The 243676-nt window shown below is 39.2% G+C and overlaps 3 protein-coding genes across 8 annotated transcripts; 1 reads left to right on the plus strand and 2 right to left on the minus strand.

Moving 5' to 3' along the window:
* Window positions 1-11072: 11072 nt before the first annotated feature.
* LOC124510316 (Golgi phosphoprotein 3-like) lies at window positions 11073-20179 on the minus strand. The gene is made up of 2 exons (XM_047077179.1): window positions 20096-20179; window positions 11073-11402 (listed from the first exon to the last, which is right to left on the minus strand). Exons 1-2 carry the CDS (start codon window positions 20177-20179, stop codon window positions 11073-11075), a joined length of 414 nt encoding a protein of 137 aa, XP_046933135.1.
* A 16482-nt stretch (window positions 20180-36661) lies between these two features.
* Window positions 36662-56908, minus strand: CUNH5orf22 (chromosome unknown C5orf22 homolog). 3 transcript variants are annotated; one of them, XM_047093806.1, is made up of 9 exons: window positions 56808-56908; window positions 55177-55322; window positions 52506-52655; window positions 50129-50558; window positions 47972-48034; window positions 47619-47740; window positions 43091-43157; window positions 41166-41305; window positions 36662-37647 (listed from the first exon to the last, which is right to left on the minus strand). In XM_047093806.1, the coding sequence occupies exons 1-9, from the start codon at window positions 56889-56891 to the stop codon at window positions 37515-37517; spliced, it is 1335 nt and encodes a 444-aa protein (XP_046949762.1). In that variant the 5' UTR covers window positions 56892-56908; the 3' UTR covers window positions 36662-37514. The 3 variants fall into 3 exon arrangements, with proteins under 3 accessions (XP_046949762.1, XP_046949771.1, XP_046949777.1); XM_047093815.1 differs by lacking the exon at window positions 56808-56908 and having other exon boundaries at window positions 52506-53141; window positions 55177-55227; XM_047093821.1 differs by lacking the exons at window positions 55177-55322; window positions 56808-56908 and adding an exon at window positions 53079-53847.
* Window positions 56909-57198: 290 nt separating this feature from the next.
* Window positions 57199-184033, plus strand: DROSHA (drosha ribonuclease III). Of its 4 annotated transcripts, none has more exons than XM_047093843.1 (35): window positions 57199-57285; window positions 58343-58470; window positions 59364-59429; window positions 60430-61263; window positions 65635-65727; window positions 71682-71792; window positions 72026-72257; window positions 75545-75686; window positions 77768-77922; window positions 80857-80937; window positions 87033-87119; window positions 89335-89421; window positions 96737-96808; window positions 98369-98450; window positions 99608-99682; window positions 110001-110170; window positions 117578-117702; window positions 119338-119437; window positions 120873-120980; window positions 133179-133286; window positions 133794-133932; window positions 134258-134318; window positions 145635-145694; window positions 146983-147082; window positions 150966-151068; window positions 154199-154269; window positions 160680-160724; window positions 162245-162402; window positions 163422-163527; window positions 175014-175155; window positions 176615-176697; window positions 176789-176892; window positions 178911-179003; window positions 179842-179888; window positions 183616-184033. In XM_047093843.1, the coding sequence occupies exons 3-35, from the start codon at window positions 59410-59412 to the stop codon at window positions 183744-183746; spliced, it is 4125 nt and encodes a 1374-aa protein (XP_046949799.1). In that variant the 5' UTR covers window positions 57199-57285; window positions 58343-58470; window positions 59364-59409; the 3' UTR covers window positions 183747-184033. The 4 variants fall into 4 exon arrangements, with proteins under 4 accessions (XP_046949799.1, XP_046949790.1, XP_046949814.1 ...); XM_047093834.1 differs by having other exon boundaries at window positions 57214-57289; XM_047093858.1 differs by lacking the exon at window positions 71682-71792 and having other exon boundaries at window positions 57214-57289.
* Window positions 184034-243676: the final 59643 nt, after the last annotated feature.

The following is a 243676-nucleotide window of genomic DNA, read 5'->3' on the forward strand; positions in this document are numbered from 1 at the left end:
AGTGTTAATTAATTTGGAAGGGCAGAGGAGGCTTAGCTTTGGAGTATTTGTGGAAACAGTAGATCTTTTCTGCAAAAACTACATGCATGTCAAACATTTTGCAATCAATTTTGGGGGTTTCACAGGTCCCTGAATCCCATCCACTGATTCCTAGTAGAAAAAGCTATCCACCTGAAATAAGACACACTACTTGATAAATACTTACACTGGATACAAAGCACCAAAATGTCAGCCATAGCTCTGCCATCATTTTGAATCAAATACTATGATTAGGCTTTATTATTAACAAAAAGGAATAGCATTAGGCTTTAAGTAAAATGCAAGGAATAAATAGTCTCCATCCCAGGATCATGTAAAACTGTCATCTAGAACGTATAGCTAAAGGCACAGTGGATATCTCAGCATACAATAAATATGTGACATTTGAATTTTTAAACAAATCTTAGAGACATCCATGACAAGAACGGAGACATTTCCTAAAATTGCACACATTGGAGAGAGTCGCTTGATGCCTTAGCCTGGTCAGTTCCACTAACTCAAAGTGGACTATTTTGCTCCTTTTCTTTCCCCCTGGATAGCAGTTGGTTCCACCACTGAAGTGATAAACTAGGAGTCACCTTAAGGCATAAACACGCAGCATGAAACAATCTTATTTACTAATTTGAATTCCACGTCTGACAGGCACCAAAAGTATAGTAAAGAAGTTTTTCTTTTTTTTTCCTGCAAGATGGCGTGCAGTTTTGTTTCAGCCACTTGAGAATGTTTACACCGTTCACACATCTTGATTTCCCCCCATTGGCTGCATCCCTCCAAAGCTAGAGATTCTGCTGGGTGGCCCCTCTTTCATATCTTAGTTCTCACTGCTCTCCCTTCTATTCCTCCTCCATGTTCCTCTTGCCCTTGTGGTAATGGCTGGTGGCCATTGCTAGCCTCTGGGTGCCTCAATATCCCTTGTTTGTTCCCTTATCTATATCTCTGAAGGAGTTTCCTTATTGAAGTCCCTTCTTTGGAACTAGTTGAGGTAAGGTCAAGATAAAATCCTCTTTCTGCTAGGACCATCGTGGACCCACTTCATCATCTTCTATTTTTTCTTTTTTTAAATGCTTATTTATATTTGAGAGAGAGTGTGCGAATCCAAAATGGGCTATGCACTGACAGCAGAGGGCTCCAAGGAGGGCTCCAACCCACCAACCATGAGATCATGACCTGAGCCAAAGTCAGATGATTAACCAACTGAGTCACCTAGGCACCCAGTCCATCTTCTTTTCAAAGAGGTGAATCAGAAAGAAGAGAAGAAAAATGCTTGAGGAAGAGAAAGAAACAATATGGTTTTAAAGATAAGAGTTAACCAGGTAACAGCAAAACTGAAACTCATCAAAAAGAAAATGCTCTTTTCTTTGCAATGGATGCCCTAGTAAGAGGTCACTTAGTAAAATGGTCACCAACCTACTCTTCAACTTTGCCTTTAACAAAAGCCAGTCTTGATTAACATTTCACTAATTTCCATCTTTTGTTTATTCATCTCAAAGCGAAAATGAAACGTCTATTTATTGAGTACATACAGTGTGCTTATAACTCTTGATAATACTTTAAGGTATCATTCTTCTTATTTTTTTAAATTTATTTATTTATTTTGAGGCAGAGAGAGAATGAGCAGAGGTGGGTCAGGGAGAGAGGGAGAGAGGGAGAGAATCTAAAGCAGGCTCCATGTTATCAATGCAGAGCCCAACGCAGGGCTCTAACCCATGAAGCGTGAAATCATGACCTAAGCAGAGATCAAGAGTCAGACTCTTAACTGACTGAGTCACCCAGGAACCCCTACTTAAGGCATTATTAATCTCATTTTAGAGAAGAGGGAACTGAGGCTCTGAGGTAGCAAATAATTTTCCCAGAATCAGATAGCAAGCAGGGGTTAAAGCCAGAATTAATAACTTAGCAAGTATGATTTCATATAGAATATTGCTTTTTTGTATTATTGCAAAGTATTTTTATTTGTTTTGGCCACAATCTTCAGATGCTTTTGATGCTCTGCAAAACAATCTTATTTTGCTTAATTTTTTTATTAAAACAGTTGATCACACTTGCTATTTTTTGTCTTTCTTGAGATTCTTCTATAATTATAGTTAACAAATGAAAAATGTAAGACCAACTGGTGAAATAAAAGATAGAATAGCCCTCAGCTGGTGAAAAAAAAATAGAAGATGACTATTATTCTTTCTACCCTAGCCTAAGTCTCTGTCTCTGTCACTGTCTCTCCTGGAGAATGCCCACAGCAGAGGATGTACCATGTAGGCAAACAATTAGAAGTTTCTCCCTGGAGAAATTGAATGGTCCTAAAGAAAAGACCTGCATTTTTTTTTTTTTTTTTTGACTCTCTGGGTTCTCTGAGATAAGCCTATTGCTTCCACATGATCACTCTTCAGCAAAACTGAAAAACTTGCTTATAAACACAGAGTTCCCAGTCCAGCTTTTCTGTGTCCCATTCTTAAATCTAAATGAATAGATAGGGATCACCAGGCATTTGAGCTCCTTAAACATGCAAGAAAATTTCTGAGATAAAAAATTCACTGGATGAGATTGCAATCAGTTGGATACTATAAAAGAGAAGGTCAGTAAATTAAAAGAGAAGAAAATAGGAACTATCCATACTAGAAAAACAGAGAAAACCAGTAGTATGTAAAAAATGAGTAGTCTCAGAGTCTTGTGTAACAACTGGAAACCTAGAAGGGGAAGAAAGAAAATGGTACAGAAAGAAATATTTGAAGATAAAATTTGATGAAATATATCAGCTTAAAAATCCAAGAATTTTGAGCAGAATAAGCACAAAGAAACCCATACTAGGCATATTATTGTCAAATTAGTCAAATGACTAAAAAATCACAGATAAAAAGAACATTTTAAAAGCAGCCAGAGAAAAAAGATACATTACACAGAGGGGCACAGTGATGAGTTGGCCTTGAATTCTCAGTCAGAAATGATGAAAGCTGTGGGGCGCCTGGGTGGCTCAGTCAGTTAAGCGTCTGACTTCGTCTCAGATCATGATCTCACTGTTCGTGAGTTCAAGCTCCGTGTTGGGCTCTGTCCTGACAGCTCAGAGCCTGGAGCCTGCTTCAGATTCTGTGTCTCCCTCTGTCTCTGCCCCTTCCCCACTCACACTCTGTCTCTCTCTCTCACACACAAATAAATAAACATTAAAAATTAAAAAAAAAAAGAAATGCTGAAAGCTGTAATAGAGAGGATCAACATCTGTAAAGTGCTTAAAACACACACACACACACACACACACACACACATGCCTGTAATCTTGAAATTCTATATTCAGAAAACAATTCTTCAAAAGTGAATGCAAACTAAAGACATCTTTTTGGGGCGCCTGGGTGGCGCAGTCGGTTAAGCGTCCGACTTCAGCCAGGTCACGATCTTGCGGTCTGTGAGTTCGAGACCCGCGTCAGGCTCTGGGCTGATGGCTCAGAGCCTGGAGCCTGTTTCCGATTCTGTGTCTCCCTCTCTCTCTGCCCCTCCCCCGTTCATGCTCTGCCTCTCTCTGTCCCAAAAATAAATAAACGTTGAAAAAAAAAATTTTTTAGAAGACATCTTTTTGTTAAATGAAAGTTGAGCAAATTCATTATCAGCATTTCCAAATGACAAGAAAGGTTAAAGAAAGTGTTCTTAGGCTGAAAGAAAACAATATTATGTAGAAACTCAGATCTACACAAAGGAACAAAGAGTGGCAGTAATGGTAAAAAAAAATTGTGGGCAAATAGAAATGAATTTTTCTCTTGTGTGTGTTTTTTAAATTTCCTTCAGGGATTTTTGACTGTTGAAAGCAAAAATAATAATACTTTGTGGGGCTTATAATGCATTTAGGAGTAAAAATATGACAACAATAGTATGAAGAACAAATGAGAGGAAATTACAGTGTATTTGCACTTATTTTATGTGGAGTAATACAATACTATTTGAGGATAGAATGTGGTAAGTTAGAGATATATGTTGTAAACCCTAGAGCAACGACTGAAAGCAACAAAACAAAAAGGTCTAGCTAATTAGCGATAGAAAATGAAATGGATTACTAAAAAGTATTCAGTGAATCCTAAAGGAGGCGAGAAAAAGGAGAAAAGATACAAAGACATAGGGGAAAAAGGGAAATAAATACAAGAAATATTTTCTTAAAGCCAATCATATTAATAATTAAATTAAATATAAATGTACTATATAGATCAATTAAGAGAGATTGCTGGGGTGCCTGGGTGGCTCAGTCAGTTAAGTGTCAGACTCTTGATTTCAGCTCAGGTCACCATCTCATAGTCATGAGATCAAGCCTTGCATGGGGCTCCATGCTGGGCATGGAGCCTGCTTGGAATTCTCTCTCTCTCTCTCTCTCTCTCTCTTCTCTCTCTCAAAATAAATAAATAAACATTAAAGAAAAGAGAGATTGCTAAAATGGATTAAAAAACAAGACCTGATATATTCTGTCTACAGGGAATATACTTTAACAATAAAAGTGCTGGAGCACCCAGGTGGTTCAGTTGGTTATGGGTCCAATGTCAGCTGTGGTCATGATCTCACAGCTCATGAGTTTGAACCCTGCATTGGGCTCTGTGCTGACAGCTCAGAGCCTAGAGCCTGCTATGGATTCTCTGTCTCCCTCTCTCTCTGTCGCTACCCAACTCGTGCGCTCTCTCTCTCTTTCAAAAATAAAGAAACATTAAAAAATTAAAAACAAAACAATAAAAGTGCAGATATGTTTTTTTCCCCAATCTTTATATTTTTAACCTAAGTCCTCTAAGAGACTTCTAATATGTTCACAGCAACTTGATTCGTGTAACTCAAAACTGGAAACAACCCAAAGACTCCCATAAAGAGAAAATGGGTAGGAGTACCAGGGTGGCTCAAGTGGTAAGTATCCAACTCTTGACTTCATCTCAGGTCAAGTTCTCATAGTTAGTGGGATCAAGCCCTGTATTGGGCTCTGGGCTGGCAGCATGGAGCCTGCTAGGGATTCTCTCTCTCCCTCTCACTCTGCCCCTCCCCCATGCCCTCTCTTTCTCTCTTAAAATAAATAAATAGACAGGGTGCCTGGGCGGCTCAGTCGGTTGAGCATCCGACTTCAGCTCAGGTCGTGATCTCATAGCTCATGGGTTCAAGCCCCGTGTTGGGATCTGTGCTGACAGCTCAGAGCCTGGAGCCTACTTCAGACTCTGTGTCTCCCTCTCTCTCTGCCCCTCCCCTGTTCATGCTTTGTCTCTCTCTCAAAAATAAATAAACATTAAAAAATTAAAATAAATACATATATACATACATACATACATACATAACCATTTAAAACAAGAAAATGGGTAAATTGCAGTATGTTCATATAATTTAATACTACTCAGAATAAAAAAGGAGAGGAGTGCCTGGGTGGCTCAGTCAGTTAAGCATCTGACTTCGGGTCAGATCAGTATCTCATGGTTCATAAGTTCAAGCCCTACATTGGGCTCTGTGATGACAGCTCAGGGCCTGGAGCCTTCTTTGGATTCTGTGTCTCCCTCTCTCTTTGTCCCTCTCCCACTCATGCTCGCACTCTCTCTCTCTCTCTCAAAATAAATATTAAAAAAAAAAGAATAAAAATGGAGGAGAAAAGAAACAAACTACTGATAAAACAAAAGAGTACGTACTGAATGATTCAATTTATATCATGTTCTAGAACTGACATAGTTAGTATAATGTGAAAAATCAGAAATTTGGTTGTCCCAGGAGAGTGGAGTGGTGGGATTGACCAAGAAAGGGCACAAGGGAATTTTCTAGGGTGATGAAAATGTTCTGTCTTGAGAGGGGTGTGCGTTACATGGACATATGTGTATCAAAACTCATTAAAATATACATTTATGATCTGTGAATTTCACTGTATATAAGTTATACCTCAAAATTAAAAGGCAAAAAATTAGATAAAATTCAATTCTTAATCATGATATATAAGCTTATAAAGATATAAAGATGGAAAATAACTTCATTAGCATTATGAATTAAGTATTTCTTTCAAAAACCTATTGAAAAAAGGCCTATTGAAAACATCAAAATATAGTGAAATTTAGAAACATTTTTATCAAAGGCAGAGACATCTGCTGATAGCCAAATTGGTCAATACTGTATTTGCCATTGTAATAAGACAAAAGAATGACAAATATAGCACAACTTTTTACTACACACCTTTTAACATTTCTTTTCTTTTTTTTTTTTTAATTTGAGAGAGAGAGAGGGAAAGGTCGAGCAGGCAAGGGGCAGAGAAAGAGAGAGAGAGAATCCCATGTCCGTGGAGATCATGACCTGAGCTGATATCAAGAGTTGGATGCTCAACTGACTGAGCCACCCAGGCACCCCACCTTTTCATGTTTCTTAAAGCATGTGAATATAATACCTATTACAAAATTAAATGAAAACAATATCAAAAATAAGTGTTGCTGACTTAGATTAGAAAAAAATAAATGAACTATAATAATTTGAAATGAATACCATCATTTCCTGATAATATTATTATCTGTATAAAAAAATCCAAGAAGGGGCACCTGGGTGGCGTAGTCGGTTAAGCATCCAACTCTTGATCTTGGTGCAGGACATCATCTCACTGTGTGGGTTCGATCTCTGCATTGCACCGGGCTCTGTGCTGATGGTGTGGAGCCTGCTTGGGATTCTGTCTCTCCTTCTCTCTGCCCTGCCCCAAATCATGCATGCGTGTGCACTCTCTCTCTCTCTCAAAATAAACAAACTTGATTTAAAAAAAAAAAAATCCAAGAACATCTATAGATGGGTTACTAGATTTCTGGTGTCTCTTCCCCTTATAAGGAAACCAGTTTCATTGGATTAGGGCCTCATTCCTATGACTTTATTTAACCTTAATTACCTTCCTAAAGGCCTTGTCTCCAAAAACAGTTATATTGGGGGTTAGGGCTTCAACATATGCATTAATTTTTTTAATGTTTATTTATTTTTGAGAGAGAGAGAGAGAGAGAGAGCAAGTGGAAGAGGGGCAGAGAGAGAGGGCGACACAGAATCTGAAGTAGGCTCCAGGCTCTGGGCTGTCAGCACAGAGCCTGACGTGGGGCTCAAACTCATGGACCACGAGATCATGACCTGACCTGAAGTTGGATGCTTAACCTACTGAGCCACCCTGGCGCCCCTCAACATATGCATTTTTTGAGGAAAATTCAGCCCATAACAATCAGACTCACCAGTTCATTAGTATTTCAATTATATATTATATAAAACCATCCCAAAACTTACTGTTTTATTGTCTCAATGCAATAATAATAAAAATAATTCAGTATTTCTCAAGATTCTATGGGTTAGCCAGGTAGTTCCTTTGCTTCATGTGGTGTTGATAACAGTTTTGCCAATTTTTTCACTAGCACAAAACATCGCTTACTATCCTTCTGGACTTTAATCGTAGTTTCCCCACTGTTTTTTCAAGCTTCCACTAATAGTCTCCTTGCTCCCCCAGCAGTCTCTATCCACTGCCCAGTCCCAAGGCCATGCCACATATGTTAAGTCATTATTATAGCTGTACCCCACTTTTGGTACCAATTTCTCTTTCAGCTAGTCTTTGTTGTGGAGTAAAATACCCCAAAACTTAACGGCTTAAATCAACAACAAATTCATCATTTCTTGTAATTCTATGGGTTGGCTAAGCAGTTCTCCACTGCTTTCACGCAGGCTCATTCACACAGCTGCATTCAGCTGGCAGGTCAGCTGGCTGGGTACTGAACTTAGCTGAGACAGCTGCTCAGCTTTCTCTTTCCATATGCTCTTTTATCCTGGGCTTCATTATGGTATGGTGGTCTCAAGGCAGCATTCCAAGAGAGTGAACGCAGAAACCATATCACTTCATGTACCCCCAGCTCTGGAGCTTGCAAAATGCCACTTCTGCCACATTCTAGTGGATAAAGCAAAGAGCAAAGCCAGCCCAGATATAAGAGGTGGGGAAATAGGCTCCACCATTTAATAGGAGGTGCAAAGAATCTGTAGCCATATTTACCACGGAAAGTTATGCCATGTTCCTAGATGGAAAGACTCAGTGTCCTAACGATTTCAGTTCCTTCAAATAAATCTGCATGATGTCATACCAACCGAAATCCCAAGAGTATTTCAGGAAACTTGGGAAGTTGTTCCTAAGATTCATATGGAAGATGGACTTTGAGCTGTATTACAAAGCTGTCATCATCAAGACAGTATGGTACTGGCACAAGAACAGACACTCAGATCAATGGAACAGAATAGAGAACACAGAAATGGACCCACAACTGTATGGCCAATTAATCTTTGACAAAGCAGGAAAGAACATCCAACGGAATAAAGACAGTCTCTTCAGCAAGTGGTGCTAGGAAAACTGGACAGCGACATGCAGAACAATGAACCCGAACCACTTTCTTACACCATACACAAAACTAAACTCAAAATGGATGAAAGACCTCAATGTAAGACAGGAAGCCATCAAAATCCTCCAGGAGAAAGCAGGCAAAAACCTCTCTGACCGTGGCCACAGCAACTTCTTACTCAACACATCTCCAGAGACAAGGGAAACAAAAGCAAAAATGAATTATTGGGACCTCACCAAAATAAAAAGCTTCTGCACAGCGAAGGAAACAATCAGCAAAACTAAAAGGCAACTGATGGAATGGGAGAAGATATTTGCAAACAATGTATCAGATAAAGGGTTAGTATCCAAAATCTATAAAGCACTTATCAAACTCAATACCTAAAAAACAAATAATCCAACGAAGAAATGGGCAAAAGACATGAATAGACACGTCTCCAAAGAAGACATCCAGATGGCCAACAGACACATGAAAAAATGCTCCACATCACTCAGCATCAGAGAAATACAAATCAAAACCACAATGAGATACCACCTCACATCTGTCAGAATGCCTAACATTAACAACTCAGGCAACAACACATATTGGAGAGGATGCGGAGAAAGAGGATCTCTTTTGCACTGCTAGTGGGAATGGAAACTGGTTCAGCCACTCTGGAAAAAAGTCTGGAGGTTCCTCGAAAAATTAAAAATAGAACTACCCTATGACCCAGCAATTGCACCACTAGGTATTTCTCCAAGGGATACAGGTAATGTTGTTTTGAAGGGGCACAGGCACCCCCATGTTTATAGCAGCACTATCAACAAGAGCCAAAGTATGGAAAGAGCCCAAATGTCCATCAATGGATGAATGGATAAAGAAGATGTTGTGTATATATATATATATATATATATACACAATGGAGTATTACTCAGCAATCAAAAAGAATGAAATCTTGCCATTTGCAGCTACGTGGTTGGAACTGGAGGGTATTATGCTAAGTAAAATTAGTCAGAGAAAGACAAATATCATATGACTTCCCTCATATGAGGACTTTAAGATACAAAACAGATGAACATAAGGGAAGGGAAGGAAAAATAATATAAAAAACAGGGAGGGGGACAAAATGTAAGAGACTCTTAAATATGGAGAAGAAATGGAAGGTTACTGGAGGGGTTGTGGGAGGGGGGATGGGCTAAATGGGTAAGGGGCACTAAGGAATCTACTCCTGAAATCATTGTTGCACTATATCCTAACTAACTTGCATGTAAATTTAAAAAATAAATTAAATAAAAATAAAAATAAATCATATAGAAGAGCAAAAGGCTCAGCATCACCAACACAATTTTGAGGAAGGACTGGTCTTCACAGATATCAAGACTTATTATAAAGCTATTTGAACAGCAGGGTATTGGTATAGCAATACAAAAATTGACCAGTGGAAATAGCTAATAACTACGTGAAAAGATGTTCATTGTCAGCGACTATGGAAGACAGATACTGATTGCTCACAAATTTTCCTTCTTTCTTGCTCACAGACTATCCTGTCCCTCCTCTCCCACATCCAATAACCATGTACTCCAGAAGAGACAGAGTCCTTCTGAAGAGCCACAAGGTGTGAATCTTGATTAATACATGATTGGTTTAGAAGTGAGCATGTGATATAAATCCAGCCAATGAGACATGAGAGTGCACCTGCTGGGGGTTCTGAATAAGGTTTTATAACTCTTTAAAAGGCACATGAGGAAAAGACATGAGCCTCTTCCCTTCTTCCCGTCTTTGGAAATTGTTGTGCAAGAGTTGGATCCTTGGAGCTACTGTCCTTTTTGCAACCATGAGAGAGTATCTGAATCAAAGGGCAATATCCTGAGAATTACAGAGAGAAAATGAGGAAAAAAGATATAGCACTCTGGATGTCTTTGAGCTATTCATTTAACCCCCCCAGCACTTCCTTACCTCCTAAATGGTGTGCAGAGCAAAGAGCAATTCATGTGAAGCCCACACTACATGCAGCATACGTGGGATGTATCACATCCCAAATGGCTTAATGGAGCAATTCACCTTTATGATTTAATAGTGAAAATAGATGAGGTTGATGTTAACTAGACTTAGTGTGCTGGTCATTTTGCAACACTATGCTGTACACTAGATCACCAGAACTCATTCATCTTATGACTGTAAGTTTGTACTTTTTGACCAACATCTCTCTATTTCCCCCACATACCGGAGTCTGGTAACATCATTTTTGAGACTTGGCATAAAAACCCCCTCTTCCCATGGGGCATCTGGGTGGCTCAGTCGGTTAAGCGTCTGACTTTGTGTGTGTGTGGTTTCTCCCTCAGGGTTTGAGAAGTACAGAAGAATTTGTACTTGTGGAGAGTTTGCAACTGACGAGATGCTAATGAAGTGCATGTGGACCTGGAGGTAGTTTGAAATAAACATAATAGAAACCCAAACCTGTGACTGTTGAGAAGGGCAACTCTCTGGAACTCAAGAAAGAACAAAATGCCAATGACAGTAAGACTTTTCTCTAAACTTAAAGGTCCCTCATACCAGCAGTTTCTTGCATTCACACACACACACACACACACACACACACACACACACAGAAAAGCTACCTATTATTATATAAAACAAAAGCCAATTATAGTGTAGGAAAGTACAAACTATAAAAAATCAGAAGTCAATAGAATTGAAGCAACTGGCTTACCTGAAAGAAGAACACCTCATTCTGAGCAGTTACTTGGTGAACACTGCCACCACCGCCCACAGGACCTCGTTGGTGTTGGCCTTCAGACACTCCACTTCCGGATCTAAGTCGAGGAGCTGCCGTACTCTCTTGGTGGCTAAATCATACTGCTCGTCCAGAAGGGGAGCGAAAGCATTCTCCAGGACGTCCGAGGCGTGGGCTAGGTAAATGAGGGCCAGCAAGCGTTTGTCCATGCGGTGAGGGTCATTCACCCATTTGTCAAGAACAGCTTCCTGTACCTTCTTGATGAGGCGCTGCTTGATATTGTGGTTGGTGAGGGGATGTGTCATCACGTCAAAAAGTAGAAAGTTCTGGGGCTCCTGGGTGGCTCAGTTGATTGAGTGTCTAACACTTAATTTTGACTCAGGTCATGATCTCATGGTTTCGTGGGTACAAGCCCCACGATGCGCTCTGAGCTGACTACTCTGGAGTCTGCTTGAGATCCTCTCTCTCTCTCTCTCTGCACCCCTCTTTCCCCCTGCACACGCTCTCTTTGTCGCTCTCAAAATAAATAAAGTTTAAAAAATGTGGGAAGTTTTGGGGGCATCTGGGTGGCCCAGTTAGTTAAATGTCCAACTCTTGATTTCGGCTCAGGTCATGATCTCTGGTTTGTGAGTTCAAGCCCCGCGACGGGCTCTGTGCTGACAGTGTGGAGCCCGTTTGGGATCCTCTTTCTCTACCCCTCCCCGACTCACTCAGTATCTCTCTCTCTCAAAAAAAAAAAAAAGGCAGAAAGTTTCTACTTGTTTCTCTGTTTCTCTGTTTTCAATATGCCCTTTTACACCAGGTATTTAATCATTCTTGCATATTGCTTAACTGGTGATACAATTCTAAGAGATTCCACATCTCACCTAAACAAAAGTTTTTGAAAATTAGAGAATTTCAGCCTTATTTTTTTCCACTCTTAATATGAATAGCAAAATGTGTTCATGGTAGCTGGTGTGTTTCTAGAGAAGTAGAATACAGAAAGTATTTTATGTTTGTCTGTTTTCCTCGAATCTGAACTTCTTATGGGACAGGAATCATATTTTATTGATCTCTGTAGCCCCAAGCACCAGGTATATTTCCTGAAACTTAGTACTTGCTCAGTAAGTATCTGTAAAAGAGAATGAATAAACTATTCCAACACACAGAATAGATGCCTAATAGTTTTAGTATGAGGTAGAAATGAGCGAAATTCTGGCACATTTCAGTTGGCATGAAGGTATCAATTAAATAGCCAAAGGATAAATGAGAGAGGTTTAATTTTTTAAATAAACTTTTTAAAAGAATATTTTTTGATTTACAGAGAAGTTATGAAGATAGTAGAGCGTTGCCATGTGCCCCACACCCAGTTTGTCCCACACCTCACTGGTTTTCCCATTAGTGTGGTACATTTATCATAATTAATGACCTAGTATTGGTACATTCCTCTTAACTAAAGTTCATACAGTATTCAGATTTCCTTAAGTTTTTGCCTAATACTCTTTTTCTGTTCCTGGATCCTGTCCAAGTTACCATATTCCATTTATTTATTATGTTTGCTTAGGCTCCTCCTGGCTTTGACAGTTCCTCCTTGTTTTGAGGACTTGGACAGTTTTGGGAAGTACTACTTAGGTACTTTGTAGATTGTTCCTCAATTGGGATTTGTCTGATGTTTTCCCCTTGATTAGACTGCAATTAAAGGTTTTTGGAAGGGGTACCACAAAAGTCAAGTACCATCCTCTTCTTATAATATCAAGGATGGACACTATGAACATGACTTATCACTGTTAGTGTTGACTTTGGTCCCTTGGCTGAGATATCTGTCAGTTTTCTCCATCATAAAGCCAAAGCCCCTGCCCCTTTTCATTCTGGACTCTTGAAAGGAAGACACTCGGTGCAGCACACATTTAAGGAGTAGTGATCTAGAGGTGCCTGGCTGGCTCAGTTGGTTAAGTGTCCGACTTCAGCTCTGGTCATGATCTCAGTGCGTGAGTTCAAGCCTCATGTCAGTCTCTGTGCTGACAGCTCAGAGCCTGGAGCCTGCTTCAGATTCTGGGTCTCCCTTACTCTCTGCCCCTCTCCTGCTTGTGCTCTGTCTCCTTCTCTCTCAAAAATAAATAAACATTAAAAAAAAAAATAAAAGGAGTGGTGAGCTATGCTGCACTTCTTTGAGGATAAGGTATTTACATAAATTATTTGAAATTGAAAGTTTTACTTTTCATTAAAGAATTGAATTTAGGGGTGCCTTGGTAGCTCAGTCAGTTGGGTGGTTAAGCATCTGACTTCAGCTCGGGTCATGGTCTCGTGGTTTGTGGGTTCAGGTCCCGTGTCTGGCTCTGTGCTAACAGTGCAGAGCCTGCTTGGGATTCTCTCTCTCCCTCTCTCTGCCTCTCCCCTCTTACAAGCTCTCTCTTTCCCTCAAAATAAATACGCATTAAAAAAAGAATTAATTGAGATTCACATTAAAGATGGCTGGTTGAATAAGTACTCTATTCCTGACAAAAATGCCATGATAATGAGAGCAGAGGGACTTTTATGGAGGCACAAACCTATGAGACTAGTAAAGAAAACAATAGCAGTAAAATTTTAGACACTGCAAAGTAAGTGGAAACGTGGTAGATGGATTAGCAATCCAAGAAAACGAATCCTAAACTGGCAGTGGGTAAAGCAGAGAGGTAACCCACATTACACTGCAGATCCCCAAGGCTCAGAAACTGGCACCAGACAGCTGTGGAAACATGGGTGGAGGAGCAGATAATGGTAGGGCTAAAAATAGAGAGATTGTTTGAAAGTCTTTTTAGAAAGTACCTCCAGATCCTCTCATCTATTCTGTGCAGCCAGCCTAGTAGAAGAGAACAAAACACAGGGTCTCTGGACTCAGGCACACAGACACAGTCGAAGGAGGCAGGGATCTCTGACTGAAAACAGGGGGATCAAGGAAAAGTTTATGTCCTAAAATTTGTGACATCTTAGCCTTCTCCTTCCTCTCAATTCCTGGAACTCTAGAAGCTAGGATTATACCTTCCAGCCAAGACATTAGGAGAGTCTTCTCTGGAAAATTCTACCAGCCCAACAGAAAAGAATGAAAAACACTGACAAGAGAATTTCCTCAAAGAAGTATAATGAAGCCCCCACTGCACCACCTCCCATCATGAACACACATAGTTTCCAAATAACTTTTTGGGCCTCTCTTTCTAAATATGAACAGACTGCCAGGGAGTGCATTCATTTGGTAAAACCCCTCTAATGTGAAACACAGAGCTCAACATAAAATATGAAAATAACAAAAAGATGTTTATAATTGCCCTAAAATAGAATACTCTTCAGTGACAGAAAAAGGAACGACCTGCTGATGCCTGCTGCAGTGAGAACGGTGTTCACACACAGCATGTGAGGTGAAAGAAAGCAGACACAGAAGAACATTTATTGTACTATTCTATTTGTATGAAGCATCTAGAAAAAGTAAATGTGTAGAGACAGCAGATTATTGGCTGATTGGGACGAGATGGGAATGGAGATGAATTGCAAATGGGAGCATGAGATTTTTTTGGGGTGTAGAAATGTTCTACAACTGGATTGTATGGGGCACCTGGGTGGCTCAGTCAGTTAAGCCTCCAACTTCAGCTCAGGTCGTGATCTCGCGGTTTGTGAGTTCGAGCCCCATGTCGGGCTCTGTGCTAACAGCTCAGAGACTGGAGCCTGCTTCAGATTCTGTGTCTCCCTCTCTCTGCCCCTCCCCCATTCATGCTTTGTCTCTCTCTCTCTCTCTCTGTCAAAAGTAAATAAGCATTAAAAAAAAGAAAAAATAATAAAACTGGATTGTAGTGATGGTTGAATGATTCAATGAATACTCCAAACGTCAGTGAATTAGACACTAAAAATGAGTGAATTTAATGACATAGGAATTATATCCTGGGTGGCACAGTTGGTTAAGCATCAGACTCTTGATTTTGGTTCAGGTCATGATCTCACAGTTCATGAATTCAAGTCCCATGTCAGGCTCTGTGTTGACAGTGTGGAGTCTGCTTAGGATTCTCTCTCCCTCTCTCTCTCTGCTCCTCCCCAGCTCTTTCTCTCAAAAATAAATAAACTTAAAAAAAAAAAGAATTATACCTGAATAAACTTGTTTAAAAAAAGAAACTCAGAGAAACAAACTATGGAGGGAGAAGAAAAATGAAAAAGGTCATGGCTATCCCCAGAGAAATAAGAGATGATATGTATCCATATACATGATGATAGTTTTAAAAAGGACATTCAGAGGATAACAACAACAACAACAACAACAACAAAAAACCTAGAAAAATAAAAAATTGGATGGCAGAAATGAAAAACTGAGAAAAGTGGAGGATATAAGGAATCCAAAATGTAGAGCAAAATGGTGAATAACTGGACAATAAGAAAGAAAACATAAGAAATTAGATGGTTGATTCAGGAGGCCTAACAGCTGAATGATAGGAGCTCCAGAAAGAGAGGGCTAAAAAGAATGGTGGGGGAAAGTATTGGTAAAATAACATAAACAAATTTTCCAGAGCTCAAGAACATGAGCTTCTTCTCAGAAAGGCCCTTTGGGTATCCAGCCCAATGAATAAAAGACAAAAAACAAAAGCAAACAAAAACCTCAACAAACAATTTTAAAAAACAACAAAAGACTCATTATTGTGAAGTTTCAAACACTGGAGATAAACAGAGGATAGTAAAAGCTTCTGGAAGGGGAGGAGGACATGGGGGGCGCAGATAATGGTGAGACAGATAATGAATAGAAGATTATGAATCAGAACGGCATCAAACATCTCAAATGGGAGGTGGAAAATAATGGAGCTAGACCTTCAAATTTATTTTTAAGTTATTTTTTAGCCAAGTGTTCCATATTTAGTCAAACTTTCCATCAAGTGAAAGAGTAGAAAAGAGACAATCTTCAAAAAAATTTTTAAAATATTTATTTTTTTTTAATTTTTTTTTCAACGTTTATTTATTTTTGGGACAGAGAGAGACAGAGCATGAACGGGGGAGGGGCAGAGAGAGGGAGACACAGAATCAGAAACAGGCTCCAGGCTCTGAGCCATCAGCCCAGAGCCTGACGCGGGGCTCGAACTCACGGACCATGAGATCGTGACCTGGCTGAAGTCGGACGCTTAACCGACTGCGCCACCCAGGCGCCCCAAAATATTTATTTATTTTTTGAGAGAAAGAGAGAAGGGGACAGTGTGAGCAGGGGAGGTGCAGAGAGAGGGAGACACAGAATCCAAAGCAGGCTCCAGGCTCTGAGCTGTCAGCACAGAGCCTGATGCGGGGCTCGAATTCAGGCACTGAGATAATGACCTGAGCCAAAGTTGGCCACTTACCTGACTGAGCCACCCAGGTGCCCCAAAAAGAGACAATTTAGACATGGAGAGGCTCAAAAAAATGTACTTTCCAGACATCTTTCCTAGGAAGCTATTTGAGGATGTGCTTGAGTGTGGATGAATGCTTGCACGTACACACACACACACACACACACGCACACACTAAATTGAGCCCAAAAAGGGCTCAATTTAGGAAAAAGATATTGGGATATTGAGATACATGGGATTGAGGAGACAGAAGATCCAACGGAGACAAAGAGAATTCCCAGAGTGACAGCAAATGGAGTCCCAACAAAACAGGAGTGAAGCACCCGCAGTGAAACCTTGCAGACTGGAAAGCAGGGGGAGGGAGGCACTAGGAGGATTCTCTGGGACAGGAGCCAGGGGATGCGGGAGGCATGAGGGCCAGGATATAATTCTTCAATCACTGAACATAATTTGTATAAAGTGCAATTTACAGCTATTTTATAGAGCTGTTGAGGATGTGGGAATGTTTAATCAGTTGTTCAAAGAAAATGAAGAAAATATTAAAAAAACTTTTTTTTAACATTTATTCATTTTTGAGATTGAGAGAGGCAGAGCATGAGCAGGGGAGGGGCAGAGAGAGAGACACAGAATCTGAAGCAGGCTCCAGGCTCCAAGCTGTCAGCACAGAACCTGACGTGGGGCTTGAACTCACAGACCATGAGATCATGACCTGAGCTAAAGTCGGACGCCCAACCAACTGAGCCACCCAGGTGACCCAGAAAATATTTAAAAATGAGGCAATTATTGGGGAGCCTGGGTAACTCAGTTAAGCATCTGACTCTTGGTTTTGGTTCAGGTCATGATCTCACAGTCACTGAGCTCGAGCTGCACATTTGGCTCTATGCCAATAGTTCAGGGCCTGCTTAGGATTCTCTCTCTCTCCTTCTCTCTGCCCCTCCCGTGCTCATGCTCTCTCTCTCAAAATAAATAAATTTTTAAAAAATTTAAAAAAATAAGGAAGCAAAATCAGAGAAAATAGCTAAAAAATTGGAACTGTTAGCTTGGTGGATGATGGGGTAGGAGGGTTGAAGAGAAGGGACTGCTCTTTTATAAAAATCACTTTTAGTAATAATTGATGTTTTATACTATTCAAATGTAGCATGCTGATAAAAATAAGTGGATTTAATTATAATTATAGTTATTTTATTAAAAGCAAAAAATGTAGGGGCACCTGGGTGGCTCAGTCGGTTAAGCGGCCAACTTTGGCTCAGGTCACGATCTCACAGTTCGTGGGTTTGAGCCCTGCGTCAGGCTCTGGGCTAAGAGCTCAGAGCCTGGAGCCTGCTTTGGATTCTGTGTCTCCCTCTCTCTGCCCCTCCCCCACTTGTGCTCTGTCTCTCTCTCCTCTGTCTCTCAAAAATAAATAAACATTAAAAAAAAGCAAAAAATGTATATTTGAAATTATTCAATATCAAAAATAGGAAACTTCAAATTGTAGTATCAATACTCAATTTAATATGCATAAAATTGTATTTAATCATATGAATTAATACCAAAAAGAAGATTTGATTTGGAAAAGCCATTTTGCACTTTATGATTTGCTTTGTAGAATTGGAGTTTTAAAATTGTGATAATTAATTCATGAAGGGTTGAGGATTTGATTCCTACTTTCTGAGGTTTATTAATATTTAAAAGTCTGTATCTGAAGCATAAAGAACTTTATCAAATTAAAGAGTGGTAAATCATTCCCCTTTGAAGAAAAACATTATAATCTGCATTCAAATTCCTTCCTTATCTTTTAAAAAGAGTAAAGACAGCACTGATTTTTAGGCCTCATGATATTTACTACCCCAGGAAGAGTTTGCAAATGGGAATTATAACCAAGTCATGAATGTAGTCCTGATTACTTTTTCTTCTGGATTAAACATATGTGTACACACCCATATTTAAACATTAAGAAATTGACAACAGTTATTTTACCCATCTGTAGTCTGAGCCCAATGATGGAACAGCCTTTCTCCCTTCTACCCTCCCTCCCTATTTCCCTCTTTTCCTTCTTTCCTCTTTCTAGAAGCATTTACTTTGTTCCCAGTACTAGCTGAATGTTGAGAACACAAAAAAATAGTAAAATAAACTCTTTTCTACAGGGAAATTACAATCTGGTGCCACTTTCCACAACTAGCCATAAAGCAAGGTGTAAGGGAAAGAACAAAGTATTATGAGAACAGAGAGGAATCAGAATTTGCAGGGTGTCTGGGGACAGAATGTAAAGGGAAAAACTCTCCAAAGAGGATACTTTCTTGCTTTGACTTGGAGAGTCAGACAAGCTAAGGGAGAGAGGTGATGCCCTCTGCAGAGGGCGCAGCAGGCATAAAGCATCCAAGGGCACAGAAGGAAACAGTGAAAGGTACAGAGTACCCAGTATCTCTGCCTCCCAAGGTGATTAACTTCTGGTCCATTTTTGCCCTGAACACTCATTCCCTCAAAGTCACCTGCACACACTGGGAAGAGAATAAGAAGCCCGAGGCTGTTGAGTTAGAACTGGACACGCCAGGGTGGAGGGCAGGGAGGGCTCTATAGAACTGGGAATGGCTGTTTCATTCCTGGCACGAAGGAGAATGCATTGTAAGCACATTTGAATAAAGGAGTGCTCTATGAATAGTACTAAATTTGAAATTCTTGAACAAAAGGATTTTCTTCAAGTTCCAGATTATTCAGGTTCAGGTGAGAAATGACTTGACAATTTATATTTGGAAATTGGACATGAGATGTTCTTTCATTTAACAATTATTTACTGGGTGCCTGCTGTGGCTGCTGTCAGTGTTCAAGACACTGGGAAAAAAAGGGTCTTAACGTTTGTGACACATATTCAGGGGCTTCTTTATATTTATAGTTCATCTTTCTAGATTAAAAAAAAATAATAATTGCCAGAAATCAACTTAAAAGTTCATCAAGATCGGGGCATCTGGGTGGCTCAGTTGGTTAAGCATCCAGCTCTCGATTTCATCTAAGGTCATGATCTAATGGTTTGTGAGATCAAACCCTGCATGGGGCTCTGCATTGACAGTGGGGCCAGCTTGGGATTCTCTCTCTCCCTCCTTTTGCCCTTCTCCGGCTCATGTGCATGCTCTCTCTCTCAAAATAAATAAGTAAACTTAAAAAAAAAATTCATCAAGGCCAATTTAAGGGATTTACCAAGAATATTGCAGATACTTAGATGCAAATGTGAGGAGGTGATTTTTAAAAAATTATTACAAGAGGGGTGCCTGGGTGGCTCAGTTGTAACTGTGCCCAACTCTTGGTTTCAGAGCAGGTCATGATCTCACAGTTTGTGAGTTTGAGCCCCGAGTCAGGCTCTGTGCTGACAGTGCAAAGCCTGCTTGGGATTCTCTCTCTGCCTGCCTCCTCTCTCTGTCAAAATAAATAAATAAACTTAAAAAAAATTTTAAATTTATTACAAGAAAATTTAGCATTGCCCCTAGTAATACAGAATTATGAAACTGAAAGCACTTATGTGGTGATCTAGTGCCACCGTGTGTCCCAATTACTCAATTACATGATTTAACAGTCAAGATTCTGTATTCTTTTCCTATTGCAGCTGTAACAAATCACCACACATTTGTGAAAAACAACAAATTACCACAAATTTGTCATAAATTTGTAATGTATCTCAGTGGGCTAAAACCAAGGTGTCAGCAGGGCTGTGTGTCTTCAAAGCCCTACAGAAGTCTCTGTTTTACCTTTTCCACATTCTGGAGGCTGCCTGGATTCCCTCGCTGGTGGCTCCATTCCAGAACCAACAATGGCCAGTTGAGTCTTCTCATGGTAAATCTCTCTGACACTGCCTCTCCTCTTTCACTTTTAAGGACCCTTGTAATTACATAGGGCCCACCTGGATAATCCAGGATAATCTCACCATCTCAAAATCAGTTGATTAGGAAACTTCTATCTGCAATTTTACTTCTCCCTTGCCATGGAACATATATTCACAGGTTTTGGGGATTAGGATGAAAATATCTTTGGGAGGGGGGCATTATTCTGTATACCACAGAATCGATTAGGGTTTATTTGGGGGGGATATGCTACTTTTTATGTTTCAAATGATAAAGACATTAAACTGTTTCTCTGTCCTTATTTGTAACTTGGAATTGATAAACAGGAAACACATATCTTTTGCCAATGTCTGTAAAATTAGCCACTGTGAGAAGTGAAATGATTCATTTTCAGAAATACCAAATCAAAGCTGTGCTGTCTAGTTAACAATAGGTTTACAACCTATCGGGAATATGTATGAGCCCCCCCCCCCCCCACACACACACACCACAATGGAGTCTCAAACCCTTAGACACTTCACTTCCTGGTTCTTCCCCTCTCCGTTTTTGGGCTTATTTTCACAGGCTTTGCAGTGAGCATGTGCCAAAGAACTGAAGTCTCTGTATCACGTCAAGGAATGTACATTTGTTCCAATCAGACTACTCCTTGCCTTGCATGGGCATAGGCAACATGGGGTAAGGCTGTAACCTCTGTAGTGCTCAGCCAATGAGGAACCAGGGGAGGGACTTGCATGCTAGGAGATAAATTGTCTGCTGTAACTGCCCCAAGTGTGCCTGTCCACCAGACACCTGCTTTTGCAACACTGTTGATTAAAGCCTTGCTCTACTGTGCTCGGAGTCCCCACGTCCCTCCTTTGATTGGGGCAGTGGGCTTATTTCTCACAGCCATGCACTTAGAAATCCTTCCAGTGAATTTTTACTTATGCTTTACTAATCTTAGCTAGAAAAACCCAAACTAAACATTAAAATATTGTTAAATTCATCTTAAAATTATTTTGACTTGGGGAGCCTGGGTGGCTCAGTTGGTTGAGTGTCTGACTCTTGATTTCAGCTGAGGTCTTGATCTCAGGGTTTGTGGGTTCATGCCCTGCGTCAGGCTCTGTGCTGACAGTGCATGGAGCCTGCTTGGGATCCACTGTCTCCCTCTCTCTCTGCCCCTCCCTCCCCTGTTCTCTTTCTCTCTCTCTCAAAATAAATAAATAAACTTAAAAAAATAATAAAATTATTTTGACTTGGCAAAGGCAGGTGTAAGCCCAAATACTGCTTGATCATATACAAAATATACAAGTAGAGGGTCTTTTTTGTTTGTTTACAGGGCAAATGGCTTTGTTCACAAACCAGTCAGAATTAAGTTCACAAAAACTCATAATTGGAAAATTTTGAAGGGATTTAAAGAGAAGAAGAAGGGAACCGGTGGATTTTGTTTCTTTACATGTATCTACCTCCATTACTGTAGCAGATGAGCACCCCACTTTTGTACTGGTCATTTTCCAGCCAGGGGAAGAGAGACTATTCTGCACCCACCAGGATTTAATGGGCTGCTTTCTGAGTAGCGATGAGGTAAGGCAGGGTATGCTAATCAAGCCTCACAGGAAAATCAACAAGATAAAATACTTGTGATGTGGTTTGAAGTGTTGGGGTTTGGAGCTGACAGGTAAGAAAGAACTCTTGAGATGTCTTTGGTGCAAACAACGTGGTTTTATTAAAGCACAGGGACAGGGCAGGTGGGCAGAAAGAGCGGCACTAGGATTATGAGTGACTGATTAACTACCCAGGAGCTGGAGGAAGTAGAGATAAAGGCAAGTTTCCAAAAGGACTTTCATATGCTAAAGAAGACTCAGAATCCTGAAGGCATAGCTATTGTCAAGCTAAAGTTGTTTTTCCCTCTAGCAAAGCATTAACTTTTAAGATTGTCAGGAGTTCCTGGAAGAATGCCATACTCTGCCTATCTTAAGTGTTTGTCAATGGGCTGCGGGTTATAAGGAAATTTAATTTTATCTACACTTCTTTCTGCCTTTGTTTCCCACACCACTTAAGTTTTCTTTTCATTATTATTGTTATTCTTAGTTTTTATTTAAATTCCAGTTATTTAACAGTGTAATATTCGTTTTGGGTATACAAAATACTGATTCAACACTTCCATACATCACACGGTGCTCATCACAAATGCATTCCTTAATCCTCATCACCTTTTTAACCCACCCCCTCCCCTATCCCCTCCCCTCCCACCCCCACCTCGCCTCCGGTAACCATCAGTTCGTTCTCTATAGTTAAGAGTCTGTTTCTTGGTTTACCTCTCTTTTTCTGTCCCTTTCCTCATTGTTTCTTAAATTCCACTTGTGAGTGAAATCATGGTATTTGTCTTTCTCTGACTGATTTATTTCACTTAGCATAATACTCTCTATCTCCATTCATGTCAGTGCAGATGGCAAGATTTCATTCTTTTTTATGGCCACACCTTTGTCCATTCATCAGTCGATGGACACTTGGGCTGTTTCCATAATTTGTCTATTGTAGATAGTGGTGCTATAAGCATCAGGGTGCTTTGAATTAGTGTTTTGTATTCTTTGGGTAAATACATAGTAGTGCTGTGAGATGTAAGGGAGATGATTCATTTTCAGAAATACCAAATCAAAGCTGTGCTGTCTAGTTAACAATAGGTTTACAACCTATCGGGAATATGTATGAGCCCCCCCCCCCCCCACACACACACACCACAATGGAGTCTCAAACCCTTAGACACTTCACTTCCTGGTTCTTCCCCTCTCCGTTTTTGGGCTTATTTTCACAGGCTTTGCAGTGAGCATGTGCCAAAGAACTGAAGTCTCTGTATCACGTCAAGGAATGTACATTTGTTCCAATCAGACTACTCCTTGCCTTGCATGGGCATAGGCAACATGGGGTAAGGCTGTAACCTCTGTAGTGCTCAGCCAATGAGGAACCAGGGGAGGGACTTGCATGCTAGGAGATAAATTGCCTGCTGTAACTGCCCCAAGTGTGCCTGTCCACCAGACACCTGCTTTTGCAACACTGTTGATTAAAGCCTTGCTCTACTGTGCTTGGAGTCCCCATGTCCTTCGTTTGATTGGGGCAGTGGGCTTATTTCTCACAGTGCAATTGCTGGATCCTAGGGTGATTCTATTTTCAACTTTTTGAGGAATCTCTATACTGTTTTCCAGAGTGGCTGCACCAGTTTTCATTCCCACCAACAGTGCAGGAGGGTTGCCCTTTCTCCACATCCTCGCCAATACGTGTTGTTGTTTGTGTTGCTGATTTTTAAATGCTTGGGTTTTCAATAGTGCTTCCCCAGCCTTTTCTGGAATGTCACATATAGTGTACTATGGGAAGGGTACATCAATACTATGCAGGTAGGATGAGGAAGAATATAATAATTGCAGACTTCTTTTTCTGTTGTAAAATTGTTACCAGCTATTAGCAGGACTGACCTGCACATCTCTCCAGGGCCCATGTAAGGCTTCTGCCCAGCTTGAGGAAAGCTTCATGAAAACATTAAAGCATCTCCAACAGAATTTCCTTACAAAGCATTTCAGTAAATTAGCAGTCATTAAACTGCTGTGTAAGTCTCGGCGATAACCTGTTATAGTTTCCATTGTAGAGGTTTTATGTATCTTTTGTTAAATTTCCTCTTAAGTATTTTGTGAAGTAAAATGCTTCTTTAAAAATAGTAATGATTTAAAAAACATAATAATGGTTTTATTTCTTCCTTTGTGATATATACGACTTTTGTATCTTTTCCTTACCTTTTCACCATAGGTGGGACTTCCAGGATAGTGTTGAATGGAAATGGTCCAAGTGAACATCTTGTCCTTGTTCACTGTCCTGAGGGGAAAGTATTTAATATCTCACGGGCAGTATGGTATTAGCATCAGGTCCTTTCTAGATGCTTTTTTTTTTAAATGTTTATTTTATTTTATTTATTTATTAGGTTGTTATTAATGTTTATTTATTTTGGGGGGGTATGGGGAGGGAGAGAGGCAGACAGAGAGGAAGACCAAGGATCTGAAGCAGGCTCTGTGCTGACAGCAGAGAGCCCAATGTAGGGCTCAAACCCACAAACTGTGAGATCATGACCTGAAGTCAGACACTTAACTGACTGAGCCACCCAGGCTCCCCAGAGCTTTTTTTTTTTTTAATCATTTTAATTTTCATTTTATTAAAAAAAAATTTTTTTTAATGTTTACTTAGTTTTGAGAGAGAGACAGACAGAGTGCGAGTAGGGGAGGGGCAGAGAGAGAGGGAGACACAGAATCCGAAATAGGCTCCAGGCTCTGAGCTGTCAGCACAGAGCCCAATGCGGGGCTCAAACTCACAAACCAGAGATCGTGACCTGAGCCGAAGTCAGATGCTCAACCACTGAGCCACCCAGGTGCCCCCAGAGCCTTTAGTTTTAAAATTATGATGGCTATTGGATTTTATCAGAGGCACTTTTTTCACATTTATTGGTATGATCATATAATTTTTCTCCTTTGTTCTGTTAATGTGACAAATAACCTCAATTTTCAAAGATTAAGGTGAACTTGTACTCCTGGAATAAACCCACTTAACCATGATGTAGTTAGTGTTGCTGCTTTCAAGTAGCTAATATTTTGTGAAAGATTGTTGTATCGTTAGAGATGTTGGTCACAAATTTTCATGTAGTCTCTTGTCAAGGTTTTGACAGGGTTATACTGGCTTCATAACACGAGTTGGAAATAGTTTCCGTTTTCTAAAAATGTGTAAGATTAGTATTATTTCTTTCTTAAATGTTTGATAGAATTCCCAAGAGAAACCATCTGGACTTGCAGTTTTCTTTGTAGGAAGGCTTTTGATTAGCATTTCAACTTTAAAAATAGAGTTATTCAGATTTCGATTTCTTTTTGTATCATTTTGTAAGTTGTGTTTTTTTTAAGTTTATTTATTTTGAGAGAGCAAGAAAATGCAAGTGGGGGAGGGGCAGAGAAAGTGGGAAAGAGAATCCCAATCAGCTTCACACTGTCAGCGTGGAGCCCGATGCGGAGTTTGAACTCATGAACCGTGAGATCATGACCTGAGCTGAAGTCAGATGCTTAACCTACTGAGCCACCCAGGTGCCCCTGGATTATTTTACTTAGCATAATATTTTCAAGGTTCATCCATGTTGTACTATGTATCAAGGTCTCATTCTTTTTCATGATCAAATAATATTCTATTATATGTATATACTACATTCTGTTTATCCATTCATCTGTTGATGGACATTTGGGTTGTTTCCATCTTTTGGCTGCTATGAATATGCTCCAATGAATATTGTGTACAAGTATCTGAATCTCTGCTTTCAGTTCTTTTGGGTATATATATATAGGAATGGAATTGCTGGACTATATAATTCCATGTTTAACTTTTTGAGGAACTGTCAAACTCTTTTCCACGGTGGTTGCACCAGTTTTACATCCCCACCAACAATATATGAAGGTTCCAACTTCTCCAAAGCCTTGCCAACACTTATTTTCCTTAAAAAAAAAAAAAAAAAAGTAGCCATCTGAAGGGGTATGAAGTGCTCTCTCATTGTGGTTTTGATTGGCATTTCCCTAATGACTCATGATGTTGAGCATCTTTTCATGTGTTGGCTTCTTTTATTGACTAGTTGTATATCTTCTTTAAAGAATTCTTTATATATTCTAGATATTAATCCTTTATCAGATATATGATTCACAAATATTTTCTTGTGTTCATTGGGAGGTCTTTTTCACTCCCTTGATAATGTTCTTTGATGCAGTAGAGTTTTTAATTTTGATAAAGTACAATACAAAGTCTTTAGGGATAAATTTGAAGAGATTTGGCATCATATTGAGACCTCCTATCTATGAATAATAATATTCTCCATTTACTTAGGTTTTCTTCTATGGCCTATAATGTTTACCTTTTACCTTATAAAGATCTTTTATATTTACTATACAATGTTGAATGTATGTTTGAATGTTTATTGTCAGGTATTTTATACTTAGGTTTCTGTTGTGAATTTCTTTCTGTTGCATTTTCTAACTGTCTGCTGCTGGTGAACTGGAAAACTACCAATTTGTGAATGTCTAGTTGCTATCCAGTCCCTTTGTTGAACTCTGTTATTATTTGCCAGTTTTCATCATACTCGTTTTCACAGTCTATCATTTGGTAGACTAATACTACCCCAGAGCCTCAAATCCCTAGGAATGACAGAAAAGTCATATAAAGAATAAAATCCATAGCATGAAGAAATACCCACACTTTCTCTTTTTTCATGTGCACAATATGAGAGTATACTATATGCACTGTTAGTCATTTTATATTTTCTGCTCCCTCCTACTAGTGTTCAATATCAGTACACAGAGAGGACCTCTTCCTATTTAAGGGTGATGGTGTAAGGATGTACAATAACTTACTATGTCGTGCTGAGGAAACCTTTCCCCAATCTTTTACTATTACAGTGAAAATCCTTGTATGAAAGTCTTTGCACAAATATCTGCAGGATCAAAAATTCCTAGAAGTGAAAATCCTAAAACCTGGATCAAAGAGTATATTCATCTTCAATACTATAGCTACCATCAAACTGCCTTCATGAAAGCTGTACCAATACACATTCTCAACAACAGCATATCAGCATGCTGTTTTCTCACACTTTTAGCAACACAACATACGCTGTTTACAATTGTCTGAAAGAAATATGGAGAATTAGTATCTTTATTCTTTTTGTAGAAGATGCTGCTGACGTCCCACCAACTTTTCCTGCAGCTGTAGAGGATAGTTCCTAAACATTTCAACAGCACCCAACTTGTGTCTGGATCTCTCTGCTTCTCTTCCTGAATCGCTTTTAGGTGCCATAGGAATTTGCTTAGTTCAAGCAAGGGTAGGCTTTCCAGGGTGGCTGGTAAGTAATAGCATATCAGGCTCTCAGAGGCAACCTTCAACATATGGGGAATGGGAACCAGTGGATAAATGTGCAAGCTTCCTCTTCCCTCAGCAGGCAATTCTAAGCTATGTTCTTACTGATTCCTGAGGGGAACTGAGCGCCTGTTGACTATAGCAGTAATCTCATTGATCTGTTGTTAACTTTTCCACCTTCCTACCTTACTTTTACTACTTCTTCACATCCTGATTTCACCTCCAAGATAAACCACATGCACTCAAATCCCTTCAATACCTGCTTTGAGGAGGACTTAAACTAAAATAGATGACCAGGTTTGGTCCTAGAAAGTTGACCCTCAAGAATCGGACTACAGAATTTGTTCACTCCCTGGTCAGGGAGCAATGAGAATCTCATTGCTGGTTTAAGTGGGGGTTGTGGTAATCCATGGCATGCTGGGTTTACTAAGACTCTCATGTCTGATTGTTTAGGATGAGGTACAGGTAGAGGGTCTGGGCTAGGGAATAGTTACTGCTCTTGAAAGACATGGGGCAATGGTAATTATTAAGGACTGTGGAAGAGGCTGACTTTTCGTTAACTTTCCTGGAAGCCTCGGAGAATGGCACACTAGGTTGGCCAGCTGTCAACTCAGGGCATGCTAGAAGGCTCTCATGGCCAACTTTAATTAATCTGACCCTCATCTCTTGCAGCAGGAGGGCAGATTGTGCTGAATATTAGCCTCAGAATACAATCATAAAAATGTCAGAGCTCTAATGGATATCTAATGCACAGCCAGAGCAGGTGTCTCATCTTAAATTCAGAGCCCTGGAAGGGAAGAAATAGGATTGTGAAATCTGGATGGTTTTATTTAGGTGAATGCACTACACAGTCCAAACCCAATATTTCTCTGAATCTTCCAGACAGGCATGCTTCTTGGTAAACAGGCCACCTTTCTCTCCTGTGTTGTCTAATACTTTCCTTCCCTTGCTCCCTTCCTTCTTCTCAAACTTGATCCAATTGTAATCTATTTTGTTGTAAGGAGTGAATTGGGAATCCGACCTTTTCTTTTTGAACTAGCTATCCAGTTTTTCAGCACCATTTATTGAATATTTCATCTATCCCCACTGATATAAAATGCACCCTGACTGTATATTACATTCCAGTATGTACTTGGGTCTTGTGGGAGAGAATGCTAAGTATTCACCAAACCTTTTCCCTCCTCTTTCTGGGGACACAACAGGGTGGTCTCTCAGCTTCCAGTGCAGTTAGGAAATGATGGGCCTGATACCTAAAAGCCTTCAGCATGTGACCTTCTAACCTCCTTGCCTTCTGGTAGGTGGAATGGAGCTATCCTCCAGGAAAACTCAGGAAGCCACGTGTTCACAATGGCAGAGTTACAGATACAAGGGGCAGGAGTCCCAGATGCCTCGTTTGCATGAGAGCCTGCAAAGCAGAAACACTGGTTTTGGACTTTATGAAAATGAGGAATAACTTTCATTTTTTATGAGCCATTTGCTTTTTCTTTTTCCCTTAAACTAGATATCCTTACTTTAACTAACATAGATCTATTTCTGTTAGATCCTTTCTTTAACTAACATAGATCTATCCTGTTCCGTTCCATTGTCTGACTACCCATATGCTGGTATTACAGTTTTAATTAATATAATTTTATAATGTATTTTGGTACATAATAGGGCTAATCCCTTCATTAACTTTTATTTTACAGTTTTGGTTTCCCCTGCATGATCGTTTTTCCGTATGAACTTTAGAATTAGCCTCACTACTTAAAACAAGATCTCCTTCATATGCTTATTGAAACTGCATTATATGTAGCTTGATATATACATTGATAAAACATTGACATCTTTATAACATTGAATATTCCTCTACAAACACATATCTTTCCATAGATATTTACACCTTCATTTATATTCTTCCATAACTTCATAAAGCTTTTTTTTGTATAGGTGGTGATTTTTCATTTATTCATAGGTTTTTTTTTTTTTTTGAGTGAAGTGATGCTATTGTAAGTAAGATCTTTTCTTCTGTTATATTTTATAATTGTTGTTGCTTATATAGGAAGCCTACTGGAGGCTGTGTTGCCCATCTTAGCGTGATGTCAAATAAAAATCAAACACCAGCCTGACAGCCAAGAAAAGCACTTAAAAGCAAAATAAATCTTAAAAATTTTTTGTAGATGTCTCTACTGCACAGCAGAAAAACAGACTGTATAAACAGAAGGTATGTGGTTGTGGGTTGATTCAGAATGGTCATAGAATGTCCTCCTTTTTGACTGAAGTTCCAAAGAGCTATTGCATTTATAAACTTTCCATACTCTTCAACAGACACGCATTGTCATGTTGCAGTTTGAGGAGGCCCAATAGACATAACTGTTCTCCAATAAGTTTCTAAACAACTTAGAAATATGCATAGGCATTCAGGCAGATGGAGACAAAAATGTCATCATTACTAGTAAAACTGATATTAGACAACATGGCTTAAGTCTGGGGCAACAACTGGATGGCACCCCAGACAAATTTTGCCGCCCATGGGCACGACTGCACAATGTAAGCTCTCTCCCAGGGCCTGTTCTTACAAACTATGGAATGAAGGACAAAGCAGAACATATACAGACTTCCAATAGAAGGCATTCGAGAATTCCCTTCTTTCACTCTTCCTTCCCTGGGGAGGAATGAGTAAAAGGGCACAGCAAGGTCAGGACTCTAATGGAAGGTGCCTCCTATAGAAGGAAAATCAGAAGTGAGGAAAAGTGTTTCTCCACCAACACTCAGCAAAGCTATAATCTTTTTAGGGACCCAAAGTTCACATCCACAGTTTTTGATGGTACTGTCCAATATAGGATTTTAATTTTAGGCCGAATTCAAACTATATGTAATAAATTTTTTTTTTAATTTATTTTTGAGAAAGAGAGAGAGAGAGAGCATGCACGCGTGCTCTTGCACGTGAGCAGGGAGGGGCAGGGAGAGAATGGCAAAGAGGATCTGAAGCAGGCTCTGCGCTGACAGCAGAGAGCCTGATGTGGGGCTCAAACCCACGAACTGTGAGATCATGACCTGAGCCAAAATCAAGAGTTGGACGCTTAACTCAAAGTATACTATAAACTCATAGACTGTCAGAAAAATACTCAAGGATGTGCAATAGTCAGTGGAAAAAGTGAATCAGCATAGAGGCATAGAGAAGGTAGAGAACATGATAGGTAGCAAATAGTTACGGTGATTTAAACCGAAAAAAAAAAAAATAAGAACTTTTAAGACCCATAACAAAAGAGCCTGCCATACTTCTTCTTTTTTTAAATGTTTATTTATTTATTTTGAGAGAAAGAGAGAGTGTGTGCAGGGGGAGGGGCAGAGAGAAAAGGAAAGAATCCCAAGCAGGCTCTGGGCTGTCAACAGAGTCCCATGTGGGGCTCGATCCCGTGAACCACAAGATCATGGCCTGAGCTGAAATGAGGAGTCAGTCACTTAACCAACTGAGTCACCCAGGTGCCCAAAGGCTGCCATACTTCTAATTTAAGGAATATAATGAACCCATGAAATATTGTGCTGATTTAAAAACTATTTAGTTGAGAGTCAGCAGAACTGCAAGATTGTGGCCCACATTCTCTTGGCGAGCTGCTGATCTAATCTCAGACAACCTTGGACTCCACTAGGATAGTTAGTTGCTAGGGAATGAAACAAGTTTCCAAGCATGCCAAAATTTTGTATAGAAAACGGATCATTCTAGTTCTTAATCATGTTTTGAGATTTGTTTATTGGCATCTTACACTCTGAGTGATGCGTTCATTTTTCTATGAAAACCAAAGAACCTATAAATTTAAAATAAATTGTTGCTTTAGAAAAAAAATAAAGAGTTGGATGCTTAACAGACCGAGCCACCCAGGAGCCCCAAACTACATGTATTTTCACATTACATTAACATGAGCACTGTGGAACATGCTTCTAATCAGGTGTTTTGTTTTGTTTTTTAAATTTTTTTTAACGTTTACTTATTTTTGAGAGACAGAGCATGAGGAGGAGAGGGAGACACAGAAGCCGAAGCAGGCTCCAGGCTCCAAGCTGTCAGCACAGAGCCAGACATGGGGCTTGAACTCACAAATTGTGAGATGACTTGAACTCACAAATTGTGAGATGATGACCTGAGCCGAAGTCGGTCGCTTAACCGACTGAGCCAACCTGGCACCCCTACTTCTAATCAGGTTTTATCTCTAAGAGAACAGAGTGCAGAAGAGCTGGAAAACTGACACGATTGCCTTTCTCTCATTTATAACACAGTTATTCTATGGATATGATCACTAGATTACAGGTATTATCTTTTAGTTCTTTTGGACTCATTTTTTTGACATACCTAATCCTTGGTAAATGTTCTTGTATTAGTAATGCCTGCATTTGTCCAATTTGCTGTCAAAAATAGCATGCTCAGAAGAGGATGTACAACATAGGGCACACAATGTTTATTACTGCCAACCTTCCAATGACCACTGATATTTTCTGTACTCATTAATTCATTAGACATTAAAAAAAATTCTTTTAATGTTTATTTATTATTTTGAGAGAGACTGAGCGCAAGTGGGGGAGAGACAGAGAGGAGACACAGAATCCGAAGCAGGCTCCAAGCTCTGAGCTGGCAGCACAGAGCCTGATGGAAGGGGGGCAGACTCAAACCTATGAGCCCCTAGATCATGACCTGAGCTGAAGCGGGACACTTAACTGACTGAGCCATTCAGGCACCCCTAAAGTTTATTTACTTTGAGAGAGCAAGAGAATGAGCAGGGGAGGAGGGGCAGAGAGAGGGAGAGAATCCCAAGTAGGCTCTGCACAGCACAGGCCCATCGTGGGGCTTGATCTCACAAACCTCGAGATCATGAGCCAAAATCAAGACTTAACCGACTAAGCCACCCAGCTGCCCCTCATTAAACATTTTTGAGGCCTTATGATGATCGAGACTATGGCAAGGCCTGGGACTACAAACATGTATGATATGACCTCAAGGAGCTCACAGTACATTGGGGAGGGCAGATGTAAACAGCTAACTAATGTGCAATCCTGGAGCCCCGTACAGAGTCCCTTAAGAACACAGGGATTCATGACTAACACAAGATTAGATTGCCAAGCTCATATAACTAGTAGCAGGCAGAGGTAGTATTTGAACTTGGACTGATTTTAAAGCCACCAATACCTCAGGGTCACTTTGTGATGACGGTGCCATTCAGTGCCTGTGCTGCTCCAGATGTGGCAATGCTGCAGAAGGTGGATGGTGCTGCCACGCCATTCTCAGGGCAGTTTCTGTTGAAACAGCTGACTTTCCAGTCTAGCTCCAACTCTGCCTCAAGGGAGACAATGAGGTATGTCCCTCCTTGAGCCGTCAGGGTCACGTCTGATGGGCTGCTACATAACCTTATGAGGCCAAGCGGACAGAGGCATTCCCTCTTCCTCTGAGGAGCCCACTTTCCTTAACGCTCGCCAGGCAGAGGCAGCTCTGTGGTAAGGCTGAGACCCAGAGGAGGGACGCGTGTGAGGGGTCTGGAAATAATAGTGAATTAGTTGGAGGTACTCACTCCACCCCCACCTCCCTGTCATGCTCCAGCGGATACATGAGGGACTTTTTTTGGTACCAGGTCACCTATACATCAGCAACATCAAAAATGATGACAATTCTTGGGGCAGCTGGGTGGCTCAGTGGGTTAAGCGTCCGACTTTGGCTCAGGTCATGATCTCACGGTTCATGAGTTCGAGCTCTGCATCAGGCTCTGTGCTGACAGCTTGGAGCCTGGAGCCTGCTTCGGATTCTGCGTCTCCCTCTCTCCCTGCCCCTCCCCTGCTCTCACTCTGTCTCTCTCTCTCTCTCAAAAATAAAGATTAAAAAAAATGATGAAAATTCTAGATTCTATGAAGGCAATTTTAGATTCTATGAAGGTAATTTTAAATTAGGGGGCAGGTAGCAACTTCCAAACAATGTCTACATCAGGGGTTTAGCATCACAAATTCTAGCTTTATCTACAAGCAGGCAGGAGGGAAAGTGTGAAGAGGAACAAAAGCTGGGGCAGGCTTTGACTTCTCTGACATGCATCGCCCCCACCCCTGCCCCCAATTGCATGAATACATGTTTTACAATTACGAATAAATAGATGCTTGCACCAATTTCAAGACAACACTTTTACACTATGAGTAACTCTGCTTAAAGCTGTTACTTCTTGGGGTACCTGGGTGGCTCAGTCGGTTGAGTGTCTGACTCAGTTTCAGCTCAGGTTGTGATCCCAGGGTTGTGAGATCAAGCCCTGGGTCAGGCTCTGTGCTGAGAATGTGAGAATGGAGACTGCTTGGGATTCTCTGTCTCCCTCTCTTGCATTCTCTCTCATTCAAAAATACATAAATAAATAAAAAGCTATTACTTCTTTTCTTATGGGCAAGGACCAGCTTTCTTTGACTAAAAAAATTTGAAAATCCATTATTCACAGAAATACAGTGGAAGCTAATGTAGGGTTTTAAAAAAAATCAGTGTTTAGGAAAGGCATAAGAAGATCAGTTGAGACTTGGAATAGCCATCACAGGAGACACTAAGTAGGGCTGAGTTTGGAAATAACAGTCAATGCTTACTGAATGGTTCTTGTGTTAAGGGTTTTTGTGTGTGTTATTCCTCACAATATCCCAATGAGTTAAGTTCTCTTACGGTAAAAGGGAAGCTGAGACTTAGGTCACGCAGCAGGAACATGGAGAAGGGGACACTGGAGCCAGGCAGTAGCTCTTTGAAGCTCACAGTTTTACCACTATGCTCTACTATATTTCAGTCATAACACTTCTTTCTTGTCTCAGTCTTGGCATGATTCACATCAACTAGGGTGCGAAGGCTCCTAAACAGTGCTGGTGGCCCACGGATGGGCTTCAGTGATCTGTCTGCTGTTGATGAACATTTTGACGTTACAGACGTGCTAGGGATGCCGTAGCTGGAGGATGGCTATTCAACAAGGTCTTCAGAGAACGTGAAATTGTGCAGCCTCAGCCTTGCTTCAGCCTCTGCAATGAGCCCCTGCTTCTGAATCACAGGAACCAAACTCCCAAGATACTAATGTATAGAATGTCAACTTACTAATTTGCAGTGGTGAGACATACCCTTCCAGTGACGAATATTTACTGTGCAGAGAACTCCCTCCTAAGAATCCAGGTTCACAGAAACCTTGTCGCCATAACTTCATTTGTTGAACTCAAATGAGAATAAAGGGACAGGATGGCACTGATGTTTGGGATCCCAGAAGTGCAGCTAGAACTACAAAACCACAGAGGCAGTGCAGGACCAGTTAGTTTAGAAACAAGCACAAGAGAGCGCTGTGACTCAGAATAACCAAGTACAGCCTAATAATGAGTATTTACACAGCTGATCCTCATGTATCTCGGGCATTTCTAAAAGATATCCAACAAAAACTCCTTTAGTTTCATGCAAGTACTTTCTCCTAAGCTGTCTGGTGAATGAGATAATCTTGTAGTAAGAAACACACCACTGACTGTAAACCATTAGCAGTATGATGCACACATTGCCAGCAATCCAGGGCCACTACTGCTGAAACAAAATAAAGATTTGGGTAGAGTATCATATAAAGGTGAAGAACTTTGACTAAGAGCTCCTTGAGGACATAGAACAAAGATAGAGGCCTACAGAAAAAAAAAAAAAATATATATATATTTATGAAATTTGTCAAATTGCTTTCCATACAGCATCCAGTGCTCATCCCAACAGGCGCCCTCCTCAATACCCATCACCCATCCTCCCCTCCCTCCCACCCCCTATTAGCCTTCAGTTTGTTCTCAGTTTTTAAGAGTCTCTTATGGTTTGGCTCTCTCCCTTTTTTTTTTTCTCCTTCCCCTCCCCCATGGTCTTCTGTTAAGTTTCTCAGGATCCACATAAGAGTGAAAACATATGGTATCTGTCTTTCTCTCTATGACTTATTTCACTTAGCAGAACACGCTCCAGTTCCATCCACGTTGCTACAAAAGGCCATATTTCATTCTTTCTCATTACCAAATAGTATTCCATTGTGTATATAAACCACAATTTCTTTATCATCAGTTGATGGGCATTTAGTGTCTTTCCATAGTTTGGCTGTTGTTCAAAGTGCTGCTATAAACATTGGGGTACAAGTGCCCTTATGCATCTCACTCCTGTATCCCTTGGGTAAATTCCTAGTAGTGCTATTTCTGGGTCATAGGGTAGATCTGTTTTTAATTTTTTAAGGAACCTCCACAGTTTTCCAGAGCAGCTGCACCAGTTTACATTCCCACCAACAGTGCAAGAGGGTTCCCGTTTCTCCATATCCTCGCCAGCATCTATAGTCTCCTGATTTGTTCATTTTAGCCACACTCTGACTGGCGTGAGGCGATTTTCTCAGTGTGGTTTTGATCTGTATTTCCCTGATGAGGAGTGATGTTGAGCATCTTTTCATGTGCCTGTTGGCCATACAGAAAATATTTCTAAAGAAAAACTTTTCTTCCTCAATACTGAGAAATATATACTTGTTAATACCAAAGCTATAGTCAATGCTTACATTTAAGTCCATTTTCAAGAACTTGCCAAAATCTCATGTGTCAGTGATATGTGTATATAATCCAAAACCCTGTATTGTGGTATTCCTTCATTCAAACAGAATTACAGAGCATGAGAACTAAATGATCTGAATGTTCCTAAAATAGAAATTGGTGCCCTTTTATTCCACCTGAATTAAAACGATGCTTGAGTCACATCCTAGTTCATGGGAATTATAATAAATGACTACTGAAACAGACTCATAAGATCAGTGCTATGAACACATTGAGATCATACACAATTAACTAGTGCTACGGTTTGATTTTAAATCTTTATTTTTTTAATTTTTGTTTTTTGTTTTAAATCTTTAAAATCTCAAAACATACCTTTTTATTTATTTTAGCACACAAAATAATTTACTCATAAAAGTAACGTCCGTTTATAGAATTCTAATAAAATTTTTTCAAAACTTAAAAATAAATAGCACTCTTTTGCAATTCTGATTTTACAGAGAAAACTTTTTGGCACATAATGTTCTATCAAAATAGAAAGCTGAATCACTTTGCTTTGCTTTTCACAACAGAAATAGGCATTCACGCTATCAGCCTTGGGAAATTGGTGACGAGAAAAATTCGCAGGAAAATAGCATCATTGGAAAAATGGGATCTGGTGCCATCTATTGAGTGGCAATGGTAATGTGATCTTGGGTATTAGCCATCAAGTTAAGTAACATACAATTGCAGTTACATGCAGCTGTACAGGTACACATGTGGTCAAGGCCTGACAGTAACATGTAAAATGAAAACAAATGCTATGTTAGGACTGAGGAATGGATGGATGTTTTTTTTTCCCCCTTTAAATGCCATCCTACCTTTTAAAGAAAAAGAAATTACGTAGTGAAAAATAATTGCTGAACATGGGGAATGCTGAAGACGGGAAGACTGGTAAATTAAGCAAATGGAAAGTTCTATGATTTAGAGGGACTCAGGTAGGGTCTCTTCCTCACGGGGAGGCTGGTGGAAGGCAGTTATGTCTTTGGGTATTTACCGTAGGTCAGAATTAAGGATTTACCTTTTTTTCTACTATTTACATTAAAAGCTAGTTTATTTGAAGAAATTATCAACCCAGACTGCCAATAAAGTGGCACTTAGGAACTATAACGATAATCGATGCCAATACTGATCATCTGGAGGCACCAAAAACCCTGAAGGGCTTTTCTGATTAGCAAAGAAAATTTTTGTTTTGTTGACTGCTCAAATAGACCTTCTCCATACCAACAATAATGTGAGTTTGCCACAACAGCTGCACCACAACCCTGACAGTCTTGGAAAGGTAGGATTCCTGCAACATTTTCATGGACTAGCAAGTTTATTTATTTATTTTTTTGGTAGCTTTTGAGAATGTTACTTTCTTATCCTGCCAGGATGCCTTGAGTACTAAGAAGATGCCTAAGACATGTTTGTGGTTGCTCCTTCATAATACTTCTCGTAATCCATAATTTGTTTCTTAGCCATCCCCTAAGAGGGCAGGGGGCCTTGTCTATCCTGTTCATCACCATATACCCAGCACTTAATTATGTTTAGCACATGTAAATGCTCAATAAATGTCAGTTGGTTGAGTGAATAAATGAATGAATTTTGTACAGTCCAACTGACCTAGGGGGAAAAAACAACCCGCACAAAATGAGGAAGACTATGATGGAAAGGAAGAAAAATAAGCAACAATTAACTGGAGGGGGGAGGGTAGAACTGATGTAAAAAAAAAAAAATTGTCATCATTCAACAACTGATAAGATCTGTTTGAGATTCAAACTATCTGAAAGATTTTAACAAAGTTAATATAAAAACAAAAGTCTTCTCTGGAAGACTCATTTATAATAAGTTAATGAAAACCCTGTTATTACATCAAGATGTTATAGGAACCTAGTGTTTTGTTGTTTCAAGATGGAGAACACTCTGCTAAATACACCAGGTGAATGTCTACAGCCCCATACAGGGAGCTCAGCACATTAAGGACTTTTTCTTGAATGGTGTCGACTTGCTCAGAAGGACAGTAATCGTCCAGACTTGACCTGGAACCAAGAAGGGAAAGAAAAAGAAAAATACACATAAATGTGATCATACTGTGCAGTGAGGAAAAGTCTGCATGTGTTGATTTCAATATAAAATAGAAACGAAGATGTACTGAATTTTGGAATAATAACAGTTGGAAGCTACTAAATACTCTATGTCAGGTACATTACATTATATTCTTTAATCTTCTCAGCAACTCTATGAAATAGGTACTTTTACTATCCCTTTAAAGGAATCTAAACAGAAAGATTAACCTGCATAAGTCACATAGCTAGTAAGTGCTAGTGAGAGGATTCAAAATGACACAGCACGCTTCAAAGCCTCAGTGCTTTATCATTAGACTGCTGTTTCCCTTAGAGGGAGATATGGGAAATATTGGGGGTTCTTAAGTGAGTGGACATCTTTCCTATCCTTTTATTATGGGTACACTAGGGCTAGAAATTACAAGGGTAGAGTCTTCCCAACTGATAATAGGTTTCTACTTCTACAAACTATTTGTTAACAAGCATACAGAATTATCCAGAATCAAATGTGGAGATGTGCTGGTATTAGGATTAGTTTCCTAGATGGTATAAAGGAGAAAAGAGCAAAGTAGGATAAGGCAGGAATCTGTATCTTGGTGACTCTTTGTACAATCACCAACTACAACTTTAGTTACCAACTAGTTACAGTGTCACTGACAATTATAGCCAGATTAAGTTCTGAAATGACTTGATCAGCGTCTCCTGGTTCTGGACTCAGGTGAGGAAAGCCATTTGAGGAGGATGGATTGGAAAGAGTGGCATAGAAATCTTTATGGAAGGAAATGGAGGAGTGTCTGGACGGCTCAGTCAGTTAAGTGTCCAACTCTTGATTTCAGCTCAGGTCATGATCTCCCGGCTGTGGGATTGAGCTCTGAACTGGGCTCTGAGCTGACAGTGTGTAGCCTGCTTGAGATTCTCTCTTTCCCTCTCTCCCTCTCCCCACCCCCCCCAACTCTCTCTTTCTCAAAATAAATAAAAATTAAAAACAACTTAAAAAGGGGTGACTGGGTGTCTCAATTGGTTAAATGTCCAACTTTGGGTCAGGTCATGATCTCACTGCTCGTGAGTTTGAGCTCCGCGTTTAGCTCTGTGCTGACAACTCAAAGCCTGGAGCCTGCTTGGGATCCTGTGTCTCCCTCTCTCTCTGCCCCTCCCCGCTCATGCTCTGTCTCTCTCAAAAATAAATAAAAAACATTAAAAAAAACACAAAAACTTAAAAAGAAAAGAAGGAAATGGAATTAGTTATCTAGTCCTTGTCACAAGTATTTTAGACCTAAATAATCTGTGAGACATAATCTGTGAGACTTCTGATAAACTCATTCTATTCTCTGGTGATCAGGTTATTTTTGAGACTAGATGTAAATATTTAACACACAATAAATAAGACAGAGCGATTAAAATTATTAAATACTACCTAATATATACATATGGATAAAGACCTACTTCAAGAAAGTATCATATATAAAAGTTTAATTTATAAGCCTCAATCAGTCAAAGCTTTCTGGCTTCTTTAAAACAGAGTAGTTCTTGATGGAAACTACCCTCAAGATGTAGTTTTGGAAATCTGTTGGTGCATTTTTGATTGTCACAATGACAACCGAAGGGCCAAGGTGAGAGGGCAGGGCTGCTAAAATGCTTGCAACATGCAGGACAGTCCTGCACTATGAATGTGAATATGAATACTTGTCCTGTGTCCCACGTACTTTTTTCCAAAGTTCATGGAGCACTCACATAAGTGAAAACCATTTTTAATTTTTTGAGCCTAGAATTTAATACTCTTTTACATATGAACAAAGTATTTTTGAAAATGAATTAAATATAAACTAAATTTCCCAAGAATGCAACTACTCTGTATATTGAGGGAAGATTGGACTCTAAGCTTAGAACTTTACCAGGAAATTGTTACGACCAGAAAAAACATGTCACATGGGGCACCTGGGTGACTCTGTCAGTTAAGCATCTGACTCTTGATTTCAGCTCAGGTCATGATCTCACAGTTCGTGAGACTGAGCTCCACATCAGGCTCTGTGCTCACAGTGCAGAGCCTGCTTGAGATTCTCTCTCCCTCTCTCAAAACAAATAAATAAACTTAAAAAAAAAAAACCAAACATGTCACTATGGCAGTGCTGTTAGGGTATTTGGCCAATACATCACGTGATTATCTGTCTGCATTTGTAACTGTTACATTTAGAGACTCCTTGTAAAGATGCTAGTCTTGTGTGGCATTTTAATACATATTATTTTATCAATTACTTTTATTTCTTTTATGTTAGGATTTTCTTGTGTGTACACACATATAAACATATGTTTAAATTATGTGTACAGGTATATTATTGCTATAGAATAAATGTTTGTGTCCCCGCCAAATTCGTATATTGAATCCAATCCTCAATGTCATCATATTTTGATTAGATCACAAGGGTGGACCCCTCACGAATGAGATTAGTGCTGTTATAAGAGACCCCAGAGACCTCCTTCATGAGGTTTACAGGGAGAAGATGGCTGTGAACCAGGAAGCAGGTCTTTACCACACTGAATCTGTTAGTAACTTTATCTTAGACCACCCATCCTCCAGGACTGTGAGAAATGGATTTCTCTTGTTTATAAGCCACCTGGTCTATGGTATGTTTGTTAATGCAGCCTGAATGAACTATGTAGGTTAGATCACCTATGAATTTCATTTCAGGATGGTAAAAGGAGGTTACAAAATATTTGTCATAAAATATATAAAGTACTAACCTCATAGTTCCATACAAAACCAGCCCAAAGATGAACACAGAAAAGTTTCATTAAATTGTTGTAACTATTCAGCAATTATGTTCAAATTTAAAAAATGGCAGCAGCTAAATATTCATTTGTAGGACAAAGAAATAGGAATTCCTGTGTTCATCTGAATAGTATCACCAACTTCAAAGACAAGATAATAAGAATTGTATGTTTTTTGCCAACCATCACTAAGAGGAAAGAGCAAATACAACATCTGAATTTTGAGCTGAGTAGGTAAAAAATTGGTTAGTAATAGTAATCATTAGATTAACCTGTGGAAACTGTATTAATTTCTTATGGCAGCTGTAACAAATTGCCACAAATTTAGCAGCTTAAAGCAACACAAAATTACTACCTTCAGTCTTGTTGGAGATGAGAAGTCCTATAATAGAGGGGCTAGCAGGGCTGCATTCTTCTCTAGGTTCTAGGGGAGAATGTTAGTCTTTCCAGTTTCTGGAGGCTGTCTGCATTCCTTAGCCTGAGGCCCTATCCTCCATCTTCTAAGCCAGTAGCCTAGCATCTTCCAATTTCTCGAATTCTGACCCTCTTAAAATGACGACTGTGATCACACTGGTCCACTGGATAATCCAAGGTATTCTCATTTCAAGATCCTTGAGTTAGTTACAACTGCAAGGTCCCTTTTCCTATAGAAGGTTACATATCCGCAGGTTCTGGAGATTAGGATGTGAACATCTTTGGCGTACCACTATTCAGGCTACCACACTTACCTTGCAATTGTCACGAGAGTAGGTTTTGGTAAATTTTTCAGTAAATAATATACAGACTGAATAAGATACTCAATTTCTTGTTCTGTGCTGATATGGTGAGGAAGTTCTGAATAATCACAGGTTAGACCAGCCTGGTGAACCTGAAAATAAGAAAATTAAGAATTACACTATAAGGCTTTATTGTTTTTAGAAAATTTTTAACCATTAGAGGACTTGCTGATACATTTTTTAATAATATTGTGGACTGGGATTGTTTTTTCCTTAACAGCTTCTGTGTCACAGAAGTTACCTATTCTCTCAAGTTTTGAAAGAACTGGCCTGTACATTTGTTTGGGCCTGATGCCTTTTGTAGGAATAACTCCTTAACTATTTTTTTTTATTTTATAATTATGGATTAATTCAGTTTCTGTCTTTACTTGAGTCTATTTTGACAATTCATATTATCTAGCAAATTATCTATTACACCTAGATTCTAAAAGCTGATATAAAATTGTACATAATATTCTGGTTTTACCTTTTCTTTCAACATATTATTTTATTTTTAAAATACATGCATGTACTGCTATATTCAAAGTTTTAAGAGGATACAAGGGAGAGTTTTCCTCCTGTCACCAGTTCCTTATATATCCTTTATGTACAATCAAATAGTACTGACATACATTTATGTGTCTTAAATGTAAATGACTGATGTTCCAGTCTCATAGCACTAAACTGTGCCTGAAAGCTAGAAGTGGCTCACAGGCTAACATTTTATAGCCTTTGCTTGAAGTTTTGAAAATTGGAACTCAAGTATGTCACTGTTTTGCCTACTGTATATAAGTGCAAAGCATGGAAAAAAACCATTAATCTGATATTTTATTGGAGGTTCTGAATACACATCAAAAATTTAACTAGGAACAATCCTCGTAGTAAAATGATATGAATGTTCTTTTCTACTGAACTGATCAAAACACTTAGTGTTCCAACCCTGCAGCTATAGGCACATCATATTTGATTACATTATCTGCAACCAAGCCCATGCCATCCCTTCTGTCTTTCAACAAACAATGTACAAACCACTCCCAACCAGTGGAAAATCCAGATGTAATATAATGATTATAGCAGACCTGCATGAAGACACATTCAATAATGTCATGTGAACTCAAAACATTTTTAATCCTAAGGATCTTCTAACTCTATCACTCTTAATAACTGCCATGAAAAAAGGGGCAGACTAAGGCGTTTGGACTAGCTCCAATTTAAGCAAAATATTCTTTTGCTAATATTTTTTATTCTTATAAAGTTGGCATTAAATCAATACATAAACTTCAGTTCAAGTAAGGTGGTTTAATTGTATTCCATAACTAAATAAAACACTAGAACAAAACAATTTATTGGAAGTAAAAGCAGCAGCAGGAGTAAAAGAAGAAGACTTATAGGTCTTAGTTTTAGCACAAAATCTGAGAAAAGGCACTTGAACTTCAAATAGGAAATTTTATGCCTCAAATACTGAAAAACGATATAAAAATAAAGGAAATTATCATTAGAAGTATTCACTTTTGCCATAGCTTTCAGGTCACTGTTGGCAAAGTCAGCAATACAGCTGATACGGCTGAGATGTACTTGTCAGAACACCTTCTTTTATCTTTCTGCTTGGTTTTTATAATCAGGAAAGTTTTTAGAGGGAGGAAAGAAAGAAGGAGGAAGGGAGTATAAAAATGAATCAATAAAGAAGGGATATCTTTAGAAAGCTTATTTTTTTGGAAAACTTTTCCAATGTTCTGACTTCTAAGAAGTGTGTATTTTTTCATTTCTCATTTTTTAAAAAGAATTCATTTACACTTCCCTGGTACACAAATAAAAGCAAACCACTTAAATAAAAAGTACTTTTTCTACCCAGAAAAATGTCTTTCTAAAGGGTCAATTTTATACTGCAATATATTTACCATTTCATAGTCTGGTACTTCCATCCGTTTTTTCAAACTCTGTACAAGTGGAATTAGTGATTCCATTCTGGAAAAAAGCCACCCCTCAATTAAACATCACACCACCTCAACTAAAATTACAGAAGCAAATGATAGATATGTAACATTTAAAGTATATCTTTAACAATATATTTCACATGATTGAGAAATGAAAGATAAAGATATTCAAATATCATCTTAAAATATTAAGAAATAAATGTTGTTTTTTCTTACCTAAAAAGTATACATTGTGTTAAACGTTGAAAATTAACACTCAAGAAACTGAGATTTTCCTCTTTTTTAAAAATAGAAGCTCTACTGTGATTTAAAATTATTTTGATCAATAAGAAAACTAAGTGCCTTGAGCACATGGTGTTGAAAAAGTTACCCAAAAGTTCAAAAAAAAATTAAGAATATATTTATTGACATACACAATTACACCTGGGAAGGTTCTATACCATTTAGTATACTAACACTAGTGCCTTTAAGTCATTTAAATTTTATTTATTATTTATTTTTGATGCTTTTTATTTTTTTTATTATTTTTTATTTAAAAAAATTTTTTTTTCCAACGTTTATTTATTTTTTTTGGGACAGAGAGAGAGACAGAGCATGAACGGGGGAGGGGCAGAGAGAGAGGGAGACACAGAATCGGAAACAGGCTCCAGGCTCTGAGCCATCAGCCCAGAGCCTGACGCGGGGCTCGAACTCACAGACCGCGAGATCATGACCTGGCTGAAGTCGGACGCTTAACCGACTGCGCCACCCAGGCGCCCCATGATGCTTTTTATTTTTGAGAGAGAGAGTGCACGCAAGCAAGCGGGGGAGAGGCAGAGAGAGATGGAGATAGAATCTGAAGCAGGCTCCAGGCTCTGAGCTGTTGGCACAAAGCTTGACATGGGGCTTGAACTCGTGAACCACGAGATCATGACCTGAGCAGAAGTCGGACTTTTAACCAACCGAGCCAACCAGGTGCCCATTATTAAATTTAAATAGAACTCTTTGGGAGTCCTGACTGATGTTTCTAGTATTTTGCCTTCCCCATCAATATCTATGCAACTGCTAGGAGGGAAAAAAGAAAGAGGGGGTCATGGAGACCTATCTATCCACTCATTCTGTTACTCTTTTATGAAAACACTTTCTGGTCTTCTAGACCCTAATCACCTACTTTATTTAATTCTTTTTTTTTTTTTTTCTTTCTGAGGGTAGGAACCCCTGCCCATTTATTATTATTTTTTTAATATGAAATTTATTGTCAAATTGGTTTCCATCTACTTTATGTACTTCTTAAGGAACAGTGAAGACTCCTTCATGCTGAGGGTCTGGCTCTTCAGGGGCATGGTAAGTTTGGGGAGATTCTTCTTGCTGTCTCACCCACTTTTCCTTTGTGCTATTCTATTTTCCCTCCATTCCAATCATGGTCTGGACTCATTTCTGTTGTAGACTCATTGTTTCTTCAACTCTGTGACAGAACTCTGCAGGTGCTGAAGAGTTAACTGGGCATGCTTACCAGGCACAGTGGGTTTCAGTGAAAGTGGCCCCATCTATAGGCTAGATCCAGGACTCCAAGGTTTTCATGCTATTTTAAGTTTTTTTTTTTTTTCAACGTTTATTTATTTATTTTTTTTTTAATTTTTTTTTTTTTTCAACGTTTATTTATTTTTGGGACAGAGAGAGACAGAGCATGAACAGGGGAGGGGCAGAGAGAGAGGGAGACACAGAATCGGAAACAGGCTCCAGGCTCTGAGCCATCCGCCCAGAGCCTGACGTGGGGCTCGAACTCCCGGACCGCGAGATCGTGACCTGGCTGAAGTCGGACGCTTAACCGACTGCGCCACCCAGGCGCCCCCAACGTTTATTTATTTTTGGGACAGAGACAGAGCGAGACAGAGCATGAACGGGGGAGGGGCAGAGAGAGAGGGAGACACAGAATCGGAAACAGGCTCCAGGCTCCGAGCCATCAGCCCAGAGCCTGACGCGGGGCTGGAACCCACGGACCGCGAGATCGTGACCTGGCTAAAGTGGGACGCTTAACCGACTGTGCCACCCAGGCGCCCCGCTATTTTAAGTTTTAAACTCGGCTTGAGACATCACAAATTCACAAAATAGTAGGTACTTTTCAATATTTCTAGGAAGAATCATGTTCTGTGAGATATTTCTAGATCTCCCTCTTCCATCATAATTTCAAGAAGGAGGGAATCATTTTTTTTTTTAATGAGTTCCCTATAGTGAAGAAGAAGAGCATTAACTGATGTTAAAGTGCCTGGTCAATATTTATTGATGTGATGAATACAATTATGGTTTTTATTCCATACTACTCTTTTTTTAGAGATAATAAAGTTTTATAATGTTTATATTTCAGGGAGGTTTCTCAATATTTGAAACAAAAATTACACTGAATATTTTAAATAGGTAATACATACACATAGCAAAAGATGTTTCTCCCTCATAACTTCATCTATTAGCCATACAATTCCTCTCTTCAGAGGCAACCTCTATTCCAGTTTCCTATGTATTCTTCTAGAAATCTGATGAATTATTACCAATAACAATGACATAATAAGCCTTAGTGGCCCAAAGTACTATGATTCTAACTTTCTAATTTATGTTGGTATCTTATGACTGATTTCTTACATTTACACTGTGGAGAATAATCTGTGAGAGATCAATTTGAAAATAAGCTAGTTCTGGTCTTCCTATGCTCATGGGGACAAAAAAGTTGATGTCTGATGGTTACATTTTAGTTTTCAGGCTTTTTGTTGAGTCTATATGATTTAAAGAATTATTTCAAAGACTCAACATCACTAATCATTAAGGAAATGCAAACCAACACCATAGTAAGAAATTACCTCACATAAGTCAGAATGGCTAGTATCAAAGAACAAGGAAAGAACAAGTGTCGGTGAGGATGTGGAGAAAAGGAAGCCTTTGTGCACTGTCTGTAAAAATGTAAACTGGTACAGCCACTATGGAAAACAGTATGGAGGTTCCTCAAAAAATTAAAAATAGAAATACCATATGATCCAGGAATTCCACTACTTGGTATTTATTCAAAGAAAACAGAAACACTAATTTGAAAAGATATATCCACTCCTATTGTTACTGCAGTATTATTTGTTATAGTCAAGATACGAAAGCAACCCAAGTGTCCATCGATAGACAAATGAATAAAGAAAATGTAAGACAGATATATGCACATACACATGTCTATGTATACAATGGAATATTACCCAGACATAAAAAAAGAATGAAATCTTAATATTTATGACAACATGGATGAACCTAGAGTATCATGCTCAGTGAAGTAAGTTTGACAAGTACCACATGATTTCACTTGTGCAATCTAAAGCAGGACAAATGAACAAACAAAAACAGAAACAGACTCATAAATACAGAGAACCAGTGGCTGCCAGAGGGGGTGGGGAGACAGGTGAAACAGGTGAAGGGGATTAAGAGGTCCAAATTTCCAGTTATAAAAATAAGTCACAGGAATAAAAACTAAAGCATAGGGAATATAGTCAATGGTATAATAATATTGTATAGTAACAGGTGGTAACCACATTTATTGTGGTGAGCACTGTAGAATATATCGAATTGTCGATTCATTATGTTGTATACCTGAGACTAATATAATATTGTACGTCAACTACACTTCACTAGAAAAAAACAGAATTAGTTCCAAGAAAAGTACACTATTTATGTCAACATTCTTTCAAACTTGCTTTTTAACACTAAAGGCACTCTTCACCCCACCCTATAAATCGACAAATGATCACACGAAAAGAACTTTCTCTTCACGTTTTCAAGGTAATGTTAATGCTGAGACAATTGGCCAAATAGATGACCTGATGAAGAATCCAGCTTTCAAATCGTGCTTCCTCATATGATGGGCAGTTTTGACCTTCTACTCATATTGGGTTATCCTTAAAAGGAAGCAAATTTTCACATTTTAATTTACCAATCTAGTAATTTACTTTTTTTATTGATAATTTTTTTTTCTTACTCTCCTTTGAATGGGGGCTGTCTTACAAGTCATTAATCTTCTGTAAGACCCAGCACCACATCTTATAGGGGCAGCTACTGCACAATGATTAAAAGCATACCCACTTACTATGGGACTCAGAGCAACTTAAACCTCTGTGTCTTAGCTTCCTCACCTATAAAATGAACACAAAGTCTTAAGATTGTTAGAAGGAATAAATGAGGTAAATGCAAGAAAAAAATCTTACAACTGGGCATATAGATAGCACCTAGTAAAGGCTAACTATTGTTAGTAAATTTGTGTTGGCATTTTTTTTTTTAAGATACTATTTTTAAGTAAGCACTACACCCAATGTGGGGCTCCAACTCACAACCCTGAGATCAAGCATCACATGCTCTACAAACTGAGCCAGACAGCATCCTTGTGTTGGCATTTAATACTAATTTTTAAAAAGTAATTTATCTAGCAAACTTAACAATATATCTAGGACTGAAATAAAGTTGGGGAAAAAATGTTTCAAGGTCTTACCCAGGGTTTGAAGCCCATTTCTGTACAGTTTCTTCATCATCACCATCACACAAATCAGCAAAAGCAGCTTCTAAATCTTCTAACTGATGAATTCGAGTATCAACACAATCTACCAAATCTTCCTTTAAGCACATTGAAAAGCCAAGATTATAATTTTTCTTTGAAAAAGTGAAATTCCATTACAATGAAAATATCAGTTCAATTAGTTAAACCATGACTTGTAAGTACTAACCATGGGTTTACCCAATAAACACACAAAGATTCTGGTGAGATGTCCGAGAGCACTCTAATGGGCTATAAGATATTATTAGATATGTAACAGACAAAACGCAAAAGAAACAAATGAAGGATACCTCTGTCAGGTTGGTATCAGGCTTTTTAAATTGGTACAACTCTTGTAAGATTTTGTATTCTTCCTGGAAAACAAAACAAAAACCCATATAGTAGGGGAAAAAAACCTAATTTTTTTGATGATATTCTTTAAGTAAAAATGGCTGTGATATTAGGAAGATAGATAATTATTTAAAAATCAGTCTGGGAAAATCCAGCAAATGTATAGTTCAGATATCATTATAAACACTGTCATTTCTATACTGACAAGAATGTATGAAATAGCTATGGAAAAGACTTGATATGAAAGAAGATTTTTAATAATATTCTACTCTATAAATTGGTACATCTTAGGATCTAAACAGATTTTCGCTATTTACAGGAAATATACATGTCCTGAATAACAAAAGAACGCTCCATGTTCACTTTGCAGCCCTTTCCCTAGCTGCAAAAGAGAACCCTGAAGTTCAAAGGTGATAGGGGAGGCAGTTACAATGGAAGAAGGATACTTTCTAAGCACTGACTTTGCAGGAGAGTGTCTCTCTTCATTCAGCACACTAAATAGCCCCATTTTACATGGGTATATCTGGCCCCAAAATCCCATTTAGGAGTATTGTTGCGAAGAAATCATATGCAAGAGCTGAAGTTCACAAAGCACAATGTTGTGCCACTCCCTCACTGTAATAATCCTGTGACTTGGGTGTGATTATTTTTATTTTATACTTGAACTGTGGGTCAGAAAGGTTAAGTAACTTTCCCAAGAAGTGATAAGCAGAAGCAACAAACAGAACTTAACTCACTCTGGACTTCTGCACATGCTCTTTAAAAAAGGTAAACAAGTGACTTTAACTACATTAAAAAAAAGTCTATTAAATTATAAAGTATACTACATGCTCTTTTCCAAAAGTTCCATAGTACCAAATGGTATAAAGGATACAAAAATCTCCACTACCCAGGTTTCCTGATAGTACTGGAAAAGGAATACCTGCCATTAAGTTTCTTATGTAACTTTTTAGAAATTTTCATTAAAAATATTTGATGAGTATATTTGTAAAATAAATTCCTAAAGTCAGTTTCTTCAGCTTTCAGATGCACCTATTCTTCAAGTTTTCTAAATAGCTCTAAGGTCATTTCATAATTCTAAGAACTTGTGGTTATAGTCACTGGCTCCACATACAACAGCAGAAAGAAATAGCAATTTTTCTCCCTTATTTACAAGTTGGGAAAATACTCTAGGTCCCCCATTCTTGTTCCAGATTACACTAAATCCTCAAATCTTACCTATTTTTAATCATTACCTACTTAGAGGTCTTCAATAACTTAGATAAACCACCATGGCTTCTTATACGTACATATTATGATTGTAAGGTGCAGCATCGTTGTTTGATAATCAAACACTGAATTTGGGTAGAAAAAATACAGTTGATCTGAATCACTGAAATAGGTCTGAATAACCTCCCAAATGTTGAAGTAAGCAGTTGTGCCCATAAAATGCACCTAGGAATGCTCATTTGGATCATGAATTTACCAGTTTCTTAAATGCCTAGTTCTATCTCAGATCTGTGCATACTAATATTGTCTGGTGATTTGCATTTAAGATCTGATGAGGTACCCTACGGATTAGAGGCCTGAATCATTAGCTGCAAATAGTACATGTGTGATCAGGCACCTGATTCAGATTTTTCAGTGAAAAATCTGTCACACAGGGCTTTCTTTACATGTATAGAATATCTCCGGAAAGATACACCAAGAAACTGGTGATGTTTCTTTCTGAGGTAAGAAACTGAGGAAATGAGGATGGGGTGAGAGAGTGACATTCTTTAATGTATATATTTTCTTACACTGTATGATTTTAGTTTTTTCAACTACCCATGTACGTATTACCTCAATAAATACAAAATAAATACTATCTAGAGCAGGGATTTGCAACCCGCAGCTCACAACCTGTTTTTGTACGGCATTCAAGTTAAGAAAGGTACATATAAACTTCAATTTAAAAAAAGGTATGTATAATTTAAAAACGTTTAAATACAACAAGGAAGAATGTGTGATAGAGACCATATGGGACCCCCAATAAAGTAATTAATATCTGGCTGTTTGCAGAAAATTTGCTGAGCCCTGATCTAGAGAAATGTCATACAATTCTCAAGATCTACATTTTAAAAATGCCACATGTTTACCTGAGTGAACATTTCTTTGAAGGGATTCTTGACTGAAAAAAAATCCAAGTCAATATCCAAAACAAATGCATCCCCTTTCTTCAAAATTTCTAGAATTTCCCCAGTGCTGACTGTTGTCTGGCATTCTTGGCTTTCAGAAAAGCATGGACGTGACTGCTCTAGGCAAGTTTGGCCCTTCTTCTGTGTCACTGTGTCCTTTTCCAGTCCTTCTGAATAAGAGTCACAGTTAGTAGAGGCAGTGTTTTCTGCATCTTCCAGTGCTAGCTTTGGCTTCTTAGCAGAAGACACCGCATCATTTTCTTCTTGATTGTTACAGAGTTTGTAAGGTTTCACCATAATCACATCCAATTGCAAAGGTTTTTGGTTCTCTAGCTGGTCTTCAGTTACATAAAGACCGTCACTTAGAAAGTAATGATCTGTACTTGTAACCCTGCATTAGAGGAAAAAACTATTTTAAAGAAAAATGGACAACTTTGCTGACATTTCATATAGTATTTCCAAAGCACTCAGAAACGTAACAAAGAACATATTTAACAAAAGCTAAGAGCTATCCCTACTTTTTGTAATTCCTGTTCTTCTGCAGAAATAGCATTCCCCAAATTTTTAGCTGGGCACACAACTGCCCAAAGTAAAGACTGTTAAGTAAAGATTTCATAATCTACCTTGCAGCCAGGTGTGGCCAATTGACTAAGTTCTAGCCTAAGGCTGTGAATGGAAAAGAAGTGTATAAAACCTTGCTCTCCTTTCCTCACTGACTGGCATATGAACATGGAAGTGGCAAGCCCACCTTGGACTATGAGGACAAAGGCAATACTCTAGAGATGAAGCAAAAAGATAAAAGGAACTGGAGTTGCTGAACTGGTAAACTGCCACAAAGGCCCTGGGCTGCATGTGGTAAACTCTAATATGAGAAAGAAATAAATGATCTTCTTTAATTAACCTAGTGTGTGTGTGTTTTTTTTTAACTTAAAAAAAATATTTATTTTTGAGAGAGAAGAGAGAGAGAGAGAGAGAGAGAGAGACAGAGCGTGAGCGAGGAAGGGGCACAGAGAGAAAGAGACACAGAATCTAAAGCAGGCTCCAGGCTCTGAGCTATCAGTAGAATCTGACACAGGGCTTGAACTCATGAACTGTGAGATCATGACCTGAGCTGAAGTCGGATGCTTAACCAAATGAGCCACCAAGGGGCCCCTTTAAGCTAGTGTTTTGGAGCTCAAATCAGTTGAAACTTTAACCAAATAATCACTTATGAGAAAAATTGTATCTGGAAATAATTTCGCTTAACAGAAACTTCCTCTGATGTGTTTCAAAGCTTTGTCAAATTTTATATGAACATATTTTAATATGAAAAGCAACTTAAAAATGTTATACATATGCAGAATGCATTTTACAAGTTATAGATTTCTACTCAGTAAGTTCTTAGCTTTTCACTATTTTATGCCTTAGTAAATACTTTGAAAAGCAAAACTAAATTCTTCTTCCGGAGGCAGGCTCTATCCAACTAAAATAAAGGTCATATTTATTTTCTACTCCCCCTCCTCCAGTTATACAGCCTTAAATTTAAAAAGGTATTAATTTTCCAAAATAAGATTAATGACATAATAAAGCTAATATCCAGGCTTCTTATAAATTATGCCATCCTAAGAAAGACAAAGCCTGTATCCTCCAAACTAAATTTGCATTCTTCTTTAATAAAGGACCCTTCACATTCATTTCATCACAAGAGAATGTAGAAAGTCAAGAACATGTTGATATTTATAAAGATAATTACAGTATTGCAATACACATAAAACATTGGTTAAACTGCTTACCCAACAAAAATAGTTGCACATGTAACTCAAGTCAGAGAATGCTGTAATTTAATTTAGGTTAATTACCTAAAGCTAGTCATAGTACTAAAATGAAAACTCCAAATCTACTTTTTAGCTATTGGATTTACAAAAAAAAAACAAAAAAAACAAAAAAAAAACAAAAACCCAAAATGAGATAATTATGCTTTTCCAGTGCTAACTGTTAAATTCAGTGGACAATAGTTATATTGTAAGGAAATGGCATTTCCTTAAATATATAAATCATTAAATATATATATCTATAAGGTATTTCACTGATTTAACGGAATTAGTCATCAATGGAGCCAGAATTCCAGAAGATGGAGACCATATTATTCAAAACCAACTTGACTAGCAGCAAAATATAAATGATATGTGAAGAAGGTCCAGAGACATGAAAGCTTGGTTCCTGGTGAGAACTATTTAAATAGTTGAGGCTTAATCTGACCCTATCTGTATGTAGAGAACTTACAAGTTATTATGGGGATTCAAAGTAAGATAAAAGAAGAACTCATTCCCTTTCACACTCACAAATATGATGAAATTACCTGATGGTTGTGGTAGAAGTGTCTCTGCCTACTAAAAAGTGATGTTTTCCCTCTCTGATTTGCTGAGCCCATGTGGGATGAAGCCATAGAACATGAGAAAAATGGCCAGCATAAACCGCAGGCATAATCCAATTCTCAATACTTAATTCTCTGGAAAAGAAATAGAAGGCATGAAAGAAATAGAAATAGAAAGAATAGAAAGAAAGAATAGAAAGCATGAGTGGGTTTTCCAAATGTAATTTCACCCAGAACAAGATTTTAACAATTTTCATAATGACATCAAGGGCTTATTTCCCTTTTTCATTATACTGACATTTGCACTAACAGTGCAAAGCAATGGTGGGTTGATGTCCTGAGATTAATCAAGGCAACAGCATCAACTCTACTAGTAGTCACTGTATTCTTCACTACCAAACACCACTGACCCCTCCCAAAGCCAGTTTCATGTATTAAAAAAAAAAAAAAAAAAAAAAAGCCAGTTTACTAGTTTACTAAACCTTGATCCTGAATATACATTTTAAATAGTCTGTGCAGTAAAATGAGAAATGCACAAAAAGTACTTCTGCTACATACTTTGAGGTACCATGGTTGTTTCAAGGAAAAGTACTTGTGACTGAATTGAAAACACCATTTTTCCTGAAAGAAAGATTGATCAACATACAATGGTTATTCAGACTTGAAATTGAATTGTTGGATTTCCACATTCGAACTGAGCTTTAAGAACCACTACTTGTCAAGTTTTGGTATGGTACTGAATATTCATAATTATCTGAAAAAGCTATGAAAATACTGTTCCTAAATTTTCTTCATATAGTTCCACCAAAACAACATATGGCAACAAATCGAATGCAGAAGGAGATAGGAGAAATAGCTGTCTCTTATAAAGGCAAATATTAAAGAGATGGGAAAAAAATTAAATATTGTTATTCTTCTCCCCAGATACTTTGCTTTAAAAAATAAATTTTTCATAAAAATATCATATTTATGCTAACACATACAGGTCTATTAATTTGAATGAATTACTTTAAACATTTCTCAGTTTTAATTTCAAATACAGTAAATATCAATAGATGTAACCTACACTTAGAAGAAAGCTCAGTAATTTTTAGGAATATACAGGAATCCTGAGACTAAAAAGTTTAAGAATTATTCTACAACTGTATAGTCTATATACTTATAACTTTTTTCAATTTCTAAAATATATAATCTCTAAATTTATAAAAGAGACTAACAACAATGGTAGCGCTACCACATTTCTTTAGAAATTAGTACTCTAGGGGCACCTGGATGGCTCAGTCGGTTGAGCATCTGACTTTGGCCCAGGTCATGATCTCACGGTTTGTGGGTTCGAGCCCTGCGTAGGGGTCTGTGCTGACAGCTCTGAGCCTGCAGCCTGCTTTGGATTCTGTGTCTCCTTCTCTCTCTGCCCCTCCCTCACTTGTACTCTGTCTCTCATAAATAAAATAAAATAAAATAAAAAATAAAATAAAATAAAATAAAATAAAATAAAATAAAATAAAATAAAATAAAGAAATTAGTGCTCTAAAATGGGGTTCTGGAAAAAGTCAACTAAAAGAAGTGTAGTAGGCTAAAATTAACTCATGTAAACATCTCTTAATTTTATATTATAAAGAAAAGTTACTGCTATGTACCTTTTTACCTGATATGAGTAGACTACATTCTAACAAAATGCATACATAAACAGTGGCAGAATTTCAGAGAACTTTATTACTAAAGAAAGGCTTATAAGTCAATGTTTATAGATACATTAGGTATAATCCTTCCTGCAGATTGTGGTACAAATTGAGAGGTTGGAAGGACAATACTGGAAGAAAGGATATACAAGTTAAAGATGTGTTGCCTATATAATTATTGAATAATGTGTTTAAGACACATTATCTTGTGCCTTAGTATTCAGACTTTTTAAGTGGAGGGGTAGGGAGTATTGGCTCAAGTAACATCTAAAGTCTCTTCTACTTCTTTCACTGGCTGGGCCACATTTTTTTTTTAATCAGATTTTAATTAATTAATTAATTAATTAATTTAATGTTTATTTATTTTGAGAGAAAGAGAACATGAGTGGAGGAGACACAGAGAGACACAGAACCCGAGGCAGGATCTAGGCTCTGAGCTATTAGTACAGACAGCAATGTGGGGCTTGAACCCACAAACCAGGAGATCATGACCTGTGCTGAAAACTGGATGCTTAATGGACTGAGCCACCCAGGTGCCCCAGACTACCTGTTTTTGTAAATAAAGGTTTATTGGAACACAGCTACACTCACTTGTTACATAGTGTCCATGGTTGCTTTCATACTACAAGGGCAGAGATAAGTAATTGCAACGCAGACTGTATGGCCAGCAAGCCTAAAATATTTAATATCTGGCTCTTTATGAAAAAGTCAACAATTGGTGTAATTAAAATAAAACAGGCAAAGAAAAGAAAAAGAAAACACATGAGCTCGGCAAAGTCTAGTTCCCTTAATAGTTCATCACATCTGCAAATTGTATTTCAAGCGAATAAAAGATCTCTAACAGGGGTGCCTGGCTGGCTGTTGGTGGAGCATGTAACTCTTGATCTCAAGCTCTTGAGTTCGAGCCCCACACCAGGGGCAGAGTTCACTTAAAAACAAAACAAAAGAAAAAATCATTAACAAAAATCACGTATTACCCAAAAAGTGTTTCCTTGTCAAACACAGTGTCAGCTGGCATATTCACAGGAATAAGGAGGTCTGGATGTGAATCGAAATGCACAAAACTTATATTACTGGCAGGAAGATGCTTTGAGCCAATGGCCCGGTATATGTAAGGCAGGACCTGTAAAAACACACGCACACATTCAGAATGGGCACTGAAATCATGAGCATCCGCTCAGCTGCAGGCTGAGAAACAATGCTAAACGTAGCCGCCCGGAATTCGAAGCGCACCGAATCGTTAAACGGTAGGCAAATGCAAAATCTGTTCGTCCTAGGTGGGTTTAGATAACGTTCTCCAGCTTTTTTCCCTCAGAAGTTCCAGGTTGCACCTCCAAAGGCCTTAATGGGCATCTCTTGCTGCCATCTTGCCCCCAACACAAACTCGGAAGATGAAGCGGGTAAACAGATGGGCTCTCAGGGAAAAAACGGGTAATGAAGACACATTCTGGCATTAAGGGTGTGTTCAAGCCACCCTGGGTCTCCTGGCCTTTTCTACACCTTAGGATGGTGGAGCCGGGCTAGGTAGTCTGTCAAGCTCTGTGGCTCTAGATTTAAACCGGAAGTGGACAGCACCGCTTAACCCACGCTTGGCTTTTGCTCAGGTCCATACACACTATCTCTAGGTCCTGGGAAGCCCAACTTCCCGCCTCTCCTCTTAACTTTCTCCATCCATAAATCCGGAGCCCACTCCTTCCCTCTTTCATATCCGGATAATCCCCAAGGTCTACTAATTTAAAAAAAAAAAAAAAAAAAGTCGTAGATGCATGATCCTCCCTCATAGGCTTCCAGAAGACCAGATAAAGGCACCATTTTAGCTACTCCAAAGTAGCACTGCCATAAAAAATAGAAAATACCTTCGGTGTTTACAAACGCAGGGCTCTGTGTTAGAAGATTTATAAGGAAGCTTTTTAATGTTTATTTTTGACAGAGAGAGAGCGCGAGAGAGCGAGCGAGAGACAGAACGCAAGCGGGGGACGGCCAGAGAGGGAGCGAGACGCAGAATCCGCAGCAGGCTCCAGGCTCAGCGCTGCCCGCACAGAGCCAGCCCCAGGCGGGGTTGAACCCCGAGATCGTGACCTGAGCCGAAGTCGGATGCTTAACCGACTGGGCCACCCGGGCCACCCCATATTAAAGGATTTATGTACACACCCAGCACACAATAATAGCAGCGGCCCTAAGGGTGCTAAGGTGATAGTCCCGTTTCACAGATGACAGCCCACATTCTTTGCTAAAACCTTCCCACCTACACGGCAGGACTGTGTTGGAGACGCCAGGGAGAGCTGGAAGCCTCCGTTAAGAAGCAGGTAAAGGACACGGGACTCTGCAGTCAGAATGCGCAGGTTCGAAGCCCGACGCCACCAGTTGTTGGTTGAGGGATTTCTGGGCAAATCGCGAGGGTTAAATGAATTGCCCGACGCATACTCAGCGAACCATAAATGTCAGGGCCTGTTCCTCCCAGTTAGTCATTTTGGTTTTTTTTTCCCCACAACAATGGAACTCGCGTGGGTAACAAATTCCGATTATCTCCGGCCTTCAATGCCGAGGCTCCGCCGCCTCCCGGGCCCTCACGCGATTTTGCCTCAGGACCCAGCAGTCGCCGGCTCACCTCCTGGTGATCCTCCACGACCCACACTGGGAGTTTGGAGTAGCGCCGGAGACAAGCGCGCTCTCCCACAGAGTCTGCGCTCATGGTTTCCCTGTCAGCGTCCCCGCCAGCCGCAGAGCCGAGGCTAGGACTCCCGAAAGCGGGAGCTGCGGCCTCACAGAGCCTCCCGGGTGGGAACGCGCGCTCACCCGGTTGTGGTTCCTTATTGGAAGATGTAGAGGACAGGGGGCGGGCGCCGAGGGGTTCTACAAAGACTATTGGCTCAATTATCCATCGCTGTAGTTGACGGACCAATCACTGCGCACAAGGCGCTGTGGCCAGCCCAGAAGCTTTCTCTGTAGAGGTCCAGCTTTCTCCGGTTTGCTTTTTAATTTCCTTGGTTTCCTGTTCCGGAGGCGCGGGCGGCGCTACAGTCCTGGCGGCTGTAGAATAATCCTAGCTTTGCTTTGACGGCAACCTCGCGGCGCGAGAGCCTTTTGTAGGTAAAAGGGGCAGCTTGCGGGTGTTGGAAGAGGGAGCGTTTCCGAGTGTCCGGGTTTAAACGGGGCTAAGAGCCCAGGGCTGGGGCGAGAGGCGCCTTTGAGTTATGGTCGTGCAGCCCCTCTTCAGTTCTGCAGCTAAGGGCAAAAAAGCGACCCTAGGCCCGAATCCCGCAAATAGAAATGAAAAATGAGACCTTTCATTCATTTGTGGAACGCAGGCGGTGGTCCAGGCCCGGGGCTGCCGGGGTCTCGGAGTGCCGCGAGACCCTGAGCCCAGCGCTTGCCTCGTGGGGCTCACAGTCTGGCGGGAGATGCAAACAGGGGAAACCGCAACTACAGATGAGCTCGACGAAGGTGACCGGCCTGCAGATGCAAGTGGGGGGAAAGGTGTTATTAACGTAGTTGCGCACTTTGCAACTCTTTGAGCATAGGCTGATGTTCCTGGTCGTGTTAACTGTACAAAGCAGTTCCCTCAGTTTTCCTGCTTACAGACAAGCAGTCTAGTAGTAGACCTACGCCGCAAACAATTACTTTTCCAGTTGCAGTGAATTCCTTGACTTTTGAATTAAAATTTGCATCCATAAGATAGTCCGACTATGCCTTTAATGTGTCAGTTTCATAATTAGTGTTTTCAGATATTCTCTCCATAGAAACATCCATGAGGATCTAATCCTGAAAGTATAACTATTACACACTGTCCAACAGTGTTAGTGTTCTGTTCCGCACTTCTAGGTTCAGTACACTCCTTTGTATTCCTCCAGATCTGTGTTGAAATCTTTTCTCTTGTTTATTGCTTTATTTAAGGAAAATGTATTTGTAAGTGGATTGAGAGCTTGAGTCTTGCAGGCTGTGTGTCTTACTCAACTTTGAGTCTGTGGGGCCTGTGACATGTATAGGCTCATTGAATATTGTATGAATCAGTGAAAAGGTCCACTCTTTGGTTTTGATAATGCAAATCTGTGCTGGATATATGTGAAAGGGAAATGTACAGTAGCAAGTAGAAACATATGCCATTGGTGAGATAGTAAACATTTATTGACCACCTATGTGCAGGATGTTCTGCCAGGAGCTGTGAAGGATACAGAAATGACTTATGAATCAACCCATGTCCTCAAGGAGCTAATAACCTAGTGGAGAAGTTAGAAATGTACACACATGACTATAATATGAGGCAGTCTCTGGTAAGTGCTGTAAAAGAACTAAGTATGGACTAAGCAATGGTAGTCTAGGGGGAGTGGGATTATTTTCTAAAGGGAACTAGGCAAGGCTTCCCGGAAGAGGTGGCATTTGTAGGCAGATGAAAATTCAGTGGGCGGATTAATATGAGTAGGGAATTTTAGAAGAGTGGGAGCAAAGAACAAGCTGGCTGATAGCACCTGGTATGTTAGGCAACTGGGGAAATCTGGGATCATAGGCACTTCACAGGGAAGGTAATGGAGGATAAGCCTGCAAGAAGTTGGGTCCAGGTTGTGAAGGGCCTTAAATGCCAAACATGGAGTTTGAATTTGATTCCATTGGCCGTGAACCATAAGTAGCCTGTGGTGGCAAGATCAACTGGGTAGGTCCTGGGTTTATCATGAAGGTCTTAGCCTGAATAATAATCATAAGTCAGACCATATTTGGTGCCTACTAGTTATTAAGCACAGTGATTGGCACTGCTATATAATCTGAAATTATTTTCGTGAGCCTTTTGAAAATCTACCTTAAGCCTATTGGTAAAGCTTTTAGTTAGATAGACTTTAAGAGGATGCTTCTGCATTAAAGTTCTTTGCACTTAATATTTATTTATTTAGTTTTTAAAACCTTTTGCTGAAGCTTAAGTATTTGGAAAGCCGTTCATGTTCACAGAATTCTTCAGTGGAAAGAGTTGAGAATGAAATCAAGGATAACTGTTGTGTTTACAAAGTTATCTTGTTAGTATGCTAAGTGCATTAGAGAATGCAAAAATCAATGTTAAGATAATTGCAGACATTAGCAGTTTGGGAAACATTTTTATGCGTGTTTTATTCTTTCTGTTCTCTCTGTTCTGTTTTATTCTTTCTGTTCTCCCTATTCTTTCTGTTCTGTTCTCTAGAGTTTATATTCTCTGTGGAAGATGTGACGTATCCAGACAGTACGTCATGATGCAAGGCAATACGTGGTGAGTAGTGTGACAGTCATGGCAGGGGTTTTGGAAGAACAGAGGGAAGAAGAGAAACACTGGCACTGGGCCCTGAGAGTGGGAAGGATTTATATATGTGGGGAGAGGAAGAAATGTGTTCATGAGGGCCATGTACATAGTTAGGAACCCAGACTGCCCTGATGGAACTTACAGTTCTGAGGTGCAGGCAAACATGAAAGGTGGAATTAATTGTGAATTGGAATTACTGTAGGAGCTGCCAAGAAGAAGCACAGAGTGTGAGAGCAGGGAGCCTGACAAAGGCCTGGTAGGTTGGTAATAGTGATTGGAGAAAGGCCAGCAGTGGCGTTATTATTGTAGCCAGGGGAGAAACAATGATGTGAAGTGGATGAACTCCGGAAGTATTTATGAAGTAGAAGTGATGGGAATTTAAAACAAATTTTTGGCTAAGGGGGATAAGGGAGGAGAAGTTGTCAGATAATTCCCTGGTGTATGACTTGAGGAACAATACATGTTATTATCTATTAAGATAGGCAACACTGAAACGAGAGCCAGTGGTATTGTCTTGGCGGGGAAGGTCATTAATTCCTTTTGGGACATGTTATGTTGAATTTGCAGAGTCTCTGCTGAGTGTGGAGGAAGGTGAAGACAGGGAGATACTGGTGCAGGTGGAGAAAATGTGGGGTGTGTGGGTGGGATGACATGGCAAAGTTCACACTTTTGGGGAGCCTGAGTGAGGACATAATGGCAAACGTTTAAACAATGGGATGTTGAGTTGGTCATTCTCGAGGAACAGCTTTAGGGAGTGACGGAGTCCAGGGACTGAGACAGGAGAAGAGGAGTGTATTGGCCTTGAGGAGTCTGAGGTGTTACAGAGAACTCAACGTTAGATGGGTGGAATATTCCTGTGGCTGAAGGGGTCTGTCAGTTGCTCTTGAAGATGATCAGGCATTGTGAAACCCAGCTTATGGTGAGTTTTTAGTTCTTTTTCCCTTTTCTCTTTTTCTTTCCTCCCACAAAGTCATAGAATGTCGTTCCACCCAGGACGAGGGTGTCCCCGAGGGCGAGGAGGACATGGAGCCAGACCCTCAGCCCCAGCCTTCAGGCCCCAAAATCTGAGACTACTTCACCCTCAGCAGCCTCCTGTGCAATATCAATACGAACCTCCAAGTGCCCCTTCCACCACATTCTCGAACTCTCCAGCTCCCAGTTTTCTCCCTCCACGACCAGACTTTGTACCCTTCCCTCCACCCATGCCTCCGTCAGCGCAAGGCCCTCTTCCCCCCTGCCCTATACGACCCCCCTTCCCCAACCACCAGATGAGGCCCCCCTTCCCAGTGCCTCCCTGTTTTCCTCCTATGCCGCCTCCGATGCCCTGTCCTAATAACCCCCCAGTCCCTGGAGCACCTCCAGGACAAGGCACTTTCCCCTTCATGATGCCCCCTCCTTCCATGCCCCATCCCCCACCACCTCCAGTCATGCCACAGCAGGTCAATTATCAGTACCCTCCAGGATACTCACACCATAATTTCCCACCTCCCAATTTTAACAGCTTCCAGAACAACCCCAGTTCTTTCCCACCCAGTGCTAATAACAGCAATAGTCCTCATTTTAGGCACCTCCCTCCATACCCACTCCCAAAGGCTCCCAGTGAGAGAAGGTCCCCAGAAAGGCTCAAGCACTACGAGGATCACAGGCACCGGGATCACAGTCACGGGCGAGGTGAGCGGCATCGGTCCCTAGATAGGCGGGAACGAGGCCGAAGTCCCGACAGAAGAAGACAAGAGAGCCGCTACAGATCAGATTATGACCGAGGGAGGACGCCGTCACGTCACCGGAGCTATGAGCGGAGCAGGTAAAGCACAAACACGTGTGTTTTTAATGAACTGCAGAGGTCCAGACATGGGCCATTTGTATTTCTCCGCAAACCAGACCAAAAAAGTTCAACAGTGCATTTTGATTTATAAAGGGAAGAATACATGTTATGGGCTGTTTTAAAGAGGGACAGACAACTGACATGTCAGAAAAAGCCACTTTTGAAAAGCATTTCAAAATTAATGTAAACTCATTTCAATGAGTGTAAGCTGATTACGCTGTATAATACAGCTGACATTTTAATGGTGATCTAATGAAAGTTCATTAGATTTTTCGCATGTTTTTTGCATTATCGTATTTACTTTTGTTGTATGATCACCATGTCAGCTTACAGCACCTGAGTTCTTTTGGAATTGATCTGTGTATGTTATCATTTAGGAATCAAAGTAGTGAAGCAGAACTTGCTTTCTGGTTTTTAGGGTAAGTGGGAGTTTATTGTACGTAATTGCCTTCTTGCTTTGTTTCCTTGTAAAATGCAATGACATTGGTTACACATCAAAGTTTTCAAAATAGCTTTTAACCTGTTTTGTTGCATTGAAGTGTATTCATACTGAAGAAAGTTATATTTTAAAAATACTGTTTTATTCCAGATTACATGTTTTTTTTTCCCCAAAAGACCAAATATGTACATATATAAGGAAGTAAGGTTTCCAGCAGATACTTCTTTTTTTGTTTAAAAATTTTTTTTATGTTTATTTATTTTTGAGAGACAGAGACAGAGCATGAGCGGCAGAGGGGGAGAGAGAGAGGGAGACACATAATTCATAGTAGGCTCCAGGCTCTACGTTGTCAGCACAGAGCCTGATGTGGGGCCTGAACCCATGAACTGTGAGACCATGACCTGAGCCGAAGTTGGATGTTTAACCTCCTGAGCCACCCAGGTGCCCCTCCAGCAGGCATTTCTAAACTGAGATTCATAGATGGGTTTGTAGAAATGTTCTGAAATTAATATGCAGCATTTTATATGTATGCATGTTTTTCTGTAATTAAATTGGTAGCTTACAGCAGAATCTCGAGGTGGTGTGAATCTATTTCTTCAAAACTCTAAGAACTATTGGTGTAGATGGAAAATACAAATCTACATATTTTTTGTAGATAACGATCATACCAATTAATTTGTACCTTTGGGAAACTCTTTGTATCGTTGAAGTTTTCCAGAGGTGGAGCTAATAGTGGTGCTTCTCTTTCTGTCCCATAAGGTGTGTTTACCTTCATTGTCCTGTGGCGCTTCTGTGCTAATCTGTGGCATCACTTTGCTTCTTGGTTTCCATGTTTTTCTCATGGCTGTTGGCTTGATTCTGATTGAACATTTTGCCAGTAAGTGGTGGTGGTCATTCTCAGTCCTGAAGGGAGTTACTAATGCTTGGAGGGTTGGAAACAAAATGTGTTGTGTCCTCTCCCTGACGCCCAGTGGAAGATGGAAGGGAACTTGCTTCCTGCAGGGATGACTGATTTCTGGTGGGCCAGAGCTGACTGAAGTTGGTGGACTTTAAAAAATATTTTCAGCATGAGTTATGTCTCTGGTCAATTTTGTCCTTAATTATTCTGTGATGGGTTAATTAGCAGAGGCTGTGATAGTTTATTTTATAATTTTGTGGCGAAAATCTGATCTGAAAAGTGTTTGTTAATAGTTTTCTGTAAACCTTAAAGTGATGATAATCCTTTTTCTGGGGAGACACTTTGTTGCAAACTTTAGCATTCTAGAAGGCACTTTTTTTCCTTTTTGGGGTGCTGCACTTAGAGGAGTTTTTAGGGTTCTGCTGTAAAACATTCTGTAAAATTCTTCCATAAAAAAATTCTTGCATCAGGTTTTAATTTGGGGCTATGTATTTGTTTAAAGAAATTCATGTTCTGTCAACTGAGGATCTCTATCAGTAAGTGAAATTAAGTGCTGAGAATTACCACCAATCTTCGTTATCCTAAACCATAACTCCTTTACTGTGAAGGACCTATTTAGGCAGTTACCTCATCTTTCTAAATGGCCTTTATTTATGTTGGAGTTGTTTTGTAACATCCTTGAGGGTGTTTGTCCTGGAGCTGCCCCAGTGTCATGGCCACATTATAATCGGCTTCCTTTGAGGTCTTACGTAGAGTGCCAGTCACCTGTCTTATGTGGAATGTTTTTGTGAAATAAAAATGGGGTGTGTGAAGTCCCAGTGTAACTGCTAGAAGTATATTGGAGAAAACCAAAACTTCACAAATCTGTGCATTAAATTGTGTTGAGTTTATTCAAATTCTGTAGTCTGTCCTCTGGCTACTTGTCCCCTTATTCCTTAGGCTAAGTCAGTCTATCCTTTTTCAGATTCCATCTTTCTTCTTTTTCTTCTCCAAAATGTGCTTGAATAGTAATTACCAGATTGTTTTAGGACAAACTGTTTTTAGAGGAAGTTTGTGAAGAAGTGGATCTATGTATTTGTTATTATGAAAGATCAAAATTACTATGGGGAATGGGAAAAGAAACAGCCATAGATGCAGTGCACTGAGCACGCTGTTTTGCAGTGTGGTGGGACTGGTGCAATGGCTTCCTATAACTGAGTGGTGTTAGAGCACAACAATCCCTGTAGCTGGCCTGTTGAGTACAGTGTGTAGCCATCAGAGAGCTAGTATTATATACCTTATATATCTCAGTGCCTGCAGCTAAGGAAGAGTCTTTGGAAGAGTAACCCAAATATTGTTTTTCTTGCTCTAAATGGGTTCATTACATAGTGTTAACTAATGTGGTTTGTAACCAAATTGGCCTTTTCAGTTCATACCAACTCAGAGGTAGCAGTCATCATCAGAAGTGTCATTCTCAAATGCAAAATTCTATTGCCTAGATGTTAAAATACAAACAAAAATCAAGAGTGTCCTTTCAATAGAGTTTGATTTGGAAATTATTATTATTGGCAATTATTCTCAGCTGCCATCAGTACACATATCTGTTGTGTGTTACCACTCACTAGTTGGGATTTTACTGCTTAAAAGTAAACTGTAATTTTTTAAATTTATTTTTTAAGTGACCTCTGCATGCACTGTGGGGCTTAAACTTACAACCCAGAGATCAAGAGTTGTATACTCTACGCACTGAGCCTGCCAGGCGCCCCAGTAAACTGTAATTTTAGAAGTGTATCAGATAAAGAATGTAGAATCCCAAGCTCTGGCCACTTTATTTTAGACAGCTGGTGTGTCCCTGAGGCTTATGTATATGGTAAAAGTATCATTCAGTGGAATCTTTCTTGAGGAGGGAGTGACCTTTAAGTGAAAAAACATTTCCTGTTTTAATATCTAAACAGTTACATTTTTCTATCAGTTCTGTAAGTTTTGATTTTCAGTGTATTTACATTTCTTCTATTTGGCTATAGGTTGGGGGATATTTTTGATTTCAGACATTTTTATAGTCTTCTTGCTGGACTCAGGCTAATACATTTTTTTTACATGCTGAAATGGGGTGGTTATTTCCCTTAGACTTAGTTGTGATTGACACACACTAGAGTTCCAGTTTTGTTCAAGATCTTCATTGTACTTATTAAATAGACTCAGACATTATTATTGTTATTACTAAATTCCCATTTTACATTGAAAGGTTTTAAAATCCCCTATTTTATTTTACATTGTGTAAACTGTGTCTCTATTTAGAGTTGTTTTCAGATTAAAACACTATTTAAAGGTAAAGTGACTTACAGTCTCATGGCAGTTAATGAATGATACCTAGAACTATAACTCAGGCCTTTTTTTTTTATGTTTTTATTTATTTTTGAGAGAGAGAGAGATATAACACATGTGGGGGAGGGGCAGAGAGAGAAGGAGACAGAGGATCCAAAGTGGGATCTGTGCTGACAGCAGAGATCCCGATGTGGGGCTCCAACTCACAAACCGCAAGATCATGACCTGAGCTGAAGTCAGATGCTTAACCTACTGAGCCACTCGGGCGCCCCCAGAGTTTAGAACCTTAGCTTAATTTTTACTATAAAAGCTTTAATTTACATTTATTTGATGGATGAAATTTAGAATTTTCTAGCAATCACTAGGTAGTAGAGTCCTTTAAAGTTTTACCTATAGGTTACATAAAAGAATTGGCTGCTTGGAAGGTCTGGAGAGAAGATTATGATAAATCCCCTTGTTGCTTAGCATCAAGTATGACTTCTTTCTTCAAAGAAAACAACAAAAAATGTCCAAGTTAGTTAACTTCTGTAAAGAAAAAAACCTCCGTTATCCTTTAATAAATGATGAATAAAAATGTCCCATCGAGAATAGTGCCAGAAAAATTCTTAGGTGAGGTCCATTTATTTAGAAGATGAATTTATTCAGTGAAAAGAGATGGTGTTTTTGAGTCTTTCTGTTGAAAACAGCTCTGTGTATTAATTCCTTTAAGAGAGCGGGAACGGGAGAGACACAGGCACCGGGACAGCCGAAGATCACCATCTCTGGAAAGGTCCTACAAAAAAGAGTATAAGAGATCTGGAAGGTAAGCAAGGAGTTGACACTGAAAGAAGTCATAGGATTATCTCCTTGAATTTAGGTTTTGTGCTTCTGCAAACATCACCAAGTCTTCAAAATAGCCTAAGAGTCTGTCCAAAATGCCCTATGAAAAGCTAAAACAGCCAGTAACTTAAAAACCTTTACTTTCAAGATGTATTGATGATGCACAAGGAAAATTTTGATAAATTTCCAAAAATTAGAAATTATACAAGCCACTTTTTCTGACCTCAGTTGCTATAAAACTGTATATGTTAATAATTCAAGGTTTTTAAAGTTTTTTTTTTTTTTTTTTTTTTTTTTGAGAGAGAGAGGGAGAGCACGAGTTGGGGAGGGGCAGAGAGGGAGAGACAGAATCCCAAGCAGGCTCTGTGCTATCAGCGCAGAGCCTGACGCAGGGCTTGAACCCATGAACCCCCGTGAGATCATGACCTGAGCTGAAATCAAGAGTTGGATGCTCAGCCAGTTGAGCCACCCAGGCACTCCAGTAATTCAAGGCTTTAAAAAGAAACCTTGGAAGTTCATAATTATGCTCTCAAATTTACTTGTTTCAGAAAAAAAAGAATAAAACTGCAGCCATACTTTATTTAGAAGAACGACATTGACATTGTTGTAAACCAAAACTTACAGGGTGTAACCAGTTCTATACTGAGAGGCAAAATCATGGTCTTATGTAATGGTAATTAAAAATAGCACTCTGGAATCTGACAGATTTGGGGTCAGTTATTTTCCCAATTTGGATATTAGGCAGAGTTATCTAACCTTTTTAAGCCTCAATGTCTTTGTCTAAAATAAGAGCAATTTTACTTGCCTTTTTGCATGGTAAGGAGACGTTGAGAGAATACATGTAAAAACACTTAGAACTGGGTCCAAAGTTAGTGCCAAATGAATGGTAACTATGTATGTGTGTATATATATATATATATATATATATATATATGCGTGTGTGTGTGTGTGTATATATATATATAGGTTAAAGTTATATTAATATGTATAAATATGCATATCTAATTACTGTCTGATCACTTGGCTCTACAAACTGGTAGAGTATAAGAAAAGCAGAAAAAAGGATTTAAAGATAAAAAGAAATTAATGAAATAGGAAAAAGAACTATAATACTGTAGCAATATTTGAAAATAAATGCAAGACTTCTTTGAAAGGTTATACAGTTCAAAAAGTGGCAAATCTGGAAAAGAAAAACATACATTCCATTAGGTATAAGAAAGAATGTATCATAAGAATGAAGGGGATTTAAAAAGTATAATATGTTGCTATAAGTACAGATACTATATTTACAAAATTTAAAAACTTGGATGTGATGGGTTGATTTCTATGAAAGCAAAAATTACAAACTTCACACAAGCAGAAAGTTTTAATAGGCTAATAACTGCGGAAAAAATGGAAAAAGTTGGATTTTTACCACTTCCAAAAATGTATTAAACTGTTCTAGGATACTGATGAAGATGGAAGGGAAAACAGAGATGGCAAAACCTAACCCAATGTAGAAAACTATAAAACAATCTGTTATGAATATGGCTATGAAAATTTTCAGTAGTGCGTTAAAGTAACAGTTTATTCCAAGATTGCATGGATAAATAGGTTAGTATCAGGACATCTATAATTAATTCTTTGTGTCAAAATCTGTAGAGTTATCTCTGTACCTGTCTATTAGATATTTAAAATAGAACCAGCATCCTTTTATAAATAGAAACTTTGGGAAACTAGGCATAAAAGCAGACTTTTTTAACATGATAAAAGAATATAGAATATTCTTAGAATACTTATAGAATATTATCTTATGAATATGATTGATACCATTTCAGAAGAGTCATATTTAATGTTGAAACCTTTCAGGCCTTCCCATACAAGTTAGAAAAAGGATTGAGGCTCCATTGCCTATCACTGTCACCTAACATTGTATAACTGAATGTTATACAATTCAATTCTTCTTGAAGTGAATGAAAAACAGTTCATTCTCGTGTGTGCCAGGTATTGTACTGGTGTGAGTGAAACATTCACAAGAGTCCCCACTTTACAGGCATGAGAAAGTTAAGTGCTATGGGGAGTACTTTTGATAGAACAATTACATGTTCTGGGAACACAGCAGCGAAAGCTCAGTCTTGGGTAGTCAGAGAAATTGGTAGAGAAATTGGTATCTTACCTTTTTTATAATTGGTACTTGAAGTGTGTGTAGGAATGCATTAGAGAAGGGGATGGTGAAGGGAGAAAAAAGAGCACATGGGAAGGTTGCAGTGTGGAGAAGTGGCTCTGAGAGGGTCAAGCCTGGAGCTTGGGAAATAAGTTTAGACAGCTTTTGTAGTGATCCATACAAGAAGTGATTATGCCTACATCAGCTCAGTGACAGTGGTAACGGGGAACGGTAGAAGTAACTGAGAGGTGTTTGTGAGATCAAGTCAGTAGGATAACTGATGGTGAGGGAAGAGCAGTCAGCACCTGAGATCTGGTGGCCCCCACTGGGGGTGGGGAGCACTAAGAAAGATGCAAGGTGAGTACAGTTTGGGCATGTGGAATATAAGAATCTGTGAGACAACCAGGTGAAGTTGTGCGGCAGTTTATTGGTTACACAGGTGTAAAGCCCAGAAAAGAGATCCCAGCTGGAAATACTAAATGCCAAGGATAGATGAGATTAGCTAGAGTTTGTTCAGTGAGAAAGGGCCTGAGGAGGAGATAAGGGTAGGAAAAAAAGCCAGACACTGTGTTGGTAGATATTACTGAGGACCCATTTCAGGTTGGTGATTTTTAATGTAGAGTGCTGGAAACATCTTCAGTCTAGTGGTTTTCTTCTCCTGTGCCCAGTAGCTTGTGGGGAAGGCAGAAACTTGGATTCTGTGAGTTCCAACTAATGCAGTGGATGAGAAAATTAAAATCATAGATGTACATACTGCAAAGGAAGAAAAGTTATCATAGCCTGTACTATAGCTTATTGTTAAGAAACAATTTGTAGTTTGAATTTTGAAGTTTGGAGTGCCTGAGACACTTAGCTAAAAAAGGTGTTTTGCCCCTGTTTTGAAATGACCCTCTCAAAATCTTAAAAAAAAAGAAAAAGAAAAAGAACATTAATTGATATTCACAACAGACAACCCTGGCCATCCATCATTCAAGACACCTGCCTTAAGAGAAATGGAGTGAGGATATTTTTGCCCGTGTTTCTTGACAATAATAGTAAACATTTCATGGGCTTTTAGTACAGGTCAAAATGTCTGTGTTAGACAACCATATTAGCATTTAACTACCACTTTAATAGCTTGGGAATATGGGTAAGTGATGCAGTTTCTAATTCTGTTTCCTCTGTAGGAGATGTTCATATCTGCCTCATAGGATTCTTCTAAGGGTTAAATGTGAGTGTCAGTAAAGTACTTAGCAGAGTGTCAGGCTTGCAGTAAGCACTAAAATAAACATACAAACCAAGCCATACCAGTGGGAGCTAAGAGTTGCCATTATTAGCTAATGGTATTAGCAGGAAAATTCAAGAGGATCAGCTAAGAAACCATGAGAATAATTCACTGAAGTTGACAGTTGTAAACAAACAAACAAAAAATCAAAATTAATATCCTTCCTAAATACCAGAAACACCTAAGAAAATGTAATGGGGAAAAAATATACGTTCACTACAGAAATTTTAATTAAAATAAAATATCTTGATAAGCTTAAAAAATACAGATCAGTGTGAAGAAAACTATCAGTGTAGCTGATGACAAGATGACGTAAATGAATGGAGGGCATGCTGTATTCCCATAGTGGAAGTAGAAGACAATGTTGTAAAAATACCAGTTTTCTTCAAAATAATGTACAGTATAACGTAACTTCAGTTGAACTGTGGGTTTTTAAACTTTATAATGATTTAAAATAGAAGTGAGAATAATGAAAAATAATAATGCAGGGATATTTGAGCAAAATTAAAATGTTCTATACCCATAATTATTAAAACAATTTGATATGGGTATAAAATATTCCAAATATTGAGCAACATTCAAGTATATATAAAAAAATTTACCTCTGTCATAAAATTGTTTCAAATCAGAGGAGAAACTGATGTGGGGACAATTGACAAAACATATGGAGGAAGAAACTAAAGTTAGATTTATGCCTTATATCTTAGGTAGAATAAAAAAATTTAACGTTAAAAAGTAACTGAAGAAAATAGAAAATATTTATTTAATTTTGGGGTGGGAAAGGATTCCAAACATAACACTAAGGCAGGCAGTATAAACAAGATCTCTAGGTTTGGCCATGTAAGTCCTATGTAGCAATAGACAGAATTAAAAGGAAAACAAAAAACTGAAAAAGGTTACATTACATTTGACAGAAGGGCAGTTATCTTTTTATTATTTATTTTAATGTTCATTTATTTTTGAGAGAGAGAGAGAGAGTGAGGATCTGAAGCAGGCTCTGTGCTGACAGCAGCGAGCCCAATGTGGGGCTTGAACTCCGAACCATGAGATCATGAGCTGAGTTGGACGCTCAACTGACTGATCCACCCAGGAAACCCAGAAGGGCAATTATCTTAATAAAAAAACTTTTTCAATAAAAAAGACTGTACTCCTAGTTTTAACAATACTGGCATAGCATATGACTCGGATGTTCATAAATGAAGTGACCGTGAAATGTTATTTCAATAGTGATAAAAAAAATTGCAAGTTAAATAAGACACTTCTTTCATTGGAATGGCAGAGATTAAAAACAGTCATGTTGACAGGATGTGTGGAAATGGGAACTCCCATATGGTTTTGATTTTAGTCTAGACTAGTACTACCTGTCTATAGAGAAGCCTTAAAAAAAGTACACATTCTTTGTGTGAAATAATTTGACAGGTTGCAGAGAATGCAAGTGTGTTCACAGTGGCATTGTTTATGATGACAAAAAAAATAAATGGTAACCTTAATGACTATGATCAGATTTGTTAAATTATGGCATACATGTGTAAATGAATAATACGCACCTATTAAAAGTGGTTCAGGAATGGATGCTTATTGAAGGGTATTCCTGATTTTCTTTTGAGAAGGGCAGGCTATAGAGTTGTGTGCTTTTTTGTTGTTGTTAAATGTGTGTATTTTTATGTATGTATCGTCATATTTATAGGTTTTAACCCATTTGTTAAATATAGCAGTTATTTCTTAGTGGTTTTATGGATGACGAGTTTTTTTTTTTTGTTAATGCTTTATTTTTCTACAGTGGGCGTATATATATTTTACTTTACAGTAACTTTTCTGGTAACAAAATGTAATATTTAGAAGTTATATCAATAAGTAATCAATATATAATCTAATTACCCACCCTTTCCCCCTCGATGTATACACACCTACATACTCACACTTTCCCTGTCATAAAGTTAGCAGTTACTGGTAGAGTTGATGAGAATAGTTAATTTGTGACTTTGATCCAGATGTGAGCTTTCTTGGATAATAGTGACTTTGTTAGTGTTGCTGCAGAGGATGCTACCATAATACTAATACAACAGTTTCTCTCCTTGGCTAGATTCTCAGGGTGTGTATGGTTGCATTTAAATTTTTGGATGTCAAGTTAAAACCTGTCCTTTAGGTTTTTCTCTCTAAACACATCCATAGGATAGGCCTTTGCACATGTTAAGCCCTAGAAATTCAAGGAGATCGAGTTGTTTTTATCCTTTTTAAATGAATTAATATCAGTATTTGCAGGGATCAGAATTAGACAGAGTGGTGGTTCACTAAGTAGTAACCCAAGTCTGAGCTTCCAGAGAGATGGTTAGGGATGATATAACTGATTTTCTCTTAGATTATGGTCCTCAAGCTAAATTTATGGCCAAATTGAGACTGTGTTTTGTGAAGCCTTTTTTTTCCCCCTTGGCAAAGCAAGCTGTGGAGGATTCAAAAGTAGTATTCTCATTGCTGAGATTGTCCATATGTGGAGATTTTCAAATATTTCCGAAATATCTTTCTCTTCTAGGAGTTATGGTTTTCCAGTTGTCCCTGAACCTGCTGGATGCACACCAGAATTACCTGGGGAGATTATTAAAAATACAGATTCTTGGGCCCCACCCCCGGAGACTGTGAATCAGTAAGTAGATCTGGGGTAGGGCCTGGGAATTTGTATTTTTAAACAACTAACTTCAGGTGATTCTGATGCCACCAGACTAGTGTTTGGGAATCACTGGTTTAACAAAAGTAAATATGTTGATTTGGTATGGCATTTTTATTTTAGGTGAAAAAATGAACTAAACAGGTGAAATAGAATAATCTTACAACATAAGAACATTTTAAATAATTAGCCTCTTTTACCTCCTTTTAAAGTCGCTCCCCAAGTAGGGAGAAAAAGAGAGCTCGTTGGGAGGAAGAAAAAGACAGATGGAGTGACAGCCAGAGCTCTGGCAAAGAGAAGAATTATACCTCAATCAAGGAAAAAGAGCCAGAGGAGACACTGCCTGACAAAAATGAGGAGGAGGAAGAAGAACTTCTTAAGCCGGTGTGGATTCGATGCACCCACTCAGAAAACTACTACTCGAGTGACCCCATGGATCAGGTGGTAGGTCTGAGAAGCTATGACCAGGGTTTCTCAACTTTTGGCACCTTCAGCATTGGGAGTTGGGTAATTCTTTGTGGTGGGTGCCGTCCTGTACATTGTAAGATGTTGAGCAGCCTCTCTGAGTTCTGTGCACAGGATACTCCCCAGTTGTGAACCCAAAGCTGTCTTCAGACATTGCCAAATGCCCTCCACCCCTCTCCCCAGTGGAGAATCACTGCTGTAGACCAAAGCTGTCTTCCACAACCAAAGGCAAGAGTGCGGTAGATTAAAGTATCTCTTCGTTCTGCATTTTTATAACACTGTTAGTCTTGATAATGGTGGTTTTCTAAGTTCTCTAACTGCTTTATGCAGTTTGTGGTTGTGTTTGTATGTACATTCCCCCCAACATGGGAAATAAGGAAGACTTTGAGTTTGTCTCTTAGAAGTCTGACCTTGACCAGAGATAAGCACAGGAAGTTTCCCATGCATATTGGCTGGTTTTGTGGAATGGCAGGGGTTAGCACCCTTCATGGGCTCTTGAGAGAGCCTGTGCACAGGCTGCTCAAGGGGAGGTTCCTGGGCTCCGCAGCCCATGTGGAGTCTTTGTTGTGTCAGACTCCATGACTTCCTCTTTTGTATGCTTGTTTCTTTTGCCTTTTTTATCTTTTATCTTCATTTTATTTTTGGTCACTCTCTGTTTAGTCTCTCTCTTTCTCCAGGTAGGTGTTAGGACTCCATCCCATTAATTTAGGCCTATTTGCCACAGGGTAGACACAGAGTGACGCTCATTGATTAGATGGATGAGTGAAGGAATGATCGTCTATAGGTCTGAGATGTAAGTGGTTGGAGATGGTAGATTTTGTGTATGGGGTTAGATAAAAGAACATTCTGTTTGGAATTTTGTGAAAATAGCTTCTACTTGGCTTGGGCTCTTATCTGTAGAGAACGTAAAAGTAGACTCTCTTGTCTTTGGGAAAAAGAATTTGAGAAATCTCATGATGCTGTGATATTTTACTTGATAAATTAGAGCAGGGTTTTAAGTCATGGTTCATGTGATACAGGAAAGGGAAAGCTCATGCTGAGCATTTTATGGTGCAACTTTACTCGTGCTTCTCATATCTTACTTAATTCTGAAAACAGTCCTGGAAAGAAGGTATCTGTTGGTTAAGCATGTTTGTAAATTATAATACTTGACGAATTGTGACTTAAACTGTGAGCCAGGTTTGTTTTTCTCAACAAGTTGTCTGGAAGGAAGTGGTGGCTGGTGTACATTTAGTGGCTCAGTGATGGCAGAGCTGGCTCTAGTTTGCTATCTGCTGCTTTTGGAGCATCCACTGTGAGTTGCAGGGTGACTGCAGGTGTCATGTTCTTACACACGTCTGTCCAGACACAGGATGCAAGGGCAGTGCTGTGTGGGGCCCAGCGTACCCATGGATTTTTCCTTCTATTCCTTCCCCAGAACTGTATCATATGTCTTTCCCAGGGCTTCATTTTCCATTGCTGCCATAACAAATTTCCACGGACTTTATAGCTTACCACAGCACACATTTATTATCTAACAGCTCTGTAAGTCAGAAGTCAAACTTAGGTGTTGCTGGCTGAATCAAACAAGGCTGTGCTCCTTTCTGGAGAGAATCTGTTTTCTTGGCTCATTCAGGTTATAGGCAGAGTTCAGTTCCTTGTGGCTATCGGATGGTCCTTGCGTCCTTGTTGGCTGGCTGATGAAGGCTGTTTTCACCATCCTGAGGTCATGTGCATCCCTTGGCTCATAGGTCCCTTCCTTCATCTTCAAAACCAGTAGTGCAGGTCGCGTGTCTCTTGTGGTTTGAGGGTCTCCAGCCTCTTCTTCCCTTGCACCTCTGATTCTATTGCGAAAGGTTCTCTGCTTTTAAGGGCTCATATTAGATTGGGCCCACCCAGATAATCCAGGATAATATCTTCTTCTCAAAGTCTGTAATCTTAATCACTATCTGCGAAGTTTTTTCTGCCACATAAGGTAACATACTCAGTTCCTGGGCGTTAAGGCAGGGACAACTTTGAGGGTCAGAGGGGGACTCTGAACCCACTTTTCCTAAGACCAGGAATTCTCTACCCCAAATCTGAAGGGAATCATGGTTCTTTTAGCAAAGAAGAAAAGGAGAATGGCTGCCATGGATATTATTCTTAAAACAAAATAAAATAGCAAAGGTTCAAAGAGTTTACACAGGCAGTTTTTTTTTTCTTGTATATTTTATGGGTATATTAAAATTGGTGTAGAAGGAAGGCTAATAAACTGTAAGCCCAACATTTGCCTTTGTGTTTTGTCATCTGGTGCAGAGAGGTGGCAAGAATGTCAGCTGTCCTCGCATTGCCAGTGTCAGTAATGAGCTGGGGCTTTGAAAAGCAATTACCCTCTTTTGGGATAACTGCAGATTTTATGATTTGCTTTAATTTGCTTTTTCTGTCTGATAGGTCTGGTCTTTACATTTTGGAAATTACTAAGTTGAAGAATATGGACATTTAAAGTGATTTCATCCTGGAAAGAGAGAGTGGGGGAAAGTGGAGAGTTTCCTCTAGGAATGCATTGTAGAATCCTGTGTTTGTGGAGTGTGGGTGTGTTGGTGTATGGGTGTGCGCATGTGAGTGTGCATGTATGTGTGTGTGTGTGTCTGTGTTCCTGTGTTTTATAGGGTGTATTTGTGGGGGGGGGTCTATGTTTCTTATTGAAAAAAATTTTTTATTTGAGTATAATTGACAATGTTACATTAGTTTCAGGTGTACTACATAGTGATTCAACATCTTTGTTATGCTGTGCTCACAAGTGTAGCTACCATCTGTCACCATGCAATGCCAATGTCAACATCGCAATGTCATTGACTGTATTCCCTATGCTGTGCCTTTTACTCCTGTGACTTCTTCATTCCATAGGATATTTACGTTTGATCATTGGGTTAATGTGGAAGATAGACTATCAGTGATTTTCAGTAGTGGGGAAATGTACGTTCCCTAGGAGAGTGTGAGATATCATGAATTCTTGGGTGGCGGGGGTCATGATTTATTTTTTCATATCAAAAGGCATAGGTGAACAGTTTTTATATTTCTTCTGAATGTTGGCAAGTACATTTTCCTGAAGATTGTGTTAGCCGTAAATGTTGTGTGTGATTCAGAACACCCATGCCAGCATTGGCCATTTTGTTTTTAAATGTTTGTTAAATTGAAGGAAATGGCATCTTGCTGTTACAAATCCTTGATTATTTGTGAGGTTGTATGTGTCTTTGGTATGGCTATTACTAATGTAGTTCCTAATATTGATTCTTTATTTCTCAAAGGGAGATTCTACTGTGGTTGGAACAAGTAGGCTCCGTGACTTATACGACAAATTTGAGGAAGAACTGGGGAGTAGGCAAGAAAAGGCCAAAGCTGCTAGACCTCCATGGGAGCCTCCTAAGACGAAGCTAGATGAAGATTTGGGTGAGTTAGAAGTTACGAGACCAAGGCCCTGTGCTCCTGTTACTGCTTAAACCTCGGCTTTGGGGATATGTTCTTGAGAGTCATATATTGAAATTTCCTCTTTTTCATTTATTTTCCTTAACTATAGTAGCAATATATATAAAAGTAGAACTTTCTCTGTTTTGATCTTATTTTTCCTTAGTTGCATTAAGCAGAATACATAAGCGATCTCATTTGTAAGGCATGCTAACAATTGTGTCCCTTGTAGAACTGTCCAGTCTTAGAATCAGCACCATAGTCCAGCCTCTCCACCAGAAGCAGGAGTCTGTTCCCTGTCACCTGTGCCTCTGATGGGCAGGCATTCCCTTGTGGCTCTCTCCACTGCCAGGGAGCTCCTGCTTTGATGAGGAAATGCCAGCTGTAGGCCAGTTCTGATTGAAGGTTTCTCTCAACTCATATGGATAGTTTCCATAACTTTATCATGTGGTGATCTATTTTTTTTTCATGTGTATTGTGAGGTTCCAAGTAGATGCTGAGATCTTTGAGGATAGAAACTGCTTTTCACCACTTTGCAGCCTTAGCCCCTAACAGAAAGCCATTCATAGATCAGGCGCTCCCTGTGCCTTTTCCCTGTTTTCTGGCTCTCATCTGCCACCTTCATTTTCCCAGCTGAGAGGCAGTGTCCATGGTGGGTAAAAGCACCGACTGAACCTCAGTTCAGACTCCTGCTCAGCCACTTGCTATATGACCTTGGGCAAGTGATTTCATTCTCTCCGGGCCTTACTTTTCTCATCTACAAAAGAAGGATGAACAGCGTCTATCTCATGCAGTACTCAAGAATCCAACCATGTCGGGGTTGGGTTTTATTACTGTGATGTACTGTTAATCTCTTGTAGGACTAATGTAAGTTCTGGGTCTGTTTTTTCATAAATATATATTTTTTTAAGTTTATTTATTTATTTTGAGAGAGAGAGAGAACATGAGCAGGGGAGGCGCAGAGAGAGGAAGAGAGTGAGAATCCCAAGCAGGCTCCGCACTGTCAGCTCAGAGCCCAGTGTGGGGCTCAAACTCACAAACTATGAGATCATGACCTGAGCTGATATCAGTGTCACCGACTAAGCCACTCAGGCACCCCTAGGTCTGTTTTTTTAATTATGGTAAAATACACAGAACAGTAAATGTACCATTTAGCCATTTTGTAAGTATACAGTTCAGTAGTATTGAGACTATTTACATTGTGTGCTGTCTCCAGAACTCATTTTGCTCAGCTGAAACTCTGTATCCATTAACTCCCCAGTCCCTCCTTCCACCTAGCCTCTGGCAACTACCATGCTACTTTCTATTTCTATGAATACGACTACTCTAGGTACCTCATAGAAGTAGACTCACGTAGTATTTGTCTTTTTGTGACTGGCTTATATCACTTATCATAATCCTTAGTCTGTTTTTATCCAGTCACTTTCAAGGACTAAAATCTTTTATTGCTACTATGGGGAGGAGAAAATAATTTAAAATCTTCAGTCTGGTACTCAGAACCTTCAGTCTGGCATTTGTGACACTTAAACCCCTTACCTCCTGGTATTTTTCTGTGGGGCCTTTGTCCAGTGCTTGTGCTCCTCCCTCCATGCTTTTGCCTGAGTGCCCCCTTTGCATTCTTTTCCTCTTATCCGCTCATCAGCCGAACTCCACCCCATCCGTGTGCCTGGGTCATGTGCACCTCTTCCAGGAAATCTCAATGACCTGAGTCAGGGTAGACTTGCCCTTTTCTGAATTACTACATCTATCTATCTATCTATCTATCTATCTATCTACTTATTTATTTATTTATTATTATTATTTTACTACTACACCTTTTTAAATGTGAGACTCCATACCGCTGCTGTGGTTTGCATTTTCCCTGGCATTGTTCATTAGGTCTTTCTCTAAAACTCTTGTTTTCATTGCTTCCTTAACTAGATTGTGACTTAGCAGTATGGGCTGCATTATTTTCCTGGTATTGCCTAGCAGAGTGCTTGGTGTGGAATAAGCTCCCAAATGTTTGCTGAAAGAAAAAACCATTGTAAATCTCTTCATCTTCTCTGTTTTCCCTTGCCCTCTATTAGAGAGTTCCAGTGAATCCGAATGTGAGTCTGATGAGGACAGCACCTGTTCTAGCAGCTCAGACTCTGAAGTTTTTGATGTCATTGCGGAAATCAAACGTAAAAAAGCCCACCCTGACCGACTTCACGATGAACTTTGGTACAATGACCCAGGCCAGGTGCGCATGTTTTTATGCCGTGTTCTTGCTACAAAGGTCGCAAACCCACACATCACATTTATGACTCCGGGCTCAGAAGATGCATGTTGGCTAGTATGAAAACTGAATTTTACTCTCAGGTTGTATGTCATCCCTCAGAGCTTATTCCTCTTCAGCTTCAGAGTTCGGCACCAAAGCATAAGTACCAGAGCAACGGTCTCTTGAATCATGTTTGACGATGTTTGTAAATTCCATCTTAGGGAGCAGGATAATGGTGCTGCCTCATTAAAGTTGCAGTAAATGGAAAGAGACAAATGGTAGGCTGAGAGAGAGAGCACTTGTAGGTCTTTTTAAAAGCAATTCATCTGGAAGGTATCTTGCAGCAATATAGTAAACAATAAGTCCTGTAAGACTTCATATTTTTTAGCTGATAATAGTCACAATTACTTGTAAGTTCTTTTCCTATTAAGCATTTTTGAGCTAACGATGTCATGGCTGGACATAATCATTTTTATTTTTACTTACTGTTTTATTATGAAGTAATACTTAATACCAAATAGTATCTTTATAAAAGATTTATTTTACAAATATACAACACCTGCAAAAATAGTATCTTTAATGCACATGAAGTTATTAAGCTTAATAAAACATACACCTATAAAAAGATACTTTATATTAATTTGAATGCTTTTCTGGTTCTTATTAGATGACTGCTATCTAAGTGGTTTGTTGGGTTTTTTTTATACAATTAATATAGTTGGAGTACCTGAACAGAAATGTATTTTGTGGTGCTTTTTGCTCTCTTGGAATTGAGCAGAAATGTTTAAAAATTGCAAATGTGTTTTGAAACTTACTTTGATTTATTAACCATGTATATGATCTCTGTGAATAGCTTTACTGAGTTATAATTCACATACCATCCAGTTTACACACTTAAAGTATACAATTCATTTTTTGTGTTTCTGTTCACAAGATTTAACAGTCATCATCACAATTTAATTCTAGAACATTTTTGTTTCCCTGGAAAGAAATCCTGTGTCCATTAGTTGTCCCTCCCCTTTCCTCGTGTGTGGTCTTTTCAATGCACATAGTTCTATCAGGAAGCCTATCCCTCAGTTTATGTCCATTCTTATTTTTATTAGAGATTACAGAGGCTTCCAATATAGATAGTCTCACTCTTCTGTTTACTGTTTAGTTTCGTGTCCTCTGTACAGTTGAACCTTGTAAAGTGCTGATTTGCACTGGGGCCAAGACCCTGGTAAAAGGCAGGAATTAGGATGTCTGTCTACATCCTTGCAAATCAGTGAGGATGAAGTCATTTTTCAAGTGACCAGCATTAGGAGTGTGTTGTGATTTTTGAGGGAATCCCATCACATCACTGTTTGCCAGCTGTTACTTTGAATAATAACTTTTTTTTTAATGTTTATTTTTGAGAGAGAGAGAGAGAGAGAGAGCATGAGCTGGGGAAGGGCAGAGAGGGAGACACAGAATCTGAAGCAGCCTCCAGGCTCTGAGCTGTCAGCACAGAGCCCGACGTGGGCTCAAACCTACAGACCATGAGATCATGATCTGAGCCAAAGTTAAAGGGTTAACTGAGCCACTGAGGTGCCCCTGAATAATATCTTAATGTGATTTTTTTTTTTTTTTACATAGCAATGTTATTCCTCTGCTGTGCTACCTGAAGCTTTAGATTTCACAAAAGGATAAAGAAAGTTACAGTTTTTCATTTTAATACTTCTTTTCAAAGATTTATTGAGACATTTTCCTTGGATGTGAGTTATAAATCCCTAGAACTTTAAAGAAACGTGTGTTATGTGTGCGTTGTGTACATACATATGTATATATATACATATATATAACATATACATATTAACACATACATATTTTATAATTAATACCAAGAAAGTGAGAGATGGATTCTCCCTTCTCCAAACTGATGCTCTCTGGTCTCTCTTTTGATTCACTGTTACCATCTGTATTGAATAAACTCACGAAACTGGCTTTTAAAGCCCTTGATGATTTTGACCTCAGTTCTGTTTCTGTAGTCTTCTTGCTGACGTAAATGATCTATTCTGTTTAGATGGGTCTCATGTCCCTGGAGCATAACATAGGATTTCTTCCTTCCCTTTTTTTCTCATGCTGGTGCCTTGTGTAGAATAGCCATCTTCTTCTCCTGTCCTGTTCTGCCTTTCACATTTTGTTTCTGAAGCCAGTGGTATCTCCACCTGGACTTTTTTTCCTTTTTCTTTAAATTACTAAGTATATCATATGTATGTTATCTCTCCTGTATAGAATAAATATTCCTTGAATACCTGAGTTGTCACCCTCCTTCCCCCCACAATGCTTAGCAACCATCTTTTTGCCCAAGAGGCGCTCAGGAATTATTCACTCATCTTATCATGTGGGTGCAGTTCATGGCAGTAAAATGAATTCAGGTGAAAAAACAGATGTTGACTCACCTGATTAGCACTGAGCTAATGCTACTCTGCTTCTAGTGGCATTTTTTCCCCCTCTGCTTTAGATACGTTTAGGTTTCTCTTTTGGAAACATTAAATCTGGAGGTCACCTTCAAAGCATTCTGTGTGTTCCTTCAGGGTATAAAATATGCTTTTCTTTTGTGAAAGAGTCATTTTTCCTGAAATAAGAAATAGGAGAAACACACTGAAAAGTGGTAAGAGAAGATGGGGGCAAACAGTGCAGTGACATTGATATTTTCTGGTTGGTTGCACAAATAACTTGGGAATCCAGCAGTGTCATACAGTTTCCCTTTATCAGACAATATAGACAGTTTGCAGCTTTATTGGTTTTGGAACATCCGTTTAATCTTCTAACCGTGACAGCCTCTTCAGAGCTTCCGTACTCATGACATTAAAACCCACACAGTTTCTGAGGCATCATTGTGCATGGTGTGGATTTTCCCCCCAATAAAAAAGAATTACATTCTGTTTCTGACAGATGAATGATGGGCCACTCTGCAAATGCAGCGCCAAAGCGAGACGCACAGGAATTAGGCACAGCATTTATCCTGGAGAAGAGGTAACTGATTTGGGTTATTATATTTGTAAGTGCTGAGAAGCCAGAAGTAGACAGATGCTGTTGCTGTTCTTTTCCCATAAATGAAATAATACCATCAAAATAGTCTTTTTATCTTCCCCTAATAGTCTCTGTTACTGATAATTGGAGAATAAAAGTACTTGGGTTTTGGGGTGGGAGTAGGGAATGTTATCAAGGAAACTTAAAAACGTTTGGAAGTTTCATTATTTGAAATAGGCAGGGTGTATTTGAGGGGTTTTTGTGGTTATTCATATCTTAAAACTGTGCATACAGTGAAATTTTTCATGTTTTCTTATAAATGGTTATGAGTTACCTTGGAAAAATGATCTTACTAAGGCACATGTTCTTACCTTTGGGGTATGTAAGGGTCTGTTGTTGTCTCCGTTAGTCTTTGTTAGTCTGTTGTCCTCACTGACTGAGTGGTGTGTGAACTGTTTTACCCTGTGCCCCATCCCCTGGTTCATCAAGGACACTCCAGATATGTCGAACCGAATGAGTTGAATACTTTATATCATAGAGTTACATGTAGTTGCTCCCTTTCAATGATTTTCCATCATTTCCCCCCGCCATATTTTATTTTATGTTACTCTTATTAATCCCAGATTGTCACTTAATGATTCAGCACATTATATTTAAAATTATATTTAAAAATAGTATGTGTAAATCCTTAATTACTATTTAAAACTTGTTTGGGGCTATAATAATAATTAGAATCAAGACTATGAGACAATGATGGATATTTTTAACCACTTCCTTGCTTTTACCTCATTTGTCTTTGAGTACCAGCAAGTGTAGCTAGGAACTGAGGGACAGGATCTGCACCTTGTGAGTGTCCACACCTGTGCTTCAGACGCGGCTCTCTGAAAGCGGGTGCTGCAGTAGAGTTTGTGATGTGAGATGTTTCATGGGGTTTAGGCAAGAAGAGAGTGGAGGCAGGATTGAGCAAAGGGTATTCACCAGTGATGGACAGGTGTCTTAAAGCCAGAATTATTGGAATTGTCTTACATCAGGCTGGCATAGCCTTCACACCCCCACTGCCCTCTGTCCCTAAAGCAGGCTGCCCCAGGAAGGGCTTGATCTTGGGGGAGGGGGCTCTGTAGCAGAGGCAGACCCTGAAAGAGCTGGTAGCTATAGGCTGTCTGCTGTCCTCACAGCTGGGCAGCAGGCCCTTCCTTGAAGGAAGATCCAGGTGGCTGGCTGTGCTGACTGAAGACCTGTGGGAAGACAGGCCCATACTCAGTACATGTTTATTCCTGTGAGAGCAAACTCCTGGCCCTTTCAAGATGGATGGGGCCTATGTCGTCAAGTGCATACTAAGTGGCAGGTTGGTCTCCTCAAGGAATGGTGCCATTTGAGGGGCCCATCATTGGTCATTGTAGATGGCCTGTTGGATGTTGGGCGTTGGCAGTCAGCTTAGCCAGCTTAGCCTTGATAAGTCAGGTCCATGCTGTTGGGCTCATGTGCTACTGTGGCCACTTCATTCATGTGCTCATACTGTCAACTCTGGGTAGCTGACAACTGAGGCTGGCTGACTCCATCTGACCGAGTCATATGTCAGTCAGGTGGTTTAGTACCTCTTCTGTGGTGTGTGCTGTCTGATGTACACTTGGCATCACTCACTCCCACTTGTTCACTCACAGGTCTACCCAAGACCTTTCTTTTTTTGATTAAAACAATTTTTTAAGTAATCTCTATACCCAGCGTGGGGCTCAACCTCAAAATCCCGAGATCAAGAGTCACATGCTGCACCGATTTAGCCAGCCAGGCACCTCTACCCCAAGACCTTCTTATCCCTCATCTTCCAATCTTTTTCCTTCTAGGCCTCTGACCAGCTGGCATGGCCACTTGCTTCTGCCATGAGTCCATCTATATTCTAACCTCAGGCTACTTTTCCCCCACAAAGTGGATGACCAGGTACATTGCCTGAAACTCTGCTCACTGGGAAGACTTCCCCTCATCGCTGTCTTTCATATTCCTCCCTGAACGAGGCTGTGGCACAGTCCGTCTTTGGCTTGCTCCCCCATCCCTGACAGACTCATCTGCAAACCAAGCTTGGGCTTTTCCCTCTGCTTTCATCCTTCTGTCCTCAGCCATCGGCTGAGGGAGGGGCGCTCGTGCAGCAGTGGTGGGCCACCTGCTTGCGCAGCTTGTTTGTGCCTGCTGCTCCTGTGTGTGCCTGATTCTGGACGTACGGCCTCTGTCTTGGGATGGAATGTTGCTGGTCCCTTCCAGACTTCTGCCCGGGTAAGACTGACAGAACCCAGCTTCTGATGGGCACTTCAGCCACATGTCTGTTTCTGTCCCTTGGCCGTGCCTTCCATATCCACCAGGGCCCACTAGCACACTGGGCGTTGTTTTTCAAAGGCATATAATTCTTTACTACAGATGGCATGGCTTTGCCCCAGAACACCACATACCAGCATTATGATTCTCCCAGTATGGCCGCAGACTCCCCTCAGCATCCTTTCCTGCCAACAATGTAGGATTTGCTGAGTATTGTGGCCCCTGCATCAGGGCTGCTCTCACTACAGCTTGGAACTGCCGAAGCCTTTGTCGCTGGAGCCACGCTCAAAGCTGGCTGCTTTTTGTGCCACTCTGTGAATGGGCTGGAGCAATATCCCTGGGTGGGGGTATACTGCCCCCTGAGCCCGGAGAGGCCCGCCTGTTGTTGTGCTTTCTTCTTCATTGTAGGAGGTGGACGATGCAATCATTTGTCTTTTACTTTGGACTGATATCTTGGTATTGAGATCATTGGCTCTTAAAAATGGTGTGGCTGTGGTAGACCCTGGAGTCTTGGTGGGGTTTATCTCTCACCCTCCAGAGCATGCGTGCTTTGCCAGGGCTTTTAGATGATAAACATGATGTCATAGATGTAGTGGAACATTACAATGTTCTGCAGTATGTCCAGAAGGTCGAGAGTTCCTTGGACTGTTGTGACAGTGAGTGGGAGAGTTAATACAGCCTGGCAGCAAAACTGTAAATGTTGTCTTTTCTGTGTGAATGAACATAGAATGCGAACCATTTTTTATCTTCATTCCGACTGGGATGGAAAAGAATACATTCAGCAAATCAGTTCCTATACACTTTGTACCTGGGCTCAATATTAATCAGCTCTACGCCGTAGCACCTGGCACAGCTGGTATAGTCCGAGGTACTATGTGGTTGAGCTTGTGGTGGTCTGTAGTCATCCTCCAGGATCCATTTGTTAAACAAAGCTATGATGAAGATCGTCACTCCTGAGCCTTTGGATCCTTAAGGATGGCACTAATCTACACCATCCCCCCAGAGTGATACTGTTTTTGATACCTGTGTTGGGAATGGCGGTAACTTCGGTGGCTTCTTCTTGACCTTTCCCATTATGATGGCTCTTACTCCTCTTCTAGAGCAAGGACCCAGTGTGGAGTGGTGCCATCTGCCAGTTTTGTCAAAGACAATGAAACATTCAGGGACAAGGGGAAACACTCACTGGGCAGATCTGTGTAGTCAGTGGACCTACTGTAAGCCAGATCTTGACCAAGATTCCATTTGTTACCTTACCTTTATATCACCCACTCTAATGTGTACTAGGGTGATCTATCTAGTCTCCTCCAAGTATCAGTGTTGATTCAGATGCTGTGTCCAACACTCCTTGAACACTCTGGATTCCCCTTTCCCCAACGTACAGTTATTTGGGTAAATGACTGTATACCCTTTGGTGGAAGGACAGGGTTGTCCTGTCCTGTCCAGGTCTAGTAGGGCCCCCTTCCTCCTGTAGGCCTGGAACTGGGTAAGGGATCATGACTTTCTATTGGGGCAGCCTACCTTCAGCCTCTTGGTTATCCTTTCTTGATTCTTCTGGTGGTACAAACTAAGTATTATTTTTGCTAGCTACCCATTCATTTTACCTAAGGACACCATGTTCTGTTAACTACTTCCATGACTCTCTGTGAGCCAGACCCCTTTGGTTGCTACTTTGACTTTGCTGGTTATAATGAGACCTGGTTTCTAACAATCAGTCCCATCATCTTGCCTCCCTTGTTTCAGAGTCTTGTCATCCACATTGCTATCAGCAAGCTCTGCTCTGTGACCACCTCTCTTACAGTCAGCCCTGGCCTGCAGAGAAGGCCACCACTGATTTTCCTAGTGAGGCTGGTGCCTCTTCACCAACACATTCCTTTTGGCCTTTGGCATGTGCTCTGGGCCTTCCCACGGAATATGAGAATCTGGTGTATTTTTCAGTTACAGATAATATATCTATTCCAATGTGCCCACTTCCTTGAGTCTTTGAACTACTTCCTTCTCTGTTACAGCAATTTTGGCATTTTAACTTCACTCATCGTGGGCCATTGCTTTTTCATGTTTTTAGGAGACATCCTAGTAGGCAGTTCCTGACATCTGGTGTCCTTGAATCCTGAATGTTCCCAAGTCAATTAACTCTTTCCTAACTACTGTTTTGTTCTGGCCCTGTTGGTCAACCACTCTCATCTGGTCCCGTGCAGACTCTTGCTGCTGGCACATGCTGACTAGTTCTTGCAGTTCCTTTGGGATATAACCTCTCCTCTCAGCACCTCCCCAGCTGGGTTATGCTGTGACCTAATTATAGGTCTGTTGGCCGGGAGGGGAGACTGATGGGTGCTGGGACAGGGGGAGGTAGTGTTGCCTTACAGGGACATTGCCTTCAGACACAGGTGAGTGCTTGCTCTTAGTAGACAGGGATGGTCCACGTCTGAAGAGGCAAAAGGTTTCAGGGAGTCTGAGGAGTTAAACCTGTATGTCCTCATCTCAGGTTTCCAGGTCTCTTCCCTTGGTCAGTACCTTGGTTGGCCGTCAATTTGCTTTAGGGTCCATCCAATTCTGACCCTGCACTTGGTCCTGGTGCTCTTGGACTGATCCCTGCAGGTAACAAGAGCTTTGTGTGCCTCCAACAGTCCGTCTGGCTTCCACTTGCCTTTCCTCCCCATCTCCTGTTACATTTCTGTGGACCACTGGTTCTCCAAACATCAGCTTTACCTGGGAACCTCTTAGAAATGCAGGTTTGTAGCCTTCTTCATCTGCTGAATCAGAAACCCTGGGGTGGGGAGCAAGCAATCTGAGATTTTGCAAGCTGTCCAGGTGATCTCAAAGCACACTAAAGTTTGAGGGGCTTAGTGCAGCATCAGTGGTGCTTAGCAGTAGCTGTCTATCCCATTATACTTATAGCACGCATTTTCTCATAGTCTTAAGTACCTGGTACACTGCATCTGCTTCCGCTCGTATACTCTCCCAATTCACCATCTTTGAAAGTTTCAGTTCGCCTGCCATCTGGTACCAGGGACTCCAACTACCACCTTGATGGGGTCCTTATTGCCAGTGGGTGCTAAGTGATTCAGATCCAAAATCCCTTCTTGTCTCTGGTTTTCTTGGTTCATACCTGGAGCTACACACACTGGATTCTGCAGAAGCAGATGCTAAGATGAAGTTTGGGTGCCCAGTGTTTCTTAGGGATCTTTGCCTGGGAGGGGAAGAGTGTGTAAGCAAGACTGGACAGAGGGATTATTTGGACTATGAGTCAGTCCTAACAGCCCCTGTCAACCTCGTGGTGATCCAATGAAGGAGAGCAAAAAAAAAGCATCAGTTTATGTTTTCCTTTTCCCATCTTGACCTCCATGCATACCCTATTCTGCCACCTCTCATGTGTTCTTCATTTCAGGAACCTTCTAATTTTACTCAGCATATTTGATCCTTTTACTGTTTTTTTCCCCCTATCAAAACCTGCTATTACTTTCGAGATTATTTTTCCCTTTTTTTTTAGTATATTGGGAGTTTAGCCAAAGGTCAGTTATTGTGTTATTTTACAAATAAGAGGAAGATAGAGAAATTTAGATCTAGAAAGTTCTTTATGTTGTCTGAACTCCTGTTATTGCACATGAGGAAATAGGTTAAATACTGGTGACCGGGCAGTCCTTTTTCATCTTGTTAATACTGTTCTTCCTACCAACCTGTGAAGGAACACATTTAAAACCTCTTTTGTCAGACGTGAATCTAGAAAATACAGTCTATTTTTGAATAAAAATAATTTGCTACTTTACTTTTAAACTCACTTTTGGTTCCCCCCTCAGGCCATCAAGCCCTGTCGCCCTATGACCAACAATGCTGGCAGGCTTTTCCACTATCGAATTACAGTCTCCCCTCCTACAAACTTTTTGGTAAGTTCCTAACAAAATCAGATTTCATTCGTTTTAAAATGTAAATAGGTTGAATGTGTGCAAGTAAGTTAAAATGTGAATAGATTCAGTACTGATTCATTTTTTAAATTTTCTTTAAAAAATATTTTATTTTTGATAAAATTGGCCTTTATCATAATGACTTTTATTTTGCTTCCTCTCACTGTACTACTTTCTGTACCTTTTTTTCAGTTATGTCGTCAGTACCACATAGTAGCCACATACATTATAGCCATGACTTTTGGAGCTATTCATTGGAGCTATGGGAGTTAGAAGAATGCACAGAACACTTTTGCATCTCTTAAAAATCCGTGAATAGCTAATATAAGCTAGCAATCAAGAAGGTCTATTGTATTTATGACAATAGTAGTAATACCTAATATTTATCAACTGTGGTACCAGGAACCACTCTAAGTATTTGACATGTGTTAACTTTTTTCTCACAACAAACCAATGAAGTAGAATTATTATCCCCACTATACAGATGGAGCAGTAGTCCACGTTTTACTCTGAGGTTAAGTAACTTGCTCAAGATTATTCAGATAGTAAGGGTGGAGTGAGGATTTAAGACAGTTTGACTGCAGTATGCATGACTGTTGGCTGTTGCACTTTGCTGTGTTGTCTTTCACAGTGCATAATTTATTAATTCTGGTTACTTGTATCCAGAGATTTCAATTTCAAAATTAGATTGTTAGTGATTATATATTTTAACATTATCGAGAGATAATTCATATACCATAAATTCACCCATTTAAAGTGTATACTTCATGTTGTAATTCTTTTCACAGAATTGTGAAACCATCACCAGAATCTAACTTCAGAACATTTTCATCATCCTGAAAAGAAACCCTGTACTTAATGTAGTCAGTTCTTTTGTATCCCTCAGCCTTCAACAACTATTAAGAGACTTTCTGCCTCTATCATTAGCCTGTTCTAGATATTTCATGTGAATGGGATCATAGAAAATGTGATTTAGCTTCTTTCACTCAGCATGTTTTTAAGATTCACCCATGTTGTAACATAAAACTCCATTCCTTTTTATGGCCAAATAATATTCCCTTATATGGATATACTACATTTACCTGTTTACGAGTTGACGAACATTTGGCTAGTCTCCACTTTGGGGCTCTTACGAATAATGCTGCTGTAAATTTGTAGATGTTTCTCTGTGGGTGTATGTTTTCTTTTTTCTTGGGTATAAACCTAGGACTAGAGTTGCTGGATCACGTTGTAAGTATGTTTAAGGAACTACCAAGCTGTTTTCCAAAGTGGCTATACCTTATTATCTTGTCAGAAGTTCTTTCTATTATATTTAATTTAGACCAGCTTTATTTAGAGATATCCGAATAGAAAGTTAACAGTAATATTATGTTACTAATGTACAAAACAACTGATGTACATGTGGATATTCTTTAGCGTGTTCTTTCCGTTCTTCACGTATATATAATGTTTAAAAGAATAATGTTCAATACCTGTGTTAAAAACTGTCTTTTAAGTTACCAGTCTTGATAATTAGTTCCATAGTTAGCATCTAGGATTAAAAATGGTGGGTTATAAGAATAGCATAAGGAAGAGAATCTCATACACTTAGATTAACAATTGTATGTTTTAATCACAGATTGAATTTTCAGATAATTAATGTTTTTGACATTATGTGGGAATTGATTTGTAACTGTGTGTGGTGGGTAGCTTCTCTTTGGAGGGCCTGGGAATGGCGTTGTGAGGGGTTGTGCCTGTGGCACCCTGACGTCTTTTGGAGACTTTCAGGTGGTTGCTAGTCTTGACTATCGTGATCCTGAGTTTTTTTTCCAGTTTGAGCTTTGAGTTGACTGTGCTATTATCTTGTTCTTGTTAGGACTTTTGTTAGGTCAGAAATATAGTTCAGTAAGAATAGATCTGGTAGTATTGTGGGATTAAATACAACAAGTTCCTAGAAAATGAAGCCATATAGCCTTTTTCTCCTTTATGATACCCATAATAAACATTTTGATAGTCTCAGTATGTAAATATTATTGAAGCTAGAGAATTCCACCAACCAAGAGAATTCCACCTAAAATTAAACTTTTGTATAAAGTTGTCCCTGGAGTTTAGAAAAATGTCAGTGGAGTCCATTGTTGATAGCTTTGTATTCTTATGGATTTCTGCACATGCAAATTATATTATTTAATTCATGCTTTGTGTTTCTGTTTGCTTTCAGACTGACAGACCAACTGTTATAGAATATGATGATCATGAGTATATCTTTGAAGGATTTTCTATGTTTGCACATGCCCCCCTGACCAATGTAAGTATGTGCTAATTGACTGGCTTTCTCCTTTCCTGTACCCTCTTCTTTCTTTTCATTCTTTCCCTCTAAAAGTCAAAATAAATTTTTTTCTTCTGGCTTCTAAGTAACATTTACTTTGTGTTCCTCTGCATGAGCTGCAGGAAGTCTGCAGCGGTTTGTGTCAGGTGGGGGTGTGACATCTGTGCTAATGAGTCACAGGTTTGGTCCACATTAAATGGTGTAAGTAAACATGTGTCAGAATAACATTTTGAGAGTGTGAAAGATTGAAAAAGAAGGATAAACTGTGGATTAATGTGTTGAAGCTATTTTGAGTTGGGTGTCCTTCAGAAGAAGGTTGGAAAGTTTTAAGGAGCAGCTATTTAGTCTTGGAGCTATAGAAAAAGAAATAGCGCTGTGTACAGGACATCTGGACCCTGAATTAATTTCATACAAGTTTCTGCTTTCAAATCCCAGGACTATGTCTTCTTTAAGAGATTTGGTCTGACATACAGATCTGTGATATTTTTATATAGGTATTAAAGCTGCTTTGTTGGTAATTGGTTCAAATGGGAAGTTCTGTATCTATGAGTCAAAATCTTTCTCTTTCAAAGCTAACAGTCTTGGTAATTGTCTTCTTCCGTATTCTAGTTGGACATAGAGTACAATTTGCTGGCAGCTCGAAAAGGCAGTACAGCAGTATACTTTACCCAGTCTAGATGCTGTTGTAGAACTTACTAAATTATAGCCGTGATGTGCCTACATTAAAATACGATGTTCTTTAAATCCTTTCTGAATTGGTTATAAGAAATTACATTTGCAGTTTAAAAAGTTATTTAAGTGCTGTTTACTCAAAATGTGAAATTCTGTTCCATTGGAGAGTAAAGAATACAATTTGCCTAACTTTGTTCCTTTCTGTCATTCTTTTTTCTTTATAAGTAGACATGATTCTATAATAGTGATACTAATTTATTTATTTAATGTTTGTTTATTTTTTGAGAGAGGGAGAGAGAGTGCGAGCACGAGCGGGGGAGGGGCAGAGAGAGATGCACACGCACACACACACGCACGCATGCACAGAATCTGAAGCAGGCTCCAGGCTTTGAGCTGTCAGCACAGGGCCTGACGCAGGGCTTGAGCACATGAACCGCGAGATCATGACCTGAGCCAAAGTCAGATGCTTAACTGAATGAGCCACCCAGGTACCCCAGTAGTGATACTAATTTAAAGCAGATTCTTTTCTTTTTCTTTTTCTTTTCTTTTCTTTTCTTTTCTTTTCTTTTCTTTTCTTTTCTTTTCTTTTCTTTTCTTTCCTTTCCTTTCCTTTCCTTTCCTTTCCTTTCCTTTTCTTTTCTTTTTGATTTTTTTAATATTTATTTATATTAGAGAGAGAGAGCAGGGGAGGGGCAGAGAGAGAGACGGAGACAGAATCTGAAGCAGGCTGCAGGCTCTCAACTGTTAGTACAGAGCCCGACAGCTTGCGAGCTGTGGGGCTGGAACTCCCAAGTTGTGACATCATGACCTGAGCCGAAGTCGGATGCTCAACTGACTGAGCTACCCAGGTGCCCCAAAGCAGATTGTTTTCTTAATGGAATTTTTCTTACTCTACTATATATTTTATCCTAGAGAATTTTCAAGCTCCAGGCTCTCAGCTGTCAGTACAGAGCCTGACAGTACGAGCCCATGGGGCTTGAACTCCTGAGCTATGAGATCATGACCGGAGCTGAAGTCGGACACTCAGCCGGCTGAGTCACCCAGGTGCCCCAAATCAGATTGTTTTTTTAATGGAATTTTTCTTCACCATATATTTTATCCTAGAGAATTTTCTTTAGAAGATAGTTACATTCTAAATATAAAAATAAAATCATTTGATAATATATATAACATCTACCTTCAGTGTGGACCATAATACAGAAACAAATGTAATGTTGGACCATTCTTTTTCTGAGATATAATTGACATATACCATTATATTAATTCCAGGTGCATAGTGTAATGATTCAACATCTGTACATATTGTGAGATGATCACCACAGGAAGTTTAGTAACATCCATCACAACACAGTTACAAAATTTTACATCGAACCATTCTTTAATAGTCTTTATGAAAAGCCACTAAAAGGATTTTGAATTTTGATGGTTTCTTTACTTTTTTTTTTTTAATGTCTCAGGCACTCCAACCTTTTGTTACACCAAACCTCATAGTCTCAGAGTAGGAAAGGCCATTGGAAGTCCTATAGCCCAGCTCCCCCAACATAATACATTTCTTTTTTCCCCTCAGTGGGCTTGTAAATATAAATAATTTAGTTACTATGAAAATATTTAAAGTTATCTATCTTATCTCTTATTTCCTTAGAAGTAGTATAGATCTTGGGATGCCTGGGTGGCTCAGTCAGCTAAACGTCCGACTCTTTATTTCGGCTCGGGTCATGATCCTAGGGTCATGGGGAACAAGCCCAGTGTCGGGCTCCACACTGAACATGGAGTCTGCTTAAGATTATTTCTCTCCGGGGTGCCTGGGTGGCTCATTCAGTTAAGCATCTGACTCTTGATTTCAGCTCAAGTCATGACCTCATGGTTTTGTGAGTTTGAGCCCTGCATAGGGCTCTGCACTGACCACTTGGAGCCTGCTTGGGATTCTCCCTCTCTGCCTCTCCCCCTTGTTTGCTCTCTCTCTCTCTGTCTCTCTTAAAATAAATAAACTTAAAAAAAAACAAGTAATCTCATCTTAACTTTCAGGCTCACCTTAATCAAAGGAGGAAAGCATTGTGGCTCCAGAGAAACCAGGGGTTTAAACATTAGTGAATTCCACTTACTAGCTGTATGGTTTGACATTTCAATCTTTATAATCCTTGATTTTCTTATTGGTAAGATAGAAGTATTAGTTGTAGCAATCTTACCAGCTTCTGGGAAAAATAAATGAGAGGACACATGAAAAGTGTTTGTCATGTTTTTTGGCACATGATACATGTTGGCATTTCTTATTTCGGGTAGTATGTCAGACCTTGGTTTGTGTCTTTCTTCTAATTCTTCTTTTTTTTTTTTTTTTAAGCCAATTCTTAATATTTATGTGACCTTGGATGAGTGATTCTTTGCACTTTTTAAAAAGCCTGTCAGCACAGGGTTTGGCACTGAGAGGCTGCTAATGCTTCATTAATTGCAGTTGTTACTGTTGTTACGCAATAAAAGATAGGTCTGAAAAAATTCCTGGCTTCAGCGTATATTTTATATAAATACTCAAGTTCTCCAGATTTGAGAACTTAACTCTGTAATGAGAAGATAAGCCTCATCATTTATGTTAGAGATGTTGATAAAATAAATCGAGTTTTAAGCTGAATGTTGTACAGTTCATAGGGATTAGATCCATCAAAGGCCTCTTGAATTTGAAATAGCCTCCCAGAAAAAGAATTATTAAATCGCTTTACTGATCTGATTCATTTTCTTGCTAGAGAGAGCATATCAGCAAGAAGGGCATGCAAATGACGGTAACATTAGAATCTCAGCAAATCTAGTTCTGACAAGTTTTCTTAAGATCTTCTTGAATTGAAGTGGATTGAAAGCCTTGTTGGCTAAGTATAGAGCATTTGGGAGAATTTTATCCTTTTATGTAGTACATTTTCTATTACTTGCAATACCTGATATTATTAAAGATTTTGACAACATAACTAAAGTTATAAAGATATATGTATTAGATGCATCATGTCTTGTCCTGTCCTCAAAAACACAAGAAAACCCCTGCTTTTAGTTGGCTTTCCATTTCTAGTAGTCTTACTGCCCTGGATTTAGCTGTCCAGCACCTGGAAGTAGTAGAGTTAGAATGTAGAAGTTTAGGGAGTGTTTTCTGTTTCTTTTCGGTAGTATGAAATAAGAGTTGGTGTCAGTCAGTATTCAAACATGTTTTAAGAAATGGTAGGCATTTATATTATTTGATTGGCCATTGGCTTTGAAATAAATTGAGCTTGCCATATGTAGAAAAATGACAAATTCTCTGAGTCTTAGAGAGAGATGAAGGTTTGAATAGAAAAGGAGACTTTGCCTTTCCAGATTTGTATATCTCACAAGAGCTCTAGTGGTGTGGGTGAGAGCCCAAAAGAAAATAAAGTATAGGGACACCTGGGTGGCTCAGTTGTTTAAGTGTTGTTTGACTTTTGATTTCGGCTCAGGTCATGATCTCCTGGTTCATGAGATTGAGTCCTGTGTCTGGCTCTGCTTTGAGCATGGAGCCTGTTTGGGATTCTCTCTCTCTGTTGCCACCAACCCCCCTCCCCCCCCCCACCTCCCCTGCCCTTTTCCCCAGCTCACACATTTGCTCTCACTTTCTCTGTCGAAAAAAAAAAAAAAAAAGAAAAGAAATGAAAGAAAGAAAATAAAGTATGTAGACGAGAAGAGCTCAAAGAAGGAATCCCAGGAAGTGATTTTAGTTGATATGGGAAAGGACCAGTGGAGTTGCTTTTGCGCATGGTAGGAGGAATCAAGTTGACACTTTTGCTCTTTCGCTGACTGCCTCTTGGGCTATTCCCAAGGGCTCTGGTCCTTTTCTCTTCTGGGTGCTCTCTCCTGAGTAATGTAGTCTCGCCCATGGTTTTTCCTCCCATGCATCTTCTGATCAAATGGATACTTTTGGCTTTGACGTGTGCTCCACACTCACATTTCAGATTGCCTTTTGGACATATCCACCTTGATATCCCCTCAAGTACCTCACCTTCAACCTATGCAAAACTGAACTTGTCCTCTTCCTCACATACTGAATTTGAGGTATTCAGAGGACACCCTAAGAATTTCTTTGTATTAATGCCATTGTGATTTATCTGTTCATTAGGCCAGAAATCTAGAGATTATTCTCTCTTTCCTTTTTCACTTCCACATCAGAACAGTCATTGTATATTTCACTAACATCTCCCTTGTTTAAGATTTGCTCTTTTATTTCCAGTCTTCTCTTCATTTGGCTCCGGGACTTTTTTTTCATCAGACTCCAGTCTGGGCTTCCAGTGTCTGGCGTTGCTCTACTATAAACCATTGCCACACTGTTTACATAGCAGCCCATCCAAAATGTAAACTCCCTCACTTAAAGTACTTGGGTAACCTCTCGTTGCCATAAGGATAAGTCTTGAATTGGTAACATGGTTTATACAGTCTGTAGCACACAGTTTATACTTTTCCTGTCTAAAATCTCCTTGCTTCTCTCTCTCCATGTATTTCACGCCTGAACCGCTTAAAGACTTAGTCTTCCCCAGCTCCCTTTTCTCTTTCTTGCTAAAAACTAAACACCTGTTCTTTCCCAACTTAATTTTTCTGGATGACCTAGAAAATTTCTCCCCATCTTTGCAGACTCAACTCAGATGTTACCTCCTCTTTGGTTCTTTTGTACTTTATACTTTTTTTGTTTGCTTATTTGTTTTCAGGTGCACTTACACATTACATTGTATACATTCTATTTGTACTTGTTTACATGCCTGTTTGCCTCTTTAGATTCTTGCCTTTTAAAAAAGGCTGTGGGGGCGCCTGGGTGGCGCAGTTGGTTAAGCATCCAACTTCAGCCAGGTCACGATCTCGTGGTCCGTGAGTTCGAGCCCCGCGTCAGGCTCTGGGCTGATGGCTCAGAGCCTGGAGCCTGTTTCCGATTCTGTGTCTCCCTCTCTCTCTGCCCCTCCCCCGTTCATGCTCTGTCTCTCTCTGTCCCAAAAATAAATAAACGTTGAGAAAAAAAAATTAAAAAAAAAAATAAAAAATAAAAATAAAAAAGGCTGTGGCTTATTTTAGAGTAACTCCGAACCTAGCATAGTTGTTAGCAAAGAATAGATATTTAAAAATATGAATAGGGGCACCTGGGTGGCTCATTTGGTTAAGTGTCTGACTTCGCTCCAGTCATGATCTCACACTTCGTAAGTTTGAGCCCTGCGTTGAGCTCTGTGCTGACAGCTCAGAGCCTGGAGCCTGTTTCCGATTCTGTGTCTCCCTATTTCTGCCCCTTCTCCAACTCGCACTCGTGTGCTTTCTCTCTCTCTCTCTCTCTCTCTCTCTCTCTCTCTCTCTCTCAGAAATAAATAAATATTTAAAAAATATGAGTAATACACACATTTGTAACTCAAATATTTTTATATGCTATAGGAATAAAGAGCTTAAAAATAATAATGGCCTTAGTATATCACGTTAGTTGGATTTTTTATTAGAGTTAACTATAAATTTCACTCAGATTAGCCACTATCCTTAAAAAAAAATGAAAAAGCACCAAAGAACTAAACTTCTTTTCTGAGAAACACATTTCCAGCAGATGGCATTATAAGACTATTTTTGTTTTTCTTATCATTCTTTTTGGTTGTAGAATTAAAGTTTGTTTCTGGTTGCTATGGTTTCTAAAAAGATTGCATCTATATAAAATCATCTATGGACAGATTGAATGGCCAGAAAAGCCTACTTAACACATCTCTAGGCTTCTGAGTCTATTATTTTCCGCAGCTAGTCAGCTAACACACTACAGTGGCCTCACACTTTCCCTCTCATTCCTTCCTTCATTGAAAAATATACTTATGGAAAACCTATTATATGTAGGCCCTTGGCTAGTGTCTGATGACCAAACAAAATAGATGTGGTTTTATTTCACCTGAGCCTTCCTTCATTTTCACACAGACCCTGAGTATTAGAACACCTAATGAAAGGTGTATTCTCTGGTGCCTTAGAGCTGTGGTCTAGAGCAAAATTTTCTTATTTACCAGCTCCCATTTGCCTTAGACACGGTAGCTGATGACCCTGCCTTAGTTTCCTCCACTGTACAGTGGGGATAATAGTTGTGCCTATCTTATAGGTGTATGTGAAGTAGTACAACAGTGCCTGGCTCAATAACTGTTAGCTATTATTATTTTTATTACTGTGTATGCTTTTGCTCCAGAGCCACATGGGCAAAGTGAGTTATATGCACTTTGGTGACAGGAATCTATAACCAATGGGTTGTCATCCAGCTGTCCCTGATGTACCTGAAGAGCTAAAGCTTCTGAAGGATTTTAAAAACCTGAGTAAAAGAAATATTTAATTGTGGTTTTATTAATACTTGAGAGGCAATATATTTGGTTTAAATGGGTTCTTATATTTATGCTGCTGCTAATATAATAACATGATAGTTAATTAAGCACCAACATTATGCAGGCTTCCTATAGAGACCAGGCTATCTGGGTTCTTGCCATTAAAATCCAGCAGTTGTGGTCAAAGCTCTGTGTATGGTACTGTTAGCAGCTTAGGTTAAGGTTAAACTTTCTCATTTGGTTCATGGCCTTCTGGGTCAGATAGCAAGTGCATGTGTACTGTGAAGGAAGAACTGAACCTATCATTTTTCTTATTGCAGATTCCACTGTGTAAAGTAATTAGATTCAACATAGACTACACAATTCATTTCATTGAGGAGATGATGCCTGAGGTAAGAGAAAAGGTTATTTAATAGCTTCATATAGTTTGCTCTTTTGTTTATTTCACACTCATTTGTTTAAAGCATTGAACTTGGTCAGCTCTGGCTATCTGCCATAGGAATGCCCTTAAAGTGTGGAGTTCACTGTTGAAAGGGCAGTGAGATGTAGCTCTAGGAGCAAGGTTAAAATTTGGGTCCTTTTTCAACTTCTACTGACCTATTTTGGAACTTCTTTCTCCTCATGTTGCATTTACTGATGGTAACTTTACATCTGTTTCCAGTTTGTTTCGGAAAAGGGGACAGATTTTGGTTATTGGTCGTTATCGGAGAGGAAATTAGAACAGTGAAACCGAATCTGATAGCTGTTGGAATAATCTTATTCATTATCTCCAGTGACAAGATCAGTGCTTGATTCATTTTTCTTCCCATATATTTACATATTTTTCCTAATTGTTTTTCATTGCGGATGCTCAGCAGCTGATTTATCTAAATATATGCAAGAGGTTTAAAATTCCAAAGCAAGATTAATGCGAATCTCAGAATGATTCATTGCCTGATCTTGAATTTAGTGGTGTCAACAAATCACACTAAGAAATAGCAACTAGACAGCAAACAAGCTTGTGCACTTAACATTTGTTGAGTCGGGGTCGATTTCCTGAGCCCCCAGCTCTTCTTGCAAACCTTGTTTAACAGTGCGGCTTTGTCACGGGCAGTGGAGCACTGAGGGGGATTGACGAGCACGACACACATGCTTAGCTTGTACCTGCTTCATTCTGAGCGAGTCCTGGGAATTCTACCTGTCTTTCAAAAAAAGTAAAGAGAAGGGGCCACCCCTTCATTCTCCAGCTTAAAAGGGCTTTTTTGCTTCCTTTTGATTTTTAAGGTCATAAGCCTTCATTTGCTGTTGTAAAGGTTGATGACTTCTGGCGTGATCTCACACAGGGTGATTTGTGAACCCTGAGCAAGACAAGTGGGAAGAATTAGGAGACAAGTCTCACTTGTAAATATATCGTCTGTTAAGCTTGTTGATGGGAGAAATTTTGGTACTAGGTTTTGTAGTTTTTCTTAGCCCTTTATTTGCCTTCATTAAGAGTTTGAACTTTTTTGGGCACAAAAGGCCTCTTTTTATGGTAACTCTGTAATAGTGATTCTGGGTGTTTGAAGGGTAAGGGTGAGCAGGGGTAGGGTTGGGGGACAAACCTATTAGAGCCTGTCAGTATGTGTGTGTGTGTAGTTTGAATTAACAAAAAGTCCCTAGGAGATTCTAATTCTGAGATTTAGAAGTGGATTAGGAAAATACAAGGTTTTAATTTTTAAATTTCACATCATTTTATTTGTATGTTTGGAAGGGCTGAGTTCATATTTTTGTAGGAATTCTAATGGCATTATTGCCTACTTTATATAGCCAGCCAATTAGCTCTTGTAGGACAGTGGCCATATTTTTTAGGAAATTACATGATTTTAGTATAGTTTTAATACACATTTTTTAAGACACTTGACTAGGACAAGTTGAATCTTTCGTTGATATATATTTGCTGTAGTATAGTAATTTGATTTTGGTTTATTTTTCAGAATTTTTGTGTGAAAGGACTTGAGCTCTTTTCGTTATTCCTGTTCAGAGATATTTTGGAATTGTATGACTGGAATCTTAAAGGTAAATAATAGGATATAAAGAAAAGTATAGTGCATATAAAAGAATATTGTAATATGTGTAAAAACTTATGAAAGTGGGGAAACAGTTGAAATTTCCCTTATTTTTGAAATACCCAGGGAAAAGTATATTATTCATAAGAACAGTTGTTATCATTTGATGTGAATAAGTTCTTATTTTAATACAGTTTGACAGTGTTCATTAGCTAAAATTACCATTATCCATTATCTGATGATACCTCAGAAGATGATACCAGTTACTATGAGTAACTACCTTGATTTATGTACACTAGGGAAAATCTCATTAGTTAATATTTTAAATTTATTGACCTTTACTGTAATAAACTTCTTCTAAGATGACAGTTTACTAAAACAGAATTTTGGTTAGCCTTCAAAACACACACATACACTTTGAGCTGTATCAGTTTCAAATTAGTTCTTTTTAAATTTTTTTTTTTTTTTAACATTAATTTTTGGGAGACAGAGTGTGAATGAGGGAGGGACAGAGAGAGGGGGAAACACAGAATCTGAAGCAGGCTCCAGGCTCTGAGCTGTCAGCACAGAGTTGGACGTGGGGCTCGAACTCACGAACTGTGAGCTCATGATTGCTTAACTGACTGAGCCACCCAGGCACCCCCAAAATTTAGTTCTTAGATAATTGTTCATTCCTTTGGAAGTATCTGTATTCCATCAGTCATTGACTTACCTAATTTTAAAACAGTGTATTGATGGATGGCTTTTCAAACCAAGTTTTTAATGGCATTTCTCTCTTTTCCCCCCAGTTGTATTGATTAAAGTAGAACAGAATTAAAATACAAGCATATTATATCATGCAGTAGTTCAGTTATAACAAGTCTTTATATTTTTGGATTTCTAAAAATAGTTTTCCTGTACATGTCATATACTAGGTATATCCTTGGGGCCTTTATTCTCCTCTGACTTTGGGGACTCCCCTCACTGCAGTCTTCATTGGGTGTTTGTGGCAGTTACCACATGATTGATTGAGCCGTTGGGGAGAAGAAGGGGTGGTGTTTTTTATGTCCCTACTTCTCTGGTGGTGTTTTGTTGTGGTTGTCATAAATCTTAGGAATTAAGTCGCAGCGTTTGTTTTCTAAGGCTGTTTTATTTATTTTTTCTTTCCTTTTCACTTGTTTGCTTTAGGCCCTTTGTTTGAAGACAGTCCTCCCTGCTGCCCAAGATTTCATTTCATGCCACGGTTTGTGAGGTTTCTTCCAGGTAAATCTTTTGGCTTGTCAGTGACCCAGTGTGATAGTGCATCTGAAAATAAGCCTGCCGTTCTCCTTTCAATCTTTATGGACAAGTTCCCATCTCAGATACTGTTAATTATCTACTTCTTAGGTCAGGAATGAAATGTAAAATTACACATTCTGATTTGTACCCCTGTATAATATATGATAGCCCCAAATTAGATGAGCAGTGGACAAGCGATTTATAAATTTTGAAGATCTAGATAAAGTATCATGCAAGTATTAAAATTAATATGGGAAAACTATGACTCTAAAAAATGCATATAGTTAGTTGGAAAACAATTGGTATAAAATTTTATATGCACTATGATTATAACTAAGGCAAAAATTACTGCAATAATAGGTATATTAATATACTGTATTATAGGTGGTTTTTTTCCTATTTTTTTTGACACATGCTTTTATGCATTTTATAGTGAAAAAATAAGTTATTTTCTCACTAAGTAAATGTACTACTTTTTAATTTTCATTTATTTATTTTTTTATTTTAGACAAAATACGAGTGGGGAGAGGGGCAGAGGAGGGATGGCAGGGTTGGGGAGAGAATCCCAGGCAGGCTCCATGCCCAGTGTGGAGCCTGATATGGGGCTTGATCCCAAGATCCTGGGATCATGACTTGAGCCAAGATCAAGAGTCAGACACTCGGGGCGCCTGGGTGGCGCAGTCGGTTAAGCGTCCGACTTCAGCCAGGTCACGATCTCGCGGTCCGTGAGTTCGAGCCCCGCGTCGGGCTCTGGGCTGATGGCTCAGAGGCTGGAGCCTGTTTCCGGTTCTGTGTCTCCCTCTCTCTCTGCCCCTCCCCCGTTCATGCTCTGTCTCTCTCTGTCCCAAAAATAAATAAACGTTGAAAGAAAAAAAAAAAAATTAAAAAAAAAAAAAAAAAAAAAGAGACACTCAACCAACAGAGCCACCCAGGAGACCCTTTAATTTTTTTAAAGCAGTATTTTAAGTTTTACATTTTTTTTTCAAGAGTCTAGCTATGCGATATGGTATTCTATTTAGCATTTTTAAAAATGGCAAGGTTTTCAATGAAATCTTTGGATGTGTTTTTGTTTGCAAAATCTTTACCTAAATGAATTCATCCCTAGAATCTCCTTCTGGTGACATCTTTCTATTCCTCCAGCCTCTTATGCCCTAGTCTGTTTGCTTCTACCTGAATCTGTCTTCCCTTTTCTCCCTGTGTGGAGCCACCTTTCTTTGCCTTCTCTCTTCAGTCTTGTGCTCTGACGTCTATCTCTCAGCTCTACTGACCTCAGCCCCTTGTGCTAGCCACCAGCCTCCATTGAAATATCAGTTTGGGGGTGCCTGGATGGCTCAGTTGGTTAAGCGGCCGACTTCAGCTCAGGTCACGATCTCGCGGTCCGTGAGTTCGAGCCCCGCGTCAGGCTCTGGGCTGATGGCTCAGAGCCTGCAGCCTGCTTCCGATTCTGTGTCTCCCTCTCTCTCTGCCCCTCCCCCGTTCATGCTCTGTCTCTCTCTGTCCCAAAAATAAATAAAAAACGTTGAAAAAAAATTAAAAAAAAAAAAAAAAATAAAACGTTAAAAAAAAAAATTAAAAAAAAAAAAGAAATATCAGTTTGGCCATTTGCCTTTTCTTGTTCTGTATATGGGCCACTCAGTGATACTGGAGAAAAACAATTAGCTGCTGCAATAGATCTGTGGTCTACAATTTCATCTGGGGAGCTTTTCAGAGTGTAAACTTTCTGCCCACATCTGCATATCAGCAATTTCAGGAGGTCAGCCCTGTGTTCATGCTCTCCTTCTCATGCCTCTTGTCCTCCTGGGTGCTGGAGACCTTGCCTCCCCATGCCTCAGAACCCTCGTATGAGCCTGTCAGACCTTGGTCCATTCACAGCCTGGCTTTGCGTGGGTGCCCTACCCCCTCTAACTCTGTCCCCACCCCCTTGCAGCTGCTGATGCCAAAGCTGTCCTCCCAAAAACCACATCAGTTTCAGTCTCTTCCCTGATGTGGTACCTGGGCTCTTGACCCTCTCTTCTGTGTGCTGAGCTCTTTTTGCTTTCCTCCTAGCTCTCTGATTTGTCTTTTATGGCTTTTGTTTCTTGTCTACTCATTCTAGTTTAGATTTTCCTCAAGATTTTGTCCTTGATACTCTTCCCTTAGTTGAGACACTCAGTCACAATGGCTTATTTTTATTTTAGAGTAGCGTTACTTATATTTTTGGTATTATTGTTAGTGCTTATTTTATTGGAAAGTTTCATTTGGAAGATGCATTCAAAAGCTTTTCTCCTTTGTACAGCTGGTTTTATTTTATTGAGAAGTCCTTTTTTCTTTTCATGTGAACGTATCTCTGATTTTATAATGGAACTTTAGCAACGAACTTATTAGAAAATGGTGTTACAGTGAGCTTGTTGAAAGCCTTTCCTTTCTCTATCTGTCTGCCTCTAGGCACTTTATAACCAAACAAATTCTAAGAGAAAGTGGACAGTTTTAAAATCATCTTAAAGAAAAATCTTATGTCAGATATTTACTTTGTGGGATTTGAACTCTTACAAAATGTTTCCTATAACTATGTAGGGATACCATTTAGTTTGTCATAAAGAAAAAGGTCTATTGATTTATTTTTAAGCAGGATTTACTTTTCCTTGGACTTCCTTTTGGAAATACATATATTAAAAAGCCCTGAAATATACAGAAAAATATTTAACATATAAAATGCATTTTGATATTGGGTGGCAAATTATGATTGATTTGTTTTCCACAATACGATTTCATTAAAATCTTTTAGAAAATGGTGAATAAAAAACATTTTAATATATATTTTTATTGTTGTTTGTGCAGAGGCTGTTTCTACATAGTTGTCATCATACTAATGTATGATTTGCATCCCAGTTTTCACTAATTCATTGAGTAGATGGATACTTTTAAAGAATGGGGTATATAGTACCAAATTTCTTCTCTAAAGAATAACATCAGTTTATGCTGCCATGAAAAATGCATTATTAGTCATCTTCACATTTTGGACCCTCCCTCCTTTTTTCTTCACTTCTTCCTTCCTTCCTGTAACTTCATGAGGCTAAGGAGTAAACAGTGTCTGTCTTGTATCAGTGCTAACATACTACTTGGCACATAGCAGGGACTCAATAAATCTTTGTTTACTGACTTTAATTGATCACAGTAGTGCCTTAGTTAATTATTCCTGTATTTTGTTACTAATAAGAGTGAATGTACTTTCAAATGTTCTCTGGTATTGTCTCTCATTTTTAAAAATAAAATTTTTAATGTTTATTTTTGAGAGAGAGAGTGACAGAGTGTGAGCAGGGGAGGAGCAGAGGCGGGGGCGGGGCGGGGGACACAGAATCTGAAGCAGGCTCCAGGCTCTGAGCTGTCACCACGGAGCCTGACACAGGGCTCAAACCTATAAACTGTGAGATCATGACCTGAGCCAAAGTCGGATGCTTAACTAACGAGCCACCCAGGTGCCCCTTGTATTGTCTCTCATTTTTAAAAAGTAAACCGTTGAAGTATAACACAAACACTGAAAAATGCCCATATCATAAATATAAGACTTCAGTGAATTTGCACAGTGAATATGACTGTGTACTCAGCACCCAGATCAAGATTATCAGCATCCAAGATCCCCTTTGCAGTCACCTCCCTGCTCCTCAAGGGTAGCCTCCGTTCTGACTTAAAATCACCATGTTAGCTTTGCTTGTTTTTTAATGATAAAAGCTATAATTGTGTGTTCCTTTTTATTTTTGTCTTATTTTGCATTAAGAGTTTTTGAGACACCTGGTATACTTAACTGTAGTTGGTTATTCTCATTACTGCATAGTATTATATGGTATGACTAAGATGTATTCAACCTATCTGTGATTAATGGGCACTTGGGTTTTGTCAGTTTTTGGCTCTTTCAGATACCATACATATGTTCATCGTTATACTTGTACATGCCTTTTGGTGAGTGTGTATTTGTGCTTTCTCATTGTGGATATATACCTAGGAGTGGAGTAGAAATTTTGGTTGTGTTTATATTAAGCTTTGTAGATAATTTCTAACAGTTTCCCAAAATGGTTGTTTCATTTTCCATCCCCACCCATAGTGTTATATGACCTTTCAAGTTATTCTGCATTCTCACCAACACCTGGCATTTTTCTTTCTTTTTCAAGTTAGCTATTTTGTTGAGTGTTCAGAGGTATCACAGTATTGTTTTAATTTTCATTTCCCTAATGACTTATGAAATGGAGCATCATTTCATATATTAACTATTTGGATATTGTCTTTTGAAGTGTCTGTTTAAGTCTTTAGCTTATTTTTCTACTCAGTGATGTCTGCCTTTTTCTCATTTATTTGTAGGTATATAGTATATGGATTATAGATGAGACTTCTGTGAGATGTATAGATTGCTAATACCTTCTCTGTTGATTGCTTTTTCATTATCTTAATGGTGATTTTTGATGAACATAAATTCTTAATTTTAACATAGTCTATACCCAATTTTCCTTTTATGCTTAGAGTTTTTTGTATCTTGTGTATGAAATCTTTGCCTATCTTAAGGTCATCAAGATACTCTCCTGTATTTTCTAGAAATTAGATCTTTAATATGTCTCAAAATTTGTTTCTCTAATTGGTATAAGAATCAAGATTCCTTTTTTTAAATATGGACATCCAGTTGATCCTGCACCATTTATTGGAAAGATCATTCTTTCTTCACAGAATTGAAGTGTTACCTTTACCCTTTATTGGCTCAACTGTGTGTGTGTGTGTGTGTGTGTGTGTGTGTGTGTATGTACACAAATAATACAAAAGTGTGTAAAGCAAAAAAGTAAACATCCCCTTCTAGAAGGGTGAAAATGAGTAGGTGCTATAAATGGTTTGGTTTGTATTCGTTTTAATCCATATAGGGAAAATTATGCTTTTCTTCTTCAAGTGGGATAACACTAAATATGTTATACAGCTTGCCTTTTTTTACTTGACTATTTCAGACATCCGCTATAAAAATACATTGCCTTTTTCTTTAACACCTTCATAGCATTCTGTAGTATGAATGGACATTAATTTTTTGGACAGTTCCTCTAGTGACGAATATTTTAGAGATCTCTGTTCTTTTCTCCAGTACATATAAATACTTCGACAATAGTCTTGTATATCTTCTATGAGCTAGAGTTCTAGAAGTGAAATTATTCGTTAAGACAGTATGCACATTTTAAATCTAGAAAGATGTTGCCCACATGTTCTCTAGAAAGGACATAATAGGTAGTTCTAACCAACATTTTTAACAGTATCCTTTTTCTATGTATCTGTCCACATTGGATATTATGTCTTTTATAGTTTGTCCATCTGACAGGCAAAATGTAATCTCATGGTGATTATCTGCATCTTACTTGAACTCTTATGAGAAAGAGCAGCTTTCATATATTTCAGGTATTTCATGATCCTCTCATTCTCATTTACTTTTCATTTATATCAATTTATTATATCTAATTGACAGTGTATCAGTCATCATAATTTTTCTTTAGTTCCCCAGTTTACACAGTTTTGAAGACAGCAGTTTCATTTGCTCCATACAGATTTATCCAAAATTAAGCTTATAGTTTAAACCAAGGATTATTTAATGCAGGCCAGTTTACCAGGAGTCAAATCACAGAGCAACTAGTTTATTGAGATTTTAAGGATTTTCTCAAGTTTTTGTTTCTTTCCAATCCCTACCTCTACCTTTGGTAGCCAGACTATTGATAAGAGCTCTTCTTGAATTAAAGGTTTTATTCTTGCTCTACCTGGGGACAGGGCAGGGTATAACTCAAGACAGGAAGCTGTACTTCTGGGAAACCTGGTCATTGCTTACATCATCACTGTAGTAAACCCTCGGAATTCCTGAATCCGTTTTGCAAATCTGTTTATTACCTTGCAAATTGATCTCTGGAAATTGCCCCATTCTGGAGAAGCAGTTTTCAAGGCATGGCTGAGAGAGAGCCAGAGGGGGAGACTATCTCAAAATTCCCAGGGGGCCAAGTGTAGTGGGATAAAAACATCAATTGATATAGCATCTTAATATAACTTTCTATTTGGAGAGTGATTTTTTGAGGGGGGAGTTTAGAAAATACCTGTTAATACACATTTTCAAAAGTTGAGATTATGTGAAGACATGTTAGCAGGAATATACAGGAAACATAATAATGCAGTTATACAGTTATTCTCCATGTAGGAAAGAGGAAGGTATTTTTATAGTTCTTAAAATAACTATTACACCATTGAAAAATACTTGTTTAACCAGCCATATTCTTAACACAGATTCCCTAACAAATTGTCCCCCCCCATATAAATAATCAAGCAATATAAGCTGAGAGAATTGGGTCTCTGAGAAACAGTTTATAAAGTCTGTCAGTTCGTTAATGACTGTCCAGATTCATTCCCCGAAACACAAACTCCAGTTCTTCCCGAATAATGAGCCGTTGTCACAGCTCCAGTCCCAGTGCTGGCAGAATTCCTGCTAACCTTAGCTTACCCGCTCTCATTTCTCATTTATATCATGTCCTATTTATCTCAGCCAATGAGATAAAAATTACTTCCTAGCCCTCAGTGACATAGTTCCATAAATCCCCAACATAAACATGTAGCAAAACAGACAAACCAAAAGAGCCAATTCATTAACATTAGTAAATTCATGGCAGTCTGCGAGCAAGTGGCCATGTTATTTATCTGCTTCAGAAAATCATTCCACAAGTATTTATGGAGTGACTTTTTTACCGGGCTGGGTGTGAGGGATGCAGCCTTTGCCCCGCAGGCTCTGGCAGGACTCTGGTCTCATCTTCCTTTTCTTACATTCCACAAGGATTGCGCCCCAGTACTGGACCTGGAGCAGTGCCTTGATCCTCCCCTGGGTAAACCTTTCATCTCCGGTTATCTGTCCTGAGTTTCTGCTTTGTCACAGTGGTAAATACCTATCTTTTTAGGTGTTAGTTGCCATTTAAAATATTTAGCAGGTTTCAGCATGGATTTACAATTTCTCCTTCAGCATCACCGACTTTGCACCGATGTGTGTGTTTTTACATGGCTCTAGTTTTGATGCTGCTATTAAAGCTCTCTTTTCTCATTAGCAGCTTTGTATGTGAACTAGGTAAAAGCATTCTTAGGAGCATTTGGTGGCCTTTTTTCTTTATCTTGCTGGTATTCTTCTCCTAAATTGGGCTTTGCCCTTGGTTTGTAGGCTCAGGTATTCCCCTCTTCCAATACTTTTTGGTTTTTTAGACTTTTTGCTTTAAATTCATAGCACTTAGTCTATTTCATTTCTGTTTTGTTTTGTTTGTTTATTTATTTATTTATTTTTAAATTTACATCCAAGTTAGCATATAGTGCAACAGTGATTTCAGGGTTAGATGCCTTGATGCCCCTTACCCATTTAGCCCATCCCCCCCTCCCACAACCCCTCCAGTAACCCTCTGTTCTCCATATTTAAGAGTCTCTTATGTTTTGTCCCTCTCCCTGTTTTTATATTATTTTTGCTTCTCTTCCCTTGTGTTATCTGTTCTGTGTCTTAAAGTCCTTATATGAGTGAAGTCATATGATATTTGTCTTTCTCTGACTGACTAATTTTGCTTAGGATAATACCCTCTAGTTCCATCCTCGTAGCTGCAAATTCTATTTCACTTCTCCTTGCGGGGCTAGGAAGTCAGCCCTCCGAAACTGCTAGTAGGGAGGTTCTAGTGCTCTTCCGTATACCTGGCGTTGCATGTATTTGCTCCTTCCACCGTACACCAGTCTCCCCAAATAAAATCTGAGTGTTTTTTTCTAATCCTTATAACAGAACAACACTCTCCACCTTCCTATGGCATCCTGGGCTTCTGTTGGATCCTTGTAGGCTCAGAGTTCTCTTTAGGGGTACTACCAAATGTAGAGATTATGAGCCAAATATTATTTTATTCTTTTCTTTGTTCCTAGTGAATCTAGTCAGTGTGGTAGTTCTTCTCGGGGCTCTCTAGGGTTCCTTTCTCTCTGCTGTTCTGTATGTATACACATGTAGCATACATCAGCGTATTCTGGTTTTAAAGTTCTCTTGTCCGTCTGTTTGCTTCAGACCCCCTGGAAGTAGAGACCACTGGGGGCTCAGACAGAGAGGCATTGTGGCTTTGCCGGGCTCCTTAGCAAAGAGGGGAACATCATGGATTGAGGAAGACATCTTATATGCAGAGAGATTGAAATGTTTTTTTGGGACAGACTCTGAGAAATATGCCCTTAACAGTGGAAGTTTGTTAATCAAAGGTGACTCTTGGATTTAAAGCAGATGTTTTGTCATGAGGCATAAAAAGATTTCGCTGCTGTGAGCAGTATTCTGAATCAGTAGGTGGGTTGATTGTATTTTAGTCACTTCTTGGACTTTCTCTTTTTTCTTTCTTTCTTTTTTCTTTTTTGGAGACTCTGTATCTTGGATTAAGGGAACTCTGTTTTCAGAATGCTATCTACAAAGATTCCTCTAGGAACTGTTGTGATTAATCATTATTAGCTTACATATGTCTTGAGGACCTGGAGCTTGTGTTTTTGTTTGTTTTTTTCCATGGCTGTGACAGGGCACCACTCATAGTGCCTGGCACATAATGGTAAAAACCCTGCTCCCTTGTGAGAATAGAATGCAGAGCTCTTACTGTGCTCTGTAAAAGCTGTGCAAGATCTGACTTCCCTGCCACCTCTTTCGTACTCTGTTCCTTACTTCACTCCATCCACGGTGGCCTCTTTGCAGTTCCTAGAACACATCGGTCCCGCTTTCCATAGGACTTCTGCTGTTTTTTTCTATCTGAGACACTCTTCTCCCAGATTGCTGCATGGTGGGTTCCTCTGCTTCTTTCTAGTCTTTGCTCACATGACACCTGTTTGAAGACTCCTTTCCTGACCACCATTTTAAATACAGCCGTAGTGCCTTGCCCATTTTGATTCTGCTTCACGGAAGAATGTTCATCTTGACCTGCTCTGTCATGTAGTTGTTTTTTATGGTCTCTTTCCCTTCTCTGGAATATAAGGGGTTTTAGCTGTTTAGGTCACCATTGTGTCTCCAGGGTCTAGAAGAGTGCCTGCTGCATAATAGGTGCTCAGTAAATACTTATTGCATATAAGCAAGTATTTAGTGAATGAATGCATGCCTACATATATAGTAGCTCTAGAGCAGCAATGCTGTCCAGTTCCATAACAGCATCTGAGGTTTAAAAAAAAATACAGATCAAAAAGGAATTTTGATCTTTACTTTCTTCTTTCTCAGATGTGTAATCCTGTCCAGGCTCTTATCTCACAGCAACTTATATAAAGATCTTTTATCCTCTTTCTAGTAACCCAAATTCCTTGGGTACCACTAATCCCTCGCACAAATAGGACACTCTCATCTGTGCCCACCCATCCCCATCATCTTGGTCCCCTTGTTTCTCCATGAAGTGTTTGGCACTATGTTGCAGTTCCTAGCATATCTCCTGACCTGGGGAGGGTGGTCATTGTTCTCCATACCTTCAGACCTCTTGTCCTTCCTTGGGTCGAGATTAGGCAAAGAAAAGGGGTACAAGGTGGTTGCATACATTGGTCAAGAAGTTAAGCCCAAAGAGACGGCAGAAGCATGTGAACACAAAATTAATGGCCACATTATATTAATGTCTTTGGTTCATCAAGTACCAGATTAATTGGCTCTTTCCAAGGTACTTTAATTATGTCCTTTGTTGTTTTTATGCTCTGTACTTGGTAATATATGCTTCTGTAAGCCTCAGAGTACTTGGTATTTTTTCCGTGTACTAACTCCATAATGATCTTCATGATATTAGTACAGGCTTTTTAGTGCTATTCATCACGGCAGGTGCAGCACATTAGCACCAAAAAATTAGACCATAATGCAACAATAGCTTATTGGAAACATCCATAAATACCTCATAAAAGCTTAGAATTTCCTTAAGACAGTAACATCACTTCTAAAGAGCTTTCATCTGTTACCTTAGAAGGAATGATAAAATATTTAAGACGTAACATAGTTCTGTATATTATAAGCTGTGGCTCTTTATGCTAGGTGGTTTTAAATTTATTTAGGTAGGCACTTTTTTTATATTCATGCCTCACAAATGGAGCCTTTTATCATTTATAATGTTGTTGCCATTTTAGTAAATGAGATGGTTTATGAGCACTGTTCATCAGTGAAACAAATGGCTTTTGTATTATTTGGCACCTGGTTAAACAATGTAAATTCTAAATTACTTTTTTATAAATGTCCTTTTTTCCCCTTATTGTTTTGTTTTTCCTTATTCGGCTGATGATTGGCTGTTAAGTAGCCTTATTTTTCCCTCTCTTTCCACTCCTACTCTAGATGGAGGAAAGGAAGTGCTGTCCATGCACCAGATTCTCCTTTACTTATTACGGTGTAGCAAAGCCCTGGTTCCCGAAGAGGAGATCGCCAATATGCTTCAGTGGGAAGAACTTGAATGGCAGAAATACGCAGAAGAATGCAAAGGCATGATCGTCACCAACCCTGGAACGGTATGTTCTGGTACTTTCACGTTCTGAGACTGAATTACATGTTCTGAGACTCTTTCCGGGTTTGAATGTTGACAAAAACAGTAACAAAACATTTTAAAAGTTTTAAGTATTCATTCTTGTCCTTTGAATAATTTTCCCTTTTTAAAATTTCATTTTATTTTTTTAATGTTTATTTATTTATTTGGGGGGGCAGAGAGAAAGGGAAACAGAACCCTAATCAGGCTCCACATTGTCAGCACAGAGCCCATTGTGGGGCTTGATTCCACAAACCATGAGATCATGACCTGAGCTGAAATCGAGAGTCAGGTGCTTAATGACTGAGCCACCCAGGTGCCCCAAGTAATTTTTCCTTTTAAATATTTAGTAAATAAAAAAAAATTGACAAGGGAGTCATATTGAGTAGTAAATTTCTCTGATTAGTAAATTTTGCCCATTATGGAGAATTTAAAAGTTTTTAGATATGTTCATATCTGATTTTTTTCTGAGTATAAAAGTAACATACTTCACTATAGAAAATTAAGATAATAGAGAAAACATCCCAGAGAAGACAATAAAAGTTATCCATGGTTCCATTTTCCAGAGATATTACTATTTACTTTTCTAACCTCTTTAGAGACTTTCATATTGTTTTAAAACAAAATTGTCATCATACAATTAAATATTAATATTCAGATGTTTTTCTTTTCTTCCTCTTCCAGAAACAACCATAAAATTAATTTTTCATAGTCTTAATTTCTTTATGAGTATAATTTGAAAAGACTCCTAAGTTATTTAATTTACCCCCTATTATTGGACACCTAGGTTGCTTCCAGAGTTTTGCTGTCACAAGTAGTGCTGTAGTGAATTTGTATATGCATGTATAAACACATATATACATAAATATGTATCATTGATTATGTGTCCGTTTAATATTTTAGGAAGAAGTCCCATAAATGATATTAGTAGGCTGAAGATATACACATTTTAAAAAGTTTTTATTTATTTATTTTGAGAGAGACAGAGTATGAGCAGGGGAGGGGCAGAGAAAGGGAGACTCTCAAGCACGCTCCACACTGTTAGTGCAGAGCCCGACAGGGGACTCAGACTCATGAAACTGTGAGATCATGGCCTGAGCTGAAACCAAGAGTTGGATGCTTAACTGACTGAGCTACCCAGGAGCCCCTGAAGATACGCACATTTTTAAGGCTTTTGATACATGTTGTAAATTGCCTTCTAGAAAAGTTCTAAAATTTGCACTTTGACCGGGAGTATATGAGCATGTCCATGTCTTCATATTGGTTATAGTGTACTAGTTTAACAAAAATACTATCAATTTACCCGGGGGAAAAATTATGTAGTTCAGTATTTATTTTGGTTTCTAGCAAAAATTGGTATTTTAGGGGCGCCTGGGTGGCGCAGTCGGTTGGGCGTCCGACTTCAGCCAGGTCACGATCTCGCGGTCAGTGGGTTCGAGCCCCGCGTCGGGCTCTGGGCTGATGGCTCAGAGCCTGGAGCCTGTTTCCAATTCTGTGTCTCCCTCTCTCTCTGCCCCTCCCCCGTTCATGCTCTGTGTCTCTCTGTCCCAAAAATAAATAAATGAAGAAAAGAAAAAAAATTAAAAAAAAAAAATTGGTATTTTAAATGTTTCTTGGCCTTTCATGTTTTCTTTTGATAATGACCTATTACTATCTCTTGTCTAATTTTCTTTTGTGATAGTTGTCCTTTTTCATTGATCCTTTGCCATACTTATTACCAATATTTCCCATTTCTTTGTTTCTTAATTTTTTTTCTAAAAATTAGCCTCTAATGTTAATTCTTGAAGTAAAAATGAAAATACTAAGAGCAGAAAGTCAAAAGTTAAATAGATTCTCTTATAAAGAAAATGCTGTTTTGTATATTTATATGAATTAAAAGTTTTTTCTCTAAAGTATGTTACTGTAATCATAAAATAATTATATATTGGCTTCTTATCAGGATAAAGTTTTCCAGAAATGGAGAATTAAAATATTTTTATGTAAAGAAACAGAGTAATCTATTTAAACAAAGCTGTTGTTTTTAAAAGGCTGCCAAATTGTTTAATAGCCTTGATTCATAAAAATAAAAACTCTGGATCAACTTTTTCTAGCATGACAGTAACATCTGTACAGACAAAATGTTACTATTTACAAATCAAACATTCCAGCTAATACTGATTGTTTCAAACAAATTTAGACAGTGAAAGTGTTTAATAAAAATATGTTTAAACATAAAACTTGTTTAAAACTTAAAACAATCATACAGTTTTTACAATTACATTGTTAGGCCACATAAATAATTGTTAAAGTAACTCTAAAATCTATAAGTCATAGCATTATGACAATATAACTGTGAATTTGGTTTTTCTTCTTAAATAGTTGCATGAATTTACATTTCTTCTGCCAGTTTTAAAGTGGGGTCAGAGGATGGGTGGGGGTGACGGTGGTGGGAGACACACCTTTTCATCTTGGTGGGTCTGCCTGAAGAGTCTCATGATCTGTAGTGGACACTTTGGGAACACTTTCACCCTGGGGCTTCCTTCCACAGAATGGTTAACATTTCCTAAAATCCTAGAATCAGAAAGCTTTTGAAAATGTAAGAATGCCCTGACTGTCCCCACCCATATATACTTCAAGTATGGGGCCCAAGGATCTCTAGTTTAAAAAAAAATCCCGCAGTGCTTTTCTGATTCACCCATTGCTTGTTTTTGAGCCAAAGGCATTGAGGATATTTACTCCATTGCCATGATTATCATTTAGCTCCTTTGTTGAGGGACTACTGTTTGAGCTAGGTGTTAGTGAAGTACATAGATTATATATGTTGTTTGTCCGGGCACAAACTCGTGGCATAGCCGTATGAAAGTAGTCTACGATGAATTGTTGAATCAGTGGACTAGTCAGTCGAAAAGCCAGTCAAGAAGGCCTGTAGTTTCAGGCGGTATCCCTGGACCAGGCTGCCAGGGATGCTTCATAAAGGCTACAGGGAGGTCTTTAAGGAATCGAGAAATTGTAGAATTTATTGGCATGAATAAATTCATATACTTGGAAGGATAAATGGCCAGTTTTGAAGATAATGAAACCAGATTAATCAGGATGAAAGGTTTATGTTGGGAAGTAATCAGAAATAAATTAAGAAAGATAAGTTTGGGTGCCAGACTTGGTGACATGTTAAAATTAATAAAAATATGTTTAAAGGAGGAAAATATTCTGAAATTCAGTATCATGGAAACATCATTTCATTATATCTTTTGCGAATAGAGCAGAGTAGACATGGCATCACATTTTATCCTCTGCAGTACTTGCTTTGAAAGATTACCCAGTGGTAAGAATATTGGAGACTTTATTAAATTTTTCAAGCCATTATGGTCACATTAAGTACTTTATTGCTGCAGAACTTAAAAGAATTAATCTCCCTCCTGAGGCACTTTGCCTCTGCCAGGGAATACTTTGGTCATTAGCAAGAACTTTTTTTTATTCTTCCTCAAAGCTGGTATGATGGATATTGTAGGGTGTGGCCAAAGTCTAGAACTTATTTCATCTTGTCCCTCTGTAAATTTAGAGATGCTATAGATATTTTAAATCACAATTTCTTTGGTTGATGCCATAGCATGGTGTTTAAAATCATGAAAACATGAATAATTCACTAGCATTTTCAGTTGTGCGATTCCTCTTTTAAAACTGTATCCTGCTGCTTAGATATACAAAATCTTGGTAACATTTCTTAGACATAAATAACATGTTGCAACTGATGATGGGCGTTTAAATAATTTCATATTAGGTTACCTGTTTCTAGAAAATCTTCTCCAAGAAGTTTATTAATTTTGAGAGCAGAGTTCAACTTTTCCAAATACTAGTGAACTTTTGACTGTTAAGTGACATTTAAATATTCTTTTTTTTTTTTTTTTTTTTCAACGTTTATTTATTTTTGGGACAGAGAGAGACAGAGCATGAACGGGGGAGGGGCAGAGAGAGAGGGAGATACAGAATCGGAAACAGGCTCCAGGCTCCGAGCCATCAGCCCAGAGCCTGATGCGGGGCTCGAACTCACGGACCGCGAGATCGTGACCTGGCTGAAGTCGGACGCTTAACCGACTGCGCCACCCAGGCGCCCCGACATTTAAATATTCTTTTAAAACTTAAGTATACATTGTTTTCTAATCAATGTGTATGAATTTACACAGATGTATTTATTTTGTCACTTACTTGGATTTGTCAGATGGCTGAGTGGGGCTACAATTATGGGTAGGGTAACCAGCTTGTTTCACTTGCTGGGGGTTTTCCTAGTTTTACCATTGAAACCCCTCTGTCCTGGTTAAACCAGGCCACCAACCAGACTCTGACTGTGGGCATTGCTGTATGGCAGAATGAATCTTATTGGCCTCCACGTGGATCAACTCTGTGGCATTTGGCTCTAAAGCAGCTGAGTCAAAGAGTTTAGTTTCTAATTAGGGACTGCTGTGAGAGCTGGATATAAGCAAGGAGGTTATATAATAGCTTTTACCATCTTTTCACAAACTTCACCTTTTAGGATGAAAGAAAGGTATTTCACAAACAGTATGTTGTTAACTGAAGAAGGAACCACCTGTTCACTTCTTCCTGTATTAGAATAAAAAAAATGAGGCTTCTATTAAAATTAAAAAATGTTCTCCATGGACATAATGAGAAGCTTAACCATTTGGTTTTTGTACCACCATACCTTCTATTTTAAAGGTGTAGAATTAAAGGAATACATAAGATCAGGAGTAAGACAAGGATGCTCATTTTTATTCAACATGTATTGGAAGTCCTACCAGAGCAGTTAGGCAGGAAAAAGAAATAAAAGGCATCCAAATTTTATGGAAGAAGTAAAACTGTCACTATTTGTAGATGATATGACTTTGTATATAGAAAACCTCTAAAGGTTCCACCAAAAAACTGTTAGAACTAATAAGTGAATTCAGTGTAGTTGTAGGGTAAAAAAAACTCAACACATAAAAATTTGTTGGATTTTTATATATTAACAGCAAACTATCAGAAAGAGAACTTAAATTAAGAAAACAGCCCCATCTATAATTACATCAAAAGAATAAGACACGTAGGAGGAAATTTAAACTAGGAAGTTGAAAGGCCTGTCCTCTGAAAACTGTAAGACGTTGATGAAAGAAATTGAAGACACAAATGAAAAGGTGTTCTGTGCTCATGGATTGGAATTAATATTATTAAAATGTCCATATTGCTCACAGAAATCTGTGGATTCAGTGCAACCCCTATCAAAATTCTAATGGCATTTTTTCACAGAAATAGGATAAACAATCCTAAAATTTGTGTGGAACCACAAAAGATTTTGACTAGCCAAAACAGTCTTAAGAAAGAACAGAGCTGGAGGCATCATGTTCCCTGATTTCAAACTATACAACAGGGCTATAGTAATCAAACAGTATGGCATTAGCAAAAAGAAAAATAGACACATTGATCAGTGGAACAGAATAGAGAGCCTGGGAATAAACTCCTGCGTATATGGTAAATTAATTTATGACAAAGGAGGCAAGAATATACAATGGGGAAAGGAAGTCTCTTCAATAAATGGTGTTGGGAAAACTGGACAGCCACATGTGAAAGAATGAAATTGGACCACTACCTATGCCATATGCAAAAATTAACTCAAAATGGACTGAAGACTTGAATGTAAGATCTGAAACCATGAAACTTACAGGGGAAAACATAGGTGGAATCTCTTTGGCATTGGTCTGGGCAATGATGTTTTCGTACCGGACTCCAAAAACGCAAAGGCAACAAAGGCAAAAGTAAACAAATGGAACTACATCAAACTGAAAAACTTGTGTTCAGTGAAGGAGATCATCAACAAAATGAAAAGGCCACCTACTGAATGGGAGAAGATATTTGCAAATCAGATATCCAATAAAGGGTTAATATCCAAAATATATAAAGAACTCACACAGTTCAATAACCAAAAAACCCAAATAATTTGATTAAAAATGGACAGAAGATCTGAATAGACATTTTTCCAAAGAAGATATAAATGGCCAACGGGCATATGAAAAGATGCTCAACATCACTAATCATTAGGAAAATGCAAATCAAAATCATGAATTGTCACCTTGTACCTTTCAGAATGGCTATTACCAAAATGACAAGAAATAACAAGTGTTGGTGAGGGTGTGGAGAAAAAGTAACCCTTGTATACTATCGGGAGTGTACATTGGTGCAGTCACTGTGGAGAACAGTATGGAGGTTCCTCAAAAAATTGAAAATATACCACATGACCCATGAGTTCCACTTCTGGGTATTTATTTGAAGGAAACAGAAACACGAATTCAAAAAGATATGAACGTTTATGTTCTAGCAGTGTTATTTACAGTAGTCAAGATATGGAAAAAATCGAAGTGTTCATCAGTAGATGAATACACACACACAATGGAATAGTGCTCAGCCATAAAAAAGAATAAAATCTTACCATTTGCAACAACATGGATGGACCTTGATGGTATTACCCTAAGTGAAATAAGTCCTAGAAAAAGACAAACACTGTATGATTTCCCTTACATGTGAAATCAAAAAACAAAATGAATGGACAAAGCAAAGCCAAACTTAGATACAGAGAACAGATTGGTGGTTGCCAGAGAGGAAGGGGAGTGGGCAAAATGAGTGAAGGGGATCAAGAGGTATACACTTTCAATTATAAAATATGTAAGTCATGGCGATGTAATGTAAAGCATAGTGACTATAAGTCAGTAATACTGTGTTGCATATTTGAAAGTTGCCAAGAAAAGATCTTGAAGGTTCTTATCATAAGAAAAAATTTTGTAGCTTTGTATAGTGATAGTTGCTAACTAGACTTGTGGTGATCATTTCATGGTATATACAGATATTGAATTATTGTGTCCTATACCTGAAACCAATATAATGATATATATGAATTATACTGCAATTTAAACAAAAGAAAGGAAAAAACAAGGTACATAGAGAACTAATGGAAAAAAATATGGAGAGAGGCATCTGTGTACCCTGAATAGAAGTAAGCCATTCATTTGATATGTGAAATGAAACAGAATAAGCCAGCACATTTCTTCCCTGTAATGTGGAATATTTCCCCTGTGTCTTTAGAGAGGTTAAGGAAAAGTTATATCTGACTAGGTGTCCTTTTAAAAGTTTAATTTTTAAAGGTTTCTATGTGGACTGCAAAAAAGGACAGACTCATTGTTCATTATGCCAAATGGCATAGACTCATTTACAGGGATGACATTATAGTTTTTATATAGAATAGCTGCTATGATTAAAGTATTTTAAATGACATTTTCCCTTGGGGGATGAGGCTTTCCCAGAAAAAAACCCGATTAATTTCTTCCTTACTTAGGTTAAAGTCAATACTGAAAGTCTTCTTATGGGAATAAACGGCTTTGATTTTTCTCTCTAGAAACCTAGCTCTGTCCGCATTGATCAACTGGATCGTGAACAGTTCAACCCTGATGTGATTACTTTTCCGATTATCGTCCACTTTGGGATACGCCCTGCACAGTTGAGTTATGCAGGAGATCCACAGTAAGATATTTCTCAGTGTTTGTCATAGCCAATTTCACCTTCTACTAACAACTGAATTAGCAGAGGAATACCCTTTAGTGGATGCTTTCTTTGTAAAAAATTAAGACCTGAAATGAGCCATGTTTCCAAATTTAGGTTACCAAATGAAACACGTTTTGGTAGCTCCTGAAGAATTATTTTCTCTATTGATTTGACTGTAGGTAATTATTATTCAATAGGATTATCCTTGGCAGTTTTGGTCAACATGAGTCCTGTATGTTTTTAACCTTTAAGGAACTTTTCCTTTATTCATCATTATAATATTTATTGTTATTATTATTATTTACTTTTCCAGTGTACTCTAGAGGAAAGTAACACCATGTTGGTTCCTAGCACTGCCGGATTTATGCAGAGTTCTATTTTGGGAGGCATCTTAATAAGCTCAGGATCCTATGCAAAGTCAAAGGTTGTGTTCTAAGGAGAAGGCATGACTTCTGACTCTTAGAATTGATGTTACTTTCCACGTTTGAGTTTTTCCAACTCGCTTGTTAGTGTTTTTCTGGGAGAAGCTGAGGATGTGTGGGAATAGAAATAGTACCATTATATTCTTCAGAAGTGTTTGGATTTCCTACCTCGTTAAACAAACGAAAAAATGGTTTCCTGACTTAATTTTTTTTTTTAAGGATTCATAATGGGAGAAAAGGGCATGGGAGATTTTCAATTCATAAATACAATTCTGGCTGATACATTAGAAGAGGCTAAAGGGTTTTGTTCTTTTTTTCCCCCCTTTGGATAAAAGTATGAAGCAGTGAACCAGGCACTGTGTAAGTACTTCTTTCTTTCCTCCATTCTCTAAAAAATTGTTACCAAAAAGGAGAGACCCAGCTAAGGCCAAGAAAGGAGCAGTTTGAATATGACAAAATTCTTTGAAAGTCCCTTCTTGTCAAAAATGTTAGTAGAATGTGATAGGCTGTCGTGGACTCTCCGATGGCAGGACTGTGTGCTGCTAAAGGACCGCATTTCTCTTCATTCCCAGGACGCTTTAACAGGATCCTTTACACTGAGCCAGCTTATCCCATATTTGGCTGCAACAAATAAGCTTATTTTTGTCATGGTAAATACAAATTGGTGCACACCATTCGTCTTTTTCCTTCTCCAGTGGAGAAATGGAGACAGCTGTGTAGCTTGGGTATTGGCATGGATGGGGTTCTCTTTTCTAATGTTCTCCAGCTTTTATTTTCAATGTAGGCAGTTCAGAGACCGACAGTATCCTTGTTAAGTAAGGGATCTTTCTTTCAACAACCTCAGGAAGTACATATTTAAATAAAATAGGTAATGATGAGAAATGATACATATTTCTGTTGGTTTTTATGTTTCTTTGGAATTCTTTCCAGAGAGATTCAGGCATATAGTGACACCTCATTTTCAACACAGACTTATAATAATGAACTTAATTACTAGGTTCCAGATGACTCTTGGTCATCCTGCCCCACTGCCCCCAAATCATATCCTTCCTTAGAATGAAGGTTTGTTACCATTAAGGATCTCCAAAAGAATGTAATTTATGATTCAGCAGGCCTATTAAAACAACTGGTTTTATTGCACTTCAGATTCTCGTTCTCCTTGTCTGAGATGTCTGTCTGTCCTTTTCCTTAGGTACCAGAAACTGTGGAAGAGTTATGTGAAACTTCGCCACCTCCTAGCAAATAGTCCCAAAGTTAAACAAACTGACAAACAGAAGCTGGCACAAAGGGAGGTTGGTATCAAATCCTGTTCTGTGATAAATGATGATGTGCTTCAGATTTATTTCAAGATTATTGCATTACACCATTCTTCTAGAATAAGGTGGAAAAACACTTAAAAATATCATACTTTTTCCTCACATTGGTATATAGATTGATTTTCTTTTCCATCTTTCAGTATCTAAGCGTTTTCCCCCTAAAAAGGCCAGTTTCTTCATGGGTTCCTACGATTGGGAATAAATGTATCTTTTAGAAATTTTCCAAATTTTAAAACTTGCTAGGTCGGTTTTTTATCATTAATTAGACTGCATATAGTACAACGTGGGTCTTACTCAAGTTTCTTCATCTTAAGGTTGTAAAAGATTATCTTCCATATGTCTGTTAGTTTAGTAGGGTGAACTTCTAAGGTTTTATATCCCAAATTCCATATTTTTTACTAATGGGTAATATTATCCCTGTATTCCAGGATTATTTATGTTTTAATTCTTAATTCATAAGTTTAAGAATAAGTGGATTCAATGTCAACATAGATTTTATCTCATTGAAGTTTAATTCTGCTTTGGTAGTATAAGAGAACCAGACTTTGAAGATGGGAAAAGCGTTTGAATTCTGGTCTTGTCCACTTCCTGTGATTTGAGCCAGACATCTTCATTAAAAAGGAGGGAAACAAGGCTAAGAGAGGCTGACTCAAATTTCTCTCTGTTGGTGGACCCAGGGAAATAGGTGCTTGTGTGGACTTCTGAAATACTCCATTGAACTTTCCCCCCAATGGTATTTGGTCTGTGGTAGGCACTTAATGGTGGGAGTGGTGCAGTAGTTGTTGTTATGAGTTCCTGTGAGATGAGTTCCTGTGAGATTCTTATTGAGTAAGCATACAAATATAAAATTATTTTTTATAGTTAGTTTTTTGAAGGGAGGTAAAAGGGAAGAGTCTTGCAAAGTCTTGATTATGTCTTGCAAAAGTTTTGAATCATTGTCTTTTTAAAATAAAATGTACCCCTGCAAGAGTTTTTGTAAGGGTTTTGCAAATTAGAAGCAACTTTTAGAATTAGGTGGGTTGTAGGTTAATTTACTGATTGTCTTTCTTAGATATAAATGCTTAACATAAGGCTTGATATAAATATAATTTTTACATGATGATTTTAAGTCCCAAACATCACATTTTGTTTATCAGTACAAGGTCATTTTTTACTTGAACTCACCAGAATAGTCGATTTGGTTTAGATTTTTTTTCTTATGTAGTTACCAGGAAAGACCGACTTACACCCAAGGCTTTGAGGATCCTGGCCTTCATTTCAAATAAAATATTGTAATTTGGCATAAAGAGGTTTGAATACCTGAATATAAGGGTGATATTCAGTGAATCCAGCTTATAGTCTAATGCTTGATGTTTGGCTTAATATTACCTTACAACTGTCAGGTTACTTATCGTAATGAGTTCTTTTCTAGGAAGCGCTCCAAAAAATACGACAGAAGAATACAATGAGGCGAGAGGTAACAGTGGAGCTGAGTAGTCAAGGATTTTGGAAAACTGGCATCCGTTCTGATGTCTGTCAGGTGATGACGCCTCTGAGAACACAATTATACCTATATATCTCTTTTTTTAAAAGGCATCTGCCACTGAAGTTTTCCTAATTTCCATGAATTTCCGTAGAACATACTGTCTTATAGCTAAATGGAACACCAACCATAAATTGTTTTCTATTGTTTGGGTTTTGTTTTTGTGCCCATTTTCATGTTGTCTTGTTCAGTTTTGTGTGTGTGTGTGTGCACGTGTATGTGTGTGCCACTGTGTGTGTACACGTGTGCATGTGTGCAGTTACTTGGTAGTACTAAATTCTGTCTCTGCATGTTGAGTGAAGGCAAGTCTGTTCTTGAAATGCCCCCGCCTGTTCGCAGCACCTATTTGGGTGCTTCTGAAAAGAGCTCCAGCAGCTCTACAGGCAGACTCCTGAAGGTGGTGTGTACAAACTTTCCAGACGGATGACGCAAACTTATACTTTAGAGAATTGAAGGCATTAATGAACAGAATCAGTGTAAATTTCATATTTGAGCCAAATGATAATAGTTTTTGATGGGTGAACTAATAGAAGAACAAGTCAGCTATATATGACTGTCTCACTAGTAACTATTTTTATTTTCCCTATGAGTGGAATTTGTACCAGATTAGAGATTCCTAAAACTGAGCATATTCCTGGGCTCTTCACTTGATTCTTTTGTTATGATTGGTACTGGTTATGCTCCGTGGGAATTACAGTAGCAGAAATGAGTACACAGGCAGGGATCAAGTAATGTAGTTCGCTGTGTTCAGGCTTTTGGAAGAATACTTACAGGCTTCCACTTAATTCTGTTTTGATGGTAGTATATATTGTAATCAGTTCAAGCAGTCTTAGGAATTTATTTCATCATAATGAGGTTTATTTTTTCCTTAAGTCGGTGTTGGCATTTAATTATTATATTGAACAGTGGGATTTAATCTTATCATTAAATGTATTGCTGTGTAATTCATTTATGTTGTGATGTCTGGAGCTACATATTTTTGTGTTAAGATTAATTGCTATTGATGCAGTGTTACTAAATAGTTTGAGAATAGTTACCAACAGTGGCAACCACCTATATCTACCAGGTCTTCAGTTACTTTGTTAACTGACCAAATTTTTTTTTTTTTTTTACCATAAGTACTTTCAGGAGTGAGTATCTCTGTTGATTCTTTCTTTTTTTTTTTTTTTTTTTTTTTTTTTTTTTTAAATTTTTTTTTTTTCAACCTTTATTTATTTTTGGGACAGAGAGAGACAGAGCATGAACGGGGGAGGGGCAGAGAGAGAGGGAGACACAGAATCGGAAACAGGCTCCAGGCTCTGAGCCATCAGCCCAGAGCCTGACGCGGGGCTCGAACTCACGGAACGCAAGATCGTGACCTGGCTGAAGTCGGACGCTTAACCGACTGCGCCACCCAGGCGCCCCTCTGTTGATTCTTTCTTAAAGCCACTTGAAGCCATGATACCCAGGTTTTCAGTTTCTCCCAAACCAACATAACGTCATCCTAAGGTAGACATTATAAGAACAATATGCGGAATGTTCAACAATCTGTTCAAAATCTGGTGCTTTCAGTGATAAGTCAGAATTGATAGAGACATCATAAAATTGTGGAACATTATAAACTGGAAGGAACCTTAGAGATCTTTCAGTTCAGTGGGTTTTAAACTTGTGTGTGTGTGTGGTTTTTTGTTTGTTTTTTTTTTTGACAAAACCCTTTGGAGCCCTAATTTGTAAAAAGATAGAAAATAACTAAGGGGTGGTGGGAGTGGAGGGAGTATCCTGTTGTATTGATTTCCACCCTTGTAGCAGGCCCTAAGGCAGTTTTGTTCCACTGGACACAATTTTGTTTAAAGTATTGAGCCCTTGGGGCACCTGGGTGACTAAGTCAGTTAAGCATCCATTCTTGATCTGATCTTGATTGGCTTGGGTCATGATCTCACTCGTTGTGAGATTGAGCCCCACCTTGGCTCTGTGCTGGGCAGTTGGCTCCATGCTGGGCAGTTGGCTCCGTGCTGGGCTTGGAGACTGCTTAAGATTCTCTCCATCTCCTTCTGCCTCTCTCCCCATCCTCAAAATAAATAAATAAATAAATAAATACATAAGTGTATAAATAAATAAATAAATAAATACAAAATTAAATTAAATTGAATTAAGATAAAATAAAACAAAGAGCCCTTTTCCCCCCTTTCTTTCGGTGAAATGTGTGCATATGGGTGCTGAATAATCTTTTCCACTGCAGTTCTGTGTTCTTCAGCTGTGTCACAGATTTCTTATTCTGGCTTGTCAGCTAGATTAGAAGTAGCTGGAGGACTAGGTTATCATCTCTTTATGTATTATATTTAACCTTCTGTCTGGAGATTGGCAGGCAAAAGCACTCAGTTAATTCCTTTTACTAACTGGTCAGAGAAATTGGACCCTGATTAAAACTCCTGCCAAGGTGAGTACTCCTTGATCTAATAATAGTCCTTTGCTCTGAAGGACTCCCACTCTCCCAAAGACAACTGCCATCTGTTTAGAAGCCATGCTTCCAGTCTCCAATCCTATTTTTTACAAGTAATGTTGGCTTTATTTAATTTCTTATCCTAGAATAAATGTTTCTTTTTGTGTGTGTTCCTGAAATCAGATGGCAGGTGGCATGTAATAATGCAGTTTAAAACATTCAAACTAAAGGCGTTTAGTATGTTTGGTAATGAAGAATAAGAATCTGAGAAAGAGCAGTTAAATGAAATTATACACTGAATACTTTGAGTAATCCTGAAGCCTGTGAATAGGTAGACTCATACCTAATTTTTTTTTAAGTTATTTATTTATTTTGAGACAGAGAGCACACAAGCAGAAGAGGGGCAGAGAGAGTGGGAGAGAAAGAGAATCCCCAGCAGGCCCCGCCCTGACAGTGCAGAGCCTGATGCAGGGCTTGGACCCACAAACCACAAGATCATGACCTGAGCCGAAACCCAAGTCAGATGCTTAACTGACTGAGCCAGCCAGGCGCCCCTCACACTTAATTTTAAGGGAAAAAAAACCACTTCTCTAAAATTCTCAGGGGTTGGGCAGGGGAAGGATTCTCTATTTGGTAACACATTGATGTAGAACCCACTGTTCATAAGTAATAATTGCTACTAGGTTGCTGGCAAAAGCCTTTTGATGTTATCTTGCTGCCTCTGAGATGAAACTGTTGTCACACATCTGAGGTGGAGAAACTTAAGTACCAGCCCTTTATTCTAGATGTATAACCTCCCACCAGAGAAGTTACAGGGTTGTTATGAGGTTAGAAAATTCTGTCTGATGCTCCAACCAATGTGAGGAGGAATGGGAAGCTAGGTGTGGGCCTGTAACGTATAATTACATGTGAACTAAATGCAGACTTGAGACTGTGTTTAGAGACAAACTATTGAAAGATTTATTCTGTGTTGCTGTTTATTAGAGTGAATTCTAGGTAACATGGGAGGAAAAAAAGCAAGAATTAAAACCTGAAACCAAGGCTGAAAAATTCAACAGTAGGACTCAGAAAAGGAAGAAAGGCAGCATGTTGCTACAGGATCTGTATTTTAAGAGTGGGGTTCTGCCCACTGAGGTTGAATTGGTATCTTATAGAAGTAGGTGCCTGTACCCTCTGCTATGGTAAGGAGGTAGATGGTCCATGGGAATCAATAAACTGAACCATAAGAATGGAGAATGGATAAATGTGACAAACAGAGACATCAAAAAAGAAGCAAGGAATCTGCCACCATTATGGTTATATAGCCCATATAAGGCTTATCCCAAACTGGGGAGATGAACTCATTGAGAAAACTAAGGAGGCACAGGTGCATGGAGAATTGCTATTGGTGCTAGGGAGACAAGCTGAGTTGTGGTGGTTGGTCTTTGTACTGGGTAGATCCAGGGCTATATTTGGATGCATTAATAGCTGTGCTGTCTTCCCATAGTAACTCTGGAATGGAATGGAGGGCTGCCTTGCTGGATCACAATAACTGATACTCTCGCTTCATGATTTATCAAGGGGACTGAACAGTGTAAAGAAATATCTCTAGGGATTAAGAGTTTTGGACAACACATTGAAGGAATCATTTTCTAAGTTTGAACTTGGGAGAGAAAATGGAGATTTATACCTCTGAGAGACATATGGCTTCACAGTTACTGATAACAAATTTTTGGACAATGAGAGGTACTTATTTTTTTATTTTATTTTTTTGAACTGGAGATGTTGTGCTTCTTGTAATGGAAGAAAAGGAGATTTTGCTTTGATGGCTGACTGGCCTGATAGAGAACTGTTAAAATTACATTTTTATTATACAAATGTCAGACATATAAAAGGTCAGGGAGAAAAGTGTAGTGAACTCTATGTAGTCCTCACACGGCCTCAGTGGTTATCAGCAGCATTTCTGTAATATCAAATACCAGCCAGTGTTCATGTTTTCCTGTCTGTTAGATCTGTGTCAGTCTGCTTGAATTGGGATTCAAACAAGACTCATACATTGTGATGAGTTGATGTATTTTAAGTCTCTTTACCCTAAGTTCTCATTCCATTTTCCCTTTGTTTTCCTTGCAAATTTTTGTTGTTGAAGAAACTCAAAGCTCGTGTTCAGTAATGGAAGTGTTCCTGCGGTCTGATCTGATCTGAATTTTGCTGATTGTAACTTTATGGTATCCTTTAACATGTGCTTCTCTCCCTTGTATATCCTATACATTGTTATAAACTGCTGTCTAATACAATACTACTGGCTACACATGGGTTTATAAACTTAAATTAATTAGAATTAAATGAAATTAGGGGTGCCTGGATATCTGTTAAGGGTCTGGCTTAGACTCAGGTCATGATCTCACGGTTTGTGAATTCGAGCCCCATGTTGGGCTCTGTGCTGACAGCTCAGAGCCAGGAGGCTGCTTTGGATTCTGTGTCTCCCTCTCTTTGTGCCCCTCCCCCACTTGTGCTCTGTCTCTCAAAAATAAATAAATGTGAAAATATTTTTTTTAGAATTAAATGAAATTAAAAATTCAGTTCTTAGTTGTCCTAGCAACAGTTCCAGCCCTTATTAGACACATCTTGCTATTGCCCGTTATAACAGCAGAGATGCAGAATATTTTCATCATCATAGGACGTTCTGTTGAATGGCACTGATCACTTGTAAGTGTATTTTTTTGCGCAACCTACTCTTAAGTGATAGTGTGGTGTCTCTCTCCCTGTCTCTTTTTATTGTAAGTGGATTATTTGAGGGTGCCTGGGTGGCTCAGTCAGTTAAGCATCCATCTGACTTCGACTCAGGTCATGATCTCATGGTTCTTGAGTTCGAGCCCTGCGTTGAGCTCTGTGCTGACAGCTGACACTGGAGCCTGGAGCCTGCTCTGGATTCTGTGTCTCCCTCTCTCTCTGCCCCTCCCCCCTCTCACACTCTGTCTCTTTCTCTCTCACAAATAAATAAACATTAAAAAAAAATTGTAAGTGGATTATCCAACCATTTAATAGTTCTTTTAGAGAGTAAATTCTGTTCATAGAAATCTGACTTAATCAGACCATTTTGCAATTGAAGAAATAAGTCTTTGAATTGGAATATATTTCTCCCCAGTCGTATACCTTATTTTAAAAATTGAAGTATAGTTGACATAAAATTAAATTAGTTTCACGTATACAACATAGTGATTCAGCAACTGTATACATGATGAAATACCACAATAAGTGTATTACAGTATTATTGACAATATTCCCTATGGTATGCTTTTTACCTCTGTGACTTATTTATTTTATAACTGGAAGTTTGTAACTCTTAATCCCCTTTACCTATTTTGTCCATTTTCCCAATCCCCTCCTGTTGGCAATCTCCAGTTTGTTTTCTATATTTATGAGTCTTTCTCTCTTTTGTTATTGTTTGTTCATTTGTTTTGTTTTTTAGATTCTACATGTAAGTAAGTCATAAGGTTTTTTGCCTTTCTGTGTCTGGCTTATTTCACTTAGCATAATACCTTCTGGGTCCATCCATGGTCTCTCTTTTGTGTGTAGCATTTTTAGTCACTAATGAATTATGACCTAGACCCAGTAATTCACTAAGAGCTTCCAAAGTGATATTTTAATTCTGTCTTTCTGCATTTATTAGTTAGAATACTTTAAAAAAGAATCTTTCCCTCATCAACTATTTGATATTCATACCAAAAAAAGTACTCATTTTTCTTTAATACACTAATAATAGTCCCAGGATAACAATATTAATGGCACCGATTATGGGAAGCAATTGTTTGGGGGTATTCCTTTTTATCTGTGATTATCTACAGATGTGACACAAGGCATGCACACACATTACTGTGGTTTGGTCACTTGTGCTTATATCACAAACTGGGTACACAGATTCATTTATTTCATTTGACTTTTGATTTAAAGTGTTTCTTTTAGAAAGTATTGTTTTGTAAATCTGTAAAATATTTTCCATGTTTCCAAACTCAGGTTTATAAAGCCAAGTCTGTTTTAAAAAAAATCTAATTTGTATCTCTTTCCTCTACTCCTTTCTTGCCACTCTGCACCCCTAAGGGTAGCCATCTTTTAGAAATGGTTTAATTTTTTCCTTTAATATAAGAAAACACAGACACATGCGCGCGCACACGCACGCATACATTCTTTGTATGTTTGGCCTCCCCGCTGTCAAACTGTTTTTTGTTATGTGGTCCCTGTGAGCTCCATTTTCGTTGTTTGTTTGTTTGTTTTTTCTTTTTTTTTCTTTTTTTCTTTTTACATCTCTTTGTATTCGGGAAGGTTCATAATTCTGTATGAATGGTTATCTTTTTATTAACACTTTTGTAGTCTAATGAAACTTCTCCCTCCCCTCCTATGTGTGTCCCATTGCGCATTATTGAAAATAAATGATTATTATTTTTTGTGCTTCTCTCTCTCATCCAGCACCTAATTTGAAGTGATTATCCTTTTTTTAAAAATGTTTATTTTTTAGAGAGAGAGAGAGAGAGAGAGTGAGCACGAGCAGGGGAGGGGCAGAGAGAGAGGGAGACAGAATCCAAAGCAGTCTCTAGGCTCTGAGCTGTCAGCCTAGAGCCCAACATGGGGCTTGAACTCATAAACTGAGAACATGACCTGAGCTGAAGTCAAATGCCCAATTGAGCCACTCTGGTGCCCCTCAAGTGATTATCCTTTTGCTGCAAGTTAGTATTTATGAGACACACAGCAGCCTCATCCCTACTCTTCATGGACTTCACGTTCTCCCCTCATTTTCTGATAGTTGTAGTAATCTGTTAGAGTATTAGGCATTTTCTATAATGTTGACTCACTTATTGATTATCTGAAGTTAAAAATATATTTGAAGGTAATTGCTAGTTTATATGGCAGTGTCTATCCCCCTTGTTTTGATTGTCTGAGCTCCTTTCTGGCAGATTCCTTAAGAAGGGCTTATTGAAACAATTATCCTTAAGGTCCTGCATGTTCCTAACCCTTTGTCTTTAAATATAAAGGCCACTTAAACTGGATTTAAAATTTGTGAGTTATGTTTTCTTTTTTTAACATCTTAAATATGTTCTCTTTGTTATCTGGCGTAAAGCTCTGTTGTCAAAAGTGTGATAATATGAATTTTATAAGTGATTTGGCCCTTTTATCTCAGTGCCTAAAGGATTTTTTTCCTTTAAAAACTAATAATAGCCATACTAGAATATGTCTCAGCTTTTTTGGTTAATTTTTTCAGATATGCTGTGTACCCTTCAGTATATACTTTCAAGTTGTCTTTTATCTCAAATGTTTTCTTGAATTACACATTTCATTATTCTGTCCTGTTGTATTGATTTTTTTTAAGGATTCATGTTATATGCACTTTGTACCTTCTTTGTTTATCTTCTGTATCTATCATTTTCTTTTGAATCCTTCATTTCTTTTTGATTTTTTTATTTCTCTAAAATTTTGCCTTTTTCCATCTTGTATTTCTCAAAGGCACTATCCATTGGTTAATTTGCTGTTCATTCTCTTTAGTCTGTATTCTTTTTTTTTTTTTTTTTTTAATTTTCTTTTTTTCAACGTTTATTTATTTTTGGGACAGAGAGAGACAGAGCATGAACGGGGGAGGCGCAGAGAGAGAGGGAGACACAGAATCGGAAACAGGCTCCAGGCTCTGAGCCATCAGCCCAGAGCCCGACGCGGGGCTCGAACTCACGGACCGCGAGATCGTGACCTGGCTGAAGTCGGACGCTTAACCGACTGCGCCACCCAGGCGCCCCTAGTCTGTATTCTTAAAATGATTTTTTCCTTTTGTGTCTTTTCTCTGAGGTTTGTCACTTTTTTTCAAATCTTCCTTTCCTCCAGTCATTTCATTTCCGAATTAATGTAAATGTAATACTTATTTGTAGGGTTTTTTTTTTTAATTGCTTCCTTTGTTTTCTTAATTTTGTTTATCTTATTTTGAAATGTTAGGTTACAGCTTTCATCTGTTTTGTTGGCATGTTTTTCTGGCTTTATTTTTTAATTATCTGAGGAATCTTATTCTGTTCTTTCCATTTTCTGATAAAATCCTTGGATGGGGTATGATCATGATTTTGTATTGCTCTTCAAGTTAAATAATGTTAGATAAGTAAGTGAAATATTTTCTCGTACTTTTAGGAGGGAGGTAGAAGTCAGATTAACTTTTCACGGTTAAAGAGCCCCTCCTGCTGCTTGTGCAAAGTGATAAAAGACATGGCTTCATAATATCTGAGACCTGCCCTCTCTGCTTTCCTCCCCTACTTTTATCTGGACTTTCTTTCTTTTGCCCTTTATTCTTCCTCTCTTGCTTAAATGTGGCTTTTACTCTCCGTACTTGCTTCACCATGGGACTTTATCCTCGAAGGGAACTTCAGTTTTTAATTTTGAGTATTTATAGGGCCTTAGCTTCTCTGGCAGCATTACACTGTCCTCTTGTACTCACGCGGTAGATTGGAATCTGCAGAGCCCTCTCCAGTTTTGGTCACAGTTTTATTTTTTTTATTTTTAAAAAATGTTTATTTTTGAGAGAGATGGAGACAGAGTGTAAGCAGGGGAGGAGCAGAGAGCGAGGAAGACACAGAATCCCAAGCAGGCTCTGGGCTGTGAGCTGTCAGCACAGAGCCTGATGTGGGGCTTGAACCCACAGACCATGAGATCATGACCTGAGCTGAAGTCATGAATGCTTAACCAACTGAGCCCCCCAGGTGCCCCACAAAGATTGATAATATAAAAAAGGGCACCTAGGTGGGTCAGTCGGTTGAATATCCAACTCTTGCTTTTGCCCTGGGTCATGATCCCAGGGTTGGGAGATTGAGCCCCACGTCAGGCTCTGTGCTGAGTGTGGAGCCTGCTTAAGATTCTTTCTCTTTCTCCCTCTGCCCCTTTCCCCTGCTCATGCTTGCTCACTCCCTCTAAAATAAATAAAATGAAAAAAAAAAAAAACAACTGAGCTAGAGATTTTAACAGTCTTATACATAATGTTGAGGCTTTGTTGTCTAGGTTACAAGATGGGCATGGGTCATACATAGCTTTTAGTGATATTCACAAGAAACACTCATATCTGTAAAGATAAACTAGTATTATTTGGAGCAAGTTTAGAGGAAGTAGTGAAAGGAATCAGAGCTGTTTGACATGAGTAAAGGTTAAAGGAAATAAGACTTCGGTTAGTGAAGAAAAGATGTGGAGACATTACCATTAAATGTTTTTTTTTTTTGTCCCCAGGGGTATAACTAGGTTTCAAGGGACAAACCTCCAAGAGATAGATTTAGATTAAATGTTGATAATAACTTTCTAATCACCAGAGTACTCTAAAGAGGGTGTTCTTTCCTTTTTAAAGAATTTTTTATTAGAGTGCCTTGGTGGCTCAGTCGGTTGAGCGACTGACTCTTGATATTGGCTCTGGTCATGATCTCATGGTCGTGAGACCAAGCCCCGCTTTGGGCTCTGTGCCAACAGCTTGGAACCTGCTTCGGATTCTCTCCCTCTCTCTCTACCCCTCCCCTGCTCTTCCATTGCTCTCTCTCTCTCTCTCTCTCTCTCTCTCTCAAAATAAGTAAGTATTTAAAAAAATATTTTTTATTGTTTTTAATTTTTTTTAAGTTTATTTGTTTATTTTGAGAGAGAAAGAGAGAGCACAAGCAGGGGAGGGGCATAGAGAGAGGGAGGGAGGGAGAGAGAGGGAGAGAGAGAGAGAGAGAGAGAAAGAGAAAGAGAAATCCAAGCAGGCTCTGTGCCATCAGCACAGAGCCCAATGCGGGACTTGAATTCATGAACCGTGAGATCATGACCTGAGCCAAGGTGGAGAGTCGAATGCTCATCTGACTGAGCCACCCAAGTCCAGCCCGACCCAGCATTTTCTTTATTAAGTATAGTTGACATACAATGTTATGTTAGTTTTAGCTGCACAACATGGTGATTGAACAGTTCTATATATTACATAGTGCTCACTGTGATAAGTGTAGTCATGATCTGTCATCATATGTTATTACAACATTATTGACTGTATTCCCAATACTGTACTTTTCATCTCTGTGACTTACGTATTTATAACTGAAAGTTTATACCTTTTAATCTTTCACCCATCCTCCACCCCCTTTCCCTCTGGCAACCACCAGGGTGTTCTCTGTACTAATTTCATTTGTTCGTTTTGGTTTTTTTTTGTTTGTTTGTTTTGGTTTGGTTTTTTTAGATTCCATATAGAAGTGAGATCATATGGTATTTGTCTTTCTCTGAGTGATTTATTTCAGTTAGCATGATACCCTGAAGAGGGTGTTATTTTCTTGACAGGGGATGATCTCTTACTGGAGGTATTAAAAAAATAATTCATCAGTTTGAGTTCATACTTAAAGAAGATAGTTGCACTGTGTAGTCTTCATGACCCTTCTACCTTGAGTTTTTAGCATCAGCTCCCTTGAGCTTTCTGCAATTTAAATGCCTGGAAAGTGATACCAGACATTGGTCACAATTTTGTTTCCCTATTAACAATGTTCTTTAATGCAGCACTTATCAGAACAACATGGAGGAAATGCCAATACTTCTGATCATGATGGCATATCTCTGGGAAGCCCTTGAGGGCAGAGAGTGTCTATCTTTTTTCTCTTCCACAACCCTAGTAAGCCTTGCACATGGAGGTGCTCAATATGTATTTATTGAATTGAAATGGAAAAAAGGACTTCCTGTTGATTGGAGTTCCTAATTGGGAGCATTGATCTTTACTTATAAGTTAATAATACAGGAGACTGATTTCTGCATTTTCAAGCAAATCCATTTTCATGTATTTTTAAACAATGCCATCTGAAACTACTTCAAAGAGTAAAATGATATAAAGCGTATGTCAGTCATTCTGTGGGCTGTGCCCATCCTCTAGGTTCTGATGAATAAGATGAATAAGAATGACTCCTTTCTCTCAAGTTCTAGGGAAATATTATTAAGAAAAAGAGAAGGCTATGCCTTTTATGAAATTATTTCCAATAAGGCATCTTTAGCCAAATGAGAAGTGATTGAAACCAAAGTAAAAGTTCCATGTCCTCAGGTGACTTGCCTGTATTGGTGGTTTTATAAAAGTCATCCTCAGATTATAAGATCATTAAGTATTAAACCTGGAATGGCCCTTTGAGATCATCTGGCTGAGAAGTTCTTACCTGGAGGATAGTGATAGGCTTTTAGGGGTCTGTGAACCCATTAAAATTGCATACCTTTTTTTTACGTGTTTATGCACATAGGCATTTTTCTGGGGAAACAGTCATTTTCCTTAGATTCTCAAAAAGGTCTTGACCTTGACAAAGTTTCAGAATTTGTAAGTCCTAATCCATTCTCTTGGAATTAAAGGCAGGAGGCCCAGAAATTCTAATGACTTGCTGAGATTACCCTGCTGTATCCTGTTCAAGCCGGGCTACTCCTACCTGAGTGAGGCTGAGAGGCCTTGTGCTGAGCATTTTTTTGTATTTGCTCATTTCATCCTTTTAACCACACCACCCCCCCTGCAAAAAAAAAAAGTAGCTATACTGATTATTCCCATTCGGTAGGTGAGAAAACTGAGAGAGGGAGGTTAAATAACTCCCCTGTCAAGTCCCACAATTAATGAGTGACAGCAGGAATCAGACCGGGGCACTGTGATTCCTGAGACTACACCCTTCGTAACTATAGTCTACCGCCTCTCATATGGGATTCGCAAAGATGCAATCTGGGATGGAAAATGGTTCTTGTTTGTTGTAAGTTAGATGAAGCATTTTCAGAAGTTTTTATAGAGCTAAACATATTGAAATTTTCTTTCCTAGCATGCAATGATGTTGCCTGTTTTGACCCATCATATCCGCTACCACCAATGCCTAATGCATCTGGACAAATTAATAGGATATACTTTCCAAGATCGTTGTCTGTTACAGGTAAGAATTACTCTCCTGTACACTCATAATGACAAAATAGGGGTAGTTCATCTTGCAGGTTACAAATGGAACATTGAGATTCTCTGTTCTGGGAGATAATGAGGACGTTTAGAAACATAGCTCTCCATTACTCTGGTCTCTGGTTGCCACTTTTAAACACTTTTTCTCACCTTTTTTTTTTTTTTTTTTGACACTGTCTTTAAAGAAACAGGCTAAAATTTGCCTGTCAAACCTGAGTCCCTTCTTTCAGCCTTCCCTTCTCTATGGCTCTTCTTTTCAGGTGATGACTATCCTAGTTCTCCTTTGAAAGATGTGGATTTTTAGGTTTCTTTTCAGAAGAGGACTTGTACTAGAGCTCTGTTACAAGCTCTGACACTGGAAGAGAGAAGATGGAAAGATGAGGGCTTAAAATTTGACTGGATACATAGATCTCTTTCCTGTTTCATTTGAAATGGTATAAAGATGGCACTTCTGAGTTAAACTAAATTTATTTCATTGAAATTTTAGCTGGCCATGACTCATCCAAGTCATCACTTAAATTTTGGAATGAATCCTGATCATGCCAGGAATTCTTTATCTAACTGTGGAATTCGGCAGCCCAAGTATGGAGATAGAAAAGTTCATCACATGCACATGCGGAAAAAAGGTATGTTTGGATTCTACCATTGTATTTTGGCCTGTGTTCTCTATTGTAAACTAAATCCTCATGATATGACTGTTTTATACTCTCATTCCTTACTGCTTTATGACCCATATATAACAGCATTCACTTTGAGCATTATTATAAGGATGGATAAAATTTTTAGAAAAATTTGTTGCTCCCTTTCAAGTGCTTTAGTTGATCATACTTGTAGACATGCAGATATTAAACCTTTTGAAATCAAATTGGGGTAAAATAGATAATTATCTATCTGTCATATCATGATCCTAGAATGCTTCTAACAGTATTTATTTGTGTATTTTTTTAATAGGAATTAACACCTTAATAAATATTATGTCACGTCTTGGACAAGATGATCCAACTCCCTCAAGGTAAAGTACCTTTTCTTAGTAACAGCCTAATTGAGATATAATTGACATACCATATAATTCACCCATTTAAAGTATACAATTCAGTGGTTTTTAGAATGTTTACACAATGGTGCAACACTACTTAATTTTAGAATGTTTTCAGCACCCCGAAAAGAAACCCCTTACTTCCTGTTTCCCCTCAGCCTGCCCATCCCTAGGCAACCATATTTTGCTTTCAGTCTGCTTCCAATCTCTATGGATTTGCCTATTCTGAACATTTCATGTAAATGGTATCATACAGTGTGGTCCTTTGTGACTGGCCTCTTTTACTTAGCACAATGTTTTCAAGATTTATCCATGTTATAGTATGTGTTAGTGCTTTGTTTCATTTTATTGTCAAGTGATACTCCATGGTGTGGGTATGTCATGTTTTATTTATCGTTGATGGGTGTTTGGGTTGTTTCCACTTTTTGGCAATTATGAGTGATATTGCTGTGAATATTTGTGTACAGGTTTTTGTGTGGATATATATTTTGATTTTCTTGGGTATATACCTAGGAGTGAAATTTCTGGGTCATATGGTAACTTTGTTTAACCTTTTAAGTAACTGCCAGACTGTTTTCCAAAGTGGCTACATTATTTTATATTCTCAGAAGCAGTATGTAATAGGTTCTGATTTCTTCACATCTTTCCCAACATTTGTGAATCTAGCCATCTTAGTAGGTAGGAAGTATTACCTCATTTGTGGTTTTGTTTGTATTTCCCTGATGGCTAATGATGTTGTGTATCTTTTCATGTGCTTAATTGGCCATTTGTATATCTTACCTAAGAGAACTATCTGTTGGGAATCTTTTCCTGTGTTTAATTGGGTTATTTTAAGTTATTGATTTAGAATCATTTTTATATATTCCAGATATAAGTCTCATCAGATGCAAATTTGCAAAAATTTTTTCTCATTCTAAGGATTGTTTCTTCATTCTTTTGAAGATGTCCTTCAAAGAAAAGTTTTGATGAAGTCCAATTTTTCTGTTACTTCTTGTGTTGCTTATACTTTTGGTGTCATGTCTAAGAAGCGACTGCCTAATATGGAGTCACAGAGATTTACATCTTTTTTCTTTTAAGAGTTGTATAGTTTTTTTCTCTTACATTTAGATCTTTGGTCTATTTTAGAGTTAATTTTTGTGTGTGGCGTGGTGTAGGGGTCCAGCTGCAGTCTTTTGATGTGGATATCCAGTTGTGCCAGCATCATTTGTTGAAAATGCTAATCTTTCTCCACTAAATTGTCTTGACACCCTTGTTGATAATTAATTGATGGTATATGTGAGGATTCTTTTTGGACTCTCAGTTCTATTCTGTTGATCTTTATGTCTGTCCTTATGCTGGTACCACACTGTCTTGATAACTAACTTTATAGTAAGTTTTGAAAATAAGAAATGCAAGATCTCCAACTTTTTTTTCCTCTTCTTCTTCTTTCAAGTTTGTTTTGGCTATCCCAGACCCATTACATTTCCACATGAAATTTTGGATTAGCTTATCAATTTTTGCAAAGAAGCCAGCTAGGATTTTGGTAGGGATTGTATTGAATCTGTAGATCAATTTGTGAATGATTACCATCTTAATATTAAGTTCTGATCCCTAAACATTATATATCTTTACATTTATTTAAGTCATTTAAAAAAATTTTTTTTTATTTTGTAAAGTTTATTTATTTTGAGAGAGAGAGAGAGAGAGAGAGAGAGAGAGAGAGAGAGAATGAATGGGGGAGGGGCAGAGAAAGAGAATCCCGTGCAGTGCAGAGTCCGATGTGGGGATTGAACTCACCAACTGTGAGATCATGACCAGAGCCAAAATCAAGAGTTGAATGCTTAACTGATTGAGCCACCCAAGCACCCCAAGTCATGTTTTTTTTTTAAACACTAATATTATTGTGTTTTTATTTATTTATTTTTATAATATTTGTTTATTTATTTTGAGCGACACAGTGAGCGGGGGGAGGGACAGAGAGAGAATCCCAGACAGGCTCCACGCTATCAGCGAGCGCGGAGCCTGACAAGGGGCTTGATCTCAACGAACCATGAGAGTACTACCTGAACTGAGATCAAGAGTTGGACATTTAACCGACAAGCCACCCAGGTGCCCCTAATTAAGTCATCTTTAATTAATTTAATTTACTTTATATTATAGTTTTAAGAGTACATTTTGTCTTTTGCTAAATTTATTCCTAAGCATTTTATTCTTTTTGATGCTATTATATATGGAATTGTTTTCTTAATTTCATTTTTGGATTGTTCATTGCCATTGTAGACAAATGGAATCAGTTTTTGTATATTGATGTTGTATCTTGCAACCTTGATGAGCTCCTTTGTTAGCTATAATAGTTTTTTAGTGGATTGTGTAGTATTTTTTTGTGTATATGATCATATCACCTACAAATAGAGATGGTTTTAGTTTTTCCGTTCCACTTTGGATGCCTTTTATTTCATTCTTTAAACATAGTTGCCCTGGCTAGAGCTTCCAGTATAATGCTGAATAGAAGTGGTAAGAGTGGGTCCTTGTCTTCTTCCTAAAATCTTTAGGTGAAAGCATTTTTTTACTGTTGAGTCTGATGTTAGCTGTGGGTTTTTCGCAGATGTCTTTTTTTTTTTTTAATGTCTATTTATTTTTGAGAGAGAGAGACAGAGCATGAGTGGGGGAGGGGCAGAGAGAGAGGGAGACACAGAATCGGAAGCAGGCTCCAGGCTCCAAGCTGTCAGCACAGAGCCTGACGCAGGGCTTGAACTCATGAGCTGTGAGATCATGACCTGAGCCAGAGTCAGATGCTCAACTGACTGAGCCACCCAGGCGCCCCTGTAGATGTCTTTTAATCAGGCTGAGGAAATTTCTTTCTGTTCCTAGTTTGCTGAATGTTTTTATTATGAAAGTATGTAGAATTTTGTCAAATGTTCTTTTTGTTTTTTATTCATTTATTTTTTTGCTATTGAGATGATCTTTTTTTTTTTTTTTTTTTTTCATTTATTCTATTCATGTGGTATATTGTGTTCATTGATGCTGAACCAACCTTGCTTTCCTGGGATATATCTCACTTGATTATGATGTATAATCCTTTTTATATGCTACAAATTTAGTCTACTAGTATTGTTGGGGATTTTTATGTCTATAGTCATAAGAGTTATTGGTCTGTAGTTTTCCTTTTCTGTGATATTTTGTTTGGTTTTATTATTAGGATAATACTGGCCTTATATAATGGATTGGAAATTTTTATATGTTAATTCTCATTATTGTCTTTCTGATTTTAAGAGATACTCTCATATATTAACATTCTTAATTTTGTGTGGCCTTAAGCCCCTGAAGAATCTGGAAAGGAAGTGGACTGGGTCTAAACTCATTAATAGCCCTGGAAAACTAATGGAGGCAATTGCCTAATGGCTGAAGAGTCTCTGATGTTGCCCTCAGGAAGCTTATCTTTGTGTGTAAAACACAGTGGGTTATACTCTGAAAGCCAATAGAGATTGCTAGAGGGCAGATTTCTTTTTAAAATGGACAGTTGAGAAGTTAAATAGCCAGGCTTATCCCTCTTGGATCCAGACTTAAATGGATTAAAGGTGGGTAGAGCCGGGATAGAAGTGACAGGGTTGACCGTTGCTGCAGCTCATAACTGGCTTCCACAGCCAAGAGCATGGCCAGCCATAGCTAGCATAACTTCCTTTTCTACCTCTTTCTTCATCTGTCACTTTTCTTTTTAAATTGGCTTGCCTTGAGTTGCTCTCTTTTGAAATTATCATAGACCATACTATCTTCCTCTTCAATCAAGAGGTGAAAAGAAAGGCAGGATGAAACTTTAAAATTTTCGTTTGAAGATGATCATACGCCTTACTATGGTATTCTGTGAGAGCCTAAGATCAGAAAAGAGCTGTCTAATTAAAAGAGCCCTTAATCACACCCTCAGGGACAGTGTGGCCATGGTTTCCTTTTACCCTGCTATATTGTAGAGTCTCCAGATGACCAGTTCTGTGTTTTAATAAGTGGAACCCTGAGTTCCCTGCGGCCCCTTTGAAAAAGGCAAGGCTACACATGCCCTACACATGTACTTTACACTGATGAAAGCAAGAGCTTAAATTATCTTTGTCTCATCTACCCTAACCATAGTTGTTGGTACGTAAATTGTCTCTGATAGCGTTGTTCAGACCTCACGATTTGTTTTCTTTTTTTCCGTCACAAAGAACAGGGCTTTCTTTCCGTGGCAGAAGGAATGATATCTGAGAAACCGTGTTCATTTTGAACTCAACCATGTTGAAAATGATAGAGAATAAACAGATATGATGTGTCCTTTGCTGCTTGTGTCGAGAGCCTCCTGATTATTGCTTATTGCTGATGTGGGGTTGACCCCAGGTTTCTGTTCAGTAAGAGCCTCCTCGCTTCTTTGGTGGCAGCGTCTGCTACGGCTGGACTGTGGTTGTCCAGCGGTCTCCGCTGTGCATGGCTCTTCATACATGTTTAATCCAACAGACGTTTATCTAGTACCTTTTGAGTTTGAGGTAATTTGTAGGTATTTTGGAGGATTTAAAGGCAAGTAAGACAAAGCCCCCACTCACCAGAAGGTGTGACTACCTTAGGTGGGGTAAGAGTGCTATGAACATAAATAACTTAATGTAAAAGATACTCTGCTAAGTGCTTCACTCAAGGTCAAAACAAAATATACATAGTCTGCTGTGGGGCTGAGGATAGCTCTGGTGGTTGTTTAGGGATTATAGGTCAGTTTTATATTATGCACTTGAATAATTGAGTTCACTTGAAATGATTTGCCCTCTCCTTTTATTTCTTAGTTTGCTATTTTAAAATGGGATGCAGTTGTCCCTGCTCCTTGGAAGTGTTTGTGTATCTTTAAAGTAAACCCTGTCGGGGCACCTGGGTGCTTCAGTCAGTTAAGTATCTGACTCTTGGTTTCAGCTCAGGTCATGATCTCACAGTTTGTGGGTTCGAGCCCTGTGTTAGGCTGTCAGTGCAGAGCCTGCTTGGGATCTCTCTCCCTCTCTCTGCTCCTTCCCTACTCATTTTCTCTCTCTTTCAAAACAAATAAATTAATTAAAAAAAAACTATCAAATTGCAAGTGTCAGTGGTTGTATCTCCTCCCAAACAAGCTTGCTCAGAACCTCAAACTTGAGAAAGGAAAAAGAGGAGTGAGGTACTAATGGAAATAGGAATGTGGAGGAGCAGGACAGGCAGAAGAGAAGGGTGAGAGGAGGGGCTCTTGATCGAATCCTTCTCCTGATCCTCCTGGAAACCACTCCTCCCACCCCTGTCTATCCTGCACTGCAGTTAGTGACCACATTCTGCCACCTCTGCCCTCATACTGCCTCTGCATTCAGTCCCCTGGCTATTTCTGGAGCCTCACTTCTAGTATTTTTTTATGTCTGTTTATTTATTTTGAGAGAAAGAGAGAGAGCGAGCATGCACAAAAGCAGGGGCAGGGGCAGAGAGAGAAGGGGAAGGGGAGAGAGAGAGAGAGAGAGAATGAGAATCCCAAGCAGGCTCTGCACTGTCAGCACAAGAGCCCGATGTGGGTCTTGATCTCATGAGTCATGAGATCATGACCTGAGCTGAAATCAAGAGGTGGACACTTAACTGACTGAGCCACCCAGATGCCCGTCTCAATTCTAGTTTTTAGCTGTAACCTGCTTGAAAGCTTTTAATGAGATCTCATCACCTACTGGATAAGTCTGAACCTCCCCACCTGGCAATCCCAGCACCTGTGATCTGGCCCCAGGCCAGTGTTCCAGGTACACCTTTCTTTTCCCTGTGGCTACCTACACACCAGTAAGACTGAGGTACTTTACTGTGCTATCTGGTGTACCCTTTCCCTTCCCCAAACGCCAGCAGTCATTGTACAGCTCCCCCTGGAATGCCCTGGAACTCTGTGTGATGGGCTTATTTTCTTTACTGTAAGCATTTTGAAGGTCTGTGGTCATACCCTTTTTCTTTGTTGGTTTGTTTTGTTTTTGTTTTGTTTTGTTTTTTGTTTTGTTTTGTTTTGTTTTGTTTGCAACTAGTGCCTTGCATAGAGCAGAAGCTCAGTAAGTAAGTATTAAAGAAAGAATGCCATTCGTGATAATACTTTCCTCTCAGGTTATTTACTTGTTTACATTTCCCTAGAAATAGGGAAACTTGATGTTAAGGGTCATGGTCAGAGCCATCAGTAGAGGTTTAAACGGCAGGTTAGTATCTTATATAACCTGATTTGACACCGGCTAGGATTTACAAAAAGGCATGAAGACTTAAATAAAAATATGTCTGCTTATCAAAACTATAAAATAATTAACTCTTATGATGGCATCATCTCATGTGAATATGCCACCCTTAATTTTTGAAGTGTCACTGTTTAACCACATAAATCTCAGTTGTATGATTATATTTAACTTCTGTAGATTGCAATGAAATGTTACCACAGAAAGGGTCTCTGAAAGATTAAACTTCAGGTGGCATTCAAGTAATCCATATATTATCAGTAAGACCTTTAGGAAAGAGGGGCGAGAAGACTGTTAATAGAAAAATAAGCTGCCATGGGGCCCTGGGTGGCTAAGTTGGTTGAGTGTCTGACTGGCTCAGGTCATGATCTCATGGTTTGGTTCGTGAGTTCAACCCCCACGTTGGGCTTGCTGGTGTTCACGCAGAGCCTGCTTCAGATCCTCTATCCCTCTCTCCCGCTCTGTCCCTCCCGCTGTTTACGTTCTCTCAAAAATAAAAATGAGCTGCCTTGTTTTATTTTGTTTTTGATTTGTAGAGACAGGTATGGACTATTTATTAATGTCTCTGTGTTTAAAGAAGTGGTGGTAGTTAAAAAGTTTCAATCAATTGTACCTAAGTATCTCGCATTAAAGACAGTAAAACATGCTTGAGTATATGTGAATTCTACTGAGTAGATTTGCTGTCTTAAATATTTCAAGTAAAATCCCAGAGATGCTTATCCTGGGATCCCTATGTCCAGTGAGTCTCAGATCTAGTAGCTCTCTGACCTCCCTACTCCCTAAGTGTCCAGACAGATGTAATGAATAGAATTCCTGAATTGGGTGGAAGGTTCAGCTGATCTCTAGCACCCCTTCTAGCTTCACTTTACCTGTCACTGGTTAAGGCCTGAAATGCAAAGGTGAGAAAATGTCCATACTGTCACTGTAGTAGTCACCCTTGGACTTGGCCCATCCCAAGATGGTTTTCCATGAAGTAAATGACACCTTACAGGAATTACTGTTACAGGGAGACCGTTATGTTTTATAAAGTGCTTTGAATTCCTCAGGCCAAATGTGCTGTATAAATGATATACTTAGTCTAGATTTCATAATGCCTTTGCTGATTCAGTTCTCAAAAACAAATGGAGTGTTTATTGCTCAGTAAACATCTCCTCTTGGAACTAGTTAGCATTTATAAAGAGGGTGATTAAAGAGTGTGGAAACAATAGAAGAAGGAACAAAAGCTTGGCCTCTGCAGTCAAGTGGATGTGTCCATTATTTTTCTAGATAAACCGTTGAATTAGGAATTGTCCGTTACATTAATGAACTGAAGTGGTATTTAATCCCCATTTTTGTTTGTGACTCAACGGCCAGCATTTAGTCACAGTGTAGACACAGAAAAACATACGCTGGATATGGGCAAATTATTTAGTAGATGGCAGACTCACTATTGAATAAACCTGTTTGAAACTGTGACCTTGTATTTTTAACACATTAAATAATAATAGTCTAACTTTGTGGTTATTAAAATCCTAGACATAGTTCTTGTCCTGAAAGTTTATAAAACAAATTAAAGTAAAATTTATGCCAATATGACTTCATTCAAATAGTATATGACTCAAAGCAGCTATTATTCTTTGGCCAGATGTCTTATTTTTTTCCTAGATGTCTCACTGTTTAATAAAGCGTAAGACAATCCAAATATGGTTTGTCCGCACCCCAGGTGTGGTTTCTTACTTTCCATGTTAAGCAGATTTTCTGTACGGTGCTTTGAACTATTGGCAAAGAAAATAGTCTCCACCACAGAAAATGCTATTCTCATTTTACTGACTTTTGGAAGAGAATAGGGTAATACTAATTTCTTTCTTTATAAAAACTCAACATTTCTTTTTGCTGTTCCCATCATCTCTCAGGAGAACAGTTTATTAGGTTTCATGAAATTAAGTTAGCAAGAGGTCTTAGACCTAGTTACCATGTTAACTAGGGCCTCTACTCCTTGATGCGCTAAGAACGATGACAGACACTTTTGGAGTTTTGGTTTATTTGGAAAACAAAATCACAGTATCAAGTAGCTTCTAAAACATACTTTTAAAATATAATGTTTACTTATTCTTGGCTAATGGATTAGCAACAAAGTCTTCTAAAATCTAATACAAAGTAGGTAAGACTGAGGAAAATATGTTTGAGGGCTTTCTTCTTTTCCTTTTCTTTCTTTCTTTCTCTTTCTTCTCTTTCTGTAAGCTATTAGATTATGAATTCTTCATCATAGCTATAAATTGTTTACTTTTTTCCCCTGCATTTTCCATTATTGACTATTAACTGCTTTCCAGAATGCCTTTTTCACATAAATAAAGGACATATTGAAATGAAAGTTCAGAATCGTATCTTTGTTGCTCATATCTTTCTAGTTTTCTCCTATTATGTTTATTTTTCCTTTAAAATTCTAAAATGTGGAGGAATGAAAAAAAATGTGGAGGCATGGTAGGGTGGAAGAATTAAATTATGAGATCTGTGAGATAATATAAAATTGAACTCAAGTTACCAAGTAGATGATTTGGTAGCCAGGAGTCATTTAATTTATAAATAACTATCTTAAAAAATTTTCCACATGTATGGAAACTATAGGGTGATTTTAAATATGGGAACTAGGGGTGCCTGGGTGGCTCAGTCAGTTAAGTGTGTGACTCTTAATTTTGGTTCAGGTCATGACTCATGGTTGTGAGATCGAGCCCTGTGTTGGACTCCACACTGGACGTGGAGCCTGCTTAAGATCCTTTCTCCCTCCCTCCCTCCCCTCCCCCCCCCCCCCCCCGCCCCTCTCCCCTGCTCATGCTCAGGTACTTGCACTCCCACTCTCTCTCAAAAAATAAATAAACAGTAAATAAGGAAACTAAACTGGCATACATGAGGCAGTGAACAATAAAAGATAGTGTATAATTTTGTTATAAATTGAGTGATAAACGCTTAAGTCACGTGGGGCTAGGGGTGCTCCCGGGAGCTCCAGTGATTCGGGCAGGCCCCCAGCTGACATTAAGAACAAGCAGGATTTGGGAGAGGTAACATGGAAGGGAGAAGCAGCGGTGTGTCTGGTCAACTTAGAGTCGTGAATTGCTGTTGAAAGTAGATGAAACGGGTGGTTACTGTGGGACTAGATAAAGAATCGCCTTGAAAACCAGGCAGGTTTGGACTTGATAGTCAGCTATTGAATTTTTGAAGAAGATGAGGGTCAGTATCAGAAGATGAGGAGAACCCTGGAGTTAGGGAGGTGAGATCCTGCCCAGGCCCAGGTCTGTCCCCTTCATTGCTCAGGTCCCAGGGATTTGGTGTGCTCTCCTTTCCCTGTCACTGTTGTCACCATCCTTCCTGGCTTCCTTCTGTTATAATCCTCCAGACCCATAGTTTCTGTGTCTGCCGCTAGCCCTGAAACAGGAACCCGGGTTCTTCCCATAACAGGCTTCAAACACACGTTAGTTTGCAGCCTACTCTAATCAGAACCGGGTTTGTCTTTTCTGTTTCACAGAGATGCTCCCCCCCGCCCCCCACTCCAGTGGCCTTAACAGTGTCCTCAGCATTACATCCATGCTCTCTTTGCATCTTACCTGGATCCGTTTCTTTCTTGATGCTTGTTCTTGTTTGCTGAGGGATAACACTGGCCTCCTTTTCCGCCCACCTCCCCAACCAGTCCCCTCTCCTTTGCTGGTTTTTCTTCTGCTTGACCTCAAGTGTGGCCCTCCCCTGGGCTCAGTCCTGAGATCCTTTTTTGCTAGCTTAATTCTCTATATAGGTAGTATCATCCAGTTCCATCGCCCAGAATCCTGTCTAAACATTGACCCCTCCTAAAGATTTATTACCAGCTTTGTTCTTGCCCGTGAACAGTAGGATCATAGATACTGGATTTCTCCATTTGGATGTTTCATGGACATTTCAAAGTAAACATTCTTCAAATGCACCTCCTGCTTCTGCCCAAACCTGTTCCTTTTGGTCCTCCCCTCACAGTAAATGGCACCACCTTTCACCCAGCACCACCTTTCACCCAGCACCACCTTTCACCCAGCTATGGAAGCCAAAATCTAGGTATTGACCTTCATTCTTTTCTTTTCTCGCCTTCCCCACCATTTCCTCCCAGCTTGAGCCTCCGTCATGTCTCACCAGACAGCCACAGTACCCCTCTCAGTGCTTGTCACCCTGCACGCTGTCTTCGCACAGCAGCCAGGGTGGCCTTTTAAAAACCTGAACCAGATCATGTCACATCTCTGCTCAGCCAAAGGTAGTGATCTGCTTTAGCACTGAGGGAAGGTGGCTGTGCTGGACTTTCTGAGAGGCAGACAGAGGTTTCCTATGGACTACCTTCCGTCATTTCAGCCTTACACTTGGATATGAGGAACTTAGCCTGGGAGATGTGCCTTCATCACACAATGAAGGTGTAAATAAAGTGTGATATGCACTGAGGGGGGAGTATTAATTTAGATGAGAGCCCTCGGGCAAGCATTCACAGAGAAACAACATTTGGTAGGCCTTGAGGAATGAGTAGGCTCAGTGCACAGGAGCGATGGTGGAAAGCTTTTGGGCATATGCCCTTTTCAGAGAGTACCACACAGTTTGGGGGCAGGAGCCCAAAACATAGGTGGGAGAGGATAGCAGTGGATACTGGGACTTGAAAAAATAGGTTAGGCCTCTTTTGAAGGACTTTAGATGCTAAGTTAAATTTAGAGTTTGGGCAATGGGAAGCTGTTCTTAGAACATTGTACCAAATCTTTTTCAGTGCTCAGTTCTAACTCATTAGAGTGCATTCTCCTTTCTCTTACCCACCTTTTAGCAGTGTGGAAAGATTCACAGTTGTTAGGGTGATAACTCCTCACTTTAAATCTGATTCTCAGGGGAAGGAAGCCCTCAGGTGGGAAGGCCTTAAGTACAGAGTACGATAGAATGCCCCCTCCCTTACCCAGTAGGTGTGCCATACTTCGACTAAGATGGTGGTCAGTGCTTTTGATTATGAAGAATAAGGTAGAGTGTTTCAATTACAAAAGGAGCTCTCATGTGTCTTTTCTTTGAGAAGAGAGGGAGGGAATGTAGATGTTTGCTATTTTAAGTGATTTTTTTTTAAATTTTCCTACAGGATTAATCACAATGAAAGGTTGGAGTTCCTAGGTGACGCTGTTGTTGAATTTCTGACCAGGTAAGGAGGGTTTTCTGTTGTCCCCTAATAATTACATTTTATAGGTAACATACTTACTCTGTTACCCTCTTTGTAATTATCTAAATAAGGGATTGAAACACAATGTATTTTGTCTCTTCCGTACAGCTTGAAAGCTATATGTCTGTGGCTCTTGCCCTGATAACTTGTACTCACTGACGCTGTAATGCACAAGATTATAAGATGAAAGGCTAGTGTCTTTGTCCTGTCAAGTTTATGTTCAAGTTGCTACAACCACAAGAGATCCAGCTTGTCTTGGTCTCGATGCTTCAGAGCTTATATTCAATTTGTAGAGAAGGGGATGATATTTTAAAATGTCATTTCATTTTCTAGGATTTGTCTTTAATCCATTTCTCACTCTTTCTGATCTCAAGGGAAGTAATTTTAATGACGAGATTTTGGTATGCATATGTGTGTGCGTGCATGTGTGTATTTGTATGTATTTTCTCTCCAGAAGTGTGTTTGTGTCCTTAATTCAGGGGTAGGGGTAGGAAAGCCCACAGGGTCTCTCTTTTAAAGGGAGACAACATGTACCTCTCTGGGAACTATCTTGAGCTATTTGTATTCTTTCTGGGTCATTTCTTTTCCCAAAAAGGACATAATGAGACAGAGGGGGCTCTTCTCCAAGCCTGTTCTCACTGGACACAATAGGACTAAACAAGCTAGCTGCCCCAATCAACAGCAGATCCTAAAAACTGGGGTGAGATTTAGGAGCGTCAGTTGCTGATGGTGCAACTGTCCATGTGGCCTTCTTCCAAATCTCCATGCTTTCCATCAACCCCTTTGGCTTTCCTTGGGGCCAGTCTTGGTTCTGTTCCTGTCCCTGTTGTGTTTGTAAAGGATATGCCACTACTGCTGCCTGCTCGGGGCTTCCAGGCTCGTCTTCAGAGGCTACTCATAACTCAGCCCCAGCAAAGGTATTTGTTTCCAGGCCTGGTATCTGAGTGTCACATAAATTTGCTCTTAGCAGTCCATGACCAACCGCTCAGGTCTTTGTTGTCATCAGATTTGTCAGAGAAGTCTTTTAACACAAGTAGATGTGAAAATAGGAGTGAATGGTGCTGTTTGGGTTTTAGTACATTCAGATATACTGTGCTTCCTATTTAACTTTCATAGACTTTTAATCAAACCCTTCAGTTTGGTTCAACACAGCTGATACCTGTTGTGCAGATATTGTGTGCCAGGCCTGTTTTTGTAACTTGGAGCTACAGACAGAAGGTTGTGATGCATATTTATTTATGTACCTTTTTTTTTTTTTTTTTTTTTGCAGTGTCCATTTGTACTACTTGTTTCCTAGTCTGGAAGAAGGAGGATTAGCAACTTACCGGACCGCCATTGTTCAGAATCAGCACCTTGCCATGTTAGCAAAGGTATGTCAAGCATCTGAAGCATTTGTGGTAAAGTCGGAAGTTTTCTTCTTCATTCCATGCATAATTTTGCATTTGAATAAGTAACTCTTTAGGGTATATTAAGAGTTTAATATTTTATAGACTGGGAAGGATTTTTTTTTTTGTTTGCGTTTTAAAGATTCAGTCTTATTAGTTCTGTTACCTTTGTGAGTTCACCAGCAACTAATGAACTCCATGGTGAAGTAACTTGATAACAGAAGAGGAAAAATTTGACAGATGTGCGTGAATAGAGTTAAACATTTGGGGAAAAGGAACAAGAACAGAGCAAAGAAATGAAATATTTTGTATCTTCCCTTTGTGTAAAATTTCTGTATGGCATTTGTCTTTAATTTACACTAATAAGCAGCATTATAGCTTTGAATGAAATATGCCTGCCCATTTATACCCACAAGGGATACTTTCTAGATGTTTGAGAATTCCCAGATATCACAAATCCCAGTAATTAAGATTTAGGGTTTAGGTTGTCCAGCCAGCCACGTTGACTTCATTGTTTGACTCTTTTCAGTTTAGATTCATGGTGGACATTTTCCTTATTTACATTATCTTATCTGATCTTCCTGTCTCTATATGGTGTCTTAGGACAGTAAATTAGAGCAAACCAATTCAGGCGCTGGAATTGGCCACCAGGATTCCAGTCCACGCCCCTCTTACAAACAGTGGGGTGAGGGGGACCTAGGCAGGTTGTTGTCTCTCCTCCAAGCCTCTGTTCTCTAATCTGTAAAGTGGAGATGGCATCAGTGCCTGCCACTCAGGGTGGTTGTAAGAAAGGAAATTATTGTTTGAGTGGTTTTGTTTTTTTAAGTTTCTTTAGTTATTCTGAGAGAGAGAGAGAGAGAGAGAGAGAGAGAGAGAGAGAGAGAATGCCAAACAGGCTCCACACCATTAGTTGAGATGAGAGCCCTATGCAGGGCTCGAACTCACACCATGAGATCGTGACCTGAGCTGAAGTCGAACACTTAACCAGCTGAGCCACCCAGGTGCCCCAATATTATCGTTTGAGTTGGGAGAATTCACTTTGTAAAGTACTTGGCATAATCCTTGTTAGTAGTAATCACAGAAAGAGGTAAATAAATTAGTAGGAGTTTGTTGTTTTTATTGTTGCTACCACTGTTTTCATTATTAATTATGACATTTTAAAGACCTGTGTGTTTATTCAGTAGTAAGGGAAACTGTGGCTTTTAAATCTCCAAACACCAATCAGTGATTCACTGGAAAAACTTTTCTGAGTTTCCCTTGATTTTTGCTTTCTTTTTCTTTTTTTTTTTTTCTTCATTTTATAGAAAAGACTGGATTAAACCCATCCTGGTTCTTAATTTGATCTTGCTAAGGCATTTAGTATATTCAAAATGGTTAATTTTAGCCTCTGGTTTTTATGTTAGCAAGAGTGTATTATTTAATTTTATGTAACAACATCATCATAATGATGGTATTTGAGAATGCAAGTAATGACACATTAATGAAAAACTATAGGCGACATGTATGCCAACTTGGTTTTAGGAGCTTCACAATGAGTGAAATTCTACAACCCTACGTACAACTACTTCAGTGTTTCGTTGCTTTAATTGTCAAAATGTTTCCTGACAGGGCACATAAATGTCCACTGGAAATAAATGTTAATAAGTAGTTATCAACCCCCTCCCAATTTTTTTTTCAGTTTAAGATATAATGGATTGTTTTTCAAACAGTTGTAGGCAGGATATTTACAAAGTTTGAAAAATTGCCATAGCAGGAAAACAGAAACTGTTATGTGACACCTGGGGTATGTACAAACCCGTGAGTTAATTTTCCCAGTTTCTCCCTTCACTTTTCTGTATGATCTTCTTCCACCCCAAGTACTGACACTCCCATAGCATTCAACATTCATCTGCTCCAGCAGAAGGCAGTGGTGGCCTTGCCCTCTGTCTAGACCAGTGGTTTGAACCATTTGGGAGGGAAGTACTTGACAGAGGATTGCTGAGAATCTCTGAGAATCTAATGAAAGCTCAGGTCAGCTCTCCACAGACAGATGAACTTTTAACACAAGCACCAGTTGAACACCACTCTCCTTTTTAAAAGTTCCACTAATGCCTATGGGAAAAAGTAAAGATGTAGAGCAGGGATTATGAAAACTTGGAAAATTCATAGCATTCCAGAATACTTGTTTGTAATATAAAACATGACTTGCAGTCTATTCTCAAACAGGGCTCCAGAGATTAGCAGACAATTGGATTTTCCCAGTGAAGTTGTGCAACAGATGAAATTTACATATTCTAGCATAAGCTCTTGCACTTAGGGATCAATTTTTTAAAAGATGTGTTTTCTGCTGTTGCATTTGTGGTAGTCGATACTCATTTGAATATATTTTGTACTCATGAATTCGTAGCAGTACAGAATACTGATAGCACATATGTCTGGTTTTTATTGTCTCTTTTTCCAGTGTAAATGGATATGGATATTAAAATACACTGAGACACACGAAATCTGAGTATCCTATTTGAGGACTAATAAGACTTCTATTGTCCTAGTTGGTTCATTAACTTGTGACTTGGTCCATATTACATAGCATGTTCCTGTTTAGTAAGAATTTATTGAACTGAATTATAGGGTAATGGAAACAGATTTATTGCATGCATATGCAATGTTTGTATTTTTCTCCTTTTATGGGAAGAATTGTGATTTCCATTTATTCAGTCTCAGGAGTTTTATTTTAAAAAATCATTCATACTGTGTCTAGTTCTTTTTTTTTTTTTTTTTTTTTTTTTTCAACGTTTATTTATTTTTGGGACAGAGAGAGAGCATGAACGGGGGAGGGGCAGAGAGAGAGGGAGACACAGAATTGGAAACAGGCTCCAGGCTCTGAGCCATCAGCCCAGAGCCTGACGCGGGGCTCGAACTCCCGGACCGTGAGATCATGACCTGGCTGAAGTCGGACGCTTAACCGACTGCGCCACCCAGGCGCCCCCATACTGTGTCTAGTTCTAAAAGGACTTGATTTGTGTCTTATAATACAATAGGGTAAGAAATCAGTAGGACTTAACTCAAAGTAAAGAGAAAATATGCAGGAAAATAAATGAAGCCAGAAGTGAAGTTACTGTACACAGATATATTCATAAGTCCTACACAATTTCCAGATCTTGGCCACAAATTTGGTTCTAAACTTTTCTGAGGCCAAATTAAAAAAAAAGAAGCATAATTCATTACAAACAATAGTCCAGGAGTCCTTAAGGTAAATCCAACCCCGTTGCTCAGATTTCACTGAGCCTTCTGAAAGATGAGTACAGAGACCTCACAGAGTGGACACAAGTACAGAGATAAAGGGCCACAGAAATCCTTAATCCAAACTACAAAAAAAAAAAAAAAAAAAAAAAAAAAAGATTTAGAGATAGAAGGCATTTTGAAATCTTCCAAGGGTTCCCATTGGTTCTGCCACATACAAATTTGTTCTGTATACTACAGACATCAATACCATATAAATTGGGAATCAAAGAGGTTGACTTTGGGTTAGATTTGTGTCTCTAGACATGTTGGGTGAACCCAAAGGCCCATGGTCTTATAGCATAGTCTTTTTCCAGTTTTGGCTAGTGCTTGGTCTGAACTTGGAATTAGACTCAGATCTGATCAGTTCTGAACCATCAGAGTTGAAACATCAGAGTTCATAGAAGCCTAGTTGGGGAAAGGTTGAGATTAGTCAGATCTGAACCATATGTAAGGACTCCTAATGAATGGCAAGCTAAACTCTCTTACTTTATTGACATAAGACCAATTAATTTGTATCCATAACCCCTTACCCCCAGGAGATGTTGAGTTGTTGCAGTTATGACTTCGTCAGATTCTTTCTTTCTTATTGTCATTTTGAATTTTGTAGAAACTTGAACTGGATCGTTTTATGCTTTATGCTCATGGACCTGACCTTTGTAGGGAATCAGACCTTCGACATGCAATGGCCAATTGTTTTGAAGCGTTAATAGGTAATTTCTCTTTTTATAATCTAATTTCTTGTATGCTTAAAATGTTTGGAGACCATATAAAATTCAGTGTGGAAACTTGGGACAAAGTTAGTTGTTTCCAAAGCATGTGAGGTCCCTAGTAGAACACTAACTTCACGTATTGTGGTTATTGTAGCTCTTCCGAGCAGCAGTCTTGCTTTCTTTTCTTGCATTCCCCATGCCTGAAGTGGTGTCTGATGTCATGTACGTGCATGGTTAGTATATACTGAATTGAATTGAAGTAAGTTAATATGTAGATGGATTACTTTCCAGATTTGATTCAGGACCACATGCATAAATAAACAGTAAGTAGGTTGCTTGTGAGGCCCTAACACTGTTTTTAATCACATTTTAAACTGTTTACAAGATTTTCTGACTTCAACATCTTGAAAACACTGCATTTTTTAAATCCCAGGGCTTGAGTCTGTGTAACTATTACTTACTTGAAGCAAGACTGATGCAGACACTTTACTTCCTCGGTTTCTTTTTTACTATAACCAGAATATAGTTAACTATTGGCACAGGAAAGTTATGAAGAGTTAATGAGCTGGTGATCGCAAGTATGCTTTACAGTGAAATGTAACAGTAGATTGACAATTCCTTGATTTTTTTTTTTTTTAAGGTAAATGATTGAGTACATTTTATGTTTCAAAGGCTTTTGTGCTTCCTTATCAATTTTTCCTTCTTCCTTTGAAAATGAGTATAAAAGCATCCCATTATAGTTTTGTACTGATGATGGTAACAAGAGAATGTTTAATAATTAGTATCCACAGTCTTTTCACAGCTATGTCTGTTTTGCACAAATATGTCTATTTTCAGAGAATGTGTCACGTGGAATTACTGTGCTCTGTACACATAATAATTTTGACATTGTTACAGTTGGCTCCCAAGCCAGGCAGACATGATTCAATTCCTTTTTGCTTTATTTATCAGCACTGTGTCTTCACCAAGTTACTGAGTCTCTTTGAGCCTCAGTTTCCCCATCTGTGACATGGAGATAGGATCACTTATCTCACAGAATTGTGAGAATCTTAATATGCAATCCTGGCAGCCACCCCTTCAGAGTTCCATTTCCTTAAACCTTCCCCAAATCACCTACTATAAGCCTATAAATCTTTTGTAACACTCTTTACTGAGGTGTCCTATGAAGGTGAAGATAAGAATGCAAAAATGCTTTGCACTTTGCCCAGGGCCTGAGTAGTCCCCAAACCACTACTGCTACTTTTACTATCCTCCTCATTGTTACTAGCATTATTATTATTATTACTATAACTATGGACAAATAATAAATGTATTTATTCATCAAAAGTCCTGGTGACTAAGTGTCTTAATGTTTTACTTAAGAAATGCCTTTCTGAAGACAGATATAAAAATATGATTTCAAAAATATAGGACTATCTTACTCCAGAGTTATTTGATACTCAATTAAAATGTTATTTGATTTGATACCCAGTTTAAATGTTAAATAGTTATTTCAAATTAAAGAAAAAGGTTGTCCTGATTTTTTAAAATTTATTTATTTTTTATGAGAGAGAGAGAGAGAGAGAGAGAGAGAGAGAGGGAGAGAGAGAGAGAGAGAGAGAGAGAGAGAGAGAGAGAGAGAGAGAGAGAATCCCAAGCAGGCTCTGTGCTGTCAGTGTAGATCCCGACCTGGGGCTCAGTCCCATGAACCGTGAGATCATGACCTGAGCTGGGGTTAAAAGTTGGAAGCTCATCACCAAACTCCACACCCAAAAACAAATAATCCAGTGAAGAAATGGGCAGAAAACATGAATAGACACTTCTGTAAAGAAGACATCCAGATGGCCAACAGGCACATAAAAAGAGGCTCAACATCGCTCCTCATCAGGGAAATACAAATCAAAACCACACTCAGATATCACCTCACGCCAGTCAGAGTGGCCAAAATGAACAAATCAGGAGACTATAGATGCTGGAGAGGATGTGGAGAAACAGGAACCCTTCTGCACTATTGGTGGGAATGCAAACTGGTGCAGCCGCTCTGGAAAACAGTGTGGAGGTTCCTCAAAAAATTAAAAATAGACCTACCCTATGACCCAGAAATAGCACTGCTGGGAATTTACCCAAGGGATACAGGAGTGCTGATGCATAGGGGCACTTGTACCCCAGTGTTTATAGCAGCACTCTCAACAATAGCCAAATTATGGAAAGAGCCTAAGTGTCCATCAACTGATGAATGGATAAAGAAATTGTGGTTTATATACACAATGGAATACTACGTGGCAATGAGAAAGAATGAAATATGGCCTTTTGTAGCAACATGGATGGAACTGGAGAGTGTTATGCTAAGTGAAATAAGTCATACAGAGAAAGACAGATACCATATGTTTTCACTCTTATGTGGATCCTGAGAAACTTAACAGAAACCCATGGGGGAGGGGAAGGAAAAAAAAAAAAAAGAGGTTAGAGTGGGAGAGAGCCAAACCATAAGAGACTCTTAAAAACTGAGAACAAACTGAGGGTTGATGGGGGGTGGAAGGGAGGGGAGGGTAGGTGATGGGTATTGAAGAGGGCATCTTTTGGGATGAGAACTGGGTGTTGTATGGAAACCAATTTGACAATAAATTTCATATATTAAAAAATAAAAAGATAGAATTCCATCCCCCCCAAAAAAGTTGGAAGCTCAGCCAACTGAGCCATCCAGGTGCCCCTGAGATTGTCCTGATTTTTATTTGCAGAAGGCTTCATTGATCTGAGCTCAGGTTTTATCAGGTCTTTTTATGGTCTAAAACATAAACTATAAATATAAAATAAAACCTAACATGCTCGTAAAGTCGGTATTTGTGCATAGTTCCCTTAGTAAGTTCATACCCATACCTCGCATGATAGTTCATAGTAGGCCTCTTTTTACTTAAAATATTGGATTTAGGTTTTAGTAACTTGAATTTCACATTTCAGTCTAATTTATAGTACAAATCCTGGCTAAGAGAGGGAAGATGCTACCTTTAAATTAGTTGCTCTGGTCTTGTCAATTTTTTTTCTTTAATGTGAGTGAGTTTTGGCTTGCCTTTTTGCTTTATTTATAGAGACATATAATTTTCTTTGAATATTAATGCAGCCTTCCTTTTGGCATTCTCTTCCTTTTATCTAGGAGCTGTTTACTTGGAGGGAAGCCTGGAGGAAGCCAAACAGTTATTTGGACGCTTACTCTTTAATGATCCGGTATTTATCTTGAATCATTTGATTTTTCTCAAGTATCATTATAGAAGATTTTATATCAATTAGTGTTTGTGTTTAAAGAGAGTGTAGGAGAAACAAAGTTCCCGAATATGCCATGGATGGTAGATTTCAATACAACAAAAATAACTTACTCAACCCTGTTGCAAATGGGAAAGTTCTGTGGGCATTTGCACTAGGAATTTGCCTTCTACCTGAGACCCCATTTCTCCCATGGCCACTTAACAAATTCAGTATGAATACTTTGCTTTATTTTCAAGTATCTTGAAGTTGATTATGATTTTCTGTTTTATAATGGTTGGGTACCTATGCCATGCAAGCTTACTTGAAGCTATAGCCTTTCGGCTTTTCTGTTTAGGATTTATTTTTATATAAACTATGTAGACTAGATAAATGTATATTTATTTTAGAAAGTCAGTTCACAGGGAGTTTCTGACAGGGCTATGAATAAAGAGTATGAAGGTACTTTTTTTTTCTTCCTTAAACAAGTTATAGTTTAAGAACAAATGATAGATTCTAAAATAGTCCCTATTGTTACTAAAGTATTAAGCTATTAATATTGCTAGAGCCACTTTTTAAAATCCTGCATGTAATAGAGCATACTAGATGCTTTTTGTACCAAAACAAGTCAATTTAACATTTAAAGGGAGACGCAACTCTGTATTCCAAATTGAAATGTCATTATAATTGAGTGAAATAGCCCTCATGGAGCAATAAAGAACATAGGAAGCCAGTGTTTTAAGCCTTTGTGAAGCCTTCAGCTTAAATGGCTGTCAGATGTTATTACTGAATTACTTAGGATATTTAAAAAAAAAGAATCAATAGTTTTGAAAAATGTGACCTCAATAATGTTCATATTTGAGGATTTGATTTTTTTATATTTGTTTTTATAGAGATTTGTGATGATTTTATGTTTGTGAATTTTCTCCTGATGGGAAAGTTATCTACAGATGTTCCATGTTCCTCATTTTGTCCTACACATACAAATGAGTGTGCATCTTGATTTATATCTGTAGCAGATGGCATGTATTTTAAGTCTTTTTCTCAAATCTTAAAATATCTTTGTTTTGGCCTTTATCTTTTGTTGGCAATTTCAGCAACTTCTTTACTTTCTTCCTCCTTCCAGTCTTGCCTTACACTAGTCCCCTCACTCCCAGCTACTCCCTGCCCCCTTCTCCCATCGTACCTGCTGCACCCCCCCCCCCAAATCTATGCTGTGTTCCTGGTTTCCTGAATTATATGCAGGTTTACACCATGTGCTTTTCATTGCATCTGTTTTTGTTTAGATTCGTTTCTCTTTTTAAACTGCTTCTTTCTCCCACTTGTCTACTTAGCAAGCTTATCTTATATTTCCAGTACCGAGTGCAGTGCTGGCAAGCGCAGTATTTAATAAATATTTGTTAACAGAATAAAATGAATAAGTGATTCAATGAAAAAGCAGAGTCTGAACATGATCTTACAAATGGGAAGGCCGAGATTCAGAATTCATCTTAGTGTGTCTTTATGAAACTGAGCAGTACTTAGTAATACATGGTCTTTCTGTTTCACCATTTTCAAGTGCACACACCAGGCCATTCTGACTCATGTGACATCTCCATATTGGTTCACATCTATTAGGTGTAATATGTGAGAGACGGGGGTGAACCGTTGAATTTTTTCTTGAGTAATGATACTGTGAAAGTCTAATCAGCCACAGGCAGCCAGACACAAACCTGTAGGCCCACAAAACAGAGTTATTGAATCCATGTATGAGGGAGGCGGGAGGGCTGGTGCTGGTGGATTGTAAGGAGGAGCCAGGGAAGCAGGGATCAGTTCTTGGTTGGTAGTCTTTTCTGAAGCTGAGTTAGAAGAAGCCATGGGTTGGGGTGCCTGGGTGCCTCAGTTGATTGAATGACCACCTCTTGGTTTTGGCTCAGGTCATGATCCCATGGTGGTGGGATTGAGCCCCTCTTCAGGTACTGCACTGAGTGTGGAGCCTGCTTGAGATTCATTCTCTCTCTCTCTCTCTCTCTCTCCCCCCCTCCATCCCCCCTCCCCCTCTCCCTCTCTCCCCCACCTCTCTCTCTCTCTCTCTCTCTCTCTCTCTCTCAAAAAAAAAAAAAAAAGCAGCCACGGATTAATTTGGGATTGGGTGCTGTCAGGAGCCAAGGGCAAGTTAACATAGTGTCCCCAGTAATCTTTATTCAGAGGAGAAGACATAGCAAAGCAGGTCAGAGGGCAACATCGGCAGAAAAGCAGTGGTCCCTCAAAGAGGGTGTCTTTTCTGGCATTTTACAGCGGCTGTAAGACCTTGAGGGAAACATAGTTTCCTGCCATCTTTGCAGTAGGCTTTATGTCTGTCGTCCCCCTAGCCCTGTTGACAGCGGGACTGTTTTTGCATTCTCAGCCTGGTCTGATGTTCATTCACTCTTTCATCCCAGACTGTTTTTCCTGGTTCCATGTTTTCATCTTTGCATAGCCCTTCATCCCAATACATTCAGATCCATTGTTGCAATCTGATCGTCCCAATGGCTTCTTGGAAAGATAGGGAGAGATTACTATGTAATCTTTCATATTCTCCCATTCCCTTCCCACCCCCTTTTTGTCTTTACGTATCTGTCCCAATATCTCCTTCCCTGGCCTTTCTCTGGAGCCCCAGAGATTGGGATGTCTTTTCAAATTGCCCCTGGGCAACTTCATGTGGGTACATACCTCGTTTCAACATTTTTAGTGTTTGAACTCATCACCTTAATACTAAAACGTATTTCACCTCTTTTACTTTTATCTAAACCGAAAACCTTACGATCTTCTTTTGTCCTGAAGCTTTTTCCTTCCCATCTCTATGAGTTGCAGACTCTTCTATCAGTTCTGTCCCTAGTATGTCTTTTTTTTTTTTAATGTTTATTTATTTGTTTTGAGACAGAGAGTGTCTGCAAAGGCATGAGTGGGGGTGGGACAAGGAGAGAGGGAGAGAAAGAATCCCAAGCTGGCCCCACACTGTTAGCGTGTAGCCCTATGCGAGGCTCAATCTCATGAACCATGAGATCATGACCTGAACTGAAATCGAGAGTGGGATGCTTAACTGACTGAGCCACCCAGGCACCCCTGTGTCTAATATGGCTTGAATTGGTTCCTGTTTGCTTTAATGTTTGCCCTCCTCATTTCTCACATGAAGTATTTAACCATTCCAGTCTATCATTCACACTACATTTAGAGTTGTCTTCTTTTTAGTGTATGGATTTGACTATTTTCTTTCTTGCTTAAGATCTTTGATTTCTTTACTGTCTGCCAAGGCCTGTATTATACAACAGAGCATTTAATAGTTTTCATAATCTAATTCCCATCTATTTTTTGTTTCCTTTCTTCTCCCCCTTTGTGCCATTCTAGGAATTCCCTTTTTTAATTAAAAATTTCTTTAAAACTTGATTTTTTAGAGCAGTTTTAAGCTCACAGACATATTGAGAGTAAAAATTTCCCATACTCCCCCTCCTCCACCACACGTTCCTAGCCTCTCCCATTTTATCAACATCACCCATCAGAGTGGTACATTTATTACAGTTGATGAACCTACATTGATACATCATCATCTCTCAAGGTCCCGTAGTTTACCTTAGGGTTCACTCTTGGTGTTATACATTCTGTGGGTTTCGACAAATGTGTAATGCCATGTACCCATTATAATACCATATAGAGTATTTTCACTGTCCTAAAATCCTGTGTTCTACCTATTAGGAGTTACCTTTTTGTGCCTGTTTTCTTTGAGACATATTATTTATGCATATACGGTGCCCTGCTTTTGATTGCCACTCTCTGCTGATTTGCCAAATTCCTCATGTCATTCAGGATACATCTGAAGAGTTACCTCTTCTTTGAAGCTTTATCTGATACCCCCAAGCAGAATTTTCCTTGCATTGATTTATATCACTATTATAGAACTGATCTCAGTTCATTAAATTATACTTATTTACCTTCATTTTCCCCCACTAGGCTCCTTTGAGGACAGGAATAGTGTCTCATTTGTTTTAGTAAGCTAATATATAATAGGTATTTGATAAAAATATGTTGCTGAACAACAAGCGTTGGTGAGGATGTGGAGAAAAATTCTCTTGTACTGTTGGTCAGAATGAAAACTGGTGCATCCATTCTGGAAAACAGTATGGAGGTTCCTCAGAAAATTAAAAATAGAACTACCCTACAGTCCACTAATTACACTACTGGGTGTTTACCCAAAAAATACAAAAACACTAATTGTAAAAGATACATGCACCCCTATCTTTTTTTTAATGGGTAAGGACAGATTTTAATCAGTAATATACTATTGTAATAAGAAAGAAGGTCTAGTGTGAACTGATCCAACTTTGATTTGGACAGAATGACTGGGCATTTTAAATAGAGTCAGGGAAGTGAAAATGACGAGGGATCAGTGTAAATCATGTACTTTTATGTTTATTGCATTATTTTATGTTTATTGCATTATTGCATATGTTATTGCATTATTTACAATAGCCAAACTATGGAAGCAGCCCAAGTGTCTATTGATAGATGAGAATGGATAAAGACACACACACACACACACACACACACACACACACACACACACACAAAGAGAAGAATATTACTCAGCCATAAAAAAGAATGAAATCTTGCCTTTTGCAATGATGTGGATGGAGCTAAAGAGTATAATGCTAAGCAAAATAAGTCAGAGAAAGACATATACCATAAGATCTCACATATATGTGGAATTTAAGAAACAAAACAAATGAGCAAAGGAAAAACAAAAAGATAAACTGAGAAACAGACTCTTAACTATAGAGAACAAACTGATGGTTACCAGAGGAGGTGAGTAAAGGGATGGGCAAAATAGGTGATGAAGATTAAAGAGTACACTTAGCACGATGAACAAAATAAAAAAAAATGTTGCATTAATAAATGTCTCAGCAGTCAGTGAGCATTTTCTGGAACACACTGAAGGAAGAGGTTTTTGCCTTGAATAGATGGTAGAGCTAGAATTCCAGTCTGGAGTTTTTATTTTACAGGCTATTTTCTCTCACACCAAGGGATGGCAGAACCTGATCTCTGAGTAGGGTAGATGAAAGGAAATGGAGGCAGTTGAAATAATTTAGGTGTGAGGTGTTAAGTGGTTATACATCTAAGACATCTCAGGAGAAATCACAGTGTCACTGAGTGAAAAACAGGAGAAAGGGGAAAGAGGAATTAGAATTAAGTTCCTGAGAATTTCGAATATTGGAGACTAGAGTCGGTTAGAAGAGATAGCTGTTGATTGTTACTGTTGATATGATCAACATTAGTAGTAGCATCTTCTGTGTGCCAGCACTGGGCCTGTTGCTTTGAGGAGGAAAAAAGCATGAGAGAACGTGAGAAAGTTGTAAGAAGGGAGTGACATCCTGCGTAATTCATGCTACAGAGAATTCAAGGGAAAGGTTATTGGTTAAGAGAAGCTCTCTAAAGTGCCTTAAAACAGTTTGATATTTAAGCTTTCTTTTTTTTTAAATATTGGCAACAAAACACAAACAAACCCAAAACCTCTTAAGTGTATTTTACTGGGATGCAAGTTGCCCAAAAAAACACTGAATATTTTATTTCACATGGTCATCATGTGTGCCACAGTGATACTAAATTTTTCTGTTCTTCTCTGCCCCCCCCCCAGTTTTTAAAAAAGATTTTTCCCTCTTTTTAAAAATCTTTTGTTACTTGTTTGAAAAACCTAACATCAAGGCCAGAAAGTAGATTCAGTCAGAGGCTCCCTAGAGTCTAAAACTGAAGGAAAAACGCTTTAATCCTGAGGAAGTTCTAATTATAACTGCCTCTGGATTTAGCTCAGTGGATAAAATAATGTACTGGGCTTCTCCGTAAAATCCACTCATTTCCATATTTCAAGAGAACATTTGTAGTGACCCACAGTAAAAGTGTGGTCTTATAGATCTGAGAGTTTAGGCACTAGATATGGATGTTTTCCACTCCATCTTAAAGCAGCTCAAATGATAATGAACGAGTGCCTAAAATAAAAGACATCTGAGATGAGTTTTAATTACAAAAGGCACAGCTGATACACATTTCTAGGGAATGATAAACTAAAAAATATGATTAAAACAGCAGCTTAATCCCATGTATTAGGTTAAGCAAATGTGTAACTGACTTTTAAAAGGTATCTTTGACTTCTGGGGGTGGAGGTGGCTCTTTTCCTCCCCAGCTTAATAGGCTAATTAGAGTCACTACAGGCGGTTTGAGTGGTGAATACACTTTAAAAAAATTAGTTTGCTAGCACTATTGAATTTGCAATAAGTGGAGTCAGCATCTGAAATAGTTCACTATTTCAAATAATGGCATTTTATTTAGTACTCCAGAGTGTGTTAAATGGCTCCCTCGAGCATTAAAGGCATCACTCTGTTTTCCAGGACCTACGTGAAGTCTGGCTCAATTATCCTCTCCACCCACTCCAAGTAAGTGTGACCTTCCTGTCTGAAGTGAGCTTTAGAAATCTGGGGGTTCATGTTATTTTAGCTTGCCTGTTTCCCCTCCTGCTTTTATAAACCTTTGATTCCCTTCAGCGGCACTATGACTTTAGGCTGGGTGTTAGGCAGAATTGGAAAACTTTGGAACAAATATTAAAATGAACCCATTTGTGTTGCATTTGTGCTCTGGGATGGGGTGGGGAAAGCCCTGGGAGTTATCTTCCTTCAAGTCAGGAGGATCTCCTTGTGTGATTGTGGTTTGGTGCCCTCTCTCCCCCCAAAAAAGTGATATTCAAAGCTTAATGTGTTGATTGCAGTGTATCTTCCTGCATGCTATTGTAGAGAAAGTAATATGGAGTCAAGTCTGGGCTTAGTAAAAAGAACAAATACTAAATGAACATTGCTAAATGGTAACCTACTTTGGATCTTGGAAATTGAAGGCTTTGACTCAAATTGCTTAAAACATTGTAAATTAAAATTTTAGTACAATGTGATGACTTTTTGCTCAAGATTTTGGTATTTAAAAGATGTATGTATGGTAACCCTCTTTTTCCCAGTTTAAAAATTCTTTGTATTTGCTTGTATTTCTATTTTACTTGGAGATATACAAATGTATGTATACATGTATATATATACCTACATACTTTTATATATGCATGTGTGTATGTGTACATTATACATATATAAGAATAATCACTAGTGGCTGAACTTTCATGAGAGGCTTTATGGTATGGTAATAAATGGCATTAATTCAAAGAACTTTAGAAACATTACTATGAAATTGTCCAAAGTTGTTGAAAATGTTCACTTTAATTATGCTTTTCATGTTTGCTCTCTGCCAATTGTTAAAGGCTCATTATTATGTGGAGCCACCTGCCTAGTGGTATGATAATCTCCAGTGTAAGCTGAATCTAGTTTTAGTGGTGTTCATTTACCAAAATAGGTGGTCCCTAGAAGACACACAGAGGTCATGTTCCTCTAGTACAGTGGTTCTCAGAGGGCAGTTCCCAGACCAGCAGCACCTGTGTCTCTTTCTCCTGGGAAGTTGCTTGACAGGCAGACTCTCAGTCCTTTCTCCAGACGTACTGAATCAGAAACTCGGGCGGTAGAGCTCAGCCATCTGGATGTAATAAGCCCTGCAAGAGCTCCGATGAACACGAGAGTTTGAGAAGCACTGCGTTACTAGATATACATATTCTCCACCAGCAGTCCTTCCCTTTGCCTCTTCCTTGGGGAGTTAGTATAATACTTGGGATTTTGAACTATCTGTGTACAGTACTTGGCCTTGAAATTTGATAGAAGATTGGAAAATATTTTTTGAGCCCTCTTTAAATATTAGGTTTGTTTGCCATTCTAAGGGTTGAGAAAGAAGCTTCCATGTTTTATTGGCATTTCAGAAATTTCTGCCCATAGGAGAAGGAATTTTATAAAACACTATCCTAGAATTGATAATTACTTTTGTAACCAAACACTGCACATAGTTTTGTATTTATTTTCTTCTCATGCAGCTACAAGAGCCAAATACTGATCGACAACTTATTGAGACTTCTCCAGTTCTACAGAAACTTACTGAGTTTGAAGAAGCAATTGGAGTAATTTTTACTCATGTTCGACTTCTGGCAAGAGCATTCACATTGAGAACTGTGGGATTTAACCATCTGACCCTGTAAGTTAGAATTGCTCGTGTAATCCCAGTGTGACCATTTAGACAGGAAGTCCCAAACCTTTGCTGCATGCCTTTCAAAGGAATTGGGATTTCAAACATATTTCCAGGAAGGTCACATCAGGAGATGGTGAGTAGCCAGACACTGGGATATGTTCCAATACAATATTTTTGGTTTCATTGTTGTGCATCTTATTTCTTCGTAGAGTAGAAGAGAAGCATGAAGGAAGTAAAAATTTTATCTGTAAAGGGATAGATATTAAGTATTTTAGGCTTTGCAGGCCATGTGGTCTCTGTTTCAGTGATTCAACTCTGCTCTAGTAGCATAAAAGCAGCCATAGAGAAAATGTAAATGAATGAGCGTGGCTGTGTCCCAATTAAATTTGCAAAAACAGACCAAGGGCTGAAATTGGCCCTCCACCCTAGCTCTAGATGAGTGATTTGGAGATGAGCTAATGTAATAATTAGGAAAATAACCAAAATGTTATTTTTTTGCATGTTTTTCATTCTGTTTTTGGCTTCTCTCCCCCAAATCAAATATTCACAGCTATCTTTAAAGTGTAAAGATTTAAGATTCTTGTCATAGATATTTTTTTTAGTGTCCTTAAACTGGATTCCAGATAGAGTATATATTTCAATAAAGAAGTAAAGATTTAACAAAAATCTTTTCTGGACCTTTTTGCTTTATTTCAACTGAATGGGGGTTCTCTGTGCAGATAACAATCTGTACTATATTTTTCAGTTGATATTCCTTAACCTCTGACCAGACACCATTTACCAATCTTTATTTTAGCAGTTTTGTAATCCTGAGATGGTGCTCACTTTCTTCTTCAAGACCCAATCTATATTGACTCAGATCTCTCCTCAATTGAGAGGCCTTAGGGACTTGTATTTAATTTTGTGCTTTAAAGCAAGGTGAATACATTGCCTTTTAAAATCATGTCTTTTTAAAAATTCTGTTTCTTTTTTTAATAATACAAATGCCTATTGATCTCTTCTGCATTGATGTTGTTTTTTTCCAGAGGCCACAATCAGAGGATGGAATTCCTAGGTGATTCCATAATGCAACTGGTAGCCACTGAGTACTTGTTTATTCATTTCCCAGATCATCATGAAGGACACTTAACTGTGAGTTTGTGTTAAATCATTCCCTCCAGTAAGATTGCTATATAATAAAGTGAAGATTGGAAGAGCCAGATATATATTTCTGTAATTGATTACTTAATTCTTGGTGATGTTAGCATAGTATATGGCTTTGTTCATTTCGTTATGCAAATTGTATACAAAGCAGTTTACGAGAAGAACTCATTTTATACGTCTTCATTAATGGTTACCTACTCTGTGCAAGACATTGAGCTAGGCTTCATGGGAAGAGCAAATATTAGTTGACACCAATCTATCCATAAGGAGTTTAAAAACTATTAGCAGCAATGAAAAATGTAAGGCAATAACTGCAAATTGTCTTTCTCTTTCTGTGTGTGTGTGTGTGTATGTGTGTATACGTGGTGTATATATGTGTTATATGTGTATGCATACCCATACATGTGCACTATGAAAAATAGAAGTAAATAATTGTAACTAAATGCAGGAGAGAACCATATGGAATATTATGAAGAGCATAGGTAAACTGCTGCACTTGTGCTGTTTAGGAAAAGATAAGCTTTCTTGTATCTGTGATTTCTAAGATGGCTTCGTGGATATGATGATCTTTGAGCCTTTAAATACGAATAGGATTGGGCCATTAGGAGTTAGTGGGAAGAAATTTTTGTGCAAAGACACACCACAACATGGGCGTACTGAAATAAGGGCACAACCTGAAAAACCAGAAGATAGAGACACAGTAGGGAATGAGTTTGGCTGGATCCAGGGTGGAGTTGAAAGGGACGTAGGCAAGGTTTGATTTAATGAACAAAGTGAAACAGCCCCCATTTCTCTCATTTTTATTTTATTTTATAAAATTGTATTGAGCTTTTTTGTTTGTTGCGTACTGTTTTTACTCCATGAAACTGATCAATAATATATCTGGAATGGTGAACAAAGCATATCTGGAAGCCCCTCTAGAGTTGGGCATTGAGAAAACAAATACATTCCTGGGCCAAGAAAAACAGTAGTATGCTCTAAGATATTTTGTTAGTGTAGATTTTCTTCTTTATTATATTGAAGAAATAATAAGTCTTTCATAGTTTACATCTCAACAATTTTTATGCATGTTTTGCTTTGAATAGAATTGGATCTTATCTTTGCAACTGTGAACACTGGAAATAGTTTATGTGAGACACAAATATTGGAATTAGGGAGAATATGGTGATTTAACTGTGTTTAGATATAATTTCTCAGTGAAATTTCTAAGCCTAACAAAATGTCTTTTATTCACTCACTCAGTGAGCATTGTGTTCTTACTATGCCCCATGTACTATTATATGGGAAATCAGCAATACACTTCTTTTAAATTTAACTTAAGGGGCTCCTGGGTTGCTTACTTGGTTAAGCATCTGACTCTTGGTTTTGGCTCAGGTCATCAGCTCATGGTTTGTGAGTTTGAGCCCTGCATCAGGCTCTCTGCTATCAATGCAGAGCCCACTTCTGAGCTTCTGTCTCCCTCTCTCTGCCCCTCCCCCACTCATGCTTGCTCGCTCACTCTCTCTCTCAAAATAAATAAATAAACATGTAAAAAATAACAGTCTGATGACCATTTGAAGTTAACTACTTTTGGATGGACAAGGAAGTATTTTCCTCTTGAATTAATATTAAATTCTGAAGAACATAGGAGTATTTACCAGAAATAAACTAGTGTCTAGTGTCTTGTTCTACATTAGGGAATCAATAACTGCTTGTTCAGTGTCTTCCATTAGGGAATAGACTTCATAGCTGTCAGAGTATCTGGTCGGTCTGAGACATTACCAAACCAAGCCAAATGGCTTGAAGTAGTAATTCATTTTTTGGCCACATAGAGGCCAAAATGTAGAAAATGTATGACTTCAACACACGCATTTACCCTTGTATTCCTGCAGAATTAACTGTGAACTCTTGGGTTTTGTGGCGGTGGGATGCTATAGACAAGTTTACTGCTTCCTATCTTGGTCATTGCACACATGTACACATTGAACATATAATAAAACCAAAACTCAGAAAGGCACAAGTCCTGCCCAAGGTCTAGATGAAGGTAAAACCAGAACTAAAGACTCCAGTTTTATGTTCTTTCCCGAAGTGCTTCAGTGCCATAACTATAGTTTTATCTAAAGTGTGTTTATCAGCCTTGCTGTCTTAAAATTAGAGAATTTTTGAATAGCTTATTAGAAAGATGTTAAATGACAAAATTATGATATGACGGTTTTATTAACTATATTCACAGAAAGCTTTGGTAGAAATCGATAGGACTGACAGATCTGCTGGCAAAACAAAGATGATCTGTCATCAGTTGAGTACATATTTTAAAAGATATTAACTCTCATCGGTGCTGCTGCAGTTGCTCCCCCCCCCCCCCCCCCCCGCTTGAAACACTGCCCTTCGCTGGCTTCTGTGACACTGCACTTCCTGGTTTTCCTCTCATCTCCTTAGCCATATTCTGTTAGCCTCCTGTGCAGCTGATGGATATTCCAGCAACTGAAAGGCTCCCTCCCAGGCCCTGTCTCTTCTCATGAGAGCCTCTCCCAGACAGTCTTTTCTGTGTCCACACCATCAGGTCCCCTCTAGGGGCAGTGATGCCCACAGGGACCTCTTCAGTCCTATTTTTTTTTTTTTTTTTTGTCTAAGCTGTTGTGGCTGCCCTCTCAGCGTCTCCACATGTCCAAGACAGAATGTATGGTCTTCTTGCACCTGGGTCCTCTTCTAGTATTTGCTGAATAACCGAATGGCAGCATCAGCCAGCTGGTGTTGCAAGTCAGGAATCTAGGGATCATCTTTGATTCCTCCCTCCACCCATTTCCTATATTCTAGACCAATCACGAGTCCTGATGTCGTTATTTCCTGAGTAGCCACCTCGTCCTCGTCACTTAAATTCTCTCAACCAGCCTGTCACCTAGACCACTGTAGCAACTTCTGCATCACTAGCAAAATGGTACAGGAATATGCTTGACAAAGAAACCCCATTAGAAGAGGTGGCATTTATTAAATTGCAAAGGATACAATCTTTTTTTTTTTTTTTTTAATTTTTTTTTTCAACGTTTATTTATTTTTGGGACAGAGAGAGACAGCATGAACAGGGGAAGGGCAGAGAGAGAGGAAGACACAGAATCGGAAACAGGTTCCAGGCTCCGAGCCATCAGCCCAGAGCCTGACGTGGGGCTCGAACTCACGGACCGCGAGATCGTGACCTGGCTGAAGTCGGACGCTTAACCGACTGCGCCACTCAGACGCCCCAGTCTTTTTTTTTTTTTTTTTTAACATTTATTCATTTTTGAGAGACAGAGCATGAGCAGGGGAGGAGCAGAAAGAGGGGGAGACAGAATCCAAAGCAGGCTCCGAGCTCCCAGCTGCCAGCACAGAGCCCAGTGTGGGGCTCCAACCCATGAACCGTGAGGTCATGACCTGAGCCGAAGTCAGACACCTAACTGACTGAGCCACCCAGGTGCCCCACAAAGGATATGATCTTAAGGGTGTGTTTATACCAAGCACTAGGCAGTGCAGTGTGTACAGATTTCCCCGAGATGTTCGCAGCTGTCTGCAGAACTGGCCTTTGCAGCTGTGTGCTCCCCCACGGTGCATGTCGTCTCAGCGGAAATCCTTCAGTCGGCCCAGGTTTCAGGCCTGTTGACAGTGTCATAGCTTCCTCATCCTGTATCCTTCCTGTATCCACTCCTGCCCCCACTCAGTGATGCATTCTCATGCTGTAGCGGTGGCTGGCGTCTTTTCACAGCAGACCTCCTGTGACTGTGCTCGCTGTTCATCTTCAGTTCACTTTGGTCATTTCTGTTATCTCCCCAGCCTCTAAATGTTGGAGTGCCCCTGTTCTCAGACCTCCTCTCTTTTCTCTTGGTTTCTTTTCTGAGTAATCTCATAGCTTTGAATACTTCTGCCTGTACCTCTCCCCCTAACTCCACTCAGGTCTTTGTATCTCCAAATACACTTGACTACCTAGATGTAAAGATATACTGGAATCCCTAGTTGGATTTCTCTTAGGCCATCTCCATGGCCAAAACAAAACTGATTTTTCACCCCAAAACCTGCTTTTCTCTAGCTGTGCTCCATATCAGTAAGGACTGTTTCATTCTGTATTTGCTCAGGGGGAAAACCTTGAAGTCATCCATAACTGTCCTCTTTTCTTCATGCTATACCTATTAGCCACTAGTGTCCTGTTGATTTTACTTTAAAATTTTGTCCAGAACGTGACTGCTTTTTACCAGCTCCACTGTTAACTCCCTGGTCCAGGCTACTATTATCTTTTCCCTAAATTGTAACCATAGCCTCCCAACTGGTCCATCCCCCCACTCGCCCCCCCACCCTCCCGCCTCCCAGCCCTCGGTCTGTGTTTAGCACATCATCTACAGGGACTGTTTTAAAAGGAAGTCAGATTACAACCTCCTTGGTGAAAAACCTTCCAAAGATTTCCTGTCTCAAGGGTAAAAGACATAGTTGTTACCTACAAGACCCTATGACCTGCCTCTCTGATGCTGTCTCTGTCTCTCCTAGACTCTTCACATTGGCTTCTGTGCCATTCTGCAGGACACTAAGCAAACCTTTGCCTCAGGGTCTTTGCACATGCTGTGGCTAAATCCCCCATCTCCTTCAGGTCTTGGTTCAAATGCTATCTTACTAGTGATGCCTTTAACTTATAGTGACCTCTTCCCCTTGTCCCTAGTCCCTGTCTCCCAGCCTGAAACCTCATTTCCATTTTCTCCTTGGCATTTTCTGTGTATTTTACTTGATTACTGTCTTCTCTCATCAGAGTATAAACTCCTTGAGGGCAAGAGTTTTTGTCTGTTTTCTTCATTCCTGATTCCCTGGGTCCTTGGGAGTTGGTATATCATTGTTCTGCAAATATGCTCAATGAATGATTGTCATATCCCAGGCCAGCGGTTTTTGTTTATTCTTTGGATAGTAACTAAAGAGTAAGCAAGGCCTAGGGTGCCTGCCCAGCTGTCCACCTCATGTCACATATTCTTCTTTTCATTGTGCACCTCTATGCTGGCCTGTTTTGTGTTCCTCCAAGCCCCCTCCTGCCATCAGGCTTTGCATGTACTGTTCTTGTTCTGGAGAATATTCTGCTTCCAGCCCTTATTCCCATCTGCGTGGTCTCTCCTACTCTTCCCTTAGATGTCAGTTCTGGCTTGACTTCTGGATGCAAGGAGAGCCTTCCTGGATGCCCTCCTGCCCACTCAGAATTCCACGTTCTTTTCTCTCCTGGCACTTTTTTTCAGTTTGCCTGTCCCACTAGCCTGGAAGTTCTGGGAGAGCATGTTTTTATTTATCACTGTGTGCCCAAGCCATACGGTAGGCTTTCCATACATATTTGATGAGTAAATAAAAGAGAGTTTTGTGGGCAGCTAAGTTGTACAGAGAGGGAAGTAGCAGTGGCACTGGAGGGAAAAGTGGCATGTTGTCTTATGTGTAAAGAAGGAGGCTGAAAACTTATTTGTGAATGTCTAAAGATTAAAATTCATTTAAAATTTTGTTGAAGATTACTTGCTCCAGTTGCATTTGTATGAGGGAAATAGCAAATTATTCATTATTGGATTAAAGAACATACAACTACATTAATTTACACTGGGAGGCATTCATTAGCTTTGAACCATTTCTTTGTACACTTGTTTTACAGAGAAGAAGGACAGCTGAGCAAATGAAATGGGAAGTTTTGGATGCTGATGGGGAAAAACATAGTGTTGTAGGAGTTGGATATTCAAAAAGTCCTGCGTGGGAAGGAATATCAGGCATATATAGTTGTACTAGGATGACTGAGGTTCATTTCATAGACTGAAGTATTTGTTTTTCAGGGTAGGGATTAGGTAAGTAGTGAGAGGGTAACAAAGAGCGTTAACTCAGACCAGATGCCTGTCTTGTCACACTTGCAAGTTTCAAACCTGCATGTTGTTCTTCCCTCTAGATCATTCCTCCCTCTTAGCCTTTCCTCTGTGCTCCTGAGCTAAAAATAGTTGTTAACCCCATACCTACTATGTGCAAGGTACTGTGCTTATTTGTGTGCGTCAGTGAGGTGAATGTGCAGAAAATTCTGTTTGCTTTTAGAGGAATGCTTTGCAATAATGAGAAAGCAAGGATTACAAATAAAAAGTTTGAGAAACAGTGATCTCATCCCTCTCTGCTGCCTCCAGACAGCACTAAACATAAATCATTTGGACAAACACGGATCTTATGTACAAGATCTCTTTGAGAGGATGGATTCCACAGCCTCCTATTTGAGAATTTCTCTGTCACTGACATAATTTGCCTCTTTGTATCTGACCTGCATTTTGCCTGCTAGCATTTGTGTACCTTTTCTTTAGTTATCATAGGAAATGGAGACCATCTGGCTACTACTCTTGGTATAATAGACCTGTGTGGCACATCACTGTCACTTTTAATAATATATTCTGCGTTCACCCCATGCTCTTATATTAAAGCCTGTAAAATAATAAATCACAGTCTACTTATTTTACACTAGGTGGCCCTCTTTGGTTGCTCATGTCCCACAGCTGTCGCTTCCTCTTTAGAATCGAGAGTGAATAGAGAAGTTGAAGGAAGAATGCCAATATGTTTCTTTGTTTGTTTTAAAGCAGTAAACCTTTTTCCTATTAAAAGTTAAGTTTAATTATGAAAGACTGCTGTGCTGAGATAATAAAAAACATCCTGGATTCTCAAAATCAGAATTCAAGGTGTGTGATATTTATACTGGGCCTGCCATTGCATCAGGAACTCAGCCATCTTCTCAGCTTCACAGAGAGTCCTAACTCCATCTTCATTTTTTCTCTTGATCTCAAGTATAATTTGTGGGGCACCTGGGTGGCTCAGTTGGTTGGTTAAGCATTTGACTCTTGATCTTGGCTCAGGTCATGATCTGTGGTTTGTGAGTTCGAGCCCCAAGTCAGGCTCTGTGATGACAGCGTGGAGCCTGCCTGGGATTCTCTCTCCCTCTGCCCCTCCCCTGCTGGCTTACAGGTGCACACACACTCGTTCTCTCTCAAGATAAAACTTAAAAATTTTTTTCAAGTAAAATTTTGTCTTTTGTGGGTGGGGTTTAAAGAAATAGTTTTTAAGGGCAGCCTACCACTTGCTAAAATGGAAAGCTTTGAAGACAATAAGTAGATAGGTATCTAGAACATCTGTGTTAAAGAAAAATCCAGAGGAATTTCTAGAACTTTATAGAACCCTTTTCTTGTAACCAAAGAGTGAGCTTATCTTTCCTAATAATGATGATGCTACTGTGGGTAACAATAGCGGCTAACACAAATTTCTTGTGTGTTTATTGCATGCCAGCCATTGCACTGTGATTCATTACAACCCTATGCAGTAGGTACTACTTGCTCCATTTAATATATATTTTTTTAAACGTTTATTCATTTTTGAGAGAGCATGAGCAGGGAAGGGGCAGAGACAGGGAGACACAGAATCCGAAGCAGGCTCCAGGCTCCGAGCTGTCAGCACAGAGCCCGACGCAGGGCTCGAACTCACGAACTGTGAGATCATGACCTGAGCTGAAGTCGGATGCCCAACCGACTGAGCCACCCAGGTGCCTGCTTGCTCCATTTTATAGATGAGGAAACAAACTCAGAGAGATGTAGTAACTTACACAGGGTCACTGAGCCAGGAAGTGGTAGGGCCACAGTTGGAACCCAGGAAGCTTGCTGCCAAATGTTTTGCTTTTCACTACCACATCTAATGCAAGGCATTGTTCACAAAACACTCTAATAACTGTCTCAAGCTTAATTGGGTATTTAATATAATTTTCTAGCATTCTACTAAAAAATAAAAAGCAGATATTTCCTCTTTGTAAAATAATGATCTATAGCATCGATGTCGGCATGTTTTCCAACCTCGTATCTTGCCCCATTCAAATCTGTTCATCAGAACAGTCTTTCTAAAATCAAAAAATTACCTTGCCCCTGTTCCCATTTGACACTTTTTGGGATTCCTCCTCCCCTACAGGAAAGTACAGACTTCCTTATATGACCTGCAAGACTTCCCCAGAGACCAGCTGGCCTCGCCTGCATCAGTGCTTCCCGACTCCGCTCTGGAAGCTCTGACCTCTCCTCCGGTCCCACCCAGTGATCACCTTGCTGTGTCATGGTGCCTTGTTTTGCCAAAGCTGTTCCCTCTTCCTGGAAAACCCTTTCCCAGCGTCTCAATCTGTTCAGGCTGCTACAACAAAATACCACAGACTAGTAGTATTTTGAACCACTTATGAACAATAGAAATCTATTGCTCACGGTTCTGGAGACTGGAAGTCCAAGATCAGAGTGCCAGCATGGTGAAGTGAGGGCCCTCTTCCAGGTCACAGACTCCTCCTTGTGTTCTCACAGGGGAGAAGGGGCTACAGATCTCTCTGAGGCTTCTTTTATAAGCGCATTGATCCATCAGTGAGGGCTCCACCCTCATAACCTAATCACCTCACAGGCCCCACCTCCTAATGCCATCATCTTTAGGGGTTAGGATTTCAACATAGGAATTTTTAGGGGGCACAGACATTCAGACCGTAGCACCCACCCTCTGGCAGACTCTTTCCTTTGTTCAGTTCTGATTTTGTGTTTGTCAGAATCCACCTACGTGCACATGGCCAAGTTGTATCCCCAGAAATACTAATTCCTTGGTTCTTGGAGGGGGCCTGAGCACCAGTACCTCAGAAGCACCTTATGATTCTGATATAACAGCCAGGTCAGCGAGCCTCTGCAGTGTTTTTACTCAGGGGTCAGGTCCTCCAGGAGGCCTTTAGGCTGAGGTAGAAAGGAGTGCCTCCATGCACTGTGACCTCTGTGCTGTCACAGCAGCTACCACAGTGCATCACAATGGCCATTTCGCGTGGCTTCCCTGGATAGTAGCAGCAATGGTGTGTCAATCATCTTGGGGTCTTTAGCTGTCAGCATAGTGCCTGGCACAGAATTGGGCTCCACAGCTGTTAACACTGAACTGCCATAACTCCAGGTGGTTTTCTGCCTTGTGACCCCACCTTGATTCCACTTGTTGGCAAACGGCATGATTCATTTTGAAGTAGGTTTCAGCAGAGGCCAAGGATACAAGCTGTCATTTAAAGAACTGCCATTCGGACTTTGTTGTTTAGGTAAAGAGAAAGTCCTTCCCATCTTCTAAATTTAAATTGACTCTAAAAATATGGATGGTTTATAGCTTCCTTCTTCCACACTGAGTTCTGGTTTAGGCTCTTAGTTTTGGCAAGAACTTGAAGATCACTTTCTGCTGGCCACCCTACTGCTTCAAGACCTGTCAGGGCGTATCTTAGGTGAAACCAGAAGCACTTGTTAGCATCCTCACTGTTTTCCTCCTTATCCATCAAACAGCATTACTGTATAATAGTGAAGAATGAGCCCTGACTCTGGAAGGCAGCCGTGGCAGTCTGGTAACCTGAGATGTATGGTGTTTTGTGTGTGCTCATGTGTTCATTAGGCTTGTTGATTTTGAGGCCTGAAATCTCCGTATAGGCAACCTAAATTAGAGTTTTGTCTTCTCACCAAAGCATATACTGAGAGAGAACCCAACTTGCTCAGCATAACCGTATTCTCACAATAGCCCTTCTATTCCCCCCTGTCCTCTACTTTGAGAACTGCCTCCCCTCCACCTCCCAACTGGGAATCCAAATGAAAAAAGTTCTCTCTCTTCCAGTTCAGTTATTCTGTAATTACAAGATATTAGGCTAGTGGGCTCTTATTGGTTGGGTCTTTTATTAACATTATATGGTAAGCCTTTTTAATTTTGAGCTTCTCTGTGGATATTAATTTTAATGAAACATTTACTATATTGAGAAAAAAGATAGAGTTGGGGGAAATAGGAGGAGGAAGGGGGCAGAGACAGGCAAAGAATAATAGTCTGTAACTCAGCAGCAAGCATGGCTTATGAAGATCAAGTTGTATTTCTACTTCATGCATCACTGTCAGGCAAATTAAGAACATATTGTTTCTTATTTATCTATTGTCAAGGATGCAATCTCAGGCATTGAGAATAAATCTTGATTTTCATAAGCTCAGTTGACACTGTGGAGCCACAGAGCATAAAACTTGCATCTAATAAAGTGCGATGTGGAATGGTAGGGGTGTGATACTAGCACAGCCCACAACTGCTTCCTGCTCCTTGGCCCTGGTGTCACCGATTTTCCTCAGCAGGAAGGGATTGTTGTAATAGACCAAGAATTTGTTCTAGCTGTTGTAAGAAGAGTTCTAGCTTTAGGTGTGTTACTCCCCGAAATCTTAGATTTGGGGATAATAATTACTTTCAGCTTCTGTTTGGTCCATCTTGGCTTCTACCTGCTTCCCTAGCCACCCTCCCCACCTTCCTCTAGTGAGTGGTTAGCGAATGCTGAAATCCTAAACCATGCTTGTTTTATGGGCACCTCTGTGAAGGGTTTGTTGTATAATTTTCATGCACTGTTTAATGTTATTGCTTAGGATGGTGCTTAGAGGACTCTTTGCTGACTAAAATTTCTGCTAGAATTTTTGTTTTGAATTCTTGAAGTTGAAATATGAAAATCATATTTTAATATAATTAGAGACAGTCTCAATTTGATAAACTATAACTCAGGATATATTGTATACATTTTTAAAATAATAAAAGTAAAAATATAAATAAATAATTGAAAGATTTTTAAATAATACTTACTAAAACGTTACTTCCCCAAATCCTGTAATATATAATTTAACATCAGTGCTGTGAAACTTGAAGTTTATTTTAGGCTCTAAAAATACTCCCTTAAAACTAATGTACAGTGACAGAAAGCAGGTCAAGTTTGCCTGGTAGGTGGTGCATTGGACTGATTGAGTGCAGAGGGGCACGTGGAACCTATTTCAGGTGACAGAAATGTAGAATGTTGTCAAAACTCATCTAACTATACTTAAAATGGGTACATTTTACTGTCTGTAAACTATGCTGCAGTGAAGTTGACTTAAAACATTTTTAATACTCCTTCACTTAGTAGCATTACATTTAATGGATGCTGTGCTCTTTAATCATAGTATAGTATCCTCCCCCCAACATAGCTCACTGCTACTAAACTAAATAAACTGTTTAAATTTTTTTTTTTCAATGTTTATTTATTTTTGGGACAGAGAGAGACAGAGCATGAACGGGGGAGGGGCAGAGAGAGAGGGAGACACAGAATCGGAAACAGGCTCCAGGCTCCGAGCCATCAGCCCAGAGCCTGACGCGGGGCTCGAACTCACGGACCGCGAGATCGTGACCTGGCTGAAGTCGGACGCTTAACCGACTGCGCCACCCAGGCGCCCCTAAATAAACTGTTTAAATTGTCAGGTAAAATCCAGGAGCAGAGTAAGCTATTAAGGAGAAACTAGAAGCATATAGAGTTTGTCATGGCAGCCTGGGGATAGCAGTTGAGGACTTAAACCATTGCTTACCTTGGTGCCCCTGCCTGTGAAGTGGTCTCGGGCTAGTTGGGCCCAACACAGGAGCAGGAGAGAGACCACAGTGAGATGGTTTCTAAACGTATCTCACTTTCTTTTGGCCAGTTGTTGCGAAGCTCTTTGGTGAATAACAGAACTCAAGCCAAGGTAGCAGAGGAACTGGGCATGCAGGAATATGCCATCACCAATGACAAGACCAAGAGACCCGTGGCCCTTAGGACCAAGACCTTGGCAGACCTTTTGGAATGTGAGTCTTAGGAATAGAGCTTTTCTCTTAACCTGCAGATTTAGAGTTTAAATCAGATGCACCCACATTTATCTTACTGCTCATTATTATTATGTTCTAACTAAAGAAACCTCTCTTCCATTTTAATTTTTATTTATGTATTTCTCCAAAGTTTATTAGAAGGAGGATAATTTGGAATTAAGTGAATAATGAATTTTATATTCAGTCTTTGTTCAGTGGTATCACTCCCATCCCTGCCCCTGCACCCCTCCATTCTACTGTTCAGCCATCACATTCTTTGTGTGAAACAGTAGCAGAGTGTGGAGATGGGTAATAGTGAATCACAGCTTTTTTTTTGCCACCCAGCAGCCTTCATATAGGGGCATAGAAGAAAGAAGGGTAATTTATTCACTAAATACTAAAACTATTATCTGTTGTTTTGAATGAGCTCAAAGCTCTACGGACAAATGTTGTCATCTTTGGCAGTTTCTGATATGGTCTGGAAGCATCATAAATAATCCTATTATAGCTAACTAAAGGATTTTACACATCATTTTATTGTTTCTGGTACTGCTTTAAAATAAGTGGACCAATCACTGGGTCTTGGACCTTTTTTTTTTTTTTTTTTTTAATATAGTATTCTTGACAGTTAGAATTATATACAAATATTAAAGTCTACCATGCAAAACCAGCTCATTTACAAAGTGCAAAGGCAGTCTAAGGAACTTAAAAGAACTTTTTCAACTAAAGAAAAGTAACTTAAAGATTAAAATTACAAAAAAAATTGAGTAATCAGTTTTACTGGAATTTTTTTTTTTTTTTTTTCCTCAATGAAAGCTACTTTTATACCTTCCTTTAAAAACTCACTGTTTCTTTACTTGGTTACAGTACCTTTTAATGAAGTTATCTTTGGGGTCACCATTTATTAATGCAAAGTTTGATATATTGTTGTATTGTCATTAAGCCCAGTATTAAGTTTTTTTCTGGGCAGATTGAGTCTATAAATTATTTCATTTCTGTTCATGAAAGGTAACATAGACCATTGTAAATGGCTAGTCTTCTCAGGATTGGTGTTGAGGATGGCAGGCCCCAAGAATGTGCTCATTCTGATGTCCTATCTGATCTTCAGATTTTCTTCTGATTTGTTATTTACACAGTTGTGTTCCCAGATACCATTTTTTCCTTGCCATATAGTAGCATTTTGTGTATCATTTTAACTATTTAGCCTTTAACCAAATGTAATTTGGTCTTTGTACCCTCTGATTTTTGCATTTTAGTCACATCTATACTATTGCTTCTAATACCAGTGATGAAGGGTGATTCTGGTTTTAAGAAAGAGGATATGATAATTCTAAAAAATAAAGAGTGTCTGGCAGTTGAAAACCTCATTACAACATTTCTTAAAAGTCTGGGTCTCGTGATCTTTCTGGGAAATGGTGATAACATTGTGGTTTTATTTTTTTAATGTTCTTCTTCTCAGCATTTATTGCCGCGCTGTACATTGATAAGGATTTGGAATATGTTCATACTTTCATGAATGTTTGCTTCTTTCCACGATTAAAAGTAAGCTCATATAAAATATATATTAGTTCTATGCTTTACACGCGGTGATTCCAGAGCCCATTACTAAATACTTTCTGGGCACTTGCTGCAGGAGTTTATTTTGAATCAGGACTGGAATGACCCTAAATCCCAGCTTCAGCAGTGCTGTTTGACACTCAGGACAGAAGGAAAGGAGCCAGACATTCCTCTGTACAAGTAAGTACTCGTTCCTGCAGGCGTTGGATGCTCCGGGGTGATCATGACAAGGGTCCTGCCCTGGGACTTCTTTACACTGACTCTGGGCCCAACACGGAGTCTCTTCTGGGCATCTCCGTGTTTTCGTTCTAAGTAAAGTAGGTCACCTTTGATTATCGGTGCTTTGTTTGTCTTCTTTCTTGTAACCTCTGCGGGGCCATGCATCTAGATTAGAAGGTTGTGCTTCTTTCTCACGGTATTTGGGTGTCAGTCCCCACTCCGCTTTGAAGCCTTGTTGGCCTTTGTCCCTGTTGCCTGACAGCTATGCACTCTGTCGGGCAGTCACTGTGAGAAACAGGCAGCTCTTCACCGCCACTGCGTTATTCACGTTTGGAGTTTTTCTTCTTAAAATGTGTGTCACACACTGCCGTGTAATTTTGAATATCTTTAGTGACAAATCGTTATCCTTTGAATGGTAGCCAAAAGTCATTCAGAAAGAATTCAGATCACTACACACAAGATACTGGTTTTGATGAAAACAGGAGATTTGACTCTGATGTAGAGTAATTATCTTGAGACTCTCATACATTGATTCAGAAGGTGTTTTCAAAGAATTGCAAAAGGGGAGAATTATCAAAATAGGTGGATTGCCTCCCCAGGTATTATGTGGGTGTATGTTTTGAAGGATGTTTAAAAATCGAATTTCAGTACTGGTTTACCTCCTGTCCGTGGACACACATGGTTGCAAGCACGCACGTTGGTGCGAATGTTCCATATGGAATAAAAACCCCTCTCTGTGGGCTCTCTCAGACTTCAAAAGGAGAAACACCAGAGTGTCAGGGGGAATTTTAATCCTTTCTTATGTCTTTATTTAATAGTCACAACACGTTACAGGCTTTTTCGCTAAAAGAACTGAGGCCAAGAGAAGTTTGAGTCACCCCACAGCAAGCCACTATAAATTGTCCCAAGAAGCTGTCACCGCCAAACAATGTTTCCTTTCCTTGTTGGGAAAAATCCCCAAATGTTTAGAAATAGCACTTTAATATGTACCTAATAAGCATAATGAATATCCAAACCATATTACATGAAAGGCTGAAGCTATTTCCTCATCAAAGTGATAATTAAGGTTCAATAAATAAAATGAAGACGATAAACTCGTAGCCCAGGCCTGATTACTATAATAAGTGCCACCTTGAAGAAGCCATCCGTGTGCTTTCATCCCACAGAGTGTAGAAACACAAAGGAAATGACTGCTCCCTTCTCATAAATCCCCCGGATGCAAGTACATAGTGAGCTTGTTCTTTTTCATCAAGATGATGGGGTTGTTTTACATATTTTTTTCAAGATTACTGTGTTCATTCCATTATCTTTGTTGGCTACTTTCAATTTCCCTTTTCCATAAAGTTATCAGTTTTACTGCGTTAGAAATCTGCACCATGTCATTAAAACCCAGAGTACCTGGCATTTTGTGTTTTGGCAATTGTGTTGTGTACTTGGCATCATAGCAAACCTCTGAAATGATCTCAGGTGTTTCAGAAATTAAATACATCTTCTGATCTTTTAGATAAGATACCAGACATTGGGAAGAATTCATAAAGGATGAAACCATACAGATGTGGCTTGAGGTGTATTGCCCAGATACTTATCATTTTCAGTTGTGATTAGCACTGAAGAACAGTGAACAGACTGAAATAGTTACCTTTTCACTGCTGAAAGTTTGTTAGTTTTATGATACTTGGAGTATACACACTTAGAAATTGTTCAAAATATCTTACACTTTGGTGCTAGCCTTCAGATACTGCTTATAATGCTTTGGGGAAAAAAAAATATGAAAATCCAGTGTAGAATTTTAAAAAATTTCCTACTTTAAAAGCTCTCTCTATATTTGTTAGGTTAGCAAATAAACTTACCCCTTGAATTTTCTTGTTATTTTTACCTTTCTCTGAGTGGTAAGTACATGTTTTTTCCTAGAGTTATATATTACCAGTAACAATTAAATAACACTTTACCCTAATTAAAGTTCCTTTTTTTCCTTTCAGGACTCTGCAGACAGTAGGACCCTCCCATGCTAGAACCTACACTGTGGCAGTGTACTTCAAGGGAGAAAGAATAGGCTGCGGGAAAGGACCAAGGTACGAGAGAAGATACTTTTAATTTCTTTGAATGAACATCCTGTGTGTCTGCGAAGTCCTTACTTGGTACTTCCAAGCTCTCTGCAGTCTGTCTTTCTAAACTCCGATTATAGAATGTTAAAGGGTAATAGCAAAGTGAATCCCAAGGATTAGTGTCCCCACCGAGCTCAGCCCCAAACTTGAGATTGGCCTTGGACAGTGTGAATACCGTTGCATAAGGGACTTTGGCTACCTTGAGAAAGCCACATTACCTGGTGCGCAGGTAAGTTGTGTCCAGTTTTAGTTACCCAACATTGCTGGGTACCCAACATTGTTGCAAGTATTTTATGGGACACATCGTGCATGATAACAGCCATTAGACATTTGATTTCTTATCGTTATTCATTTGAGCTTTGTTGGAAATGCTTACATCTCTCAGGTAAAAAGAGTTATGTATATTATCATCTTTCTTTGAACCACCTAATTTATATCTTAAATTGAGAAGTGATTAGAAGTCTGTCTATACATATATTTTTTTCTCTTTGCTTCTTTAAACTTTATGCTGAGGATGTTTAAACTTAAGTAAGAAATACTTCAGACCTAATATGGAAGGCATTTTATTACAGTATTAAGTATTAAAGATGGGGAACAAATAACTTAAATAGGCTTTGTGCAAATAAATAATGTTCCTGCACGCCCTTGTGTATATTCCTGACTTGTACGATTCAGTATGTGACAGAAGTAATCTGATAAAATTTTATGCAGCGAACATGAAAATCAGCCTGAACAATTTGTAGCCGTAGCTTGTGTTTCTGAAAAAAATCTTTAAACTGCACCTTACCTTTATTTTATTTAATAGTATTCAGCAAGCGGAAATGGGAGCAGCAATGGATGCACTTGAAAAATGTAAGCTTGTCCCTTTTTCTATAATTGTATGTTCATAATGTATATTTTATAGAGAGAAAATGAGGAAATGTAAAAATGGTAAGTACTGATAAAATGTGATCTTCTTTTCTTCATAATTATTCTCCACATAGAGTGTAGTAGAATATAAGATATGTATAAAATGGGTGAAGAATTTTTTTTTTTAAAGTATTTCCAAATGCTTTTTGATTTTCATTTTCCTTCTTTGTGTGGAGTTCCACTCTTGACCCAGGGAGCCCGTGTGAACAACCTAGTGTATTTTTTTCTGCATATTTCTCTATATTTCTAAAATCTTATATAAGTGAAAGTTTTTTCTTTTTAGTTTTTGGCCACTGTTTTAGTAGAATGATACATTTACATACTTTTCTGCACCTTTCTGTTCTTACTCAATAACATATCATGGGCAGCTCTATAGGTGGTAGGGTGTAGCCCCAGTTCGTTCGTTCGTTCGTTCTTTCTTTCTTTCTTTCTTTCTTTCTTTCTTTCTTTCTTTCTTTCTCTCTTTCTCTCTTTCTCTCTTTCTCTCTTTCTTTCATGTTTATTTTTGAGAGAGAGAGAGACCAAGCGTGAGGGGAGGAGGGAGAGAGAGAGAGAGAGGGACACACAGAATCCCAAGCAGGATCCAGGCGCTGAGCTGTCGGCACAGAGCCTGATGCAGGGCTTGAACTCACGAACCGTGAGATCATGACCTGAACCGAAGTCGGATGCTTAACTGACTGAGCCATCCAGGCACTCCCCCCAGTTCATTCTTTCTTAATAGCTGTGCAGTATTTCATGCTATGGATTTGCCATATTTTATTCACTTTTTTTAGTTTTGGTGGACACTCTTTCTGGTTTCTTTTTTGAATCACTGTTGACGATAAATGACTATATATTGGTCCTTTTAGTTCTGTGAGATAGATTCCCAAGAGTGGGATGGCTGGGTTGAAGACACTGCAATTACATAATTGGCCATGTAGGAAATTGCATAGTCTTTTGTAAATTGAAGGCTTAAATGCAGAGGATTTTCTTCTGAGGTACATATACTTCCTATGCTGCCCAGCAGAACCTGTGAGCTAAACATGACAGTGCAATTCTATTACGCTTCAAGTACTGGTACCTGCTAAGTGTGGGAGAGAGAGCGCAAAGTGGGGGAAGCTAGAAGTAAAGAGGATTCTCAGCTGTGCGACATTCCAGAAAAGGCAAGAGGGCCAAGAGCCAAGTGGAAATCAGCAGACAGTAGCTTCCTCAGTGTGGGAGGAAAAGTCAGGGGCAGTAGCTAGTATTTCCAGGTTCCAGTGTCCATGGAATCTTCACTGAAAGTTTTAAGTTAACTCTGTTGGGAATTTTTTCATTGGTTATATACAAATGTACAATCACATATGGAGATAAAAGTAAGATTCTGTTTTCTACCTATAAGACTGTTAAAGGTTGTCTTTGGAGCTTTTTGTTTGCTTTTAACAATAACACGGTATTAGAGAGATGGTCTGTTCTGAGACTGACCTCTACACATGTACTGGTAGAAGTGAATTGTTTAATAGCTGGAAAGCAATTTGACCATCTGTATCTGGTCCTTAAAGAGGATCTTTGATCCGGAGACTTCATTTCTAGGAATCAAACCTAAGGAAACAACTGGAGTTACGAGCTAAAGTTCACATGCCATGATGATAGTGACAACTTGATTTATAATAGTCACAAAATAAAAAAGTAAATCAAACTGCATGTTTAACAGTAGGGAAATGTTTAAATAAATTATGGTATATCCCAGGGATTGGCAACCTTTTTCTGTAAAGGACCAGATAGTAAATATTTTAAGCTTTGCTGGCCATAAAGTCCTGTCATAATTACTCAACTCTGCCATTGTAGTGGGCAGGAATGAATCATATGCAAATGAGTGGATGTGTCTGTGTTCTAATAAAACCTTATTTACAAACAGGTGGTGGGGTGTATTTGGCCTATGGGCAGTAGTTGACCCATTCTTGCTTTACCCAAATGTAATATTTTGCAATCATTACAGCAGTATTTTTGAAGAGTAATGGTATAGAGAAATGCTTATACTAGGATACATTTAAAAACAAAAGTGTACCCATAAAAACGTACCAATGGTGTTCTCTCCCAAAGTAAGGGTAGGTGGGGAAATGATGAAGTCTTCATGTGTTTATGTAATATATACACATTTACACTGTGTATGTATGTGTGTAGCATAACTTTACTTCTTAGGAAACTTAAGGATATATTCTAAAAGTTTATCAATGGTTACATCTGAGTGGTGGGATCTTTTTAATGCAAATTAAGTTTTAGAATAGAATTTACTGAGGAAGGTAGGACTCATTTTGTAGAAACATGCTTTATAGCTTACTTTTATTTATTTTATCTATCTTTTTTTAAAGTCCTTACAGTGTGTGAAACCTGTGTTTTATATAATACAGAAGGTCAACTTGATATCATTTAGGGAATTGGATTTTATTCCTGCTTTATTTCTAAAATACAGATGTCATTATATACGTCTTTTGTTCAAAATCAGCCAGTGACTTAGATATACAACATCTGATTCACTGCTTGCCTCTCAGATGTTTTTCCTACCACTGTGTTCCTGTCCCTTCTCCCACCTGGGGCTGAGGATGAAACACTATATAAAAAAGGGGGGGAAATAATTTAGGAATTTGCTGTCTATTTGTATCCACTTTAATTAAGCTTCAACTTTAACAAAAAATAAACTTGCTCTTCCCCAAACATGCCGTGCTCTCTCTCCCACATCTCTGAATCTTCATATTTTTAAATGTGACATAGGAGCTCTTGTATAGAACGACCCCTTACTCAGTTAGGCAGGACAGCGCCATTTTCCCTCTGTGTTACCAGATATCTTGGGTGGCTCTCATTCATGCATGCATCCGTTTGTGATGTTTGTTGTTGAAGCATATAAGTGTTTGTTGACTGCATGTATAAAGTGACTTTTTCCTTATTCCATCCTTGATTTCTTATCCCATCTCTACACTTGTTATATACCACAAATGACAGCTGAGTCAGAAAATTTTTAAATCTTAACCAAGGTTTACACTGTGTCTGACACTCTTGCACAGCGTCAAATATCAAACCACTTGTAGCTTAAACTATACCACTGAGTGACCTGTTTCCTTTAACTAAATAAAAATGCTCTACCTGTGTTGCTGTTGCTGACATAACTTTGGGTATCTCGTGGTAAACTTTAAAAATAGAATTATCAGAAATAATGACAACGCCATTTGTCCACCAAATCTTTTTCTTCTTTTCAGAAACTTTAATTCTTGGTAACTAATGGTGTGATAATACCTTTATTTGTATGAAGCTTTTGGTTTTAACTTTGCAAAAATACACAGGTCCATTTGACTGTATTCTGTAATCTCTCCCTGACAATCACTTCTTACTAGGAGAACTGTGTTAAAACGTCTCCTGCCTACCTGGAACCATTCTGAAACCACACATCTGTGTTCTAGCATTTCTATATGTTTTGGTGCCTTTGATACTCAAGTTCATCTCAGATATTGCAGTCTAGAATTAGGGGTCCTGGTGCAGACTTCCACTGTGTTTCTGAATGATAAAAGGGTAAGGGAGCCCACCGAGCAGTTGCTTGCCTCTTGCCTTAGAATATGCAGCTCTCCATTTCCCTTGAATGTGTGTGTGGTTGGTTTACATCATTCTTTGCACTAGAGGCTACCCTTTATTGAGTATAAAATGTATCTCCTCGTGTCAGATAACTTTCCCCAGATGGCCCATCAGAAGCGGTTCATTGAACGGAAGTACAGACAAGAGTTAAAAGAAATGAGGTGGGAAAGAGAGCATCAAGAGAAAGAGCCAGATGAGACTGAAGACATAAAGAAATAAAGGCGGGCACGGAAGTGGTGGCGTATTTACTTGCTTAATAACTGTGACTGTTGCCCATTGAGATCTAGCCTAGTTTTCCTACAGACAATGAATGAAGTGTGCCCATTGAAATAAAACACAAAGTCAAAATCGCTCTTGTTGTTTTACTGATCTAATACGCTGTTTTTAGCTGGATGGTCTTTATTACAAAGTATTTGGTTTCTCTTCTGTTTAATGGAAAACCTTACTTTGGTGGATGTGCATATTCCCTCTTATTTTGTTCTTTAAACAATAAAATTCGAAAAGCATATTCTATGTGGAATAGATCATGTTTTTCTATGGCTGTCTGAGATTGTGTCACAAGACTTTGAGCTGACAAGTGAAAAATTCACCTCACCAGATATTTGGGCTACACTCTATTAACATCTGTACTTTTGGAAATCGCTGGATTATTAACTAGATTTTTCAGCTTTCATCTGGATGTTTATCGTCTTCTCAACTGCAGAAATTGAACTTACCCCTCATTAAGCAGTGAATTCTTTGTAGAAGGGATCCCTTTAATGTTTAACTGGCTAGTGGGAGTGGGGATAGACATATATTCTTTGAGTCATCAGAATAGGGGAGAGATCACGACTCTAAGCCAGATGACACTTTAAATCAGATACTCTAACTCTGGGGTCAGTGGATGATTTAAGAAGTTTATAGATGGACTTAAAGGAAGTCTCAGAAGCTCCTGAAATTGTATTGGATTTTGTGTCTATCGGGGGGAGTTGGGAGTGGGCGGGGGGCAGGATGAGGACCTTGTGGCTTTCATCAGCTTAAAGCGGTCCCTGCAATAATGGGCTAACGTTACATTAAAAGGCATGACATTTTTTTAAAAATGTTATTTTAAACTGAATTATCACTTGTTTTTTATTAATAAAGGCAAAACCTCTTCTTTAAAACAAATGTGTTTTCATTCATTATTTTGGCAAATACATAGTGAATGACTACTGTGTATCAGGTATTGTTCTAGGCTCTGGGGCTACAGCAGTGAACAAAATAAAACTCCCTGCCCTCAGGGAGCTAATGTACTAGTAAGGAATACACACAATAGACAGAAAATAAAACATAGGTCACATGGTGGTGTAGATGATGGCCAAAAATAAAGCAGGGAGGTGGGATGGGTGCTGTTTTCAATCAGGTGGTTCATGAGATCCCTAAACGGTTGTCATTTGAGTTAAGATCTGAAGGAGGAGAGTGAGTGAGCTTTTCAGGTATCCGGAGAGTTTCTTACTTACAACTATTTAATGTTACATATGCAAGATTGAAAATTTGGGGAATATATTACTTTTATTAGCAGGAGAAAGAAACATATGCTATTTTGGAAATTCTGTGGAGAAAGTAGGAAACATAGGCAGAAAAATAAATCACCCATGATTCCATCACCAAGAACTTTTATATACTGTCAGACCTTCTGTATCTAAACACATGTACACATATGCACTCAAGTATGCCTTAACAATTAGATACCATACATATGGTTTCCATAGACTTCCTTTTTCATTAACTAATACATCATGCATATCTCTGTGTTGAATCCACATTTACATTTACATTGATGGCTGCATATTAATGCATATCTTAAGTACCAATTGTAGATACACTGTAATTTATTGACTAATGAAAGATGTGTAGGTTGTAAGCAATCTGTTGTCGTAAATGTTGCACACACATACGCACACACACACACTCACACACAGAGGAGTGAGAGAAGACCTGTCTAGGGCTTCTTAATTTGTTAATCATAAAATGTAAGATGGTATCTGTAAGAAAAGGGTGTTCTCGTGCTCCCCCTCCACACAGATAGCAAGACTGGACGGGAAGGAATGCTGGATTCATCAGTGGCCTTGAGACTGTTACAAGGGAAGATATTTGAAATTTTTATACGAGTACTTTGACTAGTCTTTATGCATTAAAATAATGCCAGAGCCACATGCTGCTTGGGACTTTTTAATGGACTTTGACTTTTTCTCTAATATTCTGGCCTTTTTCATTTACTCTCTCCATATTGATAGTTCTTGAAACCTGAAGAAGTCCATTAGAGTACCTAACAGTGAAACACATCAAACACACCATCAGGGCAGTTTAGCTCCAGGGGCTCTGTAGAGCAATAACGAGGCCAGCAGCCACATTCTGTGACTAGGCACGTTGACCAACTCAACATAGCAGGCCACTGTGACCACAGCGTCCACCCTGCCTCCTACCCAAGCCAGTCCAGCCTTCTCACCTTATTCTGATCACGAGAAGTGCCAGTGAGAGTACATTCATATATTATTTCAACTGCATTATTATTTGTGGAGGCTGAATATGAAGGTTCCTTCTCACAAGTCACTTGGGTCTAGTTTGGGAAACAGGTAATGGTGTGTCTATAGACAGAGGGTCTCCAACTGAGACTGGAGGGGAAGGAGGGAGAGTAGGCCACGCTGGGAAGGTTCGCATTAAGGTTTAATATTTGGGGAGTTAACTGAACCTTAAAGATGAGAGACCGCTTGCAAGGTGGGGGAGGACAGGTCTTTCCAAAGGAGCAACAGGATTGGGTAACAAGAAAATGGGTTAGGATCCCACTGTATACCATGGGAGATGTAATGAAGGCCTGTAACAAGGCATTGGGAATGGGGGTGCTGGGATAGAAGAGATTTGAAAGATAGGCTGTAGAGCTTTCAGGACGTGGAGTAGAGCAAGGTGTCTGTCTTGGTACTCTTGACCATTGGGGCTAGATAATTCTTCCTTGGGGGCAGGAGGGAGGGTAAGGTATTTAGTTACATTCCTTGTGTCTACCCATTATGCCAGTAGCATCCTTTCCCCTGGTTGTGACAACTGAAAGTCTCTGGACATTGCCAAATATCCCCTAGATGCAAAATCACCCCAGGTTGAGAACCACTGAGGTAGGAGAAGTGAAGTGAGGGAACACCAGGCTAAATTTTATACAATCAGGTTACAAACCATTTATGGAAAAGCAGAATTAGAAAGAAAGGTGTTGAGTTTGCTGTTGAACTTGAGGGGCCTGAGGGATGTCTCTGGAGATGTTGAATAAACAGTTGGATACATGGTTTTGCAGCCCAATAAGGATATTTGAGCCGAAGTACAGATTAGAAATGGACTCAAAACCTTCAGTGCCATTTGTACATCTGCAAAGGAGAACACTGGTTTTCCTATGTTAGAGACAGGACACCATTCCAGTGATGTAGCACTTTGAAACTATAGATGTCACACATTTGGTACATGTATACCAGAGAAGGAACTCTGCTCTCATCTGAGCTATTTCATCTTTAGATGAGATTTTCTTAAACCAATGGGCTGTTTGAGAATTATTTCAATCGTCTTCCTTAAGTTTTGTAATGTTTTGTGACATTTCTCTGCAATGACCTTCTACAAAGTGAAGAAGACCCTTTGTGAATTACACAGGTTTCACATGAGAGTGTTCTCAACTGGGAGTAACAATGTATTTACTAAAGCCTTGCACACAAGTTCCCTATAGCTATTAGCCCCAGATTCTTCACTGGACCCTTATTATTTATTCTATCTTATGAGGGATGAAATAAGCATAATTAGACGTTATAATAATTTATTTTTCATAAATATCAGAACATTTAAGAGAACAACCTGTGGAGGAGATAACTGGCCACAAAGGGTTTTTGCTCTGTAGAGTTGTGTTCAGGAAGTACCTGCCCAACATTCCAGCTTCTTTGCATTGAAGTGAGGTTTAGTGGCTAGTTCCCATGCGTTGAATGTCAATAGCTCCTCTCCAATTTACTGACTAGATTTTGGTATCCAGGGAGGGGGACTTTGAAAGCCACCTTCAGTGAGAATGTGAATGGCTGCATGGAACAGAGCCTTTATCCCTATCCCACCACTTGCCCTCCTTTGATAGGGGGCTCCTACTTGGACTTTATGTAAGTGAAAAACAAATAGCTGTGTGTTAAGCTACTTGAGATTTGGGGGCTTATCTATTATAGCAGCTAGCATCACCTTAACTAACACAACTACTTCTGAGGCAGGCACTGAACAACCCAAATTAAATATTTGCCAGCCCAATCACATAAAAAAGAACATGTTCACCCACCTGTTACTAGATGCTATACTGAACTAGATAATGTTCCTTATTTAATTTTGATATGTTTTATTTATGGGTCAGAAATGCCCAACTCATATTTTAAAATGTTAAAATGTAATGACCATGAAATAGAGTAAATTCATATCTATGACTTAGGGGTTTGGAGAGCATTCATTCTGAGATTTATTAGTGTTTGTAGCATCTACTATGTCCTGGGCATGGAAGATTTAAGCAGAGTCCTTGTCCTCAAGAAGCTCGCTCTTTAGAAAAGGAAACACATACACCCGTGTATGTAAGGTACCATACAGAGAGGATCCGAGAGAGGGAGAGGCTCATTCCTTCTGGAGGAAGGATGGAATCAGAGGACGTCAAACCTCAGTTTGATCTTGGGAGATGATATCAGCCCCCATGTCTGTTGACTCTCTTCCCCATGACAAAAAAGCCTTTTTTCAGGTAAAATATATTGTTTTCTTTTTCAACTACAATATCATCATGACACCTAACAAAATCATCAAGAACTCCTTAATAATTCCTAGTAACCAGTCCATATTCAAACGTACAGCTGGGTTTGTCCAAGCAATTATTTGAGCAGGATCCATACATTGCCTTTGGTTTTTATGTCTCTTAAGTCACTTTTAATCTAGAACACCCTGCCAGTCCTCTTTCTCTTCATAACTAGTTGAAGAAACCTAGTCAGCTGTTCCATAGAATCTCCCACCTTCTGGATGTGATAACCAGCTTTCTTGTGGTTTTGCTTGCTTTTTCCCTTTCTCCTCCGTATTAGATCTAAAGGCTTGATTTTAAATTTAGGTTCAAAATTTGTGGCAAATGTAATTTTAGCCCTCCCTTCCCAATAATAATTATTTTAATAGTTCCAGTTCTCAAATTCTTTTGGGTAATAGATGGCTGTGGTGGTTTATTTTATGTCTCAGTTTGGCTAGGCGAGAGGTATTTTTTAAGCAGCTAAGTTTGTGGACATTGGTTATATAGCAATAGAAAACAAATATATTCTCTTTATCTAAAGGGTAATCTCTTCATGTTACTATCCTGTTTAAAATATTTTATGGGTTCCTCATTGCCTATAAGATAAAGACCAGATTCCTTACCAGGGAATTAAATTTCCTAACAACTGGACATTAGCGCCTCTGCTACCTCCTCCCTCTCACCCACCACCGCCCCCCCTCCCTGCCCCCCAACTCCATCCTGACTGAACAGGTTGCAGATGTTCGAACACATTTTACGTTTCCCTCCGGGATTTTGTGCTGCCGGAATAGGCCACCTCCTTGCTAATTACAGCTTACTCATTTTTTGGGCACCAACTCAGGAACTGTGTCCTGTAAGCCTTTCCTTGAACCTTAAATTTAAGTGTACATCCTTGGGCTCTTTCCTAATCTCCTTTGTCACGCCATCTTGTTACTATGTCTTGACTCGCCGATCTTGCCCCCCTTGGACCACAAACTCCTGGCAGGCAGGACCATCAGAAATTACCTTTGAACCGTGGGCTCTCCGTCACTGTCGACTGAATGAAAATAACCAGCCTCCTCCTTGCCATTCTTCCACAAGCCTCAGCTACCTTAAAGCACAACTCCAGCTTGTTCCAAGCACCCTCCTGCAGGAACTCTGAGGCTGAGGCAACAAGAATGACACATAGGAGACGGCATCTGTACCCTCTTGGGACCTCCTACACTTGGACTTGGTCAGGAGCTGGAGGCCAGAACAGGACAACACAAGCCCACGGGGATCACGGGGATCCTGCAGGAAGCAGAGGAACCAGCTCGACCCCTCTTGTCTTCCCGGAGCTGATGTTCTCACCGCTCTCCAAGGCGGGCAGCTCACATAATGTGGACAAGACAAAGATTAGCTCCAGGAGCTTTGTTCTAGATCATGAGATAGAGCCACAGAAGCCCGAGGTGTGGTCATCAGTGATGGTGGCTTGGGGCAGGCTTTAGTCACCTGACCTTATAATCTACAGCAGCAACTCCCTCTCCAATATTCTTTGCTGTGGTCTAATGATCTTACTTCATCTCATATCATTGCACTATGTAAACATCGCTCCGGTAGGCACCTCCAGCTAGATTGCGGCTTCTATTTGGGAATTTGGGAGCGGCTATAAGCAAACGAGGGCAGAACCCCTACTTTTCCCTCAACTACATTCCCCCCAACTACATTCTGCCTCTCTGTCTTGCACCCTCAGAGGCCCCAGAGATGTCCCTTTGAAGAGACCCCTGTCAGATCTCTGCCAGTAACCTGTCCCATCACTCAAATAGCTGCTTCTCCAAATGTTCTCCCATTTGTCCTGAAATACTTGTCTGGTTAAGGAGGAAGCTTTAAATGGAGTTTAAAAAACAAAACAAAACAAAATCAAACAAACAAAAAATCCACAGCTAGCTAATCATTTGTATGCTGAATATTAGCCCATCACAATAGAAAACTCCCAGATAAAACAACTCATAATGAAAATGCAGCAAGACCCTTAACTGTAGCGATTCTAATGCTCACCTCTATTATTATAATAATAGGGGTCTCAAATGGAGCTGTTGAGAACAGTGACTGCCCCTGACTAGAATTCAACCAGAAAGATCAAGAGAGAGCCCTAATTGCCTTTCTTCTCAGATCAAACAATTGACTTAATTCTCCAGGCCTACACACGGAAATGTGTTTGAGGAGATTCAAATAGGTTACTGTAGAGGATTAAGGTTTTCTCTGCAGATTATACATTTATGCCCTGTAGTTCATTGCTTGAAGTGTTAAGTAGTTTTGTCAAAATAAGCAGGGCTGGAAGGATTTTTAAAATCTTACAAATCACACACTCTTGCTGAGTAACACAAGGGACGTCTGTTTTTCCCCCTCTCCCTCTTTATTATTATTATTTTTTTAAATTTAATGGTTGAGGCTTGGGGGGTGGGGAGAAATTAAGCACATTAAAGATTAGTTGGAACTTGCAAGAGGCATCACAGATAAGAGCAATACAAGTGTGGGGGGTTATTGTGTTTCGTCTTTTAAAAATTGTTTCACAAAGTGATGCGGCTGAAGAAGCCACATAAAGAGAAGGGATTTTCTTGTGAACGCTTAACTGCCTGAAGAGAAAGTCCAGAGGGACGGTGAAATCAGACCCTTGAGGCTTTTCTGCAGTGTTGTGCTAATCAGGGTTATTTTACTCGCTAAGACTTCATTTCTGCTTAAAGGAGTTGGTGGCGAAATAAGCTTTAGTTTTCTTCCAGTAGAGCGTTCCCAGGAAAGGGCACTTGTCAGAAAGTCTTCAGTGACATTCTGTCCTTGGTTCCACAGGTGGCTCGGTCATCCCCCCATTCCTCCGGGGAGTCCATTCCTCCTTAATCAAAGGGTTGTTCGATGCAGGTCATTAGCTGCGCCCTCCACTTCCTCAGTTCTGGATCCATCGCTCTTTGCAGAGCTACGTTAAATAGCTTTATTGATGTTGCAACGGTGCACCACATACCCAGCAAAAGTAAGCCGCAGACTAGGGAAAGCCCTGATAATGACTGGACAGTCCCTCCTGGAACCACAGCAAGTCTGTTTTCGTCCAGCCTGGCTCAGAGACGGACACTTCTGCCTCACCTTTTCAGTTTTTGCAGAGCTCAGCTCCATGCACTGGGTCTTGGCCGGTGCAAAGAAGGTTGTTCCTTTTGCTTTGATCTCTTGTCTCTGGCGTGGGCCTGGCTCCACTTTTCCATGTGTTAGAAATCCACACAGAGACACGGCGCTTGTCAGTACTGCCAGTGGGGACACGGCACCACAACAGTCCCCAGTGTCCCACGGGCCAGGAAAGCTCATAGGTCCTTTCTAACCCCACCCACGCTGCCACCCCCACCCCTGCCCCCTAGAGGGCACCTGCTGGTAGACCTCAAGGAAGAGTCCAGTGGTGAGTGCAGAGATGTGAGATGGTCTGGACAAAGCTAAGTCATACAGGAGGAGAGAAATCGAAGGCCTGGAAGGAAGGTGAGGCTGATGGGGCCTGTGGTTCTCAGAGGCTGGGAGCAACCTGACCTGAGAAAGGAAGACGGCAGCTGAGCAGAGGAGGGGCAGAGAGGGATGGGGATGGGGCCGGAGGAAAATCCGCTAGGGCATAGGAGGTCCCAAGTGCTGTGTGTTCTGCATCGCAGACTCCCTTCTCTCCCCGCCCGCCCCCAGAGCATCAGAGCCCTCGATTTCTCCGTGTATACTTATTGCTCAGTAATGGAGGAGGGCAATAGAATGAATAGTGTTGAGTCCAATGCCCAGACGTCCCACACAGGGCAATGAGACCACACACGGGGCCACACTGTATCTGGGTCACATCTCCAAAGGGACTGAGGAACCAGTTTCTTCCACTGCTAGCATTTTACATCTCTTCTCTCTGTCACATTCCTTTGTTTGGCCATTCCCATCCTGATCAAGTCCTAAATGGACCCATCTGCTCTTTCAGTCCCCAAGCAAACCTTAGTCTTCTCTGCCTATAGAACATCTCTCCCTTAGGGTCTCAGCACAAATAAAGTCCCTGAGTGGCATGGAAGCATTCAAATTGATGAGGACTTTTGAGTCCCTTGGATTTGAAAGCAGAATGGATGCTTTAAGACAGGAGCCAGCAGACTTTCTGTGTAAAGGGCCAAATAGTACGAATTTTAGGCTTCACAGGCCAACAGCCAAAAATCAAGAATATTAGGTAGGTACTTGTAGAATAAATTTTTACAAAATTTGTTATTGGTAAAATTAAAAACTGTAGACACTGAAATTTGAATTCCATAATAATTTTCACATGGCACAAACATTATTCTTGATATTTTTCCAATTATTTAATATTGTAAAATCTATTCTTAGCTTGTGGGATGTATAATAACAGGTCATGGGGTAGATTCGGCCCACTGGCTGTGGTTTGCTGACCCCCGTTATGAGAAGTGTCACTAAAAAGGAAGCTGTACTCAAACACCCTGTTCTGTCTTCATACAGACTTGTTTATGATGATCTGGGCAAAAACGTTGGTCATCAGAACCTCGGTTCCAAAATCATTGCCTGTGATCATGACAGGTAGGCAAATGGACAGAGTTATAGAACTTCTAGTCTCCTTCCAGATAATCACCACAGGCCCAAATGCCTTTGTGATGAATGCTGGCATGTCCCTTACGTACATGGCCTTTGTCAGCTGTGGTGCTTGACGTGGTGGTGGGCTTACATTTTTATGGCAATAGTGTATGGTTTTCAGAGCACTTTAACTTAAAATATCTCATCAGATCTTAACAACCCAAGGGTAGAAAGGGTGATTATCCTCATTTTATGATTGAAAAGAACCTAAAAAAACGCAAGTCTTCAAGAAGTTGTGCAGCTACCTGAGATCAGTCATCCGGTAGTGGGCAGGGATCAGACCTCAGGTGTTGCCGGGAGCAGAGGACAGAACGACAAGCACAAAGTTGGAGGTTCAGCTGAGAGGGCCAACAGCAACAGAGAAAATAATCCTCCTAATGTTAGAAGCGGTGGTACATATATTAAGATGAAAAAAAAAAAAAAACCACTCCCTCTGAGTATTTCCAGAAATATTTAACCTTGTTTATTATAACATAGAAGCATATCTGAAGGCAAAAAGCTCTAAAACTGAATGAATTCAAAAGATAAAAAGAACAGTCTTCAAGGTAATAATTATACTTCCAAACACACTCCCAGGGTGCTTCTGGGGGCCAGTCCCTAGAACGTGTGTTTTGTTATTACCATATATGTTAGTCTTAAAGCAGGCAGCAAAGAGAATGTTAAGAAAATCACAGAGAACACGTTGACCCTAAAGGAAAGCATGAATCAGGGGACACAAAGGCAATGATCATGACCCTTTCTCACAGATCTGAATGAGATCACAGAGCCGGAGACTTTAATGAGCCGCGGCAGGTTAGTGGTATAGGCTGTCCAGCTGCCCACTTATAGCTGGCTCCCTTCTGAGGAGAGGTCAAGGAAGCAGGGATGGCCTGCTGCTGCTGTCTGCTTCTATCACAGCCACGTGGTGACATCACACAAGTCCAAAGTCCTTTGAACACTGCCCTCAGGAAGTGTCACTTGGAGACAGAACTGATGCATTTAGAGGGTACTGGTTAAGAGTGAGAGCTCTGAACTTGCACTAGGGCTGGGTTCAAATCCTCAGTCCTCCCCTTACTGGCCTTGACCTTGGGGAGCTTGCCTCTGTGTTGTTCATAGTTTATAAGGGAGGATGATACAGTAGCTACATCATTGGCTTGTGGGGAGCATTAAATGAGATGATGCAAATAAAATGCCTGGCACATAGCAGGTGCACAATAAATGTGCACTGTTGTTATGGGTGTTATTTATTAGGCCCAACAGCAAACCTGAAATGGCTAATGACTCTGGAGAGACAGCTCAGAGGCAGAAGAAAGAACACTGGGCTGAGATTCCAAAGACCTGGGTTGCATGTCAAATTCCGACCCTTGCAAGAGGTTAAGTAATCTGAGGAAAGCCATTCTCAGAGCCTTAGTTGCCTCATCTCAGAAATGGAGTTACTAATATCTATTTTACGGGGTCATCGGGAGGATTAAGACGGGATGCGAGATTGCTTCATATATTATTATAGAGTTTCACAAAGTGTTCATGGCAACATCTCTAAACACAGAATGTTTACACACACACACACACACACACACACACACACACACACCCCATGTCTTGTTCCATAAAAGATTTGAGACGTTCTACAAACCTTAAGCAAGGCTCAAAACCCACATCAATAAAAAGAATCCACACAAAATAATGAACCATAAACATGACTTAAAAATGAGGACTGAGGACCCAGGAATGGGTAAAAGTAGGAAATAAACATTCAAAATTATAGGTCAGTTTTTTTATCTACAATTCAAACTGAATATGCAATTTATCTCAAGTTTTCTGAGGTCAGAGGGGAAAAGAGGAGAAGTGATTTATCAAAAAAAAAAAAATCTCTTTCTTGCCTTCTCCTGTCCTTCCTCTCTTCCTCTCCCCTCCCACTTCCATTCTTCAAGAGAAGCAGTAATTTGCAACCTTTATTACAACCTTGTCAAGGTAAGTACTATTTATAAATGAATAAACCAAGGCTCAGAGAGGTTATTAGCTATCTTGCCTGAGATCACACAGCTAGTAGGAGGCAAGGTCAGGATTAAAGTTCAAGTCCAAAGGCACCAAAGCTCTTGCTCCCTCCACTGTACTATCAGTAAAATTGTTCCACAGGAGCCTTCGTGGGCTGTAGTAGCCAAGGATGCTGTTTCCTAGAGAATTAGCTGGAGCTTTCTGCTCAACGTGTGATTCTGCAGAAAATTACTTGTGCAAGGCAAAATATGCAAAAGTAAACCTTCTTGTCGCATCATTGCTGGGCCAGCAGAACCAGTTTTCATGGAGGGCATGGACTGGGGGCCCCAAGGTAAGGGGCAATTTGCTATCCTTGGGCTCATAAGTGGATTTGCAGAGGGCACTTGCAGAGGTGTCCTCCTCAGTCAGCATTTGCTGAAGGCTCGTGTGACAAACATGAGCAAGAGCACAGAATCTCATAAGAAAGTGCTCAGAAACAAGAGAAAATTTCCACTCAGGTCTGGATGGGGCAAGAGCAATGCAGAGCTTGTTCATCAGCAGGAAGGGAACAAGGCAGGAGGAGGAGGAGGAAAACAAAATGATTCTCAAAGTCCCAACCAGCCAAGCCTTTTATTAAGGCCTGGTAACTGATACCACTACTCCGTTGTCCAGAATTCCCAGTCATCATAAATAAATGAAGTTCAAGTTTACTATATAGTATAAAGTATATAGTTCCCACTGGTCTTTTTAATAGATCCATAAAGTCCTGAGTTAAGGAGCTCCTCTAGGCACCATCATATTGATATCTGGACTGGAGGAACCTACCCATTATTGCAGCCCAGAGTCAATGACACCTGTGATTTTAACAAGGTTTATATCTCTTCAGGTGGCTATAGATTATGTTAGCATGGATTCCAAAATGCATTTCGTGGTAGGTTCATAAAAGGGGCACTGAGTGACTGAGAGTGCAGTGTCTTCAGGCGATATTCCTACAGCAAATGTGGCATCTGGTCTCATAAGCTTTTCCCTCTAGGGTCTCTTGATCAAAGCCAAGGGCTTGGCACCTACAGTACAGCTTGGGAAGAGTTCTGCAGAAGCCAAGACCACTTGGTTCGGTTCTGTGCCTTCTGATGTCGTTTGATCAAATGATGGACTTTATGTGCCACTGGGTCATATATTCTAAATAACTGTCCATCAACATCACTTTTCTAAACCTGAAGCTTTGATAAGAATTGGACAGTTGACAGTTTGGTGTTGTATTTTTAGACACTGTGTTCTTTTAAAGAGAGTTTGGCAATTGAGGATGGAATTGTGTTCTTTGGAAATAAAAAATAAACAGATGGCAATTTTATACTATTTTATGAAATGTGACTAGGCAAAATATGCTGTCTACTTGGACTGATAGTCATTGGACCATCACGTGGTGGCCAAATGCAGAAAACTAGCATATATCTTAGGAACTAGTTCTGGGGCTTTTCTGGTACTTGAAAAAAAATGATTAATTAAGTCCTGAAAATTTTACACTATAGAGCATGAGAAGAAGCTTTGAGCCTATAAACTGTTGGAGCAGTTGTTACTAGTTCCCCTCAATGACCATATAAAACCTGGACAGATAACACAGTTTTGATCACAGCAGTGTTCTGGTGAAACTGCCAGGTTGAATTAATTTAAAGATGTACTTGCGTTAGCTTCTAAATAAATGTACCTATTTTATGAGATAATTGAATATGAACCAATTAGACTTTGGACAATATCTGCCAAAAATGATTTTAGTTGGGCCCTATAATTAATTAACTGGAGGCCCTCTGAATCAGAAGGGTTTGTTTGTTATCAAATATAATTTGGAGGAATTTTGGCCACAAATCCTTGGCTCTTTTTTCTTTTTAAAGTTTATTTATTTGGAGAAAGAGGAAGGGAGCATGGGTGGGGGAGGGGCAGAGAAAGAGAGAGAGAATCCCAAACAGACTCTGTGTGGGCCAAGCCTGATAAGCCTAACGTGGGGCTCAAACCCAGGAACCATGAGATCATGACCTGAGCTGACGTCAAGAGTCAGACACTTAACTGACTGAACCACCCAAGCACCCCCAGTCAGGGTGTTTTAGAGCAGGAGTTGCTATATATAGGAGAGGACCCTAAATGGAACCCTTGTCTTTAGTTTGAATGACAAGCATTCATGGACAGGACCAGTGCAAAAAGCCATAAGGGGTAACTGAAACACACACACACACACACACACACGCACACACACACAAATGTGAAGGAACATGTCCCAGGCTCAACATTACCCAAATGAACTGGAATGCCACATTAGTAAGTCCAGAAGTATCCGGCTTCACAAATAAGTCAATAACCACTCTGCTGATGGGAACCTAGTTTTGAGAGTAAGGTTGTAATGGCAACATATTATTTTTCTGCCCCTTTTGTTCACACATCTTCGCCCAGTGAAGATACCAGTTACATAGGTAGAAATGAGAGTCTTTTCAGACTAGACACCCTTCAGGCACTAGAAATGAGAGCTTATCAAGGAAGGGCCTCAGGTAGATGGCAGCCTTCAGGAAACTCTGTTGTCAATAAACAAATGTTGTCTTTGTCCTTTAGAAGGCTGTGGGGTTACCAAAAGAATGTAATATTCCATTTATCTGCCTTACATCTTCCACTTCAAAATACCAACTTCAAAATACAGCTCTGACTCAGAAGTATTAAAAAGCCTCACTTAGGAAACTCTGCCCCAGATGAAGCCATGTATTTGCTTCCTCAGTTCTCTCAGATTTATTGGCTCTTCTGGGTAAGATTCTTAACAAATACATGAATCTGGCTTATCCTGTTCTTCAGATGAGAAGCAGTGTACTATGACAGGAAGAGAAAGAGAATGTCTCAATAATAGCTGGAGATGTGGTCAGAGCCAGTGAAATGTTAAGTTCAGAGTAATAACAATAAAAAATCCAATTCTAGACATGGAACCATATTTTATATAAGAATAAATTGTTGTGTATTCATGATGATAATTCTGAATTAAGACCTGACCAAAATGCCATTTTCCAGGGCATAAAATAATAAATGTTAAAATCAACCATAAAATGTATTTGTAAGCTCAAAATAAAATAATATTTTAGCATGAAGCAGATTTTACCATATGAAGGAAAATAAGTTTGCACCAAAGATAGACCAAAAAATAAGAGAATAATGAAAAATGAAAAAAATATTGGTTTAACAGGAACCACTTTCCATCAGATGTTACAGAAAGCAAACATCAGGCTTCTCACAAATCTGGATCACAGAAGCTCAAAGTGGTTTGCACACATTACTTAGAAGAGATCACTGGCATTAGGGTTTTCGCCAAGGAGGAACTGCCAGGCCACAAACCAGGAAGCTCGGGACATAACACCGCTCTTGGAAAGATGTATTTGTGCGAAGAGGGGCCTGCACAAGTGAAACATGGGCATGAAGCCAGCAGCACCATGGAATTGCCTGGGGGTGGTACAGGATGTGCTGGGGGTGTGCTGAGTGGAAACCAGTTGTATAAATATACAAGATCAAGTATATGTGTTTGTGAACATTTAGAGGGGAACCAAGTCAGCATAAGGAAAGCAGTGCAGGTAGACAAAGCCTCTTCTTCCTCCTTCTCATGTTCACGCATCAGCAAGGGCTAGAGGAGTTCATTTGAAGGTGTAAGAGTTAAATTGGGATCACACCTGACAGCCCCTGTTTTTGCTCTGTGATGAGAGAGTAGAAATCAGGGGCCACGTTTAGTTTTACCTGTTTTTGAATCTGGAAATGTATGCTCCATTTCTGAAAGATTTTCATTAAAATACATCTAAAATAATAAAATTCGATCTTTACAGAGGTAATACTGTATAGTGGTTATATTTCTGACAAAACAAGTTCAAGTTCTGGCTTTGCTTCTTATTAGCTATATGACCCCAGGCAAATTTTAAATACCTTTACTAGCTGCATGACCCCCAGGCAAGTTTTAAATATCTTATCTTTAAAAAAAATAAGAAACAGAACATATCAAAATGATAAATACCATTGGCAGAGGTGTGGTTGAGAATACCTGAGTCCCACTTGAGGGGCATCACTAGTGACCCCATCATTTGCCAATTTCTATGATTCTGAAGACTCATGGTTAGTGTGTGTCATGTCCTTCCCATTGCTCATCTAACTTGTGGGGGAGAGTTCACAAATGAGATGGAGTAATTGGAGGGAGCAATGAAGAAACTGGAATGTGATCTGAATCCTGAAGGAGGGGACAGAGTTAGGAGAAGCAGAAGATAAGTCCCCACCTGACCATGGAATTTATAGAGGCTGCCAAAGCAACTCTTCTCCTGTGGGCAGAAGACATTGTTTCTTTCTGCTGTTTCTCAGAATTCTCATCCTCATTCAGTCTCAGCTTTCCAAGGAAAAGGCCAGAAAGCACAACAATTATACTCAGAGAGACCTCAGGCTGCATGAGAAATAAAGACCATTTCCTGTTGATTTCCTATTAATTCAGCCACACCTAGATTCTCAGAGTAGAGCTGTTTGGAGAGTAGGCATGGCTGAGAGTGTTTCTTGAGGTAAGGCTGAAAGTGGACAACCTTCTACTCTGTTTCTCTTCTTCCATTATGGGGTCTAAAGGGCCTCCACTTTGCCTCCTGCCTCCATGTTCTTTGAGTTCATCTGTCCTTTCATTGTCCATAATCTTGAATACTGCTGCCAGAATCAACAGAAACAGGAGGCAGCTGGGCCTTTCAGACCCAGTCAGGCACAGTCTTCAGCTCCTACCAGTGGATAGACGTGTGAGAATCTGGGCTGCCTAGAGCCTTCCCATTCCTGGGGAACGCCTGGTGGTTTGCCATGACTCTGTTCACATCCTGGAACTCATGTCTGATGACCCGGTCATCTCTGGTCTGAACCCATGACTTTGGCCATGGAAAATCCATGGTGTCACAGTGCTTAGCAAGTGGCTCCTTTGTTGCTGGCCAAGGTGCTGATCATGTGGGAGGCAGAACTCCAGTCTTCCTGCCAATGCAACTCCTGCAAGGGAATGGAGCTGGAAACTTGTCCTGATTGGGAAGGGCAGTTATCCTTGTCCTGCTACTTGGGAAGGGCAGTTATCACTACATTTCTGGGGTCTCCAGTGGCAATTCCCTCTTCAGCTGGGATTGGGGAGGGAGAGAGGGGGATAAGTGCTTTAAAGGCAACACATTCAGCAAGAGCAGTTTTATTTTGGGTAGGGTGAGGTGGAGGATGAGGAGCTTGGGGTTAAGGTTCAGGAGACGGTTGGGAAGGACCATAGAGACTACCAAGGCAGCAAAAGAGGCTAAAGGATGGGATAAGGCAGAGGTGGAAGACAGGGGTCAGGGGATGGGGCCAGTAGGGTTTAATCCTGGACTATGGCAGAAAAACCTATAGTGACTAGGAGGAGCATCAAGGCTAGGAGTGGAGTACTTGGCTAGGAAGAATCTTTGAGATTTTGCAATATAATACATGACAGAGAGTCCCAGGGAGGGACAACTGGGGAAAGGAAACAGCAGAAAGGAAAAAAAAAAAAAGCCTTTTGAGGGCATCTCCTCCCATAGGAGAAGAGCTGTTTTTGGCAGCCTCTATAAATTCTAGCTGGCCAGGTGGGACCCCTGCTGTAATATTAGGTGGGGATTTATCCTCTACCCTCTCTCTCTCTCTAAGTGCATAATAGCTATCCGAACTGTTACTCATAAGGCAAAATCCTTGTTTTCAAAGAGTTTACAATTCAGCTGATGATATATCATGTTCACTCAATGGAGGGTTAAATAAAAACCTAGCAGTACAGAATAAAGTGACATGGTATTCAGAATGAATGGATGTTCTAAAAAGAAAGAGTTCACAAATGAGATGGAGTGATTGGAGGGGGCAACATGGAGAAACAAATTTGATCTGAATATTGAAGTAAGGGGCAAGCCTTGGAGAGGTAGTCGTTGGAAGAGCGGAGTTTTAGGTGGGAAGAATATACTATGGCAGAGTTGAGGAAGGCATTTTATCAGGAAAAATACAGTAGGCTGGCCAGGGTGGAAACTATATGAAGGGGGAAAATGAAAGATGCTTGGATAGCAAGGAGGCCACAGTGATGTACCCTTCCAAGAACATGGAGGAAAGAAGGCTGTCAATACATAATGTGCCAGGGCTTAGATATGCCAGGTTACCTTAAACATCAAGCTGTATTTTTGGCCTAGAGGATTGTACTGTAACAAGACAAAATATATAAAGTTAACACATATAAAGAAAATAATCAGAAAAAGTAGAGTTAGCCAAACAAATGAGATTTGGACATCCTCATCAAAGTCTGTCTGAGTTTTTTTTAAATATATTTTTTTAACATTTATTTATTTTTGAGACAGAGAGAGACAGAGCATGAACGGGAGAGGGTCAGAGAGAGAGGGAGACACAGAATCCGAAACAGGCTCCAGACTCTGAGCTGTCAGCACAGAGCCCGACGTGGGGCTTGAACTCACGGACCGCGAGATCATGACCTGAGCCGAAATCGGCCGCTCAACCGACTGAGCCACCCAGGCGCCCCAGTCTGTCTGAGTTTTGTACCCAAATGATTTCTAGTCTTCTGGTCTTATTGGTAAGAGCATCACATGGGCAGATGTCAGCATCAGAAGGCTCGAGTAGCTATTCAATTAGATGAACAAATAAATGATTGAATGATCTTATTAAATATTCAATTAATCTGATTCTTCTTTTTTTCTTCTCTTTTCATACTCACCAAGCATTCTTTTGATTATAACTTAGCACTTCTTTTATATTTGCCTGCAAAGAGACAATGACTGATCATAGACATTTGAGCCTCTACCACAAGAATTTCCACTGTAAAATAAATCTTCTTGTTTCCTACATTATACTCATGAGTTTGGCTAATGGAAAAGATCCTCTTTTGGTTTCTGAGGCTATCAGACGCTAGATGGTGGTCAATTTGCTGGCACAAAAATATCTTTGTGTGAGGTTTCTTGAGGATAACCTTGCCATGGTTGAGTAAGTGCTGTGTGCAGCATGATTATGAAGGGTCTTAAGTGCCAGCATGATGAGTATTGAGTTTATTCTGTAGGCATTTGGGTGTGGTTCAGGTTAGTGAATGCTTACTGAGCACTTGCTTTGGGAGAGGCATGCTCCTTGGGGGAGGAAAGCCTCAATTAATAGTCTCTGTGGAATCCATGGTATAGTAGGGAAGGCAGCTCCTCACAAAACCATTTATGATGAACATTTCAGATAAAGGTAGAAAGTAGACTTCAGGAAGGAAGTGGCATTCAAACTGGGCCTAAAAGAGGAAGGATAACTTTAGCTGGCAGAACTAAGGGAAAGGCTATTTTAAGATGTGGGAGCAACATAAGAAATGACAAAAACCCCTCGTGCCTGAAGATGGGTGATGAATATCGAGAGGAGAAAGGTTGGGTGAAGCAGAGATGACCTTGACCAATGGGCTATCTTGTAATGGTGGTTTGTGACCAGACAAGTGATGCAAATGGATTTTATTTATTTAAGAAAAAAGTTAAAGTATTATGAATAATGAATTTGAAAAGGACATTTGGGAAGAGAAATATACATTATAAGACCGTGTTATGTATCAGGTGAAAGATGGAGAAAAGCCTGAACTACAGATATAAAGGGAATACAGTGGGAGTAGAAGGAAAAAGGCAGGTTTCAGGGCAGAGTTTTTAATATAGTGGCTGAGGGGCTTCTACAAGCCCTACAGGTGACCTAAGGGGATGCATGAACCTCAAAAGCTGTGTATCAAGTTTTGTGGGAGTGCAAGTGTGAATTTGACTGGGGAGAGGATTATGTTAGCCCACATCCCCTAACAAGCAGATGCCAACATGCTGTTAAACATTTAAGAATTTTTGTAGGGAAAATGCCTGTGGGAGAAAGCTGGGAGGGAATTGACAGAGGCTGGGAGAGCCCTCAGCGAAGGAAAGCAAGAAGAAAGTTTTGGTGGAAGACTTGTAGAATGCCCTGCCATCGAAAGAAGGTTCAGGAAAGCCATGGACAAATCCTCCAGCCAACTTACTGGAGAGAGGAGTCCCTACTCTCCCAGGAATGGCTGTGCCTGAGTATCCCTGCCATGCTTAGTAATTTTCTGTGAACGGCCTGTCAGAAGCATAGCTGGGGCACAAATGCAACAGCTCTGTTTCCAAGCACAGAAGCTGTGGTGCTTTTCACTGGCTCTTCTGCAGCTGGAGACCTGAGAGGTTCATTCTCAAGACCACCACCAAGGCACACAGCCTTTATTGGATTCCCAAGGAGGTTCATACCAAAATAGGGTTAAAACATTACCTTTTAGAACATTTTGAGGTAAAGCTAATAATATATGCAGGTAATTTTCTGCATACTAGGAGAATGGTGGTGCCATTGCCTAATGCATGATGTGCAGGATGAGGCACAGTGCAAGAAAATGTGTTGTTTCTGCCACATTGTGTTTGAGATGCTATTGAGAGCCCATTCAATATCTGTTGAGTAAGCAGAAGTCTCAGGTGGCACAGGCTCAGCTGTAACTCTCTGAAAGACAGTGTTCATGTAATAACTGAAGTGACAATGGAAACAAAAGACACAAATGAGTTTCCTTCAGTAAGAGTGTAGATTGAACAGAGCAGAGGGTCAAATGTTTTTGTTTTAGATGGAGGTATTGAGCTATAATTGTCCTCACACATGGTTGAGAGAAGCCAGGGTAAGAGTGAAAATGAGTGGTCCAAAAGGGAAGGAGATAATCACTAAAGAACTTGTATCCTAAAAGCAGTGAGGACAGGCTCTAAAAAATAGTGGTGTTGTCAAAAATGCCCAATACTACCAGAATATCAAGCTGGAAGAGGTCCAAGGAAGAGAGTCATATTTTAAGAAGAAAAGAATCATGGAATAGAGACCTCGTGTTATCACTATATTAGCTCTGTGTTTGGTATCTCTGCATTTTTGTGAATAACTGTTCATGACATTCAATCCCTTCTCAACTCTAAACCATAATAAAGTGGGTACAGTCAGGAAGGAGGCTAGAAGAATCAGGTTTTATCCCCCTAAAATGAATGGTGCTCTTCTTTAAGTTTATTTATTCTGAGAGAGAGAGTGCGCAAGTGGGGAGGGGGCAGAGAGAGAGGTTGGGAATCCCAAGCAGGCACCACAGTGTCAGTGCAGAGCCCAACATGGGCTTGGTCCCACAAACTGTGAGATCATGTCCTGAGCTAAAATCAAGAGTTGGTCGCTCAACTGACTGAGCCACCCACGCACCCCTATTTGTGTATGTCTGGGGCATTTTTTTCTTTTCTGTGTCTTAAGAAGTTGTCACTCAAATCCCACAAAAGAAAAACTAAATAGGAGCTAATGCATGTACTTTATATTATATATTTTAGACCTACTACTGTATATTTGCTTTTGAATGATGATGATAGCATTAAAAAAATAGATGATTGATATCATCTTTTATTGAATTCATTTTTGAAAAATGTATTTTCTAGTTGAAGATACCTTTCCCTGTGTCATGTTGGCACTAGAAACTTACACTATTGTCTGATAGTTCAGAAAAGCTTCTCAGTGCCAGTTACATATTCACATTGTTTGATGACCAAGGCTCAATTTCTATAAAGCATAAGTGTGTGGAGGGTTGATTCAAGCATTGTCTATTTGATAGACATGTCTTTTTTTTTTTTTTTTTTTGGCAAGATGGTAGTTTTTCTTTTCTCCACTACTCAGTGTCCTCTATATAAAGATCCACATGACTCATTTACTTGATTTTTGTTCTGGGAATATTTTATTTCTAGTGTGAAATATATACTTTTAACTTTTTAGGAAATACAAACTTTGTAATATAACCTCTTTCCGCTTTCCTCTTATTGCTAGAGCATTACTTGATACTTAATTGTAATATGGTTTAATCTTAGTCCTAGGAAGGTGACTTCTAGAGAAGTGCTTGGTAATATATACTTGGTGAATTACTGAATGAATGGATTAGTTCCTTTTGATCAACTCAGTCCTGTTTCTGCAATAAGTGTCATATTTTACATTATGCTTCAGCTTGTAAATTACTTTGGGTTATCTCAGAAGTAGACTGAGAATTAATCTTGAATTCAATCTATAAAACAAGCAAACTGCACCTACAAAAAAAAAGAAGAAAATGAGTTTCTTTGATTTTTTTCACCACTTAATGTCATATAATGTCATCTGTAAGAGTACAACCAATGTTGGTTTCATTTTTAAGGAAGGTCAAGAAGAAAAGTCACCATTTTTGGTTAATACTTTGAGTTGATTCAAAGAAATACGGGCATGGGAGTAGCATTGTCTTTGAAGTCAGATAGATTATATAAAACTTGCTAATGCTGTAACCTTGGAAAGCTAAATGGCTTCTTTCAACTTCAGCTTCTTTGTAAAACTGAGGCAATAATGCCAACTATCTCCTAGGGTGGCTTATGAATTAAATGAGATAAAATATGGGAAGCCCTGTACATATGATCAGACAAAGTTAAGTGTTCAGAGGACTTCAGATCCCTCCCTCCTTTTCCTGTGAGCATCACTACAAGCAGAAATTCAATTATGGGAGAAGAAAGGCAATCAAGGAACACTCAACTTTCCTTGCTGTTATAAATCAAGAACATATTTATGAATTAAATTTTAGCGTGCTTGCCAGAGAAAATGAAAACAACAAACAGAAAATGCAGGTACAAAATCTCACTCTTCTCTTGTATTGTCCTGGCTGTAAAATGTCTATGGGTATTTTTTGTTTGGCATTTAAAATCTGGTGTTTCTGAGTCCTACGAGGAAGCCCACAAACCACTCACTCTGCTTCAAGTATTGACATTCCTGTGAAGAACTGGTATTTTTTATAGGATTATTACTCATCATGACTGAAGTTCAATAGATAAATTAAAAACACAGCCACTCCTCAGCCCTGGAAGTGACTCACTTCTCAAGTAATGCTCTGCGTTTGCTTCAAGATGGGCTTAAAGATGCCCTGAATCAGAAATGCTCATTGTCAAAGTGGCCTCTGGACCGTTCCCAGAAGAATTTGTGGGTTGTCTAATAGAACTGCACAGGCATTTGGCCCGGCGCTTTCTGGAGCTTGTCCTGCAAATTCCTGTAATTTGCACCAGGTCACTTGTTATCCATTTTAGCTGACTGAACAGTTTGAATCATGAGTGTGAAAAGGCAATAGTTAGCAGAGACCTTCCAGGAATGTGCTGTTGCCATCCTGATCATGTCTAAGCAGGGCCATGAACTACAACAAGCTCTTCACTTTGCAGACACACACACACACACACACACACACACACACACACCACTCTTTCAGAATAATTATCAGTTGCTGTGAAAACTAACTTACAACAAGAATCTGCAAAAAAAAGAAAAAGAGAAAGAAAGAAAGAAAGAAAGAAAGAAAGAAAGAAAGAAAGAAAGAAAGAAAAAGAGAAAGGAAGGAAGGAAGGAAGAAAGGAAGGAAGAAAGAAATCTAAGCCTGACTGGAAAATACTTCAACTAACTGAAAGCAAACACTTTTAAACTCTAATGGGTCTCCAGCCTTGTTTTGGATATTTTCAGTGTTCTTTTTAGATTGATTAGAGCTTAAACAGTTCAGTGTTGTTCTCTATGTACATTGCAAACGTGGTGTTCAGGTAGTTATTTTCCAGTTTAGCGTTTCACTAATAGTCTGTTATTTTCCGCCTAGGTTGCTTTGTGACAGTCTCATGCAGAATTTCCTCTTCTGTGGTCTTTTCTCTTTTAGATATGTCTTATTATCCATTAAAGAGTAATGAGATAAATAGGTGCCATCAAGTTACTACAGGGAATAAGTGCCTAGCGCAACCTTGCAAATAAGTAGTTGCTCTCTCACCTGGAGAGCTTTAAAATATGTCCATGCTGGAGACATTTTAAAGGGCTGACTTAAAAAAAATCTTTACTTAGTACTGCATCTATACTGTTCTCATAGGAGCTTTGTTAAAACTCTACTTATCATGAATATACGTGGGTGTTTATAGAAGAAAGAAAGTGAATATGAAATGATTTTCCTGTTGGGCATGTTTCAGGCAGGTTGTGAAACACAGAAATGACCAGAGATGCTAGATTTCTGAAGGGGAAACCAGCCACTCAGCTCAGAGCCCTGAGGAATGGTGGTTGAAGGCAAAGGTGCTCTGACTAGAAGAGCTGTCTGCTGCAGCCACCAGGGCAGCAGACACTCCCTGGGCTTTTATTGCAGGAAGGAGGGCATGTAGCCCCTACCCGGGACCTGACCCTTTAGGGTGGGAGGAATGCATCTGTGGCTCACTGTGTGGTGTTTGGTATAAGGGATGAGGCCAACTGCTGGCTGGGCTTTCTACATCCTGTGTTGTCAGGCGGTGCTTCATTAGAGTAGGAGGTAGAACGGTCCACCTGCAATTCCAGACAACATTCTTTGCTTCCTCTGTAAGTGTCCTATAGTGTTGCCACGTGGTCTGTGCCATCCTCTGACCTCCGTGTTCCATGGTTAGTGTCCAATACTCACATTCCTTCCTAGTTAAATTTGTGAAATGGACTTTGGAAGCTGGAATAACTCAGATTACAGTCCCAGAAACTTAAAAATAATTATTCAGAAAATCTCTTACATCGCCTCTATCTATCTGAATGTCATGGGAATTCAAATTTAGAGTTTCTCCTAAAATCAGTCCTAATGTTCATGTTGCTGTAGTAACATTGCTAATGAAAGAGAGTTTCCATGAAATCCATTTGTCAAACTCTGTTCAATTACAAGGGCTGGATTTATAAGCTTCATAGACTACTTCAACGTTATTCCTCCTCTGCAACTTCCTGTTGGCATCAAACTTCCAGGCAACTTCCAGGCAGGCATCAAACTATGTAGCTGGATGAAAAGTTAATAAAATACTATGACAGATAGGCTAACTATATGGGGCAAATTAGAAAGATCATGGTCATTATTGTACATAGCCAGTATTTTCTTTGTTGAGTTCATATAAGCTCTTGGGGCCAAATTTTTGCAAATCCTGCCCTTAGCCATGATATAAAGACAGATGCCATCAAACTCCCCAGTCCAGAAAAAAATTATACATTCAAATTTGTGGAGCTTTGGTAAATTAAATCCCAATCTCAGATTTTGACTTTGACCCCATTCTCAGTTTGATATTACTAGTTAGTGTGTGATGCATTCTTTTGGAAACGATATGCCAGAGTATGATAGGATATACTCTGTGAAGTTATGCGCTTCAGTTTTAAGATGGAATATTTAACACATGTTTGTCTTTTCACAATTCCCAAAAACCACTGGGGAAAAAAGGACAGAAGTAGTTAACCCATAGTGAGAAGACCAAGATAAGGGGAAAAAGGGTGGGTCACCAATGGATAATCAAGTTCAGTGAATTTCTAGGAATGAAACTATGAGGAATGAAGGAAGCCCAGAACATGCCATGGGAGGTAGCAGTGCAAATGGGAGCCAAGAACCTTGAAGAGACTCCAGGTTCTGCATCAAACCAGGAGTTAAAACAGGAGTAAAGGCCGCTAGTCAAAGATAATCTTATGGAACAACTGCACAGGTGGGTCCCACAGTTCTGTATGTAGGCTAGGACTTACCTGTAAGCCAAACTAACCAACCAACCAACCAACCAACCACCCAATCCAAACCAACCAACCAATCAGTAAAAGCAGAGGGCTATTTTCTAAAACAAATATGAACTCTGAGAAAAACTCAAGGTCCCAGCTGTGTTGGTGCCTAGAGTAGACCTCTCTTCATTCGACCTTTGGCTGACTTACAGCCTAACAGAAGCTGACCTTTCACTCATTGTAAAGTAAAACTGGCAGCTGACTCATCTCATCCATGTGAACAGACTTCCCAATGAGAATTCCTCAGAAAAGGAGAGGGCCTTTGAGGATATAGATCTACTTAAGCAACAACAAAGGAAAGCCACACCAGCCACTCTGGTTTTTGTTGTCAAATATGAATTTACATTATGAGTCATAGGACAAAATAGGATGAACTATCAGTCATAGGACAAAAACCAGTTGCATGGAAAAGAAAGACCAAGTAACCTGTATCAGCTAGAATGCATTCAAGTGTGAGTGACAGAAAACCCAACTAAAATGGACTTGAGCAAGGAGGATATTTATTTTCTCATATAAAGAAAAATCTGGAGATGGGAAGATTCTTTTTTTTAAGTTTTTTTTTTTTAAGTTTATTTATTTATTTTGAGAGAGTGAGCACAAGTTGGGGAGGGGCAGAGAGAGAGGGAGAAAGACAGAATCCCAAGCAGGCTCTGCACTGGCAGCAGAGAGCATGACACGGACTTCAAATTCAGGAACCATGAGACAAATACCTGAGCCGAAGTCGACTTCTTCGCTGAATGAACCACCCAGGTACCCCTAAATTTTTTTTTAATGCTTATTTATTTTTGAGGGAAAGTGAGCCAGAGAGGGGCAGAGAGAGAGAGACAGAGGGAGACAGACAGGCTCAGTGCTTCCAGTGAAAAGCCTGACGCAGGGGCTCGAGCCCACGAACCACAAGATCATGACCTGAGCCAAAGTTGGACACTCAACCGACTAAACCACCCAGGTGCCCCAGGATGGGAGGGTTCTTAAATGGAGCAGCCCCACAATGTCTTCAAGGACTTAGGGCCTTCATCTTTTTATTCCACTCTCCTCAGCATGTTAGTGATTTCTTTCCTCATGGTTATGGCCAGCAGGAGGTATTATATGAATAAAATTGCTTTTAAAAGTTCTTAATTTTTTTTTTTACCATGTGTTACTTATTATTAGTGATTATACCTTTCCCATAAATGTTGCAGGAGATTTTCCCTAGGGTCACATTGGATCTCATGAATTGGGTCTCACACCTGTGCCTATAAAATCACTAAAAATGGGAAGGAGACTGTTGAGAATGGCCTAGACCAGGGTCTCCCAACCTTGGCACTATTGACATTTTGGAACAGACAATTCTTTGCCATGGAGGGTTGTCCTGGACATTGTGCAATGTTTAGGAGCATCCCTGGCCTCTACTCACTAGATTCTAGTAATACCTCTACCCTGTTGCAACAACCAAAAATATCTTCAGACATTGCCAAATGTCCTCTGGGGGACAAAACCACTACTTGACAGTAATTCTCAGACCTTTGATTTTACACCAAGAGGAAGCGAACTGCAAAGTCCTATAGAATTCTAGAGGAGTGTCCTCTCGATCAGTCTCCAGTAGGCCATGAAAGACAATGGACAACAATGAGTTTCCTAGAGAGCAGAACCAGGGGTAGGAAAAGGACCATTGGGGCTGCATACAGAAAGCAGAGTCAAAGATCAGCTTTGTTATACTGGGATTTGATATATGCAGCAAAACACTGACCTGTGTACATTTCCTGTTCTGCTATTTCCCAGATGAGTGGTGTTCATCCTGTTTTGTCTTGTTTTTTTTTAGTTTGCTAGGTTTTTTTGTTTGTTTGTTTTTCAGTTATTCTGTGTCTTCTCCCCCCCTTGTATATCAGATGTGTTGTTTCTTAGCATACACCATCTAACCCCAGGGAGAACCATCTACACCTGGCAGAGGATAATCACTCACAGACTGAGAACTTCAAGCATCTGAGTGAGACTGTGTGTGTGCCTCCCTTGGTGAAGGGATGAGTGTGTTCTGTTAGTGTATGTGGGTATTGACGAGCCAAAGGGAGGACTTTGGCAGACACTGTAAATTGGATTACTCAACATCTATTTCCAACTTCCTTCACTTTACAAATTTCACTATAGAGGTTGTAAATGTACATACTTACCCAGTCACCCACACAGCTAGTGGTAGCCACATGACACAGTTCTGATCGGGGAGACACGAACAGAAGTTTATGGAGGAGACTGTTCTAGGGAAGCATTTGCTTTGTTGATAAAGGAAACAAATGCAGCTGGCCCAGCTCTTTCTTCCCTTTTCCTCTTCCTCCTGCCTGGATCCCAAATTTGATTCCTGGCTTTACAGTCATGTTGCAGCCATGGGACAGCGAGTCAGCATGCTTGGAATGGCACAATGGGAAGACAGAGTCTGGGATTTCCATCACCTCATTACCTCTCTATCAGTTCTAGTTTGTTGATAAGTTCTCTGGACTTACTGATAACTGAGCAATTTATAAGTCAGGTATTCTGTCATTTGAAGTTGAACAGGAACTGATTAACAACGTAAAAGAATGTTGAGGAAAGGAGAAAGGGTGGAATGAAGGATAGGAATGCTAATAGCCTTGCCTTATATGTAGTGGAACTGAAATAATGACGTCTGTCTTTGAAACCTGGTCCATGATAATATTTGGTAGTTCCTTATCTACCCTCACCTTTTGTTGTTTTTGGTTTTTAATCTCAAGATCCTTTCCCTATTCTGAGCTTAGTACCTGGAGGAGGCTGGCATAACCATATGCATCAATCAAGTTCTTGGCTTTTGAGATTCTAAGTATGCTTTTGAAATTCATTTTCTTGAAATCCAAAGATTTTCAATTTGCAAGAGCCAGGCTTCTTGAGAAAGAATATGTCATTAAATTCCAAAAGCTGGGTTTTAAGTATCTGAAGAAAAATGTCTGCAGGAATCAAGCCATAAAGGAAGGTGTGTCTGAAGTGAGGAAGAAGGCCAGAGGTTCAGGGAATTAGAGGGAAAGCAAGTACTGTACTTAGGAAGTTGGTTGTGTTCTGCCCGGAGCTCTTCACTGAGTCCTGGGGCAGGAGAGGGTGAGGTTTGAAAATGTAAGAGTGAAAAGGAGCAATGCATTCCTTTATGCGTTCATCTCCTGGAAGGCAGCAAGCCAAACAGCAGACCTCACAGAAGTCCCCCCACCAGTGCCTAACAGAATGACGCCTTAGCGAGTGGGAATTGTAGGGGGACAGGCCAAGGTAAAGAAGGCCTGACACAGCCTTGCTGAGTTTGCTGTGTCCTCATACGTCATAGAGGAGAGTTAGAAAACTGGTCATGGCCCTAAAAAGGATCAGGATGGCTAGTGGATCTAAAGGGATCTCTTATCGGAACATGGATGATGCAGTCCATGTGAACTAGTAATCAGAGATCATGCTGGTGCCTGGATCAGCTCAGTGGATGTCCGAAGAGATTCTGATGACCAAAAGTCAGGAGATGCCAAGGAGGACGGAGGTCAACCATAGATAGAAGCCTACCTATTCCCAGAGATCTGGCACCACATAAATACCTGGGAAACAACCTGCACTCCTGCGAATGTGGAGAAGGGGGGAGTTAAATCTGACCGTATAAGAGATTACATGCAAAATGACTGAGTTTGCTTGGAATTAATTGGTAATGAATAAGGTTTCTGCCAGCTGGTGCAATGGGATCTCTTAGTTATAGAAATGAAGTTAATCCTTTTTATGTTTAAAAACGTGGCTTGAGAAAATCAAAACTGCTACATAAGAAACTGAAGCATATTATTTAAAGTAATTACAGATAAACAAGCAAATAAATAAAAATGATAGCACATCAAATATTATAAGGAGGAAGAGGTGGGAGAGGAGAGAGGATGGTTGTAAAAGTTAATTAAATCCTCATCTTTCATTTCTGGAAGACAATATGCTAAATATAAATTTGATACATTCAGAAACTTCATAGTCATGTTTAGTTTTGAAGGTAACAAGTATAGGAATAAAAAAGAATTGTTTCTTGGGAGAGGGACTAGGGATAAGCAGAAGACTTTCTTTTCATAATTATTTGTGCTCTACTACTTGATTTTTATTCTTACAACCTACTCATTTTACTTTGATATAAATTAAACTAAATAAAAAATAATCATGAACCTGTGAGTGTTTGTGCTATATGCTGTAGCAGTATATGCTAATAGAATATATATTCAAAAGATAAAAGCAGCATAGGAAATACAATCGATGGTGTTGTATGGTGATGGATGGTAGCTACACTTGTGATGAGTTTAGCATAACATACAGAGGTGTTGAATCACTATGTTATACACCTGAAACTTATGTAACATTGTGTGTCAACTACACTCAAATGAAAAAATAAATAAAAAATAAAGATAGAAGTACACTTAGGTTTTCTAAGAATATGGAATATCATGCTCTAGAAAATGGCTTTGCAGAGCCCTGCAAGAATTCCTAGACTGTATGGGTAAATACGGCAACCACCCGGCCACTAGGAAATGGATATTATGAGTCAGGAAACAGAAGAGAAGGACAAATACATGTGAAGCTTAGATAGGGAGTCTTTTCTTTTTTAAAAAAAAATTTTTTTTTCAACGTTTATTTTATTTTTGGGACAGAGAGAGACAGAGCATGAACGGGGGAGGGGCAGAGAGAGAGGGAGACACAGAATCGGAAACAGGCTCCAGGCTCTGAGCCATCAGCCCAGAGCCTGACGCGGGGCTCGAACTCACGGACCGCGAGATGGTGACCTGGCTGAAGTCGGACGCTTAACCGACTGCGCCACCCAGGCGCCCCTAGGGAGCCTTTTCAAAACAGTTACTGTGAGAGAGATTGTATCAAAGGTTGTGTCATAGCAGTTGGAGCTGTGAGATAATAAATGTGGAATTTGAATGGTCTTGTGTGAGATGTACTAGGAGCAGTTTCTAAGGCATAAATACATGTGCGCGTGTGCATGTGCACCACCCCCCCCCCACACACACACACTCATATTGGATTTAGCTTGCACTCTAGCCCACTAATCATCTTTTTCTCACTTGGCCTTCATATCGGATCCTCGGAGCCCAATTAGAGGCCTCAGAAGTAAGTCTGTTACACTCTCTGTTTCCCCTACTTCATCCATGGCCCCACATAGACAGAGGACTGACAGACAGGGGCCAGAGGGTCAGGACTAAAATCAGTGGTCATTTGACCCGTGTGGAAACACAGCTCCTGGAACAAAGGACTGAGACTTCATAGGGGTCTAGGAAACAGACCAGCAAAGCCTTTTAGCGTTGAGCACATGACCTCTGTACAATTACATCAAAATCACTCTTTTTTTTTTTTTTTTTCCCGGTTTGGGTAACTTTTGTACTGATAACTCGGGCCAATAACCTTCATTATTATTTTTGGGTTGATGGAGCCATAAGAGTAGAGAAATATTCTGGGCAAGGTGAATTTGTGATGTGAATGACATCTCCTGATTACTTCTTCAGACAATATATGCAAAGAAGCATTTTCAACATTCTATCAAGTTCATTCTCTTAAAATCTGAAGAAGCAAGTAAGGGTTATATATATTTGGATCCCAAATCAGTTCAAGTTGATTTATGGCTGGTAACAACAATTAGTGTGATTAATTAAAATGTTCAGCCAGGCGAATTTCCTGAAAGGATTTGTAGAAACTCTTGAAAATCAGAGAATGAGCTAAGATTTGTTTTTTAAAATTGATTTCAACCCATGACACCTTAGGGTATAATCATGCTGTTCACAACTATATTATGGTCCCACCAAAGAAAAATTCTATTCATGTGGCTACAGAGAGGTGAATGGGAACTTCTGACCTCTAACAGTGCAATTTTGCTTTCCCAATAACAGCATTCTGGAAGCACTGGGGCAGATTGCTTTCGCTAGAATGCAATACCTGAAAACTGGCCTTTGCTTTCTGGCCGTTCATTTGACCACCTAGGAGAGCGCTTATTCACAGCTGACAATACAGAAAGAGATTTAATCAAAATCAAGCTCCATACACATATTTTATACCTACATCAGGGTGCTTTGGTTGAAATTCAACCCTAGGATTTTTGAAGTCTTGATGGGTAAGAGTTGGAAAACCTGTCATTTAAAAACTGCCAGCAGTTGTCTAGTTCAATGGAGGTGTCGAAGCTCCTTTCTGAACAAGATGGTTCTTTTGTTCTGGGTGAACCACCTGAATGGGCTGCCCTAGTCAACTAAGCGCAAATATACCTAATCCTTTTCTATCGATTTGAATTCTTTCCTGAAACCCCTGCCATTACGTGAAAAGCTGCTACATGGAAAATATTTCCATTAGTTGTAATGAATTCCATCCTCACCTGAGGTTCCCAATTTTATCAGAGAGAGAAATATATCAATTGGATAATGCAAATGAAATTCAATAGTTAATAAACAACAATCATAAAACAGAATTTTCACACAAAATGTAGTGTAATGGAGGTTTATTTTGCTTTTTTTCTCTTATAGTGTTTTCTTCACCAATCTTTCAACCATTTTAGAACCCATGGTTATCTGGAACTCAAACAATAGTGAGAAATAAATTTAAGCACTGATGATTATCTGTAGGGAGAAATTAAGGCTAATCTTTCCACCTTTCCATCTTCCTTGCTCCATGTAGGCACACAGCAAAGCATCTGAGCTTCCAATGTGTGTGCAATTCAAATGTGTTCTAGATGATATTCTCTAACCAGAAGCTGTTGGCCTGAGTAAATTAGTGAATGTGTCTTTGCCTGAAAGTATAATTTCAAAATATCACTTCTTATGGCTTATTTAGTATGTTTTGGGATATAAAGTCATTATAATGAAAAAAAAAGGGAGTGTGGTAGGCAGTATTATAATGGACCCCCCCACAAAGATATTTAAATCCTAATCCCCCAAATCTGTGAATATATTACCTTACAAGGCAAGAGATTTGCAGATGTGATTACATGAAGGATCTGGATTATCTGGGTGGGTCCTGTGTAATGACAAGGGTCCCTGGAGGAGGGAAGGGGGAGAGGGTAAGAGAAAGAAGGGTGATGATGGAAGCAGAGGTCAGAGTGATGCAAGGAAGGTGCCACCAGACAAAGTGCAGATGGGTGGCCTCTAGATGCTGGAAAAGGCAGGAATGGATTCTGCCCTAGAGCCTCCAGCAGGAGCACAGTACTGTTGTTCCATTTTAGATTTCTTGCCTCAAAAGTTGTGAGGTAATCAACAACCTGATTGTCCATCAGTGGATGAATGGATAAAAAAGATGTGGTATATCTATACCATGGGATATTCTTCAACCAGGAGAAAGAAAGACATTTCCTCCATTTGGGATAACATGGAACCTGAGGGTATTGTGTTAAAGTGAAACAAACCAGAGAAGGACAAATACTGCATGGTCTTACTTACATGTCGAATCAGGGGGGGAAAAAGAAGTCAAACTCATAGAAACAAAGAGTAGAAAAATGGTTGCCAGGGGTTGGGATGGTTGTGGGGAAAATAGCGAGAAGTTGGTAAAAGGGTACAAACTTACCACCTAGGTGGCTCAGTCGGTTGAGTGTCTGACTTAGGCTCAGGTCACGATCTCACGGTTTGTGAGTTTGAACCCTGCGTTGGGCTTTGGGCTGTCAGTTCAGAGCCTGGAGCCTGCTTCAGATTCTGTGTAACCCTCTGTCTCTGCCCCTCCCCCACTCACACTCTGTCTCTGTTTATGATGAATAAACGTTAAAAATTTTTTTTAAAAAAAGGGTACAAACTTTCAGCTGTAGATAATCAGATTTAAAAAATTGGCTAGTGTTTGTACCCTAGGTCTGTGAATTATCTTTCATTTAAAAAATTTCTAGTTTAACCAAAAGAGCCTGCTGATTACTTTCCTAAACAACCAGAAATTTAATTTTTGAGACAGAGAGAGACAGAGCATGAACGGGGGAGGGGCAGAGAGAGAGGGAGACACAGAATCCGAAACGGGCTCCAGGCTCTGAGCCGTCAGCACAGAGCCCGACGCGGGGCTCGAACTCACGGACTGCGAGATCGTGACCTGAGCCGGAGTCGGCCGCTCAACCGACTGAGCCACCCAGGCGCCCCATCAACAACCAGAAATTTAAAAAGTGGTTTTGAAAGTTGTTTTCCATAGCTTTCCCTAGGCTTGATAAAATGTGGGTTTGATAAATATCAGTGTATCCAGTTTAGTTCAGCAAACCTTTAATGAATATTTGTTCTATTTTGTCTTTCAAAATTCTGGCTCAGGAAATTCCTGGGAACATTTTTTTCCCATTGCACAAATCTATCTCATTAAAAGATGTCTATTAAAAACCTGCTGTGTGAGGTTCTATGGGATCCACTACTATAACTTTAAACCTGGCCCAAGAAGAAGATACCATATGTTTAGTATGAGGGAGAAAAATTTATTGCTGGAGTCAGAAAACCAAACTCAGATAGGCTTAAACAAATTTAGAAATTTATTGACTTAACTGAAAAGTATAAAATTAGGCCTGGCTCCAAGCACTGTCTTCCCAGAGTTTCAAAATATCACATTTTCTTCATGATTCTTTTAGTTGTCCCTCCTCTTTGTGCCAGATTTATCTTCAGGCTGGCTCCCCTCATGTTAGAAAAATGACTTCTGCAATTCTAGATATCACACCCTCAGCACACCATCTGAGAAAGAAAGAGTATGTCTTCTTGGAGTTCCTTCAGAAGATAAGGGAGACTTCTATTCTCAAAGCCCCAGCAAATAGCTCTTATGCCTCCTGGACCTTAATTAGATCATGTCTTCTCTTCTAAAGAAAATATCAAGACTCAGACTTGGGTGGGACTGGTGGATGGTTTATGTTCCATTTGAAAACAAAAGAGGAGTAAATTCCACCCAAGTCGCATGGCTGAGAATAGGACAGGAACAATTGTCCCAGGAAAAATGTGGGTGCTTTTCAAGGGAAAAGGTGAATCAATGTATGTCCACAGTGTAGAGTAAACAAAATGCAGGAAGATAAGCACAAAGTGCTATGATGCTATGGTATCAAAGAGAGAAATCTTTTGTCAGGGTTGGGGAAATAAAAAATTTCATTAAATAGTTGTAGTTTGTGTATTGATTCCTACTTATCCTTAAAGGTCCATTGTAGAGAGGGGGAAAAAAGATGTCCTTTGAAGTAGGAACACAGCAGCAAAAGGAAGGAGGCAGAAAACTGTAGAGTTGTGCAATGGTGACACTAATTAATGCAGCATGACTACAATACAAAACATTGGAAGGCAGCTGAAAAGGGAAGCTGGAGCCTTATTGTGTAGGACTTTCCTTGAATTCCAGCAGGAGGAGTCATATTTAATTTGGAAACCAAAGGGGAGCCATTGACAGGTTTTGAATAGAGGAAAGATATAACCAAATATGCCTGCTGGAAATATTAATCTGCCAGGAGTGAATTGGACGAATTGTAGCAGAGAGAGACACAATTCATGGAGAGCAGTTAGGAGGCTATTGTAGTATTCTGATGAAAATGATGAAGGAGGGTGGCAGCCAAGAAGTGGGAGGAGATGGTGGGCATGAGAGACTTAACATAGTGGGATCTTCCTGGCTTGCTAATAAATAGGTTGTAAAGGGCTAAAGGAGGAGGATTAGTAGTGACACAGAGCTCTGATGTCACCGTGATTAGCAAGACAGTGGTATCATTCATGAAAATGGAGAACTCAAAAATGGGAGGTGTTTTGCTGAGCAAGAAACTCCACAGGTAGGGCACCATAAGACTGCCTGCCCCTGTGCCAGTTGATCCTTAATTGCTTGAAAAGCAAAGGGCCCCTCTGCTATAAGTCACCTCTTTTACAAGCACAAGTAGTTAACTCTGACCTCTTTTACCGTGTCGATTCATTAGCTCTTAACATCACAGAGCCATAACCCAGGGGCAGAATCATGCGCCTTCAGAAGTGTGGGGGGTTTGAATGGGTTGGAATGACATCCATTTTTTCCCTAAGCAGGTTCAGATTTGAAACTCTAGACTCAGTAGATGGAGATCAAAATATTATCTCTAGTGCTGAGAAAACCATAGGAGAATGTGGGTCAAATGGACTCCTTCAGATTGCCCAATTAAAACAACTGACTGATACACAGTTACTCCTTGGGATGCAGGCTATCTCCTGTGGGGACAGAGCCTCTGAATGAAGACTTACACTGTGTCCTAAGAGAATGGCCCTTTCTCTATGGGCAGGTAGGTCCCAGAGAGAAAAGAGAGACATACAGGCCCATTTCTTTTCTTCACCAGTAGGTCCTTCCTCTACCCCTGGGAGGAATGGGTGAGAGGGGTGGAGACAGACCTGAGGTTTTGTTCTCACTGACAGTGGGACTTTCTTGTGATCATATGCAGAACTTGCCTTCCGTTTCTTCATTGTCTAAGCCTGGTATCCCCAATTCATGATGGCTTCTGGACTCTGACTCTCCCTGATTTTGACTCAATGAAGACATAGAGGAAGCCAGACAGGCAGATTTCCTAGTGACTGCATAAGGAGCTCAAAAGATTTGAATTTATGACCTGTTGTGATGATATTGGAGTTTTAGAAGGTTCCCTCTGGTGACAATGTAGGAGAATGGCACATGGTGGAGAGGTCAGTTAAGAAGATTGGGCTGGAATCCAGAGGGAAGGTGATGAAGGGTTGTAGCAAAACACTGACCATGAGGTTGGAGTAGGGGAAACTGATTCAGGAGCCATTAAAGAGGAATCCACAAACCATTTAAGAGGACTACAAGTAGACAGAAAGAAAGAGAAAGTGAGATAACTCCAGGTGACTGCCTTGGGTCCATGGTTCAACAATGATGTCATTCCTCAAGAAAACTATAGGAAGATGAGCATGTTGAAGGGGGCAAAGTGAGATTTCATTTTGTGGTCTTTTAGTTGCATATGGTGTTTCCAAGTGAAGATGGCCAGAAATGACTTCACTTCTTTTTGAAGTACAGACAAAATAAAGGTAGAGGTTGGCTTGAAGTGGGAGCATGGAGACACTTATTTTTCACTCCTCACGTTTCCATATTGGGTAGGGAGTTACACTGCCCCACTCAGAGGAAAAAGGAACACTCCCAGCCTCTCTCCAACACCTTACTCACTCCTTTGCAGGGCATCCTCCTTCTTCCTAACTGGTTCTGTGTCCTCTTTCTTTCAGATCTGTCTGCCTATCTAGACGGCTTCCTCAAATTTTCCATCTGATATGTTTCCAGGCAAGTCCTGCTGTTTGGTTTCGATGCAGGCTCTATTGACTGCTGATCCAAAGCCATACTCTTAAATCAATTTTATCAGTAATATAGCTTTAATCCCATCTTTGTTTCCATCTCTTCTTTATCAGTTGGTTCAGAAACTCTGGAGGAGAGTGTCTTAGCTTTCTAGAGCTGTTATGACAAAATATCACAGAGTGGGTGGCTTCAACAACATAAATTTATTTTCCTACAGTTCTGGAGGCTGGAAGTTCAAGATCAAGATGTCAGTAGGGTTTGTTTCCTCTGAGGCCTTTCTCCTTAGCTTGTAGATAGCTGTCTTCTCTCTGTCTTCACATGGTCTTCCCTCTGTAGTTGCCTGTGTCCAAATTTCCTCTTCTTTTTTTTTTATTTTTATTTTTTTAAATGTTTTTATTTATTTTTGAGACAGAGAGAGACAGAGTATGAGCAGGGGAGGGGCAGAGAGAGAGAGGGAGACACAGAATCTGAAGCAGGCTCCAGGCTCTGAGCTGTCAGCACAGAGCCTGACGTGGGGCTCAAACCCACGGACCGTGAGATCATGACCTGAGCCGAAGCCAGATGCTTAACCGACTGAGCCACCCAGGCGCCCCTCAAATTTCCTCTTCTTATAAGAAAACAGTCATATTGGATTAGGGCCCACTCTAATGACCTAATTTTAACTTCATTGCCCCATTTAAAGGCCCTATCTCCAAATAAAGTCACATTCTGAAGTACTGGGGGTTAGGGCTTTAACATATGAATTTGGGGGATGAGCAGGTCACAGTTCAGAAAATAACAGAGAAAGAATGATATTTATTAACCCTCTAAAACTCTATCAACAGCCCCTATATTGTCTTTTTTTCTTAAATACATTGTCATACACAATTTTGAAACAGATTATTTTTTCCCCTCACCTCATTTAAATTTTTAATGTTTGTTTGTTTGTTTGTTTGTTTGTTTGTTTGTTTTGAGAGAGAGAGAGAGCAGGGGAAGGGCAGAGAGAGAGGGAGAGAGAATCCCGAGCAGGCTGTACACTATCATCACAGAGCCCTACATGGGGCTCAAACTCACCAACTGTGAGGTTTTGAACCAAAATCAAGAGTCAGATGCTTAATCGACTGAGCTACCCAGGTGCCCCTTCTTACTCCATTTATTTCAGTGCCAAGAACTAAGAACATTTTAATCAGGGCACTGTTTAGTTTCCTTAAAATAAAAACAGGGCAATGATGCTCAAAGGCTGGTTCCTAGTAGGGGGAGGGTTGCTAGGTGTTGTATTACCTAGAATTGGTTCAAGACAAGACCTGGTGAAAACCTGTCCCCTGCTAATCAAAGCGTCTGTAAGTCTTCCCTCAGAAACAGTGTGGAGCAATGAGATAATTGTTTGTACAACCCTTTGGAATTTACAATTTGCCGAAATACCCAAGGTTGATGTTGTGTACATGTTTAGGTTCACAAGTAATTATAAGGCTATAATCCAAGCCTATGTTTCTTCATTAGTTTTGTTCTTTGATATTTCTCTTACCAAATTTGAGCTTGAATGGTTTTCCCAAGGGAAATTATGCACCTGGAGTGTTGGCTGATTTTTATGGAATTCTGTTAATATCCTACGTGACTGAAGATGGTCATTCAGAGCTTTGTTTCAGGGACATAAAACCTTTAGGCATTTCCACACTGTGAAAGGAAGAAATGACAGATCTGTGGCAAGGAAGCACTTTTTTTGATCAGTGTGATTATATTAGAATGCTCAACTTGGATATATTGATTTGTCTTTGAGAGCACTTTGTGCCACATAAATCTCATAGAAATATCTTTAAGGAGCTGCCCCAGAAGGCCACTACTTCCCTTCTCAGCAAAGAGAAGCAAAGCCAGGGAGTCATTTGTCAAAGTTTCAAACAGAATGGTCCATTTATGAACTGACACTGCATGGTTTCCTATTCTGACATTCATGGGATTTTAAAACAAAGATGCATTTTATGATTAACCTCGGCATATAGAAGCAAAGAGCTATATTTGTCTCTTTTGACTTCAGCAACCTGAATTTTTAAAAAATCACCTTCAAGGAGAATCATATTTATTATACCTCAAAAATTCAGTTTATATGCACCCTTGTTCAGAGCAATTTCTTTTTTCCTACATTTAATAGCCAAGTGGTCATTTGTTTTGGACATGCATTCATGCTTTGGAAGATTTGGCCACCAATGGACAAGAACATTTTTGAGGGTGTTTTTTTTCCCCCTTCCCTTCTGCCTTAGTATATGGGAAATAGGTCTAAAAAATTATAAATGAATTTTAAAAGATTGATTAAAAGTTTCTCACTTGCTCTGTGTTCTGGGACACATAGCCTCAATTTTCTAATTTTTTTTTTTCAACGTTTATTTATTTTTGGGACAGAGAGAGACAGAGCATGAATGGGGGAGGGGCAGAGAGAGAGGGAGACACAGAATCGGAAACAGGCTCCAGGCTCTGAGCCATCAGCCCAGAGCCCGACGCGGGGCTCGAACCCACTGACCGCGAGATCGTGACCTGGCTGAAGTCGGACGCTTAACCGACTCCGCCACCCAGGCGCCCCACAATTTTCTAATTTTTAAGGGCTGTTGTGGAAAGGTCATCTTCTCTCTCTCTCTCTCTTGAATTGGATGACCTTGAGCAAATTACTGGTTGAAATTTACTGTTTTTCCCTCATAAAATGAATATTATGATGTTCATATTATGAAACAGGCAGTATTGGAGGAAGAGGGGAAGTAGGTTAGGATATTATTTATTTAGGAGAGAGGATTTTGAGTCAGTGTGGCTTGGTAAATCTATTACTTGCTGGTTGGATGATGCTTGGCATGTGACTTAACTCCCTAAGCCTCAGTTTCTGTATCTGGGAGTAGGCATAATAATTGCTCCTTTCCCATGTGGTTGTTTGAAAAGAAAATGAAATAGTTTACAAACATAGTGCCTAACACACTGTAAGTGTGAGATCATAATCGTCATCATGAAAATAACAAATAACCATTAACAGGTTTAATTACTTTATTTCCCTTAACATAATGAGTAAGACACAGACTCAAAGGGAAAGTAAAATCCATAAAATTCAAACTCTGCACTGGGCAAAATGGATTGAAACGAGAGTTATAGAATTTGGAATATATCTTTTGAATATCTGTATTCATATATACATGTACATGTGCACATATATATACAGACACATACATAGATACTTATGTGGAAATATAAAAAAATATATCTATTTATAGTCAGTTGAAATTTCACAGAAGTTTTAAATAACATTAAATGTATTTACCAAGATTTTATATTATATTATAAATACATTTCCCTTTCTAATGCAAAAACATTTTCTAAATAAAAAAACATATTTAGTCACAAGTACAAAATTGGAATAAGATTTAATAATCTCCCCTAGGAACTGATTTTGAGGTTTAAACCATCCTTTTATGAACACTGCATTAACTCTTAAATCCTTCTTATAATGTCTTCATATTTAAGCTTCTGTGGAGAAAGAGAGGAACACACCATTCTCTCACTTATATAAAAATATTCCTGCATTTAAAAATATTAAGAGCTGCTTGAAGATGGCAGCATAAAGATAATTGTATTAAGCACCACTTTCTAATATCAACTGAAAGGAACAGAGATCTAACAGAAGAGTCCATCTTTATTTTTTTTTTTTTTTTTTCCACGTTTATTTATTTTTGGGACAGAGAGAGACAGAGCATGAACGGGGGAGGGGCAGAGAGAGGGAGACACAGAATCGGAAACAGGCTCCAGGCTCTGAGCCATCAGCCCAGAGCCCGACGCGGGGCTCGAACTCACGGACCGTGAGATCGTGACCTGGCTGAAGTCGGACGCTTAACCGACTGCGCCACCCAGGCGCCCCAGAAGAGTCCATCTTTAATGAAACCAGGAGACAGATGCAACCTCAAACAATGAAGGATTGCTTCTAAATATAGGGCCACGTGGTCCCAGTTCCAGGAGGATGCCAAAAGTGAACTCAAACTCAACAGTCCACGTGCACTCTGCAGTTTTCCAATAGCAGGTGCTGCAGCTCCAAGGTATTTACCAGTTATCCCTTCCTGGAAACCATCACTTCCACAGACCATACTGAGGCACTGTGCACCTAGATGGGATTGAAAGGGAAAAAAATCCATTAACTTTGCAGGAATCATCTTGGAGGCATACAATGGGAATAATAATACCACAAACAACAATATCAACAATAACAATGGCCAATATTTACTGAGTGGTTACTGTGTGCTAGGCGTTGCTTTAAATGGTTTACGTACACCAACCCAGGCAATCCTCAAAGTAACCTTATGAGGGTACTATTACTACCCCAGTTGTACTCATCAGTTATAGAACTTGTGCTTTTGAAAATGCTTATTTATTTATTTTTGAGAGACAGGGAGAGAGAATCCCAAGCGGGCTTCACACTCAGCGTGTAGCCCAACATGGAGCTCGATCCCATGTCCTGAGCTGAGATCAAGAGTCGGACACTTAACTGACTGAGCCACCCAGGTGCTCCTAGAGCCTGTACTTTTAGCCCCCATATTCTGCTGCATTTCCATGGTGTGCATGGAGTCAGCTTCTGTCAGCGGCTCAACATCAGTTGAGGAGAATGAAAATAAATGTCAGGTGCCCACACAGGAACTGGATTCTGCCGGTAACCTGAATAAACTTGGAAGATTCTTCCCCAGAGCTTCCATGTAAGATCCCAGTCCAGCTGACACCTAATTTCAGCTTTGGGAGACCCTGAGCAGGGAACCTAGGCATGCCTCGCCAGACTTCTGACCTGACAGAACTCTGAGCTGATATATAAGGGAGTGTTTTAAGTCACCAAGTCTGTAGTAACTTTTACACAGCCATGGAAAACCAATACACAAACATCTTTCACTAATTTAACACATTTAAGAGAAAAATATGACGATAAGTTCTGGATGGGAAGAGTTAAGGGAATACCGCAGTGCTTTTGCAAAGAGTGACTAAACCGAAATGGAACTAACTCTTTTCCTCCCTGCTGCTCATCGTCCTCACGGTCTCCAGCCACCACTTCTTCCTCCTCCTTACTCTTAGGCCACAAGTTCTGTCATGTGTACCTCCAAGATATTTCCTCTAGTTTTTATTCTCACTGAGTGGTCTTATTTAGAAGACTTCAGTACTTTCTACATTTTTTTGTTGAGATACAATTGACATGTTACATTAGCTTCAGGTGTGTAACACAGTGATTCAATATTTATGAATATTGGGAAATGATCACCACAATAAGTCTAATTAACATCCATCACCATACGTAGCCATACTTTTTTTTCTTGCAGCAAGAACTTTTATGATCTTCTCTCTTATCCTTCATCACTTCTTGAGTAAATTAGTATAGTAACCTCCTAACTCAGGGCTATACTCAATTCTCTACCTTGCTCTTGTTTTGAGGTTTCTGAATCCCTAATCTGATTATCTACCTTTTCTACTTCAACTCCTTTAAGGACCTCCTCTAGCCTTCAGAAGAAAATTCAAACTCCTGGCATAGTATTGCCAGCTTGAACTTCTCCTACACTTATCATTGGCTGTAGTCATACTAAATTACTTGCCTTTGCTACAGTGAAGCATATTTTTGCACCACTCTGTGCTTGAACGACTACTGCCAATTCTTTCTGGAAAATTGCTATTCATCCTTAAAACTCAATTCGAACATCATCCCTTCCAAAAAGTGTTTTATGAGTTAGATATGGACACTTCTCTCACAGGGTCCTCTTCATTAGCTAACTGGGTGCTTTAACAGGGGACCTTACCCCTTCTTCACTGACAGATCCTGACAACCACTTTCACAACAGGCAGAGACACCCTGGGTTTAGACCAGGGTCATGCAGATGTCCATCCGACAGGGTCTAGTCCCGATCTGAGAGTATAACTACTCCATCTCTATTGTTGTCTTAGGGTATGACCAGCTTTGAGGCGGAGATGGGGAATTTGCGTAGGCAACTCAAAGGTGTTGAGAAAGATGGTCTAATCACTCCTCTGTCTCTTCTCACTGCAATTTGCTTTTATAGAGACATTGGGATTTACAGGCTTTACCTGATGAATGTCTAATGATAGGGAAGAGCAAGGCTTTTCACATAGTGCTAGTTTGGGTTTAGAGAGAGTTGTGAAAGGTTAACACAAAGGGATGGTGGTTCCAGTCTATTAGGTGCTGCTGAAATGGCCTTAAGCGGGTTAATGTGGAGCCTGTACTCGCCCTGGCAAGCGGTTATGTGGGAATGGAGAGGGCTGGTAACTCAGGCCCAACAAGGCATGGCCCACCTTGATGGACAAAATGGAGCACCTTCTCTTGAAGGCTGTCTTCACAAGCACCTTGGAGCAGAGTACTTAGCATAAGAGCTGCTGAAGCTGTCCCCTGCATTTTTACTCCAGGATGGTTCTTTGGCCTGAAGTGTCAGTGGCTAAAGAACGGAATGAAAAGAGATGTGATGTGAAGTTCTTGGCTGGTTTCCTTCATACTGAGGGGACATTGAGGCGTGGGTAGGCCCCCTAATTGAGCTATTATTGCTTTGGTAGGTTGGTAGTATAGGGTCTTTGTGCCACCTATGGTGCTTTGGACTGATCTGCCTTAGCCAGCTTCTACTCCTCAGCCATGTTGGAGGTGGGAAGACAGGATGGACTTCCCTCTGCTATCAGCATATTACTTTTTGAGCAGAGTCTTCTGGGATCTGACCATTGTTTCTTATTTGCACCACAACTACCACTTTCATGAGTTTTCTTAGTAACATTTTGTTTGGTTAAAAGAAACAAAAGTAAGTAGCCCTTTACTTTCCTCACTCTATGCAAAATAATCCAAACAAAACTATGTATGTATCTCTATAAGTAACAGAAACAAAGCTTGAGACACCAAAAGCATTTGTGTAACCAACTATGGCTGGAGATCTGATTGTCAGCCCCCAGCCAACCAAGGCTGGGCACATGTCTCAACGGGTGTCTACAAGAACACTGTCGTATATTCATTGGTTTGCCTGTTTGTTTATCCATCCAGCTTATTAACGTTTTAAAATCATTCATTTTTTTTCTATTTCTAGTGAGTAATTCACAATTGGAAAAATGTCAAACCAATTTAAAAATGCAGGGTTTTATATCATGTATTTTTGTTCATATGTTTTATTATCACACTTGGTTTTACAGATATAACATTGCATTCTCAAAGGATGATGAACTCTGATAATTAAGTATCCTCCTTAATTACAAGTTATTTTGATACTTGAGAAAAATATTTGATGCATATTTGTTGGTAACATAATTTTGTTTAATCAAATGAATACTATGAAAGTTATAATAAAAACACTGCTCTATTAACACACTTAAGGTGTACTGTTTTCCTCCAAATTTGAAAGTTATCTAAAAAATGTATAAAACTCTCTTTCATAGAAAATATAGAGACAAGTTAGCAATGAAAAAACGTAGCAAATGATTGTACTCCCAGGTGATATTTAGTTGCATCAAATACAATTTTACACCAATAAGAAATGCTTAAATATTTGTTTTTTTTATCATAATATTCCCTCTGATTCTATGAAAAGAATTAATAATTCAAACGAGAAAGGAGGGACACTAGTGATTTGGATTATTAGTCTCTTTTAAAAATCTTACTACGGATGGGAAAAATACTTTTTGTAAACCTTTTTTCTTTCCTCAATTTATGCAAAATAATGCAAAGTAGAAGACTTTGAAATACTTAGAAGCATGATTCAATGTACCCAATTCTACAAATGGAAAGGTAGCCTATTAATTTCTCTTTGTGAGTTTATTAACTTAAGCCACATAACAGACTAGTTAGAAAAGAATCTGTTACAGGTAAAATAGCTAGAGGTATCAAGTAATTTTTTCTTCTAACTGGTGAGAGTATATACAACCATTTTTAATGAACAATGCTGAGCCATTCCCAGCATGAAAATATTTAACAACACTTTCAGGATAAACAAGAATCCTACTCTCTTTTTATCTCTGACATAGCTTTCTAAAGAACTTTGCATGGAGCAGGTGCCTGACAAATGCTTTTAGAAGCAATTGAATAAATGGATACAGAAACAAAGAGAAGTTAGTACAAGAGTTTGCCGAAAGCAAAACCCACATTAAATGTCTCGGATGTTTGGGATGTGGAGAGTAAACTTAGAACAAAATATTTTTTGCATGTAAGAAGTTATCCATTTCATTAACGCTTGTTTGGAAAACCATTATTTTTATCTAAACCAGTGATTAAGAAAATCTTTTTTCCTGGCGTGAACTCTCTAGCGTTGTGCCTCAATTATTTCTCCTTGTCACACTCCCCAACAATAGACCCATAGACATAAGTAGTGATCTTCAGAAAACAATTTTTCTTTTCACAAAGGGCCCCAAATTCAGAAACAACATTAATCCCAAACCTTAAAAAAAAACCCTACTTTTGAAATTTCAAAAAAGTGTTTTCGAAGCTGCTAGATGAGACTTTTTTTCTGTCAGCTTTGATTGTGCAGCATTTTTCCATGGTCCACAATAATATCCTGAACGTTCTGCTTGCTCAGCACCATTCTCCTCTCCATTATCATGTATTCAGAAGAGATGAGCGTTGCCTTTCAGTGTGTGTATAACACTTGTCCCCCAGGTATTCAACCTCTTTTCCCTTTATTAAGAGGCCCAGCTGCAATATTCAACATTAAAAAAAAATTAATGTCTTTTCCAGAGTCACCATCCAACACTGTACCCAGGGATTTCAAGGTCAATGTATGTGATAGCTCAACACTGAGCATCTTGACTATGTGGGATCATTGCAAACATGAAAAAGATGCTTTATGCACTAACTATTGGAAATGAATGTGAATGTGAAAGCATGTAAAATTTAAGGCACAAAAGCTTAGGAAAATATTACAGTTGTCATACCGGATTACTTTTAGACACAGCTTGATATTCCTGAAGAGTAGATATTAAAGAGTAACTCTTCTTCTTCAGAGATATAAAAATTCACTCATTTAGGTATTCAATAAATATTCATTGGGAGTCTACTGTGTACATAATGCGGCTGATACATTGGTGGATAACAAAGATGTATAACATATCGTATTGACCGTGCATACCATTTCCTAAAGGGCTTTACCAATGAAGCAGCAATAAAAAGTACTGATTATGTATTATAAATGGTGTCAAAAAGTATTCCTTATGTACCATAATAATATGACAGGGTATATCTTTAATAACCTTGTCCCCCCCCCCCAAGATCTGTTTTCCAAGATAATCATATAGATTTAAAACAAAAGGAGTCAGTGCAGTGCAGCATTGGGATCCCAAGATTAGAAGGGGGGATCTTGACATTTTTAGGAAACTGCTCATTCTCTAAGGACCTAATGAATAGTCTTTGAAACTAAGGGAAAAAGAATAATCAAATAGGTTGTTTAAGAGATTCATTTAAAGGCTTTTTCTATGAAGAAACATGATCTTTCAATCCATGAAGTAGATTGTCAAGAGATTGAAACTTCAACACTGCTAAATATGTCAGTGAATTGTTTTATAAAACACAGTATTACGATTTCCCTAAATTTTCTATGTAACTTACAAGTTTGATGGAAAGATGAATTGCTTTATATCACATTACATATTTTAGGCTTTTGGAAAAAAGGAGATGGCTCAAATTTTAATCATGTCAGACTATAGACACTGGAGCTCCTACAAATTCATGGTCTTAAACAACTCAGACCTTAATGCTACCTGGAGAGCCTTCTCTTTGTAGTCATCTCTTTCTCCTATTCTCTGCAGAAACTCCAGAAGCTCCTAACCCCAAATTTTTCATCTTCTCAGTACCTCACATCCTCACCATTATACTCTCTCACTGCCTAATTTCTGGAGAGTTGGCAAAGTTCAGGACCTCACATCCTTACCCAACAACCAGGCTAATGTCCCATCTCCACAGCAATCACTGTATCCAAGGTCATCTACTACCTCTTTTTCTCCATGTCCATTGGTAACTTGTCAGTTCTTATTTTAGATAACCCCTGGGTAACATTTTATACTGTTGACCTTTCCATCTTTATTATAACCCTTTCCCTAAATTGGAAACACCAACTCCCCTGATTTCCTCCTCGTTCTTGAGAAAATATTTCTCAGCCTACATAGCAGGTTCTTTTTGGTTTTGTTTATCCTTTAATTGCTGGTGTTCTGACAGGTTTTGTGTTGTCCTTCTTCCCTTAACACTCTACAGACTTTCCCTGCGCAATCTCATCCATTCCTACCTTGAAATTGTTATCTATATACAGCTGGCTCTCTAGGTTACATCCGTATCCCAGATTGCTTTTCTTAAACTTCAGATCTATATATTCAACTGCTGCTTGACTTCTCTTGAATGTCACATGAATACCTTAAACTTAGCATGCTTAAATTGAACAGATTGCCTTTCTTCAAATCCTTTCCTTTTATGGGACCTTGTCTCTGATGGTGTTACAAGCCACATACATACTCAGTCCAGAAACATGTAGGGATGGCCCACAATCCAATCGGTCAGCAAAATCATTCTAAATCTCTCCTGAGTTCATGGACATAAACATGAAATTATTGTTACCACTGGGTTAGTACCAGATATTTTCACTTCCTATCTAAATGACCACACTAGCTTTCTCTTGTGTCTGCTTGCTTATAATTCCATCTCCCAAGACTTTCTCCACACTAGAGCCAGAAATATCTTTCAAAAGAAAATCTTACTACTCCCCTTTTCTAAGTCTTATCATGGGTTCCATCTTAGAATAAAATACAAACTCTTTAAACGGTCTTATACTGCTCTTTATGACCTTGTCGCCACTCTCCTTGCCTTTCATATCTCAACATGCTTCTCCCTTGCACGATACTCCAATCACCCAACTTTTAAAGTTATCTAAATGTACCATGGTCTGTGTCAATTTTGAGTCTTCTCATAGACTGTTCATTTCATTTGGCTGTTCTTCATCTCATTTCATGCTTGACTCTCTTTCACTGTTTAGGATAATCTTTATTCCTCTCAGAAGCCACGGTTTATAGTATCCATACCCCCCATACTTCTATGACAGCATTTGATTATACCCGCTTATTTATCTTTTTTTCTGCTATACTGTAAACCCCAAATTTTTGTTATGTTCGAAGTTGTAGTCCCAGATATCTATCACAATAAATATTCATTCATATTCACTGATTGAATGAACATAGGAATAACACATTAAAACAAAAAACTTTAAGAAATGAAAGGAAGATAAATGAGTGGCAACTTACTTCGCAGAATGGAGTAGTTGAAGCCTAATTTCAAGCATGGGGAGGGGATCCAGTAAGAAGCAAGCTGATTCATAATAATCCATAATAATGTCAGGAATTAGGGGTGCCAGGGACCTCTGATTGTCTGAGTGTGGGGAGTGGCTGAAAACAGATTGACTGTGAATCTGTATCAGGAGCACGTAGACCCCAGATCCTCTTCCTACCCTGCATATCCAGGTAACTTTTCTTCACTTCTGTTTCCCTGCTTAGGAACAGCGGGTACAGTTGAGGGCAGCAGGAAGAGCTGTACCTCAAGATGATTAAGTGAAAATCTATATTATGAACATTGGGATCCTCCCAATTCCTTCTCCCATGTAAAGCTCTCCTAATATTGGCAGCCAGGCTTGGACCCCCAGGGAGGAGATTGGAGGTATCCTCTCAGTGGAAACTGACCCAAGACAAAAGATTTACAAATGCTCCAGTGAAATCATCAGTTTCCTCCATTGTGGTGAGGCCCACCAATGGACACAGAGAGCTTCTCCTTAGCTTTTCAGGACCTCACTATTAAGTATGAAAAGACAGCTAGCAATCACTAGACATTTGAGGAAGACTTTTCATGTGGAAGAAAAAGACCAAAGCAAACACTGAAGAGAAGTTTATAAAAACATACAGATAAGCAGCAGAGGGCAGAAGAAAATGTTTTAAAAAATTATTCATGACATCAGAGAGATGGAGAATTTCTGGAGTGATATTGCAAGCAACAGAAAAGTACTAGAGATTACATGGTTGAAAGGAATTTAAGAATCGTGTCAGGAAGTTTGTGACTGAATTATGATAGGTGTGTACAAAGCTAAGCAAATTATTTAAAGAGAGGTAATTATGATTTTCAGGAAAAAATTAAGTTGAATGAGAAAGTTAAGTTATAGTACAGTATAAGGCTCAACTGTGAGCATATACACGTAGGGTAAATGTAAACTCTTAATTACCAGCTGTGCTGTAACTATATTGGATGGATGGTGAAGTGAGCATCTGTGTTTATGCGTGCACACGTGAGCCCGCATGTGTGTGCGCATTGAGGGTGTTGCAGTAAATCTAGATATTTTACTCTCCATAGCAGGAAGTCAATGGACAATTTTCAAAACTGGAAACCCAAGAAAGAGTATCTTTACTTTGAACTATCTGAAGTTGTTGATACTAACCACTTTTTAGCCACTAAATGACCATTTCTTATGATTCAACCTAATATGAGCATTATTTAGAAAGGTGGAAGTAAACCCTAGAAGAGCTATCTGGAGAAGTTGAAGGGGGTTACCTCTGGGTAAGGGAATGGTATTGAGTGGGTAAGTTTTTGCTGTAAGCTTTATTTATAGAACTATTGGGCATTGTAGACAACATACATATATTAGTTTAATAATAATTAAAATTAATAAAATAATGAATAGGTGGCTTACTTCCAAATTACCTAAGTGAAAAGACCCAACTTTAGTTCCAGGAATGACTAAGAGCAGTAATTGATCTGATTATGCTCACCTTTTCTCCTTTAAGGATTTTTACCTTTTAAAAAGTGACTATTAGGAGAGCTTTCTCTGAAAAGACAAAAATAGCTGTTCTAATAGCTCCTTTAGAACTTTAATTGGAAGTTTGGTTGTGTCTTCTTCCAATTAAGCTAATTGAAGTGGTACTCTGATTGGGCCCTGGGAGAGGAGGCACTCCCCAGCTGAGGCTCATAGAATAACAGCTGATTTTAAGAAGAGAGAAATAGAAGCAAATGCTTAGGTGAATCAACTCTAGAGGGATTTCAATTATTTACCTATTGACTGACACATGCAGGGAAAGTAGCCAGAAAAGTTCTGAAAAAAAAAAAAAAAAGAAAGAAAAAAAGAAAAAAGGTGGGGGAGTGGAGAGCTTACCTGAAGTTTTAAGTAGATATGTATCAACTACTCCTGCTTTTTTTTTTTTTTAATTTTTTTTTTCAACGTTTTTTTATTTTTGGGACAGAGAGAGACAGAGCATGAACGGGGGAGGGGCAGAGAGAGAGGGAGACACAGAATCAGAAACAGGCTCCAGGCTCTGAGCCATCAGCCCAGAGCCCGACGCGGGGCTCGAACTCACGGACCGCGAGATCGTGACCTGGCTGAAGTCGGACGCTTAACCGACTGCGCCACCCAGGCGCCCCATACTTCTGCTTTTTTAACTGGAAACTTGCACACTTTTCTAGGGAGGGCACCTGTGTTACTTCCTTTATCATTTGCCAAACAAGCTTTGCATCCAGTAGGTAAAGGAAAATTGGAAGACATGTGCAAAAGTAGCAGAACTTACATCTCTCCTCATCCCTTCCAGAGCCTTCTTTGCTAGTCAAACTGATCTACCCCCAGTTCCTCAAGCATGCCTTCGCCTTTACTGCTTCAATAGCTTCACATCTGTCTTGAATTCTGGTGTGTGTAAAAATCACTGGGAAACTTGCCGTAAATGCAGATTCCCAAATCCTGTCTTCACTTTAGGATGTCTTTGAACATATTAGGCATAATACACACAGTACCCATTTGCTCTCAGATGAGCTACAGTCCAAAAAAGCCTAAATTTTAAAAAGGGCACTTCAAAATACGGAAGGAAAGTTGCAAAAAAAAAAAAAAACTCAATAGAAGTTTAATGGCGTATATGACAATATTACATAAACTAGTAAATTGCCACCTGATTAATGTCTCTAAGGTGAAGTATGGGTACATTTAAATATGTTTAATAACATGAAGATGGAGTTTCCAATGTTTGGAATGTCCTGTGGCCTGTGGAGTACATCAAATCGCCCTCACTGTTTCTGGAGCTGGACTGGACTTTGCTGTAGGCACTAGTGCTCCCAGCTCAAGTCTTAATGCTCGGTCTTAGTGCTGGAATCAGTCTGTCTCTCAACCTTTCTCACCTGAGAGCTGTTATTTGAATTTTGGTGTCATTTTGCCAAATTCTTTTAAGGTAGATATATTACTTTGGATCCAAAAGGAACTAAACAGTCTGGATGTATCATGTTTTTTGTTTCCAACATAAATTATTTGTTAAATACATATTCAATTGTGATTTAATTTTTGTAACTTTGCAAGATTTTTCATGTAAATGTATTCACAAATCCAAAAACACTTTGTTGTGATCTTCTTGATTTATGATAAAGAAAAAAATATATTTTACTTATAAAGTAGATACTAACGTTCTCATCACATAGATGTTCAGAAATCATTGAAGACTGGTTCAATCTTACCATACTATTTAATATATTTTAATACTATAAAGGAATAATTTTTGTAATGTTTGAGACAGTAAAGGAAAAGAAAACACCATTATAAATTAGCATTAAATTTGAGACATTGACATTCTGCGGTAACTTTCAGCTCTTTCTGAATCTCTGCCGAAGTCGTAAGTCAGGAGAGAATCAGGTGTCTTTCTTAAGCTTTTGATCCTGACCTTCTGAGAATGAGAAATAATGACAATAACATAAAGACACTTCTGATCAATAAACTTTAGCCTTCCCATTTTGTGAAGAGTGGGAGAACAGACAGGGAGGGCTAAGAGAATTACGCTGTTTTTTGTTTTGTTTTGTTTTGTGTTTTTCCTGGAATCTATCCACACTTCCCAGCTCCCTGAGCAGGTTAGCTTTAAGCTCTGACTGCCTCCTCTTCTGGCTACCCCAACTCTTTATGTCATCTTAGACTCTTAGAAGTTCACTATAATATGAGGGAGGGCTTGTGGAAAGAAACCCCAAATGACTAATGTTGACTTTCTGTTGCTCACAGGATTAAGGTCCAAAACAGAAATTAAGCTCAGTTATAGAAAAATATGGAAAATGCATTACTTGTAGTTTATGAGCAAAGATTTGTAGCTCCTGCTTTGCCACACAGACACCACCTCACTGGGCAGCTGGATTTTCTGGGGATTTCACAGCCACCATGTTACTGGGTAGGGTGCCAGGAGTTAATGGGTGCTCGTGGACAGAGCAAGTCTCCCTCCTTCCTCCACAGCTCCTGATTCAGTTATGAAATCTGAATTGCTTAAGGAGCAACAGGACATCCTCATTCCTTGCCTTTTCCCTCTCCTGTTATAGGGCATTGCTTCCCAACAGAGGGCTTACCACAATTTGATGTCTGAACTATCGATATTGTCAAGATTATTATCACATAAACAATTAAAGCTTTTGCTGTCTTGGGTGGAAGTTTGTGTTTCTTGGGAATACTTTTCTTTGGGAACACTGTTCTAATTTTATCATTGAAATCAGTTGGATAACTGAGGTCAATAGGCAGATTTTTGCTTTTCAGCCTTTTTTTTTTTCATAGAGCATTTAGACTGATCTTACAGATAGGAATGTTTTTGAGGCTACAGCCCTCAGCAGAGTCCAGCCTCATCTGAATTTGTAGAAAGGAGAAAAGAATCCTTTTTCCCTCCCAATAAATATTTCTCTCACATGGATGAGATGGGACTACGCATACAAAGAAGAAGATGTAGGGTTCAGTGGTAGTCTTGCAGCACCTGGGTTAAAAGAAGTGATTTTAGTTCTAATTCCTGTGATGGGACCTCAGGACAAATGACCCCACTTTGTTTGTTTGTGTAATGGGAATAGTATAGCCTATTGTGCAGGGTTTTTGTGGGAGTTATATTAAGTCATGTATATAATAGTTTTTTCTAAAGTGCTATATAAAAGTAAGGCACTATTATCAGGCAGCTAAGCAAAGTTAAAAGCTTTAATAAAACCTATCCTTTACTGACTATAAGGAGACATTTTCTTACCAATGTGCAAACAAGACATATTTGCCATTAAAAGTTTAGTTTTTGAGACTAAATGGCTCAGGAAGCAATAAAGATGATCTAATATGTCAAGAAAGACATTTAAAAAAAGGAATAAGTATATCATAGACAGAAGTAGGAGACAATCTACTTCTTTTAAAGAGCCATATCTATTCATAGCATATTTAGAAAAGTATTGAATTCAGGAATACGAGACCTAGAAAAGTGATCTAAAGAATCAGGATGTCATTCAATACACAAAATGTTTAGTCAGGCAAACCAAGATTAATAATGCGAGATTACAATCATGGCAGTCCTCGAGAGAAGGGTATGTGTAGAGCAGGGAGTGTCTCTTGTCTTTTTACCCCTGTATCCCTATCACCTTGGTTTGTGCTAGGCCTATCACAGGTTCTCATGTGACTTTTGCAGAATGAATGCAGAGGTTCAGGAGTATTGCTGAGGGGAGATGCACCCCCCCATCCCCAAGCTGAAATTAATCAACAAAGAGATACATGCTTGTTGGTTCAGATTTATGAAATAAAGATGTAGGCTAATTATAATGGCAGGCTGAGCCTTTTAGCTTCCTTAATTATTCCAAATTTTTCACAATCTGAGGATCAGAATGCTCTTCTGAAATGTCAGTGGTGGGTAGTCAACAAAACTTAAAATGAAAGAATATAAGTCTTGGAGTGTCTGGGTGGCTCAGTCAGTTAAGCATCCGACTTTGGCTCAGGTCACGATCCCATGGTTTGTGAGTCTGAGCCCCGCGTTGGGCTCTGTGCTGACAGCTTGGAACCTTGAGCCTGCTTCAGATTCTGTGTCTCCCCCTCTCTCTCTGCTGCTTCCCTGCTCCCATTCTCTCTCTCTCTCTTTGCCTCTCTCTCTCTCTGTCTCCCTCTCTCTCAAAAATGAATTAAAAACATTTAAAAAAAAAAGAAAGAAAAAAGAAAAATATGTCTTCCACTGGAGAACTTAATCTCTTAGGTTAGGGATAGCAAATAGGTCCATATTATTCTATTGTTGATGGCCACTAGGGCATTCCTGTTAGGGATTCTAAGGCTACATCTGGGAGATCTATGAGTCAATTAATTAGAAATATCTACTATGGGCACTGAAGTCAGCAATGGCAGACTAATAGCTTTTAGAGGGGTTTCCAGGGGCAACTGGGTGGCTCAGTCAGTTAAGCATCTGATTCTTGATTTTGGCCCAGGTTCCAGGGGCAACTGGGTGGCTCAGTCAGTTAAGCATCTGATTCTTGATTTTGGCCCAGGTCATGATCTCATGGTTCATGAGATTGAGCCCCATGTCCTGCTCTTGTGCTGACAGCAGGGAGCCTGCTTGGAATTCTCTCTCTGTCCTCTCTCTGCCCCTCCCTTGCTCTCTGTTTCTCTCAAAATAAATAAATAAATAAATAAATAAATAAATAAATAAATAAACAAACAAACATTTAAAAAAATAAAGAGGTTTTCAAAATGAAGTTTCAATTTGTGGATGACTTCCTATTAGTGCTTTTGATAACAACCCCATGATTATTATGGGATGTGGCTTATTATGATGACTGAAACTGGAGGGAATTGGGAATGATATTGCAAGATTGACAGACATTGAACCTATAAGTGGCAGATACATATTAAGTATATCTTACATGTAAGTTACACTCACCAGAGTGTTATCACCAGGAACACAAGTCTTTGCCTGTCTACATCTCCCAGCCTCTGTCCAGTTAGTTTGGGGCCATATGACTGAGTTCTGGCCAATGAGATATGAGTAGAAACGATATAGGCCATGTCTAGGCCCTGCCCCCCTAGAGACATCTCATATGATCATTCAGCAAACTTTCCTCCCTGGCCACTTTAAACGTTGGAGGCAGGATGCTCCAAATGGCATACCTACAAGAGGGAGAAAGGCTCACCACCACCCTGAACACCGTAAGAGTGAGACAAACTTTATGGAGACTTTGGATTTTGTCTGTTACAGCAGCTAGAGTGAATTACTCTAATACATACTAGTAACTATTATGGGAAGTGGTTTGTTTTGGTGATGGGAAATGGCTTAGACTGTCTAAACGTTTGCAGGAATCTGCTTCCTGAACTGGGTCCTTGTGACAGCACACTGCCCTTCCTGCCTATGTTACCTTTAGGTCAAGGTAGTTTCCCAGATCCTGCAGACCCCGCTTGCCTTGGGGTCATGAAGATCTGGGGGCGCAGGGGAGAGGCTTAGCTCTAGTACACCGTGCATACTACTGTGCAACGTACATGCCCTTCAAAAATGTGTGTTTCTAATACCATCATTCCTTTCCATGGGTTTCTATTTCCCACCAATAACGTTAAACCACATGGCAAAAAAAATCACAAAAAATCACAAGACCAGCTGCTATGGTATTAATGATCCTCCGTGTGCTGGCACCATGTGAATTTTCCCAGCATGGTCTCCTTCAGGGAGTCTCAGCTGAGATCAATGGCATTGCTTAAACATCCCTCTTTTCTTTCTTTCCCCTGCTATTCATTTTGGTTTCTTATCTCCATTTATCTCAGTACTACTAATTTCTAAACCTCCCACACACTCCTCCAGCCAGGCAGAAATAGTTTCTCCTTTCAGTGAACACTTGTATCTCTACCTCTCTGAAGACACCTTCCTGCCACCTTCAGGTGGATACTATACTTTTGAGTTTATGGCAGCCCTTCCTCCTGGACCATGAGCTTCTGGAGAGAAGGGAAAATATATTTATTTGGCTTACTGTCGAATATTTCATAGCACACAGTGGACTGCCTACTACTGAACAAATGAATGAATGAATGAAAATCTCCTTTGCAAAGCTATGAATTCTCTCAGCTGAAAAAATTATGAAACTGCATCTGTAGAAATAGGAGGCAGCTTAAAAAAGAACCTGCATATGAAATATTATAGCTCTGAATACGCTAAAAACATTTTATTTACTCATAGTATCAGAATGGTGGAAGGATTTTATCCTTATTTCCCTCTGGTCTGGCTCTTGCTTTTTCTTGCTCTTTTTTAAATCAGAGATCCATAGACATTGCTTTTCTATGGGAGTGAAATAAAGGATGGAGAGTTGGGATGGGCAAAAATATAGAACTGTCTTTCTTTATCTAAAGCAATTACCAGGAGGATAAACAGCTTTCTTCTTAATACAGCAATTCCATAAATAACAGTAGAATTCTTGATGCCCCAGCAGTAAGGAGTCTGCAGGGCAGTACCAATGATGTATAATGCTGGCTGGGAGAAACTATGGTTTACAAGCTAATTATCGTATAACAAGTTGGCTTTACTTAGCTATTTGAGAGGTTCAAACAGCAGATTTAGAAAGATATAAAGTGTGTAACAGCATGTACATTGTTTTGAAATCTCTGATTAAAAACAATAGGTTTAGAGAATTGAAAAAAAAAACAAGTTAGAAAAAAACAGTTTATTAAGTAATATCATATAAATAACTTGTTACAAAAATTGATTTGCAAAAGGCATATTTACTCTTTGTGAGAAATCACTTTTTAAATTGCATTCTTTTCAAATGTATACGTCTAAGAAAACAAAGGAAAATAAAAGAAGCCATTTCAAGGCGCGTGTTTTTGCCATTTGACTACAACAAAAGGCGCGGCCGCACTGAGCTGTAAGGTCATTGTCTTACCTCTCCTTCCAACACAGGAAACTTTCTCATGTAAACTGTGACGTTATGAAAATATCCCCAGCGAGAAATGTGGATGAAAGCTGAGCAGGGGTTGTTTCCATCAGGTGTTCTCATTGCCAGAGACCAATGATACTGAGAAAAGCTATCGACTGAGCATCCCAGCCAGCAAATCTTCAAGGGTGGCATCAGCTTCAATTTATACTTGGGAGTATTTTTAATTAAAAACAATCAATACCAAAAAGCTTTTATTTTCTGGATTTAAAATCACAAATCACAGTAGGAGAATGCCAAATCGCCTTAGCTTGGTACTACTGAGGACGCACGTAGTATTTATTATAAGGCCTATTCTTAGGCAGTTTACTTTCAAAGCAATGAAAATAATCACAAACAAAACAATACGGTGGTTTTGAAGCGTTCCTATGTTTCTTTCGAGCAGACAAGTTGGTTTGCTACACAGCATTCACCCTGAATGTCTAGTAGTTCTATACATTTGATTCCTTAATAAACACTAAACTAATAGATCATAGAAAACTAAAAGCTTATAGAAGGTGCCTCTAGACATATTTACATAAATAACACTGTCTCGCAAGAAAGACCAAGATCTCATTATAGCGGAATGCTTTTTCCACAACGCTGGGTCCATGCCTCATTTGTCAGATTAGCCCCATTTGAAGAGAAATTTGAGTTTGTGGTCCATGGGTTTAAAAAAAAAAATGGAATTAAGCAACTTGTAAAAGCTCTTTTGAAATTAATCTAATAACCCAGTGGCTCTCAGGCTAAGTGCCTCGGTCCTGTCTGAAATACAGTGGGTAATAGGCTTTGTTTCCATTTGACCTCCTTTTGGCACTTTCATCTATCGGACTAACATTCCCCCCAAATTAAAAAATGAAAATGCATCATAAATAAGGTATTACAAAATGCGGAGTAGATTAAAGATTGTCTCAGTAATGCTTAAATTAAATTGACGATGCAGAGACCATAAACTTCTGGCTTTAAAAATGAGCTATTTCTTTATTAACTTTTAACAAGTGTGCGAGTCAACGTATTTCCTTTATAAGAGGGTATTCCTCTGCACACTGAATACGGTCAGGGTCTGATATTTTTTAGTAGAGAGAATTATCCCTTTAGAAAACTATTCCATAAAGATGCCAAAGGGAGATTAAAAATGCTGCAAACCTAATAGTCACTGAACTTTTAAGGAGACCATTCTGTAATTCTGTATTCTCTGGAAAAGAAAGCTGTTTTTTAGACTTGAGAAAATAGTTCATCTTCCTGAAGATCCATGTACTAAGTCTTAATCTTTCTACTCTTATAACCTGATAAAGGAGGCTGGGTTTTAGTGTTAAATATAAATGCTTGGCTGTGTCAAGCATTGGCCCTGTCACAATTCAAAAAAAAGACTTCATCTAGACAAAAACATAAAGAATAAAATTACTCTAAAATGATCCTTTTTAGAGGATACCTTTCAAAATAGTGGGGAATCATGACTTTCTAGAGCATTCTTCCAAAGTAATTATATTGCTTCAAAACTAGGGAGTAGGGTAAGATAATTTATTCGGTGGTTTGGTTCCTAGGGAAAATTAATTTAGGTGTGTCTGATTTAAATATTTAGTTTGGGCCCAAGAATCAACTCTGTTCTTCCCTTTCATCTATATACTTTTGTGGTCCTCAAGTTTATAGAATTGAGGAATTCTTAACTCATAGTTTATATATTATTATCTTCAGTGAAATACTGATTTCAAGGCAAAGCATTTGATGTAAGGTTTGCTTAGCAAATCAGGACATCTAATATTGATGTACTTAAAAATGAAAGTAATGGAAACATTCTAAAGTTAACTTGGATTCACAAAATTTGGATGCTTCCAAGATAGAGATTCAACTTTTAAGAAATTTTTGTACAACTTTTTGGAGCTGAAAATGAACACTAAGCCAATTTTTTTTTTAATGAGTTAAAATTGAATCACCAGGTTTTGTTCCATTTGAAAATGGAGTCAATTTGTATCTGAAACTCCTTTTATGCAACTGAACTATAAGGCTAAAAAGCTCTGTAAAAAAACATTTATTCACTGTGCCTAGAATCCCTCACTTATGATTCCATGGAACCATCTCTTCCCCCATTTGATTTCATTTTTTATTTTGGGACAAATGTTTAGGCCTTTCAGCAGAAAGTGGCCATGAAGTGATGGGGTTGTAAACTTACGCACAGCAGCTTAACATTTTAAAAATTCCAGCTTATTTTAGGGAACATTTTAGTGGTTTGAAGAAACTCTTCCCTTTGAATGGAGGGGAAAAATTTTTCAGAAGGGCCTCAATGTCCTTGAAGCAATCCATAAAAGTCATCTGCTTATAATGAATGAATTGTAGTTTCTCAGTGACCAAAGCAAATATTAAATTTTACCTCTTCGCATTTTCCTGCCATCTTTCTTGTCACTAACATCTACTATCAGGAAAGAGACTTTCTGAAAACTGAGCTGAAAACTAATTTTTTTTTCCTCCAGTAATCATTTATGTTCACTGGGATCCTTGACCCGGTATCCTGGTGGGAAGGAAGAGAGACACACACAGAATGATGGAAGTATGGCTCTCATTATTTCCATGACATCAGAGAGTATTAATTTTCAGAGAACACTTACAGGACCCTAGTACTAAAATATTCAGCTCTAGTCTTAAATTATCCAATTTCTTAGAGAGTCACTTCATCATCAGGTTTTATGGTAAGAGATTAAGCAGTTATTTCAATATTTAGTCATATTCACTTGTTCTTGGTTCACTGTACCGTCTTCAAGGTGGGATAATATACCTGCCAATTACATCTCAAACATTCCACTACAGAACTACTTATTTTCACTTATGAGGAGAGAATAAACCTTACCGTTAAACATTGGAAGTTGCTAGCGTCAACCCTCAGACATTCCAATTAACCCAAAAGTTCAAAAGGAAGACTTCTGATGATAACTTTCTTTTTTACAGGACTATCTTTCTTGATACAATTTATTACATGACATGAAACATAAGGACAGAGAGCTCTTTAATTTTACAGTAAGTCATGTGATTAAGGTGGTATTCTATTGCTATGAATAACTAGTTCTTACTAATTAACTTTACTAAGCTATCTTTTTCAACACTTAACTGTGACTATGATATTCATTACAGTGAAACCCTCCCATAGTATTTTGTTTGCATTCGTGTGTGTGTGTGTGTGTGTGTGTGTGTGTGTGTGTATGTGTGTGTGTGTGTGAAGAACTAGCAAAATAAAACCCTGAAAACATGAAATACTTGTTAGTATACAGGGAAGTCCATTACAAAATAGGAAGCCATTCAGGAAACACAAGGAATAATATGGTTAAAAAACTTTTCACTCTAATTGGGTAACCCAAAAGACTACATTTCTCTTATTTTAAGGGTGCCGTCTTTACTTCCTGGGTAACACGCTTATTTAAAACTTAACTAAACAACAGTGTGTTCCAAATAGAAAGTATGTGCTAATATGACAGTATCTCCAAATGGAAATGACATTAAGATTATCTGTAGAAAATTAACATTAATTGAAAATAAATCCCTAAGACTAATAATTGAAGTCAGCATATTCTTAAGTACATAATATATATAGATATATAGATATATAGATATATACAGAGCCTGGGTTTTTTTTTCTTTTCTAAGTTTTTGAAACAACAATGTTTTCATTACAGTACTTTGGAATTTTCTGATGACTGCACAATGTAAGATTCTAATGATACAAATCATTAGAACAGCCATATGAAATAAATGATTTGAACCTGCCAAAAGGATTAGTTCAGTTCAGTTGGGTCCTCTGGATAATAACTATGATGCTAATTGCATAATTAGAGAAATAATAGATTGGATGGATTGTACATTACTTTTCTGTTGTAGTTTGAGACCATTACTTTATCATTGGTTCAAAGACAAGGATGGCAGGGTTGCCATAGCAACGAAGTTAAAAACAATGGAAAAATGTTAATGCTTTTGAATGTCAACTATCATTTTAATACCATCTTAAACACTCTCGTTGAAGGGAATCAAATTTTTCCCTTCGTAAGCATCTTCCAAACATGTAATGTGTAGTTTTTCACTGTGATCTCAACAATATATCTATATCACATCATATAAATATATAGATGTTTCCAGATGTGAAGGACAAGTTATCAGGTTCAAGTGTGGCTGGCTCTCATTTCCCCATTAAACTCTGAGGGCAGGATTTGAGTTTTTCTAATCTACCTTTACTAATGTAACTTAATTGTGTACGAAGCATCAAGAATATGAATTGTACTTCACACGGCTACTTTCAAGTATATTAGAATAATACTGACAACAACTACAGACAAGGAGTTAAAATTTGTCTCAGAAAAGTTTCTTTGAGAATTTGAAACAATCAGACTTACTTGTGATTAGTTTACTGATACTGATGGTCGAAGTAATTTT

This window comes from Lynx rufus, unplaced genomic scaffold (assembly GCF_022079265.1).
Source record: "Lynx rufus isolate CCGP_SWC_20201006 ecotype Redwood Valley unplaced genomic scaffold, mLynRuf1.p SCAF_1, whole genome shotgun sequence".
NCBI classification, from domain to species: Eukaryota; Metazoa; Chordata; class Mammalia; order Carnivora; family Felidae; genus Lynx; species Lynx rufus.

What these genes read in the sequence shown, in the direction of transcription:
- LOC124510316 (XM_047077179.1), bottom strand. Translation starts at nt 20,179, where the DNA reads ATGAGAAGACTCAACTGGCCATTGTTGGTTCTGGAATGGAGCCACCAG. An exon ending in GCCTCCAGAATGTGGAAAAG is followed by an intron (nt 11,403 to 20,095) that starts GTAAAACAGAGA and finishes TGAGCCACCCAG; the next exon opens with GAGCCCCAGAACTTTCTACT.
- CUNH5orf22 (XM_047093806.1), bottom strand. Translation starts at nt 56,891, where the DNA reads ATGAGCGCAGACTCTGTGGGAGAGCGCGCTTGTCTCCGGCGCTACTCC. An exon ending in AAATGGGCTTCAAACCCTGG is followed by an intron (nt 43,158 to 47,618) that starts GTAAGACCTTGA and finishes GCTTTTTTCCAG; the next exon opens with AATGGAATCACTAATTCCAC. An exon ending in AAGTACCAGACTATGAAATG is followed by an intron (nt 41,306 to 43,090) that starts GTAAATATATTG and finishes TCTTATTTTCAG; the next exon opens with GTTCACCAGGCTGGTCTAAC.
- DROSHA (XM_047093843.1), top strand. Translation starts at nt 59,410, where the DNA reads ATGATGCAAGGCAATACGTG. An exon ending in GAAGCTAGATGAAGATTTGG is followed by an intron (nt 75,687 to 77,767) that starts GTGAGTTAGAAG and finishes GCCCTCTATTAG; the next exon opens with AGAGTTCCAGTGAATCCGAA. An exon ending in GCTTACTCTTTAATGATCCG is followed by an intron (nt 154,270 to 160,679) that starts GTATTTATCTTG and finishes TCTGTTTTCCAG; the next exon opens with GACCTACGTGAAGTCTGGCT.